Source organism: Dermochelys coriacea, chromosome 2, assembly GCF_009764565.3.
Source record: "Dermochelys coriacea isolate rDerCor1 chromosome 2, rDerCor1.pri.v4, whole genome shotgun sequence".
Classification (NCBI taxonomy): Eukaryota; Metazoa; Chordata; order Testudines; family Dermochelyidae; genus Dermochelys; species Dermochelys coriacea.
In genome coordinates, this window is record NC_050069.1 from 210,295,566 (window position 1) to 210,572,649 (window position 277,084).

Genomic DNA, 277,084 nt, shown 5'->3' on the forward strand with positions numbered 1-277,084 from the left:
GTTTTCATTCAGTCTTATTAGCAACACAAATCAATATGACAGGTATTGGCTGGTGTAAGTGATTATTCCAGTTAAACCTGCAAAAAAAAGCTGTATGTGCTTATATGTTTGATAGTTTTTGAATGCAAATAGTAGCAATATTGATCAGATATTGGACTGCTATCATGTAGTCGAGTGACAAAATGAACTGCAGCACTTTGGTGAATGCACTTTTTCAGTCTCTCTGCTGTTCATCTTGAAGACTCCTATTTCATTTGTTTTCAGTTTGTCTCTGAACTGGATTTGTTTTTGCTTTACCACCCCCCACCCCCAAATCTTTACATCTTCACAAAACTAGGCTGGATCAGCCATCCTAGAACTAGCTGTTCAGCCATAAAACTGCAACATCCTTACCTATCCTGTAGCTGTTTCAAACAGAAAGGTTTTTATGTATTTTGTCCATTACAAAATAATTATGTACTGTTTTGTTAGTCTTTTTCGGTTTTTTAAAAAAAAGTATTGGAAGATTTAGCTTTGGAAACTCTGGGGAAAGCTCCTAATGCAGTTTCTTTAGAAACGTTTGAATATTAGCAGTCATTTTACAAAAAATAAGAGAAAATAAAGTATTCTCGCTACCTACAACGGATCTTAACGGCTAAGGCACAGTCAGAATGTGGAAAAGAAAGAGGCACACGAAAATGGTGAGAAGCTGCATTGCTTGTGCTGCAGCGTGGTACAAACTTACACGTTTACAAAGCATCAGCCCAGCAGAACCCTCCATCAGCCATTAGAGGGTGAACGAATCGCAGGAAGAACTACACATTGTATCGCTTCATCCTACCCAGTAACACTTTGTTTCCTTTTTTTTAAGGGGCCCGACAGAACAATCAGAGGAAAGAAACAAAAACACCCGAGAGAGGAGAGGGGGCTGTTTTCGCGCCATAACCACTCCAGCTGCAGGGAGTGCGCGCAGGAGGCCAATGAATGGGGAGAGGAGCAAACAAATCAGGCAGGCCGTGGCCCCAGCACAAACGAGGCTGGGAGAGCTGGTAGGTGCAGCTCTGAGCCAATAGGACGCAACGCTCACTCACAGCCTCAGAGTCATCGCTGGGAGCTCAATGCTCTGCTTACTACGATTACTACGGCGGCTCCCTCCCAGGCGCCCTGCGCTTGTTGCTAAACTGCAACCTTGCTCCTTTGCTCTACGTGCTGAGTTTGCTCAAATGGCTTTTGTAGGAGGAGGCGGGTAGTTTCCAGCTGGCAAAGAACTTCTGCACGATCCAATCCGTTGTCTTTACAATTCATTGGATCATGACAATAAGGTTGCTTCATATTTATATAGCATAGATGACTTCTGCCGCCTGGTTAGTCTGTCTCCGTGTTAATGTGGTGCTAGGGTGGGCAGGGCGTGGGTTGGTTTTTTTTTTTTCCCCCTCCTTTGACTGCCTTTGGGGAGTCCTCTTCGTCTACGGGGTTAGCTTCGTGCATGAGTCAATTTTGCATCCATGTTCAGGCCACTTAAAGGTCGCTGCAAGCTCTAGGAAGCTTTAGTTGAGGCAGAGACAAGGCAGGGCCTTGTAGGGCGGAGGGGTTTGGAAGGGGGAAGGGAGGATGAGAACGCACCAGAATGCCGAACAATGAATGATATTTCTAACATTTGCTAATCACGGGTCGTGTCAATGCAATCTTCTTCCCCCTTCCCCTAAAATTGTATGCATCTCTCTTTCTTTGTTTTGGGCCTAATTCAGTGAAAAAGAGAATCCCCTTCAATGACCTTTCAACTCCTTCCATGATATAAGCAACTGCAATAGTCCTAAAACAAGTACAATGCATATTCTTCATGCAGATTATGGATGCCAGATCTCTGATATATCCTAACCCTTATCTAATGCCAGTTGAACTCGGTCTAAACAGGTAAGAGTTTACTAGATCATTCACAGGCCTGTCAAATACATCTATCCTATAAGTATATTATGATTTCTGTTTTTTGTTCTTTTTATGGCAGAAAGACCAATGCATTCCTCCTCCTCGTTTTCCACCTTAATTATCACTTAAACAGAAACTTAAAATATTAAATGTTCTAAAACATAATTATCTTCAGAACATACTCAGCTGCATTTTTTTTTAAAAGAAATTAATTTTTACAACCGTGACAGAGCAGTATTAGTTAAAGAAATCCACATCTGGTGGCAAATACTATTGCTTCATATCAATCTATTGTGTGTACTAGTATTATGAGGAAAATAATTTATTCAACGGTCTCTCTCTTTCTTCCTTGACATCTGTAAAGGCAGCACATGTTTTGTCACTGGGGGGAGGGGAAGCTTTAGATAAATGATTACTTTCTATTACACAAGTGATAAAACTTTAGCACAGTTGTTACTTTTACCTTTAATTTTCCTATGAAAATGTTTTAAAAGGAAATTGAGCCAATTAAGGTTAGTCTTGTTCAGCTTCCTCATATGGGATAAAATTCAGTAACTTATTTTTTGCTGTACATACTTTTTCATATATTAGAAGTAACAGCTCAAATGTTTTGAATTTGGTAAAACTGAATTCACACATTTCTAAAATACTAGGCTTGCTAAATATCTAGTTAACTATAAAATGATATTGTAAATTATTTAATTTGGGCTTAAAATAAATTACATATCAAATTATAAATTTTATATAAAAAAAGATGGTCACCTAATTAAATTTTGGGTGATAAATTAAATTTGTATATGGTAATCAGAAGAGCCTTATTTATCTAATAGCATAAACAATGTTTTATGTTAATATTTAGAATTTAATTTTGAAAACACTAGCTAATTCACTTCTTAACATTACAAATAAAACAATACAATATAGTTCTGTATGAACCGACTAAGCAACGCTTTTTCCCTTTGTTATAAAAATATATTTTCAGTATGTATGGCTGATGTTAACCTGCAGGCTTCTTCCTCCCCTCTAACAGTGGACAATTAAATATTAGTAAGTTGTTATTGTTGTTGGACAACTGATGTATGGTTTGACTTAAATTCCCACTTCTGACTTTTCTAAAGGAAAAAGTGGGTAGCAAAACAGATTAGCAAACTAAAACATTAAATAAAATGTATACATTCTACATTTAACAGTGTAAAGAGAAAATATTTGCACAATGCTTTTTAGACCACACACATAGAAAAGAGCACATGCAGATAAATTGATAAATTCAGTACAAATCAAAGTTAAAGAATAACACTAGACACTGTTAGAGAACACTGTTTAAACCACTTTGCAGTTTTGACTAATAGATCATTTTTAAAAACTTAACATGCATGTGTTCTATTTTAATCAGACTTTACAAGATATTACAATAAATACAAGTTCATTTAAGAAAAATGTCTTGTCCAGAGCAGACTGCTGTAAACTGGTACTGTTGAGTGAAGATTATCTAAACTAAGGAACTACTTGCCCATTTTCTGCAAAATAGAAGTTGTGTTTAATGTCTAAAGAGTAGAACACAATAATACCTTTTGTCTACTACAAGAAAAGTAATCAATTAAACTGACATTAAACAATAGATTTAAATTATAGAGATTAGTTTCTTGATAAGCACTAGTAAAATTATACCTCCTGGTTCATGAAAAATTATGCCTCAAAAGTTAAACTGAAATGTTACAATCCATAGGAGATTATTTCATATTAACTACTGTTCTTACTTTAAGGAATGCCACATTGAATTATACCACTCTGTGCTAAATCTTCAATAACTGTCTTTACTGTGCCTTTTGTAAATCACGTGTAATAGTACATTCAGACTATAGTGTCCAAAGCACAAACAACAAAAGAACTTGTCAACATTCATCAACATATTTTCAGGTTAAATTAAATCACGTGTAATTACTTATTTAGTTTGTAGAAGTGAGGTACAAAACTGTAAGCCTTAAGGTATTTCTCTTTAAGCATATTTCCACATAAAATACAGCACATGTGGAAATTCATTCATTGTTAACTAATACACGTACTTAACTATTTTCCATGGAATACCTATTAAAATCTAACACAAAAAAATCGACCATGGAATAAATGAAACCTTCCACTAAAATGCATTAAATTATTAAACAAAACCTTCGAGATTACTATATTAAATACAGTTCTGGCTTTCATTTCCGTATCCTTTCTTCATCTTCAGGCAACATTTTGTTTGCACTGGAAAGGCTCCACACACCCAAACCCCTCCCCCGCCGCCCCAAACCCACCATTGTACTCTCTACAAATGTTGAAAATTATGAATGATTCTTTAAACCAAAGGGGGGGGGGAAAGAGGGAAATATCTCAAAATTCCTGGGTGTGTTATTACCATCCTAGGGTAACGCTGGTTGGTTATTCTTCACATTTTCGAAGATGAGAGCTATCATTAACTAGATTAAAAGAAAGAAGGAAACGTTTTTTTTTTCCTTTGGGTAGGAAGTAGAAGAACACGTTCTGCTCTCACTCTGGACTCTCCCACTTCTCAATCATTCCCCAACTGTCCTCCGTCCACCCCCACCCTCCGCCCCTTTGTCCTTTTTTCCATGCTGCTGCGTTCCAGAGACACTGCAACCCACGCTAATCGACCCGCCAGAAACATTACCAGATGGGGGGCTCCTTCGAGGCTGGAAAGACCCTAATTTCCCCCTTCCCGCTCCCCTCCCTCATTTAGTCCCTTGTCTTTCTGCAGCGCGCAGCCAATGGCAAACAAGAACCCGAAAGCCACCAAACATGAAATCACAGGCAAAGGTGCTGCGCATGGAGAGATCGCTCAGGGCGCTGCTAATAAGCATATTACCCCAGCAGCACGCAGCCTTCCGAAGTACCCCACCCCTCCCCTCCCCTCCCCTCCTCGGTGACCCACCCAGACAAAGTGCTCAAGCCATCTTGCCAGAAGAGCGGAGCTTGCACGAACTACCCCTATGAATAATACGGTGGCCTCGCATCACGGGGAGAGAGGGGGAGGCGTGGGCAGTATACGGCATGTTTTCCCTCCTTCCTGGAGTACCCTGGGCGATTGCCCCCGCCCCGAGAGACAGCGCGTCCTCGCCTCCCCCCGCCGTTTGTGCCCGCTTGCAGGGAAGCGAGCTCGGAGCGGCTGGCCCCAGGAAAGCGCGGCCGGGCGTTATTTGTGAGTGGGGGGGAGCGCTGGGCGAGGGGGGCCGAGCCGCTGTCAACCACGCTGGTGAAGCGGGGCAGAGAGGGGACACGCGCTCAGGGCCGGCGCCCATCAAACTCCCGAGCTCCCTCTTTCTCGTCCCCAGCAGCAGCTCTCTCTAAACTTGCCCCTGTGTGTTGTGTGCAGCCAGCCTCTCTCCTCCTGCCTGCCTGTCCCTCACCAGTCTCTCCTCCTCCTCCTCCTCCGTGTGTGTGTGTGTGTGTGAGCCGAGCTGCAGCTACTATCTGATTGAGGCGCTGGGATTCCTCACGTGAGAAGTTGATTTGTAGTTTGAACACGTGGCTCATTCAAAAAGCCGGAATATTCAAGTAATTTTCTTCCACTCCCCCCCCCCACCCCCGTTTTTTTTTTTTTTTTTCCTAATTGAGAGGCGGCGCCAGCATGCACGTAGTGTGACATTTTCATAGTCCGCCCGCTGCTGCTGCCGCTGCCAAACGGGCTTGGGGGCAAGACAAAAAAAGTAGTTTCTCCCCTCCTTTCTCCGCCCGCCATCCTGGTCCCCAAGCTGGGTGTTTCCCCCCCTTTCTCCCCTGCGCGGCCGGATCACACGGCGAACACTCCGGATTCCGATTTGGATACAGTTGGTTGTTTTTTTTTTTACCCCCTGAGAGAGGGTGGGAGGGACTCAGGCTGCAGATCTGATTTTTTTTTTTCACCTCGCTCTCGCTTTCTCTCTCCTCCATCGCGTTTTATTTTACGCCCCCCCCCCCCACCACCACCTTATTTTGCAAGCCGAGGCTGTAACTTGTTGGGCGTGTGTGGATTGTGGGTTTTTGTTTTTGTTTTTTTTTAAACGAACGAGACCATGAATAAGCTGTACATCGGCAACCTCGGCGAGACCGTGAGCCCGCTGGACCTGGAAAGTCTCTTTAAGGAGTCCAAGATCCCTTTCAGCGGCCAGTTTCTGGTGAAGACGGGATACGCGTTCGTCGACTGCCCCGATGAGAACTGGGCTATGAAGGCCATCGAAGCACTTTCAGGTGAGTCCCTCCAGGCGCCCTGCGGCCCCCCGCACCCTCCACGCCGGCCCCGGGCACCCACCCCCGCGCCTCTCCCCATCTGTTTCCTGCTCACGACAGACCAGCTCCCCTCCTGTCCCCCAGCTTCTCTCTCCCACCCGTATGACCCCCCTCCCTTGCCTCGTCGGTTCGACCCCGGGGGGACCCCGAAATCTGCCTCGCTGCCTCTTTCCCTGCCAAGGGGTGGGGGCGAAGCGAGAGCCGGCTCCCCGGGGCTGTGTGCGCTCGGGCTGCAGGCGGCCGGGGCTGGGGGGCTGCTGCGGTGCCTGGCCGCGGATCCCGGGCACGCCGGCAGGTATCGTGCACGCTGGCGTTTGACATGCAGCCGCCTCCTGGCCTTCCCCGCGCCCGGGGGTTGCGCTGCAGCCGTGCGGGCTGGGGGACGGGGCCCGGGGGGCGCTAGGTTGGCTGGCTCTGGCGCCGGGGAAGGCGGCCCAGGAGGTGTTTCCACCCCCATCGCTCGCAACAGGCCAGGGCAAGAGGCAGCAGCCTGGGCCCAGAAACCTACCACGATGTGGCTCCCCTATTCCCCGCCCCCGACGGAAAATCCTGGCTTCTCTGCGGGCGTCCCGGGAACTGGGGGCTGGGGGGGAGTGTTTGGGGTGGGGGGAGGCCATGCGATTTCATGTTGGCATGGTGCGACGGCAAGGCTGGCGATGTGGAGGGGAAACTGAGCCCTGCTTCCGGCGTAACGTGCAGGGACGGCGGGGCGGATGAGCCTTGCACTGTGCATACAGCGCGCACCTATAGGCGCTCTTGGCCCCTCATCTCCTGCCCAGCGTGTATGCCCGGCAGCCAGGCTACGGGCTTGGTAGAAGCCGCCTTCTGGGTGCGCTTGGAAGGAGTTGTCTGGTGAAGCTCCCAGCCCCACGCGGGCTGTTGCACAGAGGGGACGCATGCTGTAGCTTTCCCTACAGGGAAGGAGGGTAACCCAAACTTGAGAGGGAAAAGCCATCGCCTCCCTCCCCACCCTGGCCAGAGGGGCTGGCAGGGCTCGGGCCCTGGAGGGCTGCATTCCTTCGGGATTATTTATTTCACTTTCCCTTTGATTGCCTCTCCTGCACCCATCACCGCTTGCAGCAGCCAGGCCGCCTCTCTGCCTCTACATCCTGTTTTTGTGTAAAATGCAATGTTGCCTGTTAAATACGGTTTGCCGAGGCTTCGGGGGGGAGGCCCCCGGGGCTACGAAAGCCCTTCCGATATGCGCTCTCTTCACCCCCATTTCCCTCCAGAAAATGCCATGAAGTTTAATTTGAGGCCTGTCGCCCTGCGGGACGCGTTGGAGGTAGCCGGGGGAGGGAGGGATGCCCTGCCCAGAATAGGCAAGTAGGGAAGACACAAGCATTTTCACACAACCCTGAAGCATTCCCAATCCCTCCTGTCTCCTCTCTTTGAGCTGTAGGGCCCTGATCAGCTCATCCGAGCGAAATTTGTGAATCTATATTACAGAGCCCTTGGAGAAAATAAAGGAAGAAGTCCACTTTAAAATAGCGTCATACACTTACCTCTTCGGACAATTATTGTACTAAAAGGAATCACTAAAAGTCAAGTCCCTTGTCTTGTGATAGCAACAGCATAGTGGCAAACTGCAACACCAGTTATTAATGAATAAGCTAACATGTTCCACTTTTAATTTCCTGTGCTGTTTTAAAACACCACAAATTCAATTTGGGAAGGATGGGGAGATGAAAAAGAGGGAGACATTCAAACACATTTAAAAACACTTCTCCCTAATTTTGTTTGTATTTACAGGTAAAGTGGAACTGCATGGTAAACTCATAGAAGTTGAACATTCAGTCCCTAAAAGACAAAGGTAAATACTTTTTTTTTTTTCCTTGCCCTCGATGACCAGTCTACCACAATTTAAAAAAAAAAAAAAATAAATAAAATAAAGCTTAAATTATGTTTGCTTTCTTTGTGGATATGTTATCTACTTTATTAAACTAAAACCCCACTATGATAGAAATAATTCCAGAATTGTATCCTTATATTTTTAATGTAATGAATTATCAGCCTGCACTGGATTTATAGAAGCCAACCCTCTTCATGGAGGAAGTAGGTTGTGATAGAATGACAAATAATTATTAAAAAATTTAAATTCCTGAGAAGAGTTAAATTTTGTGCATTAGCAGGAAATGAAATGGGATGTTTTGAACTGTGTAACAGGCAAGCATGTGAGCTTTGCTCGGCAACAAAAAGCATCTTGTAAATATGCTTACATACATACAGATTTTTGATCCAGCCATGCTGGAGGCTGCAGCATTTTATAGATAAGTAGTGTAAGTTTCATCTAGATTTAAGGAGGAATTTTTCTTTACTGTTTTGATGTGGCATGTACAGACATATGAGTAAACTCTGATTTCTTTAGTGAAGACATGATTTATGCATCCTTTATTTAAGTGTGTGTTTAATTTTTGCAAAATGAGTAGTTCAGGGTTCAGTAGCATGTAGTTTTGTGGGCCTGATGTGAAGAAACAATGCTCAGATTCTTGCAGCAAAGCAGACTAGTACTTCTGTACTGCCTAGAGCATTGTATTCTGCTTTTTTCACTAATGTTTAAATTATACTGCACTCTAGGTTTTCTAGAGAGTAATAACAAAATAGATCGAACTTTGCACTTACTTGTTCCTGCCCTCCATTATACAAACAGCCATGCTTCCCAGAATAACTTTATTTAAAAAGTGCTCCTAACACATCCCTTGGACTTTTACAAAAATACAGAATTTCCTCAAACAGTTGATTAAAAGGTGTGTATAAATATTAGTTGCTTTATTGTTGGGAATCTGATTGTGGGATTAATCTTTGTTTAGCAGTGGAGGGAAGTTTCACTTGAGAAAGTATGGTTGTGGGATTTTTGTTGGTTTAATGCTAGTAGGAAAGTTTTTGAATGTGTATTTATAGTGTCTGGTTGGTTTTGTTATTTGGAAACTAATGTAGTATGCAGTCTTGTTTATTATGGAAGATGAATGTGTCAACTGAAAATTACAGTAGCATATATTCAACTTTTTGAATGTATAATATTGATTAAATATATTCTTGTATATTTTAAAAGGTTATTAGGGTTAAATAGAAGAAAATGCAGTGGCAAATGTAGGAATTGATCTGTCTCAAAAGTACATTCCAGTCTTTGTAATATATGCCAATATAGCAACTAAGTTGTAAACAGAAATTTATTAATCTGAAGGACATACAAAAAGTGCAGATACATACGCCATTCTAAACACATTAATTTTATAATTACAAATATAGTTTAGAAAAACTTCTGTACCATTTTTGATGTGTTTAAATGCGTATTTTCCTACTTTTAATAGAGTTCAACTGAAACTATAAAAACACAATTGTTCTTCGAGTTGGGGTTAGGCATGTTTTCATATTTGTGTGTGAACTAGCACTTTCTCTTCTACAACTTCCTTTTTTTGTTTGTAATTCTGTAATTTATTGGAAGAAATGTTATATAAAACTTGAGAGTAAAGTTAAGTTTCCAAAATATATTGCAGGGATACAGGTATATACCCATATTTGTATTTTTATGAATATTTAATTACCAAAATGTCAGTATTATTTCCCACTTCAAATCATGTTTGTTTAAACATGATTTAAAGATGGTGTGTCTGATCAGAATATTTCTGGACTTTTTAAATTAAAAATTAAATTGCATTTCTTATAACTGAAAATAAAAATTCTCACCTGTAGAAATCTACTTCAAAATTAATTCAATAATGTCCATACAAAAGTAGTTTTCCTTGCTTTCCTTTGAAAACTGTGTAGTACTTCCCTTGCACCAGCTCAACAAGTTTGATTATTTTTTTTCTCCTACCATGGATCTCTCTCTAAGTATTGCTTAGTTGTTATGTTTCCAGAGTTACTAGATATCTTTAAAAGTTAAGCCTTTGAATGTTGAGCTAAATAAGTAATTTAGAAAAAAGAAGTTATTTACATGTGTTCAAAGTATGGCTGTAAAAGAGATGTATTTTAAAAATGCCTGTGTATCTGTACATAGTAAGTGTGGCAGATATAGTTGTTAATGAGGTAGTTAGTCACAGTTCTGTGGAGAATCCTGTGTGGTGGTGTTCAAAAGACCCACGCAGTTTGTTAGTATGTTGAAAGTCTAGGGTTAGTTTTCCATGGAGCCTATCTTGTACCAGTGTGTTTTGTTTGGTTAAATAGATGTTACAGGAAAGAAAATTATGTGGAATATAAGTCATGTCCTCCTTTTAGCATGCATAGCCATACAATTAACAGCATGATCAAATTATTGCTGCATAAGAATAACAGCAAAAGTTGTTTGTAGTGCATTTAAATTGTTCAGTGTATACCTTTGTATTAACCTCTATCACTGTGTAGCTGCTGAGTGGGAAGTTCCTACTCAATTTTTAAAAATAAGCATTTTTGCATTTGTCTGCATTTTCCCTCCACACTCCAGAGGCTGGTGAGGTTGTGTATTGGGGTGAAGGTAGGGAGCTGGTAATTCATAACCTTACCATGGAAAGGAAGGTCAAGAGGTGATGTTTGTTAGGGTTGCCATAATGTTGTGGTGAGTCCAGAAGACTCATCATTGTGAAGTGTGGTTTGTTATTCCGAGTGAAATTCTTAGACCCAGTACTCACTGTATTCCAAACTTTATTGGACATTCCAGTCTGAAGTGGGAACACCCACATTTGCAAAAATTACATTTATACCTGCCGTGAAAGGCAGATTGGGACTATGGTACTGTGGAATGCCTACTGAAGCTTTAAGACAGATGCTGGGTACATTGCAACTCTAGCTGGGGTGGGGGAGGGCTGGTAAAGGTTTACTTGCAAGAAGGGTGGAGATTTTTGGGTCGGAGGTGCCTACTGTTTCATAAGCCAAAAGTTTATTCCTGATTTACTACTGAAATCTCAAGGGAATGTGAAAGGGAAATGTGGAATTTTTGCATTCAGACCTTATGAATCATGGAAGACTATTGCAGTACTTCATACAACTTTAAGTCACTTCATTCAAAATTTGGAGAAGGCGTTGTAACAATTTTGAGTGCTAGTCATGGTTCTCAAGAGAACACGGAGCATTGTTAGTTCTGATCAACCCTTCACATTAATTTTGTTTTGAGAAACAAAAATGGAGCAAGATTGATATACATGTACACTTGTGATGGAGCCCTTTAGGGACCCCTTTTCTGTGACTCAAGAGCAGCTGGTATCTAGTGGGGCAATGTACATACAGCAATCTGATTATTCAGATAGCTCTGATGTCACTGGTGTGATGTGCAGTTTAGCTTAGTGGGGGGGGAAGGGTTGGAAGCTGCCACTGGCCACCTGAGAATTGCACATTGATTCAGTCCTTCAACATTTCTGAGAACATTCTTAAATCCTGTAAAAAGAAAAGGAGTACTTGTGTCACCTGAGAGACTAACAAATTTATTTGAGCATAAGCTTTCGTGAGCTACAGCTCACTTCATGAAAGCTTATGCTCAAATAAATTTGTTAGTCTCTCAGGTGCCACAAGTACTCCTTTTCTTTTTGCGAATACAGACTAACACGGCTGCTACTCTGAAACCTTAAATCCCTTAAAATTTATAGACCTTCACCTAAAATTAGATTTTTTTTTTTTTTTTTGCTTTAGGGAAAACTTGCTGTGACTTTCTCTTTAGGAGTTTAAAATGGTTAGTTTACACTTACAACTCAGATATTATGATACTAGTGAGGCATTTTTCTATCTGGGAGGATAGATACCATTACACCTCTGACTCTCTTGTTTTTAAAAACAAAGCAAATTAAGAATCCTAATCTGACGTCCTTTTAAAATATATATATATATTTTGTGATAGTGGGGGGAGGAATGATGAGGTATGGCAGATAGGTCACAGTCAGTGGATTTTAACCAGTCAGTTCATTTTAATCAGTCATTTTGGCCACTAGTAACTCTGTTACAGGAAACCTAAATAAGATTTTAATCCCAATTAATCTCAATTAATGTGAAGTTTGGTTTGAGAAGAAATAGACCTTTTTTAAATAAAATTGTGTAGTGAGATACATATGAGCTTCATGCTGTTAGTTGTGGATTAAAATTTGTGTATAATTTTAAAATGAAGGTGGTAGGTGTGTTGGGAGTGAGGGGATGAATGGTTTATGTCTGAAATGCTAAAGGGTGATTGAGCTATGGTGGTGATAATATTCTAAGTGATCAGATTTTTAAATTAGGGACACAATACTTGTAGATTTTTGTTTTTGATATAGTATGTGACTATAAGGCAGGGGTAAGAACACCATGCTAATGGCACATGGGGTTAGTACACTGTACATAAGTACATAAAATTGCAAAGTACAGAGCACTTTTTTGTTTTATGACATATTAATGATCTGTTCATTATACTCAGTGTCTGTTACATGGAGGGGGTGGAACACGTGACAATATCTCACATGGCTCAAAATGAGCAAGAATCTGTTGCAGAAATTAGTCAAAATTCTGCTTAGCAAGTCTGGTTCTTAGTCCTCATATCTACATTTGTTTTTGCAGATGTGAACAGTGTTGTGGTTTTGTTTTTTTTTTTTTAACGGGAAGCTAATTATTGTTAATGGTGGAAAACATAAGTTGTGGCTCTCGTGCATGCAGTACATAGTTGTAGTGAGTATAGATCATTATTTACCCAGTTTATGGAGAATTATATGTAGGAAATTGCATTTCTATAGCTCCTAGACTAGCCTTCTCACAATAAGATAGCAGTGCACCCATTTTGTAGCAGTCTTTTTAAAGTGGGGTGAACTATAAAAATCACATGGCTCATTATTTAAATTTTAGGTTAAGCTTTAAATGTTTTTTCCCTCTCAGCATTGTAGACTCAACTCTACAGGCATGCTAAACTTGAACATTTTCAGTAAAGCATAATTAAAGGACAATAAAACATGGTCAGGGAGTGGTTAATCAGATTTTTTTTTCTATACAGTAATTAAACCCCCTGAAAACTACAGCAGTGCTCTCTACATGGGAGTAGAGCTTGAGGCCTTCCAGAACCTGAAATTATTGCAGAATCCAACTGCCTACTTCGTAAGTGGTACTTTGTGTAGAGGAGATGTTACTCCAGTGCTCTAGAGTCTTTCCTTGCTTCTGATTGATTTCTGGGTGGAGTTTAGGAGGTTGGTTTTGACCTATAAATACTTACTTATTTTGGGACTTGGCTATCTAAGAGATTACTTCTCTTTTTGTGATACCTCTCCTAGTTGCAATCAGCGGAGTGAATATACCCCCAGTTTAGAGGGTATAGGGAGCGTGGTGGCAGAGTATTTTTTGTGGTGGATCCTCAACTCCTGAAGTTGCTTCCCTTCTTGATCCAAAGAGTATCTTTCTTTTGGCCTTTTGATAAGACAGTGTGTGACGACATAGAAAGTGGACAGACGTATTATGATTTGTGGTTTGGGCAAGTATGGCGTGTCAGGTGCAGAAGACTATTGGGGTGCATCTACACTGCAATAAACACCTCTGGCTGGCCTGTGTCAGCTAACTCAGGCTCATGAGGCTGTAAAATTGTGGTGTAGGCATTTGGGCTCAGGCTGAAGCACAAGCTCTGGAACTTGCAAGGGGGGAGGGTCCTGGAGTCCAGGCTCCAGCCTGAACCTGGATGTTTACACCACAGTTTTACAGCCCTGCAGCCAAAGCCTTGTGAACCTAAGTCACCTGACATGGTCTAGCTGTGGGTGTTTAGCTGCAGTGTAGACGTATCTTTGGTATATTTTGTGTATTTAATACCTTGTGTTGTACAAACCACATAGGCTCTGGGTTAGCCATTCTAAAAAATGGTAAAGAAATGAAAATACATTGAAATTGGTTAAAAAATATTAGATGTTATGAAGCAGAAATAAGGAAATTGCTTTTCATTTTTCTCTGAGAATAAGACATAGGAAGATTTGTACACAGTACAGATATTTACGAAAAGTTTGAAAAACAGTTCCATAATACTTTCCCAGAAAACCTCAATGTATTCTGGATCCAGTGAGGTGAGCTGTTGCTCACGAAAGCTTATGCTCAAATAAATTTGTTAGTCTCTAAGGTGCCACAAGTACTCCTTTTCTTTTTTCAATTTTGTGCTTTCTAAATTTCTGTATGCATAAAAATCTATTCATGTATCTCTGAATCAGTTAATTCTTTTGATTGTCAAATCTGCATAAAGTGGTACATAGTAAAAACTGTGAATTAGCCTCTGATGAAAACTGGTAAACAAATGTCTTTTGTTCCTGCCTCACTTTTGAAGGAATCAATATTTTTCTGAAAACTGGTTTTGTCAATTGGAATATTCCGGAAGTACGTTTAAACCTGAGCCTAAAGAGTCAACTGGCAAAATACACAAGTAATCAAGCGTATATATTTGTCTGGCTTTCTATCATGTGGTTGTTTCTGTGTGTGAGCCTTCCTTTTCCCACCTAAATAGGGCAAAAGATTTCAGAATGCTGCAACATATAATAGAATGTCATATGGTCTTGCATTGAAGCTTGTGATGTGCTGGGATGGAGGTGGTAGTAAGTAGCATGCTTACCTGGGTCTGTAATTTCCAATCCACCTGTCCACTTAAGCTGCCACTGAGGCAACTGCTATTTCCTTTTCTCAGTTCATCTACTGAAAGGACCATTTTGGCTTTTAAATATTGTCTGTACAGTAAAACTTCTGTTTTTACTTTTGGCAGATTAAGACAATTATCACAGCTTTTAAAATCCATTTAATCACTGTCATCTTTTTTTCTTTAACCCGCTTTATTAGCAAGTCAAGATGCAAATTAGTTTACATATGTTTATTACTTATTGTAATGTTTGAGTATCTGTGTATATTATGAATCAATTACTGTAGGCTGCTGGAAATAACCTGCATTATGGGTTTAACAAAACCTATAGTGCTTTAGTGTCAAATGAATGGTGTTCCCCTGCAGAAGAGGATATTCATCATATGTTTACAATAGAAAATCTATAGTGTAAACTAAAATACAGCACACTCTTATATTCTTGTCACTTTGCTAAAGCGAGTTCCCATTCAAAATGGTTATTGTGAGAAAAATCTGAAATACAGAATGCAAGTTACCGTGTGTTCTGTGTAGTTTTTGATAGGAATCTTCCCTAGCCGCCTTTCTGTTTGCATACCAACTGGTGTTAGATGTCGCCTCTTTATTTTAGGTATAGTGGGATTGAACTGAACTAAAAAACGGCCTTCTGTAAAGATATATTTAAGATTGCTCAAAATAAGATGCTCTCTTCAAAATCAAGAGTATTTGATTCTAATGCTTTGGGTGGAGAAGTAGTTGTGTGTGTTAATCATAATTTGACTAGAGCATAAATTATGAAAATTATACAAAGAATAATTCCTTTTTTGATTTAGGAAGTGAAATATTAAAATGTTCAAACATGTGAGAGGTGGGAAAGAACTTCAGTTTCTATTTTAATCTTTACATTTTGGCTTGAGGAGTGTTTGATCACAGTATTTCAAAACAATCAGACAATAATATGCAGAACAATGTTTCAGATAAAATGCCTTGTAATCTTGATTACATCACAATAAACTACTTGCTCTGTAAGTAGAAAATGGCTTAGTGTCTAAAGAATTTTCTCAAAATAGTTAAATTTCCTTTCTTCAGTATTAGTACAATTGGAGTTGAATATTCACTTTTGAAAGATTAATTTTCGTGCTCAGCTGAACTTTTGGAATGCTATTTTAAGATATGTAAGTCTACCTTATGTGTCAAATACATCTTTTCCCTCTGGCAATAGCTGATTTTTATTGTTTTGGTAAATAGAGGTTACTATCATATTGTGTATATGTAGGTAAAACTCAAAAGTGGTATTTGTTCATGGTGAACTCTGAGTTCTAAAATATTCTAGTGCATTGTCAAGTGCAAATGGAAATTCTGGTTATAGCAAACCTGCACTTACAGCGTTCCATGAGCAACAGCGTTTCATTGTGTCACTGTATGTCTACAAAACTTGGTTTTAGTTGTGTTCAGATGAAATGTTCAGAAAGTCATTTATCTGAAATGTTAGCCTAAATAATTTAGTTTTAAACTAAATCAGAATAAATCTGAGCTTTTAATGTTTCACTGTAATCATTCTACATTTATGGTATCAAAAAGGAATTCTAGCCTGTTTGGGTATAAGCAAGGCTAGAGGACCAGTTAAAAGAAAGAGATTGACACACACACTATAGAACAACTCTCTCATCATGAAAAGAAAAGGAGTATTTGCATCTGATGAAGTGAGCTGTAGCTCACGAAAGCTTATGCTCAAATAAATTTGTTAGTCTCTAAGGTGCCACAAGTACTCCTTTTTGCGAATACAGACTAACGCGGCTGCTACTCTGAAATCTCTCATCATGGGATCTGATCTTGCAAAACTTTTTTCACCTATGTAGTCTTCAAAAGCCATGAAGGCTTTTAGATGGGTATGAATTTTCAGAATTGGGTCCTAACTTTGGGACTGTGACGGCACAAGAAACTTAGGAAAAGTTACCTGAGTTTAATTAGGTTTGTTCTCGCTCCCTTCCCCCCCCCCAATTTTCTCTCTCTTTTTTTTTTTTTTTTTTTTTTTAAGTTTAAAGTGACATGGAAGTTTATTTTCAGGATGGGGTTGTTTGCTTACAAATCTTTGGTGTTTACATTTCGGGAGGGTTCTGGATGTGAAGACAACTTGACGGGTTGCTCCTAGTTAATTAACATTTTCTTTTTCTTCTTTTTTAGAATAAGAAATATTCAAAGTTAACGTTATTTAGAAGGGAAGAATTTTTAGTCTGTTCACTAACTTTCTTTAGCTTCTAAATTTAAACCATGCTGATATCAAACATTCTTGTTTTATAATTGCTCTTCTTTACTCATGTGAGTATAGTTACTCACATGAGTAAAGAATGTAAGTATAATTCTGGTGGAAACTACTGGAGGAAATTTCCTGTGAAAATTGGTTGACGATATGAATATATCATGGCGGCTGTTGCAGCACTGAAATGGCAGAAGGAAACTTAAAAAAATCTCTTGTCTTTTGGAATCATATTACTCACTTTGAAGTTTCCTTCCAAATGTCTAGTTGCTAATATCACATGTACTGTCCACAGTCTGACTACTTGCTGTATGTGGGCTCTGTTTCTTATGTGAATTAGTACAGTATAGAACACTAAGTTTTTATACCATCTTTCTCTTCCACTGAGTTGATTCAGATATCTTGACAATGATAATATGCAGACTGAGTGGTCTTAATTGAAAAATTTAATATTCCAGTGTGTGAAGAGAGCTCTCCAGTGTGTTCCTTTTGTTAGTGTAAATTTTGTTAAATTTTCTTAAAGCTAACTAGTGAAAACAATTCAATACTAAAAATATCTTGCAGCAATGCCAGTCACAGTCTTACTGCTAGTCGCTAAAAAGCAAGAAAACTTGTTAAACCAGTATATATGGCATGCTTCACAGAAGTGATTTTTAATGAATGTTAAGATATTTCCCACAGTTGTATAATTCAGTAACAAAGAGCTAAAATTTGCCTTAATCAAGCAAAATTCTATTGAAGTCACCAGGAGCTTTCTTGATTAAGGATGTCAGAATTTGGCCCTAAAAGAAGCCATTTTTATTTAGCAGTTGTATATGATTATAATTCATCATATGTGCAGAAGTTCTTAACCCAGAACATTTGTAAGAGAACCAATAATGTTTCTGCCAGGTTGGACACTTAAGTAAACATGTATAGATTTAGATTTTTGTTTAATTTGAATTGCGTGTTACCAGAAACTTAAATGTGTAGTTGAACATACCGTCTGTGTATTTGAGAACAATTAAAATGAGGGGATCTGGAAGTCGAAGACTATATATCAGAAAGCAAAAGTTATAAACACTTAGTTTTATTATAACTCAGACAAGACAAATGGGAAGTACAACAAAGTATAAGCAGGTGGCTGCCTTTCTAATAGATATGATGATTTTTTTTATTAGTGTATATTCTCTCAAAACTCCTGATGAGTTTAATCCCACTTCTCAAAGATTCAATAACAGAGTGATGTAACAAGGTCTCATATTGTGAAGACTCACTTTTACAAAACAGACAAACATTTACTAATATACTAAGTATTATAACCCCACCCCCACTAATCTACAATTTTCTACAGTACATAAGTATGATATAGTACTTTAGTGTGTATTATTGATTCATTTATTCACTAAATACCCAAATTTGGTGATCCTCAGAGGACTTCCTAGCCATTAATGCAAATTAGTAAGATTCCGCTCTACTTCGATAACCTTATTTTAGATTGATTATTATGTGCATGTTGGCATAAATCTACTTAACTACAAAAAATATGCAGTTTTGGTAGGTTTGACCAATACTCAGTTGCAGTAGTATTTGCACAGATTGCCTAAATATCTATGTTGGGGCATTTGGCCACTGTTTTAACCAAGAAACAGTGTTTATTTTGCTGCTTAAACACTCTGAAACCCTTGCATTTAGTATAGGAATGGAAAGTGCACTCTTAACTTGTGTGCACACATACCCATGTAGTTACTGTATCCGTCCACGGTAGAGTGCCACTAAAATGGAGTCATTGTCCGCTATGTGGGATAGAACTGCTAAGAATGTTTCAGACACAGAACATTGAATAAGCAACAGCAAATTGTTTGCCAAAATAATAATGGCAAAGGCTCTAGAACTAAGATTAGTATGTTGACCCCTTTAAGTACGTAGATATTGGCTAGTAAAGGTAACTTTACATGTGTGGGGTTTCTTTTTGGCTTGTTAGGAAAAAGACCCACAAACTAATTTTAAAAATATTTGTAAGAGTGGAAGTCAAAGAAAGATAATACAGAAAGGTATTAATGTGCATTGCCTTTTGTCCCTGCCCCCCACGTTTACATCACTTTGTATACACAGTTCATTTATTGCAAGTCTTAATACTGCTGCATGTGTGGGATTAAATCCAGTGATTTAGAATCCGGGACACTACTTTTGAATGCCTGATCAGTAGTAGAGGTCCATCTTGCTACTTAGAGCTACAGGCAGCTTTCTGCTCTATGCCAGTGCTATGTGTTAAACCACAGCTTTTCAGAATGGCTATTGAAATGAACATTTAAGATATTTTGACTCTCTCTAACTGTTGCGGGTTGCTTGAAATTATGTGCAGGGTCATGTGTCAGCAAGGAGTTCTGTTGAATAACCCTGACTTGCATCATTATAATTATTTTGGGCGGGACCTTACGAAAGTTGGGCATGTAAGATACTGTCAAAAATTTAGTGGCACTTCAGCATAGAAAGTCCCTGCAATCCTGAAAATTTAGTGGGGAAGGAATGGCTTAGAATGGGGTCTAGTTTTCTGAAGACCAATATGGGTGCCCTATCGCAGCCAATATTCAGACTTAAACTAGATAAAGCTCTTGTAAATATTCGGTTAAGGAAAATATTGCCTGGTTCTAAGGGGTTGATTAGAAGACCTGACCCTGTTTCTTCCATCTTTAACATACAGTTCTGTGAATTTTACTTGCACTCGCTAGGTAACATGCATATGTTTGCGAACTGTGTTCTCTATTAAACCACTTATGTTGGATCAGTTCTCTGTCTTGAGGTTCATAACTATAGTTCTACTAATTGCTGCTAATTTGATTTATATTGCCTTGTCCAGTGCTTGGTAGGAGTAGGCATTCACTGTGCTGAAACAAACTAAATATTTGCAATCTTTTTGTAATGCAAACTAATGTAGAAATTGGACAGTAACTCCTAGTAAATAGAGATAATCTTATGCTTGGGTTTTGAACATTTGTTAGATTCTAATATAGGTTTCCTCATGATGTTGGGTAATCCTGTATTTTAGTGCTCTATCGCCTCTTTATAGTTTAATGAGGCTCGATTTCGGCTTCTAACCTGTTCATTTTAGGATGAATAGCTGATTTTTCAAGATTCTAAATGTTTTCTGTTTACATTATTAATCAAGTGCAAGTTTCTGTCTCCTGGGAGATGGGTGGGGTTATATACCTAGTGGTACAGAAAGTGAATAGTTTATCACATTGCTATGGCAAATAACACATCTTCGTTCATAGTGGAACTACTAAAATTATCGTGATAAAACTGTATTATGTAATCGTTGAAGAGAAAGTATGTTCTCAGTGTGGTAATATAGTTCCATAGCTAGAAACAGATAAATTTTTAAGTTTTTGATTTTTTTTTTTTTAAATTGGTTAGTTTTCTTGAGTGTGGGCAAATAGTCATTGTAATGAGTACATTCTTTTCTTGAGTCTTTAAGTATCCAGCAAATAAAATGGAGCGCATTTAGTAGACCTACAAGTCGATAAATACAAACCACCTTAAACTCTTAACTATATTTCTAAGTTAACAGGTACCAGGATAATATATTTGGTTGTGCTATACTCTAGTGAGTCTCAAATAAGGTAAAATAAATAAAACCAATTTAATTTTACAATGTTCACTGTAATTGAAAATATGTAGCAAGTTAAAATGTAATTGATGAAGCTAAGATCAGTTTCAGTGTTCCTTTTATGTTTATCTTTCGGGGACACACAGATATAAAGATATCATTACTTGGAATAGCAAAGTCGACGGAATACTAGAAAAATACTGTAACTTTTGGTGTAGTTCTCTGATTATACAGTAGCTCGCATGTTCTAGGTTTACACTGTACTGTAACATGAAAACCACTTACATTTTTACCAATGCTGTATGTAGCTTTAAAAAAAGGTTAATATTTGTTATAATATTGTCTTTTGTCTTCAAAACATATTTCTTATTTTCAGGAAAATAGGAAAGGAAATAAGTTGTCTGAAAGATGATGCTGGGAGCTAAATTATCACTTGATCTGTGTGTCTGATAAACTCCAATGGTAATTTTTCCTAATGTTATGAAGCCAATGGATGAAAATCTTTACCTTGTTAAATAGAATTCACAACTACACCTCTACTCCGATATAACATGAATTCGGATATAACACGGTAAAGCAGCGCTCTGGGAGGCGGGGCTGTGTGCTCCGGTGGGTCAGCATGTCTGGCTCTGACACGCTGCTCTGAGTGGCGTGTTAAGGGTGGTGGGCTGAGGCCGAGGGGTTGGATAAGGGACAGAGGGTCTCGGGGGCCGTCAGGAGACGGAGCGGGAGGGGTTGGATGGTTTGGAGGTCCTGGGGGCGGGGCAGTCTGGGAATGGGGGCGTTGGGTAGGGCATGGGAGCCCCAAGGGGCCTGTCGGGGGGCAGGGGTGTGGATAGGGGTCGGGGCAGTTAGGGGACAGGGAGCGGGTGGGGCGTTGGATGGGTCGGGAGTTCTGAGGGGGCGAGAAGTGACTATTAACAGAAATGCTTGAGGCCAAAGCAAGTTCGATATAACGTGGTTTCACCTATAACATGGTAAGATTTTTTTTTTTTGCTCCCGCGGACTGTATTATATTGGGGAAGAGGTGTATTGTGTAAAAAGGGAACTTACATATTTTTTATACGTGTAACCTTACTTTGATATAAACTGCTCCTGGGGGATAGCTTAAAATATAATGTAAAACTAATTATGACTGAAGTATTGTGGAGTTAAATTTGTGAGCAACTGAATTTATTGCCAATGGAATGGAATAAAATCTGTTAGTGACACTTTTTGTAAGGCCTGATGCAAGTGTTCAATGAACATCTTTACAATTTCTGTGAGTTACAGTATTTAAGTCAGTGAGCTAAATAAAGCTTATGTGACTACAGCATAAAAGTAAAACACTAAGTTATGATAACTTTTATTGAACGTCATATCTGAAAAATACTATGACTAAAAATAGTTTTACATGAGTACTGAAGTAAGCTACCTTAAAGAAATACACTTGGGGGGACATGATCTAAACACAAATTGTATAATTTAACTATTCCAGTATAGTTAGAGCAGTAAGTTACACGCCTTCTGCCCCAGTGCAGGCACAAAGTATAACTGTGTTTAGACTGGTTAAACCGTATTCCTATACGGGAAGGGGGAATAATCTATGCTGGTATAATTGAATCCGCACTGGGGATTGTACTGGTATAGTGATTTTGGGGAAGTGTGTGGTGGTGGGGGCTCCTTCTTAAAATATGTGCAACATATGCCTAAAGGTGTCACATGACCAGGATTCATCACCAAATTTGGTCCTCTGGTTTGATCATTAGCTTCCCCGGCCCAGGCCGGATAGTGGCCAGGAGTGTGACATGAACACTGATTCATGCCACCAGAGGCTCCTAATCCAAATACGTAGTTACATTAATACAAAATCTTGTCTGAGGGCCAGGCTTTATTGCATAGAGATTTTGAATACCTTCCAGATATCTAGAACTATTAAATTGTTAGATATTGGTCATCTTGCTGAACATGAGGGTGCATTCTCTTATTTTTAAGGTAGTAGGGGATATATTTACAATCTGAAAGCTCTTGGTCTTTTGCCCCTTTTATAGGGAAAGGAGAAGCAATTTTTTCAAACGGTACACTTAAAATAATAGAGAGATTACAAGATGTCGAATAAATTCCAGTAGACTGTTGCTAATCTGTCTTTGCCATAATTCACACACAGTCCACTTGAGATTTCTAACCATAGAGAAAACATAATGTGTATTTAGGTTAAAAATCATACTGTGATTCTGAAAACTTCTAAACTATGTTGTTTTTCACAAGTAATTCTTAACTATTTACTATATAAAACTTAGTCTAGAGAATTATTACTTTTGTTTGTTTTTCTACTCTGCTTTTGAGAGTATTCTGCATTTGGGGTTAGGGAAGAGACGCACAGTAATTTACGTTGATTTAAAAAAAAAAAAAGAATAGATTTCAATTTGGTAGTACAATTCAATTGGGCTCCCAAAAGGGAGCAATAAACAGATGCCGTTTCCTCTTACAGCTATTTAGACTTGAGTATTTCTGTAATAATTTGCTACAGAACAATTATTAAAGCATTATCAACTAATACTAAATAAACTTGCCAAAATATATGAACCATTTATGAATGCATTGGCTTGTTTTAATTTTGTTCGCTTACTGAATTTTGTGAAGTAGCAAAAAATTTACAATAGTTCTTAGTGTGGATTTGTATGGTTCTACTAGTTTGAGTGAGTGCAAAGAAATATCTGTTCAAACTTGTTTAAAAAAATTAAAAACTTTTAATGGCAGTCTGCCTGGTAAATTTACCAGCAATCTCTGCTGTTGCAGGATAGGTGAAGTGTAAATTCTGTTAAACTTATTCCTGTTCAGAGTTCTAGAAGATCCACCAGTAGCCATCCTCATTCCTTACTTATTTTTATTCTTGGAAGGTTAATGAGTATAGAGTGGGAAGGAAGGAGGATATTTAACTGGCTTTGTTATATTTAGTAATAGTTAATCTCTTTTTTTTAGAAAGAAAATATTGTATAGAAATATTTAATTGTGACCTGTGTACAAACAGAGCTTTATAGAGCTTTAAGCTTATCTTGTTTAACCATTAAATCATTGACCTAATGCAGTAGGTTTTTAAATGCACAGCTAGCAGAATTTAGTAAAAAGTTACTCTTGTCATTAAATAGGGAGGTTTTATATAAAAATTAAGAAACACAAACAACATGTGTATGCATATCCATCCAACTATACTTCCACGTGTGTCCCTGTTGGCTAAAACTTCCAGTTACCAGAAGTGGTTAAAAGCTAGATAGAACCTAAAGCATACTTACTAATCATATGACAGTACCTTAAATGTTGTGTTTGAAGAACCGAGTGCTCTTATAAATTCTGTTTTTAGTTTTTCTTTGTGGTTAATACTTCTGTGTTTAAAAAAGGATACTTCTGAGCATTAAAAGTATTAAGATTTTTGCCATCTAGTCAAATCTGAATCTGGAGTTGCCTAATCAAATTAGAACTTTTCACCCTTATCAGAGGTAAACATAACATTAATTACAGATCTTCCAAAATGTCATGGTAAACTCTCTAGTCTCACAAACGTGAATTTCAACGGAAAATTATGCTTTCCTGAATGTTCACCCACTCTTGTTACAACACCTAAGATTTGTTTTAAGTTTAGTTTGTTCGTTTTCCAGCACTCAGTTTAATTGTCTTCCCTGTGTAGTCAAATAGAGTCTGGTGATTTTCCATCATGGAGTTTGTTCCAGGATCAGGGCTTTTATTTCCCATCTTTGTCAGGGTCTTTCATATAGCAACATGAGAGAGAGAACATTTTTTTTTTCTGTAAAAGAAAAACAAGTTTGTGTATAAAAGTGGTACTCAGACCTCAGTGCTTCATTAGCCAAATTAGTGATCAGCATTAGCCAAAAGAGCCACAGTAGCGTGAATTCATTGTTTCATTTACTATAGTACTATATGTTCATATTTAAACAGTATGATGGAAAAAGTCGGGGGGGTGTGTGTGTCTATAATATTTATATATATATATAAATTATATATATAAATTATTAATTATATATTATATATATATAATTATCTCAGCAAAATGACTCAAGTATTATTTTATCAACTATATTGGTTATCAATATAGCAAAAGCATCCTGACTGGTTGTTAATTAAATGACACAGTGTTTTAATATCTTGTGCTGCAAAGAGCTGCAGAAATGCATTGAAAAACTGCTTGCGGCTCCTGAGCTTTAGTCTGAGTATCACTGGTGTATTAAAACAAACAAACCTCCAAACAGTCTGGCAGGGTGATGGAGGATTTTAGGGACAGGTACAATGTTAAACTACTTTAAACTCACTTTAAATAGACATTTGTTTCAACGTGTAACATTAAAAGTTAGAATCAAATTTGTAATAGCAAAGGAGAGAGACCAGGGTAACCTTACTTGCTAAATTCATGTTGTTGAGACTGAAGAGCAGAATGTACTGTGGCCAAGTATCACAATATCTATATTTCTCAAAGCCTTGGATTCTGCCGTCACGTGACTGTGTGAGAATCTAAGATCCCATTGTTAAAAGTTTCTAGCCCCTATAATTGTGGTGAGAACCTTGAAAATGTGACATTAAAGGCTAGGAAACCAGAAGGCAAATGTATTTTATTTAAGCCAATTTCATGATTTTTGAATGTATTGGGATTGGTAGTACTTAGAATAGTAGGTTTAACTATAAACATTATTGCACTCATCAATTGTTTAAATTTAATCTTCAAGACAGTTTAGTGGCTCATCCTTCCTCGATTAACCCCACATCATCTCACCCTCCAAAAATTCCCCGTCCCCAGACTTTATAACCACTGTCAATGAGATAGATCAATACATATTTACATCAAGCTTCTCGCTGATGGGCACACAGGCAATAACTTCTCTGAGAACATCTGTGAAATAGATGTTTTGACTGTTTCTGTTCAGCAGCTGCTCTTCGAAGTGAAGTAACTTGTTGACTTTTTTAATTACAGGTATTGGTGCCTATATTTGCCTAAAAATGGCTTTAATGTATGCTTAGATGACATTTTTTCCTCTTGTAGTGTAAAAATAGCAGAACTTGCTAGTAAAGATTGTAAATGCCTCCTTTCCTTTCGCACAGTCCCTCCAAACTGGCTACAGTTTGCAGCAGAGACGTTGTATGCAAGTTTCATCTTGGAACTGCTTCTTATGGCTGATATAAATCTGTGAAAACTGGGTTTGTAATGGAAATGCTGATGGCCTCAACACCAGCAGCACTAGTAGGCACCACTAAAATATTTGAGGAGGTAGAAGAGCCTTTAATTTTGTTGGTGTTTTTAAAAAAAAAAAAAAAAAAAAAAAAAAAAAAGTTGGGGGGAGGGAGAAGATTAGCATTGTGTGCTATTACTAAGGGATTAGAAGGCTATGCAGCTAAGATGGTTCATAAACAATCGTTTTACATATTTGTAAGTGTCTTTCTGCTTGTAAAAGGCATTGTGTTTGGTTTTTCATGTAGTCTTTAAGTGGACAACTTACAATGATCCAGATACCAGTTGGTGGGGAGTGGGAGGAAAAGTGGCAAAAGCTGTATAATTTTAAAGCATTCGGTCAGCAAAATGAGTTTAGTTAGAGGTACAGTTTTTGAAGAATACGGATCCTTCATCTGAGTGGGGAGTGGGGCAGGCAGAAACTAGCTTTCAATAAACATGCAGCTTCTCTAAAGGAGCGGGATTGGGGGAATAAGGGGGACTGTGGAGTACCATTCACAGATCCATTGAAAACTCAGTGGCTGCAAAATTGAAGACCATGTTCTTACTGATGGATGATAGAACTCACCACCAGCATACGTATAGTGGTGTATCAATTTTTAAATAAGTTAAAACTCTTAAAATGGTATTTCATTATGGTAAAACTCCTGGAAAATTCAAGTGTCTTTCTTTAAATAACTGCGCATTTAAATTGAAATATGGTAATAGTTGCAGTGTCTTTTAATTATTTTCCATATTAAATCTCTTTATGGTCCACACTTGGGAATTTACAAATAATGAATATAAGATTTTAGTCTAATTAGAAGTTTGAAAAATAGTCTAAATTATGTCTTGAAGTGGCCTTAGCTGAAAGCCTGTTATCTAATTTATTTTTATAAATATAAGGACTGCAGGCCTATGATTTGACTATGCAGTGTGAGCTAATTTGGATATGCTGATCGATAATAGCTTTTAGGTTTCATGCATTCCAAAGCAACTCCCACCCTCAAAAATCTAGTCTGCAAAACAAAAGGGGGGAGAGAGAGACTTGGCCTTTCACACACCAAAATATTTCTCTTTTAGAATATAAGCCTACGCTGAAACTAAATTGTTGCATTTTGTCAAGTAGAATGGCTGGTGGTTTGTGATATAAGAATGGAGATGTATAAAACATTGGCCATATATGTACTTCAGGGTTACTCTTAAAAAATCTCTGGTAGAGAGATCCAAGCACACACATGTATTGTGTACATCTGGGGTATGGGGGAAATAATTGATCATACCTTGAAATTTTTTTTTTTGTAAGCGAGAGCAGAATGTTCCTTTGTGTGACAACGTAAGGGACACATTTTCATCTTGAGTGTTGCATATAGACGTATGCACCTCTCCAGAGCTGCTTGTGTGGTTGGGTTTGTATGTGCAAAAGGAAAATGAGACATGCATCATGTCTGAGATTAGAATCAGATCCTCAAATTTAAATCTAGCATGCTTTGAGTTTTGAGAGATCTTACTTTGTTGAAACTTTAAAACCTTTCCTGTTCTGCATGTAGTGACGCATGGTGTTCTTAAACTGGGGGAGGGGAAGTACGGCGGCTGTGTAACACATAGCTTGTTACCTAAGCCTCCATTTGTGTGAGTAATAGTATTTTTAATCTGAATTGCGGCAGTAAGATTTGCAGTTCAAGGATGCCCCCTCCAGTAAAATAAAGATGCTATGGTGTATCTGTGTTTTAATATTTGAGAAACTACTTGTAGTTAGCAACTATCTCTTCTTGTTGAGCAATTTGATTAAACTTACTCATCTGGTATTTTGAGGGGAAAAATATTTCATTGTTTCAGAAAAAATCGTCATCTTAAATACTAACAATATTATAATGTTGACAACTTAAGTATTTTGAAGCCTGTTCCCCAGTATTCCTTCTGCTGGCAAGCATTTTGGTTGGTTTTATGAGCTTATGGCCCAAATTAAGCAAAATATAGCAATTATTCCCCTTAATGTGTTCTATAGAAATACACATTAGAAATTGCTTAGCTTTTTATAGAAATAATGTAAAACTTCATTAGCCATTTGTCAATTCTAAACATAGTTTCCAGGGTAACAATCTCGTGTGCGTGTGTTTTTTAAAAGCCATGCAGTGTAATTCTCCTTTTAGCAAAGAGAACAAAACTTGGTTTTAAAAACATTTATCAGAATTGCTCATTAGGAGCAAATGAACTGGTGGGGCCACAATATATGGAACTTGTAGTAACTTAAAATAAGGAGCATTTATTCAATATCTTTATTCAAAGAATTTTGTTTTTTGCTTATTTCTTGCATGCTTTTTTAAAAAGCAGAATTAAATTTTAACTAATGTAATCTTCCCAGTCTTTCAAAATCACTTATCCAACTTAACTGGCAAGCAAATTGACTGTAATATTAATTACAGGAAAAGCTATTCCATTGCTAGCTTGAAAAAAATCCCCCACTGTGATGTTACTTTAGTTGGTGCTTGGTGTGACCGCTTTATATTTACTACACAGAGAATATCGTGCGTTCTTGTGAATAATTTAATTTTTGTAACTGTAGAATGTGGGCCTGATTCTCCCTCTCACTGGTATGAATCGGGAGTAACTCTGTTATCACGGTGGCTGAAACTGTTGCGGGAAGAGCGTTAGGCACTGTATAGATAGAGGAGCTTTTAAAAACAAAAAAACAAACACCCCTACAGAGTGGCATTAATAACCATTTTAATTTTTGTTTTATGGTTAAACAGTAGGTGTAATAAATAAATAAAGTAATATAAATGTCATGTTTGTTTTTCCTGCCACCAGCAAAATCATTTGAAGCTTGATTCATTAACAGGAATTTGCTGTATTGGTACAAGAATCTTTAGTTTTACACTCAGTGTCTGGTTAATCCAGTTTGAATATCTGGACAGCTTTTTAGATACTCCAGTCCTTTATTAGACCATATACTGTTTGTATCAAATCTCAACTTTAAGTTTTAAAATACTATTATTCTGGTTGTGTTTTTTTTTTTTTGTTTTTTTTTTTTGCCAGGTCCAGTTTCTTCAGGTGATTAACCAGTATATTAAGACATGGTTGGTTGCAGTTTATCACTTCTAAATAGGCATAACTGAAATGAATTACCGTTCCATTCTTTACAAAATTCTTAACTGCATAAATCAAGACAGCTTATTTCCAATTTTGTGTGAAGCTGAATCTCTTGCAGTTGATTTGAAGTAAAATTGTAGATGTTGAGAAAAGAGCTGACTGCTCATGACCCTTTCAAATGTACAAAGTCATTTCATTTCTGTCCTGTGTAAGAACCATCTTGACTTAAAATGCCATGGTTTTATGCTGACATCTTTCCCTTGTAAGCTGGTAATTTTACTTGTATTTTTTTATTCTATATGGTTGTTTAAGTCAAATTGAATAGATTAGTATTGCACTACAGCTATAACCACACAACATAATTTACAAAACAATTCTCATACAAACACTTTGGGGTAGGGAACTTGTCATTTTTTGATGGGAGATGTTTGTAAAAGGCTTTACGCCCCATGGCAGTGCAGAAGCAAAATCTTTCAGTTGCTGTAAAATGCTGGATATAAAGATTAGGAACTCTGAGCAAAAGTTGGAGATGTTTTTGGTATTCCTTGTAAACACATTTGCACAGAAACATCTTAATCTCCCCTCCCCCCCCCAAAAAAACCAAACGTCTGTGAATTTGCCTTGGCCAGGTATCACCCAGTTCATCATGCAGGAATGAGAATGCTGAAATGGTTTTAAGTCAGAGATACGTGCATGGCCAGTGTTTGAGCATCTTCACCCCAAAAGAAGTTCTTGGGAGGTGGGAGCAAATCATTTCAGTATTTCCTTTTATTTACAATCTCTTCTTAGTGCTGTTCTAAACCTATAGGGTTCTCCTATAGGACCTATAGGGTCCAAAACATGATTTGACTGTACACTTGTTCAGAAGTTCTTTCTAAAATATATAAAAATTGCTCTATTAGTTGAGTAATCTGTGTTACGCTACTTTAAACATACCACTGTACAGTTACTTAGTAAAGAACTGCACTTTTCTCTGCCAGTGAGCACAGTGAAATCTGTAAGCGTATAAAACTGATGTGGGCACAGTATAAATCTGTTAATGCACTTCAAGTCACCGTTGATACTTGTATTTGGATCCAGTTTCAAACACTGCACCAAAAGTGCAATTGAAATAATAGTATTAGAGTTTATCCAGTTCTTTTCTTCAGTTGCAGCTTTGGAGCAAGCCTAATACAGGACCTAAAAATGTGTATTTCATCCTCTGTGGTAGAGGGCTGTTGTGTGTATTTTGAGAGAGAGAAATGACCATAGTTTACATACATCTAACTTTTGAAAAGAATCTAAACAGCACATTGTTAAGATCAGATGCATATGTCTGATTTTAATAAGTAACTAACTGGATAACTCAAGGGAACCAGAGAAATTGGTCACACTGACTAGATTTATTATAAAGATCTATTAAGATGCCCACTCACTCTTAGGTATCAGGTTATCACCAAAATTTCATTCAAAAAGTAAAACCTTCATGAAGTTAAGAATGAATTAGTAGTTTCTTTAAATCTTGGGTGACTGCAGTTGGCTTAATTTTTATAAATTAATTCATTAATATAATAAAAGTGATTGAGCATGACCCAGGAGTACAATCACATTATAGTATTAAAACCTAGCATACGATACGTTGCCAAAGAGAGCAGCATCGTTTAAAAGGGATGTACATGAGCTGATGGTTACTGAAATAGAAAAATGTCTCTGGAATGAAATTTTGACTTCCGTCCCCCCAGGATTGAGGCATCTTTTTAAAATGAGAATTACACACCTTAAGCACCCTAAGCATGTATTTTCTTGGAGAAAAATCCTGGTCTAATGAAAGCTAGATAGTGGTGTCTGTCTCACTGAAATTAATGACCAGGATTTGTTCCTTACTATGGACCATATTAACAGATTTTGCATGTGGTTTAATTCATGATGCTTTCTCAGTAGTTATTAAAGTAAAGTTGTGTGGTGATCCTGCATGGGGGTGTGTACACAGATCAGATGAACGTAATTCAGTAATATTTTATTGGCACAACAAGCTGTTAAACAATGTTGCCAAAGTGTACAATAGCGGTGGAAGGTACAATCCTGTCCAAGTTTGAGCAGCCGAGAGCTTCATGCATTTATCATTGGTGTACATTCCTGATCCCTGGTGAGGCTGCTATATGGCATGATATGGTCAGTCTCTCTCTCTCTCTCTCTCTCTCTCTTTTTCCTCCTCCCCCGCCCATTGCTTTTGGGTGAAAAGCCTTAAACCTTTTTACTTCAAAGGTATATTTTTTGCACTCTTTTCTAGAAAGCGTCTGTGGTCTCTCCTGTCACATTAGTTGCATGACAAATCTAGGTTTGGACTGAACTGTGTGTGTGTGTGTGTGTGTGTGTGTGTGTTAACTGCATCTACTACAATACAACAGTAATGTGAAAGGATTCCTGACCCCCACCCCCAGATTCCCGACCCCCCAGACCTTCATACTTATATTTTTGTGATCTGCATAAGAAATACTAGATGATATAAAAGCCTTGGTGGCGGACAACAGAGTTGAAATTAGGGCTGTTATGTTTGGAGCATGGCTGCTGAATGGTACAGCTTATTGTACTGACCTTACTTTAAACTTACAAGCAACAATGTGAAGTGTTCATTTAAAAAATGTGACCTTTCACTTTCACATAGTATTAATAAGTGTTTCACTATTGCCATAAATTCGGAAGTGCATAATGTGAAAGATGTACCTTTTTGAGACTAGCTTTCAGAAATCTTTCTACCCCCATAGTTTTCCCCCATCTCCACAAATGACAGGGGATCTGGTCATTTAGGAATATGAGCTTTTTATTTATTTATTTATTTTTTTAAATTTTCACCCTAAATACTTATCTCTGTGTGCAAATAAACTGACTGGCCAAGTTAACTTTCATCAAGTTTTTTTTGTCTTTAGTAGATTAAAAAAATTGAGACCTAGTAAAAGAGGCATGAATAAAGGGCATAAAACTAGATTTATTATGTCTGTCCTGTGTTTAGAGGTAAAATTGAAGAAACACAGGGTTTTTGTGCTAGATGAAATGGGAGAATGGAACTGTGTATATGAAATTCACCAGCTGATATACCTTCAGAATAACTATTGCCTAGTTTGCAAAAAGAAAAGGAGTACTTGTGGCACCTTAGAGACTAACAAATTTATTTGAGCATAAGCTTTCGTGAGCTACAGTTCACTTCATCGGATGCATCTTGCCTAGTTCTGTATCAAGGATTGAGCTCTTTTGGTTAGACCTGTTGTTATGTGGTATATCGTGTCAGTACATGTTGATCCTTCTATAGCAAGACACACTCTCAGAACTCTTTAGTGAATTTTAATTGGAATCTTCAAATAAGCAAGACTATAACATACCTCACTTTTTAAGCACATCAAACAGCATTTAGATGACTGGTACTTTGCCTTGAAATGTTCTAATACTTTAAACTGTGATTACAGACTTGACTATAAAATATACATTCATCAATTCAGTTTTACTGTTGTGTTGATGAGTAAGAATATTTTGATAACGCAGGACAGTGTATCACAAATGTAGACTTTTTAACCTTATTATGAAAAGCCTTTTAATAATAAAGTTGCCCGAGATTGCAAAGATTTCTCCAAATATTCAGACTTTTCACATTGCTCCTTAGGCTGAAGTAGCTCCAGACTTTTGGCAGCAGGTTTTGTTCTATAAATCTCGGAAATTCAAAATTCAGGGGGTCTAATTTATATATTTATTTATTTATCCTGGAGACCAGTTTTATTCTGTCCTCTTGATTGTAAACTCCACCATGAGGTGACCAAATGTGTGTGTTACCTATTTAAGTAAGTAGATGTATATACAATACTTTTACAGTTATATTGCAGTTGGTATCGGTTCATCTTCAGAGTTCACTTTTTTGAGAAAATAGCTGCTATTTTAGTCAGTTTAATTGCCCATCAAAAATATATGATATGGAAGTGGGCTATTCACACAGTACAGCTAGAATACTGGGCCTGGTAATTACCTTCTGAGGGGAACCTTCACACACCAAAAATGTTAAGGAGACAACTGGAGTTTGGTTTAACACAAGAGGCCTTTTGAACAGAGTATTTCAAGATGTAAAAACTAACTGGAAAGGTGAGTAAGTGAGGGTGAGAGAAGGAGTCAATTCTAGAAGAAATTTGCATAGAGAAAAAGAATCCCTTCCATGCCAGTGAGCTGTAGCTCACGAAAGCTTATGCTCAAATAAATTTGTTAGTCTCTAAGGTACCACCAGTACTCCTTTTCTTCTTCCATGCCATTGTTAGGCAAGAATATCCCTAGCAGTGAGCATTATCTGCTTTGTCCTAAGACACTACTTGTCTGTATGTTTGTTTGTTTTATTTTTAAAAATCGTTTGTTACTTTTTTGCAACACCACAAACTTTTGATACAGATCACTTTTAAAAGTTTAAAGTTTGTTTATAAACATTGGAAAGCAAAGTAGTATATGTTTGAAGCAATTATGTATTCTGAGGCAAAAATATTTCTTCAGCTATTCTTAGCCAACTAAGACTTAGTTGTACCCCATATCCCTCCAAAGGGCTTTAAGTGATTATTTTTATGGTATAATATCAATTTTCATGATTTCTTACAAGAATAGCTTAACTGGTCACATGCATGCACACAGTACCTGAGTACAGCTGGAGCTGTGTTAATCTACACATTCTTGAGAATCCCAGGGGCTATGAGGCATCTTTGGCATTTATTTGTTCTCTTGTCTTGGGGGAAGGGAGGAGACAAAGGATTTGGCATTGAATCTAGTCAGCTTTGCTATAGTACTTCAAAATAAATATGTTGTTGACTAGATAAGTGACTGAATGCAAATATAAATTTGATGTGAAAAATCTAATGAATTATTTTCATGATTTCTACTTTGGAGGCAAAGAATGTCAGGAATTCAGGTGTTAAAATGTGATCAATTAGGCAAGCCCCTTAATCTCAAACCAAACCTATTTATTCAGGGGTTTTGTTTTTCTTTTTGCAGGGGCTATAGAATGCAGTAAATATTTGAATTTTCCTTTCGGAAACCTCCTGGTATACATTTTTTTCTCAAAAACAGTGAGGGGTGGAAAACTAGTATTTTGTATATACTTTTGTATACAAAGAGCTAGATACCCATGTCTTGCTTGAAAAGGTTTAATGAAAACAGCTTTCAAGCTACATATTTTTATGAAACATCACAGCTGCCACATGTAAAACAAATATTACTTTAACAGTTTGATGGACTTGGTCTTACACTGGTTTTGATTGAACTTCCTCCATTTGCACTTCATTGTTTTGCCTTTGTGTACTGTGGATCTGCTTCTGCCTAGTTTATTAGAAAACATGCTTAAATGTACACTTTTTTCTATTAATGATGCTTTTTCTGTGTTTTAACTATTTTCTTTAATTCATCTGCAGGAGTCGGAAACTTCAGATCAGAAATATCCCGCCTCACTTGCAATGGGAGGTAGGATTTCACATTTTAAAATTAAGACATCCGTATCTAAAGCTGTATATTTCTGTTTCTCTTCTTCTCCACGAGACTTCATGCCTTTCCCCTGCCCTCCACTGGCTTCACGCATGCCCCATTCTGTACTATATGTGGGGGAAGGGGGGAGAATCCTTTGAAAGTGTGAACAATAGAGCCTTCTAAGCAATTCAGATAACTGCCTTCATTTCTACTCTTTGAGTTAACGTAAATAATGTTGAAATAGATTCTTGGGTGAATGCTGACTTCCTGATTCAGTCAGTCTCTTTGACAGAAGGTTTATCCCTTTCAGAATTTTCTGGTATATGAACTCAGTAATCTTATGAAAGTTCAGAGTTAAATTCTTGGCAAAAAACCTTTCAACAGCAAAACTTTAATACTAGGCCTTTGTCTTTCAAATATTTTTTTTCCTTTTCACGAGCGTTGACATTATGGTAATTCTAGAAATAGAAACTGGTTTTGCTCATACAGTACAATTAAATCATCAACTCTATCACCAGTCATTTCCATAGCAATTGCATATGATGCCACAAATACACGATTGTGATTTTTACAGTAGGTAGGAAGAGGATGGGTTGTTATGAAGATAAATCTTTTTGTTTATAAGATACACACACATACAGTGGGAAACTGTAGTAAGTGTGTTTTTCAAGTGTCCCTGTAGCCTAGCCTAGCTGATGGTAAGTTATCATGCTGGCAGATGGAGATCTGAGGGGATAGAGAGTTAAGTTCTTGTAATGTCATTCATCTGATGAAGCAGGTTGGCCAAACCTGTTCAGTTGTCTTTCTGTCTGCAACTACTTCATCTGCAAAATATCTACTGGGTTTTGCCTGTTCTGGATTAGAAGAAGGGAGAGAGGGCTCTCTCCAGTTCAGGCTCCCCATTTAGGGGTTTGTGTGCCATGAACACAGCCCTGTTCACCTACCCCCTCCTTCTGGTTTTCACTGTCAAATCTGGAAGTTGCAAAAGAAGATAGTGCACAGCATTTTGATTATCAGTGATAATTTTATTTTATTTTATTTTTTTTTTAAAGTTTGCAGATGACTCAAACTGGGGGAGTGGTAAATAGCGAGGAGGACAGGCCACTGATTCAGAGCGATCTGGACCTCTTGGGAAACTGGGTGCAAGCAAATAATATGCATTTTAATGTAGCTAAGCGTAAATGTCTAGGAACAAGATGGGGGATTCTCTCAAGAAGATTTCAGGGTCGTAATGGATATCAACTGAACCTGAGTTGCCATTGTGATGATGTGGCTAGAAAGGTTGATGTGATCTGTGGGTGGATGAACAGGGGAATCTTGAGTAGGAATAGAGAGGTTATATTGGCACTGGTTTGGCTGCTGCTGGAATATTGTCTGGCTCTGTTGTCCACAATTTAAGAAGTGTTACAAAATTGGAGAGGGTTCAGAGAAGAACCAGGAGAATGACTTAAGGATTGGAAAACCTGCCTTATAGTGATAGACTCAAAGAGCTCAAAATATTTATTTTGACAAAGAGAAGGCTAAGGGGTGACTTGGTTACGGGCTGTAAGTACCTACATGGGAAACAGATACTTAATAATGGGCTCTTCAGTCTATTCAGTCTAGCAGAGAAAGGTTAACATAGTCCATTGGCTAGAAGTTGAAGCTAGACAAATTCAGACTAGAAATAAGCTGTATATTTTTAACAGTGAGAGTAATTAACCATTGGAACAACTTTTCAAGGATCGAGGTAGATTTTCCATTACTGGCCATTTTAAAATCAAGATCATAGAGGCTAGAATTAGGGGCGCTGCCGCACTCCCTGGCTTGAAGTGGTTTCCATACAGTTTGGTTCAATGGCTCTCGGCACCCCCACTGTATGAATTGTTCCAGTGCCCCGATCAAGGTTTGTATGTTTTGAGATGCTCTCGGAATTGCTTTCGGGGAAGTTCTATGGCCTGTGTTAATGCAGGAGGTCAGACTAGATGATCGCAATGGTCCCTTCTGGCCATGGAATCTGTGAATAAGGATATCCATCACAGGTCACTCCTGGGTTTCCCCCAGTTGGACAATAGCCATCTGTATATCTTAGCATTTTATACTGCCCCCATGCTCATGGTGACTGAATGCCTTCCATGTAAAGTAAATAGCAATAGCGAAGTCTCTAGTGGACTTTGTGGATTCTCTGGGAATACTACTTTTTTGGGGGCTAAAAACTCTGCCTGGGTGGGTAGGGTTTTTGGCTTTGGTTGTGTGTGGATGTTTTGAACTTTTTTTAATAGTTTTGTTTTTTGGTTGGTAAAGGCTTAATGGGTAGCAGGTAGTGTCAGTGTTATGCCATTCTTCAGTAGCAAACTTTTCCCAGATTTCTGAACTTTATCTTGCTGGCTGTGCCCAGTTCCTTGAAATGCCTCTGTGTACCTCAGTCTGTTGGTCTGAGTCTGTCTCTCGCTAAAAGGTATATCATTACCTTTATATTTCTGACCTCACTGGTAGATGTCTGTCCTGCTTTCCCTCAAATTCTAGTATAATTAATCCCCCAAAATGTTGTAACTGTTTTACGGTGACATTCTGGTTGTATTTCAGTTAAGGTGAGCGTCTTTCTGTGTGGGCTTCCTAAAGGTTCCTAAGGCCAGGTCTATACTACAGACGTATATAGGTATAACTGTGTTGCTCAGGGGTGTGAGCGGTGAAGTTATACTCCCCACGTAGACAGTGCTATGTCGAGGGGAGAGCTTCTCCCCTTGTCATAAGGACCACCTCTCAGGGAGTTCTGCGAGGTACCTGTTTAGCACAAAGGTGGGATGAGTTCAGTCACATAAAAACGCTTCTAGCAAGTGCTGAAGAGGAGCATGTTCACTATTAATGGTATAGAAAGGTATAACAGAAGTGTCCTGGAATTACCTCTGCAATATTTTTCTCCTAAATGCTTCTGCTTCCACACACACAGCCAGCTAGACATGAAGAACTTCTGGGTCTCAGTATGTGAATAAGATGTTAAAAAGGCAAGGTTTAAATTAATTAGACACTTTGGGATTGTCTTCATGTACTACGCTACAGTTAGTGAAGATGATCCTACACCAATGGGAGAGCTTATCTCATCTGCATAGTTACCACATCCTGGTGCTAAAAGTCCTTTCAAGAGCTGCCTTTGAACTCTGTTGGACAGGTCTTGGATTTCTCTTCCTTAAAACTGCATTTCTTGTGGCCACTTGCTTGGTGGGGAGAGTAGAAAAACTTTAAACTCCTTGAGAAGGGATCCCTGCCCTGTCTCTTCATAAGAACAACCTCTTTGCATGACCTTTCTCTGTAGGCAGCCCTGAATGCTGCAGCTGGCTACTGCCCTGTGCCCCAAAGTACCCAGTATTTCTACTGAAGATGGGCATTGCTATTCAGGTGCTCACTCTGTGGGCTGGCATAACGGATGATGGAACAATTTAACCTGTTAGTTTTCTTAGGGCAGGCCTTCACTACCCGCCGGATCGGCGGGTAGTGATGGATCCCCGAACACGCTCCCCATCGACTCCAGAACTCCAGCTTATGAGAGGCAGAAGTGGAGTCGATAGGAGAGCGGCAACGGTCAACTCGCCGCCGTCCTCACGGCCAGGTAAGTTGACCTAAGATACTCCCACTTCAGCTACACATTTTTGGTCGAGCACCCCCGCTGCAGTGTAGACCAGGGCTTATAGTCATTCTGTGCTAATCCATTTATTTTATGGTTCTTTTGTTGCATTGGTGGAGTTGGGGCTGTTTTTAATTCTTATGTATTATTTTGAAAACATTACATTATATTGCTGGTGAAGTCTCTAACCAGTCAGCCCCTCATAGAGTGTCGATGTACAAAATCTTTGCTTTTTCCTGTCTCCATATGCTGGTGAGAGAACTCAATCGACTGCTTGCACTGGCATAGAGGGACTTGGAGAAACCAGGTTACAAGGTAAGAAATTAATATTCGTGTATGAATTGGTTTGTTTCTAATACAATTGTTTTAAGGAGGTTACCCAATATTGTTGTTTTCTGCACTAAAGTCCTCTTTCAGTTTCCTTGAAAGGAAGGAATTCTGAGGGGATTTTAAAAATAGGGCTGCATTTTACATAAGGGAAACCGGACCAATCTATCACTATATTGAATGGTCAGTGAACACGTGTTATACACTGGTGCCTTGTAGTTCGTTGGTAATTTTGTATTGTGGTGGTACCTAGAGGCCCCTGTCAAGGATCAGGGCCCATTGTATTAGGTGTCCTCTCGTATTCCCCTCCCCACACCAAATAGGTGCCCCAAAGAGCTTACAATCTTATTTTTTTAAATACAGGTCACTGTTTCACAAGGAGCTTGGTAATCTGTTTTTTGCTAGGGAGACTTGGAAGAAACCTATATGCATTTGTGCATTTAGGCAAATACTTGAAAATGGCTTAAATGAAGTTTATTGCCTTTCGTCTGAACGCAATGGAATTACATAGTTTGAGGCCACAATCTGCCCAAAGTCAGGTCCTGGCAGGCCAGATCCTAGTTTTACCTCCTTACTATACCATACTGGTCATAGATCAGATTAGACATCTCAACAAAAATATGCGAATATTTAACCTGAATGTATGTTTGTTAGCATTAAAATTTAAATTTATGTTATGGTAGCATTTTCAGACCTCAACAGATTGGACACTGTTGTGCTAGGCATTATACAAATCTCAGTTCACTCTGGAATCAAGGAAGGAGAATGACTTATGGCTAAGCTCTCAATTGTCTCAGTTGATGGATTAATCTTGGAAGACTAGGATAACAAATGTCTTTACTTACATTGTAATGTTTGAAATTAACTGAATTTAAGATTTTTTTTGAGATTCTTGTTTTTATCATATGGTAGCATCATGCATAGTATTAAAGTCCCTGCCACATTATCAACCTCTTCTCTTTATTTGGAGGCATTAAAATGAATAGTGAAGGATAAGAGTTGTCCCTGAGCTCTTAGAGAAAATCACTTGCTGAGAGGCTACTGCAGAACTCTCTGGTGATATCTGATGCTCTGGGAGGCAAAATGTAAGATTTTACAGTTATCTTTCATTGTTTTTTGAATTGTCTGTTTTGCTCATGAGTGGCAAACAAGAGGATCTCCTATGTATGCGGCGTCTAAGCCATAAAATTTTCATAGAAATTTTAAACTTGGATGTTATAAACAAGGTAACTTTTTTAAAACATGAGCCGATGTAAACTTTTATGTTGTCTTCCAGACAACTTCAGTGCCTCTGTTGCTAGTAGCTTTACTAAGAAGCAGCAGAGACATTTCAAGTCCTTGGGCAGCTTGACTACTGCTTCTTAGATAGCAGTAGTGAAACAGTTAAGTGTTAGATCCATTTCACCCAGCTACTTGGGAGATCTATGAATAGGACCCAAAAAAAGGAAGCTAAGAGAGGGACAGAATAAGGGATCCATTTCTTCTTACCCTTCCCTTTACAGCAGTCTAGATCAGGGAGAAGAGAGAACTCCTTGACCCTTCCCAGCATCTACTTTGTGGATTTTCATGTTATTGGACATCTACTAGTTTGATTACAGGGTGATACAAAAGCAGAGCTAGCCAGCAGAGTCCACACAGAGCAGCTGGGTAGAAATCCATTCTGTGGTCTCTGGAAAATTGTAATATAGTGGAATTCAAAGCAGAGAATTAACTCCTACGCATTAATCTCTTTTGGCTCAATTGTATAGTTTTCATCCAAAAAGCCACAGATACTTAATTTGTTGCCAGAGTGCTAACGTTAATGGCAGGCAAACAGACTTTGTGGCAAGAGCAAGAAATCTTCCAAGTCCTGGGGACAAGGCAGAGCCACCTTTTTTTGTTTGTTATAGGTTGCATCTGCACATTATGCAGGCAGGGTACTTTTAAGGGGAGAAGTGGGACTGAAACAAGAATGTAGAGACACCCCTCCAACCAGAGTTGTATTAGTTCTGCTTCCCTTAGTCATGCATGCATTGCTTCATTGCCTTTCAAGTCCAAGACGTATCACCCTTACTCTTGAAGTGTTGCCAGAGGTTTGCTGTGAGTAAGTGACAATATCATACCTATTTTTAAGAAAGGGAGGGAAATGATCTAGGAAACTACCAGCCCGCTAGTTTGAACTGAATTGTATGCAGGGTCTTGGAACAAATTTTGAAAGAAAAAGTAGTTAAGGACATAGAGGTAAATGGTAATTAGGATAAAATACAACATGGTTTTACAAAAGGTAGATTGCGCCAGACCAACCTGATCTTCTTTGAGAAGGTAACTTATTTTATTTTTTTTATTTTTATTTTTTAAAGACAAAGGTAATGTGGTAGATCTACCTGGATTTCAGTAAGGTATTTGATATAGTTCCACATAGGAACTTATTAGTTAAATTGGAGAAGATGGCGATTAATATGAGAATTGAAAGGTTGGATCGGGAATTGGTTAAAGGAGACTACAATGGATCATGCTGAAAGATGAATTGTAAGGCTGGAAGGAGGTTACTAGTAGAGTTCCTCAGGGATTGTTCTTGGGACCAACCTTATTTAATGTTTTCATTCACGACCTTTGGCACAAAAAGTAGGAGTGCACTAATAAAATTTGGATGACATAAAGTTGGGAAGTATAGCCAATATGGAGTTGGATGGGAATATCATGCAAGAAGATCTGGAGGACCTTGAAAACTGGAGTAGTAGAAATGGGATGAAATTTAATAGTGTGAAGTGCAAGGTATAATGCACCTAGGGACTAACAAAAAGGGTGTTTGCTATAAGCTGGGGACGTATCAGTTGGAAGGAACAGAGGAGGAGAAAGACCTGGGTGTACTGGCTGATCATAGGATGACTGAGCTGCCAATGTGATGTGACGGTAAAAGGCTAATGTAGTCCTAGGATGCATCAGGCGAAGCATTTCCAGTAGAATAGGGAAATATTTTTACTGTTATACAAGGTATTGGTGAGACCTCATCAGGAATAGTATGCAGTTGTGGTCTCCCATGTTTAAGAAAGATGAATTCAAACAGGAATAGGTGCAGAGAATGGCTACTAGGATGATCAGAGAAATGGAAAAACCTACCTTATGAGAAGAGTCTTACGGAACTTGGTTTGTTCAGCTCAGTGGTTGTCAACCTATTTGTGGGCCGCATCCAATACTACCTGCATGGCCCTGAGGACCTCACATGGGCCACAACTCTGCTGATTGGGCCATAAGTGTCCCGCGGGATGCAGGTTGAGAACCACTGGTTTAGCTGAACCAAATGAAGGCTGAAGTGAGATATAATTGCTTTCTATAAATACATCATATGGATAAATAATTTAAATAATGCCTCTCCCTTCCAAGTAAGTGCCAGTGTTCTCACAGGAACAAATGGCTATAAACTGGCCATTAACAAGTGTAGGCTCACAATTGGGTGAAGGTTTCTAACCATCAGAGGAGTGAAGTCCTGGAACAGCCTTTCAAGGGGAGTGCAAATGGGGGCAAAAAACCTAACTGGCTTCAAGACTGAGCTTGATAAGATGATGAAGGGGATGGTATGATGAGATTACTGCTAAGGTACCACAAGTACTCCTTTTCTTTTTGCAGATACAGACTAACACGGCTGCTACTCTGAAACCTACAATGGTATGTGGCCCATTAGCAACAGCTAATGGCAAAAATCCCCAGCGGTCAGAGATAGGGCACTAGCTGGGGAGGGCTATTAGTTACTACAGAGTATTCTTTCCCAGGTCTCTGGTTGGTGAGTCTTGCAGACATGCTCAGGGTTAACTGATGGCCATATTTGGGGTCAGATTGGCAGCAACCCTGAAGTTTTTTTTCTTTCCTCTGCATCATGGGCATGGGTCACTTACAGGTTTAAACTAGTGTAAATGGTGGATTCTCTGTAATTTGAAGTCTTAAAATCATGAATTGAGGACTTAAGTAACTCGGCCAGAGTTTATGGGTCTATTACAGGAGTGGGTAGGTGTGACCTGCAAGGTGCAGGAGGTCAGACTAGATCAGGGATTCTCAAACTGGGGATCAGGACCCCCCGCAGGGGGTCACAAGTTTCTTACATGGAGGGTTGCAAACTGTCAGCCTCCACCCCAACCCCAGCTTGCCTCCAGCATTTATAATGGTGTTAAATATATTAAGTATTTTTAATTTATAAGGGGGTCGCACTCAGAGGCTCTATATGTGAAAGGGGTCACCAGTTTAAAAGTTTGAGAACCACTGGACTAGATGATTATGATGGTCCCTACTGGCCTTAATATCTGAATTTATGAATGTATCTATTGGGTCAAAAGGAAAAGGAATAGTGAAGTTAGATGACTGAGATCCTAGACTTTTCTTATAGCCCCATTTAAAGGATCATGTATTCTCAAAGCATGGGTAAACAACCACTAAAATGAGAAGCATTTGGACAGAAGTTACTCTTTAAAAAAATACTGTACTGCTATTTCTTGACGTCCTAAAACACCTGCTTCTCCTGACTTCTCTTCATCCTGCAAAAAGTCTTAAAATAGTACAAGTTACTGGTTGAAACTAAAGTCAGATATGTAGCTCCTCAGCATTTGGGGGAACTTACATACTCAGAGTAAATAAATTGAAACTAGGGTAGAGGGATTAGATGGCGCCTTATAGAAATTTATTGGAATCATATTCAAGAGAGGAAAACACCCTTAGAGAGACAGTGGGGGAAAACTTTGCAAAAAAAAAAAAAAAAAAAAAATTTGGCAGGTAAATGGCTGTCTTTCTTCCATTCATCTATGAAGGTTATCTTCCTAGCAGAAAAAAGAAAATTTTCCAGACAAGTAACTGGATCAGCTGATTTTCTTTCTTAAATTTTAACAGTCCGAGCCAATTCTGGTTTGTTTCCAGGGGTGCTGTAAATTTGGTATCTAGCAGAAGCCATGGTGTTCAGTGAAAAGGATTTCTTCACAATAACCAAAACTAAAGGAAGAAATGTCAAGATGGTTCCTGCAGCTCTCTGGACGATTATATAGTATATTCTTTGCCAAAGCAGACCTGGCTTTGTGCAACCAACAGAGACAAAAAATTTAAAATTCATTCTTAAAATTGATGCTAATGACAATTTATACAAATACATCCACAGCCTTCCTCAAATTAATTCCACACTACTAAATGTTATCCTTAGCAAGTGGAAAGGAGGTAGCTTACTCAGAGAAGCTAGGAAAAATTGTTTGCTTAGGTGCTGTAGATACCAGAGGAAGATTTTGGATCCACTCTGTGACAAGCAAATATTGGAACAATAGGACGAGATAATCCCAGACCAGACTGGTCTTTCTTATTACACAGGTTTTAGAGTAGCAGCCGTGTTAGCAACCTGTATCTGCAAAAAGAAAAGGAGGACTTGTGGCACCTTTAGAGACCAACAAATTTATTTGCACATAAGCTTTCGTGAGCTACAGCTCACTTCCTCTGTATTTTCCACTGAATGCATCTGATGAAGTGAGCTGTAGCTCATGAAAACTTATGCTCAAATAAATTTGTTAGTCTCTAAGGTGTCACAGTCCTCCTTTTCTTCTTCTTACACAGTAGCTCTGGTTCCAATGCACAACTCTCCCTGGCATCTCAATTGTTGGCATGTCTAGTGGTCAGGCTGATGTGCTTTGCAGCAGAATGGGAAAAATTCCACATATGCCAGGTTAGTCCTAGACATAAGTCAAAGTTTAAATTCTGAAAATGAATCAAGAATTTCTTGCTCTTTTGGATCTGGACACTGCAGAAAATGCCCCCACCATTAGAAATTGTCAGGTGTGGCAATGTTAGGGAGATGCTAGCTCTCAGAATTCACTAAATATTTGAGAAAGTTGAAGTTTCACACAGAAACCCTGAAGCCACTTCACTGGGACAATTATTGACCTGAATTTGTCTGTGAGAGGGATACCTGTCTGTTGCAATAGCACCACGCCTCTGAACCTTTCTGCTGATTCTGCTCAAGTAACTGCCATTTTGTTTACCTGAAGTAAATGCTATTAACTAAACTACTAATGATTGTGGTAGAAGAGTTCAAGTCCCCTGGTGTATGTGCACTCCTATTTGGACAACCTGTTTTTATCGGTGTTGCTACAAAGCAATCAAGTTGGCACTACTGGCACCCGGGTTAATTCTCTTGCAAGAATTGACCAAATTCAGCTCAGTCATTGGAATACAAGGAGTTCTAGGAAAGATTCAGAAAAGGACTCTCACAGGAAGAGCCTCCCCCATAAGATCTATGCCTACTCTTAATAATGCTTTAAATGTGAGAAGTTAGGGGATTCTTTCTGCGGTAATGCACTTGGACTTCTACCACCGTGAGCAGGAAGCTGGAGAGGCACATGTGCCTCCATATACAACTTCCAGTCTCTGATAACAAGGGAAAAAACACACACTGGCATAGACACCTTGGGAAAATGTTTTTTTCATTGAAGACTCTCATGCAAGGCACCTGGTGCCTACAAGAGAAGTTATTCCATATAGACTGCCTCGAATTGAGCACAACTTACCAAACAACGGGCAACATTATATATAATGCTTGATACAGTATTTTCCTAACTAATCTTGCTAATTTACCTTAGTAATGAGTCATTAACCGTCTGTGTGGCTGGCTGAGTATTGGAAAAATGTATTCACAAATAATTTACTCAATTGATGGGTGAGAGGGGAAGTTATTGAATAAACTATTAAGGAATAGTGCAACTTGCCACAGCAGTTGGGCTCCGATTTGCCTCATCATAGTTCTGTAAGAATTCAGTTAGTATTTATTGCTTATCAGGTTGGGCCACTGTGGTGCATACACATAAACAGGGAGGGAAAATGTATTCCATGTTGCATCCTAAAGCCGGAGTACTGATAGAATGGGTGGAGAAGTACCTAGCATCTGTAAAAGGAATCTTAAACATGAACAGATCAGGTCAGCAGAAAATCCCCATAGCATACAATGTGTCAGGCTCTGTGCTAACACAAGCAGGCATGGTCTCTGTCCGAAAGAGCTTATCCTTGAAAGTTTATTTTTAATTACCTTTTAATGCATCTAAGAACACTTGGCTAGATAAGACTTGTGCCTGATTTACTCAGTTGTGTTACCTGAGCCTCCCTCCATTACTTCTCACTACAAAGTGGGAGCCTTTTCGTCAATGGGGCATTTTTTGGCTGAGTCCTATAGGTTGTGCCTGTGTCTCATTTTCTTTGGATTAAAAGAATGTTCACACTTTCTTCTAGATGCTTTCCTGCTCGAGATTACTGTAACTGCTGTTCATGTACCTCCTCTCCATGTATGAGGGAAAAGTTGATTTTTCTCTTTAGACTCTGTAAAGCAAAAGCTACAGGTGTTCTAAACTAGAATGTTTAATACAATTTAATGGTTGCAGAGAGTTACTGTAGAATATTGTTAAAACAGTACATCACTTGTTTTTCTCTTGGAACAGCACCAACCTCTTATTGGCGATCTAATCACTCCCATATTTCTGCCTCTTTTCCCTCCTCTTATTAACTACTTGGCCTCTGGTATTCTGAATGGGGGGGTATGCAGTGTAGGAAAAAGATGTTTTATCTGTTTACTTCTCAAATGTGTACATATCCCTTTCCTGGAGTGTCTTTCTCCTTTGACCTTTATTTTGTACTGGTGTACTTTTCAAGTTTCATTTGGCAAGGGTAATTGTATCTTGCTGAGCTATATGTTGGGAAGGACAGTGCAAAAATACTAGATGAGCTGTATGTCCTCCAATAGGAGGAGGATATATAAGTTATCAAATTTTATAAACAAATTGTCCCATTACAAATTGAATCCCGATATAGAGGAATTTTCTATACATCGTATGCGCTCCAAACTTCTTGGTGGGTGGATAGGTGGCAGGGGGAGAGCCATTAAACTGATGCTGTTTCCCCCCCCCCCCCCCCCAAAATAATAGATGTCAAAATCCTGATTCCAGGCTAAGAACCTTAACGCTCAGTTTAAAGGACCTCATCCCAAGCCTTTCATATTCTCCATCAATAGCAGTCTTCCTTCCCATTTTGGGGATTGCAGGTTTGGCTTTAAGGGTTTTTCAGCACAAAACATGTCTTGCCATCCCTTCCCAGCCTGCAGTCACTTGCACATTAAGAACATGCTACACGTTTGTGACCCCTAATTCTTGTCTGGTATAGACAACCACCTGTTCAGCTTATATGAGAAAACTGGGGGTACATTTGTAAGGCAACAGTATCGGTTGTCTAAAAGAAGGATTAAAGTAGTTTTAAAACCAAAGCGTTCAGAATTTGCATTCTTAACACAGCACACTAGGAATCTGACTTTCTAAAGTGTTCCATGTTCCCTTGTTTGGGCCACCTGAAAAGTAACTATGATGTGAAGTGTGGTGTTGCTCTTGTAAAATGACACTCTTGCAAAAGCATTTCTAAACTAATTTCCTCGAAGTGTAAGATGCTTAGAGAAACTGCCTTTCAAATATATTTTTGTGTAAATATAAAAAAATGAAATTAAGTGTCAGAGAGTGGCTTCTAAACTCTCTGAGGGAAGTATTGGAAACCAGCTCTTGTAGCTCAGTGGAAAGCCAGCAGCTGCTGTTGAGTTCTCTCTCCTCCGCTGCTGTCTTCCAGTTCCAGTTTCCTCACTAGCTTACATGGAGCAGATAAACAATCAATGGCAGTAATTAACTTTGTTGTTGCCAAGTGAAGCCTGCAAGCCTGTGCGGAATGAAGGAATCAGATTGACCCAGCAGAGAAACCAAGAGATGCACTGATGTGTAGAGATTCTCAGCCTGGGCTTGGTCCTGCAATTTGCTGGCTGATTTTGAAGAAAGAGAGCGGGGGCAAAAGATGAGGAAGAAGGCGTGAACTGGTATGCTTACTGCAAGTGCAAGGATGTTGCCAAGTAGAGCTTAGACCCACTTGCTCCTCTCTGTGAAGAAGGCAGAAGTGTAAAGCTCCTCAGATATATTGGGTATTCTGGGGCTCTGCACCCTGCTGTATTGAGTACTGTATATGTAATGAAGAGGGGTCTCTAAACTATAGCGGGATGGTGAAGGGGGCTTGTACTGTTGGATTTCTGGCCCATGTTGGAAGAGTGAAAATAGATCAAACTCTTCTGTACATAGCATAGAAAGGACTCTGTGTTTTCTTTACTTCTGAAGGAACTTAAAATTTGTCCTTGCTGTGGATGTTACTGAATTTCAATACACATGTGTGCCTGGTAGTACTGGGGCCACATGCAGGTTTGTCAGAGGTTTCTGGGTTGAGAGATCACTTGTCAGAAAAAAACAAACTGTGAGTTAGTCTCCGTTTCCAGTTTTGTTTTATATTTAAACAGTGTTAAAGCTAATCTTGCTGAGCAGTGCCTGTGAATCCTGCAGCTAGTAATGTCTGAATATCAGAACGCTGGGGTGATGGGGTAGTGGCTAGTGTTTGTTAAAATGTTAATACTTACGTATTTTTAGCATAATACTTAGCTTTATATAATCCTAATTCATAAAGTGAGTTACAGAGGGAGGAAGAGCCAAAGTAAGAGAGGAAAATTGCAGTAAAAGGGATTTTTAGGAGAAGGAAAATTCAATAGCAATGGAGTATTAAAACACAACAAAATAAATGACTTCTAAATGAGGCTTGAGCCGATAACTCATTATCATCATAATCCATTACTGTATAACTAAAAAGTATCCCACACAATGCTGAACTCTGCAGCAAAATGGAATGCGAGGCGCACACATGAAGCCATATTCTCATAGTCAGCCCTTCTAGCACAGGCTGCACTTGGTTTGCGTCAGTTCAGTCCCAAACCAACTTAGCTCGCTTGTGCTCTGTGCGGGTGTGTGTTTGGTCCTGGGCTACTGGACCTAGTGGCATAAGACCCGGCTGAAGCCTATGTAATCAGGGTTAAAACATATTCTCAACTATTGAGGAGCCAAATTAGTGAGCAATTGAATGCAAACTTAGTCCCACTGATTGTGCTTGCATTAATCTTCATGGACTTAAGTAGTTTGAGGTTTCAGAGTAGCAGCCGTGTTAGTCTGTATTCGCAAAAAGAAAAGGAGTACTTGTGGCACCTTAGAGACTAACAAATTTATTAGAGCATAAGCTTTCGTGAGCTACATCCGATGCATCCGATGAAGTGAGCTGTAGCTCACGAAAGCTTATGCTCTAATAAATTTGTTAGTCTCTAAGGTGCCACAAGTACTCCTTTTCTTTTTAAGTAGTTTGAGTAGAGCATCATTCATGGATGTGGTTTACTCAGGTTGAAATGATGCTTCTGAGTACCTAAGCTTTCTCTCTCTCTCTCTCTCTCTCTCTCTCTCTCTCTCTCTCTCTCCTTTCTCCCATCCAAACATGCATTAGAAGGGATGTCTGCCTGGTTCTGATGGCAGTCCACTGAATGGTGCTCTGTAGCACCCTTTACCATTAGCCTGGTGAAACTACTGGGTTCACTAGCCACTTCCCCCAGTGACCTCATATTCTAAAAGTACTAGCTGCAGGATTCACAGGCACTGCTCAGCAAGATTAGTTTTAACACTGCTTACATATAAAACAAAATTGGAAAGGGAGACTTGTTTAAAAATAAATCAGCTGTCCAATATTTTGAGCTCACAGCATGTCTCACAGCATGAAGCGGGACTTGAATACTTCGTGGGCAATAGTTAGGGGATAGTATCCCTGTGATAGACTGTCCAGTTCTGTGTATAGTCCAACATTGTGACTTATCTCGGGGTTTTAATCACTCAGTTTAATTATGGGGATGATGATCATTGTGAAGGTGTATGTGAAGCAATAAACACCATTTGCAACTGACTATAAGTGGAAAAAAATGGAGGTTCTTGAGTAAACATGTAATAAACACATTTGAACATCTGGAGAGATGATTATTCATATAAATGCGATGAATGCAAGGCTCTTCCAAGCCTAGGTTTAGTGTTGCTATTGTGATACTGTAATTACATGAACAAGGAAAAGATCTAACAAGCAGGAATCTTTATTCATTTTTTAGATTTAAAAAAGTAAGGAAGTTTCTTCAAACTTTGCCCCAAATCCCCAAAGTAGCTGCTCTAAAATGATCAAAAGTCAATGTTTAATAGTTCATAGTGATACTCTTACCAACCGTTTATCCATCACCATTTGGATTGAGTTAGCATTGTTACTGGGAGCAGGTAAATGAATTCATGTAGCTGAAGGTTTAGGAAGACAGCACTGCACTGGTTCACTTTTGGTAGATTATTCCTATTCCTTACTTGTATTACAGTTGTTTATAGAAGCTGAATTGTGCTGGGCACAATATCAACAAGATAAGGAGACAGCTTTGCAACTCTGAAACCATAAGGACTAAAACATTTAATTTTTGGGTTCAGAGAAACCAAAGAGGCCACGAAAGAAGTGCTGGTATAGCTTGCTAAGTTTGTATGAAAATGTATTGCTTTGTCTGTTTTCAGCATGCATCGTTGCAGGCATGGGTGGGTGATGATTGTTTGAACAAGTAATCTGTGTGGAAATGGGAATTGTATGATTGAAGTCACTAGATGCTGCATCCAGTGTCTGACTAGATGAGTGTATTCTCTTGGCTGTGATTGGCTAAAATCTTAAAACAATTAGTGACTTGTTCGAAAAGCTGAGCATAACTAAGACAAGTAAAGGATATACATCTTGGAAAATCGTGTATATAGTCAATATTTTTCTTTTTCCTGACAGTATCCCCTTAAAGAAGTGTTTAGTGCTTAAAAAGTCATTTATGACTCTATATTTAATAAATTAGTAGTAATTAATAAGTACCTGATCCAGCTTTTTTTCCATATTTGATACATTGTCTTGTAACTGAGGTTATACGAAGATTCTCCTTCTATAACAAATTCTCAATCTTGCAAGATAAAGGAGGACACAACCCGTGATTTTCTAATTTTCATAAATATTTTGCTATTTAAATGGCTGCTACTGTAAAAGAGAATTTTGACCTTACAAACATTGTCACTTGACAACATTAAAACAAAATTTGTTGCCCATAAACCTGGAGTAATACGATCAGTTGATTCCTGGGGTTTCTTCATATGCAAAACAAAATGGATGAAAAAAGTGGAACCAACCGTGACTAGGGTTGCCAATTTTAGTGGGACGTATTCCTGGAAGTTTCATCATATGACATAATCTTTAATTTCGTGGAGACTGCAGGATAATCCTGGAGGGTTGGCAACCAGAACCATGACTCCAACTATTGAAAAATCCTCCTGGGTCAAAACTTTAGGGAAAGATTCAAACAAGCTTCAAATATTTAAGATTTTTTTCCCCCATCCCTTTCAGTATTTTTAATTGTAGAAAGGTGATTTGTAAAGATCTTTGTGTCCTTTCATGAGCTCAGTGGTCAACATTTCATACACCTCCACTATAACCTTTACCAAGGAGGGTTTTTTTTTTTTTACACACCAAACTATTTAGTCAGCATTGGCAAATCATCCTGTAGAGTGTCAAGTCTTTTCTTCATTGTAGAGTTATTATTGGAAATTAAGTTGAACTTGGAGTCTTTGCAAGTCTGTCACCTGCGTGAGTTGGAGTGAAAACATTTCTGGGAATAGTAGTGAATCTTTACAGATGATGATTTATTTTTAAGTTGCAAAATGCTGCTAACTGTGTTCCCTTAAGCATTATGTTAAACAAGTGATACTCAGGCCTCACTGGTTCAGAAGTCAAATTAGTGATCAATATTACCCAAAAGAGCCACAGTAGTATGAATTCATTGTTTCATTTATTATAGTACTATCTATTCGTATTTGAACAGCGCGATGGGGAAATATTTCGTGTTTATATATAATTATTCTCACAGCAAAATGACTGACCAAGTTTTATATTCTCAACTACAATTGGTTAATAACATAGTAAAAGCATCCTGATTGGTTCATAACTTAATTGATAATTAAATTAATATTATTAATAATAATCAATTAATTAATTATTAAATTACACAATGTTTTAATGTCACATGCTGCAGAGACTAACTAAAATTTGTTAGTCTCTAAGGTGCCACGGGTACTCCTTTTCTTCATGCTGCAGAGGGCGGCAGGAGACGCATTAGAAAACCATTTGCAGCTCGTGAGTCTCAGGCTTTGTCTACACTGGCACTTTGTTGGCAAAACTTTTGTTGTTCAGGGGTGTTTTTTTTTTTAAAAAGAACAACCACCACCCCTCCCCCTGAATGACAAAAGTTTTTCTGAGGAAAAACACCGGTGTGAACAGCACTTTGTCAGCAGGAGGGCTCTCCTGCAGACAAAGCTGCTGCAGCTCGCTCGTGGGGGATTGGAAGTTTTTTGTCATCAGGAGAGCTCTCTCCTGCTGACAAACAGCAGCTACGCTGCATGCCTTTTAGTGGCATGGCTGTCTTGCTAAAAGCCTCCTAGTGTAGCCATAGCCTAAATCTGAGTATCACTGCGTAAAACTAATCCATCTTCACAACTGCAATCAGATGAGGAGGATAAACAAATCTGGGACTGACTAGTAAGGGTGGAGTGCTGGTGACCCACATTTTGACTGCCCCATTTGATCTACTTTTTCTTCCTTGCAATTTTTTTTTTTTTTTGAGTCAAAGCTGCTACAAGTTTTCATGTAGTAGAAATTGTGGCTGCCAGAAATACCCATAATTTTGGATGCAGCTCCACTTGGGCATATTACAACAATTGAGGCTTCTGATAACACCACTTTTCTCAACTTATTAGAGCAGGGGTGGCCAACCTGTGGCTCTGGAGCCACATGCAGCTCTTCAGACGTTAATATGCGGCTCCTTGTATAGGCACCAACTCTGGAGCTGGAGGTATAGGCACCAACTTTCCAGTGTGCTGGGGGTGCTCACTGCTCAACTCCTGGTTCTGCCACAGGCCCTGTCCCCCCTTCCCCCCCAGCCTCCTCCACACCAAGAAACAGCTGATTGGGAGGTTCAGAGAGGGAGGGGGAGGTGCTGATTGGCAGGACTGCTGGTGGGCAGGAGGCGCTGGGAGCGTGGAGGGAGCTGCTGATGTATTACTGTGGCTCTTTGGTAATGTACATTGGTAAATTCTGGCTCCTTCTCAGGCTCAGGTTGGCCACCCTTGTATTAGAGTGTGTCATGTGATTTCTGTGGTATCATCAGATGCAGCATCTCTTTCACAGAAACTTAATATCCATCATTTCCACTGTTCTTCAGGGTGCTGGCCTGTTAATTTTTACTAATTTAGTTCATATCTTCTTGAAATAAGGAGCCAATACAGGGTGAGTCTTGCTGGCATTGGGAATTCTGTGAAAGTGTTGGCTAGATGCTGAGATTTCAGTCCACACATTCACGATGGAAGGAATTGGATGAAAATAAAGTTGTGCATCAAAGCGAATAATGTGTAAACCTACCACTGACCTAAAGCTACATGCTCTTTAAAAACCACTAAAACACTTAAAGTTGGTTATTTATAATGGTGGTTGATATTCTCCTGCTTAAGAGAAGCTCTGAAATGTTCTTCTTGAGCATGTGACCTCAGATGAAAGTATCACTTGCTAGACCTGTTTCAGAGTAGCAGCCGTGTTAGTCTGTATTCGCAAAAAGAAAAGGAGGACTTGTGGCACCTTAGAGACTAACAAATTTATTTGAGCATAAGCTTTCGTGAGCTACAGCTCACTTCATCGGATGCCTTTAAATTTCACGTGTGCCTTTTTTAAATTTACAAGTCATATAAATTGAAATGAATTAATAGACATTAATTGTAAATGGCTTGGTATTTTGGGCACTAATACAGCTAATCTGAGCTCTTGGTTCTGGTAACCAGAGGAATAGAAAAACATTGAGTTGTGCTAATGACTTTTAAAACCTTCTCGTGTAATCCACGTAGTGAAGTACTGTGTAAATATAAACTGAAATATTGCATGTCGTCTGTCCTAAAATCTGTGCGTGTGTATGGCTGTTTGGTTTTGCTACTGGATAAGTTAGTGAGTGATTGTAACCACTACAATAAAACTGGTGAAAATCTAACTTTCTGATAATTGGGATGGACATGGTGCTTTGGTCTTATTAAGATCAACAGACAATCCTAGGAAATATCTACGTTATCAGTGGAGCAGACCCCCTCTGGACTTGGTGGTTACCAAGAAATGTTACACTTAGGACATGTGGTACACATAGGATTAACTTGCTTTGTGTCGTGAAAGAAAAATAAAGTATGCTTATTCCCATGGGTCTGTCTTCATGTCGTTTTTGTTGTTGTTGTTGTTTTTTTGTTTTTTTGTGTGTGGTTTTTTTTTTTTTTGGAAAAAGCCTGCATGCTTTTTAGTTCTTAAATAAAACCCAGGAGTTCTTTTTTAAGCTAACATTTTGGTACTAGTGAATGAAGCAAAACAGAAGGTGCCCTCTAGAAGTAGGTAGAGAACTATTTGAGCTGCAGTACTTCTCTGTGAATTGGTTGCATAAAACAATCCAATCAAATGCATAGTCCTTGTTTCTATGTTATAAAAATGTTGTATGAAAAGGACGTGCAAATTATTGAGAGTGCCATTACCTGGCAAACTAACACATCTTGTAACTGGAACAGCATCTGACATTCTCACTTTTTTTAAATTTCTCACTTTAGTGGAAGTAAACACAACAAAAGTGACCTGCAACTGTCCCCACAGCATTTGGATTACTTTCTAATGTTTAAGCAACAGAGAACATATTCTGTCAGACTTTAAATTGCATTTAGCTAATATCAAATGATTGGGGTGAGAGGGGGAGGAAACAGCTGTTTTACCTGTAACAGAAGGTTGTGTTGCTTCATCTCCAGCAGAGTTTTTTCCAAATGACAATAATACAGTTAATGCCTGTTCTTGTGTTTTGTGCACTAGTGGCTTTCTACCAAATAATTCCAATAGATTTCTATCACCTCATTTATTTGGTGCTGCTGGCTTTTCCTTTCTGGTTGGCTTATGATGGTTGGCAATTTGATGTGACTTTTTTGGTCATAGTCTTAGAACTATAAAAATGGAGGTTTTAATGCAGTTTTGCTAGTGCCCTTGAAAGGAAGTCTTTCACACAACTACCTCTGCTTTTATTTTTTTCTTGAGTGTTCCCTCTTTGAGAACCTGTAACTTCTTCATAACCAAGTGGTGGAATACCATTTTAATCATAGGTTTCAGGAGGGTGATGCCACTGAAGTCAAACTGTGACTAGTGTGTTAATGATAGATGTGTATACAGTAATTTTGTTTTTTCATTTTTATATCTTAAACTTGGCTAAAGGAAACTCGTGGGTTATAAAATGATTGAAAACTAAAGCTTATAAGTCAGTTCTAACATCTCATGTACTTTTCTTACAGTTAGAAAATGTTTTAAAATATATTTCAAAAGTGCTATTCTGGTAATAGTGGTGAATGGTCCAGAGTTTTTTTAATATTAAAAAAATCAGGCTTTTATTGTGAGATGAGCAGTTTTAAAGGGACACCATCAAATTGTCTAGTCCTCAAATTTAGTCTGTAAAGAAGAAAAATACAATACAGACGTTTGAAGTTTTTTCTTTACATAATGTTGTGGTTTAAAACATGTTAATGCATATTTTCACCTTAACATTAACCCTGCTCTGAAAGAAATCCAGCAAAGTTGTATTCATTCACAAGAACCTTGAAGTGAAGTGATCTACCTACGTCAGTCCAGTTTCACTGTCCAATATAAGTGAAGAGCAAAAAGTGAACCAACACATAAAATCTTTACAGTATAATGAGGTGTTAAGGACAGGTAAAGAAAATATTTAAAACATGTATGTGCACAAATAATAAGTGTACAGCATATATAATCAATGCACAGTTTGATTATATATATATAGCATATATGCTTTGTTCATTTATATAGTTTTAAAATCCAATTCTCATATTGATATTTGAACTAGTAGGAAAATAAGTTGACGTTTCACACTTATCGAGGCTTTCTTGTTGTGTCTCTTGCACATTAAAAGTTATTGGTGATTACTTGTGAAACAGGAGGGGAAGATAGTGGATAATTTAGAGATTTGGTGATATATAGAAATAGTGCTGACAGTTAAGCAATCACAGTAGGAATGGATCATGGGAAAGAGACTGTAAATACATTTGCACAGTTCTTCCACTAGAGTGAGTTAAAACTGCAGTCTACAAGAGCCATGGGGACATGAACTCTTGAATGTTAAAAGCTTTTGATTTTAGATTTTGGTGTCTACCAGCCCAAAATTATTGCTTTTTTCCTTTGGACAATCCATGGGAAGCTAATAGCATCATGTTGACTGGCTCATTGGTACTCGCTCAGAGGTTTCTCCATTAGTGGGTGTTGACAGTGCTGGTACTATTTTATTTGCTGGTACTGCTAAGTAAATTGGTTCAACCAAAACATAATTTTATCTTATTCCTTGAAGCAAACCTTTTTTTGTGTGCAACAACAGAATTCCATAATCCCCCATCTTACCTCAGTTACAACTCTTTCGGGGGGGTGGGGAGGACCACTTTGTTCACTTTGTCTCCCATGCTCCAGTGGCGCTGTGTGTGTGTGTGTGTGTGTGTGTGGAGGTCCTAGTAATCCTCTAAACCTCCCCCCCCCAGTTTTCCAGTAAACACTTAGAGATTTCAGAGTTGTGTAGTTTACAGCTTTCCCAGTACTCAAACCTAAAACAGAAGAGCTGGAGCAGGTAACTTAATCAAACCTTTCAAATTCTCCTCCTTTTGTCCAGAACAAGTCAATTCTTATCTGATACTTTGTAAATTTAACTGGAAGAACCCTGGCTGACTCATAGGTCTAGAAGAAACTCAACTACAGAACTAGATTTATGGTGAGCTCCAGAGACCAATCCAAAGACCTAATGCCTTCCAAATAATTTGATTTTATTCTCGGATTTCTTGTAAAGACACAAGCACCTAGCTTTCTAGGGTATGTCTAAAAACTGTGTAGAGGTTCCAGCTAAGACAGAACTCAGGCTCTGAAGCTCAGGGCGGCGGGGGACAGTTTAGGACCTGAACTAGAATGTCTACACAGCAATTTTTAGTCAGAGCAGGAGACTGAATCTGTAGATCAGGGCTCTGAGACTTGCTGACACTCTTCCCCTTCCCCTCCAGTGTATACCTTACATCAGGGGTCTCAAACACGCTGCGGCCTGCGGAGTTATTTCCTGTGGCCCGCCATAGCTCCCCTCACCTCCGCCTCCGTCCGCCCTCCCCGAGTGCGCTGTGTCCCTGCTCCTCTGCCTGTCTCCCAGCACTTCCCTCTGCCCAACAGCTGTTTGGCGGTGCTTAGGACTTTCTAGGAGGGAAGGGGGAGGAGCGGGGACACTGCGCTCTCAGAGGAGGAGTTGGAAAAGAGGCAGGGCAGGCGGGGATTTGGGGAAGGGGTTGGAATAGGGGCAGGGAGGGGGTGGAGTTGGGGCGGGACCTTAGGGAAGGGGTTGGAATGGGGGCAGGGAAGAGGTGGGGCGGGGTGGGGTTGAGCCTCATGAAAAGGGTTGAGTCAGGCAGGGCGGGACTTTTGTATCTTTGTATGAAAAGGTGTCAGTGATGCGGCCCTTGGGCCAATGTACTAGTCCTCATGTGGCCCTTGTAGTGATTTAAGTTTGAAATCCCTGTCCTACATCTAGTCTGTGTCCTTGGCTTCTTTAAAGGTGGTGTGTGTGTGTGTGTGTGTGTGTGTGTGTAAGTGTAAGAGGCTGCAAAACCATAAAAATCCATCTCCAAAGGTAGGTGGTTCATCTTTTCATGGGGGAGTGGGGGCGAGGACGATGGACTGATTTTTTTTTTCTTTGTAGTGGTCTCTGTCCCTCTGAACCTACCTGCTTTTTCCATAAAGGCAAGATGGTTTTCAAGACCTCCCTCCCCCTGACTTCGTTTCAGTTGTTAACTGATACTATGGTCCATACTGTTGCAGAAACCGTGCAGTTATTTATATGAGCAAGAAATATTTTATTTAAAGGAATGTTGCGAACCTTTTTTAAACTACCACTAACCACACTTTAGATTATTAAAACTGATTTTTAAATATTTATCTTCTATTCCTGTTTTCACACATCACTCATATTGTACAGTGAAACTAGACTGGTCAGTTTTGCTTGTTAGCTCACATATACTGATTTCACAACATTGCTGGGGAGAAAACATCTGTTCTGTAGGTTGAAAGTAATACGATTTTAATGAAAACTGATGTACCCCTGTTTTCTGAAAAAGAAATGTTGAGCCTAAAAGTCAAGTTTTTAAAAAGAATGGAGTTGCATTCAGATATGCTCATACTTTATAATGCTATTTAATATTTAAGTAATTTTTCTGGATTGAATATGTATAAAGAAATGTTTTTCATGGGCTGGGGGGAGGACAAGAAGGAAATTCTAGTTTTGATCCCTCAGTAAAAATATGCTTGTTTTGACCAGTGACAAATCAGGGCTATTCTCAATTAAATTATCTCCCTGATCTATTCAAATCCTGCCTTGAAGATTTCTTGTATTAAGGCCACTCTCATGATAATTGGAAACAGACTATTTAAAAAGTTGCTGTTTTTTTATTTGTAGTTACAATTACTTGGATCTCATTTTAATGTCTGCAAAAGGCAACTTAAATTACCTAATTAAATATATTTTTGTCAGACCGTTAATTTAGATTTGAGTGAGCTCTGTTTCTACACTAGGATTTGCTACAGTGTCTTGAAATACATATGAAGATTTTGGATATGTGACTGACTTTAATCTTCAGACAGTTCTAAATACTAATCACATCCCTTTGAGAAACTTGGCAAATATTTTTCATGTAATCAGAGCTGAAAGGGTATAATTGAAACATTTTGGACCACAAGGACTAGCTATACTGTGAATAGTGAATTTGTGTTAGAAATAACTTCTTTGGTCAAAACGTAACCTTGGTTTATTTCCATGCTCCGTAGTTAGCAAGCTGTAACTTCCATAAACTTCAGCATTTTTTTTTCTTTCATAACTGTGCATGCTTGATTCCTTGTGGGTTTAATGTATGTATAATGCAATTACTAGGACTTACATTAATAATTGCCAGCTTACTTTACATTTCAGTGCAGCTTTATGAAGAATCACAAATATTAGTTTGCTTAGCAATTGACTTTCAGTGCCCCAGTTTCATCTTGACTGATTTATCAATAGGAATGTCTTCTCAATTCAATTTCTAGTGAACAGTAAAAGCACCAGGTATAATAATACTCAGCTCTCTTTTGCCACTCTTCATCCATAGCTTTCAGTGCTTTCGAGTAAATAAGTATCCTTGTTCCCACTTTTACAGATTGGGAAACAAAGGGATAGATGGTCACTCAGCAGACCAGTGGAAAAGTCAAGAATAGAAAACAGTATAAATGAGTACCAGTTACATCCAGGAAACACACAAGTACTTCCCTTTAGTGTCATTAATCTGCTGTGTGTGGAAGCAGAGCTTTGTGAAAAATGTTAAGGATTCCTTGCTGTTTCTTGCTCTTCCTCTGGTCACTCACCTCTAGAGAAAAATGGCAAATGGACAACATCAAGTTTACCCTTCCATTTTGCGGGTGTTAAAGGCATTGCAAATCTCATTGGCAGTCAGAAGGCTGCCTGTCTCTAGTGCTACATCTCCACCTTTCCACTGGACTAACTCTCATCAGGCCATAACTTGTTCTAGGCCATCACCATGTCATGGGATGCCAGCATTTGTCTTTTCACTGTGTTGTACTGACTTTGGAGCTGGCAGAACAGTGGTAACTAAGTGGCAATACCTGTTAGCTTTTGTTCTTCTCTTCTATTTTTGCTAGCAACTTTACTCACCCCTGAGCTGTGTCTTGTTTGCTTTTATGGCTTGTGGATATCTAGCAGCATCTTTTGTAGAGGTGTAGCTTTTCAACTCCTTCAGCGATCTATCCCTCCCTGCTGTTTATCCTCACCTTCCTCTTGCTGATGGAAATGCATACCAAGCAATTCTCGGTGGGAGGGGAAGGGGCTTATTCTCAGACATAGGGTAAAAAGCAGGATGTTAAAGTTAGGTGGGACGTGTAGGAGGCTAAAAACACGTATAAATGCATAGACAAATCAAAGATTTGTCTTTTATCTCCAGTGATTATTTAATCAAAATGGTGGCTAAGGAACCCAACTACACATCAGCTCATCAAAATATCTGACTCTTTCTATAGACTAGAAAGAGACTGCTACACTTAGAGAACCTTGGAGATCTAAATTGTGATTACACTGTAAAACTGTCTGAATCCGTGTTAATCTATTCTAGCATTTATTTATTTATATTTTTAAAAAAAGAAGTCCTGATCCTGCAATATGTTGTATGGGGTAAGAAGGATCGCTGTACTCGCGCTGAGCCCCACTGAAATCAGTAGGGCTGTTTGTGTGTGCAAGATACTAACAGCAAGCAAAATTTTTCCTGTTTATGGCCCTGCTCATTTTTAGAGTGTGGTTTTTATGGGTGACGCAACTTTTCATTCCTGGAGTATGGTGTTGATTGATTAAAGAGACCAGTGGTAGTTTAGTCATCTGTCATTCTTCAGTATATTTTGTTTACAACTCTCCAGTCATAATTTATTCTAGAACATTAAACAGTACATGTATAGTCTTAAAAGCACACATATAATTCCATTTAATATAAAGAATTTTAGTTGTTTATATATAAAATTATTTCAGCTAGTATTTACATAGTCCCTGATTATGCAGTTTATGGTGCATAGGCAGACTTCGGTGTCCACACAGAGTCCCCTCTGAAGTCAATGGGAGCTAGTCCACCTTTGCTTTGTAAATTATACTGGGACTTCTCGCTGTAAACTCTTTGGAGCAGGGACTCTTTTTGATGTGTACGATCCCAGCACATTGTGACCCTGAACCTTGACTAGGGCTTCTAAATGTCATTACAAGTCAAATCTAATGTTGTGAGACAGGAGAATTGGGCAGCAGGATCCATCTCCTTTTCTTTTTCTTTAAATAGTTTTTGATTTTTCATTTTGTTCTTAAAATTGCCTTAATTTCAGGTCATTTAACTTTTCTCATGTTGCCTAGTTTCCAATCATTCTGTTATGTTGCTATGACATAACTTCACGTGTGTGCATGATCTATGGGCTTTACCTCCATGAATCTCTTCTTTTTGCCCCCTCTCCCTCTAATTAAAAAAGATGTTAATGTCCCTGGAGGAACAAAGCATCATCTGTTGAAACACCCTTATTTGTAGAAAGATTAAGTTTATTCAAACTGGCTAATGAATGTGAGGGAAGAAGTCTGTGTTTTAGTATTAAAGTTCGTTCTACAGAAGGCTTTAATGCCTTATGTAGGCATGTTACAAATAATAAATGATAAAATCTGCAAAAAAAAATATACCACTAATTGTTTTCCATATTCTTCCACTACAACATATTATGGTGTCTTGTTCCTGAGCCATTGCTTTTGGTGGGAAGGCCTTCTAGTGGAGAGGAAAACTTTTTGTATAGGCTGCTTAAGGCTTTTTAGTTTTGCTTTCAGGAGGAACTTAAAATGTCAATGGTAAATTCATTAGCAAATTCAGACCATTAAGGAGATTGGAAAGTACAATTATTAAAAAAACAAAAAACAACAACAACAAAAAAGAAACCCACAAACTAAGTTCCTACATACTTCTGATTAGCTTAAGGTTAAAACGTCATGGCTTGTGTTGGGAATGTATAAAAAGATTCCCCTTTATGAAGCCCAGTTTACTGTCTGCAACACTCCTTATAAAAGTAGTGTGAAATTTGATGTGATTTAGTTAATGACTTAAAGGTATATCTCCAAGCTGAAATGTACACTTGCCTCCGATTCTCCAGGCCAACTTTATAGTTTTACACCAGTTGTCTATTTAAAAATATTTTCTCTTTTTTGCTGCTCTGTGGAAGACCACACAAACAGGGGACTGCTGACTCCAGAGAAAAGTGAAACTCTCCATACAAAAAGTACAATCAAATGCATAACTTAAAAAAAGAAAAAACAAAACAAAAAAAGCCTATGCCAGCTGGAGAGGGAAAAAGAGCTCTTGCCTGTCTTTCAGTGATAGTAGTCTTAAGTGTTACTTGTGACAATAGGAGGTGCAATATTTTCAGATGATTTTAAGTTGAAATCCCTTTAACTTCACATTGTGTATTGTGTCCTTGTTATGGGCTAAACTTTATTGGGTTGGCTGACTTGATGACGATAGTGTGAGTTTTAAAATAGTTTAGCACACCTTTCCTCCTAGATGACCAATAATTCTCTGATCCAAGAAGAAACAATTCCCTACAGGTAGGTAGCAATACTAAAAATTGCAGCAGAGAAAGTAAGTAAGCCTTAAATTAGGGTTGCCACCATTTTTAATGGTTGGTAACTGGACCCCCGAGGCCCTGTCCTCTGCTCCACCTCTTCCTGCCCCCACACCGATTTAAAAAAAAAAAATGGACATGAGTCCTTGTTAAATGGCATTCAGACTATCTGGGTGAAAACCGGATGGGTGGCAGAAAGCACAGAATAGTTTAGATGTCTGGGTCTTTGTTTGGATCTTCTGTAATCCAGAGCTGAGGCACTTTTTCTTTTGGGTCATAGAATCACATGAGTCAGTCTAAATTTTACGGTTTATCTGGCAGTTCAGTGTAAGCATTGGATTTTGAGTAGTTTTATTTTGGATTTGTGTATGAGTTAAAAGTTGCACTAAGCTTCTATCAATGCTTAAAAAACAAAGTTGACCAAACTACCTATTCATTTGATTAAGATGGGGTTTTAAAAAGTTTTAAATCCTAACTGCATGATTACAGTTGCTAAGGTTCAGTTGTAAGACTCCTGAGATGTTCTAGGTTTATGGACACATCTCAAAAGATTGCTCTTTCCATGTAACTACCTCTATACAGTGTCAGAGAGACAAGGTGGGTGAGGTAATAACATTCATTGGATCAGTTTTTGTCCGTGAAAGAGACAAGTTTTCAAGATACACAGAGCTCTTCTTCAGATCTGGGAAAGGTACTCAGCATGTCACAGCTAAAAATGTATACTGTATGTACAATATAGGTTTTAGCTTTAAAATAAAATACTAACCATTTAGTGCAGTTTTTTCACAGAATATCTATTTATTTACCAGACCCATTTATTTACCAGAAAGCACTTTTTTCCTTCAAGAAAGCATTCACAATGAATGTTGATAATATGTTTCATTAAAAAAAAGTCACACTTTACTTAAGATCCCATATATATATCCCATACATTTATAAAGGGTTAATAAATGACTGATAGATGTTATCAGCATGTTATAGCTATGAGGAGTATGTTATAGATCAGGGGTTCTCAACCTTCTTCTTTCTGAGGCCCACCCCAACATGCTATAAAAACTCCACGGCCCACCTGTGCCGCCACAACTGGTTTTCCGCATATAAAAGCGAGGGCAATTGCCTGGGGCCCCATGCCACAGGGGATCCCACGAAGCTACCTTGCTCAGGCTTTGGCTTCAGCCCCAGGTGGCGGGACTCTGGGCCCTGGGCTTCAGCCCTATGCGGTGAGGCTTCGGCTTTCTGCCATGGGCCCCTGCGAATCTAACACTCGTTCTGCTTGGTGGACTACCTGAAACCTGCCCATAGACTCCTAGGGGGCCCAGGACCCTGGTTGAGAACCACAGTTATAGATGGTTATAAGCCTGAGCTTGTGAACAGTTTATTGACACGTTGCACTATAACAGCTAATAAATAAGTTAGCATAAAAGGGTTAAAGCATTTACAAATGAAACCTAATTCTAGTCTACATATAAAGTGAGTCATAAAATATATATTTTATAATACATACCCCTTTAAGGAATAATCTTAACTTCTAAAAGCAGCAGCAATCTGAGATAAAAGTGAAGAATGATTGTTTGAGAATAAAAAGAAAAGGAGTACTTGTGGCACCTTAGAGACTAACAAATTTATTAGAGCATAAGCTTTCGTGAGCTACAGCTCACTTCATCGGATGCATTTGGTGTTTTCCACCAAATGCATCCGATGAAGTGAGCTGTAGCTCATGAAAGCTTATGCTCTAATAAATTTGTTAGTCTCTAAGGTGCCACAAGTACTCCTTTTCTTTTTGCGAATACAGACTAACACGGCCGCTACTCTGAAACCTATTTGAGAACAGTTCTTTCTACTGACTATTTTTAATCAATGCTGTACGTTCTCTTTTTTTTCCTCTGTCCCTCTAGTCTCTTGGTTGTTTTTTTTTTTTTTTAAACATTCTCATCTTGTTCATTCCTTTCTCGTCTCCTTCTGTCTCTCTCTACCAATTAGTGACGTTCAGGCCACTCTCCACCTGTGTCACTGTTCTGGCTGCTGCAGGGCATGACAGGTAGTACTCAGCCTATGGATTGCGGCTTTGAGCTGTGTGGTTTTTGATAGTAGTATGTCCAAGAGTTTAAGAGCCTGACTTGAAGAGCTGCATGTATGTGATTGCTCATGAAACGGGCACATTCAGCTTTGCATTTCATTGCCTGTACAATTACTATGACAGTGCAGACAAAAAAGCAACTGCACGTGAAATGTGATCATCTTTTAGACTTTCTAGAGGAGAAGCTGCAGTGTGAGGAATCTACACAGCTGCAGCCTTGAGTTATTTTAGGGCTTGTGGCAATTTACAGCGCTGCAACTTTCTTGCTCGGGTGTGAAAAAACATCCCCCTGAGTGCAGCAATTTGCAGTGCTGTAAAGCGCCAGTGTAAACAGTGCCCCAAGGCTGGGAGCCGCACCCTTTGTGGAGGTGGGTGTGTGTTTTTTTTGTTTTTGTTTTTTTTTTTAGGGTCAGGAGAAACTTTAGTCCCAGCGCTGTGCTGCAACCACACAAGGCAGTGGCTCTTTAGCATTGCCAGTGTAGACTAGCCCTTGTTAAAACTAGCATACAAGAACATCCTGTAACTTCCAAACTGTTCTCCCTCTCTGTTGTCAACTCTTGCAAGTTTACCATGAGTGTAGCGATATTTGCTGTATTTTTCTTATGGACCCCCACCCCCTCCCAAAAAAAAAAATTCTCTTTTTAGTTAAGTGAGTTAAGTGAGAATTGTAGCTTTCATTTTTTAAAAAAAGGACATTTCTCGCCCTCATGGTTACAGAGAAGAGCTTGAATATGTAAACCTTAAAGGCTTAAAACCCAGAAAGCAAATGAAACCCCAACATATTTGGCTTAAAAATCTTGAGGTTTTTAAAAAAATCTCATGATTTTTTCTCTCTATTGACTCGTAATTTTTGAATGTTTGGTGTCTACAATATTGTGGGAGTATAAGGTAACCAAACATACTCCTTCCCAGGGTGTCACCGTGAGTGCCCCTCACCTCTAAATGTTCAGTAGTGCACTGTGTGTACCGTGTGCTCAGAGATGAACGCTGTAGATTTTCCAGGCACAATGCTTTACAGGCTCACGCCTCCTGTAGGTTCCCATAAGCATTCACACACTTTGAGTAGCTGAAGATTCCTTTAGTAGGGCATCCAGAAATAAGAGGCAAATACCCTAGGTTTTGTATGTGTCTACACTGGAGTTAGAGCTGTATAATTTCCTGCAGGGGTGGATATACTCTCTGGTAGAGCTAGTGGACAAAAACTAGCAGTGTAGCTCTGGTAGCGTGAGTGATGGGATGGGTTAGCTACCTAAGTACATACCTAGGGTTTCAAATGGGATTGTACTTGGGGGTAGCTAGCCTGATCTTCTGCTTGCACTGCCATAGCTGCACTTCAGTTTGTAGTACACTAGCTCGATCAGATCTAGTGTGGGTATGTCTGCCTAAGCTGGAAATTACAACTCCAGCTTCAGTGTAAACTCAATTGCTTTAATGGTTGGTTACATTAAACTATCACAGTAGTTCCGAACCCAGCCTCTAGGTTAGGAGTCTAGTATAGGAGTAAAAAGAAAAGTGTCATTGTAAGACTTCTGTGCTGTCCTGCCTGCCTCTCAGCCCTTTGTCTCCTGCTGATCCCCTGCAAGCAATAGCATGTGGCTTTGTCCAGCTATCAGGCACTTGAGTCCTTCCTTCCAAGCTGCTTGTTAACTGGCTTTGTCATCTCACCATTAATGTGTACAACACTGGACAGAATTGTGACTGAATGAATAGTACCTGGGACCCATTTTTTGATCCCCATGGAAGTCTCTGACAAATACACAATTTACATAAGATGTCATGTGGTCTAGTGGCAGCTTGTTTTCATTGTTGCTTATAAGCAGATGGTCAAAAGATCTTGTTTCAGGAGACCTACTAGAGAACAGAGGTTTCATCCAAAACAATTCAAACAGACTGGCTAGAGCTGCTGTGGAAGGTTTCTCTGTGTGAATAAGTTGGTTAGTTTCTTTCCCAGAGTTCCCTTTTCTGACTTCATAGACTGCAGTCCTCTTAATATTTGAACAAATAGTTCATCCAAGGCATTGGTGGGTGGATGGCAGGGGGCCATGGTTAGTATGTGATTCCTTTTAATATAATTGAAATTAGAGAAATTCATGGAGTTATATTACTGTTACCATTTTATCTTTGGTGGTGTACCAGTTCTTCTTTGGCCTATGCCAATGTTATAGATGACACACAAGATAGATCGCTTTTATGGAGGAATGGGTCAGAAGACACATTTGGTCATGGAAATGTTCCATAAAATTTATATGTGCTAGCATGGTACCCTATATCACTCTCTTGTTTCAGGCTCTCTTCCTGCTATAATCTCACGATGGATTAATGCCTTGTTCACATTTGAAACCACTGTACATCCTTTGGCCTCTCAATCTAGCCAATCAGTTTTTGGCTATCAGACGTAGCTTCTTGCCAAAGCATTCATTTTAACCATCCATAGATGGTCAAATACATCTCTTCCAGCACTTGTTGCTGCAGCTGCCTAGGGTTGGTTGTTTACTACCGTCATTTTAGACATCCATCATAAAGGATTCTGGCTACAAAATGGAGGAGGAATAAACTTGTGTTCAGCCTTCCATCCTTTCAGAGAAGCCGTGTACGTCTGTCATAAAGTGAATCATTCCTAGTTTTCGGCATTGCACAGGTTATTGGAAAAGTCTATGTGTGATCAGACAGTGGTAGTAGATCAGGTGAAAAATTTGCTTTCAAAACAAAGTATTTAAAAGCTGAATTTTATATTCAGTTTTATATTGATATCCATAAAAGAACAAAGTCTGATGTTGAACTTGAGCAGCAGCCTTCATGGGAATACCTTTTCTGGGTTGAATACAGATGATTGGTGGTCTGCTTTTAAAGTAAAGAGATGACTGTATGAATATTGGTAAACTTTTCCATTCTGTAAGCCAAATGGGGCCTCTCTTTGTGCATAATTATTATGGCTAGTGTGAATGAACAAGATGCAAATGGTGACTGGTCTTTTGTAAGTACTCTGGCCACTGCAGCTTGAGTGCAATGAGGTTATGCATTGCAAGCCAATCTCAAGGTAAAGGCTGGGTCATGTGAGCACTACATCTGAAATTATAAACCTAATGGCTTCCTTAAATGCTGTTGCACAAGCTTTCATCCACAGCCGCTTTCTACACTTCGAAGCAGCTGATACTAAGGGTACTGGATGACTGAAAAGCTTGACCAAAAAAACTCTAGTAATTGTATAGATCTCGAAATGGAAAATACCTGTGTGAACTTTTTGTAGGATACAGGAATTTCTTTATAACAGTTACTTTATCCTCTGACATTTGCAGACCATTTTGTTTCTTATCACATGGTCATAATACTTAATTTTCTCTTGAAATAATTGAATGTGGTCATTTTTTCCCCTTTCAGCCCATACTGTCCCAGCCTCGGTAATGCTCTTCTAAGGTAGACTGTGTTCTGCATGAGTTTTCCCCTGTTATGAAAGTAGCACCGAGTTCCAGGGATTCCTTGCAACACTTGTTCCCTGTCTCTTTGCCATATTAATAGATTCAGATTCCAAGGCCAGAAGGGATCATTGGGATATTCTAGACTGACCTCCTATATAACAGAGGCTATATCGTAGAAGCTAATGTTACCCTAAAGGGCAGCTTATTAAACTGATGAAACCGATTGTTTTTAGGTATCACTGTGAACAGTGCCTAAGATTCAGGGCTCATCTCCACCAGTAAATAAGCATGTGCTTTGTCCACTTTTCTGTCCTGCCTATTGCTAATATAGGGATATTTGTCTGTTTTTAAAAACAGGATTAATTTAGTGTGAAATTGCCACACATCCTGACACTCTGATTTATCTTAAAATACCCACTGGCCTTTTTGTGTTTATGTCCAAAGATAGAATATAGTACACAAATGAATCCAAATAACCTTTTGTGATCCTCCCGGAAGAGAATTAATGCAGCAGACCCTGTGTCCTGTTGCTTTGTTTAAGGATTCCTATCCATTTGCAACTCTAGTCAAAGGGTATCTGAGCTTCTCTATACCACTGTTAGCAGAGGACCTCTTACCTGTGATTCCTAACTTCTTTATTCTGTATAAATTTGTCATAATTGTGTTTACTGTTACGTGTGCTGAAATTGTCCTTTTTTAAAAAAAAAATGGTACTTCTATCACACCTATCCTTTGAAATGACTTATCTGTCTTGTTTGCCACAGTGAAAATATTTCAAATACAAGTTGCCAATTCTGATTCCTAGCTAATGTCACACTGATTTTTTTGTGAACAATACCTTTACCTTGGGACATTTCTCCCAAGTCTCCATTAATACACAACAACATTCACAATTCTGGAACATGTAATACCAAACCTCTGTTAGCAAACACTGCTGTTTGGCTTTGTATTTCTGATGACACCCCAAATGATCCCTCAGAGCAGCGTCTGAACTTGCTCCCAATTCAGCATGTCTTTAACTTCAGTTCTGCCACATACACGCTTACTGTTTGGACTCAGCAGGCTGTTGGATCTGCTTACAGAACCAGAAACCATTCTGCTATGAAAAGGTTTTGAAAACAAGTGCTGTTTTGTTTTGTGTTTTAAACTAACCGCCATGATCTTTGTATAGCTTTTCTCTTTTGGCTTCAATGGTGGTGTTGTGTATGCAACCACCCGTTCAGATTTCTTAAAAAAAAAACAAAAACAAAAAACAAAAAACACCTCAATGCTCAAAAGTGATGGCGCTATTTTCATTATCAATTTGTCCGCTAAGAAGATTTTTAAAAAAACAAACAACCTTACTGCGCACACTATCGATGTGGTCTTTCAGTCTTGGCAGGCTTCATTACAGCCTGAGTCCTGGTTCAGAAAATCTTTTAAGTAGAATTCAGTATAAAGCTTCCCCCCATTTCTGATTGCCTTTTTTCTTAACTAGCCAGGGAAGTGTTAACACAGATCAGTTATCCAGGAATCCCGTCTTTGCAGTCCTATCCAATGTTGCACATCTTACATAAGTCTTGTTTAGTTACCTGGTATGCAGTTGTGTGTGCAAATTAGGCATGCAGTTGCATATATCTATATCCATGCAGTTGCACACATTTTAAAAAAATCACCTAAAAGATTTGCTTTAGATTTGATCTACCGTATAGAAGGTTGATCTATTTTAGCTTCCTCATTTACCAGTTGATCATTACAAGATTCACAAATTGGACCCAATAGAGGATTCAGGTCACAAGTTTCAAACCCACATATCTAAAATTAGACTCCTAAATTCATAGTTGGCAACTAAATAAAATTGGCCTGATTTCTCGCTCGTCCCCCCCACCCCCAAAGGTATGGAGATACTTGCTGCCTCAAATGATTACAATGGGATTTATGGTGCTCAGCCCTTTTAATTGCCTGAATGTGAATATTTAGGAGCCTAACTTTTTAGGCACCCAGACCTGAAAACTTCTGATTGTTCCTAGTAGTATGGTAGCTTGCTACCATTATATTCTTGCAATTTGTACATCCATGTGGTATCTAGTAAAGAGAGGGATACATAATGCATTTTTTTTCTATTGTCTATGCTAGTATTGAAGTGTACTGTAGATGAGAAATGTTAGAAAGTGTAATCTTTTCTCCTTTAATGCCTAATTTACTGGTCAGAATCCACAAATTATACTTCTAGCAAAACGTTTAGAAGGTAGATGCAGAAATTGAACTAGTTGTGGTCTTGTCCTTTAAAGTCTAGAAAATGTAATGAGTTTTTAAATGAAAGGGTTTAATGTCAGTATTCTCTCTCTCTCTCTCTCTCTCTGGTATAGCCACTGCTATATTATTGTATGAACAGTCTTATCTGGGGTGGTTGCAGTTACAAAAAGCACCATTGAGTTGGTGACTTACGTGCTTAGAAAAGGGCATCCGTGCTGCTCTGAGGAGGCTTCTCGTGATTGCACTTCAATGGTCCTATAAATGTAAAGTCCCAGGTTAGAGATGGGTAAACTACGGCCCGTGGGCCACATCCAGCCCGTGGGACCATCCTGTCTGGCCCTTGAGCTCCTGGCCAGGGAGGCTAGTCCCTGGCCCCTCCCCCTCTGTTCCCATCTCATGTAGGTATGCTGACACACGGGCAGCAGGGCTGCGAGTTCCTGCCTCTGTGAGTGGCATGGTAAGAGGGTGGTGGCAGCACGTGTGTAGAGGTGGGGGGGGGTTGGGTAGGGGGTTCCAGGGGGCAGGGAGCAGTTGGATGGGGTGGAGGTTCTGGGGTGGGGCGGTCGGGAACAGGGGCGTTGGATAGGGCGTGGGAGTCCTTGGAGGCCTATCGGGGGAGTAGTCAGGGACAGGGAGCGGGGGTGGTGGTTTGGGGACAAGGAGTGGGGGGGTTGGATGGGTTGGGGATTCTGAGGGGGGGCAGTCGTGGCAGGAAGTGGGAGAGGGTGGGGGCCAGGTTGTTGGGGGGCACAGCCTTCCTTACCTGGTCCTCCATACAATTTCGCACCCCCATGTGGCCATTGGGCCAAAAAGTTTGCCCACCCCATCTAGGTCCATTCCAACTTTCTCCACCCTAGACTGTTTTGAGATGCTTTATTTTCCGAGGATTTTTAATTGCTAAAGTTTGGGGATTTTTTCAGCCTCTATTGACATAACAGAAAACTAGCTTAATTTTAAATGAATCTAAGAATCTAAAAATTTTATTAAAATTAATGTTAAAAAATTACATAATACATAGGCTGAGAAATGAGAGTCTGTACATCTGGGTGTAGTGCTTAGATTATCCACAAATATAAAGTTTGTATCCACAAATACAAAGTCATAAGATTACATGTGGTGCATAATCAGCAATAACCCAAATTTAGGTGAATGAATTCAAGAATACAGTTCAGATATTTAGCATCCATGCATTAGGTACGTTACTCATGAAAAAAGTTATACAGAGAGTTGGTGAAGGAAAGCAAAATATATCAATGAGTGAAAACTGTCTATGTAATAGATTAACAGTTTGTTGTCTCTTATTGTAATTTACTGTTCCATAGTGTGCTGAGTGTTTAACTCGATGGTTGATTCCCATACCCGTTTTTGAAGACGTGAGAAGGCGGGTGGGTGGGATGTGGGAGGGATGCGAGGAAGTACATTTGAAAAAATTCTCATTTGACTTCTCTCACATAGCAGCTTCTGCTAAGTTTCTTGAAACCTGGCACCCATCATGTTTGTTTCCTTGTACTGCTATATATTTGCTTGCTGCTTTTACTAGGAATAGCTGAATTTAACACCTGAGCAGAACAGAAGCATTTGCAGTTTTGTTTTAATTCAAGGAAAGAGATGCTTTTTTATGGGATTTCTTAAAGGTACTTCTCTTTCCCAATAAAATTATTACTTATAAAACATTTAACTGTGTGTGGATTTGCATAGCCATTTCATTCAAGTATGTAACTTTTGCAGTATGTGCTGACAGTTGTACTAAAAAGGACAGGATAATGGATGGTGACATCCCAGTACTTTTTTCTCTGTTTCAGTATGCATTTCCATATAATCTCAAATTGAAGCACCCATCTTTTTGAAAAATATAATGCAAATGCCCTATTTAGTAACACAGTTGTGTTAAATGGAATTTTCACGATAGTCCAGAATAGCAAAAACTGGGACAGAAAGAAGTTTCTCGTACACTAGGATTTTAAAAATGCGTATGATTGAAAATGTAGTGAATTCAATATATAGCGTTGTCTTAAATCCGAATCTGGCTAGAAATTGCTTTTTTAAAATGCTGTATAACTTGAACTTTATATTTGGCTGCAGGTGGGAATGAAACTATGGAGCTTGCAAAATTGCAGTTTTATTTCTAAAGTGATAGCCACTGTATTGTGAACTATAATGTGCACAGTTTATGGATTCACTTTCTAGAGGATCTATGATTTTTATGACAGGTTTCAGAGTAGCAGCCGTGTTAGTCTGTATTCGCAAAAAGAAAAGGAGTACTTGTGGCACCTTAGAGACTAACAAATTTATTAGAGCGTAAGCTTTCGTGAGCTACAGCTCACTTCATCGAATGCATCCGATGAAGTGAGCTGTAGCTCACGAAAGCTTATGCTCTAATAAATTTGTTAGTCTCTAAGGTGCCACAAGTACTCCTTTTCTTTTTATGATTTTTATGTAAACTTTATGCAAGGTTTTGATGGCTACAGACTTCCAAAGAATTCCACCCAAAATTAATATTTGGCTTGTTGCCAGGGTAAGTTGCAAACACTGATAGCTATTTGTTTTATAGTTAATGATCTTTGGCAACTAAAATTAACTTGGTAGATATAAAACATTAGCAAATTTTGTTTTTTCTAACATTAAATTTAGTACATTGTACTATTTAGTTTCTAGTGGAAATATAGTTCTGTTTATACTTCACTTCTAGATACTACAATAAAATGTTAAGTTTGCTTGTGAAATCTGAATATGTAAGTCAAGAACAAAAGTTTGGAGACACGGAATTTATTTTGTTGTCAGCGTTATTGTCAAAGGAACAAGTAATGCTAAGACAGACAATTTTAATAAGACTTAATTAATGTATAAAACTAAACTTTAAACATGTGAGCAGTAAAGGGGACAGAACAAAAGGGGAACTGGGAGAAAAGGTGAAGATGATACCATGCAGCATAGTAGAATAAGAGGCTGGCCAATGATTTGGGTATGAATGTGGAAGGTTCAGAGAAAGGAAGGTAGAGCCAGATTTTCAAAGGTATTTAGGCATTTGAAGATGCAGATTGATGCCTAGTGGGATTTTTAAAAGTGCCAAATGGCCTCTGAAAGGCTAGGCCATATTGCCTTGAGAGAAGAACACTATGCAAAAATGAGAAGAGAAGTAAATACTGTGGAAATAGAGTAAGGGTAAAAGGAAAGGATAAAGAAATGGATCTGGCACATTATTTATGCTTTTTTTTTTTTTTTTTAAAAATCTTCATGTTTTCATTTAAGTTTTGAGCAGAGAGATTGGAGTTTGTACATTTATATTTCATAAGTATTCCTGGCTATTTTGGTTTCTACAGGTAAACAGCTAGAGAAAAACAGAACCTAAAATTCACCAGAATGTGTACAAATCTCTGTGGGATTTGGGCAGAGTGGATTAATTTAAACTCCTTTGATTTAAATGATTGATTTTTAATTGTGTTTTGCATTTGTACTGTTTAGTTATTTTCCTAAAGAGAGGTTGATTCTTATTGGTTGGTAACCATTTAAAACATGTTGATTTGCAACGAAATATAGTCTTTACACTAAATTGGATACTTTTTGCTAACCAGGAGGACTATATCTATGCATATTTATTAAGCTTAATGTACATTTATTGAAATTATTAGTTTTACATTTTGTATTTAGAAAATGGTGACTGATGCATTTCTTATTTAGTAGACTATTAGTATGTTGCTTGTAATATGTGTCAAGGTCTTTTTGGATGGAAATTCAAATTCAATTAAAAATGCACAAAAGCAGTAAATAAAACTATCTTAAATATGCTGGCAAGATGAGAAAAAATTATCAAAACATGTTTTGCATTTAAAACTAACAGACTTATTGAACAAAGGAAGTATTAACTGTAGATAGTTAATTGAACTGTGTTTCTGGTCACTGTATCCTTCAAGCTGCTGTTTTTGTGCTTTTTCGACTCCCAGTTGATTTCTTAACTTTGAATGAACTAGTTATTAAACTGAACTAGTTGAATTACAGAAATGAAGAAGATATTCTCTCTGCATCTGCAGAAGAGGCTACTGTTGACAAAATCTGGTTAAGCACTTCAACAAACTCTGGTACGAGGTGTTTAGCCAGTGACTTCCACCAGTTCAGTGGTCTGGCTTTCTTTAAAATTTGGCAGTTAATATGCAAGACTTAACACCATTATTTGTATTTAATTTAAATGCTATTACTAGATTATAATAAATGTTGGCTTTAATATAGGTGGTCAGTTTCCAATTGGTTTATTTGTAAACAAAAAAACCTGTATTTAATTTAAATAAACAATTCTGAGTTAAATTTTAAAAACTTCAGTTATTAACAAAATCGTTGGTTTTTGTCATCCCTAGATTTGGGGTCTCTAGCTTCTAAGTACGGTTATTTGCTTTTTCTTTTCTTTTTTTTTTTAATATTCACAACTGTGCATTAATCTAACTACAAGAAGCTGGACTCTGCTTCTAGTGGCAGTGGGGGTTGGTTATAGTCTGAAGATATGGGGGGAATGTGAAGCATCTTCTCAGTGACCCTCTTGAAAATCTTAAGGCTGGATTTGCTAGCACTTAAATTGTTTAACTACTGAATCACAGGCTGCAGGGCTTCTTGAATCTTATTGCACCAGGTTTCTGTCTATACTTAAAAAAAAAAGAAAAAAAAAAGAGTACTTGTGGCACCTTAGAGACTAAAGGTGCCACAAGTACTCCTTTTCTTTTTGCGAATATAGACTAACATGGCTGCTACTCTGAAACCTGTCTATACTTACTGATTATTCAAACTGCTACTACTTCAAAATACGGTAATATTTCCCGCATGCAAATTTGTTAATGTGCTTATTTCTCAAATGTGGTTAGACTACTTCCTTTTCATTCATTCTCATGCAAGATGACCTGAGGGTAGCACACTAGTATCTTCTGATAACTCTTTTTTTTTTTTTTTTTTTAAAGTCCTGATCCAGCAGTGCTTATTCCAGCAAAAATCCTGTTGTACTTACTAGAGTCACAGAGAGAAGGGAGAGATGTATTCTAACAGATACCGGTGTATCTTCTACCAGAGTAAAAAGCATGAGAGGAAAAAGTATTACTTGTTAATTTAGGATGGATCTGCATATTTATATAATGCACACAAAGATCTTTGCCTGCACTTTAAATCAAAGCTAAATCAAAGTGTTTGCAGTTTTCCCATTTAATTGTTGTTTAGCATGCTACTGTTTCCTGACTACTTGGCTAAAAGTGTAAAAATACCATAAATATGGTTGATTTTATGGTATTTCTAAGGCAGCCAAAACAGTGAGTTACTTGAGATCTCAGGACAATTGTTCTTGTGAGATCAAGTCCCATTTTCAGTTGAATGCGAGCAGCAGCTTTTTGTAGTTGTACAGAGGAGAGAATGCTGGTTCTATGAGCTAAACTTTTTTTCTTAACAAAGGAAAAAAGTTGAATTAAATTTCTGAGATGGTAACTAGATGCCATGTATCACCTCAACCACTCATAGCTGCCTGGCATTTACCCCTTCCACACGTTCTGTGCTCTTTTCGTTGTATAAGTATATTAAGCAGAGCTCTGTGCCCTGGGTTTTATATTTGAGACACAAAAGTTAGACAAGGCAGGGATAAAAATAGGACCACTGTCAGTAACTGGATGAGGTTAAGGAAATAATTGTAAAACAGGTACAATCTGGCAAATCAATATTCGCAAAGCTGGACTTCTACCAGTCTAGAAATAGATCGCTATCTGGTTTAGTGGTTCTCACTTTGAACAGGGTGTGAAAAAAAAATAACTCTCAGCCTCTGAGCATACAGAAATGCTCAAACCTCCAGAAAAATCTGCATCAGTAGATCCTAATCTACTAAAAATCAGATACCAAAGACTGGAGAAGAGACCATCAGAAAAGAAAGCTGTGAAGTCTATTTAGAAGTAAATAAAGCTTTAGTTGATGTAACCTATAGTGTAAACCACAGTGTGGATGCTGTTTCATACCTGTAGGTTAAAAGAAATCCAGTATTAGTAGGAAAGCAAACAAACAAAACCTATCTAAATCTAATCACTCTCCCTTCATGCTTCTGTCTGTGCTTATTGATAGTGAGGAGGATGTTATCAGAATGTTAACCTCTGGTTGGTGATGTCTGTACTGAGTATTGAGAAACCACCAAAGCAAGATAGTGTGAAGACTCTAGAGCAAAGAGTCTGTCTTCATTAAGTATATTTAATATTAAACAAGGAAACTCCTTCCAAGTATTCTCATGAAATTCCTTTTGCCTTAGGGCTTGTCTACACTGGCACTTTACAACGCTACAACTTTCTCGCTCAGGGGTATGAAAAAACACCCCCCTGAGCATTGCAAGTTTCTGTGCTCTAAAGTGCTAGTGTAGACACTGCACCAGCGCTGGGAGCCGTGCTCCCAGCATGGAGGTGGTTTTTTAAGAGCACTGGGGGATGCCGCAACTACACAAGCAATGTTAAAGTGCTACCAGTGAAGATGTGCCCTTAGTCATGCTTCATCTTCATTGCAAGGCCACTTGGGAGATTGGGGGAACCTTTCTTGTCTTCTGGGGGGAAGAAAGGAACTATTTGTGTCTAGTGCATCCTTATGAGAGAGCTCCCTGGTTCAATTAATGTTGAATGCTGTAGCTTCACTGCCCAAAAGGTAACAGCAGATAATTTGGAACCCACAACTAAGATGAGAATTGTAGAATGTCCATTTACAAATCAAATATTGGCCTGGCTACTCTGCTTTTTAGATGGTGTACTAGGCCTCTTGTAAAATGGCAGCATAGCAGAGTTTGTCTACAAAATTGAAAGAGGAGGCTGGGGGTGGAGGAATTCCACCTGTCCTGTATTGGGCTTGTTGGTTCTACAGCATGTACCGGTACTGTGTTGCTGGCATCAAGTACCTAGTACAATTACAACAACACATTGTGTACCATTAGATAAGAGCTCAACAATAAAATGGAAAAAAACAACTCTCCATTCATGAGGTTTTCCAGAAGGCTAAATATGACCAAAGTAATCTCTCCAGATTATAATTTGGAAAGCAACTCAAGGGGTTGCCCGGCATCTGCAGCCAGACTTCATAAAGTTTTGGTTTCCACAGATTGCTGTAGCACACTGAGCCATGCTACTCCATCCCAAGCATAAAATTATTCTCTGCCATTGCTATACTTTACTTTTGATGATTGTTTGATCAAAGTAAGGCATACTTTCAGACAAGCAGAAGGAAAAGTAATTTTGCCATTGCTGTGGACAAGCAGCCAAATGCTTGCAGACGTTTCTCTTAACAGTGAGTTTTAATCCTAAGGAAAGGGTGCTCACATTTCTAACACTTTATGACTGACTTAGAACAACGCTTCCTCAGCTCTCGTCCCCTAATGCCCCTACTCTACTTGCGCTACATTGATGACATCTTCATCATCTGGACCAATGGAAAAGAAGCCCTTGAGGAATTCCACCATGATTTCAACAATTTCCATCCCACCATCAACCTCAGCCTGGACCAGTCCACACAAGAGATCCACTTCCTGGACACTACGGTGCTAATAAGCGATGGTCACATAAACACCACCTTATATCGGAAACCTACTGACCGCTATTCCTACCTACATGCCTCTAGCTTTCATCCAGATCATACCACACGATCCATTGTCTACAGCCAAGCTCTACGATATAACCGCATTTGCTCCAACCCCTCAGACAGAGACAAACACCTACAAGATCTCTATCATGCATTCCTACAACTACAATACCCACCTGCTGAAGTGAAGAAACAGATTGACAGAGCCAGAAGAGTACCCAGAAGTCACCTACTACAGGACAGGCCCAATAAAGAAAACAACAGAACGCCACTAGCCATCACTTTCAGCCCCCAACTAAAACCTCTCCAATGCATCATCAAGGATCTACAACCTATCCTGAAGGACGACCCATCACTCTCACAGATCTTGGGAGACAGGCCAGTCCTTGCTTACAGACACCCCCCCAATCTGAAGCAAATACTCACCAGCAACCACACACCACACAACAGAACCACTAACCCAGGAACCTATCCTTGCAACAAAGCCCGTTGCCAACTCTGTCCACATATCTATTCAGGGGACACCATCATAGGGCCTAATCACATCAGCCACACTATCAGAGGCTCGTTCTCCTGCGCATCTACCAATGTGATATATGCCATCATGTGCCAGCAATGCCCCTCTGCCATGTACATTGGTCAAACTGGACAGTCTCTACGTAAAAGAATGAATGGACACAAATCAGACGTCAAGAATTATAACATTCAAAAACCAGTTGGAGAACACTTCAATCTCTCTGGTCACTCAATTACAGACCTAAGAGTGGCTATTCTTCAACAAAAAAACTTCAAAAACAGACTCCAATGAGAGACTGCTGAATTGGAATTAATTTGCAAACTGGATACAATTAATTTAGGCTTGAATAGAGACTGGGAATGGATGAGTCATTACACAAGGTAAAACTATTTCCCCATGGTATTTCTCCCCCCCACCCCACCCCCCACTGTTCCTCAGATATTCTTAAAAAGAAAAGGAGTACTTGTGGCAAATTTGTTAGTCTCTAAGGTGGCACAAGTATTCCTTTTCTTTTTGCGAATACAGACTAACATGGCTGCTACTATGAAACCTGTCAGATATTCTTGTTAACTGCTGGAAATAGCCTACCTTGCTTGTCACCATGAAAGGTTTTCCTCCCCCCCCCCCCCCGCTGCTGGTGATGGCTTATCTTAAGTGATCACTGTCCTTACAGCGTGTATGATAAACCCATTGTTTCATGTTCTCTGTGTGTGTATATCAATCTCCCCTCTGTATTTTCCACCAAATGCATCCGATGAAGTGAGCTGTAGCTCATGAAAGCTTGTGCTCAAATAAATTTGTTAGTCTCTAAGGTGCCACAAGTACTCCTTTTCTTTTTGCGAATACAGACTAACACGGCTGCTACTCTGAAACATTTCTAACACAGCTTCTGGGCCTGGCAGCAGTACTCTCAGGACTGCCATTAGGCAAAGACAGTAATATATACACAGAGCTGAGTAGGGTGTGTCAGCCTTGGAAGAGAGAATGGGGTCCTTCTGGTTGTACCGGACTTAACCTGCCACACTTAACAGATTCCTGTAATTGCTACAACCTATTCTAAAGACTTATAAAAGAAAGCCAATGGAACAGGCTTTGCCTTTGCTTTAAGGCTGTGGTTTTCAAACTTTCTAGGCTGTGTGCCCCTTGCCAAATGTAGTCCACCATGTACCCCCATCTGAGATAAGGTATTATTATACCTATGGAAACAGGAAAAAAAAGTCTATAAGGGATAACACGATATGTTGTCGGCCATTACAGGATTTTTCTCGCATATCCCTTGACAAGAGCTTGGGTACCGCAGCTTCAAAACCACTGCTTTGAGGTACTGAAGAATTTAAACAAGGCTATCCACAGCAAATGCTCATGACATTGTAACTTTGTTAGAATGATGTAAAGGTCTCTGGGCTGTACCCTTTGTAGCACTTCCAAGAGTTATGAATGACTATTCTGTAACTTTTGAGGAAGGTGTTCTGTAGGGTTTTTTGTTTGTTTTTGAAAGTTCCAATTTCCCTATTTAAAAATTCTGGTCACCTATTGTAAAGTTAATTCCTAGTCTCATAAGGAGAAATTTAAGTATTTTTTTCCTGGCATTTAAACACTTCTGATTTTGATCAAGTGGCATGCTGAGCTGCACACTTCTCATGTCCATTATTTGCAAAAACAACTTGAGTCTTCAGTTTTAAAAGAGGCTACCCTTATTAGGCAAACTCTTGTTTCAAAACAGCCTCAAAGGATCCCCAATCAGACTGAGCACAACTCCGTCACACCTTCATTAAAAGGTCTTTTCTGTTAAGCACCCAGTTTTAGTTGCTCTTTGATAGCCATGTGACAGATTCTGCTATGTTAACTTTCACTGTCATGTGGCCTACCTTTCCTAGCTTTAGAACTGGTCACACCCAGTCACTGCTACATGTACAAATGCTGCCATGTTCCTGATTTCAAGAGGGTGGGGTGTATGCCAAACCTTATTTGGCACTTGATAGCGCAGCTGCTGCGGCAGTTTACGTGTGTACAATAATCACTCTGGTGCTGCTGTCACTGCTTGCCTCCCCTCTCTCAATTACATTATTTTAACTTGATACCTTACGTTAAGAAATCACTATTGCGCACTTAAGTGCGGATGTTGGTTTGAAACTGTTCCTACCTCTACCCTGCTCAACAACTCACTACAGAACGTTCTTTAGTCACTTGGTATTGCAATCTGAGTATCCTACAGTCATGTATTTTCTCCAGTTTGCCTCTTGAATATTTTGGTGTCACTTTTTTTTTTGTTTGTAAAGGTCCCTGCCCTGGAAATGAGGAAAGATTTCTCTTACACAGGTGAAACCTTTCCTACCTCTTACTACTTGTCTGTTCTGACATATGAATAGCAAAACATTTAGATGTTCAGTTTTTCAGTTCTTAAAAACCTGCTTCCCTGTATTTCACTGAGTCAGTGAAAAATCTGAATGACATGCACACTCAACAAAAACACAACTGATGACTTTCATTCCCACTTCCCTTATCTTACGTTGTTGGGAAGATGGTTACTTAATGTCAAAAATTTAACTTTAAAGGTGGCTATATTGACAGGGAGAGGGAGGGAGGCTGCAGTTGCTTCTGTGATACATTGTAGGACTGATAAGCCTCTAAAATTTTTGATTCCCTTATGTTTTGCCCATCTCCAGTCTTAATGTACTGTTCCTTAGGGGAGTTATTGACTGCAGTCCATAGGGACTATTGTTACAGAAAGGTAAGAAATATCATTTTAGCAGAGAGATTCTTCAGAAATGTTAGTGAAACAAAACCTTTCAATCCATTTATCTGAATACTTGCAGTTTCTATTTCAAGACTATTGGACTAAAAACAAGCACACAGCCAAAGCATTCTAAAAAGAAAGCTCCTCCCTGTACCTACCCCACCAAAAACGAATACATGTTGGGCTGGAACTTTGAGTTACAAAGTACTCAGATGTTTGCAAAAGCGTGCCTTTATTATTTGAGGGACTCCTCAACTTTCTCTTCAGTTGGCAAAACCTGATGAGTTGAGAAGAACCAATTATTTAATCAAATGAAAACTTGGCAATAAACATAAGATCCAAAAGGAGAGGTTTAGTCAGTCTTTACTTTACCCTTTCTCTCTTCAAAACTGACATGAACTTCAGTGCTTGTGAAAAGTGACAGATCCTCTGTTTCCAGGGCTGCAAATCTATCTAGCCACTAAAATGTCATTGCCTCCGTCTTGTTCCAGTGGGATTGTTTTTGTGGATGGGAAAGTAGTCTAGACTTCATGTTCATTAAATACTTATAGTTTTCAGATGTTTGAAGGTTTTTGCACATTATTGTAAAGTGAGAGAAGCTTATTAGTGTGTAGAGATGTATTTGTTAATGGTTTTCAATCACAATTACATTATATTCTGTAAAACCGTGAATGATTAAACATAAGTAGAAATAGGCATTTATTTTATTTCTAAAGTGAAGTTAGAGTAGAGTGTAAATTTATAGTAACTTATTTGATTTCAACTTTCATTCTCAAATTGCAGCAATAAGCAGGTTAATTATTTCTCAAACAGTTAGGAATGATTTAAATTTTTGAATAATTTGTAGGCTGTTTGCAAGCACTCGGTATTGAATTATTGGTTGTTTTTGACTGGATACTCAGGTCAAATGGTATTTGGGTAGTGTAACTCTTGGAATCAATTTTCTGGTGCGAAGATACTTGCATTTATAAATTCAGAAGTTGCTTTACTGTGACTGTTTTGTACTTCACTTAAATTTTGATCCCACAGACATGCATGTCAATGAATATATTGGCCAGAATATCTGCATTTTCAGCCCGTACTTTAAATCCTTATGCATTTTGAGGTAAAATGGAGTAATACAGTTTGAAAATTGTGTCATTCCATTGAACGCTGGTTTGTCTTAGGTTACTTTTTTGATATCTCATTGATATCATTTTGACGTCTCCGCACTAGTTCCTTTGGTACTCTTTGTTTTAAAATTTGAATATTTTTTGTCTTAGGTTTCAGCAGCAGCCCCAAGAAAACTATCTACTAGAAATCTAGGATTGTCTGGCATATAGATAATAGGATCTTTCTTTACAGTAGAAAAAATAGTTCTAATACCCATTTATAATTGCGGTAGGTTAACCTACAAAGGAACACGTTTATCGGTAGCCAGAGCTACGGATGCTCTTGGGGATAGCTTTTTTCCTTCTGTATCCCAAAAGTATTTTCTAGTCAAAAGTACTTCCGCTATTCCAGAGGGTCAGGTTTTCTCCCATTTGAAGACTTCATGCCAGCAGTGGATGTTTTGTTTTTGTTTTCAAGGCCCTTGTCTTTGCTTTACTACGAACAGGCTTGTTCTTATTGCAGAAGACCTTTTTATAATTTGTTTCGGGTTCCAGTCTGTTCTCCCAGCTCAAAATAATTCCAAGTACATGATTCACTTGTGCTAAAGATGTTGGTCTTAATACAGCTTTTCTGATGGGAGTTGCACTGAAATTCTGTTCAACAGCAGGATCGTATGATTTGCTTCTCTGCCCCATCCTCTTCCTTCTCTCTCTTGGGGCTTAAACCATAATCATAATCTCCACAACAGAGAATCGTAGAATATCACGGTTCAAGAGACCTTAGGATACAATTTATTTTTTCCTACCCGATCAGCTGGGAGTAGTTGGGTGGGTACAGAACTTCTCTTCTCCAGCTGTTAGGTTTGGAGTATAGACTGGACAACTAACAGACCCGTCCCACATGGCAGCACACATTACTACCAGTAGTGCTTCTTGTTGCCGCAGTGACAGGCAGGTTATCAAAGTCGGCAAAAATGTTAGCTTGGGTACAAGTGATCATAACTTGATTACATTTATAATGTTCAAACAGAGTAAAGTCCAGACCAATAATCTATATACACATGGTGCTTTAAAAAAGGTGATTTTTGTAAATCTGAAAACAATTGAGTCAGATCAGCTGGGAGGAAGAGTTTAATCAGAAAAATGTGAATGAGAAGTGGGAATTGTTTAAGAACACTTTCCTAGATGCCCAAAAAGTCACAACCCTACAATCAAGGAAGACTGCCATCTTGGTTAAAAAAACAACCTGGTGTAGAGAGGGGTAGTGAAGGCAGCTATATAAATAATACATAATACATGAATGAAAGGGGAAGTTGGTAGTGAGTATATATCAGAAGCTAGGAATTGTAGAAAAATTTTAAGTGAAGCAAAGGGGCCAAAAAAAAAAATCTCTGGCTAGCAAAATTAAGGACAATGAGAATTTTTATATTGGGAACAAAAGGAATCCTAACAATGGTATTGGTCCAATAAAAAATGGAAATGGTAGAATTATCAATAATAATGCAGAAGCATTCAATAAATATTTCTTTAAAAACAGAGTATGTAATCATGTTATATGATGATAACACTTGTTCCATTCCACTAGTATCTGAAGAGAATTTTATACAGCAGCTAATACAGTTAGACATTTTTAAACCAGAAGGTCCAGATAACTTGCATCCAAGAGTTTTTTTTTTAAGAGCCGGTTGAGGAGCACTCCAGACCACTAATGATGGTTTTCAGTACGTCTTGGAACATTTGGGAGGTTCTGGAAGAAAGCTAACATGGCAAAATTTAGAAAGGATAAAGGAGATGACCTGGGTAATTATAGGCATGTCCATCTGACATTGATCCTTGGCAAGAAGATGGAGCTGCTGATACAGGACTCGATTAATAAAGAATTAATGGAGGGTAATATAATTAATCCAAATCAACATCAGTTTATGAAAATAGATCCTGCCAAAGTAACATATCTTTTATTGATGAGAAAAGGAGTACTTGTGGCACCTTGGAGACTAACAAATTTATTTGAGCATAAGCTTTCGTGAGCTACAGCTCACTTCATCGGATGCATCCAATGAAGTGAGCTGTAGCTCACAAAAGCTTATGCTCAAATAAATTTGTTAGTCTCTAAGGTGCCACAAGTACTCCTTTTCTTTTTTGCGAATACAGACTAACATGGCTGCTACTCTGAAACCTGTTTTTATTGATGAGATTACACATTTGGTTGATTAAAAGTAATAGTGTTGATCTGTTATATTTAGACTTCTGTAAGGTATTTCACTGGGTACCACCTAACATTTTGACTTAAACTAGAAAGATATAAAATTAATGTAGCTATCTTTTAATCCATTTGATGTGTGCCAACTGATAAATCTCAAAATGTCATTGTGAATCAGGAATCATCACTGAGCAGGTGTGTTTCTACTGGGTCCCCACAGGAATCTGTTCTTGGCCCTACGCTATGTAACATTTTTTTGAATGCCCTGGAAGAAAACAGTAATCACTGATAAAGTTTGCAGATGACTCAAAAATTGGTGGAGTGGTAGATAATGAAGAGGACAGGTGATTGATAACAGAGGAATCTGGATCTCTTGGTAAGCTTGGCGCAAGCAAACAATAAGCATTTTAATGTAGCTAAAGGTATAAACCCAGGAACAAATAATTTAAGACGTACTTTCTGAACTCTATGTTGGGAAGCAGCAACTCTGAAAAAGATTTTGGGGTCATAGTGGATAATCTGCTGAACAGGAACTCCCAGTGCGATGTGCCAAAAGGACTAATGTGATCCTTGGCTGCATGAACAGGGGAATCTTGAGTACAAGTAGAGCAGTTATTTTACCTCTGTATTTGGCACTGGTGCAATCCCTGCTGAAATACTGTATCCAGTTCTGGGGTCTGTAGTTGAAGAAAGATGTTGATAAATTGGAGAGGATTCAGAGAAGAGCCATGAGAATAATTAAAGGATTAGAAAACAGGCTTTACAGTGATAGACTTGAGGAGCACAATTTATTTAGTGCAACAGAGTTAAGGAGAGACTTGATTAGTCTATACAAGTATCTACATGGGGAACAAATATTTGATGGGCTCTTCCATCTAGCAGAGAATGGTTTAACATGCTCCAGTGGCTGGAATTTGAAGCTAGACAAATTCAGACTGGAAATAAGGCATAAATTTATAAATAGTGAGAATAAATTAACCATTGGAACAACTTACCAAGGGTTGTGGTAGATTCTCCATCACTGGTAATTTTTAAATCAAGATTGGATGTTTTTCTAAAAGATGTTCTCTAGGAATCATTCGGGGGAAGTTCTATGGCTTGTGTTAATAGAATAGAAGGTCAGACTAGATGATCACTATGGTCCCTTATGGCCTTAACATCTATGAATAAATAATTTTACTAAAGTTTTATTTTCCTTAAGTCCTAGTAAAAATGAAACACAAACTGAAGTTAAACCCTTGAGTTTGTGATTTTAAAAATATTTACCAGTGACCCAAAGTAAGAATAATGCTGAAGTGGTTCCATTGATGTTCGAGCTCCAGACCGGGGCTGGGGGTAGGGGGAGAAACCATCTTTCTCCCTCTTTCTCTCTCTTCCTATCTTTGTGGACTTTTTCAGACCCAGCTTCCTAACAATGACTGCTGCAGTCATAGAGGCTGTACACTGCCATAGCTGCTGCTTCTCCTCCCCCCATAGTGATAGCCCCGCAATATGCACTGAAAGTGAGGTGCCCCACCCTCCCCAGGTCCCAGAGGCTCCATGCTTTAAGGACAGACGGGAAGTGAAAGTGCACTCTACTCACATGTATCTCTGTTGTCTCTGCTGTGTTGCTCCAGTCCTATGCTTGAGCTACATACCCGAGACCATAGAGACTGAGTGGTTGTTGGTGGAGCATCTCAGCCCCAGTTCCTTATTAAGGCTCTTTGTTTCCTGGGAATTCATGCTCCTGAATGGGAGCCTGAGAGAGCACTTGTACCGGGAGCCTCCTGGGGAGAACAGACAGGAAGCATGGGCGAGTGGATAGGGTTAGGGTAACCACCTTTTCCAAATGCAAGGTGGAGAGTCCGGGATTCCAGGGCACCCCACAGCGGCCTGGGCTCCGTAGGTGGCTCTTACTGCTGCCCAACTCTGGGGCATCAGGGGTAGAGGAGGAGGGGGTGGGGCCTTGTGGCGAGCGGGACTAAAGCCCACCTCGGCTCCCCTTCCTCTCAGAAGAGGCTGGTGCTGCTCCTGAGCCTCAGGCAGGCACAGAGTGGTGCTGCAAGAAATCTGGGACAAATGCTATCCTGGAGTCATTCAGCCCGAGACTTGAAGTACACATTTTGGTTCTGTTCCACCCAGTTAGGGATGGGTGGTCCCCCAAGATAGGATGCTGGACTGGGCCTTGAGAGACCTGGGGTGAGTTGCCGTGGAGGTGACCCATAGCCTGCCTGTGACTTTGAGCAAGACGCTTAATGTGGCTGTTACCTCCACTGTCCATCTGTAAAATGGGGATAATACTTTCGACGGGGTACTGTGAGGATAAAATCCACGAATGATTGTGGGGTGCTCAGATACTGGGTGATGAGCCAGTACCTGGACAGTCAGTTCTGTATGTACTGTAGCTTTGCGCTACGGAAATGGGCAAACACAAAAGTCACTTGTGAAACCTCAGTGGATCGATTATTCCAAATGAGTCCTTTCCACCTGGTATAATGCATAAGTCAGTCTCTAATGCTTATTTTTCCAATGTCTCTTATGCCCAATCACACTGCATCTCCCTGAGCTGTAAATCAGGAAGGAAACAGTGTACTCTCCATTTGGGAGATAAGAAGCTATCTGGAGGCCAAACATTCTCTAAACATCTGGCTAGACCTTAGCAATGCTTTCCATTGGGAGGGCATCTTGTGAGTGGATGGAAAAAATGGATATTTTTGCAACCATGGCTATCTCACTCAGCTAACAGTTTTTGCCATTGTGTGCCTAAAAGCCTCTGGGTGCCTTAAACAAGACGTGTATAAAGTCAAAATTGATATGTAAATACCCAAGCAAAAGATAGATCCAGTGCAGGAAGGAGAAATTTCCTCCCTCGCAATAAACCAGATTTGAAATTGACACACAGTAGAAAGATACTAGAATGGTGCTGTAGCACATGTTCTTAGGGAGACATAGAATATCTAAATTGAAGTAATATTTTTGATCTGAAATATGCTCACATATCTTTATACTATAAAACTAGAGCAGGTCAAAATTTCAGGTTGATGAAAAATGGCTTTTTAAAATGGAAATTTTATATTTCTTGACATTTTAAAGTTTTTGACAAACTGAAAATCAAAAACAAATGTTTTTGTTTTCAAAACTTACATGGAAAAAGTTAGATAAACAAAATATGATGTTTTAAAAAAAATTGGGGGGGGGAATACTTTATATAGTGTTGAAAAGAGGCCTGAGATTTGCCAAACTGGATCAAAGCAGCATTTTGTCTAAACCCTTGTCCTCTCTCTGACACTGACCAATGTTGAATGCCACCTCCCTAGGAAGGTGTTAAAATGTGATTCAATTACATAGCACTGTTAGGTGCTTTATTGGTAGTTTAAGTACAGCTATGTCAATGCAGAAAATACACATTTCATCACTCTAACAAACCCCCATAGAATTTGCCACCTCCCACACTTTGCACATTCTCTCACTAGGACAGCATAATTTGGGCAGTATGAGTAGCACATTTAGCATTGGATCCTAATGTTACATCTAATGTTGATACTACAAGGATGAGGTGGTGGGAGCAGTAAATAGAGTTTGTACTTTGATTCTGTTCTTCCTCATGAGATCAGATGATAGATGTGACTTTACAGTCATACTAATGCTTTCCACAACAGCCCAGCAACCCAGCTGTCAGGTGATATCTCCTTTACCTGGACATACTTATCAAAATTTAGAGACTAACACATTTATTAGACCATAAGATTATTTATTAGATTAAATAATTTATTAAGTGTGTTAGTCTCTAAGGTACCACAAATACTCTTGTTCTTTGTGCGGATACAGACTAACATGACTGCTACTCTGAAACCTATCAAAACTTGAAGAAAGAGATTCTGGGAAAATTGCTTTACCTTTAAAATAAACAAACATACTTGTGGGTTGTTTTTTTTTTTTTGAAGTAGGGTCCTATCTATGCTGCAATATTTTATGGTGAGTTCTTCTTAATCCCAGTTGGTAATCTATTTGTGCACTGAATCATAGACATTGATAGCTGAAGAGGGCGGGGAATTGACTATAATGTAGCACATATCCTGAGGCACTTAGTTGGACAGATCGTACATTGGATAAACACGTATTTGCCTGGGTTTGTTTTAAATTAGCTTTCTTTTACTGTAGATAAAGGGTAAATAGAGCTGCCAGTTTGGCTATCTGTACATCGCTTGTTCATTTGCTTTTAAATATCAATTTGTTAGACCTTTTAATTTCCATGTTACAAATTGAAATTTTCACAGATATCAGCATAGTGTGGATTGGGTCACTACTTTTAAAAAAAAAATATCTAAACTTACCTTTCTGTCTTGCTTCTAACTGTTTTGGTTTTCACCAAACCCCCATCCCAGATTGTGGTATCCAACCAAGGATATTCTTAAGCAGCTTCCATGCTGATTAATGGATTTTAATTTCCCAATTTTATTCTCCACACTCCATCTAAGGTGTGAGTTCTTTTCTTTAATAAAAAAAAAAACCCAAAAAAACCTCCCAACAATCCAGCAAGTTATCTTAAGTGCCTATACACAAATGCAAGAAGCCTGGGAAACAAGCAGGGAGAACTGGAAGTCCTGGCACAGTAAAGGAATTATGATGTGATTGGAATAACAGAGACTTGGTGGGATAACTCGCATGACTGGAGTATTGTCATGGATGGATATAAACTGTTCAGGAAGGACAGGCAGGGCAGAAGAGATGGGGGAGTTGCATTGTATGTAAGAGAACAGTATGACTGCTCAGAGCTCCGGTATGAAACTGCAGAAAAACCTGAGTCTCTGGATTAAGTTTAGAAGTGTGAGCAACAAGGGTGATGTGGATGAGGTTTTCTTCCGGCAACTAACAGAAGTTACTAGCTCTCAGGCTCTGGTTCTCATGGGGGACTTCAATCACCCCAATATCTGCTGGGAGAGCAATACAGCAGTGCACAGACTATTCAGGAAGTTTCTGGAAAGTGTCGGGGACAATTTCCTGGTGCAAGTCCTGGAAGAACCAACTAGGGGCAGAGCTCTTCTTGCTCACAAACAGGGAAGAATTAGTAGGGGAAGCAAAAGTGGATGGGAACCGGGGAGGCAGTGACCAGGAGGTGGTCGAGTTCAGGATCCTGATACAAGGAAGAAAGGAGAACAGCAGAATACAGACCCTGGACTTCAGAAAAGCAGACTCTGATTCCCTCAGGGAACTGATGGGCAGGATCCCTTGGGAGAATAACATGAAGGGGAAAGGAGTCCAGGAGAACTGGCTGTATTTTAAAGAATCCTTATTGAGGTTGCAGGAACAAACCATCCTGATGTGTAGAAAGAATAGCTGGCAGGCAACCAGCTTGGCTTAACAGTGAAAGCCTCGCTGATCTTAAACACGAAAAAGAAGCTTTTAAGAAGTGGAAGATTGGACAAATGACCAGGAAGGAGTATAAAAATATTGCTCAGGCATGCAGGAGCAAAATCAGGAAGGCCAGATCACACTTGGAGTTGCAGCTAGCAAGGGATGTTAAGAGTAACAAGAAGGGTTTCTTTAGGTTTGTTAGCAACAACAACAAGAAGGTCAAGGAAAGCGTGGGCCCCTTACTGAATGAGGGAGGCAACTTAGTGACGAAGATGTGGAAAAAGCTAATGTACTCAATGCTTTTTTTTTACCTCTGTCTTTACAAACAAGGTCAGCTCCCAGACTACTGTACTGGGTAGCGCAGTATGGGGAGGAGGTGACTAGCCCTCTGTGGAGAAAAAAGTGGTTCAGGACTATTTAGAAAAGCTGGTTGAGCACAAGTCTATGGGGCCAGATGCACTGCATCCAAGGATGCTAAAGGAGTTGGCTGATGTGATTGGCCATTATCTCATGGCGATTGGGGGAGGTCCCGGATGACTGGAAAAAGGCTAATGTAGCGCCCATCTTTAAAAAAGGGAAGGAGGAGGATCTGGGGAACTACAGGCTAGTCAGCCTCACCTCAGTCCCTGGAAAAATCATGGAGCAGGTCCTCAAGAAATCAATTCTGAAGCACTTGGAGGAGAGGAAAGTGATCAGGAAGAGTTAGCATGGATTCACCAAGGGCGAGTCATTCCTGACGAACCTAATTGCCTTCTATGACTAGATAACTGGCTCTGTGGATGAGGGGAAAGCAGTGGACGTGTTATTCCTGGACTTTAGCAAAGCTTTTGTTACGGTCTCCCACAGTATTCTTGCCAGCAAGTTTAAAGTAGTATGGGCTGGATGAATGGACTATAAGGTGGATAGAAAGCTGGCTAGATCATCGGGCTCAATTACTCCAGTTGGCAGCCGATTATCAAGCAGAGTGCCCCAAGGTTCGGTTCTGGGGCCGGTTTTGTTCAATATCTTCATTAATGATCTGGAGGATGGCGTGGATTGCACCCTCAGCAAGTTTGCAGATAACACTAAACTGGGAGGAGTGGTAGATACGCTGGAAGGTAGGGATAGGATACAGAGGGACCTAGACTAATTAGAGGATTGGGTCAAAAGAAATCTGATGAGGTTCAACAAGGACAAGTGCAGAGTCCTGCACTTAGGACGGAATCCCATGTACTAGTACAGACTAGGGAACGAACGGCTAGGCAGCAGTTCTTCAGAAAAGGACCTAGGGTTTACGGTTAACAAAGAAGCTGGATATGAGTCAACAGTGTGCCCTTGTTGCCCAGAAGGCTAACGGCATTTTGGGCTGTATAAGTAGGAGCATTGCCAGCAGATGGAGGGACGTGATCATTCTCCTCTATTCGGCATTGGTGAGGCCTCATCTGGAGTGTGTCCAGTTTTGGGCCCCAACTACAAGAAGGATGTGGAAAAATTGGAAAGAATCCAGAAGAGGGCAACAAAAATGATTAGGGGACTGGAGCACAAGATTTATGAGGAGAGGCTGAGGGAAGAGGGATTATTTAGTCTGCAGACAAGAAGAATGTGGGGGGGGGGATTTGATAGCTGCTTTCAACTACCTGAAACCAAAGAGGATGGATCTAGACTGTTCTCAGTGGTACCAGAAGACAGAACAAGGAGTAATGGTCTCAAGTTGCAGTGGGGGAGGTTTAGGTTGGATATTAGGAAAAACTTTTTCACGAGGAAGGTGGTGAAGCACTGGAATGGTTTACCTAGGGAGGCGGTGGAATCTCCATCCTTGGAGGTTTTTAAGGTTAGGCTTGACAAAGCCCTGGCTGGGATGATTTAGTTGGGGATTGGTTCTGCTTTGAGCAGGGGGTTGAACTAGATGACCTCCTGGGTCCCTTCCAACCCTGATATTCTATGATTCTCTGATTCTAACCTAAAACCCTGCAAAGGTAGTATTATAGGACTATCTCTCGTTATAATCTCCTTTTGAAGATACTGACTTTTTATATTATGGCTATCGTTTGTTACTAAGGCTTTGTCTGCACTTAAGTTTTGCCCATATAGCTATGCTGGAAAAGTCCTCCTAGCATAGTCTCAGTCATAGTGCCAAAAGCACTTATTTGCCACTATAACTTTGGCCACATTAGGCCTTTGGCAAAAGAGCTATGTTTTAGAAGTTTAAAAAAACAAAACAAAACAAAACAAACCATTCACACCCCTGACTGACATTGCTGTGCCAGCAGAATAGAAGTTTCAAAGTAGCAGCCGTGTTAGTCTGTATTCGCAAAAAAGAAAAGGAGTACTCATGGCACCTTAGACTAACAAATTTGTTTGAGCATAAGCTTTCGTGAGCTGTAGCTTACGAAAGCTTATGCTCAAATAAATTGGTTAGTCTCTAAGATGCCACAAGTACTCCTTTTCTTTTTTGCAGAATAGAAGTGTAGAGCTGGCCTTGGGAGCTGAAGTGTGGTTACCTTGCGTGAGTCTCTCCCTCACCTGTTTGTTTTCCCTTCCTCCCCAATCACCACCTCTTTCTCCCATCACCAGCTTTCATTCTCAACTCCTTTTTCAAAGACACATTACAAACATCTTCATTTTTCCCCTGATTGTTTTAAAAATCTCCTGGAATGTTTACAAAGTGTTTGGGAAGTTCCCTGGCTGAATTCTAACTCAGACTAGATGATCACAATGATCCCTTTTGACCCTTGGAATCCCTCTATCTATTAAGTGCCTGCAACCAATAAATAAATAAATAAATAATCCCCACATGGTCATACTGTATGACCCTCATCTTCCTTTCATCTGTGCTGACCTCATTGTTTGCCATTTTGGTTGTGTTGTAAGCACGTTTGTTAACAAATTCATGAAAGACATTTGGACAAATTAATCTAGTTGCTCTACGTGAGAAGAAAAGAATTCAGAAGTTGATGTTAGAATTCAGCTCATTAATGGAAGAAATATGGTGTGGCTCTTTAATCCTCTTTTACTTGTGGTCTTGACATCTTGAGGCTGATTTGCTTTGCAGTACCACAATAAAAGGCCTAGAGCTAGAGCAATAAGAATTGCGTGAAATACCATGATGCTCTGAAAGTGCCCAGTCCTATGTTCAGCTGAACAATTTAGTTAGTTGGAAGTAGAATCCCTTGTATGAAGAAATAGGCAAAACCTGCATGGGAAATGAAATATTTGTAAACTGTAAATTTGAGTTGCACTGCTACTCAAGAGTGACGTTTTCTTGTCGAGCAGCCTATAATGCAGTTATGTTTGGGGCTCAGTTGGTGTATTGTAACAGTATTTATAATAAAGCTGGAGTTGGCTTTAGAGTCTGATGAATGAAAGTCCACAGTATAAGGCTTCAGCTTTTTGTGAGAGACATCTGTGCTATAACAAGAGAGGGAGACCCAGTTTAGACAAATGCTGGAGCTAGGACTTTAGGAAAAGGAATGACTTTTTCTTCTATCTTAGATTAAATATTTATACAAAGGAACTTTTTTTTTCAGTTGCTCATCAGAATTGCGGCTGCACCACCAACTTGGCTTTGAATTTTGTTCTGATTGCCCAACAAAGCTGTACATGGAGAGAGTGTTGCAGAAGAGCATCTTAAACAAAATATGTTTTACAGCAGAACTAGAGGCTTTGGGTTTTAGGGATGAAAATTAAGGCGGGGGGAGAAGGTAAGGCAAAACAGAGAGTGGGAAGTAAATCTGGAAGAGGAAGGATGGGAATAGAAACTAGAGTTGATATAAAAACATATGGAGGGAAAACAAAACAAAGATGAGCAAAAAGTACAAGAATGGAGTATTATTTTGGAGAGAATTGTAGTAAAGGGGCTACTTCTCTCTTTCAGCAGATACACACCAACAGCTGCTATTATTTTTTTCTAATACAGTTAAATACAATTTGATTAGGTGTTAATCTTTTAGTGTTAAGCAGCAAGTCATTAAGGATGATTGAGACTGAGATGGCCAAGAAAATAAAGGTTTATAATTAAGACAGTGCTATCATGATGGCATGTTTTTTTGACCCAACAAGATTACTGCTGTTTTCCTGAAAGGATGTTAGATCTGCTTCCAGTCCTTTGAGGGAACTTCCTAAATCTGTTTGGAAAAAAAAATTCTATTGAGAAAAGGGGAACTCAAGTTACTTGAGTGTGTTCAGACCACAACTGACTTTTTGTCCCTGTTTGTGGCAGCACAGAAGGGAAACAGGGATGAGTGGTGATAAAGAGGAACCTGGGTGAAGAAGCTGGGAAGCTGAATGTGCAGGATGGGTATCTTTATTAATCAGAAAAGTGATGTGTGTCGCAGATGTGACTTAGAATGAATAAGAAGCTCCTGTTGCGTGGGTTTTTTGTTTTGTTTTGTTTAGTGTTGTGTAGGCAACATTCTGAAAAAAAATGAAAGAGGAGTTTTGGTTTTTCCCCTGAAGAATGCAGTATCTTTAAAGATAGTAGTGTCAGTTACGTGCTGTTAGAATTAAATAAATTAACTATAACTCTGAAACATCATTTCCCCATTTCCTTCAGAGCTTTCCCTCCCCTCGAAAGCTGGAGGCATTTTCTGAATTGTGGCGTATATTTAAAAATCTTTTGGACGGGACACAAATTTAATACACACACACACACATATAACAAGTTTACAAAATATTGGAGAAATTTTATTCTGCAAAGCTGTACGGAACACTGGGAATTTCAGTCCTGTTCTTATAACAAATGGTTAAAATAAAAACAAAAATTCAAATGTAAGATGTTGCTGTTTTGGACCTAGGTGAACTTGACTTCTCTGATCATTACAAAGTTTAATTGTAACTTTAAATGTAAACTTGTGAAAAAACAGAATAGTACTATAAAATAATGTAACTTTCAAGTCAGTAAAAAGAAAAGGAGTACTTTGTGGCACCTTAGAGATGAACAAATTTATTTGAGCATAAGCTTTAGTGAGCTACAGCTCACTTCGTCGGATGCATTCAGTGGATGCATTCAGTGGTCAACTGAATGCATCCGACGAAGTGAGCTGTAGCTCATGAAAGCTTATGCTCAGATAAATTTGTTAGTTTCTAAGGTGCCACAAGTACTCCTTTTCTTTTTGCGAATACAGACTAACACGGCTGCTACTCTGAAACCTTATCAGACAGTGGACTTTCTAGTCTACTATCACAAGAAAAACACTTAGAGGGTTTTTGAAGCAAGGGCCTGCCTTGCTTTTGCATTTTGTACAGTGCTTAGTACAGTGGGACACTGATGCTAATGGGTGCTCTGGATATTCCACTTATTTCTAATGTGGCAAAGTTATTGCATAAATTATCTAGGGGAGAAGTTTCTCTAATCCCAGGCAGAGAGTGAGTAGCTGGTTTGTGTCCTAAAGCGTGTCATCAGAAAATCCCATGACTCTTTCACATTTACTCTAGTTAGTTAGTTATTTTCCATATATATATTCCTATATAAACGTCAGATCCCTTTTTTAACCCTCCTGAAGTCTTAGCATCAGTGATACTTAGTAGTAGTGTGTTTTGTATTTAAAAAAATGTTAGTGTGAATCAGTTTTAAATTTTGGAACTTCAGATGGGTTTCAGAGAATTCTCCAATTTCTACAGGATTGTCCCAAAAGGATCTTGCTTAAATTAATTACACAGACTAAACAAATTTCTAGTTGTATGAAGGAAGAGTTTAAACTTTTAACTATTGTGTAATAGACCAAGTGCTGTCAGAAAACTCTTTAATGGTTTCTAAATGAAGTAGATATGGGAAAATACTGCGGTTCAAGGTGGTGCTTCATGACTGAATTTGGGGAACATTGTATTGCCATTTATGTGTCTGGTTAGAAAAGTTACATTTCAGGTGTCTGCATACATTTCCTATGTAATAAATGGCAGAGGAAGGAATAAACTGCAGTTCAATTCAGAATTGTTTTTTACATTGTACTAAATGTCTTAAGTACATCAATACATATTTTTCTTGGTACACTTCTAATTTCTCATTGAAACATACCTTCTTTATTTTATTTTAAAGACCAGTTATTTTGCATGTTTTCTTAGTTGTGGTTGTTAGAGGTTTATAGGAATCGTGAGCTGTGCTGTTCTGATACATGTGGATTTTTTCTTCATGCCACATGGTTTTCCTCCCCTCATCAGTATTATGCTACATATTTTGCATTAAGTGACTCTTTGTAGAGAAAATGATGTATGTGACACCTCATAGGTTACAGATTTAGTTTTTGTTGCTCAATGTGAATTGCAGACTACTTAGGCATTGCTTTAATACCTTAACAGGACTTATGACTTGAGATAAAATGTTAAAATCTGATGAACTATAGTAATGTGATTGCTTGCCAGTTACTGCTGTTCAGTTGTTTCTATTATTCAACAAATTCTTAATGGGAAGAAAAATTAAATTTTAAAAGAATTTAGGTTTAGGAAAAGATTAAAGGATTTTGATATGGGGGGAAAATGGGACGAAAACTGAGACTTTTAACTTTACCAAATAAATTTGAAAACTGGCTCTGATTGGAATATTTTATATTTTCTCACCCTTTTCTAAAATTCTGACAATATTTTCCATTATGGTAATAGAGAAGGTGATTGCTCAAAATTAAACTTTAGTTATTAGACAAAGAGCTAATTGGAATTGTGGTGGTTCTCCTTAATCTTTCTCCATACCTGTTTCTCCTCCTGCCTTTCTTCCAGAATACAAGGCTGCCATGACATCTATATTGTTGTCAAGTGATTGCCCCTTCTGGGTCATCCATGGCTTGTCTACATGGGGAATTGGACCAGAATAGTTACTGCAGAATAGCTTATTATTTTTGTCAATCTCCTCATGAGAGCTCAGGAAAACCCAAATATGAGATTTCAAATGCAGATCTTGAAGTTGGGAGGGTTGGAACAAAGGAACAAACTGCATGCACCCTTCCATGAATATCTTCTATCCACAAGCCCAAAGTGGGAAGTTCTTTTGAATATTATGCATTCTACAATTTACAAGTTCTAGTGTATAATGTAACGACAGGTGGTGCCGTTTTGTCAAGTAATTTTGAAACTCAAATTTGTAACTTCTTTTCCCTTTGATAGGTGCTGGATAGTTTGTTAGCTCAATATGGAACAGTGGAGAACTGTGAGCAAGGTACACACGCTCTAAACTCAAATTGCTTTCAGATTTATAGAGGGTGAAGTGAGTGGGAAGTGAACTTAATTTTCTCTTCTGTTGCATTTTCCCCTCTAGTGAACACTGACACAGAGACTGCAGTAGTAAATGTAACATATGCCAATAAGGACCAGGCTAGACAGTAAGTATATTTTTGTTCACTTTGTTTTTATAGTTTAACTCATAAATCTGAACTCAGTGTATCTTGCTGTAAAGTAGTATGTATGTTTTTGCTTCTGTTCAGTTGCACCTCAGGAAAGCTTCTCCTCTTTACCTCAATTTGCTGTCAGTTGTACACCAACTTTCTCTCCTGCTTTTTTTAATATTTGAAATCCTGAAGAAATGTGAATTCAGAACTGGGTAAAATTATTTACCACAAATCTCTCTTAGGAACTGATCAAAATCCCACTGACTCCGATAAATACCCTCATTTTCTGGCAGTGTGCTTTGGATCAGGCTTTAAAAACATTGCTAAAAAGTCGTAGTAAAGCTAGAGGCCTGGTTTTGCCCTTGCATTTTCATTACTTCCTAAGGGTATGCGCTGTCTTGATTTTTGGCTAATTTTGTTTAAAATCTCCCGTTTTGTCAGTTGGAAAGTTGCTGCCGCTTTTAAATAAATGCGTAACTTGAAATGATCCATTTGCCTTATTCTGATTATATGAATTATTCTGTCTTTTTTAACTTAGCATCCATTGCCTGTTGCTTTATTTGCTTGTAACTACAGTTTTTGGCATCTTTTAATCCACAGCTATCATATTTTAATCTTAAATTATTTTTTTATAATTTCACTACTGAATTAGGAGAAGATTGCCTTTGTATTAACATTTTGTATTACATTAGGCATATTAATATATGTATAATTTTGCCTTTCCAAGATGGATGAGGGAGTGTCTTTCTTGAGCCATCTCAGATATTCCGTCTTCGGATCTGGGGCATAGGCATGCTCTTTCACTCTCTGTTCTTAACCACAAAAAACATACAGAAATGTTGGGCTCTTTTTACTTTGAAATTCCTGCCACCTTGTGGCTAACGGTAAGCAGCAGTTGAGATGCACTCTTACTTCTTACAGTACATAGTGATATATTTGCACCAACCCATAATTCAGTAATTCCATTTTGCTCCCCAGATTTTAAGTGTTTCTGCTAATTAATGCAGTCTAAACTAATTTCACTTGTGGAACATGTGATATAAGCAGGTTTCCTTTAAGAGGAAGTGCATCAGGGATGCAGAGATTGAGTTGCTCCTCAAATTTGCTGTTTTAATTTTATTTTATTTTCAAAACTTCCATGTTTTAGGAGTCCATCTTGCCTTGAAATTCTGTCTTAATGATTTTGTAGTAAAATTTGTGAATGTTCAGCACCAAAAGAATAAAAGATATTGGAACCACATTTAAACTTTGTCACGTGTCAGAACATGGCTTTGAGAATATTAGAACAAAGTGTCTCTGAAAAGACCCCATGGAATTGTATAATCCATGTTTTGGATCTAGAAACTGTGACATGACTTCTTGAATGTGTCATGTCTGTTGCTAACCTTAGAGATAGGTGCAGCAACTGTCAACTGTCTTGCTGCTACTGTACTGCTATATATATTCCTTATTAAAATACAGTTTTTAAAGTTAATCACAAATAAACATAATGATAAGACAGCCAGTCACTGGTCCATTGGGAACAAACTTTGTTATGCATGGGGTGAGTAAAACAAATAATTGAATATTGGATGCAACTTTTGAATAATGAAGGGTTGTGTGGAATTTGTAGTACACTATAGTATAGCTGTCAGTACTTGTATTGGGTAGAAACCTAATGAACAGACGGATGTAGAGAATATGTGTTGTGGCTGTTAAAATGTGGACTCGCAGGTTACAAAGGGCGAGTTATGGTTCCTGTTAGAAAGTGTGGTTAGGCCTTTAACTATGGTTGGGTAGTTGGATATGAACTCTCATCTTTTAGAGACCACAAACAGGAGAGGTAGCCAGGTGCGTGTGTGTAAATATTTAAAAAGAAAAGCTCTGATAGGCCTCTGTCATGAAAATTAACTGTTGAAAGGGTACACGTGGCTTTTCTCTTTTATTGACTGATGTTGAGTTTCAGTTGTCTGGATTTTGAGGCACAGCTGAAGTTTGCTACTTGAAACAGGTTCAAGTGGTAAGTAATGGCTATAAAATTAATGAGCTCTGATTTCACTAAGATAGTGGTGGTCAGTCTGAACATGAATGAGAACTGGGCTTTATGAATCTGCTTATGACAATTGGGACTCAACAGCTGATATTGGTTTCATATTTAGGATATGTTTAAGATTAATACAACTCTTAGACTGCAAACTGCTTTGAGCAGAGACCATGTCTTCATGTGTATTTATAGAGTGCTTTTAACTGCGGGGCCTTGATCCTGATTGGGGTAACTGGGGGCTACTGCAATGCAACTAAATATAAAGCTAGCATTTAGTAGGGTTGGTTTACAGGTTATGGCTGATAGTAACATATAAAGCTGGCCACATCTCAGCTGTGGCACCATTTGCTTAAGCAGTAGTTGAATTTTATAGTGTATTGCCTTGTTGAAGTGTGTATTAGCAGAAATATATGACAGCATGTGTGTTGGTAATGCTATAATACAAGACTGAGATGATGATAAACCTGTTTGCAGTTGTTTGGAATCTTTAAAAGCATTATTGTTTTGAAATAAAACATCTTTGTTTTAGTTCAGAAATGAACTTCCGAGGCTGCATTTTGTGTCATCAAAACATGGTGTAAATAGCCAAGTTAGTTTTCTTCAGGTTGTGATCAAACAGCTCAGACATGTATGCCTTGGTGTTCTTTGTATTTAATGTTGGCCTGCAGTCAGTGCTGTAATAGGGCTGATGCCTTTTTTTTCTGCCAGACAATGCTTTGAACTTTGAAAATAGTAGACTGAATAAATGCAGGACATCAAATTCTGGATACAAGAGTGGATAGGGCTGCTGTCAAGGGACTCGTTCCTCCTTTGCTGTGTGCTCCCTGTGAGCTGTTTTGGGTGGGCCATTGCTGTTCATTCCTAAAGGTGGTGTCATTTGGAGTCCCACAGCATTCCATCTAGTCTCCTCTCTTGTTCTATGTTTATTTGGAACAGTTGATGAGGATGCATGAGCTGTCCCTCAGCTCTGTATCCAGCTCAGCCTTTTATCCAGTGCTGTCAAATGCTTAGCCAGTATCTGGGTGAGACGGGGGCATGAATGAGTTAGCGGGTGGAGATGATACTTGCATTCTAAGGAAAGCTTTCAGAAGACAGGCTGAGCCATTCTATCTGCCCTTCTGATTGAGGATTTCTCTGTTACTGATGTTGAATCCTCACTGGCTGTTACAGTGTAGCAGTAGTGACCAGAAATGAAGGGTGGTCCCTGTCTCTCCCCTCCTCTCCCTCTTTCCCCCCCACCTCCCAGTCTTCATCTGGCTAGAAAATTCTGACTGTTCCTTTCAGATGCTGCAGGCCTAGCTACTGTAATTGTGGTGTTTGCCATCTCAAGACAGGAGTCCTGTAACATATTCTAGCTGGGGCTACACATCTTAAATCAATCCAGATACTGATACAGAATGCTGCATCCCTCTTCAACAGCATATTTCAGTGGGAGCATATGAGCCCAGTGCTCCGTGACTTGCATTGTCGGCTTATTGATTTCAGGGTAGAGTTGAAGGGAATAATTTTGACCTACTTTATAAGCCCCTTAGTGGCTTCGGACCTGCCTATTGAGAGATTACCTCTCTTTGTGCCATATTGACAAACTCACAATCAACATAGGCACTGGAGCCCATTTGTGTAACAGAGGAGCTGCCGGCAGGTCATTTACCGCAAGGGGCATTCAACTTCAAAACCCTACACTTATCATTTCCCTCCTTGGTCTAAAATAACCCACATTTGTTGACCCCCAAGGCATGCTTCAGAACCCATCTCTTTACCCAGACTTTTGCGAGGGAGTGTCAATTTATGGGTGAATGTTTGGGAGGGAAGGGAAGGGAAGGAGTATAGTTTGGATCTAGTTTTATTGTGGTTGAATATTTTCTTTGGCTTGGGGATGAATACCTGCTGGCTCTATTTTTTGAACTGACTATATTTTAATTTTTGGCTACAGTGCCTAGACCTTAAGGATGTATGCCTTTTCAGATCTAGTATAACCTGATAAGTTATATTAACATCTGAAAGCTGTACTGTACTGTTTTGTTTTATGAGACACGTGTATGCATTAGAATACGCTGTTATGACCCTGGGCAGTATATAGCACAAAGAAACCATACCTTTTTAATGACCGGTATGCATCTGAAACATTTTGTGTTATTGCATAAATTCTTGATCATGTATAAAATACTGTTGCAATGCATGCTGCAAGGGGGCAGAACTAAGGTTGCTATGGGAACCAAACAGTGAAAATCCTGAGTTTTGTGCAGTTAGTCTGTTATATTTCTATTGTGGTTTTATGTTGTTTTTTTAATGTTGAAAACTACTTATGAAAGAAATACAGGTATTTAAATACAGAAGAATATAATTATGCAAAAGAAATGCTGCCATCCAAGACCTTCATGCAAATGTGTCCACTGGAAAAATTTTCTGGTATTATAGACAGGGGTTGGGCTTGGGAGTGATATACCTTGCCCACCTAGTCTTCAGTGCCATCAGAACACCAGCGAATAACTGGTTAACCATAAGACATGGAACCTTAAAGGGGAAGATAGTGTGTTTAGCAGTTAAGAATATTGTTCAGCCTACCACAGCATGAGAGGGACAGAGCGACAGACACACTTGCTTGAAGAGCTGATGAGAAGACCATAACAAGACCTGCTGCTCTTGATTTTAAACCAAGAACTTACATGAAAACATGATATACTTAATATTTCTTTCATTCTAATGCAGGAAGCCATTTATTTCTGAGCGAGTTAACTGGTTTTATGTCTAGCAGGTTATGATCAATGGCCATCGCCCTCTTCTGTTTTACTGTTTTAGTACCAATCTCTGATAAAATATTTGTACTGTGAGCATCCTGTCCAGCTGATCACACCTTCCCACTCTTGCAGTTGACTGGCATAGAGGTGTGTGTGTGTTTGTTTTTTTTAACTTAGCAGACTGACTTAAACAAAATTTGGGGTTTCACCTCCTGGTGTTAATAGGTTAAGTGCTCTCTATTTAACTCTTCTCTCTCATCCACTCCCCTTTATCTCCACCAAACCACTTTTATTTTTTTCCACATCTGGGTAGTAGATAGCTTGTAGGTCAGAGTTTGGCAGTCACAAGTGGTGCCTCCTGATGCAATTTCTTCACCAGCCTTCTATTAAACAAGTCTTTCATGTTAACAATGCAGAATCTCATGAAATTTGAGCTGAGGATGACTAAGTAGCATTTGTCCTGTATGATCACCTCATTTTTGCTCTATTGAGTTGGTGTATTGAAATGGCACTGGTCATACAGGGGCTAGTAGGAGAGGTTCTGAATGTGTGCAGTCTTACTGTTGTCCACTCTGCAAATAGTGCTAGATAGATGGGTTGCAAAGAACAGGAAACATTTTCACTTATCAGATTTTTTTTTTTTTTAATCCTTTGTTCCCTTCCATCTGCAAACATTATTATTTCCTATTTGCTTTGGCTGGAAGGAGCTTCTAGTGGGATTGAGATACCACTTATTTCCATCCTGATACCATTGAGATCAACAAAGGTGCTAGAATCCCCTTGTTGTACATGAGTGGGAGCTTCTGAACTGTAGTTTGCTTCCTCACTTGATCCACTGAAGCCTGGATTAGTTAACCTTCTGGTCACGCTGCAAGGGCCATCTTTTCTCCCAAGGACTTGGGAAGGAGGTGGTTGAAGAATACAGAGATGTGCTAGCTGTTGTGGTTTGGTGTTTAAATTGTGGGGCAATTCATTGGCCCTGAGAGGAGCAGCTTTATTACAGAAGGTGGGTTTAAAATGAACTTCAGTGGTCTGTTAGGGCTTCTAGAGCTTGGGATGGCCACTGACTTTAGTTTTAATTAGTAAAAATAAGTAAATCTAGTCCAGTAGTACACTTCTTCTCACTCTAGCCCCTACTCATCTTTTAAGTTTCTTTTATCTCCCCCCATTTCCCTTTCCAGTTCTCACTACTTTCTTTGTATTTAAGCTATGTACTGACTTAATGAAATCACTGCAATAAGTTCTGATCTATATATTAATTAGAAAAATCCTGCTTACATTGCACTGAAAACACACACAGCTGCGCAGTCATTGCTGTGTCATGTACAGTGTGTAGAAGTGATCTATATGCTGCAGAGATGCAGGCAGAAATATTTCCTTACACATATGTAAGAAAGCTATACACTGGTTTGGTGTAGGGTTGCTCATAACAGTCCTGGGATTCTGTCATAAAGCTTTTTTCTTGAAGCATTTTGTTTGATGGTTAGAAGGAGACAGTGCGGGAATTTGGCAAACAAATGTAGGAAGGATTAAGGCATGAGGGAGGGGGAGAGATCAGCAATGGGCCTACCACCACCTTTTAAAAGTTACATATTTTCCGCTCAGTCCCCTCTTCATCTTTTTATTAAGCACAAAATATATAAAAACTTTAAGGTTGCAAAGTCAAAGCACTCAGAAATTGGGAAATGTCAGAATTAAAGTTGCCTGTGCAATCTTAATTTGTCCGCTTGTGCATTATGATAGTCTTTAATTCCATGATCACATGTTGCCCTTTTTTGCAGGACACCTGCCTCATTCAGTGCAGAGGCTGGATGGTAGTCAATTAATGAGCAGCTAGTCAATGTGTGGCCTGTGCCTTATTTACTGCACACTATTCAAATCCCAGAATTACTAATTTCCTCATTGACTTTTCTATGGTAGTCCTCACTGTATAGCTTCCTGGTGCTTCACAAATATTAATTTATTTTCATAACATCCTATGAGGTCAGGGTGTGTGGTATCCCTATTTTACAGATAGGGATCTGAGGCAGAGAGAGATCAAGGTTAAAAGTATCCACTAATTTTGGGTGCTCAATCTGAGACTTCTAGGGCCAGGTCAGATGGCTTCCTCCATGCTGCCTGCCCCAGCAGGGAGGTGTTTAGGAGCACAGGAGAGAAAGTCTCTCTACTCTCAGTTCGGGTGTGTGGACCTGCCTGGCATGGCCTATAGCAGCCCAAAACTGCAAATGCAGGGAAAGTGCTGCTCGGCCCCAGACTGGAACATGCTCAGTGCAGATGGAATCTTTGAGGAATTTAGCTGCTAAAATCTACTGCCCTGTCTACATTTAAAAATCAGATCAACCTAGCTACGTCTCTCAGGACTGTGAAAAACTTAATGCGCTGAGCACTGTAGTTAGGTTGTCCTAATGCCTGGTGTAAATGCACCTCAGCTGCTGAACAATTCTTGTGTTGCCCCTCGGAGAGATGAATTAATTACATAGATCGAAAAACCCCTTCTGTCAGTGTAAGAAGCCTCAGTGGTTCTCAGACTTCATTGCACCGTGACTCCCTTTGGACAACAAAAATTACTACATGACCTATAGTGGGGATGGGGGGTTGAACCTGAGCCCGGCTGCCCAGGTTGAAATCCTTGGGCATCAGATTCAGCCCAGGGTAGCGAGCCTCAGGCTTTGGCTTCAGCCCTGGGTCTCAGCAAGTCTAACGCTGGCCCTGGCGACCCCATTTAAATGGACCCATTTTGGGGTCCTTACCCACTGTTTGAGAACTGCTGAATCTACATTATGGCACTACAGTGGTACAGTTGCAGTGGCTGTAGTGTGCACATGCCCTAAGTATTTACTGCACATGTGTGAACTGGGATTTTCTTGGTCTTACAACCCTGCTCTAAAGAACGAGGGCACTAGAGCTTTTCAAAGAAAAGGTTGCCAGAATTTGTAACATGGACAAAATTATGCATTTTTCTCTAGCCTTGTTTTCAAACTGTTCTGGCTGAAGTCTTAAAATTTTTTTTCCAGGCTAGTGTCTGCCTCGTGTGTATAAAAATCAACATGAGGCAGACATGAGCATGGAAATCTACAGCCCAAATGGATAGTTTGGCAAAGTTACAAACAACTGAAAACAGGGTCTTATAATGGGAAGTGTCAGAAAACCTTAATAATAGGCAGCACTACCAGCCCCACCTATGTCATAGCAATAAACCCTCCCCACAAATAAATGTAACTTTTTTCCAAGCAAAGCTAGAATTAGTGAACAGATATTTACAGCATTATGCAGGGCACTCTGGTTTCTCCTAGATTCAGTACATCTCCCAGTTCATCCATATTGCTGACGTTTTCTGCTGTAAACTGTCATGGTGTTGAAGTCCAAAAGAATCCTGCTCTCAGAAAGATTTTCTATTCCAGGGCAATCCTGGGCTATTTAATAATAATAATTTTTTAAAATGGTCTTTCATTTCCCTGGGAGTAACACTGTCATGGAAAGAGTATACTGGGGACACTTTCTACCTCTGTGCTATCCCTGAAACTCATTTGACAGGCACCTTTGGTGGTTAAGGTTAGTGTGTTCCTCCTCTCCTTTAATGGGAAAGCAACAACGCTGTCATACTTGCTCCACAAAGTGGATTTGTTTTTCAGTGTCCAGGGTCTTTTCTACACTAGGAAAGAACATCGTATTGATAACACATTAACATAAAGCTAAACAGAGCATAGTACTTGGTGTAGACAAGGAACATTTCTACACTAGGAGCACTATAGCAGCATTGTGGTGTAAACCCTTGATATAGTGACAGGAGGGGGTTTTCCATTGCAGTAGCAAATACACCCTCTCAAGAGGTGATAGCTAGTTTGACTGAAGAATTCTTCCATCAGTCTAGCACTGTAGGTCCTGGGGCTTAGGTCAGCTTAACTATGTCTCTTGGGTGTGAATTTTTCACACCTCTGAGTGATATAGCTAGGTTGATGTTTTATGAATAGACCAGGCTGAAGACTGTTTATTTTAAAACGTCATCCGGTTTTGGCTGACCCAAGATGGACTAAACTGTTTTGTATTATAGATAACTGGAATTTCATTTGCCATTTTGTTTCCAACACTGATAAGTGCAAAGTACGGCACATGGGAAAACATAATCCCAACTACACGCATATAATGGTTTCTAAATTAGCTGTTACTGCTCACAAAAGAGATCTTAGGGTCACCGTGGATAGTTCTCTAAGAACTTCAGCTCAACGTGCAGCAGCTCTCAAAAAGGGTAACAGTATGGTGGGAACTAATAGGAAAAGGGTAGAAAATAAGTATGAAAATATCATAATGCCACTATATAAATCCATGGTACACCCACACCTTGAATACTGTGTCCAGTTCTGGTTGTGCCATCTCAAAAAGGATATAGTAGAACTGGAGAAGGTTCAGAGGAGCGCAATAAAAATGATCCAGGCTATGGAATGGGCTCCCTATGAGGAGAGACTAAAAAGAGGAGGGCTGTTCAGTTTAGAAAAGAGCTGACTAAGGGATATGACATGACTGAGATCTATAAAATCATGAATGGTGTGGAAAAAGTGCATAGAAGAGTGTTGTTTATCCTTCCTCACAATACAGAAAAACAGGGGTCACCCAAAGAAATTAATATGCAGCAGATTTAAAACACAGAAGTACTTTTTTGTGCAGTGCACAAACCTATGGAACTTGTTGCCATGGGATGTTGTGATGGGCAGAAGTATAACTGGGTTCAAAAAAAGAACTAGATATGTTAACGGAGGATAAGTCCATCAATGACTGTGAGCCAAGATGATCAGGGATGCAACCCCATGCCCAGGGTGACCCTAAACTTTGACTGCCAGAAGCTGGGAGAGCAAGATGGGGTAAATCCCTCCAACTGCCCTGTTCTGGAAACTCCTCCTGACGCTCTGGTAATGGCCACTGTTAGAGACAGGATCCTGGGTTAGATGGACCATTGGTCTGACCCAGTATGGCCATTCTTATGTTCTTTATGTTAAATACACGTTTTATAACACAGTGTTACTTCCAAGAGTAGGTTTCAGAGTAGCAGCCGTGTTAGTCTGTATTCGCAAAAAGAAAAGGAGTACTTGTGGCACCTTAGAGACTAACAAATTTATTAGAGCATAAGCTTTCGTGAGCTACAGCTCACTTCATCGGATGCATTAGCGGCACTGCGATGGGTACCCGCATGGCCCCACAGTATGCCAACATTTTTATGGCTGACTTAGAACAACGCTTCCTCAGCTCTCGTTCCCTAATGCCCCTACTCTACTTGCGCTACATTGATGACATCTTCATCATCTGGACCCATGGAAAAGAAGCTCTTGAGGAATTCCACCATGATTTCAACAATTTCCATCCCACCATCAACCTCAGCCTGGACCAGTCCACACAAGAGATCCACTTCCTGGACACTACGGTGCTAATAAGCGATGGTCACATAAACACCACCCTATATCGGAAACCTACTGACCGCTATTCCTACCTACATGCCTCTAGCTTTCATCCAGATCATACCACTCGATCCATTGTTTACAGCCAAGCGCTACGATATAACCGCATTTGCTCCAACCCCTCAGACAGAGACAAACACCTACAAGATCTCTATCATGCATTCCTACAACTACAGTACCCACCTGCTGAAGTGAAGAAACAGATTGACAGAGCCAGAAGAGTACCCAGAAGTCACCTACTACAGGACACGCCCAACAAAGAAAACAACAGAACGCCACTAGCCATCACCTTCAGCCCCCAACTAAAACCCCTCCAACGCATCATCAAGGATCTACAACCTATCCTGAAGGACGAGCCATCGCTCTCTCAGATCTTGGGAGACAGACCAGTCCTTGCTTACAGACAGCCCCCCAATCTGAAGCAAATACTCACCAGCAACCACACACCACACAACAGAACCACTAACCCAGGAACCTATCCTTGCAACAAAGCCCGTTGCCAACTCTGTCCACATATCTATTCAGGGGGTACCATCATAGGGCCTAATCACATCAGCCACACTATCAGAGGCTCGTTCACCTGCGCATCTACCAATGTGATATATGCCATCATGTGCCAGCAATGCCCCTCTGCCATGTACATTGGCCAAACTGGACAGTCTCTACGTAAAAGAATGAATGGACACAAATCAGACGTCAAGAATTATAACATTCAAAAACCAGTTGGAGAACACTTCAATCTCTCTGGTCACTCGATCACAGACCTAAGAGTGGCTATACTTCAACAAAAAAGCTTCAAAAACAGACTCCAACGAGAGACTGCTGAATTGGAATTAATTTGCAAACTGGATACAATTAACTTAGGCTTGAATAGAGACTGGGAATGGATGAGTCATTACACAAAGTAAAACTATTTCCCCATGGTATTTCTCTCTCCCACCCCACCCCCCACTGTTCCTCTGATATTCTTGTTAACTGCTGGAATTAGCCTACCTGCTTGTCACCATGAAAGGTTTTCCTCCTTTCCCCCCCCTGCTGTTGGTGATGGCTTATCTTAAGTGATCACTCTCCTTACAGTGTGTATGATAAACCCATTGTTTCATGTTCTCTGTGTGTGTGTATATAAATCTCTCCTCTGTTTTTTCCACCAAATGCATCCGATGAAGTGAGCTGTAGCTCACGAAAGCTTATGCTCTAATAAATTTGTTAGTCTCTAAGGTGCCACAAGTACTCCTTTTCTTTTTCCAAGAGTAGATGAGACTTGATGAAGGGAGCTCCACGCCATGCTCTGCCTCTTATATGGGGCAGAGGAGGAATGCTGTTGTAATTGCTCTATTCCTCCTTTTGCCCCAAAACAATGAGAATGAGGAGGAAAGTGGGAATTAGTGGAGCTTAGTGGGAGAGGCTTGGTGTTAATTAGTGAGCCCCTCCGAGGGGGAAAGTGCCCTTTTAAAAAAAAAAAATCCAGCTAGCTATTAGTATTTAAAACACCATTTAGCAACTAGTACAAATGCATTTCAACACCTTTCTATTGTGTCAGATGGCTGTTTTGTAACCTATGCTCCTGACCAAGTGAATTTCTTTGCTAATTTTCTAACAAGGTTACAACATAATTGGTTGATATGATTATAAAGGTGTTAAACTCTCTAAAATAGGTGCTGAATGGTATTTCAAATCCTGTTAGCTAGCTGTGTTTTAAAAAAGCACTTTTTGTCTTAAGGTTAGCCTACACTGCAAAAGCTTTGCCAGTATAGCTCTGTTAGTACAGCTAATACTGGCAAAGCCTCAAGCATAGACTTGGCTTGTACTGGCAGAAAGAGCTAATTTGCCAGTATAGTTAAACCACCTGCCAGATATAAGATATACCAGGAAAAGGAGACAAAGCTAATGTCATTCTGGGAGGTGGTGTCAAAGTGTAGGCTGTGTGTACACTAGGGGGCTGTACTGACACAGCCATGTGGGCTTAGGCTCCAGAGTGTAGACATACCCTCAAACTTGGCAAGAGCATATTTGTAACTTTGTGCATAGTGCTTTCTCTGTATAATAGTATATCATGGATCTTGGGTTTTGTAAGGCTTGATCTACATTTAAAAATGCAGTCGACATAAGTATGGCACCCAGGAGTGTGAAAAATCCACACCTCTGAGCACCAGAGCTGTGCTAACCTGAGTCCTATGTAGACACAGCTAGGTTGATGGAAGAATGCTTCTGTTGACCTAAGTTCTGTTGCTCAGGGAGGTGGAGTTCCTACAGTGATGGAAGAACTCCTAGTGCCCTGTAGTCTGTCTCTACACTCTGGGGTTTACAGTGGCACAGCTACGGTGCCATAACTATGCTGCTGTAGTGCCTGTGGTGTAGACAAGGCCTAAGAGTCTAGCTTTAATGTAAGTGTCAATCTCTAGTTTCATTAATGCAGTTTACAATGAGCAGAAGCTCATAACTGAATGATTTTTCATTTCATAAGGTCCCATGTATAATTCTCATATTTTTCCCCTTTGCAACTGTACAGAGCAATAGAAAAACTAAACGGATTCCAGCTTGAAAACTATTCCTTGAAAGTTGCATATATCCCAGATGAAATGGCAGCACAACCACCCACACAACAGCATCCACAAGGGAGACGTGGATTTGGACAGAGGGGTCCTCCGAGGCAAGGGTCACCTGGTGCGGCCACAAGGCAGAAACCGCAGTCAGATGTTCCGCTGAGAATGCTGGTTCCCACGCAGTTTGTAGGAGCCATTATCGGGAAAGAAGGAGCAACTATCAGAAATATCACAAAGCAGACACAGTCCAAGTAGGTTATTCTACAGAATTGTGTTGTGGGCTTTAATTTTTCTTTTGGCTATCTTTGTCTTTCTCCCTATTCACCCAGCAGAAGCGTGTGTTCTTTCCTTTCCCTCTCCCCCAAATGGAGTGGTGAATATATTTGTGGACTAGCCAAAAGTTCGGTCTATCTGGCACATTTTTCCTCCTAAAAACTTACCCTGTCGATCCCCTCTTGTCTGATGTGTAAATTTAAATGTTTCCCGGGGATTGATTGCCATTTTCCATGTCTTCCAAGATATTTTTGAGGAAAAAATTTGTTTTACAAATAGAACACAGTACAACTTACTGTTTGGACAAGCGTATGAAACTAGTTTGTCAAGTATGTATCAAGTCTTGTCTCCTCTTTCTGGAACACTTGGGCCAGATCTACATTTTAACAACACTTACACAGGAACAGAATCTTAGTGTAAATGCAGCTATACCAGCAATAAAGTCCTTCTGTCAGTATAAGCAGCAGCTGTACTAGAAGGGTATTTTTGGTATAACTATTATTTACCATTATAAATATACTGGCAAAACCTTAGTGTAGACTAGCTAAGTGACATCTCTGTTACATTTCTACTGCCTTGAAGGTGTCATTTTGGAGATTTGGTGTTTGTATTTTATGTTGAGATAGCCCCTGCAAGAGTGTTGCCTTCCCAAACTAAGATGGCAATTAGGGTCACTCTAAAAACATGCAGTGCTTCATAATTGGCTTATGTGGTAAAAGGGCAAATTAAAAGAATTGTGTGTAACAAACAAATTAGCAAGTTGTGTTTAGGGGCCACATTTTGTCCTTCGTGTGTTTTTCTTCAGTACTTTCACTTTGACAGATTTAATTTAATTCAAAGCTGTGAGAAACCAGCAGTACTAATAGAATGGTCTCCAGTTACAGAAAGAAAAGGAGGACTTGTGGCACCTTAGAGACTAACAAATTTATTTGAACATAAGCTTTCGTGAGCTACAGCTCACTTCATCGGATGCATTCCGTAATCCATCCGATGAAGTGAGCTGTAGCTCACGAAAGCTTATGCTGAGATAAATTTGTTAGTCTCTAAGGTGCCACAAGTCCTCCTTTTCTTTTTGTGGATACAGACTAACATGGTTGCTAGTCTGAAACCTCCAATTACGGAGACGTTTTGCTTCTCAGGGTTCTAATGGTAAAGCTCTGTGTATAGAATACACCTTTGTTAAACAGTAACTATCCAGTGACTGGAAGGGCTATAAGACAGTGATTCTGGAACTATGGTCCATGGACTATTGGTGGCTTACAGAGCACACAGTGGTGGTCTGGGGAATCAAGTCTTCAAGTAGTAATGCATCCTGCTAGCTATAGCCCTAATCAGGGTACTCTCAAGATTGTTTTGTTTAACTAAACACAGGGGGTGTGTGTGTGTGTGTGTGTGTGTGTGTGTGTGTGTGTGTGTGAGAGAGAGAGAATTTTGGGCTTTCATGTCCGTCTGCCCTGCCCCTCTCCCCTGGGGTTTCTTGGGCTACGTCTACACTATCACTTATGTCAGTATAACTTAAGTTGCTCAGGTATGAATAAGCCACTCCCCAAGTGACATAAGTTATGCTGAACTAAGCATTGGTGTGGACAGTGCTATGTTGGCGGGAGAACTTCTCCTGCTAACATAGCTACTGCTGCTTGTTGGGGATGAATGAATTAAGTCGATGAGAGAGCTCTCTCCCATTGGCTTATGAGCGGCTACACTAGAGAACTTACAGTGGTGCAACTGTTTCGGGGACAATATGTTGGTATTTTAACCTTGAGTGATGGATTTTCTTGGAGTTGGGAAGGGAGATCGGCTGCAGATATGTATCATGTCAATGACTTAATGGGGGAAGTGAAGTTTCTAAAATTAGATGGATGTTCTTTCACATCAGACCTCTGAATTTAGTATTTAACCAGACTTTAATGGATAAATGCTTACATAGCCTAAAAATCTTGTTACTGTTTTTAATTAAGTGGATTTAAAATACTGAAGGTGGACTAAAAAGATTGTTTAATGGAGAGTGCTCTAAGCAACAAGAAACTAATTGTCGGGGGAGCCCTACGACTTCCAATTCTCAGACCAGCAAAGGCTTGGGAAGCATTGCCTAGGGCATGTTAAAGATTAACGCTATGATTTTGGTGCAGAGGTCGTGGTGTTCGTGGTAATCATGCATTATAATAAAGCAGTAGCAGCTCCTGTGGGTCTGGTTTTCCACTCTGGGCAATGTGACCTGGCCCATGTGATTGCAGTGCCATTCAAGTTTGGCACATGCATCCCTCCATAGATGGAGAGGGAAGTGTGGATGTGACAAGCCTGCGTGGTGCTGTGACCTAGTGCATAGAATTGTGATGCTCAGGGCTGGGCCTACCTCCCTGCTTTTTGGAACAGAAGCCACTGCTACAGGGTGAGTGTGGGGTGGGCTTTCTTTCTAAGATGGGTTCACACACTCATGCATGTTCTCATGCTGTGACCTTTTTTGTGACTTGGGTTTTTCCCCTGAACCTCTGGTGTGTTTAAAAAAAAAAAAAAAAAAAAGACACATGACACATAAAAATTTGCATGACACAATCGCCAACTTACTCATGATCTCTGAAAAGGGCAGACGAGAGCAGAAGTACTGTCACTGGCTGTAAGCAGATATGGCTTCAGAGGATGCTGCCCTTTTTGTCACTTTTTGGGAAGGCATGCACAAGAGAAATGTCGGCTTCCTCTTCTTCTCCTGACAGTTGGTTTCGTGGACTTTTCACAAAATGCTGCACTATGAGCCAAAATGAAATGTCTGTATCCAGAAAGGGTTGACAAATTGGAGGGAGTTTAGAGAAAAGCAATACAAATGATTTGGGGTTTGGAGGTATTGACTTGTGGTTAGACTTCAGAAAACTGGAGCTTTGCACCAAGGTATTTGAAAGGTGCAAACGCTCAGGGCCCTATTGTCTCTCTGCAGGCCATCAGTAATTCTTAATTTTATTGAGTTACCTTTTGTGGTGCAGATGTTTAGGATGGTACAAGATATAACTAGAAGAAATGGAATGACACTAAGAACAGAAACATTTAGAGTTGAAACCCAGGAAAATATTCCTGATGTGAACATTAGTAGGATGTAAAATAGTCTTTTAACAGAAGTGCTGGAAAACTAACAGGTGTTCCTTTTCTAATTTTGTGATAGGAAAGCCAGGTGGAATGCAACACATGCTTACTAATTGAGAAAGTAATTTTTCTATTTTATATAAAAATCTCGCCAAAATGTGTTGGATAGAATCTGGTAGGAAAGGGAAAATCCATTTTCTAAAGTTTGGAGCATCATCCAGCAAAACCAGAATGTGCATCTTTTAAAAAGGAAAATATTTAAGAGTTTTGAGTTTTATGTGATGTTAATACAGTAGTTCTCAAACTTTTTGTACTGGTGACCCCTTTCACATGTAAGCCTCTGAGTGTGACCCCCACCCTTTATAAATTAACAACACTTCTTAATATTATCAAGGTTCCTTCCCCACTCTGAACTCTAGGGTACGGATGTGGGGACCTGCATGAAAGACACCCTAAGCTTATTCTTACCAGCTTAGGTTAATCGCTGCCACCACCAAAGTGTTACACAAAGAACAGGGGAAGTGCCCAATTGAAAACGTCTCCCCCCAAAAATATCCCTCCAAGCACTACACCCCTTTTCCTGGGGAAGGCTTGATAAAAATCCTCACCAATTTGCATAGGTGAACACAGACCCAAACCCTTGGATCTTAAGAACAATGAAAAAGCAATCAGGTTCTTGAAAGAGAATTTTAATTAAAGAAAAAGTAAAAGAATCACCTCTGTAAAATCAGGATGGTAAATATCTTACAGGGTAATCAGATTCAAAATAGAGAATTCCTCTAGGCAAAACCTTAAGTTACAAAAAGACACAAAAACAGGAATATACATTCCGTTCGGGACAACTTATTTTATCAGCCATTTAAGCAAAACAGAATCTAACGCATATCTAACTAGATTGCTTACTAACTCTTTACAGGAGTTCTGACCTGCATTCCTACTCTGGTCCCTGCAAAAGCATCACACAGACAGAGAGATCCTTCCCCCCACCCTCAGCTTTGAAAGTATGTTGTCTCCTCATTGGTCATTTTGGTCAGGTGCCAGCGAGGTTATCTTAGCTTCTTAACCCTTTACAGGTGAAAGGGTTTTTCCTCTGGCCAGGAGGGATTTAAAGGTCTTTACCCTTCCGTTTATATTTAACACCACTATAAATGCTGGATGCAAAGCAGGGTTTGGGGTGGAGGCTGACAGCTTGCAACCCCCCCCCATGTAATAACCTCGCAGCCCCTTGAGGGGTCCCGACCCCCAGTTTGAGAACCCCTGTGTTAATAACTATATTTGTATGTTTTACCAAATGAAACCTTGGTTTGGGTTTAAAAAAATCCATATTAACTCAAAATAAAGTGGATCTATAATCTCAATTCTCAATCCAGATTAGAATAAATGCTTACAGCTAATGTTTTTTCTTTCCTCAAGAATTGATATTCATCGTAAAGAAAATGCAGGTGCTGCCGAGAAACCAATTACTATCCACTCTACTCCTGAAGGCTGCTCGACAGCTTGTAAAATTATTATGGAGATAATGCAAAAGGAAGCTCAAGATACCAAATTGTAAGTAAAGGGTTTAAAGAAAGTAAAATTCCAAATCCTTTTCCAGTCCCATTAAAGAAGTACTCTTAGCTTTATCTGTCAACAGGTGAAGGTGAATCTTCTCCTGGATGTCTGGAAGCAGCATTTAATTTTTGGCTTAAAGAACTTAATTTTATTTTCAGTTCCACCCTCTTTGTGTAGGGCTTATGTCAGTGTAGTTAGGACGGTGCAGTGTCTGTGAACACAATGTGTTACTTACATTAGCTGTTGGCCCTGGCTCTCAGCTCCTCACACTGTTCCTCTTCAGTCAGTGGAAGTGCTCCTGGTGAGGATGCACACAACTGACAGAAGGAGGGTAGTGTGGACATGAGCCACTGCAGTAATTACATAGAGCTGTAGTGTAGACATGCCCTCATTTTTAATCTGTTAGTAAATATTTATGTGTACAAGTTATTGCAGCAAACAGTTAAGATTTTTCATTCAAGTGATATTACATTTAAAACCTTGCTTTTTTCAATTGCTTTTTAATAGTTGGCCATTTGTCTGAATTCTGTAACTTCTATTACAGTACAGAAGAAATTCCCTTGAAGATATTAGCACATAACAATTTTGTTGGCCGTCTTATTGGAAAAGAAGGAAGAAACCTAAAGAAAATTGAACAGGACACAGATACTAAAATCACAATATCTCCGTAAGTGTTCAATTGCCTAAACCTCGAAGTGCTGTGCCTCAGAAATAGTTCCTTGGGTTTTGTAAACCTTACTAAGTTTTGTCCATTATGTAAAGGCTGGGATACCAACCATTGAGACCCCCATCCACGCTGGGACTTAAACGGTTATTTTAGCTGAATTTAAACACTTCTCAACTTGTCTAAAAATAGTCTAGGCAAGGGCTGGTCTAAAAATAGTATTCTAGACTAGGCAGAACTCTAGTTTAATCCATGTTTATAACATGCTGTCTTGAAACTGTTATATGCTGGACAGGCAAGCATGTTTTATAACAGGACTAGTTTTGAAGTATGTATAAAATGAGTTGAAATAACATGGTTAAATCTCCTACATTGTCTGGGGTTTGGAACAAGGTAAAGCAGAAAAACAACTGAATAAATAACAGAACAGTAGTATTTTAGGTAGTAATTTTCTATTTGGGTCAGGTCACTTTCTGCTTCAGCCTCTAGCAGCTAAACTGCAGTAGGGTAACCAACCTATTGTTCATTTAGACAAATGTCTAAGCAAGAGCTCTGCTTTCTGCTATTAGCTGATCCTCACCCGTGGGTGGAAGTGACCGCTGCAATGAGCTGAAAAGTCTGAATACTGCTCTGTCATGGAGCTACATGTGGGCGAGAGGAGTGTGAACTTCTCCTCTTGAATAAAGTTTGGGGAAGTGAGAGCAATAAAGGAGTGGACACACCGAAGGAGGAGGGACAAGAGGGAAGTGAGTTAGGAAACTGGATGAAGGAGGGGGAAACAAGAAGTGTAATTAATACAAAAGGGAGAAAAATAAAGGGACAGAGAAAAGTAAGAGAGTAAATAAGAATTTCTATAAAGAAGGAGAATTGGAAAACAGTCTTGGAGATGAAAGAAAGAACCTGATAGTTTTTTGTAACATGGGCAAAATGTTTGGGAGAAGGAAAAATTACTGGAAGGCAGAACACAAAGATGCTTGTGACTGTTATAGACTCCTGATGGAGACTCTCAGGACAGAACTGGGAGCAAAGCCATTTTGCCCCGGATTGAGATGAGGGAAGTTGCTGTGGGGGCAAGGAGGCAGAGGACCCTGCCTAACACAACAGAGATGATCCCACCCGCCAAGGTCTCCCCAGGAACTGGTGAGCTAGTGAGGGACGTTGCATTTATGATGTCTTATTGTCTTATACAATACTGTACTCTCCTGTGCTTTATCTGTTAAGTAAAGGGCATAAAGATGTTAGACTGGATTGTGTCTGACTACTTCACAACTGCTGTGGCTTGTCCCTTAGAGAGTTAAACTGTAAATCAGAAGAATCGTACCTTTTTGGGTGGAGTTCTGGGTGAGGGGTATCTTTAAGTACTGGAGAGTCTGAAGGGTCAGCGCTATGCCTCCAGGCAGGACAGCAGGTTCCAACACTCAGGTGAGGGTGCCAGATAAAAGGTCTGAGAGTGAGCCTAGGGACCTTTAGATTGGGGCAATGGCTGGACTTCATTCAGACTCCAGAGGCTTGAAACACCCTTTCCAAAGCACAGGGGTTTGGATTCCCCTGACAGCTGTTCTAGTGGGTGGCCAGGAAGGGGTAATTCTTCAATTAGTGTCCCTGTCAGCACTCCATGTGCACACCTGTGCGCTCTTCATCTGAAATTTTTGTCAGCAGTGTATGCTCCTGCACCCCAGACACCCCTGTGCCTGAAAAAGGATTTATAGGGAGGAGCTGACCTGTTGCCACTCCAGTGCCTTTTTAGCTGCCTGTGGCTTGAGACTGAGCATTGCAGTATTGAGCCTCGCGGCTTGCTATGCCTTGCTTTCTTTATACCTTTTCTTTTAGTTTTTAGTTCTTAATTTTTTTCTGTTATTAGCAAAAGTTTGTCCTTTGAAGGAGTTTCTCCCCTTCCCTGCTCCTTGTTTGCCCTTTGGCCTCTAGGTTTTTTCCCCAGGCCACATTCACAGCCTTGAGTGCAGGTTTATGCCCTGTGAGACCTGCTGCAGGTCTTTTTCCCTCAGCAACAGACATTCAAGCTGCCTTTGCTGCTTGGAGAAACCCACATTCCCTGTAAATTTAATGCTTCGGATTTAAAAACAGATCTAAAAAAATGGAGGGAGGACAGACTTGAACTCCTATTTATGGAAGGCTCCCTGAGACCCACAGTAGCCGAGTTACCTCCGTACGTCTGTTCCACCGACGGCCTCTGGTTCAGCAGTCCTTGGGAGTTGTGAGGCTCCCATTCCCTCTGATACTGCGACCATGGTACCAACTAAGGAGGCTATGTTGTATACTGAGAGAGCATCTAGAGCGGGACCAACATCACGGCACCTGTCTCAGTGCCTTCAAAAGCCAGAACCAAGGTAGTCTTTATCTGTACTGTCTTCCATAGCCTGAGGTGAAAAGCATGCCATGCTTATTTTGGTGCAGTCTCCAGGACCGCCCAAGATGTTTACTCCTGAGGAACCCTATCCAGGGTCACCAATATCATCCAGGCTTCTGGTTCATGGGAACCTCTGAATCCTCAAAAAACCTACATTTAGATGTCCTGAGAGATACTCCAATTCACCTCATGGAGCCTACTCACTTTCTGTCCATTTCTTCAGTGGTGACTCACCCTCTAATATTGACACTGTCCCCACGCAGACTCCTTTGAGGGTACCGAGGGATACTTCTAGCTGGTACCATTACAAAATTCGCCATACCACCTCACCAGTGTCCCCGTCTAACCTCGGTAACAATGGAAGTGCATATCTCTTCTCGGAGCTTGGTACTAACCCAACAACTGATACCTACACCACTGGCCCACTTTATGGATACAGAGATGTCTGTCATGGTTCCTCCAACTTCCAACCTCCCTTCCTAAAGATTCACACAGCAGAAGGAGCTCATAGCAGGAAGAATATCCGTTTACCCTGTCAAGGACAAACTTGGGGTCCTGCCCCATTCCCTTATGCTTCATCAGAGTTGGCTTACTGGAATCTGTGGATTGCTTATGAAGACCCTTTCTACAGGGTGCCATCCCAGAAGACCTCACGTCAGAGACTTCAACCAATGCCTTAGGTCCTGCCACCCAGATACCTTCTGCAGAGCAGGAAGCAGTGGAAGAAGAAGAAGCACCCCCTCCCCACAAATCCTCCTCCTCATCAGATGAATCTGTTGTGCCTCCCCGCCATCATACCCTGACGACTTCTGGGCTTTTCAAGAACTCATAAAAAGTGAGGCAGACACCTTACAAATTTCGTTAGAGGAGATTCAGGAAATCCACCGTTCTTTGGATGGATATCCTTCATTCACCTTCTCAGGGCAAGGATTGCCTTGCCCATCAATTTGCTTACCCCAGCACGTACGGTATAGCAAACTCCAGCCATGCATAAACAAGCTGACAAAAACATCCCTCCTAGAGGCTCAGAATACTTTTTTCTCCCATCCTCCTCCCAACTCTTTGATGGTGGAGGCTGCCAACCAATGAAACCGGCAATTCTAGTTCCATTCAACACCATCTGATAAGGAGCTGAAATGATTGGACCTTCTCGGCAAAACTACTTCTTGGCCTAGTTGCAATTCAGAGTGGCCAATTATCAAGCACCGATAGCAAAGTGTGACTTCACAGTCTACTCAAAATTTTCATCTTTATTGAACACCTGCCTCAGAAGCAGAGAGAACAATTTCAGGCCCTTATTACAGAGGGACAGGCAGTCGCCAAGACATCTTTCCATGCCTCGCTAGATGCCACTGACACAGCTGCATGTTTTATGGCTATGGGAGTAGTCATGTGCTGAGCTTCCTGGCTGCAGTCTTCTGGCCTCCCTCAGAAGATACAAAATATGGTCAAGCACTTTCTTTTCAAAAGCCCCAAGTTGGTTAGTGATGCCATGGATGGGTCCCTCCATACACTCAGAGCCTCCCTGGGGACACTATGATCTTTGAGCATCTATAAATCTGTGATGAAAAGAAAATAGAGCAGATCACAGACAACTCACTTCACTACCACCCCACGAGACTGGCTGAACTCCATGATGAAGCCCAGATTCCCTAAGAAACAGCCCTCTCCCAGCCACTAATGTCTTCAAAATGTCTGTTTTGACCCGTTGGTTAAGGATCACAAACTACCTCTCACTTTGGATCCTAGGTTGCATTTGTTCCCTTCCTGTCCTTATGGGGGATCATCTCTTCCATTTCCTACATTCCTGGGAGTTCATTACTTCAGACAGATCCTGGAAGTGATTTCTAAGGCTATTCCATCCAGTTCAACTCCTTACCAACTCCTCTCCCCCATCTGTCTTCAGGGAACCCACTCACAAAGATCTCTTACGAAAAGTACAATTCCTTTTAGCTGGGCATGATCAAATCTGTCCCATGGGATGTCATTGGGAAAGGGTTCTATTCTCAGTATTTCCTTGTCCTGAAGACAGTGAATGGAGACCAATTCTGGATCTCAGGACCTTAAACACATTCATCTGCTCCCAGTGGTTCAGAATGATGACCCTAGCGACAATAATTCCCTCTCTGGATCCAGGAGGTTGGCTTGTTTCCCTTGACCTCCAGGATGCTTATTTTCATGTCATTCATCTCTTGCACAAACCATTCGTACGTTTTATGGTGGGCAAGGGCCAGTACCAGTGTCGCATCCTGCCCTTCGGCCTCTGCACCACCTCAAGGGTCTTAACCAAAGTTCTCTCAATTGCAGCAGCGTATCTTCTCCAGATGAGCATCATCATCTTTCCTTACCTGGATAATTGGTTCCTGAAAAGCAGCTTGCTTCTCAAAGCACAGCTAGCAACCAGCAAATCTCCATCTCTGTTTCGCTCTCTGGGTCTCTGCCTGAACATGGAGAAGTCTGCTCCAACACCCACACAACATGTAGACTTCATCAGGGCCACTCTGGACTCCTCTTTCTCCAGACCATACTTTCCCAGGGACAGATTTACCACAATGTCCAAACTTGTTTCAACAATACAACAGAGCCTACAAACCACTGCAAGGATTTGTGGGCTGTATGGCAGCCTGTATGTTCATGACTCCCCTAACAAGACTTCACTCTTGATATCTTCAAGCCTGGTTGAGAACTGTCTACACCCCAACAGACACAGTCTATCCAAGTGGGTGTCTGTACCTCAGAGTCCTTGTTTCTCTGATTTGGTGAAAGGACCCACAAAAGCTGTGAATGGGAGTTCAATTTATGCAGCTTCTTCCCACGATTATCAATACAGACTCCTCCATCATAGGTTGGGGTGCACACTTCCAAAGCTTCACAGGTCGGGGCAAATGGACCCCTCAGGAGCTGATCTTCTGTATCAACATATTGGAGCTCAGAGCAGTCCATTACACTTGCCAACAGTTCCTAGCACACATTAAAGACCTCCCAATCAGAATAATGCTGGGCAACAGAGCAGCAAAGTATTGCATCAGTTGGCAAAGAGGAGCAGGTTCCTCGTCCTTATGCACTGAATCCATAAAACTATGGAACTGGTGAATATCACACCGCATACAGATCTTAACAGTTTATCTACTGGGACTACAGACCAGAGTGGTGGATTCCCTCAGCTGATGCTTCAGCATCAACCATGAATGGGAACCGAACAGTGAACTGTTCCAAGAGAGAGATGTCTTACCTGGGGACATCCACAGGTAGATCTCTTCAAAACTTCATCCAAGGTGAAGTGCAGACAGTTCTGCTCAAGGGGAGGGTGTGGCCACAGCTCATGGGAGAGGCCCTAGCCGTTACCTGGCTTTCAGTTCTGATATATGCTCATCTCCCAGACCCTCTACTGTTCAAATTCCTAAACAATGTGAGACAAGAGATTCTAGTAGTCATCCTCATAGGCAGGAGCAGCAGGTTTGCATAATTTTTGGTTGTGCCCAGAATGGGTCTAAGTCTCTTTCTTTCTCTGCCCACTTCCCCCCCACCCTTCCATTGTAAGTCGATATATATTTTTTAAAATAATGTAAAAATGGACTGGAAACAGTAAGTGTTTAACCATTTCCCTTTATTGCACAATATGATTATCGTAAGAAAAATGTATTTAACTAAGAATATCAACTTTATTAATACTCTTTTGAATACGGAAACAACCAAACACTCTTGGATCAATAACCCTCAAAAACAAATATTTCTAAAATTAAAATAGCCCTTTCTTTTGCGATGGTCTTCAGGAGGCAGCAAATACTTTTTGTCATTGTTCGGTTCTTGAATGGAGGCATCCAGGAGACTTGCAGTGTCCAATTCAGAAGCAGAGTTATGAATGTGCAGAAATGCCAAGTGATTTAGATGTTCTTGTCCCATTGTCATTCGCAAATAATTGTTCAGTCTGCTCAGGCAACTGAATGATTGCTCAGTGGTGCAGGTTGTAGTTGGAATTGTGTAAAATTTCAGAATTGTAACTTCTGACAACATGTCACTCAAGCCTTCATTTTGTTTCAGAAATTGCTTGACTTTTCTCACCAAATTTAGCTGGAAATTTCTCGATCTGCAAATATCACTCAACATTTCTAAATGAAGAAATAGCCTCTCTGTGTTAATGTCACCATGGAAAACTTCAGTTATTGGGACAGTGTCCTGTTTCGAGCCATTTGCTGCATCAGTTGTATGCTTCTCCAGTTTTACTGTGAATGTAAAGCTTTCTGTTGAAAACCTCTGTTCAATGGCAACTTTGCAAACATCGATGATCCTGACATATATTTGATGAAAATACTCTTTGGGGTCACTAAAGGTATGCGGAAGGCTTCCATGGTCAAGCCATCTCGGTGGCTTGCATTTTCTCGGGAGTGTAGATCATCTAAATAAAGATTTCTTGCCTTCTCTACTGTTGTATCCCAGAAGTGATTATATGACGAGTCGGTGCGCATCCCGCTCAACACCTCTTGCAACAGGCCAACTTTCTTTATAACAATTGCCAGTGATACATTTGGGCTTTAAATTTTTGCATTAGCTTCTTCTACAGGACCCGTGGCTTTCACAAGAACTGTTAGTGTAAAGTACGTTGAAAAAGATTGAAGTTGCTTCGAGAATCCACTACATTTTGAGCCAGATTCATCAGAAGAGTAACTAAATTCATCTAGGCAGTTCATCCTGGCTTCCTAGTTGTGGAACAGTGATTTAATGCTACTGATCCTTGGTGTCCATCTTGTCGGGCAAATGGTCATAAAGAAGGCTCCCCTTCAATCTGAAACTCTCTGAATGCTGCCATACGATTCCCTGAAGGCACTGATGAGATCTTTCACCATCGAAAACGTACCACGACATTCTAGAATATTATGCATGTCATCCTGCGTGGCAAGGTTAAGGGAATGTGCAGCACAGTGTGCAAATTCCGCTCTTGGCTCTTGATCCCTCGCTCTGGCTTGGACCCCAGTAAATTTGCCTGACACATTACTGGCCCTGTGGTAACACTGCCCTGGCAATCAGAAAAGGGCAAATCACACCTGAGAAGCGTATCTTCCACAATTTTGAAAAGAGAAGCAGCATCCATTGCATCAGTTTGTAAAACCCAGTGAACTCCTCATAAATCTCCCAGTCTTCACTAGAAAAGAACCTTAAGAAAAACTTACTTGTTCTTTTCTTGATGGATCAGTAGTTTCATCCATTACGATGGCATAAAACTTTGAAGCCTTTATCTTTTGCACAATTTGTCTTAGCGCCATCATTACAATTATTTTGTTAACCTCATGTGGCAGCCACTTATATTTTGTGCGACTAAGCCACTGTCTCAGTTCCTCTCAATCTGTACTGCATAGTAACAAGACCTGCATCAAATTTGAATCACTCTCATTATGGCCACGTAATGCTATTCCTTGTTGAGCTAGGTTCTGAACACTTAAAAAAAATTTTGTGCAGTGCATTCTTGGCTGATTGTGATTCTTTTCGGTAACTGGCCAACATTAGTGTAGAAACATTTACTTGTGATTTGCAGAGCAGCATACTTCATTATGCTTCCTTGTGACAGGATGATTTTTCGTGTGATGTAAAACCATGCAATGCGTGTCTCCAATCTTGAAATCTGGATGAAATAAACGATGGTTCGGCCTTCTTAGAAAATATTAAGATCTTCTTTTCAGAACAATTTTTGCAGACTGAGCAAAAAGCTCTGTCTAATTCGCTATTGCACTCCAACCACGTAAATCTTGATAGCCAAGACTGCTGAAAATTCCTTTTCTTATCTTGTAGATTTGCCACATCTTTCTTTTGTATAACTTCAGTTTGAAAGCTGGGTGTCGAACTCAAGCCATCACTTGATGAACTATCCATTTCTTCTTTTTCTCTGGGTAACTTTATTAAGAATTTATCCATTGTTGATTATTACTGGTCCTACAAATCAAGAATTTGTTGCTGGGATAAAATGAAGCTACAATGCACCGGCACCACAAGATTACAAGGGCCAATTAAAAGTGGAAAGTCAGAAGCAGCACTCACCTGCTTCAATACATTATATTTTGTTGTACCTGTATACAACAAATTATATATTTTTAAAGGATGTAAAATAAAGTGCCTTTAAAGCACCACCTGCTGGAGCCGGGCTCAGGCGGGGATTTAAAGGGCCCAGGGCTCTGGCCGCTGCCAGAGCTCCCCTGCCACTGTGGGGAGCCCCCCGGCTCCTTTAAAGTGCCACCGGAGCTCTGGCAGCGGGGCTCAGGCGGGGGCTCCCCGCAGTGGCCGGAGCACTAAGCCCTTTAAATCCCCACCTGAGCCTGGCTGCTGGAGCCCCAGGTCTCTGGCATCCGGGCTCCGGCAGGGATTTAAAATGCCTGGAGCGCAGGAGCGGCCAGAGCCAGGGCCTTTAATTCACCCCTGAGCCCCGGGGCTCCCAGCCATCTTCGCAGCTGGTAGCTCCGGGGTGATTTAAAGGCCCCAGATCTCCCAGCCAGAGCCCCGGGACCTTTTAAATTGCCTCTTCCGGTTGAGGCCACGCCCCCGACTCGGGACTCTGGCGTACTAGTACATCCTTTAAGTTACTTTCACCCCTGGTGCCTTCTCCCCCTCCTCAGGTGCAGCAGCAGCGCAGTGCGCAGCAGCAGAGCAACCACCTGCTTTCAATCAGGCAGGGACGGCCTGGGAGAGACACAGGGGGAGCGGCAGGCAGGGGCCGGGGGATGCTCCAGACAGGGCCGGGGGAGAGACACCGCTCCAAACGTTGGTGGAGCTGGGCCCCTGGCTCTGAATATTCCTGGAGCCTGGGCACCACGAGCCCATATAACTCGCAGCCCCTGCTCATAAGACCATCATGGCTGAGACAGGTGTGGTTCATAGAGCCGATTCATTTGTTCCTACAACCTCCCCTCTGCCTTCCTGTAACCCCAACTCTCCTCTCCCAGGATTTGGGTTTAGTCACCTACTACAGTCTCACAACACTTTGCCTCAGTGTGGCTATTCAGTGGCTGGCTGGTATAGAAGAGATCTGCTCTCCAGAAGCTAAAAGGGTACGGCTTAACATCGGAGCCAACAACTAGGAAAACTTACCAGAGAAACAAGGTGAGTGAGGTAATATCTTTTATTGGACTAACTTCTGTTGGTGAAGAGACGGACATTTGAGCTGAAGAAGAGCTGTGTGTAAAATCGAAAGCTTGTCTTTCTCACCAACAGAAGTTGGTCCAATAAATGTTGTTTCCTCACCCATTGTGTCTCACAAATATCCTTAGCTAACATGCTACAACAACACTGAATACAGGAAATTTACCTGCGAAAGTGAAAATGCTTCCAAGCTTGGTGCAACCATCAAGCTATGCTTTCTCTTGAGTTCTCTTTGGCTCGCATCCTTGATTACTGTCTGAATTTAAAGACCACAGGCATATGGCTAAGCTCCATCAAAGTTCAGCTAGTTGCCTATAGAAGTGTTCAGTCTTCATTTATCCTACCGCTGCAAGATTTATCAAAGGCTATTCAACCTCTTCCTTCCTGTCAAGGAGCCAAGCCTGCTATGGGACCTCTCCTTAGTTTCTCAGTGCTCTGAGGAAACCCCATTTGAACCTATGTGGATGTCCACATCCTTGCTTCCTTCTTAAAGTGTCTTCTGAATTCCACATTAATCAAAAGATTCACTAGCCACTATTTTACACCAAGGCTCACTCACACAGGATGTTAAGAGCTCTTGCCTCTTTCTTTGACGGGACCAGGCCCTTTTGGGTTTCTCCTAGACTCTTCATCTCTGTTGCAGAATGAATGAGGAGACATCCAGTCTCCTCCCAAAGATTGTCCAAATGGGTTCCAGGTTGTGTTGTCATGCTACAAAGTTTCATTCCCCTCCAAGAGTTATTGCTCAATCTATCTCTGTAGCTCTTCTAAAAAATACACCCATTTCAAACATCTGCAGGGCAGCCACCTGGTCTTCGCTGCACACATTTTACCAGCACTATACTCTCGTGCCGGATTCCAGGACTGAAGTGGCCTTTGGTGACACTGTCTACAGTCCATATTGAATCCACTTCTTCGGCACAGAGTGTCCCCTGACCTGGGGCACCCATAAGTACACTACTTGAAGAAGAAGGAGAAGGAGATTACTTAACTTGTCCAGTAACTTGAATTTTTCAAGATGTGTGTTTCTATGGGTGCTCCTCTACCTACTCTCTTTCCTCTCTGCCTCAGAATCTCTTTCTTCGGACTTCTGTGGTTGAGAAGGAATTAGAGTGGTAGTGCATCTGCCCCTTTTTTGGGGGCCCAAAGGTGTCTGGAGCACAGGTGTGGACCTGCAGACACTGCTGACAAAGATCTCCAATCAAGAGTAGATGGGTAGGTGTATATCCTGATGTGAGGCACCCAGGGGGACACAACTCAAAGAAGTCAGGTAACTATACAAGGTAAGTAATCTCTCCTTGCTAGAATCTATGACATGTTCAAGAAAATCTTAACCATTTGACACTGAATCACATTGCAGTAATTTTAGTCCAGTCTTTGTGAGGGAAGCATTCTTTCAGAGTCTGTTAGAATCATGTTTGAGTTCTGCTGCAAATTGATCTTGTATATTCCAGGGCAAATCTGCCAGTTTCAAAATTCCCCAGCCTCAACTGATAGGTTTTGATTACAGTCTACTGTTTGAATGGTAATTAATTGCATTTCTGTTTGCCTGCAGACTGCAGGACTTGACACTCTATAACCCTGAACGGACCATTACAGTTAAAGGCAGTATTGAAACTTGTGCCAAGGCCGAGGAAGAAATAATGAAGAAAATCAGGGAGTCCTATGAAAACGATATTGCTGCTATGAATGTGAGTCTTTTTCTATGGCTTGGTCATTTTTGGATGTTTATTTCTGAGAGAGTCTTTAAGTCATATATATATATATATATATATAGGATCTCTTTTTGGTAGAAAAAAATTGAGAAAATTAACTTAGATGAAGGACATGAAGAATAATTTTACTTCAAAACCTACCTGTCTTTGTTGTGGAGACTGGAAAGGAGTTTTATTTGTATTATGAATGTTCATTTGATGCCACAGTAATATGAAGTACTTACTTGAAGGAAGTGCTTTCTAGTTTCCTGATACTGTTTTGTTTTTAACATAATAAGAACCATCTTTTTATTTGGTAACTTTAATCTGTAATTGAGACTTTCCTTAGTTTCCTATTTTCTCATGTGTAGGACTCGCTTTTTAATTTGGGAGCAGAAGTATGTCCTTTTCAATTTGGAAGGTAAAGAACTGTACTCCTATGAAGATAAAGAGGACTTGTGGCACTTTAGAAACTAACAAATTTATTTGAGCATAAGCTTTCGTGAGCTACAGCTCACTTCATCGGATGCATTCAGTCTGATGAAGTGAGCTGTAGCTCACGAAAGCTTATGCTCAAATAATTTGTTAGTTTCTAAGGTGCCACAAGTTCTCCTTTTCTTTTTGCGGATACAGACTAACATGGGCTGCTACTCTGAAACCTGTTCCTATAAAGATAGTTGCTGATTATTTAATGCAAAAAAGTATTGCCCTGTAATTTGACAGTGTCACAGGTAGAGATCGGTAGACCAGAGAAGACTTGGGTAAACCATCCTACAAAATGTGGAAACATGGGCAAATTACTAACTTTAAGAACGAAAGAACAGTATAAGCATGTAGGGAGAAAATCAGAAAGAGTAAGGCACAAAATTAATTACACCTAACAAAAGACATAAAGGACATAACAGGAGGGTCTATAATACATTAGGAGCAATAAAAAGACAAAAGAAAGTGTAGGTCCACTACTTAACAGGGAAGGAGATCTAATAATGGACGACACCAAGAAGGCTGGGTGTTTAATGCTTATTTTGCTTCAGTCTTCACTAAAAAGGTTAATTGTAATGAGATGCATTTACACAATAGTAACAAGAAGGGGGAAAGAACACAAGCCAGAATAGTGATAGAAAAGGTTCAAAAATATTTCGAAAGTTAGATGTATCCAAGTTGGCAGGACCTGATGAAATTCATACTAGTGTGCTTAAGGAATTAACTCGAGCAATCTCAGAATCACTAACAATTTACCTTTGAGAACTCATGGAGGACAGGTGACAGTCCAGAGGACTGGAAAAGGTCAAACATAATACCTGTCTTTAAAAAAGGCAACAAAGGACTTGGGGAATTTTAAGCCAGTTAGCCTAACTTCGATACCTGGAAAGATACTGAAACAAATGTATTAAACAATGAGTTTAAGCACTGAGAGGATAATAGGATAAATAGTATCCTATATGGGTTTGTGAAGAACAAATCATGCCAAGCCAACTTAATTTCCTTCTTTGACAGGGTTACTGACCTAGTGGATAGGGGAAGATGTAGATGTGATATATCTTGACTTTAGTAAGGCTTTTATACAGCCTCACATGACATTCTCATAAGCGAAGTAGGGAAATGTAGTCTAGATGAAAATACTATAAGGTGAGTGCACAACTGATTGAAAGCAAACTATTCATTATTATTGTGAATACAGCCTGTCAAACTGTGGGATGAATCTAGTGGGGGCCCTGCATGGGTCTGTGCTAGATGTGGTACTAAAGATTTTCATTAATGCCTTGATTGATGGAGTGGAGTATGTGGCTTATAATATTTGTGGATGACACCAAGATGGGAGGTGTTGTAAGTACTTAGGAGAACAGGATTGGAATTAAAAATGACCTTGATAAATTGGAGAATTGGTCTGAAATCAACCAGAAAAATTCAATAGACACCTGCAAAAACACTACACTTAGGAAGGAAAAATGAAATGCTCAACTACAAAATGGGGAATAACTGGCTAGTCAGTAGTGCTGCTGAAAAGGACCTAGGGCGGTCATTTTCAGCCTGTGGTCCATGAACTCTTGGGAGTCCACAGACTATCCGAGGGGTCTACAAAAGGTTACCACCATAGAACAGTGGTTTTACCCTGTGATCCACAGAAACCTATGGGTTCACAGACTATGTCTAAGATTTCCAAAGCAGTCCACATCTCCATTTGGAATTTTTTAGGGGTCCACAAATGAAAAAAAGTTGAAAGCCACTGATTTAGGGGTTATAATGGATCACAAATTGAATGCAAATCAGCAGTGTGATGCATTTGTGAAAAAGGCTAACATTCAGGGGTGTATTAACACAAGTGTCACACTTAAGACATAGGAGGTAATTGTTCTGCTCTACTCAGCACTGTTGAATCCTCACCTGGAGTACTGTGTCCAGGTCTAGGCACCACCTTTTAGTAAAGAAGTGGACAATTTGGGGAGAGTCCAGAGGAGAGCAACAAAATTGACAAAAGGGAATGAGGAAGGGTTAAAAAAAGACCTGCGCATGTTTATTCTTGAGAAAAGAAAACTGAGGACTGATAAGTCTTCAAATACGTTAAGGCTGTTATAAAGAGAATGGTGATCAATTGTTCTCCATATCCACTGAAGGTAGGACAAGAAGTTATCTGCTTAATCTACAGCAAGGGAGACTTAGGTTAGATATTAGGAAAAACTCTAAAGATAGATAAGTACTAGAATAGACTTCCAAGGGAGGTTGTTGAATCCCCATCATTGGAGGTTTTTAAGAACAGATTGGACAAACTCCTGTCAGGATTGGTCTAGGTATAATTGTTCCTGCGTCAGTGCATGTGGCTGGACTAGATGACCTCTTGAGGTCCCTTCTAGCCCTACGTTTTTATGATTCTCTGAAAAATTCAGATATATATCAATACTTAACCAAAATGTTCTGTTCTGGATGTCAGGTGGGAAATACCTTTCAGTTGCCAGTGTTTCCTGATTGTCCAGACTGATCAGAAATACCAGGGCTATTCTTCACCACCTTCGCAGTGGGTGGGGATTATGTTGGTTTTTTTTCTAATGCTTTATTTGATGGATTTGACCAGTCATTCCAAGTTAGTTTGTTGCCCTAAACTGCAGTTTTAGCTTGGTCTTTGGCAATAAAGGAAATCCTAGCACCTAATGTCCCACAGTTAGTGTCTAGTGATGGCCTTAAATGGGGTCTCTGTCCTAGCTGTAACAGGTTTAATATGTCAAATTGTATTGCAGGGAAATAACTTGGCGGGGGAGAAACTGGGGCTTAACTGAAGATTCTGGAGTGTGTTAGAATGCTACAACACTTCCTACTAACTAGGCATGGTCAAATTGCCCAGGAACAGTCTAGTCCAGTGGTTCTCAACCTGTGGGCTGCTTGCGGCCCAATCAGCAAACAGCTGCAGCCCATGTGACATCCTCAGGGCCATACAGGTAGTATATATATTGTGTGGATGTGGCCCACATAACAGAGAACATTGCATATGTGGCCCATAATGGTAAACAGCTTGAGAACCACTGATCTAATAAGTGACATGTAGCTTCTTTATAGTTAATGCTCATCCTGTGTGTACTGTGGGGGAATTTCACACTCGACACTCTGCAGTCCACCTGCAGTTTTAGCAGTGTGGGAGGTGGGGAGAAATAGTGGTTATGGATGGAGCCGCTCTGTTTCTAAAGGACTGTTGAATTTCTATCACAGAGTCAGGCGGGTTATTGTTTTTGTACTAAACCTCATTCTAAGCATGTGGTGTAAAGGTCTGCCTGTCACTTGGATTTCTTTTCTACAATCTTGTGGGTCACTTCATTGAAAAATAAAGTTGTAATGAGAGTCACCTGACTGTCTGTCACATTAGAGCCAAGCTTTTAACCTTATTGGCCTAAGTGAGTTGTCTGGGTATTAGGTCTGAAATCTGAATCCTCAAGAATGTAGATGTAAAGTAAAACGTTGGCATCTTTACAAAAGAGGCTATTCCATTATCCCAGCTAGGATTTTGATTAAGTTTAATAACTTGCATTGTAAAGCTAAATAATTCTTCTACCGTTGCAGCTTCAAGCACATTTAATTCCTGGATTAAATCTGAATGCCTTGGGTCTGTTCCCACCTTCTTCTTCAGGAATACCACCTCCCACAGTGGGTGTTTGCCTCTGCTGCCACTGCTACTTCCTATCCACCATTTGGGGTAAGAAGGCTTCTTACTTTTGGCTATATTATATTGGCAAAAAGGGTACTGTCAAAATTTAACTACTGTTGAAAGGTAACGGTAACTATAAGGTGATGCTGGTCAAAGCTGGAATAAAAGAAAAACTTGGCAAAGACCCAGGTATGTTAGTGTTCTGGCAACAGTTTACTGGTAGCACAGTTCTTTTTGTGTTTTGCTTGATGTAATATGCGGGGTTTGTTTGCTGAATGCTTTCAGCTTGGCTTGTTTCTTCTGTTTCCACATGAAAATTATCTAAGGTGGTTATGGAAGAGTACAAACACTCAGTGACTGTTCCGTAAAATTATCAGTGATGAAATTATCAATGAAATCAAACAAGTGAGATGTGGAAAAGTATGAAACCCTGTTTTCTAAATACATGATAGATATTTTCTTTTCTATCCCTGCAGAAAAATAAGTGCAAGTTTATACTTCACTCTTAAATGAGTTAGAAAAACACTTAGTCAGAGGTTACAAGAAATAAAGTAATCTATATAAGCCTATCCTTCCTATCCGAGTTCCTAACCTGAAGAAAAATATGGCATTTGATAATAGGTTAGAATTCTGTGTAGCAAAAACAAATTTTTCATTGAATACAACATTTTTGTGTACGTACGAAACCTACTGATATACAACAACACTTAAGTACAGTAGAACCTCAGAGTTACGAACACCAGAGTTACAAACTGACCAGTCAGCCACACGCCTCATCAGAAATACACAATCAGGAAGCAGAAGAAACGAACAAAAACCAAAAAAAACAAATACAGCACAGTACTATGTTAAAAGTAAACTACTAATTAAAAAAAGGAAAGCAGCATTTTTCTTCTGCATAGTAAAGTTTCAAAGCTGTATTAAGTCAATGTTCAGTTGTAAACTTTGAAGAGCAACCGTAACGTTTTCTTCAGAGTTGTGAACATTTCAGAATTATGAACAACCTCCATTCCCAAGGTGTTCATAACTCTGAGATTCTACAGTATACAAGTGATGGTTTATACATATTAATCTGTTGGAAGGTGTGTTTGCATAGTATAATGCTATCTGAAAAATGTGTGAGGAGTTGTGGTGTGTTCTTGTTCGAATTCTTTGCTCCTTAATGGTCTCAGGAACTGTTTGCCTGCTCAATAGCAATATTTTGCATCACCCTGACCATCCAGGAATCATTCTATCAAGGGAAGGTTCTTGTCTGCAAACTCTGCAGTTTTTGGAGGCAGGGAGGAGGTAATTTTTCACCACCATTCTATCGCTAGCCTACATGGTTACCAACTCAGTAAAAGATGATTAGGTTTTCAAAATGAACTATTAGAACAAGCAACTGGTAAGATGTTTACAAAGCCCAGAGACCTGACAGAACTCTTCACCATCTTCTTACTGAGAATCTCTTTGAGTTAACTTTTAAATGTATCAATATTGAGCAACACTCGATGGGCAAAATGCAGTGCTGCATATTGGCTATGAACGCCCACAGACAGTATGTTCAGGATACTGGTTGCACTATATTTTCACCCCCATGTCAAAGTCAAGGCTTGGTTACTGCTTTGCAGAAGGCTTTTTTGGCAAATGTCTCATCACTATATTTGCCATGCATGCTGTACATGAAGCCAAATCCACCATGAGATAAGAAATTGTGAACTTGATCAAATAGCTGCACTCAGATGGGCTAAATAAGTATACATATTGTACTAGGGGTTTCTTTAATATTTTTCCCAGAGAAGTAAGCCAAGGAAATGTCACTGAAAGAAAAAAAATAAATGCCACGCTCATAACATTGTTCATGAGAATGAATGATTTGAGTGTAGGGAGGTTCTGTATTGAACATAGTTTATAATGTTAGTAGCCTTATCAAGAAAATGTTCCAAAAGAGAGCCTGGGAGACAATCTTACTATTAAAAGCGATGCTTCCATGAAAAATTTCATTAGCGTTGAAGATGAAACTAATCCAAAAATACTTTCTCTGGTTGAAAACTAAAACACAATCTTGGCTTCATTGCTTTGCATAAAAATGTCATCTGTAGAAGCTGATGGTTTGTGTTTTGGAAATGAAGGATGGTTTTGTTTATGCTGGCAGTCAGTATTTCTCTTTACAATGGTAGTAATTATAAATGCTACTTTTCTCCTTTACCTGAACTTGCAGGCTATCCTACTACTCCTGCAAGAATTCTTACTTCAACCCCATATTCCTGTTTGATCTTATTCTTCTCTCGGTTTTTTGTTTTGCTTTCCCTTCCTTTTATTACTGTAAATTGATACTGCCAGTATATGTCTCTCCGAGTACCGAGTTTAAGAATTTCCTGATACCTTTTCTGAAGATGGCATTTCAATACACTTTTGTCCCATTTTTCTCTCTTGATCCATCCTCGCCCTTCTGTGCCCTCCCCCCCCTTACCACCACTGAAAAAACCCATCCAGGTTACCCTTTAGAATCCTGGCCGGTTTCCAGGTGGAAGGTTTCTGGAAATAGGACATCAAAATGCTGGGAAAGCCTATCAAGAAGCAGGTGCTATTTTATAGCAATGTAGAATTTTTGCAGCTGGAAAGTGGCACAGGCTATGGCATGCATTTTTAAGCAGATTCCTAACTTGCTTCCCCATTGTGCTGCTACACTCTTTCAACCTCTTAAATATGCTTTCCTCCCAACTGTTAGCTCAACTGGGTTTCTGGTTGCATGGTAAGTAGATATGCAAAAAGCTAAGGAATAAATTGGTGGAGACAAAGGGTAGATAGCTGGGAACATCAAGCTGGGGTTCTTTCTTGGAGGTTTGGACTGGGGACTGGCAACAGGAATGCGGGAGGGTGTAGACCATTTGCATTGGGGTGTCTTGGTAAGGCCTGCATGGCTCTGACCCTTGGTGTTTTGATCAGTCCTGCTGCTTGAAGTCTGAGTGGTTCATCGCTTTCTGGTGGCGAGGGGCAGGGCTGAGCTGGGAGAGTTGGTATTAAAAAGTCACTAGGCAAACTCGAGCCACAAACAGAGGCAACTAACAGGAGTGCTGTTTAGGAAAGACAGAAACAAAGGTAAAGGTGGTGGAGCAGCATTGTATATCAATGATGAGGTAGAATGTAAAGAAATAAGAAGCGATGCAATGGATAAGACAGAGTCCGTCTGGGCAAAAATTACATTGGGGAAGATAACTAGTAAAGCCTCTCCTACGATAGTGCTTGGGGTGTGCTATAGACCTCCGGGATCTAATTTGGATATGGATAGAGCCCTTTTTAATGTTTTTAATAAAGTAAATACTAATGGAAACTGCGTGATCATGGGAGACTTTAACTTCCCAGATATAGACTGGAGGACCAGTGCTAGTAATAATAATAGGGCTCAGATTTCCTAGATGCGATAGCTGATGGATTCCTTCATCAAGTAGTTGCTGAACCGACTAGAGGGGATGCCATTTTAGATTTAATTTTGGTGAGTAGCGAGGACCTCATAGAAGAAATGGTTGTAGGGGACAATCTTGGCTCAAGTGATCATGAGCTAATTCAGTTCAAACTAAATGGAAGGATTAACAAAAATCTGCAACTAGAGTTTTTGATTTCAAAAGGGCTGACTTTCAAAAATTAAGGAAATTAGTTAGGGAAGTGGAATGGACTGAAGAATTTATGGATCTAAAGGTAGAGGAGGCCTGGGATTACTTTAAATCAAAGCTGCAGAAGCTATCGGAAGCCTGTATCCCAAGAAAGGGGAAAAAATTCATAGGAAGGAGTTGTAGACCAAGCTGGATGAGCAAGCATCTCAGAGAGGTGATTAAGAAGAAGCAGAAAGCATACAGGGAGTGGAAGATGGGAGAGATCAGCAAGGAAAGCTACCTAATTGAGGTCAGAACATGTAGGAATAAAAGTGAGACAGGCTAAAAGTCGAGTTAGAGTTGGACCTTGCAAAGGGAATTAAAACCAATAGTAAAAGGTTCTATAGCCATATAAGTAAGAAGAAAACTAAGAAAGAAGAAGTGGGCCACTAAACACTGAGGATGGAGTGGAGGTTAAAGATAATCTAGGCATGGCCCAATATCTAAACAAATACTTTGCCTCAGTCTTAATAAGGCTAAAGAGGATCTTAGGGATAATGGTAGCATGACAATGGGAATGAGGATATGGAGGTAGATATTACCATATCTGAGGTAGAAGCGAAACTCCAACAGCTTAATGGGACTAAATTGGGGGCCCAGATAATCTTCATCCAAGAATTTTAAAGGAATTGGCACCTGAAATTGCAAGCCCATTAGCAAGAATTTTTAATGAATCTGTAAACTCAGGAGTAGTACCGAATGATGGAGAATTGCTAATATAGTTCCTATTTTTAAGAAAGGAAAAAAAAAGTGATCCGGATAACTACAGGCCAGTTAGTTTGACATCTGTAGTATGCAAGGTCCTGGAAAAAATTTTGAAGGAGAAATTAGTTAAGGACATTGAAGTCAATCGTAAATGGGACAAAATACAACATGGTTTTACAAAAGGTAGATCGTGCCAAACCAACCTAATCTCCTTTTTTGAAAGAGTAACAGATATTTTAGATAAAGGAAATGCAGTGGATCTAATTTTACCTAGATTTCAGTAAGGCATTTGATACCGTGCCACATGGGAAATTATTAATTTAAAGTGGAGAAGATGGGGATCATATGACATCAAAAGGTGGATAAGGAATTGGTTAAAGGGGAGACTGCAATGGGTCCTACTGAAAGGCGAACTGTCAGTTGGAGGGAGGTTACCAGTGGGAGTTCCTCAGGGATCGGTTTTGGGACCAATCTTATTTAATCTTTTTATTACTGACCTTGGCACAAAAAGTGGGAGTATGCTAATAAAGTTTGCCGATGATACAAAGCTGGGAGGTATTGCCAATTCAGAGAAGGATCATGATATTATACCGGAGGATCTGGATGACCTTGTAACTGGAGTAATAGTAATAGGATGAAATTTAATAGTGGGAAGTGTAAGGTTATGCATTAGGGATTAATAACAAGAATTTTAGTTATAAATTGGGGACACATCAATTAGAAGTAACGGAAGAGGAGAAGGACCTTGGAGTATTGTTGATCATAGGATGACTATGAGCTGCTAATGTGATATGGCTGTGAAAAAAGCTATGCGGTTTGGGATGCATCAGGAGAGGCATTTCCAGTAGGGATAAGGAGGTTTTAGTACCATTATGCAAGGCACTGGTGAGACCTCACCTAGAATACTGTGTGCGGTTCTGGTCTCCCATGTTTAAAAAGAATGAATTCAAACTGGAGCAGGTACAGAGAAGGGTTACTAGGATGATCCGAGGAATGGAAAATTTGTCTTATGAAAGGAGACTTAGGAGCTTGGCTTGTTTAGCCTAACTAAAAGAAGATTGAGTGGAGATATGATTGCTCTCTATAAATATATCAGAGGGATAAATACAGGAAAGGGAGAGGAATTATTCAGCTCAGCACCAATGTGGACACAAGAACAAATGGGTATAAACTGGCCACCAGGAAGTTTAGACTTGAAATTAGATGAAGGTTTCTAACCATCAGAGGAGTGGGATGGAATAGCCTTCCAAGGGAAGCAGTGGGGGCAAAAGATCTATCTGGTTTTAAGATTCTACTTGATAAGTTTATGGAGGAGATGGTATGATGGATAATGGGATTTTGGTAAGTAATTGATCTTTAAATATTCAGGGTAAATAGGCCTAATCCCCTGAGATGGGATATTAGATGGATGGGATCTGAATTACTACAGAAAATTCTTTCCTGGATATCTGGCTGGTGAATCTTGCCCATATGCTCAGGGTTAGCTGATTGCCATATTTGGGGTCGGGAAGGAATTTTCCTCCAGGGCAGATTGGAGAGGCCCTGGAGGTTTTCGCCTTCCTCTGTAGCATGGGGCATGGGTGACCTTGAGGGAGGCTTCTCTGCTCCTTGAAGTCTTTAAACCATAATTTAAGGACTTCAATAGCTCAGACATAGGTGAGGTTTTTTTGTAGGAGTGGGTGAGATTCTGTGGCCTGCGCTGTGCAGGAGGTCAGACTAGATGATCAGAATGGTCCCTCTGACCTTAGTATCTATGAATCTATGAGTGTTTTGGAGGTAGGTTAGAGAGAGAGGCTAGCCTCCCAGGTTCAGCTCTATGCGATTTCACAGTGGCCAGTGATAGAAATGTGACGGTGACCTGCAACAGATGTCCCATGTTTTCTTCCTTGCCTGAGCTGGAAGGGATTCCTGTGTATGAAGTGCAAGTTGGTGTCTGTGCTGGAAGAAAAGATTCTTGGATTGGAAGGGCAAATAGAGATGCTATTGAGAATCGGAGGAAGCTGAGTCGTTCCTAGATAGCCAGGTTTGGGAAACTTTAGTACCCCAGGTTCCAGGAACTGATCACTGTCAGAGACAAGACACTGGGCTAGATGGACCATTGGTCTGACCCAGGATGGCCATTTTTATGTCCGTTTAATGCTCTGTTACCCAGCTCCCTCTCGTCTTCAGTGCATCTACTAGTGGAGCAAAACTTGGCAGCAATGCAGTAGGATTGATATAACAATACACAGGGCAGGGGGTAAGGCTAGAGGGAACAGGCTCTATTGGGTGTGGGAAGGGAACAGGGTCTGGGAGAGGGGGAGGAGAACAAATGGGAGCAAGTCATAAGGGAAAAGTTTCAGGGGATAAGAGAGCAGATTGAGATGAGGAAAATTCAAATATGTTTTAGGACGGGAAGAAGGATCACAGAGGTGGGACAAAGGGCTGGAAGAAAACATACCAAGGGAGGTTAATGATGAGAACCAAGGGGAATGAGAGGGGCCTACAGGAAAAGAACCAAGGAGATCAGGAGGCAATGAGGCTTTTTAGCTGTAATTTTCTGCCAGAACTTTTAATTTAGAGATCTTGATTAGCAACATCCTCTTTCAACAGGAATTTGGTTGTTTTTGTGCAACCAGGCGGGGTTCTCATTCCACTGATATGAACACACACTATGTTTATTATTCACAACGTCCTCTGCTTACCTGAAAGTAAAAGCACTGCATACGTAAACTGCCATGCACCAAGTGAGCGAGCTGCTACGGTTCTCCTGGAAGGACCTCCTGTTGAGAAGCCATCTGGCACCCCTTTCCAGGCAAGGTCAGGGAGCCCAATGCTTTGTCACAGTTCCTTTTAAAAAGGGAAAGTAGCTTGTTGTGAAATAAGTACAAATGTTTAGTACTTTATGTTGTATTTGCACCCCTACATTTTGGGTTACATGAGATCAGAATGGATTTGATTTAAATCATGATTTAAATCACTAGTCAGACTCAATTTAATCATGGATTTCTATATAAAAGTGCTTCTTGTTTGTTTTAACCTTAATACATATTCTTCACAACTCGAAATAGATGTAGGTTTCATTTTTAGAAAGTACACACTATACATTTTTAAAGTGATTTATTTTGAAAACTTTTCAGAATAGTTTTACAGCTATATCAGAAAATGAATGATTGTTTGGTTATTTCATTTACCAAAGATAATTGAAGCACGTATTTATGAAGTCATTGGGAGGTGAACTATCTCCAGTTCAACAGGTTAATCTTTAATATTGGAGGATTTTCTTGCCATGCTGTATTAAGGAGGAGAACATCACCAGACAGACATTTAAAGTGTTTTATTTAACTAAAACAACTTTATGTATTCTGGATTTTTTCTTCAACAGCAACATAATATTTTAACAAAACAAGCATATGAATTTTGACTTTAGTTAACATTCAGTTTTTTAAAATAAGATTTGTTTTTGTCAAAATTGTTTAACTAAAATAGTTAAATATTTTTAAAACAAAAAACAAGTCAACCAGGTCAACATGAGAAACTTAAAATATTGGCTTCTGCAGCTAACTCAGTCATCTTCACCTTCATTTTCCTGTTTGTTCGTAATGTGGAAAAGAAAAACAAGCTTCCTGCTTTTTTCAGGTCCCAGATGAGTTCTCCGTTTGGGAATGAATTGATCCAAATTAAGAAATATTCTTGCTATACCAGCAGTAGAAGCTACTGCTGTTAAAAGTGAGATTATCACTTCAACAGTCTCTGTATCCGAGCGCTTAAGTGACTTCCACCAGTTGACTGGTGTAACTGTCTTTAAAACATCATCAGCAAACATATATTTCCTGAATGGTTCACCCTTAGTTCTGAAGTTTTGTATAGTTGGCATTATGGAGAGATGATTACTGGATGTCCATGTCATAGCCAACTCCTCTTCTTCAGCAGTTAAGGTTTGACCCTGGTACTGAGTATTGAGAAGAAAATGAGCTGGAGATAGTTCTTGAGCCATTCATTTTTTTTAATGCTTGTAACTTAACTCTGTCATTGCATATTTCTTTTTAAGATCTCACTCAGTTCCTTCCCAATTTCAACAGCGTCAGCAATAAACAGCTATTTCCCTGCATTTTGTTCAAGGCTACAGAAATAGGCTTCAGGAACTCAGCATGAGTTCAACATTTCTCTTAAGGCCAATGTTGAGAACTTTGACTGTGACGGCGCCATCTATTTTTTCAGAATATTGTTCACAAACTGTCATCAGATTAGGCCAGTTCTTGATATAGTAACTAGCTCAAAACAGTCCACTACTGAGTTCCATCCCACGTCTTGTGGGAGAGTTAGCTTGGTTCCTCCCACTTTTTTCAGAGCAGCTGCTGCAAAGTGGGTTGTTACGGAAGTATTTGCATTTCAACATTGGCCTTTATTTCTGTAACACTTAAATCTTTGGCTAAGAGGTGCATCAAATGAGCACTGCCAGCTGTATATTATTAGCTTGGGACTATTGTCACTCTCTCCTAAATTTCTTCTTATCTTGATACATTTTGCAGCATTGTCTGTAACCAAAGCTGTGTACTAGACATTTGAATTTTTTCCCCAGTTTGTTATAGCTTTTGGTTCTGGTACTTGTAAGTATTCTGCTTTGTGTGCATTTCCCTGATGTATCAATTCCTTCTGTAAGGAAGACATTCCCTTCTCCTGTTGTCACACAAGCACATACACAGGATCATTGTGGACATTGCTCGACCATCAACTCAGATTAACAATTTCACCCTCTAGACCTTTTGCACACTGCTCAATTTCTCTTCATACACTTTATTCAGCAATTTGCCTGCGACATCTGCTCTGTTGGGTGGACTGTATCCTAGTCCTAGTGACTGAACCATGTTAACAAATTGTGGATTCTCAATCATACGGAAAGGAGAGTTTGTTGCATAAACAAACGGGGCAATATTTTCATACTAAAGAGGTACTTTTGTAATCTGCTGGTTCTTATCACAACTTATCTATGGTTGTTTCTGGGATGATGGAGGTTTTTTTTTTCTTTTTGCTACAGGTGATATACTGTGGCTATGTGACGTACATGATGTGACTGAAACACTGTCATTGGCAGATAACTCTGAAACTATAGAAAATGATGGTGATCTTGAAGGTATATAGTCTTCAGAATCCTGTGTGTTGTGGATGGATTCTCCTAAACAAAATAAGTCAATGCAGTTATTTAATTATTATTACCATGCTGCTCATTTAGTATTACTCATTGTATTCCCTGACACTCAGTTCTACTTTAAAGGGTGAAATTGTAAAAGGAAGATCTGCCTATTTCCGCTATTTATTTTTTATTACAACTGCATCTAAATGATAGTATCATAGAGTAACAACTATATTTTTTTCTGAAACATGAGAATTCAAGAATAGTCCAGAAGGAAGACAGGTAGTCCTTAAGAAAGAAGTATGAAATAAAAAAGTTTTACCAACCTGAAGATCCTGCATGTTCAGACATGTTCCTTTCATCATCTTCACCACAGCTTCCTCCTGAGAAGGAACACTTCTCACAATGTTGTTTCATTTGGGCAACCAGGCCTTGCATTTCTTTGTTGCACTGTTTGCATTTGCACGCATGCCTGTCTAACCCACAGATAAAGAAACTTCATTAAAATATTTCCAACTGGATCTCTCTTACAGCCTGCTGCCATTAAAGGTTTTCCCTTCTAGTGAGAGAATGGTATGGTACATCTCAAATCAATGAAGGCTACACTCAGAAAGACCTTCTGGAATATGCTGCTCAAACAGTTTCACTTTTGTTTCTACTGCCTGTCCCTCCCTTCTTGCGTTTATCTCCAGACTTCTCCTCGTCCAGATCTGTTCTGCCCCCAACAATCTTCTATTCATTGAACTTTTTGAAACTTTGCACTTTAGAGAGAGGTAAGGGACTGACTCTGTGTGCACAAATTTGCAGAGGGACAATAGGGTTGAGGTCTGTTATTTCTCAACTCTATCTATCTTTTTATATTTTATTAAAACATTTTTGCTGTTAACAAACATGTATCTCTGGAGAGAGAGCACTTAGTCCCTTTGGGTAGATAGAAAGATTAACATAATAATCTATACAGAAGCCCTTGGAACCCCATAAGATTAGGTCCCTAATCCATGAACTATTGGAACTCATTTACAAAACTTTCCTAAACATTACATGAATAATTGTCTCATACTATAGAATTAGAATGTATAATCCCTATTCCATGATGAACATTATAGCTCAAAGATAATCTTTATTAAAACTATCTTTAGATCGCTTTTTTCCTCAAAAAGCATTTTATCAAAAAAAATCCAATTTAAATAAAAATTTTAATTAAAAAAAATCATTGATTTTATCCACCCTGCATGAGATCAATTCAAATGATGCATACAAACCCCTAGTTGTTGTTGTTTTTTAAAAAAAGGCCAGTCTCCTGTACCAAAAGAAAGGCAAGTGCGGGTTTGAAGGGCCTTCTCATCTCCGGTGCCCTCATTAGTGAGTCAGGCTGCTAGGTTGTGCCTTCTTTCACTCGTGCACCCCTCCTACAGAATGGGAGACTGGGAGAGAGCTTTTGTAGCGATGTTGCTTTTCTGCAGAAGAGGTGGTGAGCAAGAGAGATTCCCCCTTCTGCTTTCTCATCATAGGAAAAGAGCTCTGAGGTGTCAAGCTGGAAGGGGTCTCCTGTCTCACTTCTGTGCGTGTGAGGAAATGCTTTCAGCACTGCTTCTCTTGGAAGAAAGATACTTTTTAAAATGAAAAATTGCTTCATGAAGGATCTAGAAAATAGCCTGAAGTATTGGGCTTGGGTGAGGGGGAAGAAAAGTAAACTGTTTTCTAATCCTCCAGCAACTCTCATATCAAGTCTGTCTTGGAGTTTGACCTTTTGAGATATAGAGATTAGTTCCTGCAATTTTGTGTTTAAAAGCAGTGTCTGTAACATATCAGGGTTGTATGTGGTTGGTAGACCAATTCATTTAATTCACTGTAATTCTTCTGAGTTGCATTATACCCTAATCATTTGGTAGCTTAGTAAACAGCAGTAGTGTTGTTGTGGGGAGTCGTTCTACAGCCAAAAGGAGGGCAGGGCTTCAGATGCAGTTGTGGGGAGGATATGTATTTCTCTAACCTTGTTCACCTGTCCAAGTTGGGCATCTATGGAGTGGAGACCATACTTTATTAACACCAGAAAGAGCCAGAGCCAGAGCCACGAGCAGGTCTGGTGGGTTTGTGTGAGGTTTGAAAAATTGCCTTTAGTGATTGATTCCAAATGATTAAAACTGTGGATTTTCCAAGGCTGTAAGTTCAGTGTCTAGATTTCCTCAACGTCTTTTCTTTCTAAGTTCCTGCATGCTGCTATTGACACCTTACAACATGTAAGAAAAATTTTCTCCACCCTGCTGCATCCTGCTCCACCCTGTCTGATCAGTCTACCTCGTGGAGCCAAATGGATGGCTCTCACAGCAATGCAAAACTCTCATCCCTGCCATGCTTTTGACTCCTTCCTTGCTGAATTGGCATTGCTCCTGGTGATGAATGACAGGAAATACTGTTTCCAGAAAATGCTCAGACAGTAGGGGAGAAGGGCTGGCAGCCAGTAGAATGGACAACAGTGAAATTGGCACCGTGAACAATAGAGAGCTGGCAAAGTTAGCAGCTTGTTTTTTTCACTGTCTTGGAGCCTCTGGAACTATTCTTGGTAGCTGCTTTGAACAATTTTAAGGCTATTGCAATGCTTCTAGGCATCACTGACTAAACATAGATCCCAACCATTTTTAAACAAAAATAATTACGCCTTCTTCAATGCAACTTTGACCAAGTTTGCTCAAAGTTCTGTTTGAGGTTCTCTTACTCTGGATCAAGAAATGGAATTTTTTAGGTTTAATAGGCTCTAATAAGTGTTCTTCCCTTTCATGAAGTTTAACTGGAATAAAATATATTTTCCTGAAGGTCCCCGAAATCCTGAGCCACTTTGTACTGCCAGCTTCAGCATCCTCTGAACCAGGGGTCTCAAACTCCCGGCCTGCAGGCCTCTGTGGCCTGTGAACCTCCCCAATGTGGCCCGCAGGGCTCCAGCATTTTGGGGCTGGGTATCTCCCTGTCCCCACCTGCCGCCCCCGGGAACCGCCTCCTCTCCCGCCTGGCAATTTACAATGGTCTGGGGCCCCCAGCAGCGCAGTGGGAGCTGAGTGGCGTCTGCCTGCTCGCTCCATATGTCATCTGGTCCCTCCCTGCAGCCTTGGGCTGGGGGGGGTTGTGCCTCTGCACGCTTGCCCCCACCCCAAGCACCCCTGCAGCCAAGGAAAGCTGTGGGGTGATGCCTGGGGGCAGCAGCGTGGGGAGGCCCCCCAGCCTGCCCCACCTTTGAGCCCCAGGTAAGCGCTGCACCCCCCGATCCCCTCCCAGAGCCTACACCCCTTCCCCCTTCCCACACCCTCTCCCAGAGCCTGAACCCTTTCCCCATACACTCCCAGTCTCCAAACTCCTCCCAGAGCCTGCACCCCCTTCCCCTCCCCACACACACCCCTCCCTCCCCAAACTCCCTACCAGAGTCTGCACCCTCCTCCCTCCCAGAGCCTGCAACCCACACCCTCCTCCTGCACCCCACCCTCTGCCTTAGCCCAGAGTCTGCACCCAGCACCCAAACTCCCTCCCAGAGCCCAACCTCTCACCCCTTCTGCACCCAAACTCTCTCACAGAGCCTGCACCACAGTCCCCTACCCCAGACCTCCTCCCCCACCCAAACTCCCTCCCATAGTCTTAGGCGGGGGGGGGGCAGCATTTTGGGGGGTGAGTTCTGGGCGGCATGAGTGACATTATTGACCCTCTGGGAGGATTTGAGGACTGGCACTGGCCCTCAGGTAATTGAGTTTGAGACCCCTGCTCTAAACTAAGGACTAGACGGGACCCACTCCCTGGAGCCCATGAACGCCATTTTTTAAGCTGACCAGTGATTGCCTCTACTGTGCACTCAGTCCCTGCTGGCTTGCAGCCAGAAACCAGGAATAGAACCCAGAGTGTATCCCACTTCGTGCAGATACTGCCACAGTACTTCTGAGCTGGCCCTAACTTTCTAAGGGAACATTTTTGCTATTTTAAAACTTGGTGGGACAATTGATCTTGGGGATGTTTGCGCAGATTGATTAGAACTTGGTTCTTTGCAGTTCCTTAGAAACAGCAGAGTTATTACAGACCAGAATTTGTGGATACTCAGATCCTGTAAACGAAGGACTTCATGGGCAACTTGCCAAGAGCACAAGGGACACATTCAGCTTGCTTAAAGAAAAGGAGTACTTGTGGCACCTTAGAGACTAACAAATTTTTTGAGCATAAGCTTTCGTGAGCTACAGCTGTAGCTCACAAAAGCTTATGCTCAATAAATTTGTTAGGCTCTAAGGTGCCACAAGTACTCCTTTTCTTTTTGCAAATACAGACTAACACGGCTGCTACTCTAAAATCATTCAGCTTGCTTGTACACTACCACACATTTTAAATACAAAGAAATTGTGTCTAGAATAATAGTCATTTTTGTTGTGGCTGTCAACACAGTATTTAAGCACTAAATACAACTTCATGAACTTATTGAATTTGTTGATAATAGACCTGGTTCATCCCTAGGGTCACTAGATGTCCTGATTTTTGGGTCTTTTTCCTCTCTAGGCTCCTATTAACCCCCCAGACCCCCCCGTCCCAATTTTTCACACTTGCTGTCTGGTCACCCTATTCATCCCACTCCATGACTCACTGTTACCTTGATGATTCCCCTCTCACCTCATCTGTCCAAAATTAAAGAATGACAGGTGGTTCTTTGTCTTCACTGCTGAATGTTAGCTTTTGTGAAAACATGGGATTTGTCATTTTCTGAAAACAGGTTTGTTTCTGTTTGGAATGCCCTATTGCAACATTGTCAGAATACTTAAGAAACTAGCTGAAGCAATCTCAGAACTACTACCAGTTGTCTTTGAGAACTCATGGAGGGCAGGTGAGGTCCCAGAGAACTAGAGAAGGCCAAACACAATACCTATCTTTAAAAAGGGAATCAAAGAGGACCCAGGTAATTATAGACCAGTTAGCCTAACTTCGATATCTGGAAAGATACTGGAACAAAATTTTAAACAATCAGTTTACAGGCATCTAGAGGATAAGAATAATAAATGATAGCCAATATAGATTTGTCAAGATTGATCATGCAAAATCAACCTAATGTCCTTCTTTGGCATTGTTATTGGCCTAGTAGATAGAGGGGAAAGAGTAATTGTGATCTATTTTGATTTTCAGTAAAGCTTTTGACATTCTCATAAGCAAACTTAGGGCAATGTGGTCTAAATGAAATTACTAAAAGGTGAGTGCACTACTGTTGAAAGACTGGACTCAGAGTAGTTATAAATGTTTCACTGTCAAACTGGGAGGACCTATTTAGTGGAGTCCTGTAGAGGTCTGTCCTAGGTTTGTTACTACAGTAGAACCTCAGAGTTACAAACTGACCAGTCAACCATACACCTCATTTAGAACTGGAAGTATGCTCAAAAAATGAGGGAAGGGGGGCAAGTTTTTAATTTTATTTTTTTTAACAAGGTAATGGAACTGTTTCTCTGCTTGTATTTAAAGTAATATGGTTAAAAGCAGCAGGTTGGTTTTGGCATAATAAAGTTTTAAAGCTGTACTGAGTCAATGTCCAGTTGCAAACTTTTGAAAGAAGAACCAGAACATTTTGTTCAGTTATATATATTTCAGAGTTCTGAACAACCTCTATTCCCTAGGTGTTTATAACTGAGGTTCTATTGTTTTCAATATTTTTATTAATGACTTAGATGATGGAGTAGAGAGTATGCTTATAAAATTTGTGGATGACACCAAGCTGGGTGGAGTTGTGAACGCTGTGGAGGATGCTACTGGAATTCAAAAGGACTTTGACAAATTGGAGAATTGGGCTTTGTCTACACTAGCACTTTTGTCAATCAGGGGTGTGAAAAAACACCTGTTCTCCTCCTTCCTTCTCCCTCCCCACCCCTCCCTCCCCCCCGACCAACAGAAGTTTAACCAACAAAAGCCCCCGTGTGGACAGTGCTATGTCAGCAGGAGATAGTCTCCTGCCAACATAGTTACCATCACTTGTTAGGGGCAGTTTAGTTATGCTAGTGAGAGAGTCAGTATAGAGCAGCTACATGGGAGACCTTACAGCGGCACAACTGCAACCATATAGCTATGCCATTGTAATGTCTGTAGTGTAGACAAAGACTTGACCTGAAATCAACAAGAAGAAGTTCAGTAAAGACAAATGCAAATTGTTACACTTATGAAGGAAAAATCAAATGCACAACTATAAAATGGGGATTAACTAGCTGGCAGCGGTACTACTGAAAAGAATCTGGAGGGTATAGTGGATCACATATTGAATATGAACCAATTATGTGATACAGTTGCAAATAAATCAAATGTCATTCTGGGTATTAACAGGAGTGTTGTATGTAAGACACAAGGCAATTGTTCCACTCTATTTGGCATTGGTGAGGCCTCGGCTGTATCCTGTTCTGGATGCCACACTCTAGGAAATATGCAGAGAGAGTCCAGAGAAGAGCAACAAAAATGATAAAAGGTTTAAAACAGGGGTTCTCAACATTTTTCTTTGAGGTCCCCCCTAAAAACTCCATGGCCCATATGTGCCACAACAATTGTTTTCTGCTATAAAAGCCAGGGCCAGCGTTAGGGGGTAGCAAACAGGGCACTTGCCCATGGCTCCGCACCACAGGGCATCCCGCGAAGCTAAGTTGCTCAGACTTCTGCTTCAGCCCCGGGTGGCAGGGCCCAGGGCTTAGGCTTTCTGCCATGGGCCCCAGCAAGTCTAACATTGGTCCTGATTGGAGGATCCCCTGAAATCTGCTCGTGCCCTCGACCCCTGATTGAGAACCACTGGTTTAGAAAACCTGACTTATGCATGTCTAATATTCAGAAAAGAAGACTGAGAGGGGACTTCAGGGCTTGTCTCAAGAGGATAATGATCAGTCATTCTCCATGTCCACTGAAGGTAGGGCAAGAAGTAATCTGCTTTAGGGTTAGATATTAGGAAAAATTGTCGAACTTGAAGGGTGGTTAAGTACAGGGATAGGTTATCAAAGGAGTTGTGGAATTCCCATTATTGGAGGTTAAGACCAGGTTAGACAAACAGCTGTCAGGGATGGTCTAGGTTTATTCAGCCCTGCCTCAGCATGGGGGGCCTACCTCTACATTTCTATGATTGTGTGACTGTTCCTCCTCTGCTTCTGAGAATTACACTCTGGGCTCTATTAGCAGCATTCCTGATGGGTACCAGTCTATTGGTGGTTTGCAGCAATAGAGGATGCTTCTTAAGATAATCAGGCTCTTGTCCATTAATGGCTTTTAAGCTTAGGGCCAACATCTGGAGTCAAACTGAGGCAGTGGAGTGAGTAGAACACTGGTGTGATTTTCCCTTTTTCTTAAAACTGCTGTATAGTATTTGAGTAGGTTTCAATGTGTCTTTCAGTGCAAGGTGTTAAGTTACAATAGTGTGACCTGGAGGTGAATTGTGCGCTCATTGGCTGGATGGATTGCAATAACCTGGCCAACTAGATTGTAGAAAAAGGCTTCTCTAATCTTGGTGTGTTCCGTGTGTGTCTAGAACCCATGGGTCGTCCAATAAAACACGCAGACTCTGTAGCACCTTAGTGATTGGAGAGTAGCTTCTCTCAATGGAGTACAAAGTTCATATCCCAAATAACTCCTTGAGTGTTTCCCTGCTCCTAGAAGCATTACTTATTACATGGGTTAAGAGTGAACCAGGTGTTTTCATCCATGTGGTGATCTCAGACATGGAATATGTGGGTCAGTGTGGTGGGAGGTGTTGCCTGTATAGGCATTGAAGTCTCAAAGGACATCTCTTCTAGGAGACCCCAGTGCCATGTTGGAATGTAGTTTCAACTTAACTCCAGTAGGAATACTACCAAGCTTTGGGGAGGTCTGAGTGCTACTAAGAATCTTATTCTTCCCCCATCTCCTGGACTCTTCTGTCAGTTAGGGATGGACACTTAAGATTTTGTCTCCAGGGTGGGTCTTCTCTGCAGTTGAAGTTAGTGGTGAACAGCATTCTTACTTTAATTTTTTTCTTGGCGACATTCAGCATTGAAATTAGCTTTATGCCTTCAGTCCTTACCCTGAAATTACAGAATACTAACAGATGATTTTAGAATTGGAGGATAAATCATAAATTAGTTATATATAAACTAGAAATCTGGGGAACAGCTGACTTGGGTTCTAGCTTGTTAGTCTCCATTGGCTGCATCACTTTATCTAGTATAGTAAGTGGTGACCTAGGAGGTTATAAAACTCAGTGTATGGCACACTGGACCTGTATAGCAAAATCTTAAATAAGCTTTTCTTAATGAGCCTCTTGTTTCCAATGAAGGCTTTAATATTAAATATTGGTATGAGGGTGGGGTGGAATAAACTCAGACTTTTTTGACCCATGTCAAAAGCTTATTTTGTATTAATGCATTGACTCTTACTGGAATGTCTTCCAGGATACTTGGCTTAATGTTAGTTTCCCCTTGCTGCAAACTTTTATTACTAAATAAATAAAAGCATTTACTATAGCTGTAGGCCAGTGTAATTCTTCAAAGCACATTGAAAAAGTGTGGTTTAAATTTTGGTTTTGGGTCTGGTAGGGATTGAATAAAACAGTTCATCAGTTTCTGATGAAGTTTAGAGCATTCTGAAGACCTAGTGAGTCACTTATGTTGAAAAATATAAATCTGCTTTGCCTTTATGGAGGTGATTGTGACTGGGGGGGAGGGGAAATGACAGAGAAGAGCTTTTTAATGTAGTGCCTATTGCACACAGATTCTGTTCCATTAAGTGGATTTGCTCTGAACATTTTTTAAAAAATAGTATGCTAGGTTGGAGCCAAACACATTGGTTGAGACTGTTTCAGGCAGTCTTAAAATAGTTTTGAACTATTTCCCTCACAACTGAAAACTGACCCTGGCTGAGAGTGAGTAACGTGACCTGGTGATTTTGAAATAGATGCCTCATCCTAAGGTAACTATGCTGTAGCACATGTAGGGTAAATAAACCATATATTTGAGGTAAGTAACAGAGGTAGAATGCAAAGAAGGTCCAATTCTTTACCCATGGAAGTATGGCAAAAATTCCATATGCTTCAGTGTGTGCAGGATTGGGTCTTAAAAGATGTATAAATTGTAATCTGAATGTTGTAATAGACTGCACCAGTATTGGGAGGAGATATGAGCCCATGAGAAGTTGGTAAATAAAAATTCTTCACACCAATATCTCTGGGAGGTTTCGCAACAAGGTTGTGAGTAACACTGAAATGCTGAAGCTAGTAAGAGGAACAGAAATGGCAAAAAACACTTTGCTTCCTAATCAAAGATGGGTCTACGTGTGACCGAGGGAGTTGTGTGACAGTTGAACCTCAGCTCAGTAACCTCAGCAGCAGATAATTGATGCAGCACATTTGGAAGAGGAGGGAGGAAATGAAACTGCATTTCATATATATACAAATCTGACAAAATCCGAAATCAGAACCATGTCCTGCCCCCTTATATTTGCAGGGATTCTGACCAGTCCTTGTGGCTTTTGTTTTTTTCCCCTTCTCTAGTCTCACAATATGTTCTCTAGTTTCCCCCAGTTTCCTTCTTGCCTGGTCCCTAGTTATACACTTCCTAGAACCTTCTCACTTTTGGGTCTTCATGGGGGCGGTTCACTACTACCCCTACTAGATTTTTTGGGGAGGTAGTGACTACCCCTCTTCCCATCCATATTTCTGTGGAGGTGGGGAATTGGTAGACTAGTCTTCTTCAGCTATCCCTCGATGCGAGAATGATCTCTGCCAAGGGGGTTCATTGGTGAGTTTTTAAGTGGCTGGGGAGTCCAATTCTTGCCCTGCAGATTTTCCCACCAAAGTGACGGGTGTAATCTTGGAGGAGACATAGTTGTTGGAGGAAGTATTGTGCCCTTTCTTTCCTCCTTTGTCACTTCTCTGTCTCGTGAGCACATCTGTTCTCCTCAAAGTGATCTGTGGCTTGGGGTATGGCAAGGCCTAGACAACAAGAATTACATTTAGGAACTAAAAACAAGAATTTTTGTTATAAATTGGGGACGTATCAGAGGCGAAGGAGGACCTGGGTATATTGGTTGATCACAGGATGACTATGAGCTGTCAGAGTGATGCAGCTGTGAAAAAGGCTAATGCAGTCCTGGGTTGCATCAGGTGAGGCATTTCCAGTGGAGACGGGGAAGTATTAGTACCATAATATAAGACACTGGTGAGACCTCATCTGGAATACTGTGTGCAATTTCTGGTCTCCCATGTTCAAGAAAGATAAACTCAAACTGAAGTAGGTGCAGAGAAGGGCTACTAGGATGATCCGAGGAATGGAAAACCTACCTTATGAGAGGAGACTTCAAGAGCTTGGCTTGTTTGCTTAACCAAAAGAGGGCTGATGGGAGATATAATTGCTCTTTAGAAATCTATCAAAGGAATAAATACCAGGGAGGGAGAGGAGCTATTTAGATTAAGCACCAGTGTGGACAGAAGAACAAATGGATATTAACTGGCCATCACCAAGTTTAGGTTTGAAATTAGATGATTTCTAACAATCAGAGGAGTGAAGTTCTGGAACAGCCTTCCAAGGGGAGCAGTAGGGGCAAAAAAAACCTAATTGGCTTCAAGACAACCTGATAAGTTTATAGAGGGGATGGTATGATGAGACTGCCTACAATGGCATGTAACCAGTCTGTGACTGCTAGCAGCAGTTATTTCTAATGGCTGGTGATGGGACACTAGATGGCTCTGAGAAAAGGAGTACTTGTGGCACCTTAGAGACAAACAAATTTAGTTACTATAGAGAATTCTTTCCAAGGTGTCTGGCTGATGGGTCTTGCTCACGTGCTGCGAGTCTCACTGATTGTCATATTTGGGGTTGGGAAGGAATTTTCCCTTGGGTCAGATTGGCAGAGACCTTGAGGGTTTTTCACCTTCCTCTGGAGCATGGGGCATGGGTCACTTGCCGGTTTAAACTAGTGCAAATAGTAATTTGTACTATTCTTCTCTGTAATTTGAAGCAGTTGTCCAGTCTAAGTGAGCTCAGAACTGAGTCAGGTTTTTTTAATTTTCATTGTTATACATTGCACTGTAACTATATCTGTACGTAACAGTGAAATATGGGTAGATGGCTAAAGACAGGTAGCATTAAGGAGGAGACACAAAGTATAAGTGATGAGAAGGGTAGGGGTACGCAGGCAGCTGGTAGAGCTAGAAGGCGGTATGCAAGAAGAAAAAAGTTTGGGAACCTCTGGACTAGATAATCGTGATTATCCCTTCTGACCTTTAAAGTCTATGAGTGTGAGACATAAGCAGCCTACCAGGGCCCAGAAATCTTTCCATCTGTGCAGCTATTAGTGGGTCCTGAAGTTCAGCAGTGGCTCCAGCATACTGAGCCACTCCTTGCTGCCTACCCAAAGATGCTTGGATGGAGAAGGTCCTTACTTGGTAGCTATATCCCCTGGAGGTCCAGTGTGGAAGAGTAGCTAACTAGCTCCTGCTGAAGAGCTTGGGAGCCCTGTGGAGCGATGACTTCCCAGTGTGTGTACATGTGCATGCTATGCAATGATCTTTCTGTGATTAGAAGTGCTGTAGACTGCCTAAAAACACATCATCTTTGTGATCTTGAGAATCTCTTTCTACTAAAGCTGGGAATGGCTCCCTCTTTGAAAGGTGAGCTGGAAAGGAAATTATTGAGCTTTTTTTTTCTTCTTTTCATAGAAGTACATAAAGATGTCTTGGGATATTTTGGCTTGTTCTTTTTACCTCAGAAATAGTAGATGCCCCCATTTTTGGTGCAGGACTCGGGAAGATTGGGGGCATTGTTGTAGGCCAAAACGTATGCTAAAGCTATTCTGGCCTTTTAGTTAAGAAGGGAGGGAACATTGAATCTTAGACTGCACACAGTGGAGAATGATTTCACTGGATTTAGTTCTCATAATGTATTTGTAAGACTAGGAATTTAATTGTGATACCATCTCCAGGCTAGAGGTTCCTGAAAAACAGCATGACTAAGTAACATGGCACTGAGGAAACTGAAGGATGATTAAATGCCTAATTTGAAAGATTGTCCAAGAATTCCAGTAATTTGCATAGGTAATGATGTTGGGTGGCTTAGTCATCACACTATGTGCTCATGTATTGATTGGAAGACTGTCCTCCATTGGAAATACAAGGATATTTGGTGTGGGGAAGTAGTAAAAATTCAATTTGAATCTGGTGTTCCTCTGATTTGTCTGCACTACAGTCAGACCTTGCCAGGGGAGCAAGAAAACTCCCATCATTTTGACATCTGTGCTTAAAACAAACAAAACACTCCCCCCACCAACAACTTCTTAATTTATTTATGTTGTAGACAAAAATGACTGGTTAGAAGAAATTAAATGGAAATGCTTCTCTCTAATACTACGATACCTGATGGTAAGATGTCTTTTATATAACTCCAGAGTAGAATTTGAAAAACACTGATAAATTAGAACATCACTCATTACAGACTTCTCCCTTTCTCCTCCCCTAAATTATATTATTATTGTTCAAAGCACCCATATATATTCTAGGGCACCTCACAAAACTAGTAAACTGGTCCCTGCTTTGAAAAGTTTGCAATCTAAATTTAACATGAGATGAGTGAAGGTTGTAAACAGATATGAATAGGGAGGGAGGAGAGGCAGGACAAAAGTGACATACAACACTGTTATTCAGTAAGGCGTGTAATTATCGTGATCATTCATTTACCTTTGTTCATTTTGTTGCCCATCCTTCACTTATCAAAAGTGAGATGACAGAAGTGAGGTTTTAGTAGTAAATTGGATTTAGCCAGAGATGTAGTTTGGCAAACATGTTTGAGGAGGAACAGTGTTGCAGACATAGGGGCAACATGACAAGATGGGCATGGAAATACTTATTAAAGAAGAGAATAAAGTTGGTTTCACTGGCAAGGCATGGAGGGTGAGGGAAATGCTTAGGAGATCAGGTTGGAGATGTAAGTAGAGACTGCATGATGGAAGGTCTTTAAAGCAACGTCAATAAGTTTATTTGAGCATAAGCTTTCGTGAGCTACAGCTCACTTCATTGGATGCATAGTCAGTGAGCTGTAGCTCACGAAAGCTTATGCTCAGATAAATTTGTTAGTTTCTAAGGTGCCACAAGTACTCCTTTTCTTTTTGCGAATACAGACTAACACGGCTGCTACTCTGAAACCTGTCAATAAGTTTGCATTTGATTTGAAGCACAGTGCAGAGCCAATGAAATCACTTAAAGGAGTGCTGAATGGATTGTGGAAACAATTTAACTCATGGCAGAGATTATTTTGGCAGTGACATTTTGGATGGACTGGAGTGGGGCCAGGTTGGTATTCAAAGAGACCAGAGAATTGGAGAAGGCAGTAGCTGAGATGAAACATAGTGAGGATAAGAGGTGTGCCTCTTGTGTTGGAAAGGAAGGATTGCTGCTAAACTGAGTCCAATTTATGTAGTACTTTGATAGCAGTGGCTCTCAACCAGGAGTATGCAGAGGTCTACCAGGCGGTACATTAGCTCATCTAGATATTTGCATAGTTTTACAACAGGCTACATAAAAAAAAACTGGCAAAGTCAGTAAAAACTAAAATTTCATACAGACAATGACTTGTTTATACTGCTCTATATACTATACACTGAAATGTAAGTATAATATTTATATTCCAATTGATTTATTTTATAATTGTATGGTAAAATGAGAAAGTAAGCAATTTTTTGGAAATAGTGTGCTGTGACACTTTTTTGTATTTTTATATCTGATTTTGTAAGCAAGTAGTTTTTAAGTGAGGTGAAACTCAGGGGTATGCAAGACAAATCAGACTCCTGAAAGGGGTACACTAGTCTGGGAAGGTTGAGAATAGGAATAGGACTAAAAATGCTGATTTCTTTCAACAAATTGATACTGCTTCTGAACTACCCATCTTCACCGAAGATGAGATCAGATGAATCTCCAGCAGTGACTCCAAGTTACTTTTCTAATTACTGGAAGGCTTAATGGATTAATGATGAATGAGTGGTGTTACCATGAGGTCTTTCATGGGATCTGATGTGATAATGAGAGAGGGAGTTCTGTTTCCTGTAAGTGATTTAACATGTAGTTACCTTACTTCTGATTTAAATTGAAATAAGCGGTTTAATATTCCAGTTGCCCATGTGCCTGTGAAGAAAAACGTGTTAAGTTATGTGTCATAGTTATCGGAAACGACTGGCAGAGTTTATTTTCATTCTAAATATGTCTATTTCTATACTCTTTACCTGGTCCTTGGAACTGTGCCTAGAAGAGTGTATCCTCTTCATCCCCAGATTATAGTTGGCTTGTGTTTTATCAACAGTGGAAAAGTAAAACTCGAAACAAGCATGTTCTTCTTCAAGTGCTTGCTCATGTTGATTTCATTCTAAGTGTGCGCGCGCCCACATGTGTGGTCAGAGATTTTTGCCTTAGTGGTATCCATAGGGTTGACTGTGGTGCCCCCTTGAGTGCCGCACTCGTGCGTTGATATCTCAGGCACCGCTGGCTCTTCACCCTCTCAGTTCCTCCTTAGCACCCATTGTGGTTAGTCGAAGCACCTTTCCTTGCATAGCAAGTGCTAGCGGTTTTGTCTCTTCTGACTTTGAGCCTTAGGACTTTGTAAATAGTTGTTTATAGTAGTTAGTGTCAAGTAATTAAGTGTAGTTAGAAGTTAGAGTCCCAGCGGGGACTTCATCCCAGGTGGGGCATGCCTGGTCTCCAGCCTATGCCTGTAAGTGACCCCCACAGCAGCTGCCTCAAGTGCTTGGGGACATCACATGTGAAGGACAAGTGTCATATCTGTTAAAAAAAAATTTGACCCGGGACTCGGAAAGATCGGGATATTCGTTTGAGGACTCTCCTTATCAAGGCTGCCTTCCATCTGGCTTCTGAGCCGTCTCGCCAAGACTTGATTCCTATTGCCTACTGCACAGTGCACCGGCGGCACTGAGCTCCGCCTGGCACTGGTCCCCATCGCCAGTGCCCAGAAAGAAAACTAAGAAGCACACTCCCCAGCACTGGCCAAGGCAGGCCAGGGGGCATCGGGCAAACAACCCAGTTCGAGCCACCTGGCCACTCCAGAGCCACGTGGATGTGCCTCCCCAGTCTGGACCTGTAGCCCCTTAAAGGATCCACCACCAACTCTTGGGAGTGGTAGGTGACCCAAACTTGTGGCACTGGTCTCTTTACCATCAACACTGTTTGCCCTCCAGCCGGTCGTCCTCTTCACACAGATCTCTATTGCTGCCCTGTGGGAGTGCTCCCCCTTGCGATACTGGTCCCCTCCGGCCCCGGCACTGATCTTCCTCCAAGCACCGGTCTCTGGCAGCTACAGTTAGCAGGCAGCAACAGCCCTGATACGGTCACAGGTAAGGGATTCCTCCAGCATGCAAGGGCAATTTAGCCCCTTGCCGATATTCCACAGCGCAACTGGGCACCTGAGGACGCATCAACGTCCATGCTGCTGCCTTGGCAGCACGGCCAGTGCTGGTGATGACAATGCCCCCTTCACGCCACTCATCTGCCGGCACCTCGGAGCTACAGGTGATGGCACCGGGCTCAGTGCATGAAGCACGCTTGGAGGTCAGGGTAGAGGAGACGGCGTCCACCCCAAAATCCCCCCTCTTCTCCCGTGACACTGAAAATTGTCAAGGCCTCTGGCAAACTCCGTTGTCCATCCCTTCCACCTCCAAAAGGGCTGAAAAGAAGTACTTCGTCCTGGCCAAGGGGTATGAGTACCTTATACCAACCCACATCCAGGCTCGCTGGTCGTCTCTGCGACCAACAAGAAGGACAAGCAGTTCAACTCCCAAAAATAAAAAGGCCAAAAGACTGGACCTTTTAGGGATAAAAATTTACTGAACAGGCAGCTTACAGTTCCGGGGGGCAAACCACCGGGCATTCTTGGTCAGGAATAACTTTAACTTATGAACTCCCTCCATAAGTTCAAGAAAGAAAAGGAGTACTTGTGGCACCTTAGAGACTAACAAATTTATTTGAGAATAAGCTTTCGTGAGCTACAGCTCACTTCATCGGATGCTATAGCTCACGAAAGCTTATGCTCAAATAAATTTGTTAGTCTCTAAGGTGCCACAAGTACTCCTTTTCTTTTTTGCGAATACAGACTAACATGGCTGCTACTCTGAAACCCATAAGTTCAAGGAGTCCCTCCCTCAAGGTTTGGCTCAGGAATTCGGCGTCCTGGTGGAGGAGGGTACTGTGGCAGCAAGATGCTCTCTCCAAATGGCATGGGATGCAACGAACTCGGCAGCTAGTGTAGTCGCTCTGGCGGTAGTCATGAGGTGCCACTCTTGGCTTCAGACCACCGGCCTGTCCAAAGAGATGCAGACTTTGATCCAGAACCTCCCATTTGATGGGAATTGACTTTGCAGAGCAGATGGATGTGAGGCTGCATGAGTTGAAAGGACACTTGGGCCACTCTTCACTCGCTGGGTATGCATATGCTGCAATCTGAAAGGATGCAGTTCCAGCTGCCCCACCTCCAAGGGCTTGACAGCCTCATCAAGGGTCTTCAAGGAGAAGGAATAGAGACACGAGCTTTAGTCATTACCACCCTCATCCTCCTGCTCACCCGCACAGCCCAGCCCAGCAAAGCATCCTGGGGGCCAGAAGCACTCATTTTGAAGGTGTGCTCAAGAGCAATGCCCCAGTCAGCTCCCAGGATCCACCTTGTTCTTTCCTCGACCGTCTTCGTCCTTACCATTTGGCCTGGTCACAGGTCACCTTGGACCGCTGGGTGCTGGACATAGTATCTCAGGGCTATACCCTGCAATTTTCGGCCACCGCTCCGTCCCATCCCCCCCAATCCCTCTTCAGGGATCCTTTTCATGAGCAACTCCTCATTCAAGAGGTCGAGAATCTCCTGTGTCTGGGGGCCATGGAGGAGGTTCCTTGGGACATGAAAGGAAAGGGGTTCTATTCCCGCTACTTCCTAATCCTGAAAGCAAAAGGGAACTTCAGACCAATTCTGCAGAAGAGAAGAATGAGGGGGAATTTGATAGCTGCTTTCAACTACCTGAAAGGTGGTTCCAAAGAGGATGGCTCTAGACTGGTCTCAGTTGTGACGGATGACAGAACAAGAGTAATGGTCTCAAGTTGCAGTGGTGGAGGTTTAGCTTGGATATTAGGAAAAAACTTTTTCATGAGGAGGGTGGTGAAGCACTGGAATGGGTTACTTAGGGAGGTGGTGGAATCTCCTTCCTTTTGAGGTTTTTAAGATCAGGCTTGACAAAGCCCTGGCTGGGATAATTTAGTTGGGAATTGGTCCTGCTTTGAGCAGGGGGTTGGACTAGATGACCTCCTGAGGTCCCTTCCAACCCTGATATTCTATGATTCTGGACCTGCGTCACCTCAATAAGTCTCTCAGAAAGTTGAAGTTTCACATGGTCTCCCTGGCTTCCATCATCCCTTCCCTGAATCTGGGAGACTGGTACACCGCCCTTGACTTGAAGGACACTTATTTCCATATCTCCATATTCCAAGGTCACAGGCTTTTCCTTCATTTCATAGTGGGCGGATGCCATTTTCAATTCTTTCCTTTGGCCTCTCATTGGCCCCGAGAGTGTTCACCAAATGTATGGCACCAGTGGCTGCTTACATGAGACATTGAGGAGTCCAGGTCTTCCCATATCTCGACGACTGGCTCATCAAGGGCAGGTCTCGGGAACAAGTGCAGAGGAGCCTTGATCTGGTGCGTTCCATCTTCTGCAACCTGGGTAAATGAGAAAAAATCCACCTTAAGGCTGGTGCAATGAGTAGAGTTCAATGGGGCAATTCTTGACCCCACATGAGCCAGACTTTCTTCTGGAAGCGCGTTTTCAGACCATGGCTCTCACCTGCCTGCGATTTTTGGACCGCGTGGTCAGTCATGCCTGGCTCCATCTTTGGCCTCTGCAAGCGTGGCTGGCTTTGGTCTACATCCCCAACAGTCACGACCTAGACTGGGTAGTCAGGGTGCCAGAGTATATCTGGAAGTCCCTGAATTGGTGGGTGGATCCTGGGTCGGTGTTGGAGAGAGTTCCCTTCTCAGCCCCGTCCCTGTCGTTGGTCTCCAATGTTTCAGACCTATACGTTCTTCTTCCAGGAAAAAGTCCAGTTGCGACCCGCACCCAGCGTTTCTGCCCAAGGTCATTTCCTAGTTTCAGACTGGCTAGGATATATAATTAACCATCTTCTTTCCAAAGCCTCATACATCAGATGAGGAATGCAGGCTACACACCCTGGACGTCAGGAGGGCAGTGGCCTTCTATTTAGATAGAACAAAGCCATTCTGTAAGTCATCTGAGTTCATTGCCGTGGCAGACAAAATGAAAAGTCGCCCATTATCTGCTTGGAGGATTTTGTCCGGGATTACAGCCTATATCTGCTACTGTTATGAGCTGGTGAAGGTGTCTCCGCCAGCAATCGTGATGGCACACTCAACTAGGGCACAAGCATCATCAGCGGCCTTCCTGGTACAGGTAGCAATCCAAGAGGTCTGTAGGGCTGCTACTTGGTCATCTGTCCACACATTCGTCTCTCATTATGCGCTTACCCAGCTAGCTCAAGATGTCGCTGGCTTTGGCAGAGCAGTGAAAGATCGTGAACTCTGAGCCTACTTCCATTAACACTACTTGTGAGTCACCTTGAATGGAATCAACATGAGCAAGCACGTGAAGAAAAAATGGTTATCTAGCTTTCATAACTGTTGTTCTTTGAGATGTGTTGCTCATGTCTGATGATGTCTGATATCCTGTGGTGAGATGGGATGGTCCTTGTGATTTTAGAAACTCTTAACCTTGCATTTAATTTACTGTTTTGGGACTGCTGCCAAGACTCCAACTGTTACGTAATCTTACACATGAGGGCTCATTGGCAGTTTTAAAGTTGGTTATTTATCATTCCAGATCACTCCTACACAAAGGAAGCTGTAAAATGTATGTAACTCTAAGGCTTGTTATGCAATTTACGTGTCAAGGTCAGTGTAATTTACCTTCAAAATTAAACAAAAAGGAAATAGTTCACTTATTTAACCTTCAGTCCATTTAGTTTTGCACACTTGCAACCATCTAATCTGCCCAGTCATAAACTGGAAAAACAGCAAAGTAGAGTTGATAGGCAAAAATGAGACATCCCTTTAAAAAAATCTCTCAATTATGGTCTTAAAGTGGAAATGTTAAAATCACAACTTTTTTTTTTTTTAAGACTGAAAGAATCATCTTGGACTTGAATTGTTCTTTAATGTACAGTTGGATTTTCATTAAACATTTAAACTTTACAGGGCATCAAAGATTTCTCTCATTTCCCTGCATGTGTGCTCCATACCTCTTTCCTGTCAGTCCGATTCATAATGTTAAAAAACATTTATGACCTATTATTTCTTTCCTCCTTCTCCACAGCAACAGCCCGAGTCTGAAACTGTTCATCTGTTTATCCCAGCCTTGGCGGTTGGAGCCATTATTGGCAAGCAGGGACAGCACATCAAACAACTTTCTCGTTTTGCAGGCGCATCTATTAAGGTACTATCAACTTGACAAGATTTCTGTCTATTCCACATGAAACTTGCAGCAACTTTTCACAAGTAACATTCCAGTGAATCTGTATTCTCTCTGTCCCTGCACTCCCCACATTGAGTTATATGATAAATGGTATATTTGTTTATAAATTAAGCTTTAAATACCAGAGAGATAAAATAATTAGAATCCTAATGTTTTCAAACCTCTCTTGAGGTGTGAAATATAAGCTATAAAGATGGTCTCAACTTAGAAAAAGGCTTTAGTCAAGCCTTAATGATGTGTTAAAGGCTTTCTTGCCACATTAAGGCAAAAGACAGTACCTCTGAATTTTCTCTTTTAATAACAAATAAGTAAGTAAAATCTTTCACTACTGTGCTTTGTCTCAGGGTGCCCAATAAGGATCAGTCTGAGATATTAAGTTCTGGTGGCTCCACTCTGAAGTACTGATGGTTGAAAATCCGTGCTGTGTATGCTAGGCTCCTGTGTCTGAACCTGTTATTTGTCACCAGGTTTAACTGACATGATAGCTAAAAGAACCAGAAGCTGCTGGATCCTTGTCTGCACTCAGGGGATAGCCCCAGTTCAGCAGTCTGTGTATCTAGCTGCACAAATGCTGATCCCTGAACATAGACAAGGGCGAGTGCATATACCAGAGGAACTAATCCAGAGATTAAACATGATTTAGTTCAACCAAAACAATCCTGGCTCACCTGTGCCCACCTGTAGGGTTAGCATAATGCAGCTCTGTGCTGGTGCTATTTGGGCTTCCACCAGTGCTGACACGGAGGCTGTCAAGGCTGATTGCCCACTCTGGCACTTGGAGTGCAGAAGTGGAGGCCCACAAGGATTCTAAAAATTAATACTGGCCACTCCAGGCTTACATTAAACTCCCACCTTGGATGGCTAGATGCTGCCACCACCCAAATGCAAAAAAACCCTTTGAAACCAGAAAGGCGCACTTGGAAATTCCTTCCTGTGGGGTACCCAGTGGGGAAGAGCTGAGAGAGAAAAACAAAGGGGTTGATATGGGACATTGAGTAGGACATTGTTTATAAAACCAGTTAGTTTGATTCAATGCATTATAAAATATATCCAGAAAGAGGGCAATCTGGGCTCTATGGTCTAATGTGAGCAATATTAGAAGTGTAGCTGATCACAATTAGCAAGGAGCCTCTTTTTATGAGTTTTTCTCACACAACAAATTGAAATGTTCTAATAAGGAAGGATTATATTTCTCATGTTGACCATGGTGATTTTGTTTCCTTGTGTGAAAATGTTGCCTGTCCAATCTCTGTTGACAAGCATAGATGCCAGTGAGTACTTTACAAGCCTCCACTCTAGCTTCATCCTTTATTGTAAGAAATTTCTTGTCCAAACGTAATTCTGACAACTGTGTGCAGGCGCGCGCGCTCTCTCTCTCTCTCTCTCGACCCAGAGAGCCCTGAATATGGAAGACCTAGAGCAAAGTTGGAGGAGAATGTGTAAGAGTTGTGGAACTCCTGCTTGAGTACAGCTCTACAGGGACTCACGTAGGCTCCATTTCACAGTGCATGGAGGGATGAGGCTGGTGGATCCATTATTACTCTGGCTGTTTTCCCCATCTCATTTCCATATATGTCACCGCGTTAGTGGTGGCTACTACAGCCACAGAGTTGCAGCTTGGCTTGTGTAGGGATGAGGTTTTGACCAAACTATTGGTAGTACATCTGTTTTAAAGTGAAGATTGGTTGCAGCTGGATTCCTGCTCTTCATTTGCCACAAATTCTCATTCTGTCACATAAATCAATCAAATGTTATTCTCTTGTTTTCAATTTACTTATTACCACTTTCCCAGCAACTAGGGATGTGGGGGCCAGGCAGCTGTGGAATCTGGGGGGGAAGGGGGGGTGCATGCAATCAGTGTGTCGAGACGCATCGAGAGGTAGGGGCCTGTCTTGTTCTGCAATGCTCTTTCAACAGGCATCAGATTTTGGAAGAGCAGAGACTGAGCATCCCTGAGTTGGGGAGCAGGAGTCAGGTAAGAGGATGGAGGTCACTAAGTTTTCAGAAGCAAGAGAGGCTTGCACCAGAAGGTGAAAATTTGCCTATTTTTAAAAATAATCCAGAAATCATGCTGCATAAATCTTGGTTATGAGGTGCTACATGGAGCCCAGATTTTTCTTTGGGTAGAAATAAACACACGCCATAACAGTGGGCTGAATTTATTGCCCCACTTAAAACTTCTGAATAATAACATCCTGTTGTTTTAACATACGCTTCTCTTAAAAATCTTTGTTCTAATATTTGAACAAAGTAGTATGTTCTGAATTATGAAACAACCTGTTCAATCTTACCTAAGAGTTTAAGGAACACTTGAGTAATTTTTAGATGGAGAAACTAGAAATCTGATTTTTTGTATGCAAGAATTGGGATATCCCTCCGTATACAGCTTTCTGGACCTGTTTTAGGTATTTACAGGATGGTGTGCATGTAAATATGTTTGAATCAGTATAATATCTGCTTTTGTGCAGTGCTGAAGTTTATAGATCCAATAAAAATATTCAGCCATAAAATGGGATTTCAAGAATATATTGAATGTACATGTTGCTGTTGGAGGGAATGTATAGGGATTAGTCTGTTTTTCATAGATGCTGTGAAATTTTAAATTAAAACGTCAAAGAAAACATTTGTGTATATAGATCTCCAACTTACACATTTCAAGGATAAGAGAGACAAAATTAACATTGAAGCTTTTGAATGTACCCCCCTGCAGGCATTGTAATGTTAATAGTGAGTGCTATTTTCTAGCCCCCAGTGCTGTTTGTCTCTAGCTATACAAATAAAAGGGAGGAGTCGAAGATTTAGACTTTTCCATTCTGACCTGCAACCCCAAAGAAATTGTAAAAAAATATATATATATTGTAGCATTAAAATAATAATAAATACAGAAATGAAACAGACTTTATAAAAAATTTTCCAACATTGAATACGGGGTTAGTAGCAAAAAGGATTCCCTGGTATGAAATATCGGAGTCTGTGTACAAATAAAATGTAAGGTGTCTGCATGAAAGGGAAACAATCTCAAACATGTCAGTCTAACTTGGACAGAAATTATCTTCTCAAACCATGTTCAGTTAGCTAACTGCAAAGGTGCCTTGAAATTTGGCACCATTTAAATACTTTATGAAAGTGCAAGGATTTGGTCTGACTGTTCCTGCTGTTGGCGCATTTCCTATTTTGGTAGCTTAATAAACGTGCTGCAGTTATACCTGTATATAGTTATAAAATAGCTAGTTAGATTACAGGAATTAATGTGCAAAGTAAATAGCTAGTGTATGTTGTATTCTCCAGTGTAGGATATAATGTGAATGATTAACCAAATTTTTGCTAACTATACTGGAATTGGAAAAGGTTCAGAAAAGGGCAATAAAAATTACTAGGGGTATGAAACAGCTGCTATATGAGGAGAGATTAATAAAACGAGGACTTTTCAGCTTGAAAAAGAGACGACAAGGGGGGATATGATTTTAGGGCCCGAGGTCTATAAAATCAGGTGTGGGGAGAGTAAATAAGGAAGTGTTGTTACGCCTCAGAACACACGAACTGGGGGCCACCAAATGAAATGAATAAGCAACAGGTTTTAAAACAAGCAAACGGAAAATATCGCTTCACCAACGCACAGTCAACCTGTGGAACTCTTTGCAGAGCATGTGTGAGGCCCAAGACTATAAAAGGGTTCACAAAAGGATTAAGTCATGGAGAATAGGTCATCAACGGCTATTAGCCAGGGGGACAGGGATGGTGTCCCTAGCCTCTGTTTGCCAGAAGCTGGGAATGGGTGACAGGGAATGGATCAGTTGATGATTACCTGTTCTGTTCATTCCCTCTGGAGTGCCTGGCATTATCCACTGTGGGAAGACATGATACTGGGCTAGATGGACTTTTGGTCTGACCCAGTATGGCTGTTCTTATGTTAACCCCAGTTATGTAAAAGTGATAAATGATGACTAGTAATTTGTTTGAATTAAACCACAGCTGTTAAAGATGAAAAATGTCCCTTGGCTGTTGGCAAAGATGAAGTCCTGTACTGTTTAATACATTACCTGTTCAACCCTGGCTATGTAATACTAGCTGCAGCAATGGAAATGTCAGTTGTGATAAACAAAGGATTCATCCACAATGTCAGAGGCTGGGTTAAATTATTCAATGCTATTGGAGTCTCAGAACAACACTCACAGAAATCTTATTTTATGATGAAATGAACTATTGAAGAGCCTGGCGTCTATGGCTCAGCCCTAGTGGAGCTTAATTTTTTTTCCAGGAGACAAAAACAACTGTGTATTTCACAATCTGGAAGACTGTTTGGATATTACCAGCTAGATAGGTTGGAGCTTCCTTATCCTGATCCTCCAAGGAAAAGTCGTGCTAATGGGCAGAGTTTGTTAGGAAAATGTTCCCCTTTCTCTCTCTTCTCTTCTCTCGTTAGGACTTGTTTGACGGTAGAGAGTAACATTAAAAATCTTGGTTGTGCAACCATGTCCTTCCATGGAAAGCTCTCTCTTTATACTACATACACACTGTCTATGAGATTTTACCATGGGCTACAGATCTTTTTGAGTGGCTATCCTTTTGTTTCATTCTCATGATTTTTCAGTAGTAAATTTGCTTGTGACTTAGCCATTTTTCCCGATAACAGTACATTCATTTAAAGAAAACAAAAAACCTAGCATGACCAAAGCTTAATGCTGCTGGAATAATGAATGATTTTGCACTTGTGGCAGAATGGAACAGTTTTACTGAGTTGGAAAAGTTCTTCCTTAAACTTAGCTTGCAGTTAGGCATCTGTCAAAACCAAGAAGCTGTGTTAATCTGAACTTTGTGTTCCAGATAGCTCCTGCTGAAGGACCGGATGCCAAGCTCAGAATGGTTATCATCACCGGACCTCCGGAAGCTCAGTTCAAGGTACTGTGTATGAAAACTTCTATCCCATTTGTCAATTTGTAGTGGGCTTTGCCCTGTAGGAGGAAGTGTACTGAAATACTTAACTGGAATGCACCATTTTACTCAGAATTTTCATAAATTGTTGGTATGCAGTGTAATTGTAGGCATCGATCCCAGGATATTAGCGGGACAAGGTGGGTGAGGTAATATCTTTTATTGAACCAACTTCTTTTGGTGAGAGAGAGAGAGAGAGAGGCTCTCGAGCTACACAGAGCCCTGTGCGGCTTGAAAGCTTGTCTCTCTCACCAACAGAAATTGATCCAATAAAAAAATATCTCTTCCACCTTGTCTCTCTAATAAACATGTTGGTCAAATGGTTCCTGGATCTCCCCCCCCCCCAACCGCCAAAAGAAAAGTCATGAACCATGTGGGTAAAGAAACATGTTAAGGACCACAGCCTGGTCCCATTAAAGTTAGTGGAAGTTTTGCATCGTTTCATCGTGATCAGAATTTGACCTAATAATATTTGCACACAAGAAAAAATAACCATATGACACCCATAATCGCAGGTTACTAATTTGTTCTAGATAGAAATGCCTTTTGGGGCAGCTTTTCCGATGAGTGGAATGATTCTGATTGTATTTAAAATTAAATTATGCTAGGATGCCCCAACCATCATTTGCCTCTCTTAAACATATTAAATGGTTGAGCTTCCACTTGAGCAAGGGTAACAGGTGAGTACAATATAAGTACAGATACCAAGTTAATTTCAGTTGGAGAACACTAGGTAAGAGTGGATCAAAGGCTGAAATAAGTCACTCTGACATATAGCAGTCTGATTGCTTTGCAGGTAAGGCCTGTAGCAGTCGGAAAAGTCACTCACAACTTCATATCATTGCAGTGCCGTCTTGCTCACATGGGTTTACAGCCATGCTTGTTCCTTGAGTGCTAGTCCCCATGTATATTCCACTGTGGGCCTGCATGCGCTGTACGCACTTGGAGTTGGAAAATTCTTGAAAACAGTGAATGTTGGTCCATGCACGTGTCCTCCTTTTTGCCTCCAATCAAGGAATAAGGGGTAGAATGGACTGACCCCTGTTCCAGTTCCTTCTTACCACCGTGTCGCCTGGGTCAGAACCACCAGTGTCCAGCACTTTGTCTTCCTTTATTCTTCAATCTGCAAATATATAGTAAATAGTTTAGAATTTTATTCTATAGTTTGTTTTATAATTACATAGATTCCCTGTACCAGGGAACTCTGTCCCATTCTCCCCTCCAGTTACGAGTACTGGACTATGCCCAGAACGCTGGGCTTCAAAACCTTTGCCGCTTGCCTGTGCTCCTTCTCAGTCCATGACAACCATCAATATTGCCTCGGGGAGGCTCACCTCATGGCAAGCAGCAGTATCAGCCACTCTTTCCGCAGTCATACTTGTGAGGGTCTGAAACTTCATCTTCAGAAGTACCTAATGGAGAAAACAATGAGGCTGTAGTCAGACCCAGGCCAGGGGAGCCCCGTATGTCGGCCTGGCTTAGCAAGGAGTGCACCTTCTGCCACGAGGTCTGACTTAGCAGCTAGGAAATCTACTCCCACAGATTCGCTGTTTGGGTCTTGTCAGGAAAACAGGGAGTGTTCTTATAAACACAAGAGCAGATCCTTCTCTAAATCCACTTCAGAGAAGCCGGATACAGCCCTGCCCGAGTCAAGCAAGTCTTCCTGCTCAGACTTAGAACGGGGTGGACAAACTACGGCTGGTGGACCACATCTGGCCCATCAGACCATTTAATCCATCCCCCAACTCCCGCCAGGAAGCAGGGTCAGAGGTTTGCCCCACTTCAGCCAGGAAGCGGGATCACAGGCTTGCCCCACTCCTCATGATTCTCAGGAAGCAGCCAGCATGACCCCTCCCCCCCCCCCCCCAGCTCCTACATAGTACGCAGAAGCATGGCCAGGTGTCTCTATGTGCTGCCCTGTCCGCAAACACCACCCCCTTAGCTTCCATTGGCCGCGGTTCCTGGCCAATGAGAGCTGCAGGGGTGGCGCCTCCGGACGGGGCAGCACGAAGAGCTGCCTGGCCACACCTCGGAGCTGGAGGGGGGACATGCATCCGTGAGCTGCTTGCGGTAAGTGCTGCACCCCTGAGGCTGCACCCCTGAGCCCCCTTAGCGCTCCAATCCTGCCACAGCCTTGATCCACCTCCTACCCTCTGAATCCCTCGATCCCAGCCCAGAGCCCCTTCTTGTACCCCAAACCCCTCATCCCTGGCCTGCACCCCCAGCCGGAGCCCTCACACCCCTCCCCCATACCCCAACCACCTGCCCTGATCCCCCTCCCACCCTCTGAACCCATTGGTCCCAGCCTGGGGCCCCCTGCTGCACCCCAAAACCAGTGTCCCCAGACCCACCCCAGAGCCCTCACCCCTCCTCTACCCCAACCCTCCTTCACCGTGAACTCCTAATTTCTGGCCTCACAGCCCACAGCCAGAGCCCTTACCCCCAATTTTGTGGGTATTCATGGTCCACCATACAATTTCTGTACCCTGACGTGGCCCTTAGGCCAAAAAGTTTGCCCACCCCTGACTTAGAATGTTCCAAGTCTCGGAGTCATGACAAGAAAGTCCACAAATCCAGGGCTCGGTTGGTACCAGATCCCACTCTAGTGGGAACTGTGTGTCGGGTAGCAACTAAGCCTAAACACCTGGAACTGATGGCACTGACAAAAGGCAACCAATGGGAGCCTCAACCAGTGATAGTACTGCCTCTGACTTGCCTGACTGTGGTGCTAAGTAAACTCTAAATACTACCGCTCCATTGGTTTGGGCGGACAGGACTTCTTGCACTCCAGGGAGAGCAGATACTTACAGTTCACCTGATGACATTTTTGATCTCCCTGATCCCCAGTCTCCATTACCATCAGGTCCTTCCTAAGGAAGGTCTTGACTCCACCAGGAGATGCAGCTAATGGGAGGAGTCTGTCCCCCATTCTATCACCCAGCCATGGTTTCTCTCCGGCAAAACTATTGGTACCACTGATAGATCCAGAATCTGCATTTTCTTTCTTTAGAGGCTCTAAGGCTATATCTACACCACAGCTTATGTCGGCATAACTTTTGTCGCTCAGGGATGTGAATAAATCACCCCGAGTGACCTAAGTTACACCAACATAAGTTCTCATGTGCACAATGCTATGTCGGCAGGAGAGCTTCTCCCTCTGACATAGCTTCTGCTGTTTGCAAAGGTGGTTTTATTATGCCAATGGGAGAGCTCTCACCAGACATGCTGTAGCAGTACAGTTGCATTGATACAGCTGCAGCACTGTATGTGTAGACATGCCTGAAACCAGTGGTTCTCAACCAGGGTATGCGTACCCTGGGGGTACGCAGAGGTCTTCCATGGGGATACATCAGCTCATCTAGATATTTGCCTAGTTTTATACTTGGCTACATAAAAAGCACTAGTGAAGCCCGTACAGACTAAAATTTCATGCCGACAATGGCTTGTTTATATTGCTCTATATATTCTACCATAACGTAACATGCATATACACATTGTATTAGACATGCATTTTATCTCAATTACTGATGTGTGCAAGTAAGTTAATTACATTGAAGTTGTCTTATGTATGCAGTTGCGATGTAAAAATGGATAGTTGTTGGGTGGGTTTTTTTTAAAATGAGTTGCTGGAAGCGGCGGTAGTAGTGACAGTGGCTTAAGATTTTTTTCAAAGCAGTGCAGGGGATTTAGCCAGACATCTTCCTTAAATGCCTTGCACTGCTCTGAAAATCTCAAGCAGAATGATTTCTACAGTTGGGCCTCAAGTTCCATGCCTTCTGGTGTGTGCTTTTGAGTTTGAGACTAAATGTCTTTCCACTCAGGTAGTTCTTCCTACAAAGATAAATCTAGCCCACATCTTTTTCTTTAGATAATTTGTTTGACAAAGGTTTAAATAGTCTTGTATGTTAAGATCTTGAAGACAGGTCCTGGATTTATCCAGCTATGAGCTGCTTTCAAATTAGGATGATACGGTAACTTCAGATTCCTGGCTTTTTGGCTCTGTTATGAAAGAATGTAATTGAAGTCTAAAGCAATGCCTCTCAATCTTTCCATACTACTGTACCCCTTTCAGGAGTCAGATTTGTCCTGAATACCCCGAAGTTTCACCTCACTTTAAAACTACTTGCTTACAAAATCAGACACAAAAATACAGAAGTGTCACAGCACATTATTACTGAAAAATTGCTGACTAACTCACTTTTACCATATAATTATAAACATAAATTGATAGGAATATAAATATTGTACTTACATTTCAGTGTATAGAGCAGTATAAACAAATCATTGTGTGACATTTTAGTTTGTACTGATTTCGCTAGTGCTTTTTATGTAGCCGGTTGTAAAACTAGACAAATATCTAGATGAATTGATGTACCTACCCCTGGTTGAGAAACAGTGGAGTTTATCTTACCCTGTTGTAGAACAAACCTTCATGGGAAATGGACAATGGAGAAATTTACTTGACTGGTAATTTTGTATCTCTGAAGTTTTAAAAGAACAAAAGGTTTAATTTGGCACATTTTAACATGTTGGGTTAGTAGAAACAACATTAAAAAACCCTTTCCCTGATTTCTTTCCTACCCATCACTTTTTGTGTTCTAGTCCTGCTGTGTACTGATGTGATTGAGAAAGGGGAGGGAGGTAATGTGGTAAATGGAAAGTCTCTATGACCTTTAATATACATCTCTTGGAGATCCTTTCCACCACTGTCCCATTGGACTCATTTTGTGATATAGCATGGGAAGCGTCAACCTGATGTTGAAAGCATAGGGTGTGGAAGAGTGGTCTAATATTTCTTGAGATTGCTTGTGAATGACAGGGAACAAAGAAATAGTTGCTTGACAAGCCACTAGAATTATTATATCAACTCAAAGAAAATTGGAAAGGTAAGAGATTCAGCTTTCCACTTGTAATGGGAAAACCCTCCTGTTTTATTGTCTTATTGCCCACCACTACTACGTACCCATTACTGCAATAGGGTGGTGGCTGTTGGTTAAAGTGACACAACTTCCAAGGTGCCACTCATCTCTATACTGAGAGACTTAATCTCCCACATTAAAAATGAAAAATGAGAGCTAACCTAAAGTAATATATATTGCATTTAATTACTTGGTAATTAAATGTAAAGGCATAAAACCTGGTGTAAATTAAGTCTTTGTCATGTGGTTTTGCTTTGAATTCACCATCCTCTGAAGGATGAATTTCAGAAACTTCTACTGCTTAAGCCAATAAACTCCTTTATGTTCACTCTGGTGATAAAAACATAACATCTGGCACATGATTGTCTTCCCCCTGTGATTCTTTACTGCTGCTTTACCTCTAGAGAGAGACATTCTAACAAGAATTCAAACGGCTGGATTATTTTACTGGAAAACAGTAGAATGTTGTTCATTGTTATGCCGTTACTTGATATTCGTTGATGGTTGTCAAGCCTTCTTTCAGGGTTTGACTATGGTATCTTCTACTTAGGAGTGTGAACACTCCATTCATTTAAAAATAAAATACCAACTACTTTGATAGGAAAAAATCTTTTGCATTTGTACATAGTAGATTTGCACATTTGTACATAGTCAGTTTCCCTTTGGGTTGGTTTTAGTTTGTGTTTTAAAAGGTGACTTGATTTCAGAATGATGCTGTCCCTTTAAAAATATTAATTACTTTTGCAGGCTCAAGGGAGAATCTATGGAAAACTTAAAGAAGAAAATTTCTTTGGACCTAAAGAAGAAGTGAAACTTGAGGCTCATATAAAAGTACCATCCTATGCTGCTGGTAGAGTTATTGGTAAAGGAGGCAAAACGGCAAGTACTTGAGCAAAACCTTAAATAATGACACAAGAAATCTACCTGAAGGACATTCAAAGTGTAGAATCTTCTCTTTAGCTAATTCACATTTTAACTATTTGCATGTTAATTTCAAGCCTGTATGCTATTTAAACTTATTTCATTCTTTGGGTTTTTCCTTTCTTCAGCCTGCAATTCAAGTTGGGCCAATTTAATAGAATTGCCTCTTTAAAAAACACAGGTGAACCACTGCACCTGCATGGATCTGCTTGTAGGTTGTAGGGCTTAAAATGGAAATACAGTAGTTCTTCCATTCAGAATAATAGATTCCTAATTAGAAATCAGATTCTGTAAAGTCTTTCTCGTTCCAGTAACCCTATGACTTCAATAGGATCAGTTGTTTGAGTAAGGGTTTACAGGATTGTACCCAATATGTGTCAAGTGGATGGAAAATGAAACATTGCTGGGCAAAGTTTTCCTGTGTGAAGCACAAATGGAAAATTGTTCTTTGGACATTGAGACGTCCACTGACTATGGAGTGCAGAATTTCACTCTGTTCTAGGAATGGTACTACTTTACCTTGACCTGCTGCCACTGCATAAAAATTAATTTTGTGAGGTACTGAATATCCTTGAGTCTTCCATAGATTTTTAAGTCCAGTAGGGACCACTGTGATCTAATTTGACCTTCTGGAAAGAAATTACACAATTTTCACCAGCATGGATCCATCCTGTGGCACAATGAGGCCTACACCCCACCTACTAAGAGGCAGGTGACTAGTACCTGCACTGCTACTATCCCATCAGACCCAAAGGGAGTTGAGGATTGTCAGGATTTTAGCCCTTCTTTAGAAATCCCAATGGAAACAAACATACAAGAGAGCTGGCCTTGAAGATGGTGCATATGCAGTAGAAACTTTCTAGGGTGATGGGTCTGCAGCTGTCTATAGCTTAATGTGTGCATTTTGCCCTATCGTGATGTTCAGAGGTCTATGCACCATAGATTGAGCACCCTACACTAAACCCATGATGTCATCTTTAATACAGTAAATGGTTAGAGCAATTCACTTGGTCATCATAGAGCATTTGAAGGAGTTTACCTTGCCATTATTTGCACATTCAGATAGCCAAGCATTTTTTAAAAATTCTCATGAATTAAAGATGGCTGCATTTTGCTGATTTTTTTTTTTTTTTTTAAATATACAGGTAAACGAGCTTCAGAATTTGACAAGTGCAGAAGTTGTTGTCCCTCGTGACCAGACACCTGATGAAAATGATCAGGTTGTTGTGAAAATAACTGGCCATTTCTATGCATGCCAGGTAAGCAGGTTACAGTGGTGGGAGTAGTTATTGAGTTTGAGTGAATTCTAAACGTATCTGTGAATCTTAGGTTTACACACACCACACAGATTCCCCCAAGGAATACTTGCTACTACAGTAGAACTTCAAAGATACGAACACCAGAGTTGCGGACTTACTGATCCACCAGATGCCTTCTGGAACCAGAAGTAATCAGACAGCAGGAGAAACACACACACAGAAAAGTGGGGAGCAAATACATTTCTGCCTTGGGGCTTTAGCTCTGGGGCTCAGCGCTTGAGCTGAGGGCTTCTGACCCTTGGGAGCACCAGAGCTCAGGGCTTTAGATCTGGGGTGAGTGCTGAGGCTTATGGCTTCAGCCCTGTGGCTCCGCTCCCAGTTTAAGCTACACTTGGAGCTTCAACCCTATGGCTCTGTTCCCAGCTTCAGCTCCACAGTGGGTGCCGGGACTCAGGGCTTTAGCTACTGGGGGAGTGCTAATCAAGGCCTATGTTTGTCATTTTTCTAATTTCCCCGAGTGATAATTTTTGAATAACATTTTGATAAACTTTGTATACTTCCTTCATTGTGTTTTTTTCTTTCTGTGTTTGTATTACGGTAGCATCTAGAGGTCCCCATCAGGGCCCCCTGGTGCTAGACAGTTTACACAAGGCAATAATAACCAAAAAAAAAAAAAAAAGAGGGAGAGAGAGAGAGAGATTATTGCCCAAACAGTTTACAGTCCATATGTAGAGCCCTGCATGAATACAAAATTTGTATCCGCATCTGATTCGCGATCCGCAAAAATGGTCTGTGGTTATCCGCAGATTTGCATGGCTCTAATAACAGCTCCACAGGTCACTGCACACCAATGACACAGGGCTGTGCCAAGCCCCCAACTACCCAGCATCCTCTGCTTCTCCCCAGAGACCACCTGCTCTGTCACTCGCTGCACCCTCCTTCCCCTCTGCGGGCAGGGAGACTACAATCTTGGGTCCTTTTGTGCAGCGCCGCCCCCTCAGCCCTACACAGCCTGGGTGGCTCTAACACATGCAGACCCGGCTGGGACAGATGGCAGTAACAACTTCTCTCCTCACAGGGCCCACTGTTGCCACCCACTAGTTCAAAGTACAATGACACCTCTTTCAAAATGGCACTTGTCTCACTGTGCAAGAGCACATGGTCAAGCTCCCATCTGGGAGTGGTAGTTTACCTCCTCTGTCCCAGCAAGCTGGGGACTACAACTCCCAGAATGCCTAGCAGGCTATTGCCAAATATTGCAGCCCGCTCTTGCATGATTCAGAAAGCCAAGCTGGAGCCTGAGGGGTGGGAGATAGCCGCTCTGTTCGGGTGTGTGTATGCTGCAGTCAGAGCTCTGTTCCTGCCTCCTCCACCCCCCACCTGTCCACCTCCCAGGCCCCTCACACCTTCTGCGGTTGGGGCCAGAGCATCTGCCTCGTCCCCTTCCTGTCTGTTACAGCGTCACCCTGTTTTCTGTGGGGAGATCACTAGACCCCTGCACAGATACAAAATTTGTATCCGCATCCAAGCCACGAGCTGCAAAAATGGCCCCTGGCTATCCGCGGATTTGCAGGGTTCTATCTGTATGATAAGGGACAACAGGTAAATACGACAAACAAATCATGGTGTGTGGAAGAAAAGGGCAAAGTAACAGTGAAATGACCAAGTGTAATGTAACAAGGAACAGTTGCAGCGCAGCAACATCTTTTTGTTTATATCCTGCAGCTTGCCCAGAGAAAAATTCAGGAAATACTGGCTCAGGTAAGAAGGCAGCAGCAACAGCAAAAAACAGCGCAAAGTGGACAGCCTCAGCCAAGACGAAAATAAAGGTTTAGGAAATGGCCCATCAGAGACAGATGCCAGACCAAAGACAGACTGTGTAACAGACAGGTTTTGAACACCTGTTGGAGTTATATGCAGAAGCTTCATCAAGCCAGTCACCTGTTTGAGGACCAGGCAACCATTGAACGCTGTCTCTGAGAATGTATTCTTTAGGATCTCTCAAACTTTTGAAACCCAGCTTTAAAATAAGGACCCCTTCACTTCCCTTTTGTTCTATTCTCACAATTTAACATAAACTTGTTAGTCTTTTTTATTGTTCTTATTATTCCCCAGCAATTTTAGAACTTGGTTTAATGAAGCTTTCTCTTCTGAGTTCACTGGTTTAAAAAAAAAGAAAAGGCATTGCTCTTATAGGTCCAGTTGTAAAAGAAGAAACACAATTGGAGGGTGGGATTGGGGCTGGGGTAGGGTTAGTGCAAGGGTATTGACAAGAGTTTAAGTGTTAGTCCCAATGTTAAACAAGTGGCATTTTTTTAAAAATTTGGTTGCATTTTTACATAACACTGCCATGAATAACCTAAGGGAAGTGTTGAATGGTGTTGGCCAGGGCATGAAAAGATAAATATGCATTTTACTAAACTACCTCAGGCATTTAGTACCTCAATGAGAAATTGTTCCTTTTTGCGCTTTTTTTTGTATACTTTATAAAGCTAATAGTTCTTGAGCATTTTATTTTTTTAAAAAAAAAATTAAAATTTGATCAGCCACCAGCCAGGAGTACTACAGAATTAGTGGGGGTGGGGGTGGGTATATAGTAGGATACTTCTAGCTGCTGGCTGATGGGAGTAAGATGGAAGAAAAAAAAAAAGTATAACCTCAGATTTTCTGAGCATTTCAACACCATCATTTGTTTAAAAAAAAATTCAGTGAATGTTCAAAAGATAGCGAATGATGCCAACATTCTGATAGCAGCAATGCCGTTTATTTTTCTTTTAAGATGGGATGAAAAAGTTTGACGGTACTTTTTTGGGAACAGAACAAGGAAGTGATGGCAAGAGGCTGGGGTTGAGGGAAAAATTAGGAGACTGAATTTTTTTATTATTTTTGTGCTACTTTGATTGAATGCATGAACCCTTTGTGCCTTTGACCATCACTACCTAATAATGCTACATGTAAACATTTGCAGCCCATTTGGACTTTGCCATTCTGTTCAAAGAGCAAGCTTCATCTTCAGTTTGATAGAACACTTGATCTGCTGGAGTAGTTTCAAGGCTGTATGGTCTCTGCTTCCTGCAGGTCGCATCATCCTGCTTTCAGTTACCACGATGGGGGAAGGTCAAACACTGTTTGATCGTGCTTAAAGATAAGGAAAGGCTAAGTTTACATATCCAGCCGCTGTTATGGGCCACACTAAGCCACTTTGGAAGGTTTTAAACTATATAAAACAACCTCTAGTCTGGCTTATATAGATGCAGCAGGATTTATGCACATTCTGCAACCAACCATTAAAAGAAGAGACAAAATTGTCAAAAGGCAGGGATAACAGGAAAGCTACCAAATTTTTTAATTTCAGAATGTAATTTGAATAATGATTGTGGTAATGTAACACATTCAAGTTTCTACAATAAACTTCAGTCTACCTCAGTTTTAAAGATGTGGCAACACATGGTGCATAAAGACTGCTGTGTGTGTGGGCGTGTGTGCGCCTGTATGTGTGTGGTCTACAGAGCCATGCTATTACCTCCGAACCTTTTTTTGTGTGATGTTTTTGTGCATGAGATGATCAGAATCACCATGCTGCACTGATTTGAGGGGCACAACTAGCAAAAACGTTTCATCATTTTGTTGATCTACCTCTTAGATTCATATTGAAATAGAGGCATTTCACATAGAATAGATAATTTTCCCAAAGATCATTATTGTACAGATTAGATAATTTTGAAAATGGTCTGAAGTGTTTTTCCTGCATCTCTTCTTTACTAATTGGTTTAAAAACCATAAACTTATGTTGTAGTTTTAGCAGAGAAAAATGAGGGTTTTTTTTTCCTTTTTTGACAGTGACCATCTAGCCTTTAGGAGAATTTTTTCTTGCAATGAATTTAAAATTACTGAAGTATAAAAAGTCATAGCATTTTAATTTTTGTTGAGGCTTAAGTCTAAGTCCAATTTTCCTTTCTTAACATTTGAGAAGGATTTGACTTTATTATTTTCCATAAAAGTTATTTTACGAATAGGCAATGCATTTACATTTGCTGATTTAAATACTGTCATCTCTCTTAAATTTCTATACTTAGTGTGGTAAATCATGTTCTTATTTTCAATTGAGATTTGCTAATTTGGAGTATTTGGGAATAGCTAGAAAGTAAATACTGTAAATTATTTCAATATCCGCAAAGTATGGATCATTTTTTCATCTGTAATGTGCCCCCCAACGCAGCTCCACTTGCCAGATGCCTCTGAATGGAATAAAGAGTTTAACTCCTATCATCAGATATAGTTCTGTGTTTTTTTTTGTTTTTAAACTAAAGATGTGATATGACTAGTGCAGGCATATATTTGCTCTAATGATCAGGGTTTTTTATGGCTTTCTTTCAGTTCGTCTTTTTTATTAACAGTATTTATATAAGGAACTCTTCAGCAGTCCACAGGTATTCCACAATCTTTAGGGTAGCCAACAACAGTCTGATGCAGTCAGAATTTTCACCTGACCCAACACCAGCATTCATCTCTGTGGTTTATAACTTTTTCTTCTCCCCTCCCCTATAGCAATATTATGCTGCCCACAGTACACTTTGCAATTAATGGCTTCATTTTTATTGTGAGGGATTTTGTTCTAGGTTGCCTAGATCTTTTTCAAAATGCTCTGTGCCTGCCTGTCAAAATCCAAGCATATGAATGCCAAGGAATATATAACAGCCCTACGGAAAGAGATCTAGATTGTCCACTTGGAGTTGCAGACATTTTATTTTTGGCTGCCATTTGTTCTGGTCTTCTGCTTTGACCCTCTTATTATGGATAAGACACACAAATAGCACTTCCCTGAAATTTGGAGGGCAGATGGAATCTGTGATGCTAGTGTGCAAAAAGTAGCAATCTATATTTCATTCCTTCCCCCCAACTTTGGTGAGGCAGTATCTACTCTTGGTAATTGCGTTTAATTGCTGGTAATGTTAATGGAGAATTGAAAAGTGAAGTGATTTGTGTATGTGTGCGTGAGAGAGAGAGCGAAAATAAAGCAATTTTACATTCTGTATCTTTAAAGATGAATTGCAAAGCAAAATCTAGAACTGCTTAACAAGATTTATTTTCCTCAGACATCTTATTAGTTGGAGGAAAGATTCCCAAGCTTTCCCCCTTGTATAATAGCACCCACCCCTAATTGGAATACCCAGAAAATGGTTAATTCCTGGTGTCTTTCACACTGTCATGGCTTTTATTAGTGGTAATTTTTAAGTCTGTACTCTTCTAAACTCCTTGGAATTCTTGTCCAAAGCCCCATAACAAAATAAAGCCTTCCTCACTTAAGTTACGGAATTTTGTGTCTTTGGTCTCAGAGGCAGTGTTATTTCTGTATATGTAACTGCCAAAGATGCCAGGACATGATTTGATGTATCTTTAGGGAAGGTTTTACTATTTAACAAGCTATGGCTTTTCAAACCATTTACAATGGACAGAAGACAACAAAAAGTGTCCTAGAGGTTTTTAATACATATTCAGTAGGCTAATACTTAGTCATTTCCACTCCTTACTATTAATCTAGTGCTATAAGTGTAAAATTTCATGTGTGAATCTTGGAAGGGTTTTAAGCCTAACAGTGTTAAAGTAGCCATAAGACAAATCTGTCTAATGTAGATCAGCACAATTCCAGACAGATCCAATTAGGTACTTTGTGTCCTACAGCTGTATTGTTGTAAACCTAGTCCCTCACTAACTGCACCACAGTGGAGGGGCATTCAAGCTAGCTGTGTTCCCTCTCCCAAGAACTAACTAAAGAAATTGCTTGTTCCACTCTTTTAATCCTGAAGTGGTGAGTGCTCTAACTGCATTATTTGTATGTACTCCTTTCATGAAGGAAAGATTTTCATCAGTGCTGCTGGTGAGTAAGTCCAAATATGAAGTCTTCTGGTAAAGACTCTGGAACCATCTGTGCTAACTGGTCATCATAAGAACGGAGAGTCCATAACTTTTCCAACTCATAAATCTCTCGTGTCTCTGGAAGCATGAAATGGATCACTATGCTACCTGTAGAGGACAGAAAGACATAGTACAGTCAAAAATGGACACAAACACAAAGTACAGGTTAAATTTCATGTGTACTATTAAGTTGCCAAAATCTTTTCAGCACGCCAACATGTATGCTGCACTTTTTATAGAAAAATGTAACTTAATTACAACACTTTCATATCCTTCTTTATGTAATGCTAGTACATTGTACTAAATTATAATGCATTTTAAAAATAACGGTGACCTATACTACCTTTTCTGTACTACAGATGTTCCGAAGATGTTGATATGTTATCCCAAGAATGTCCAGGGCTAGAAGCAAGAGCTGTGACATCTACTGGAAAGCGGGGAATCTAACTTCCAGTGATACAAACTCTCATTTCTAGTGTGGGTTGTGTGTATAAACTGAGTATATATAATATGAATACTATAATACATATAAATTCAATACAAGTTGAACAAAACACAAGTTTAGTCTATATCCCTTCGAATACACAACATTCTACTACATTATGCAGGTTCTGAATCTAATGTGGAAATTTGAAAAGCCAGGCATCTTCCTCTGAAATGGTGTAAGCACACTTTAATGCCAAAAGTGTATTTATAAAATATAGGTGTATTCAAGTCTATAAAATGGAATAACAATGGCAATGAAGTTTAAGTAAACTTTTAGAACAGGGGTTCTCAACCTTTTTTTTCCCTGAGGCTCCCCCAACATGCTATAAAAACCTCCCTGAAACCTGCTCGCAGCCCCCCCCAGGGGCCCCAGATCCCTGGTTGATAACCACAGTTTTAGAATGTAGTTAACTACATTCAGATTAACATGTAAAAAAATCTGTTTACTCTTTAGGCTTTTCAGTTGACTTGCAGAAAATTGACCTTTCTGTGAAATAGGGAGAGAGACATAAAGCGCTGATCAAACTTAACACCTGAAAATGAAACAGATCCACAAGACTCTAGCAGCAAGGATGTTATATGTTCAGCTACCTTATAAAAGTTGTAGGGGGGAAAAAATGCCTTAAATGAATTTCAAACAGAAAGCCTATGTAAATGGGAACACAGTGGAGAAACTGCACTATGTGAAATTGTGTAGTAATTTTATAAACTAAGTCAATGAGAAAAGGAGTACTTGTGGCACCTTAGAGACTAACATATTTATTAGAGCATAAGCTTTCGTGAGCTACAGCTCACTTCATCGGATGCATTTCCACCAAATGCATCCGATGAAGTGAGCTGTAGCTCACGAAAGCTTATGCTCTAATAAATTTGTTAGTCTCTAAGGTGCCACAAGTACTCCTTTTCTTTTTGCGAATACAGACTAACACGGCTGCTACTCTGAAATAAGTCAATGAGAAATCATTACCCTGAACATAATGTAGGATTCACATTTCTCAGCATAAGACACTTTTCAAAGCAGATGTCAAAGTTTCTGATCACTGATTTTAGAGCTCAAAATCTCATTGAATTAGAGTGTTTGCATGGGATGTCTCACTAGTGTACTGTTGTCCAGCAATAATATGTAAAAAAAGCCAACTCCAACTAGCCATCTCTGGAGTTGTACTCTAGGGTAACAAAGTTTGTCCAGACTTGGGTCGTAATTATCATTTCATTGTTGCATACTCTGACACACAGCTTTTAAAATGATATATCTGGTTCCTCTCACTTGAACATATATTCATTAGAAAATTGTATATTTATTAGAGGAACAGGGAAATGCAGAATCTATGAGCCAGAATCTTGGCATTAATTGACAGTGAGAGTCTGAATTTAGTTAAGTACTGTTAATCTAGGCAAAAAAGCCATCAATTGAATAAGAGGGCTTATATAATGAAAGTAACATTTTTAGATAAATGTGTAATTACTGAAACATCCTTGCATATCTCCTTCCAAAACTTTTGATCCTCACTCTTGAGAATTAAGAACTATTTTTTAGCTACTGCAGAGTTGTTACTCCACAGTGTTCAATGCCAATGTTCTCTTCCAGTGAAACTTAACACTGGGGAAGGACTCAATGGAGTTCAGGCAATAAAATTATACTTGGAGCTAGAGAGGAGCTAAGTATGAGAACCTATCTGCAACAACTTAGGGTTTTACCAGTGAAATGCTGCCTTCAACACATGGCTCATATGGCACTAGAATCTGAGAAATTTGTAAATATTTACCAAAATCAATGCACATCCAATCATCTGTGTCTTTCCCTTCAATCTGAATGTGAGGATCTTTTTCTTGTTTCAGCTGCTTGTACTGTAAAAGAAGAAGCAAATCAGTGTGAAGACAGATACTGCCAAATGTTCATTCTAAAGTGTTGAAGCCCATCAGGCAGCTAAAGCCTGACAAATTGTCTAAGGAATTAATTTCGAATACGTCACTGGTGAAACTGGAATCTACATCCAGTTTTGGTGTCTGTGCTTTCAAAAGGATGTTAAATTTGGAAGAAATTAAAGAATAAGGTCTGGAAAACATGACAATCCCTTTCAAGGAGCTTCATGTATTTTGTTCATTGAAAAGAAGTTAAAAAGGTGACTTGATCATAGTCTATAAAGAACTACTGGATGATTTTTCTTTTCTAGGAGACAAAGACATAAAAGATCCAACGACCAGAAGTTAATGGTAGAAAAATGTAAATTGGAAATAAGATGTAAATATTAGCAATGAGCAAAATTACCCATTGGAACAGATGACCAAAGAACATGGTAAATTCTCCATCTGAAGTCTTTAATGCCTGTCTAAAAAGTAGATTGTAGATAATTTTTACCTTTCTTTTTTTTTAAAAAAAAAGCCCTTCTTTTAAGAACCTATTGATTTTTTCCATTGTTCCAAGATCCAAGGGTTTGGGTCTTTTGATGATTTTGTAACCAATTGGTTAGGATATTATTCTCAGCAGAAAGGCCTGGCTGGCTAGGGATGGTGTCTGACTTCAATAGAAAAATGGTATCACAAATGCATTTCTTATTGGTTTTGGCAGCATACAGACACCCAAGATGGTAAAGGGCCTTTGTTTACAAAGTTACAAGCTAAAATTGAGAGTAAGAATAAGTGGTAGAACACATCCCAGTATAGAATAAGCCCTTTCCCTTGCTTGCCAGCATGTACTTCTAATATTTTCCCAGTCGGTCTTTAGCTGTTGAACTACTATCTGAATTTTTGCCTAAACTAGAGCAAGGGTCAGCACACACTGCTAAGTGGGTAGCAATGCATGGAAAGGTTGAGTTGAGGTATTAGGGCTTTTTAAAATGTCTCACTGAAAGATAAGTCAAAGCTGCAGTAGGACAAGACTCTAAGATTTAGGCTCCCAAATGCACCTTCCCTGTGACTTTTTTTTTTTTTTTAACAAAGGTAAAATAGTTGTCATCATGCCGTTTACAAGAGGTGGGGCTGGGAGAAGAAATGGACCTAACTAGCTGCCATACTCTCCTGCCCCAAGCGGTCTCAGGTTTGTTAAAATCTGTGGTTTGTCCAGAAGATTCCCACTTTCAGGAATTCTCTTGTGGGTGCTCGAGTGGCTGCCCAAATCCCACCTTTTTCAGGTTATCCAGGAAAGGGGAGCCCAAATCTCTTCTGAGGCTCTCCCCTCTCACAGGGACTTCCTTCTCCTGTAGAACTTCTGCTACAAACAATAGCCACCAGGGGGAGGAGAAGGCTGCAGCCCAGAGACAAGAAGCCCTTTCCATTAGGCTGGAGAGGAAGGATAGAAAAGGAGACTTTCTGGACTTTAGGTGAAAAGGCATTGCTGTCCATAAGGGTACATGCAGTGATGAGCTGCCAAAATCTAACAACTGGTTCCCTCCTCACCCCACAAGGGGGTCGTTACCCACTCCCGCCCCCGGGACTCCTGCCCCATCCAACCCCTGTCCCCTGACTGCCCTCAGAACCGGGCAGGAAGGTCTCGTGGGCCACCATAGTGGGTGCACGCCCCACCCCACCCATAAGAGCCAGAGGCACCTGCTGGGGGGCGAGGTGGGGAGTTCCAGAGGTGCTTACCTGGGGCAGCTCCCAGGAAGCATTCGGAGGTCCCTCTGGCTCCTGGGGGGGGAGCGGCCACTCCCCCACTGATTGCATCAAAAGTGGCGCCTTAGGTGCCGACTCTGTGGGTCCTCTAGGGCTGGAGCACCCTCGGGGAAAATTTGGTGGGTGCAGAGCCCCCACCAGCAGCTCCCAGCCCCAGCTCACCTCCACTCCACCTCCACTTCCTCCCCTGAACGCGCTACCCCGCTCTGCTTCTCCGCGCCCCCACCCCCCCCCCGGCTTCCCGCGAATGAGCTGTTCGGCGGGAAGCCGCAGAGGGCTGAGAAGCAGGCGGCAGCTTCGTGCTCTGGCCCAGGGAGGTGGAGGTGAGCTGGGGCGGGGAGCGCTTCCCCTGCGTGCCACCCCCCCGTTACCTGCTGCAGTGCAGGCGGCCCACCTCCACCTCCCTGGGCCTGAGTGGGAAGCTGCTGCCTGCTTCTCAGCCTGCCCCAGCTTCCTGCACAAACAGCTGATTCTCAGGAAGCCAGGGAGGAGAGGGAGGCGAAGCATTCACGGGGGGAGGCGGAGCCGGAGCAGAGGCGATCTGGGGCCGGGGGTGGGGCGGGGAGCTGCCAGTGGGTGCTTCAGGGCTGGAGCACCCGTGGAATCAGTGCTAAGGCGCCACTTTTGGCCGCTTAAATTTAGAAGCCCTTTTAGAATCAGTTGTCCCTCGCAGAACAACTGGTTCTAAAAGGGCTTCTAAATTGAACAACGGGCTCCAGCTCACCACTGGGTACATGAAAACAGCAGGATATAGTACTGACCATGCAAATGAGGTAAGGGCAGGTAAGTATTCCATTTAGTATGTTAAATCAAACCAATACAACTTCCACAGCTTTTAAGCCAAATGCCTGCTTGCAGTGATGAATGGAGTATGGCACAGAACACAGGTGCCCCTAGGTTGGGGCTTGACAGAGTTCAGCTCTACTCTTCCAGTCCTACTTCTCACTGTTAAAACCCACCATTTTGGAAGAAAAAAAACAGGCAACAGCAAGGAGCGAGTGAGTAGGATGACAGGGGAGGGGAGATTCAGAGGAGAAAAAAGGAGAGGTATAAGGTGGGGAGGGGTTAGAAAGAACCCAATTGCTTAAGTGATCAATGTCAGACTGCGGAACCCACCCTACAACAAACAGGAAATAAAAAGGAAAATTGTGGTTCACCTTTTGGATGTTTGTGGCTGGCAGGATCAGCAGCAAGGGCAAGAAGAATACAAAGCTAATGTCAACAGCTACCACTGATGAAACGTGTAAGTTACACAGTCTATGTGCTACACAAGTAAGAGCAAACCAGGCTCTTACAAGACATGAAAGCTGCTCCAGCTGCTGTAAATCTTGGGCAGACCTGTAGTGCTATAAGCCTCTTCAACCCCATCTTTGTTTTCAATACAAAAATCCAGCCAGAATAAAAGCTCCCAGGATCCAGATTTGATGAGCAGATGGACTATTTCCTTTCTAGATTTTGCACATGTGTGCTGCAAGAGATTAATAGGTATAATTCCAACTAAAGGAGGACTGCTGTTCTCCCTTTCCCTCTAGACAGGCACAAAGCTAACTCCCATGAGCAAACCTTAGAATGTGTAATTTTATAGCAATTGCCATTTAAAGGGAGCTAACTGTATCCTATGAATCGGACAAGCTTCATAGGTAGTATGCACTTAATTTAAGATGATCTAAAATAGCAGTACTCAAACTGTGGTCCACAGAATTAAATATTTTTGAGAACTAGACTGAAGCACTAAGGGAAGAATTTGGGTGTTATGAGATGGGAAATGTGTAAGATCCAAAAGCTGTTTGCAGAATCCCTGTTCCAAAGTCAATAACCATTATATCATTATCCAAGCACTTTTAGATCTTCTCACAGAGAGACAGAAGAGTTCTGTTTTATGGAAGAGGCCAGAACAGTTGACCCACTCTTATGAAAAATCAAATCATGGACCGGTCAATACAGCTCTGTGCAGGTTTTTACACGAGGTACAAGACAAGAAATTGAGTATACACATCTAGGTTTCCAACACATCGTATTATTAGGATGTGTGTGATTCATCTCTCCCTCAAAACTGAAAGGTAGTCTGACCTCCTAAATCTCAGATCCCATGAGACCCATCCTTTACCATACTACCATGGGCTCTCAAAAGTGCCCTGAGCACAACCTTGCTCCAAAGAAGATGGGGCTGGCACTGAGCACAATGGGGAAGCAAAGAAGAACATTCTTAGTCAGCAACCACCACAAAGTTAGAGGTGAGTATGATGCAGACAGCCACATTCCCATCCCCAATACTTCCACTGGGTGACTCAAAGGTCAGGGGAAGTGAAGGCAATTCCATGAAGCTGCTACTGTCCGTCTCCCCATACTGGAACTGAATTATGTTTATTTGTACAAAAAGGGACAATCTACTCCAGTGTTTAAGGCCATGCCTTCCTTTGAAGAAATACGATATTTAAGTAATAAAGTCATTTTTGCTTAGATCGCTCAACTGCATTTTAAACATTGAACATTCTATGATGTCACATATAACCAGAACTATCATCACTCCACCACCAGTTACCATCCTCTCTGTATTGGGGGCCCAGATTCTCATTCCACAAAACTCTGCACTGCAATCATCCTCCTTCCTTGTATAGAGAGGTGTCCATTCACAGTCTACACTTTACATTTTATTTCCTTACCTAAGAAAGCAGATTAGTTTCAGCATCTCCTATTTGTACAAGAGGATACTGCATAAGAACAACAAACCTCACCTTGTCTGGTTGCTACTTTAACAGATAAAATGTATATATTTTGCTATGTTTAATTCTCACTTTTGCAAATATTTCACAACATACATTTCCAGTTAAAACTATTCAGAATCTAAAGCAAGTGAAGAGTGGAAATAATTGTCCTACCATTTTCAGCATGTAGTGTGCCATTGCATGGAGGTGTCTTGAAGAAGATCCACTCACAATTATAAAATAATCACTGTATTTCATTTCTGGAGGCACCTGGATAACACAAATGTTGCTAGCATTTTCTTGCCTCAGTAGAGCTATGATAAAATCAATACTGAACTTGGAAAGTCCATGATCTGAAACAAAGAACAAGACTTCAAATTGTGATTTCTCTTTTTAAACAAAGTACAAAAACTGTTTACTTAAACTTACTGAAAAACAATGAAGAGTGAGGGTGAACTAAATTATAATCTATAGCCATCCATCCTGGAATTTGAGATGATGCTAAAAAACAAGGATTGAAATGTGATTCCAGTTGCTAGAATAATGATATTGAGAAAAACCAAACTCCTGGAAGTTAAAAACAGGGAACTAAACTGATTCTTATGGTTAATAATACTCTGTTACTAAACATCAGTTATTTATATAGCATCCACAGTGTGCTAGACACTTCTCTGACAGCTACAGTAGAACCTAAGAGTTATGAACACCAGAGTTATACATCGATTGGTAAATCACACACCTTACTTGGAACCGGAAGTACGTAATCAGGCAGCAGCAAAGATGCGCCAAAAAAAAAAAAAAAAGTACAGTACTGTGTTAAAAATAAACTACTAAAAAAAAAGGGAAAGTTTTTTAAAAAGATCTGACATGGCAAGGAAATTGTTTCTGTGCTTGTTTCATTTAAATTAAGAAGGTTAAAAGCAGCATTTTTCTTCCACATACTATAGTTTCAAAGCTGTATTAAGTCAATGTTCAGTTATGAACTTTTGAAAGAACAACCATTACGTTTTGTTCAGAGTTATGAACCGCCTCCAATCCCAAAGTGTTTGTAACTCTGCGGGTCTAATGTAGACAGGGAGCATTAAGATACACTGTTTCTTTAGGTGACTTGCAAGACTTAATATAGTGAGATAGTGACTTAGTTATTTGTAATTATTGGATATAATATTTCAAATCAATGCTTGTTAAGTTCTAAAAAGCCTGTGATAAGGACATATTAGGCACAATGGTAACAACTGCAATATAAAACCATAAGTAGGCTAAACAAACATATAAAAATTGACCTAGCATAACACACACACTGTGGAAACAAATAATCTTATAAATAGGGCCCTACCAAATTCGCAGCTGTGAAAAACATGTCACAGAGCGTGAAATCTGACTATTGTAAGGGAGATCAGATTTCACAGAGCTGGGCAGCTAAAGAATGGTGGCTGCTGGCTAGAAGCCCAGCTCTGGAAACAGCGCAGAAGTGAGCGTGGCATGGTATGGAGGCTGGCGTTTGTCACTTTTTGGGGTGACATTGCTGGCCTTACAGGTGAGCTACTGCCCAGGGTCCCATGATCAGCAGGTGCCATGGTCAGTCCCCCCACACACAGCCAGCCCAAGGCCCCTTTAACTCCCGAGCACTAGGCCTGGATTCAGGGAGGGGCAGGGCTGGGGGTGCATCTGCCAGGGGCTCATACGGGGCGCTGGGCTTCAACTGCTAATCCCAGTCAGGCCGGGGAGGGACAGGACTTCCTCTTCCCCTGCACAGGTCCTCCCAGGACCAAGTCAGACCCACCTCTGGGATCCTCACCTGGCTGCAGGAAGTTCCACGGCTGCTAGCCAGCTGTCCAGCTCTGAAGGCAGCAGTGCAAAAGGGTGGCAATACCATGACCCTCCCCACACCAGCCTTATGATGTGCACACACCCCCCTCTTTTGGATTGGGACTCCCACAACACTGAAATTTCAGATTTGAATATATGAAACTGTGAAATTTACAATTTTAAAAATACCATGACAGTGAAATTAACTGAAATGGACCATGAATTTGGTAGTGGCCTACTTGTAGTTGTAACCTGATCTTGCCATTTCTAACAGACCATAGAGTCTTGTCTACAGACCCACTCTATCAATTTAACTAAATCCATTCAGAAACTGACATAGATCAGCACAACCCCCTTGCATGCATAGTTTTAACTAATTTGTTTCTAAATAGATTTATTCAAATGGGTACAATTTGTGTGTGTAGCTAAGACCTAACTAGGTAAAACAAGATCTGTTTCTATTTGTCAGTAAGGTGCAATGCCACTTCCCCTACATGGAACTGTAAAATTAACAGAGCATTGCTGAGTTCATATTCATCACCTATCAACCTTAATACAGAGAAAAAGCCAAATAAGGAGGCAATAACCAGATGTGTATATAGCATGAAACTGATCAGAGGCCTGTAAAACAAACACATACACATGAGCTCCTTGGCCCCCCATGTACACAATCACAATGACTGCTACAGCCAGGTCTACTCTAGAAGAGGTTTGCTGATATAGCTATACCAGCAAGTTCTCCTAGTGCAGACACCGCTTATTCTCTAAGGGAAATAAGCTATAATGGAAAGAGTACTTTTATGCCAGTATAAATAAGTATACCCTAGGGTTTTCGCAAATATGGAAATGTGAGTTTGTCTGGTTCACCATGCCCTCCTCCCATTGATATTATACTAACAATAGTTTCTAGGGGAGACCTGGCTTAAACCTGTGGCAAAAGAGTTTATTTTCTTCAGCAAAGATGTGTGAAACAACTTTGTACAGTATACATACCTGTACCTCTACCAAAAGCTATATTTAACTTGAACACTTCACTAGAATGCTCTACTCATGTTTTGATCCTCTTCCTTTTCTGCTAGCCTGAAGCCTGTGTCCTCAGCAGAAAACAGAATGTATATACAAAACATTAAATCAAATCATCTTCAAAGATTTGGATTCCATAGCTGAAGAGGACCATGAAACCCAATAGTTTTACTCTGTCTCATCTTTGACTGTAGGAAACAGTTTATTTTTCTTCCTTTTGTCCTGTGTTTTATTTTAACCCTGTTCCACTAGTTTGCCTGGGTGGGGATGGTTTTGTGTCACAAAGCCAAGACATACAGGTCAGAGGAGAGGGACCTTCAATTCATACAGTATGTTCACACCCAAGCTTGCAGAATCTTTACATAATCTTCTGTAACAATATTTTATCTACAGCGGAGTTGGAGATTCTTGCTAATCCTCTTTTACTTTTTATTTACAAAAACACTAATTTTGAACAGGTATTGAATCCTTAGCAGTGAAACACTGCTTTATTGGAAGAAGGATCTTAGTGGTGTGAAATGACAGACTTTAGTAGTATGATTGATCCCACTGAAGATTCTTAGGATCAGAATTAGTTTTTAAACTAGAGTCATGCAGATATATATCACATGTGGAGTCAAATAAGACCACCAGTGCTGTGTGTGTTCAGAGAGCGGTCAAGATTTACTCTCTGGGAAAGGAGGAAGGGAGACGGAACCCCTCACTGTCATGGCCATGGGGGGGGGAGGGGAAACTGTTACAGTATTTATACACACCACTGCAGTGACATGAAGATTTTGCTCCCTCTTTCATAGAGAAATTAGAACAGTTTGCATTTACACCCAAGAAGTGCCCCAGCCAGTTTATTCCAAATGGATCTTCGTACATGGGCAGATGATGCTGTCTGCAAGTCTGGGGACTTTTTCTATCTGAGCTGGTATGGAAATGGACGAACCAAGCACCTTCTAAAATGTCCCAGGATGCACTGGTCTGCAAGCTGTGGGGCAGGTGCCCAGAAGGCACTGCAGAGACACAGGATACAGGAGCACTGGCACGGGCATGGAGCAGCTGGACGTCCCCGAGCCAGGTGCATGCCGCAGGGCAGTATGGATGGGCTGACCCATGTGCCCACCCACTGGCTTTCTCCAGTCAGTTCAGTGGCACTGCCCAGCACCCCCATTTGCCTGGGTCAGAGCCCACAGCTTCCCGGAGCACATGTCGCTGGACACCCCCCGGGGCTAGGCCCCCAGGCAGGGTGGGGATGGCTGGGGAAGCCTGGTTCCGTGCAGGGGCGACCAATCCCCAACTTCCTGGGCGGAGCTGGAGTGTACAGGGGCTGGGTCCCCCGCACGCCAGGCACTGCCTCGCGGGATCGGAGCAGCGGGGTGGGGGACGGGAGCGGCGCGCAGGGCCGGGGTGGGGCGGCTCAGCCCGGGGACGGGATGAGGACGGTGTGCAGGGGGCGGCACCGGCGCCCCCCAGCCTGGCACACGCCGTACCTGGGGCCCTGTGCTCCTGCTCGGCTCCTCCGCCCGCCCGCAGCTCCGCGCTGGGCCCGCCGCCGAGGGCCCGCCCCGCCAGCCCTGCCCAGCAGGGAGCGCAGCGCCCAGCGGCCCCCGAGGCCGCCCCTGCAGGGCGCAGCCGCAACCCCCTCGCCGCCGGCAGCACCAGCCCTCGCAGCCAGCGGCTGCCCCGCCACATGGCGCCTGGAGTCCGGAGAATCCCGGCCGCGGCAGCGTTCTGAGCCACGCCCCCGTGCCCCGCCCCGCCCTCATGGCCATCCCCGCACTGATTGGCTGCCGTAAACACCGTCTCCTCCACTGACTGGCCCCGTGCGCCGCCCTCTGGCCCAAGGAATGGCGCAGGCGCAGTGACTGCCCGGAGGTGGGCCGGGTGCCCTCCCCAGTGGGAGGTCGGTGACACGAGTCCACCCCCAGCCCCCTTCAGCAGCCCGCTCTCGCGCCCGCAGGCGCCTGTCAGAGACTCTCACAATGTCGGGGGTGGAAGGGATCTCGGAGCTCATCTTGTCCAACCCCCTGCTCAAAGCAGGGCCGATCCCCGATTTTTGCCCCATCCCTCAATGGCCCCCCCTCAGGCTTGAACTCACCACCCTGGGTTTAGCAGGCCGGTGCTCAAACCACTGCGCCATCCCTCCATCCTGCACCCCGGCCTTGCTGCGGGATTCTCTGAACAGCTCTGGTCTGTTAGCGCTTAAACTGGGAACACCGCAGCTGGGCACAGAAGCGTTGACCAGTCGCTCTCCGAGGCTGTTGTGATAATAATGGAAATCTTTAGACCCATGTTAAAAAACAACAACAACCCAACAGACAAAATTATTTTTCTGGCAACTGGCAAAATTCATTTAAGAAACAAGCAAAGAAAAAAAAACCTGACCAGGCCAGTCAGATACTGGCTGGATGGTAACCCCAGCACCCGTTGCTTATAGCCCTGGGCACCAGGGGTCACCACAGCAAAGAGCCCCAGGGGCTGTCGATGCCTCAGTGCTCTAGGCCAGGAGGGAGCCTGCTGCCGACCCCTGGGGCATTGCGGGGCCCTTTGCAAGGGTGCCATGTGTGCTTCCCCGGCGGTGGCAGGAGGATGCTGAGAAACAGTGCCAGCGCTGCCAGGTGTAGGGTGAGTCTCACAACCAGGGATGTTTTCCTGACCGCCCCAGCTCCTGGCATCACGTTATCGCTTGAGCCATGCAGCTTGCCGAGCAATAAAAGTGCATTCATAGCCCTGATGATCGCAGCAGTGTTTAATTTGTGCCAGGGCTGAATCCCAGCACCTCTGGGCTTGGTCCGTCATAGCCCCGGCACCTCTGGGCTTGCCGCATCGCTTATGAAAGTAAAAAATTGTTTGACCCCAGCACCTAATCACTTGAGCCCTGGCCCCTCTTCCATGATACATTAAGCACCCCCAAATGGTTTGAAAAAATAAACAGAGCAGAGGGAATCTACATGCCCCCAACCCCCTGCGTTACTCTTTTTTTAAAATATCTCAGGATTTATAAACCAATCTCAGGCTTTTGGGGGGGACTGACTCATGATTTTTGACCACTTGGGGTTGGTAATACCCCCACCACCCACACACGGTGTTCCCATCTTTGCCTTCTGACTTTGCCCTGTGAGTGCTGCAAGATGAAGAGATGGAGGGGGAGGGACTGGAGACTCTAGTCATTTGTTCCTCATTTTTTTAAACTAAAATCTTTTTGGTGGCCAGTCAAGAAAGGATGCAAAAAACACTTGCCAAACAGATTTATGTAAAGGACCTGTTGTCCGCAATGTTTATACTTTGTTCCTGAACTACAGCCAGAGCATATAGATAGTATAGCACTATTGCTCACCTTGTGTGATTTGAAATGGATGGGAGCTCCTGTGTGGATATCCCGTGGCACATATTTTGTGGAGCTGGTCAAGAAAATGGAAAAATGTATGTCAAAGTTTTTTCCATTTCGTAGTGTTCTAAGTGGAACCGTTGTCTGTTTTTTTAAAATTATTTGGTAAATGGGGACCGGGCCAGGGACTCAGATCAGCGAGCTCCCACTAGGGGCAGGACCCATCCCATTTCCTCCCCCCCCCCGCCCACCTCCAGCAGTCACTGCGCCTGCTCCAAATTATTTGCGCAATTTTTTTTAAATAAAGCAAAAATTCATTTGCAAACAACAAAAAAATCTCAAAAAAACCCTCATTTTTCTTTAAATTTTTAATTTTCGTTAAAAGCCTGTGAAAATTTCACCTAGCTCTAATATTTTGATAACACCTGCTCTTTGGCAAACTCTGATCTATTCAAACTATGAGCTTCAGGAGTAAAGCATCAATGGTAGTGGAAAGGGTTGCATTATAGTTAATAGGATGTTGAATTTTGCTTAACGTTGGAAGACCCAGTCTTGTTCATATGTCATTCTTACTCATGCAAGTAAGTCTTCTCAGCATTAATGGAAATACTTGCGTGACGACTAAACGTGTAAGGATTTGTGGGATCAGGTAAAGCTGTCACTTTAAAGAAGAACAACATAATAGTTTGAGAACTCAGTTTTTCTTCTCTTTTGCTTTCATTGCTACACATTTTGAAAATGATACTCTTGAAGGAAACTAGAGCTCTTTACACATTAATATATAAATTCTATGCAAGTATCAGTTCATCCACTACTGAAATGCAACTAACTCTGGGGTGAAACGCACCAACTATTTAAAAGTACACAGCAACACTATACTATGGTATAGGTTAGGAAGAAAAAGAATACATTTTCCAAGAGAACTAATAGGGTAGATTTATATAGACAGAATGAAATGATCAGAGTTGCAGTTGAAATGATCAGTTAGTTGCAGAATTAACAGCCTTACTCTTATGAAGTGTGTGTTGGACTCTTTAATGATCAACACTGATCACCATAATGTACATAGCCTGATTGCAAATCTTGGGGACAGATTAAATAATGGAGACCACCCAGCTGTTGCAACATACACTCCGATCTGCAAACTGATTAATGGCTTGACCTAACCCAGTTTAGCGTGTGCTTTCTGTGAGGATACTGTACATCTAACATGTGCTATGCATAACTATGGCACTAAATAAATAATAATAATAGGATCAGACTACAAGACAATTAGGCTGCACAGTATAAAGCTAAAACGCAAACACATTTATACGTTGTGGTTGGTTACTCATAGACTTTAAGGTCAGATGGGACCATGATGATCATTTAGTCTGACCTGCATGTTGCAGGCCACAGAACCTCACCCATCCATTTCTGTAACAGACCCATATCCTCTGGCTGAGTTCCTGATGTCCTCAAATCATAATTTAAAGACTTCAAGTTACAGAGAATTCACCATTTACACTGATTTAAACCTGAAAGTGACGAACGTAGGCTGGAATCAGGTCAAATTCCCTGTGTAGACAAAGCTCAATACCATACTGCTGAGAAAATCAGGCCAAAGCATCTACCTTCGCTGCTTCCTCCAGCCTACTTTGGAACAACCACTTCAGTTAAATTATAACACTGATTTAGTAATATATTGTGGTGTTAAACTACACAATAACAATTATACCAGGCTCTGGAAATTATTTTGGACTGAAAAAAATTGTGTTAATGTGTTTTCGCTGGAAAAAGGAAAGGATCAGGAATTGGAATAGTAAACCAAAGGAAAGAAAAGTCTTGGGCAAACTATAATCATGGACTCAAAACTTTTTGTACTCTTCTCATATAGGGAGCCACAGTTGGTACAAAAACAGTTTTTGTTGTTCCTTTGTATGTAATATGAATGTGTTTATGCACTTTATGAATAATAGGTGCCTACAAAATGCATAATTTTAGTCATATAATGCACAGGCAATGCTAATTAATATGTTTAGCATAATACAGACTAATCTTGCTAAGGCAGGCTGAAATCAAGTGTTAAAAAACCCAAATGTCAGCAGTTTATGATAACAGAAAGTATAGCAGAGTCCAGCTAATGCTGCGCTCCCCCCTCACGCATTTACTGAAACAGAACACATAGGATCAAATGCCCACCAATTGTAGAGGAGAGAAAGAAAATTACCCTACAGTTATGAGACTTGTTCATAAGGCAGCATATATCACTGAGTTGAAGTGAGTGAAAAGATACTTAGAAGAAACAAACTCTGAGACAAAAGGCATCATGAGACTGGAAATAATTCCAAGCCAGCTCTTCCTTTGAAGGAAACTCCTCCCCCACTCCCAACCCAACGCTGGCATCATGAAGTATTGACATCTCATTGTGTGTCTGTGCTAAAGAAATTGTTTGGTTCAAACATATCTTGAAGCTGCTGCAGACTCAAGCATGAGCTAGTATCTAGAAACATCTGCTTTTGTTCTGCACGCCACCCGCCTGCATCCAATTCCCCCCTCATTTCTCCAAGAAGTTAAAGGTTAAAGGGCGCTTCTAAGTTTACGCATCAAGTTATTCCCTGGTGTGGCTTGAGAGTCTTTATCTTTGACAGTTCATATGCATACATTAGCATATAATATTAGGGAACACCAGTTCCATGGTGATGGAAGATTAACACTACAGCAGAGGCTGGAGTCACAGCATGCCCACACTGGAAGGTTGGATGAGAAAAATCTACTCTAACCCCTAGTTTTCACACCATTATAACTGTCTGAGAAAATGCCTGAAAGGAGTGAATTTACAGCGGACTTTTTTTGTATGGAAAAACATTAAATCTGATGAGGCTTTTTTTTTAGTTAGGCTGCAATGAAAAATGTGTGCTTCTGTTATCTAAAAAGGTTGTTAATAATAATGCACTCCTGTAACTCAAAGCCAGCTTGCTCAACAACATGTCATACAACTCATTCTTGCTGGCATGTTTGAAATGATCTTGTTTCCAAATAAGAGATTTATTCATGTTTGAATTCCCTCTTCTTTTGAGGTAGAGCTATTGGCTAATGGTGGAACTTCTAAGGCTTGCATAAGAACTGTACATCTCCTAGTATTTATGTGTTTTAGTTTTCATCGCTTGCTGTTTCTTTTAAAGGTGCTGAGTTCCGTGATTATTCTGGATCTCTTCTGGAAGTGGGTTCCACAGTCATGGGCCAGTTGCTGAGAAAGCTCACCTCACTCCTAAGATTGATAGCACCTTTGTTCTAGTTAAGGTTGAAAGGAAAAAGTGCAGCAGGAGGCTTAGATTCCCACCACCAAAAAGGCAATGGGATGATAGAATGGCATATGTTACTTCTGATTCACTTTACATTTACAGCGTAACTGCAGGTCCCTTTGGGTCATCTCTTAGGAGTAGCGACTGTCCTGGTGCCCAGTAAGTAGGTGACTCATTTGACTAGGTCACTTATTTGACTACATCTCCTTACAAGACAAAGGTAATATCCTGTTTGAAATCTCCAGATAGTTTATTGTCCAATACAGCATCAGATCCCATTAGATAAAAACAAATATGTATTTACTGGAAGTTACAGCAAAGAAGATAGAAAATAAAAAGGAGTAAACATTAACATGAGATGTAAAGGAAGATTCTCTGAGCTTTTCCATATACACAGGTTAAAGTATCAAACGTATTTCTTTTCTAAGCATGGCTGAAAGCTGCCCATTGTATAAGAGCTGATGATGCCTCTGAATTCCTGTATAGCACATAGTATTCTCTGGGAAGTAACATGCTGTCTGCTTGGAGCCTAGGTCACCAACAGCCCACATCAGCTTTGATTCAAAAGTGATACAATTGCAACAGAAGTGAACTCATACTAAATTTTTATTAAAAACTTTCTCCTGTTTCAAGTTAGGGAAATGCATAAAAATTACAAGTGTCCTCTTTCCTGTCACTAAATCCGTAATTACTTTTATTTAAAACCATATCTTTATTATGCTCTTTCAACTGAAAAGCAGGATCATGTATATACACAATGTATTTCACTAACTCTCTTTGTAAGGCTAAAAGTTGCACTTGCTGACTTTCTGAAAGGAGTGCCATCAACATGCAACTGAACCAGTACTCCCTGTTCTGTGCCACTAGTAGTTTTAGTTCCCATCTGCGCTACCAAACGATATTCCTCGATTTTGTACTAGAAAAATGCAAACTAAGGGTCATGTCCTGTCAATACTTTCTACTCCCATTAGTAAATGTTTGAAGGACTGGATCCTTAAAACTCATGGGCCAGATTCTTAGCTGCATCAGAGCTCCACTCAGTTCAGCTGAGAGGCTAGGAATGGGCAAAGGTCACCTTTAGCTTCCTTGAACTCTGGAGTAACTTAGAGCTGCCTAAAGGCTGCTTTATCTTATGCCTGGCTGCAGTGATACCCAATGGGGCACTTCCTTAGCCAAGGATCACTGAGTATGGTAAAGTTCTGACTGTGCCCCGACATAATCCCTGTGCCAGGTCTGGTGGGTTCCATCAGCTGTACACCAGATAGGGATTCCCCTACACCAAGGCAATCCCAATGACCCAACCAGCTTTTATCAGGTGTTGGGATCTAACCCCATAAGTATAGCTATCAAACAGAGTAATATTGATCCAGTTGTTCCAACTTGCCACAACTGGTTTAACTAAACTACTCCCAGATTTTGAAAAAGCTTCTAGTTTGGATTAAGAGATGGAACTGTTCTTCCATTGATGATTAGTTGTAATTAAATTAGCACTTAGATATCAAGTTGATTGATGGCTCAAATACCTATGATGGGAAGCTAGACTGTAGTGCATATACACACAGAGAACATGAAAAAATGGGTGATGCCATACCCACTGTAATGAGAGTGATCAATTAAGGTGAGCTATTATCAGCAGGAGAAAAAAACCTTTTGTAGTGATAATCAGGATGGCCCATTTCCAACAGCTGACAAAAAGCAAACATTAGAGCGGACTTATCCAAGATTTGTGCGTGTGTATTTAAATTCAACCTTGTTTGCAAGATTCCTCGATTTGTCCATTTTATCATCAGAAGGGATCATTTAGTCTGACTTCAGCATAACAGAGGCCATAGAACCTCACCCAGTAATTTTTGCATCAAGCCCATAAAATAAGTAATTTAATGTATAAGGAGGACAAGAGAGTGACCAACACAGGTTTTTTTTAAACTAATATTTGTGCAATGGCCAGAGCAAAACTAAAAAATACTGCATCCTGAAAGGTTTCAGATTAGCAGCCATGTTAGTCTCTAAGGTGCCACAAGTACTCCTTTTCTTTTTGCATCCTGAAAGGTTTCTAAGGAAAGCGCTAATCCCATAAGTGTTTGTACAATTATTGATATTCTCAAATTATTAACAAGTAAGTATGGTGGAGGGTAGGGCATCAGGCAACAGCTACCAGGAAAACAGCAAAATATGGTTATGTTTATATCGCTCTTCAGAGCCTGAGAGAGGAAAGATGTATTAGGGATGTTCCAGATTAGAAGGAATAAAGGAGAATCCAAAATTGTTCAGAGTTGGGATGGCAATAATTAGGTCTTCAATGACTGGTGTTTAGAAATGGGTAAGTGAAATTTGCCACCCACTCCCAAACTAAAAGTTAGTTTTGTTCTGCTTTATATTGTTATGTTAGGTATCAGGTTATTATACAGAGGCTTGAATTTAGAGTATTTCTGGTTGTCTCCCCCCCTCCCCAAAGATTGAACCTTCTCAACAACCCTCTTCTCTCAGACAAGACACTCGCCTCTTTTGATATCCCCCTGTGATCCAGTCTTCAGAAGGGTGTTTTTATTTCTAAGAGATAAGCAGAAAATAGCATCCAGGGCTAAACTCCATGATATGGAATTACAAGAGTGAAAGACAGGGTTTTGCTAGATCACTTGAGAAAGATATCAAAGTTAGATTTCTAGTTGAAAGTTAACACAGCACAGTAGCTGCATTAAGCAAGCAAAGGCACATCACCCTTCTAGATATTGACAGTTTCTCAGCTGCTTAGTGGACAAGCAGAAACTGTAGAATATTGCCCTACTCAGCTTGGGATTTTCATTTATTTGGAGGGAATAGTCGAAGAAAGAGGGACAGGAGGATCAAGCAGAAATTAGTGGCTGTTTACAGAGAGCAAGATGAAATTGAAGAGGAAGAGAAAAAGCCCCTCTTAGTTCTCTTTACTAATAGTTGAATGATATAGAATCTTTTTCCTGTTACCACCACTCTGCTGGGCCTCATCTTTGTCTGCCCTCTGGAATACAGGTCCTTCTGACACAGATAGGACACACTGTTGCCAATGGCAGTCAGTTCAGATGGCACAAAACCAGTAGAAACAACAGCGACCAGAGGTAGCAGCAACAACTACAGTAAAAATTTTAAATGGAACGTTTAGTAGTTGGTTTAGGAGGAGCCGAGTAGATTGGGTTTCTTTGTTCATCTGTTGTCCTGATGTCAGTGATCTAGATTTTTATAAAATGACTGAAGGTTGGCCATTATGGCTATTCTCCATGTCTTTCAACTCACAAAGCCCAGAATGAGGGATGCATGCAGAGGGGGAGTAAACTAGGACACTGGGACTGTGCAATTCTTACTAAAGATCTAAATACTGAGGAGATAAAAAATATCTAGCCTCTTCTCCGAAGCTACAAATTAACCTAGGTGAATTGCATAATCATGCCCAGTCTAGAGTGGTTTATTATTCAATATTGTGTGACCCAGATCATAAGCAAGAACAGTGAGTAATCAGTGAGTAATCACAACAACTCCATTTTTGAAAAGAAGCCATTTTCCATTTCTAAATAAATTGAAACAAAATGTACCAACCCATTTGTGCATATCTGGAGGTTACCCTAATCCTTTGTTTTCATACTAAGTAGACATCCATTGAAGTACAGTTCAGCTATAAACCCCATATATAGACTCTAATATCAGAGGTTACACTAAAGATTTAAACAATTCCTGGTTTGGTTTTCAGCAGAGGATCTTTCTCATTGTTCCCAGGGAAGAGAACAGCCTTGACATGGTTGAAGTAAACATTCAGTCCCTCCCTGTTCTCCACTTGTTCTGCACTTCTTTCAATAGGTTTGTACTCTTTGTATCTCCTGCAAGGAACATTGTAAAGTTAGTTACAGAAATGGATTTCAGTGATGGTGCATATTTAACATGGCACTGGGAGTATGTGAGATAGCCAAATATTGATACCATGTCTTCCTCCATCCTCCCCCACAAATGGAAATCACCATAGGAGGCTGTTGTGACTAATTCTGAATAATTGTGTGAGAGCTGCCAGGTCTAGAGAGGTTATTAAGGAAAATAATAGAGGTCCAGAGAGGATTTTGAGTTGTTATGCACACAGTTCTTTTTTTTACTCAGAAAGAGAAGATGTTGTACACCCTGCCTTACCACACTGCATTTTGGGGCAGTGGCACTGGAACAATTTTTACAGTGGAGGTGCTGAAAGTCATTGAACAAAACTGTAAATCTCGTATATGATGGAAACAACTTCAAGCCAGGGGATGCTATCGCACTCCTTGTTCCAGCACCCCTGTTTTGGGGGCAAATACTTGAACTCTCTTCAGGGTCCTGTTCACCATGGAAGCAAAACTTTGCTAGCTGTGACTTCGTGTAAACATGTTTTGTTCTGACAAGGTTCTAGCATGATTTCCCTGGCCACTGTGAGTATTGTAGCCAATCTGTGTTCTTGACTACTCCCTTACTATGAGTGTAGACCGGGGTGCCGGAAGAGGGGGGCCCACGAGGCCATGGCCCCCTGTAGATTTAAAAGGCCACAAAGGCAGGCGACGAGGGAGGGGGAAGAGGAGTGAGCGTGGGAGGGGTCTTGGGGGGAAGAGGTGGTGCTGGAGTGGGGCACTAGGGGAAGAGGCAGCACAGGAGTGGAGCCTCGGGGGGAAAGGGTGGGGCAGGGTGTCAGGGAGAAGGGCAGTGCTAGGGAAGGGCACTGGGGGGAAGGGGCAGTGCAAGGGTGGGGTTTTAGGGGAAGGGGCAGAGGCAGGGCCACAGGGGAGGGCCCGGGGAGGCACAGATTGGGCTCCTGTGGCCTTCCCCGCCCCACACACATACACTTTTAGGGCACTTCCTCTGCTGCTGGTATAGGTTTTATAATCTGCTTCTAATACAGTTCACAGACAAAAAATCCCTGTTCATACAGGCTCAAAGAAACTGTACTAGAAACTTGCTAGTAACAACCATGTTTAAACCGCTGTGATAAAGGACAGGGTAAATGCATGCAGATGGTAATAAAATGTAAGCCTGAAGAACAAGGGTACTTAGTAATTAGAAAGAGTGGGAATACTTATAGCTAGAGCTATGCAAATAATTTAGATGATGAATTTGACTGTCTTTTTTTTTTTTTTTTTTTTTTTTTTTTTTACTGTAAGCTCTCTGGGTCAGGGAATGTTATTCACTATATGTTTGTACAATGCCTAGTACAATGGGATCCTGAAGCCCTGATACTGCAATGTAAATGTATCTGTTTGTGAATTGTCTGCAAGCCCCTTACTATTTTCTCAAATGTATTTATTAGTTAAAGCTATTTGATTAACAATTTTGATGCATATTCTTAGTCTGCAGATCATTCATACACATTTTGTTATGAGTATTCTAAATCTGAAACTTAAGATGTGTTGGTTAGTTTTGATTGGACACATAAGTCACCTTGTATTATTTCCTCTTTCTGATTAGATGAGTAAAATTTTTAGAATCATGTTTCCAGTCTGACCACTTGTGCTGATGAATTCAAAATTTGTTTTCCATGATATTCTTTAATATTCGCCCACAAATGCATCCGATGAAGTGAGCTGTAGCTCACGAAAGCTTATGCTCTAATAAATTTGTTAGTCTCTAAGGTGCCACAAGTACTCCTTTTCTTTTTGTGAATGGTTTTATGAGCATTCTGGCCAGTAAACTCGTTTGCTGAAATATATGTGGAAAGCAAACCCAAAAAAGGATGCAAACATAGCCAAAGCAAATTCAATTTTTTTATCCATCTGAATATTCATGGAATCATTTTGTTATCCTGATCCATTTCTTAACTGTTAGAACCAGCAACTTACTTGTGAAGGAGAGTCACAACGATGAGAAACGCCACCAAGAAACCTGAGGTGATCAAGACACCTTCCACTGTCCTCGAAGATGACCCTGGAGCTTGAATAACAAATTTATTTTAAAAATTCTATACAGTGACGTACAATTTTCCAGCAGCACCATTCTTTCTGCCACGTGACTCTAGAAGGTGCAGTATATTTAACACTCCCTTCATACTAAACAGTAGGGCTCAGCAGCATTCACAGACTGTAGGGTCCAATTCATCTTTGATGCCAGCCGAATCATACTAAAGGTGAATACTAAGAGTGCCTTGTATGTTTCCATATGAAATATATTGTTTGGTGACTGTAACATGCAAATACCTTTACAATGTGCAAAGGAACTGCAGGGCTAGCTGGCATCCCACAAGATTTGGAGTTACTTTGCTACTTGCCCTGTTGGTATGCTACAAAGGGAATGTTTAAATTAAGAGTACAAAGTACTTAATCATTTTATAACACGGAGAATAAGAATTAGCATGTCATTGAGGAGTAGGATTTGAGGGAGGAGAAAGAATGGAATCTCTCTGGTATCTTTTCATTTGTCCTAGCTGTGCGTTCTAGTGATTCCCCTCTCCATCCCAGGATTGAACAGGACAGCCTCCTGAGAGGACTGAGTGGCAATAGATGGGGTGATTGTTAGCGATGATGTGATGCCCCTCCTAGGGGTTGAGTGTTCTGCCTTTGTAATACTGGCATCTTGGGGAATTAACTCTTGACCCAGCCTGTGATTCCCTCTGTTGCTCTGCCACCAAATTTTCAGTCCACCTCTGAGACTAGCTTCAAATTCAGAGACCATTGCGCTTGGATGCAGATCTAACCCTACTAGATCTGGCACAGGTGAAACTGAATAAATAAATACTGTTAATTATTATTTACTTTTATGATCTGTATTAAGCATCTTCATTCTCCAGTCCAGAGGTTGCTTTTCAATCTATGTGGCGAGTTTACTGATGCTGAGCCATGCTCTTGCTTATTGCATTCACAACTATTTTTAGAAAGCAGAGTAAACTAGAGATACACATTGATTTGGACCTAATTTATTAATCCATAATTACTATGTAAATATATTCAAATCAAGATTTTAAATTAGTTTTAACAGTTGACATAATCTATGTAAACCATACCATCTTGCAGTGTGTTATTATAAATGTTTGGATAAGCCCGACAGTAACATTAGTTTACACCATCATCCTTGTGAAGACAGCAGCCAGGGATTCCTGTGTGAATCACATGTACCCTTACGTGATTTGGAAAACATTATACATCTAAGGGGCATGTATACATTGTGGAACTACATCCTATCTAACAGTAGTTTAAATACACATAAACTGGACTTTTGTTAAACAGTTGTGCCAAACACCACACCAATTTAGAGAGGTAAAATCCTGCAAAGCACTTAGGGCCAGATTTTCAAAGGCATTTAGGCACCTAAAGATGCAGATAGGCACCCAGTGAAATTTTCAAAAGCACCTATGCCCCTCTCTCCTATTGAAATCAATGGGAGTTAGGCTCTTAGGTGCTTGTGAAAGTCCCACTAGGTGCCTATCTGCATCTTTAGGCAGCTAAATACCTTTGAAAATCTGGCCCAGAGTGCCCCCAGCTGTTATGGACTCACCAGATCTGGAACAAACTAAATAAGATCTGCTGAAAACAGTGTTGTGAATGAACACCAAAGGCCACTTCCTCAGATTATGTAAATTAGCCCAGCAATATTGAAGTCCATGGTGAGGCAGTGTAGTCTAGTGGCCAGAACACTAACCTAGGACTTGGAGACCAGGCTGCACTTTCCTGCTCCACCCCAGATTTCCCTGTGTCAGCTTGGGTAAATTACTCAGCCTCTCTGTATCTCAGTTCCCCATCTGTAAAATGGTGAAAATGGCACTTCCCTGCCTTACAGGGCTGTTGTGAGGAGAAATTCAATAAAGATTGTGTGCATATGAATACCTTAGATTGATAGATGGCCCTGAGTTTTAATCTTGGTTTTACCACTATCCTGCTGGGTAACCTTAGGTAAGTCACTTTCCCTGCCTGTGCCTTTGTTTTCTCCTCAGACCCTTTGTTTTCTATTTAGATTAGAAACTCTCTGGGGGCAGGGACTATCTTTTACTATGTGTTTGTATAGTTTCTCACATAATGGGGCCCAATCTCAGTTGAGGCCTTTCAGTAGTGTCATAATGCAAATAATTAATAATACACACACACACTTCCCTGTGAAATGGCCATGAAGAGAAGTTATTCACAGATCTTCAACATCTGTTCCATTTGGACTCACCTCCATTTACAGATATAAGGGCACTTGTGAGGGCTTGGCTTGTATCATCACCCAATGTAATGTTTACACAGTAGGTTCCGGGCTCATTGAAGGCTCTTCTGATGGTCAGTAAGCATTGATCAGTAACTTCAACAGGGTCACATACCACATTCTGTGACACCTGGCATGTGGGGTCAGAGACTATTGTACAAGCATCTGTTGGAAGACTGGGGGAAGTGTGAGAGAGAAAATGAATGTATACTACTACTAATCCAAATAATAGATTCATTAAGCCTGATTCTCCTCAGTTGGACCTATTTTGTGCTGGTGCAATTCTGTTGGAATCAGTGATGTTAGACCAATATAAAACTGGCCCAGTAGCCTTACTCTTCCATTAAATTAGCTGCTTGGCATAACACTCATTATTTTCTGACTACAGAGGACTTTGCATTTTCCCCACTTCACTCCTGCAAGCATACATAATTTCACAACTATGTCTGGCATCATTTAGACTCAGTTAATATAATGTTACCAGCAATTACACTCATTTCTCAAAGCACAGTATCACCCGGCCCCTACTTAGCTGATAAAATCTATTAATTTTGGTTCAGTTCACCATGTAATGTAAACCCTTTGGAGAGTCTTAGATGTACTAGTACATGAAGCAGGAATGTCTTGCTAGTTTTAGGATTACTTTCAAAGTGATTATTTCCCAGTTATGTTGCCAAAACTCATCTGTACTTCTCAGTTCTCTCAGATCCATGCATTTTCCAGTGGCTATGAATATTAATGTAATGCTCTTTGCATCCAAGGAATTTCTTTGACACAAGTTTTTATTCCAAATGTCAAAAAATCTATGGCTAGAAAGATGGCTTCCTCCCAGTTCGAGCAAGCCACTTTCCTTTTTAGTGTGAGTGCTGAAGTCCTCCATCTTTGCCTGGAAAACAGAGAATTGCTTCTGCCCACCAACTAGTTCTATTATTTTTGCTCAGGCATGTCATTTTTGTCTTAAGCAGAAGAACCTGGCAACGTCTCTTGATATAACTCACAAATGAGACTTCCATTATCTTAATTTCAGTCAACAGATGGTAATTGCTGTGTTTTCAACTATTGTTCATGGAACTGCATATGAATGTGGGTAGCATACTAGTAACATCCAAGTACCTAATTTTTTAAAGAGGGAAATTAGTGAATACACTTACCTCCCTTGGCAGGTAACAACAAAGTCAACCAGGGAGTTTTCACCTTGAGCCACTGTCATCTGGACACTTGTCATCTGAATAATGTTTACCTGAAGGATTCCCTCTAAGGGCAGAAAGAGCCCATTAACCTGTTAGGTTACTCAGGCAATGACATGATTCAGCAGAAATAGTCCACTTAGAATCATAGAAGAACTGTGTTTGAATTATCCTGACTGGATCTGAAGACTACACATTTAAAAACCTCAATAAGATAAGTGGTTTGTTAATAGTCAGCTCAGGTCTGGTCTCTTTACTATTCTCCATCTGACCTCAAAACTCCCCTTAAAAGATCTTGGAAATTTTAAGATGTTACAATGCACATAATCTTGCACCCCATACTGAATTGTTGCCCTCCACTCTAAGTGACAAACTCACTCAAATCCTCCACTATCCATATATTTTGAGCTTAGCAACTGGATAAACCAGGTTGTAAAAAAGCAAACAATGCCAGTCTGCTAACTGTACATTAAATTATGAAACCAGACCCAAGCCTGCAGAATAGGTTCTTATAGTTCCTTCTTGTGGTGTTTACACAATAGATAGCAGGTAAACTGAACAAACAAGAAGAAAAGGAGTACTTGTGGCACCTTAGAGACTAACAAATTTATTAGAGCATAAGCTTTCGTGAGCTATAGCTCACTTCATCGGATGCATTCGATGAAGTGAGCTGTAGCTCACGAAAGCTTATGCTCTAATAAATTTGTTAGTCTCTAAGGTGCCACAAGTACTCCTTTTCTTTTTGCGAATACAGACTAACACGGCTGCTACTCTGAAACCTGAACAAACAAGGCAGCTCATATACGTTCAGTACCATATCAACCAATTTTCCTATTCTCTTATTGATTTAGGCACTTACCTACAATGGAGATAGTAGTTTTATAATGTCCATATCTGTAAATATGGCAGCCTCCATCAGGAGTGTCTTCCATTACACCAGCACTGGTGGGAGAGTCCAGGTTAGAGGGTGATTTAGTAGTTACTGTTGGATTGAGCAGGGGAAAGAAACATATTGCTAATTACATTGCTTAGAAAATATTTTGCACAATCTATGTTATAGAGACAAAGTCTAAGTGGATTAATTTCTTTCACACCACCAATGAAGGGAAGCCAAATGATTAAAAAACCAGGTTTTTGCCTTCTGCTAAATGCACGGTGAGTAAATAAGTGATGCAGTTTATCTCAAAGAGATCTTGTGCAAAACTTAAAGAAAACCTGCTTGGCCCAGTGTTCTGCAGAGCCAGGCGAGAGGAGTAATTTGGATTTCAGATCCCTAGGCCAGTAGGAGCTGCAGAAGTAGCACATTCAGCACATGAGGTGGGGGACAGGAATTTATGCCCCTGCTCATAGGCGATTAAAAATGGAATCCAGCATTCTGCACAGAATGAGTTTGCCACTCTTCTCTCTTTTTTTCCCCCTTCTTTTTTTTTTTTAACCTCTACTACTGTTAATCATGTCTGTTCCACCCACTTGCAGGTACTTTCACTGTATGTTATCAGACGCATTCCAGTCTCCAGATAAATTGTGACACAGTATATAAAGGCCTTCCATTGTCTTGGTCTGTCTTTTGCTGCATACAGTATAGGTTTCACATCGTACTTGTCTGTGAGATGTGTCACTTCATGCCCATATTGTTTACACTGTTTGGATATTTGTATGTACGATGAATTACAGCCATTAGATTGAATTCAAACAGTTGTGTTCATCAAAGACCTGGTCCAACACCCATCAAAATCAACTGAAAGACTCCCACTGACTTCAATGGGTGTTGGACTGAACTGTAAGTTATTACACGCATCTTAAGGGGTATTTGATATAAATTAGAAAGTGAGGCTATCTCCATTTGCATGGTAATAAATCATTCTCTTCCAAGAGATGTTGAAAACAATCAACCAGCTAATGATTATATCCAGAAGAAGATGGTCAGATACCTTTCTGGGACTACACACACAAACTTGCAGGGACAGACATAGGTAGTTAGAGCTGGCAGTGTGCTGCTTTGTCAGGTTCTAATCTTCTTTAACTAAAGTGGTAAACTAAGCTTAGAGCTTAAGCAGCTCTACTCAGCACAGTGATTAGTCTAGCCAATGAATACTAAATTAGCCTAACTAGTGAGCTTTAAATAAGCATCTCTTTTTATTTTTGTTCAAATCCAAACAAACCAATAGCTAGGCCAGAATCACTGCTATCACCCCTTTTCACTGATTTGATGGTTAAAAGGGGCCATAAAGCTTCATTAAAAAGCTTCCTACAGATTCCCTTTATATAGGGGGATTCCCTCTAAGTGTTATTGAATCAGCCACTTCTCTCCTAGCTACTGAACTAAGAAGCATGTCTGGGGTGGGGGGAAGGGGATGACTGGAGAGTCATCTGCTCTGCATTTGGCCAACGGAACAGCACCTTGAAACCAAGGGCAACTGGGGGAGGCTAGTCTAAGAGGCACTGAGGGCCAACCCCAGGATTAAGGAGCCACAAAAATGGCACAAAGACACCTTTGCCCCTTTCCCTTTCCTGTCCTGAGTTGAGTGACACTCAGCCAGACCAGAGCTCCTGCATCCTTTGCTCTATACTTTGTTTAATCAATGAGATTGCTTTTTCTTTTTTCTTTCACGGCCTCTTTCCTCTCCACACTCACACCTACTCTGTGCCAAACAAACTTTTATTTAAGGTAACTGGGATTGGATGTTGTGACTTGATGTTGGGGGTTTGCCACTGGTGTCCTACCTGGGAAGGGAGGACTGTGCTCCATGTCCTGAGGGGAGGCTATCAGAAAGAGAGGGGAACAATCTGAGCATGCAGACAAAGCAAGAGGGTTGCAATCCCTTTCTCAAATTAGTGCTGTGAGGAAACTGCCTGAGGTCAGTAGGAGCAAATGAGCCCCTGGCATTGTGAATCAAGCTGTAAGAATCATAGAAAATCATTTACTATAAAACGTTTCTAATAGTCTACACAGGAAGAGATATAAACTTACTTGCAGGAGTGATCAACTCAGTTTTGTTTGCAGTACTGGTTGAGTTTTGAGTTGTTGCCCCTATAAAAGATCATTGTGATAATTAGCACAGCCAAAAATACAACAGCAGTATAATTACCTTCTATTTGGTGTAAAGGGTCATTCTGGCACAGTGCTGGATTAGGTTGTCTGAATCACACACATTTGGTAGCCTTCCACTAAAAACACCCACATCTTAGCCCTGGTCTGTGGGAGAAAATTAGGTTGGCTAAACTACGTGAAAAAATCCACACTCCTTAGTGGCGTAGTTAAGTCAGCCTAAATCCCCTTGTAGACAGTGCTAGGTCAACAGAAGAATCCTTGTGTCAACCTAGCTACTGCCTCTCGAGGAGGTGGATTACCTACGTCGATGGGAGAACTCCTCCTGTCAGTGTAGGTAGTGTCTACACTGAAGTGCTACAGCGGCGCAGCTGCAGTGCTGCAGGTGTCCCACTGTAGCGTTTCAAGTGTAGTCATCCGTCTCTAAGCAAGGGAAGGTAGACCTGCAAAATATGGGTAGATGAAAATGCTTGTTTAAGATTCCCAAATCAATAACAACAAATTACAGATTCTGTTTTTTCTTAAAATAGATATTTATCTATTAATTCACACTGGATTGAAATATAAGGAGGAGATTGTGAAAAATATTATTGACTTTTTTCCCATTTTTTTGATTGAGATTCAAAATTGTAGAGAAAAAAAAACTGCTGACATTTCAAAATTTGAAACATACTGACCCACTCAACTTTACACTGTAATGGTGGTAGCTTTATAACTATGAAAGTTGGAGCTGCAAAACTTTGCAAATATAAAACTTCTATGAAATTATAAATCATTAACTGAATAAAGGTGACAACTCAGATAGATTTACAGTAAAAACAAAAATCTTACAAGCTTGATTCTCATTCACATTATTATAAAGGCTTGTTCACTCTAGGAAATTGTCTGGAATATCTACTACAGAATAAACTGTTCCACAATAGCTATGCTGGAACAGGCATTGCACTTTAAATTCACACCCTATCTTATTCTGGAATAACTTCCCCATGTAGTAACTCCCTGCTCTGGCAGTGCTGAGGGGCCATAAAGTAAGTGCACATGTAATTTACTCCCCCTTGAAGGCTCCTTTACCCTTGTCAGGGTATTGTAAATTGGTTTTAGCATAAATTAGAATCCTTTTAGATCTGTAACTTTAGACTACATACTTATCCTGTTATTGATTCAGACTCTTAAGTAAGTGTACATATGTTATGTTTACAAAAGCTGTGTAGATCCAACTTTGATGACTGTAAAGCTTTTAAAGGTATGTATTTTTAAAAACCAAAATGTTGGTCTATTAATGATTATTAGTAATTTCCTAATATTCATATTGATTGACAGACTCTGACCTGGCGAGGTAGGAAGTGGTGGGGTAGGTGTTGCAGGCCCACAAGGTACAGGTATAATAGCTTGGACGGTCAAATTCAGGCTGAAGTTTCCCTGCAGTGTGTAAGTGTGAGTTGAAATAGGGCTGTTGGATATAAATGAACCACTGCCATCTCCATAATCCCACTTGTAGGCGATAGCAGAATTGTTAAGGTAGTGGCTGGGATCATGGATTTTGACATCAAATGTGATAGGAGAATCCTTGATGAAGACAGAGTCTGAGGCATTGCGGTCATTATTCTTCTGGGACAGGTTCACATATAAAGGAATCTGGTCTGTAGGAAAAATGAAAGAAAGTGAAGCAGGTGTGTATGGATGCAAATAACAGACTGCTTCACAGCCCTCAGACTGCAAAGGTCACTGCAAAGTGTAAGACACAAGCCTGCATCATGTTAACTGCCAGGCTTAATTTCTTTAATACAGGCTTCTTCTTTAACTCACTTTTCAATAGATTACAGTAACTGAGTGAAACAGTGCAACCAGATAGAGCATCATGTGCATCTACTGAAGACCCTATATCTAGTCATCTGGAGGTTCCCTGTCCCATTAATATTGTTCTATATCTGCCATTTGGTGCAATCTGATGCATTTAGAAAGTAAAATATTTGCTTTTCAGTAGTATCTTTATTACATCAATTGTTTCTAAAGGTCCTATTGTAATTTCCTACGTATTTCCCCCCATCAGTACAAAAGAGGAGAAAAAGCACTTGAAACTCAATTCATTAAGGAGATGTAGTGAATTTGAGTTGTGGGACATTATAGGACCTCATCCTGAGACCACTGAAGTCAATGACAAAACTCCCATGGGCTTCAGTGGGACCACTTGTGGTGAAAGTTGCTACTTATCATGAGCAAGAGTGCCAGAGTGTGGCCCTTCATGAATAAGATAACTTGCCTTCACCATTATTTTGTCTGAGATTGTCTAGATCGCAGATAACGAGAGCCTGAGAATGAGGTATAGTGAGCAAATCTCATACTCAATGCATAAGGATTGGTTTGTCTGTTCCAGTAGTGCAAAAAGGATCCATTGACTGAACTGTTGCAGTGTGTGCATTTGGGTTGATGTTGGTGGGTTACTTAAATTTAAGAGACAGCCAGAATGAGGAGATAGAAATAATCCCTGGTATACTTTAGCCAGCCTCATCTAAAGAAGGGTGATGAATTTCATCCAGAGAAAGGATCAGGAAGTCCCTCCAATTTCTTTTCTTTGGACTATTAGTACTAGGGATGCATGTGGGATGCAGACAAAATAAAGGACAATTTGCATTATATCCATAAATTTAAGCTTAGATTCACATTTTGTATGAAAGGTAAGTTAGTTTATGTACACCACAGATTTCTGTTGCTTATTCAAACATTTCAGACAAAGAACAATAAATAGAAATTGATCTTAAATTTTATTTGGGACAAGGCAAATTTCAGGATAGCATGAGGTAAGCCTCTGGAGTATCAGATGTTGTAGCATAGATTAAAAAAGTATTCTCTATACGGTTCTGGATAAGAATTATTAGCATCATTCATTTCCATCCCTACTTATATATTTGCAGTGTTAATATCTATAGTGAAGAACATATTTTTCAACTAGCTCGTCACAAGTCTGCTAAGAGGACTTATTCCATACTGTTCAGGGTAACCTACTAGAGATTTCACATGGACGTTAAAAGCATCACTTATTTCAATCCCTCCTTACATCCCTCACTACTCTTCCAGCTAACACTTTAGTTGTATTTATGTAGAATTTCCACTACAAGCACTGCCAAGTATTTAGTTGTGGTTTAGTCCAGCACACTCACCTGTCACAACATAGATGCCACTTGCTGTTGCAACTGGAACATATGTTCGATGACCTCTTCTGTAAACGGAGACCACCATCATCTGTTTGCCAAGGGTGATATTTGTTGTGTTGATGGAAACAATTGCTGAAGAGCCTCCAGTTTTTTGGTAGTACTGGCCTGTGAACAGGACATGAACTCATATTTTCCTCTTGTGATGAGATGGAAGAAGTTTTATAAAGAGAAGCAGCATTTCTGTGAAATTTCGGATTGTCTAAATCAAAAGTGTGTATTTTATGCTTATCCTTCATTTGTGTGAAATGTTCTTTTCCAACACACTTCATGTCATTGTTATGTTCCCTGCCATTAGGTTTTTTTTCTGAGTTTCAGCAAAGCAGCCAAAGGCATTCAAAAGATGGGTCTGCTCCCAGCAATCCAAGAAAAGGCATTTGCCAAGGCACCTTCATTTCCCCAATGCAACTAAATTAGATTAATATCTAAAATAATTTTGCCAATCAAAGTTAGGAGCCTAAGATTTATAGTGTAGTCAATAGCAGGGGTGGGCCAATTATTACACATTCCATCGCTGGAAGTCACAACCCGGAGAGGAACAGAACTATCCTCAGCCAGCTTAGGAGTGCTTTAACAAAATGCACATTGCACTTTCTTTCTAGAGGTGAAGAAGCCAGTCTGAGGACCTACAGGCACAAGATCACTCCTGAACCTCAGACTGCTACTTGGTAGTGTTAATCACTAAATCATCTGGCTTCCCCCACCCTCTTTGCCCTGAAGATTTCCTCTAAATGTTCTATCCAAATTGTGATTGAGAAGGGAGTTCTTTTCAACAGTGGTAGCTCTGTGCATTTGCAGTCTTACAGAACATGTCATGGTAGTATATGACTTCCAAACCTCAGAGGAATTAACAGAGCAGCTGCTATTCTCGCTGAGCAGCTCGGAATGTGTTTAGTATTCTCTCACTCAACAACTGTTGAATTCCTCTTTGGAAATTCTAATGCAAGGCATTAGGGAAACAAGTTAGGACACAAAACCAAGATACATTTTACTGGACCCACCAGCTGTATGAAACAAATAGACAAAGTTCCTCCTTCTCCAGCCAGGATGATGAGGGAAAGGTCTCCCATCTGGGAACACATTATGGGTATTGTTGCTTGTGCAGATTTGCCAGCCACAGTCATCAATCCACTCAGTCCAGTTGTAGACATACTCGTCAGGAAAATCTGAGGAATCTAGGTGTAGAAATAGATTACAGTTTATTAAGTGGCAAATTTATATGTGTTTTTATATAAAAGTGGACTGTTTCCCCTTCTTTATTTCTATGGGGCTCATTCATGGCAACAAAGATCCTCAGATACGTCCATTAACTTATCTTTATAATGACTCAATGAGGCAGGAAATGGAGGTATTATTATTTCAATTTCATGGTAGGCACTATGGCACCACATGCTTAATGACTTGCCCAAGCTCACACAGGAAGTCTGTGCTAAAGCCTGACACAGACTGCAGATATCCTGCGTTCCAGTCCAGTGCTTTAACCACAAGACCCCTTTTTCCCACCACAATATTAAGATAGATTAAGTGAAAGCTCATGATGTGCCTTAGTTAGGTGCTCATGAAACTGTCTGGACTATTGTACATAAGCAAATAACAAGGACTGGATTATGTAAAGATGTGGGAACCACATGCCTATGGTGCATCATGAAGAATAAGGCCGAAGACATGGGGCCCAGTCCAGATTGCACTGAAGTCAATGAAAAATACCTATTAACTTCAATGGAAATAATCATGCCCAGAGAACTTACACCACAAAAGCAGAACTTTTATTATATTTAAACCACAATATTGCTGTTCAGTCATGTTTTTAAATATGGAGCAGGAGGAAAGGGCGTTTTCAGAGTAACGTTCACTACATCACAATTCCTCTGTTCTTTCTAATTATAATCCTAGGTATTTTCTGCTTGGTATGTTTTTATTCTGACAAAAAAATGTAGTTATTTTCAAGAATTCTGTTGGCTCACCTAGAAGATGCCAATTGAAGCTGTTGTTCCAAATTCTGCTGGCAGTCCCATAGGACAATGCCTTCTCATTCAGGTCAGTGGAGTTGCACCTGCATTCTGGCCCAATGGGAGCTGCAGCTGTGAAACTCACAGTAGAATTTGACTTGCTTTTTATTTTTCTTTCTTTCTTTTGTCAGAAGAGCCAGTTGTGTCATTTTTAAATAAGTGCCATGTAAACTGCAAGCACCACAAGAACCAGAAAAATATATGTTTCTTCTTTGGAAAAGCACAAAATTAGTAAGCATAAGACAGATACAAGCATCTCAGGCATTAGGTTGTGGAGTAAGTAGAAGCTATGCTATTCAAGTAGTGATTGACATCTCTTGAAATTGATTGGTAGAAAGTGTTATTTCATTTATCTGGATGTTGGAACAAAGGTTTATTTCTGCCAAGCTGCAGCAAATAAAAACATTGAGTTTTTGACCTGTTTTCCTCATTTAAGAGATATAAAGAAGGTCAAAAATGTTTTTTATTTTAAAAGATATTTTCTCCTGCTTGTTTTTTATGTTTGAAATATCAGGAATGTAAGATCTGCTCTTCCTTGGGAGGTAGCCATATAAAGATGTTATTTTGTGAACTCTAGACTCCTTATTGAAGATTCTCAGTTTTACAGACACGGTTAGAAAAACCCATGTTACTGATATAACATGCCAGTATTCAGTCCAGTGACTGGGCAAACTTGCAGCTGAGCTGAGCAGCAACAGTTTTTCTGGGAGCCAGATTAAACATTTCATTTTGTAGTGGAAAAAAATCCATTTAAAGTTCTTGGCCATTATATGTAGTGGGTGCAGATGGGTAAAAATAAGACAGTCATCTTCTGAATAAGGACTTTTTGTGTGATGCAAGTCAGACATTATTGTTGTTCTCAATTTAACAGGCATAGAACTGCAGCCTGGAAGCAGAATGCTGATGGTTCCAAGTGTGCATGACACTTTTGTAGACCACAAGTGCCCCAGTACCATTGCCACACTTGTTCACAATATAAGGGTATTGTTGTTACCTACCATTCCTGCATTTCCTGTCATATACTATGTTGCTGTCATTATCTTCTTTCTGGCACCTGGGAAACTGTAGTTTCACAGCAAAGGTCACATTTGATCCTACTAGAGCTGGGCTGTCAGAGGTCAATCTGGCCACCACCTTTCCTCCTGAAGAAATTAAGATGAGATTTCATTTATACACCAGTCTTTTTGACAGGTTTCAGAGTAGCAGCCGTGTTAGTCTGTATCCACAAAAAGAAAAGGAGTACTTGTGGCACCTTAGAAACTAACAAATTTATTTGAGCATAAGCTTTCGCGAGTGAACTGTAGCTCACGAAAGCTTATGCTCAAATAAATTTGTTAGTCTCTAAGGTGCCACAAGTACTCCTTTTCTTTTTGCAGTCTTTTTGAGTAGCTATTACTTTTATTTGTGTACCATTTAAACAAAAAAGTTTAAAATCAATCATGTTAAACTTATTACAAAGACTGTAAGAGCCAGATCCCCAGCTGCATAAACTGGTAACACTCCTGCAAAAAGAGCTACACCTATTTACACGTGCTCAGGTGATGACCCTAAGCGTCTCTATCACTTCTTACAACATACTATACTGCATTGTTCTGACCTTCCTGAAGAAGCTCTTTTGCCCCTCATTTAACCATCTGAGGTACTGGATGCTCTTAATATCTAACCAGAAAAACAAAAATTAGAAACTTTTTACTTAAATAGTTTGGAGGAGACCAATTTGAAATTATTAGTATGGGTTTTTTTTTAAAAGTGCTAAGTGACTTTGGGGCACAAGTCTCATGTACTTTCAGTGGAATTTGTGATCCTAAGTCACTAAGGTGTTTTTCAAAATCCAAACCTATGCCAATAAATTAGACTTAGTGGGCCAGATTCTAAGCCAATGTAAATCAGTGTAGCTACAATACAGTCAACTGAAGTTAACCGTTCTCTAGACATTCCCCTACTATAAACTAGAATCACATTTGTACACAAAAGAGGCAGTGTATACCAGAGGACAGCTCTTTTGTCTCTATCAGAAGGTATACCTTTAGTCCTGGGCTCATAACGAGTGGTGATAAAACAGTGACATACAATGTGCTGGTTCTTCATAGAAAGTGTTAAACTGATCCAATGATGTGCCTAGGGGTAGAAGTTGAAGATCCCAACCTACTGGCACTTTTCACAGAGAACGAGGGATTTTCCCAGTGTCCTGGCTAATGTTCCTTTTCAATAAACCAGATTTCAATATCTGAGGTAAATTATTAGTGAGCAGATTTTGTAATGGCTGCCATGCCCACTTCATCAGACAAAGTATTAAGTACTAGGATCTAATGCATTACTGCAAAGAGCAATTCTAGGATATGTACAGTACAAAATACACTATCTATAACTTTCTATTCTATCTTATAGAATTTCTGGCTACACTTCTCAGAGCTTTAGGATTGCATATCTAGACCTACCTCTCCAGCAGTCATTCCATCTAGGATCTCCTTTTTCCCAGAAAGGATAAAGCTTTTCATTCCACTGATTTTGATCAGGAGACCAGCCATGTAGCTTCTTATGGGACCTGACATGAGAAGAAGATCTTCCATGGCTCATCACATCTCGAAACACTAGATAGAAATATGAGAAACATAAAGTATGACTATTTCCCCTGCTCCATTTCACAATACTAAATTCTTACACCGAATGCAAAACTCTTAATCAATGGACATGCTTGGAACTTTATCATTATAAACAAAGCTTATGTCTTCCAGTCTATTGATAATGGAAATTCCTCTGAATTTAGGCTATACATATTTCATCCATTCCTAACTTTAGGACATGTTCCAGTTATATGAAAGGGTACATGGAGGGATAAGATCACATGGATGAACATTTTCCAGCCCTTCCTTTGCTCATTTATACTTTCTCAGAACTTTAAAAAAATATTTTCAATAGATTATAAACCAAAAAAGTTACATGTAAACTGTCAACAGGTGATTATTAAAAGAGATATTAGGGAATGTAATAGTGAGCTATTAGGCCCCAATCCTGCAATGAGTTCTACACAGGTGGACCCCTGCATCCATTAAAGTCCATGGGAACACACATGAACATAGGGATCTTCCTACATGGAATGCATTGCAGAATTGGGGCTTTATTTATAGTTTGGTACTTAAGGTTCCTGAAGCATTCAAAAGAAAAGTCTAATATTTCTGTTGTGTACATAAAAGCACAAGCATTTAAGGACAAAATCAGAAAGGCTAAGGCATAAAATGAGTTACACCCAGCAAGGGACATAAAAGACAACAATAAGTAGTTATATAAATACATTGGTGCAAAAGACAGATGAAAGATAGTGTAGGTCTATTACTTAGTAGGGAAGGAGAACTACTAATGGATGACACTGAGAAGGCTGACATGTTTAATGCCTATTTTACTTCAGTCTTCATTAAAAAACTTAATTGTGACCAGATGCTTAACACAATTAATATTAAACAAGAGGGAAGGAACACAAGCCATAATAAAGAAAGAACAGGTTAAAGAATATTTAGATAAGTTAGATGTATTCAAAGTTGGCAGGACCTGATGAAATTCACCCTGGAGTACTTAAGGAACTAGCAGGAGCAATCTTGGAACCATTAGTGATTATCTTCAAGAACAGGACCGGTGGGGTCCCAGAAGACTGGAGAAGGGCAAGCACAGTAGCTATCTTTAAAAAGGGGACGAAAAATGACCTCAGGAATGAATACTAGTCAGCCTAAATTCGATACCTGGAAAGATCCTGGAACAAATTATTAAACAATCAATTTGTAAGCACCTATAGCAGGGACTGGCAACCTTTGGCACACGGCCCGCCAGGGAAAGCCGCTGGCCAGCTGGGCCGGTTTGTTTACCTGCAGCGTCCACAGGTTCAGCCGATCGCAGCTCCTACTAGTTGCAATTGGCTGTTCCAGGTCAATGGGGGCTGCGGGAAGCGGCACGGGCTGAGGGATGTGCTGGCTGCTCTTCATATGCTTCTCAATGATTATGATGACCAGTGGGCTACTAGCTCTTGGCAGAAACCTCACATGCCACCCTTTGGTGAACTATTATGCATATATCCGAGCCAGGGGATCCCTGTAAAACCTAATGGACCCTTGTGCTGTTGTGCCTTCTCCCAGTTGGCAACATGGGGTCCCTGGGACACACATACCCACACATCGCACTGTAATCTGTTTAGAAGAGACCAGAGCATACTTCCCCCTGTTCCAGTTCAAGCCCTGGCAAGAAATATTTTACATCCCAAAGTTTTAAGACCAACTGTACATTTTTCTAGATGCTATGCTGTATTATCTTATCTAGCTGAAGAGAAGAAAGTTTCAACAGGCATTTTTTACTGTGAAATTTGCAGAAAAATTGTTCATATCACCGGACATACCATTGCAGTTGTGGCATTGGTTCACTTTATAAAGAGGTGGACTGATTTATGGATGGATCATAGAATGCCATGAGAGTAGCCCCTGGACCATGTCCCTGCCCCCTGGAGCACACTGCCCAGGGCAAGTGGAGGGACCAGGGCTCTCCACAGCAGCCTGGGCTCCCTGGGTGATTCTTAGCATGGCTCAGCTCTGGCTTCCAGTCCTGCCAGGGGGAAGGGCCTTGGTGGGAAGAGGACGAATGGGAGGCAGGGTCCTGTGGCAAGGGGAGGCTATGGGCCACCTTAGCCCCCCACTGAGAAGAGACTGGCACCACTAGCAGGGGCTGTGCTTTGTGGCGGGGAAGCCCCTGCTGCCACCAGTCCACCACTGCCCCAGGCTACTATGCTCATGTTAACAAAGGGAGGGGCATGACCCCCTTGTTCCCCCAGTTCTGGTACTCCTGGGCCCCTGGAGTGTAGGGGAGCTGAAATGTTCTTTGTGCCCATGTCATAAATATAAAGGGAAAGGTAAACACCTTTAAATCCCTCTGGGCTAGAGGAAAACCCCTTTTACCTGTAAAGGGTTAAGAAGCCAGGATAACCTCGCTGGCACCTGACCAAAATGACCAATGAGGAGACAACATACTTTCAAAGCTGGAGGGGGGAGAAACAAAGGTTCTCTCGGTCTGTGTGTTGCCTTTGCTGGGACCAGAGCAGGAATGTAGGTCAGAACTCCTGTAAAGGGTTAATAAGCAATCTAGTTAGATATGTGTTAAATTCTGTTTTGTTTAAATGGCTGATAAAATAAGTTGTGCTGAATGGAATGGATATTCCTGTTTTTGTGTCTTTTTGTAACTGAAGGTTTTGCCTAGAGGGATTCTCTATGTTTTGAATCTGATTACCCTGTAAGGTATTTACCATCCTGATTTTACAGAGGTGATTCTTTTACTTTTTCTTCAATTAAAATTCTTCTTTTAAGAACCTGATTGTTTTTTCATTGTTCTTAAGATCCCAGGGTTTGGGTCTGTGTTCACCTATGCAAATTGGTGAGGATTTTTATCAAGCCTTCCCCAGGAAAAGGGGTGTAGGGCTTGGGAGGATTTTGAGAGGGAAAGACATTTCCAAGTGGGCTCTTTCCCTGTTATATATTTGTTAGATGCTTGGTGGTGGCAGCAATAAAGTCCAGGGGCAAAAGGTAAAATAGTTTGTACCTTGTGGAAGTTTTAACCTAAGCTGGTAAAAATAAGCTTAGAGGGTTTTTCATGCAGATCCCCACATCTGTACCCTAGAGTTCAGAGTGGGGAAGGAACCTTGACATGGTGGCAGAGCGGTGGGATTAACTTGAAATCATTTTGAGATCAATTTGAGATTTTTTGAACCAGAAGCACAGATTTTTTAAAAGGAAACATTGTTTTTCCTTTGGGCTGCGGGAAAGCAGGTTTTAAGCTGAAAGCAGTTAGAGTTTTTTTGTCTCTGCTTGGGGGCCAGAACAGAGACAAAAGGTAATTGTCTTTTGTGAGCTGGAGTTTTCTCTACCTAAAGGCAGGGTAGTTAACCTCCTGCAGGGAAATTCACTAGTCTTCACATACCTGAAGTTGTTTTTTATTTAAGAGCAACTAGAGGGGTTTTCTGTCTATTTGCCTGGAGACAAAGGTGTTAGGTTTTTTTTTTTTAAAGGATTTTTCTGTAGGCTGACAATCACTATCAGAGAACATAGGTATCCAGTTACAGCACAACCTATTTTTGTTTTTACAAGCCAAGTTTTTTGTTTGTTTGTTTGTTTTAGTTCTAACTCTTAGGTGTAAAGTTAGTTAAAAACAGAGAGGCAAACATGACAGAAACCAAGGAAACAGACAAAGAGGCTGCCCAGAGGAGAGCTATGGAGGCAAAGGAAAAAGAAATGAAGGAAAAGGAAAAAGAGTGGAAGCATGCTGAGGTGGAGATGGAAAAAAAGAGGAAGCATGCTGAGGAGGAGAAGGAAAAAGAGAGAAAGCATGCACTGGAGATGGAGAAGGCAAAGGCTGAGTAGAATCTACTGGATAACCCTAACCATCCTTCCCTAACAATCCACAAATGGGAGCAACTATGTCCACATTATGATGAATCCAGTGATATTGCTGAATATTTTCTCACCTTTGAGAGACTGTGCACTCTCCATAAAATTCCTGAAGCTCACAAGATGACCACATTGGTCGCAAAATTAACTGGAAGAGCTCTGGACATATTCAATAAGATCCCTATTGATGAGGCTTCTGATTATAATAAGTTCAAGGATTTGGTTTTAAAGCAATTTCAAATTGCATCTGAAACGTACAGAGTAAAATTTCGAACCCTTAAGAGAGGGCCTGAACTAAGTAATGTGGCTTTTCTAAACCAGATGAAGGATCTGTTAGATAAATGGGTCCAAGGAAGGGGTATCACTAGCTTTGATGGAATGTGTGATTTGACAGCTCAGGAGCAATTCCTGAATATGTCCAAGGAGGAAATAAAACAGTGTTTATGGGATAAGGAAATGGACTCAGCAGAAAGTCTTGCTTCTTATGCTGATCGATATGAGCAGTCCCAGACCACCAGAGAGGCGGGCAAGCCAGAACAAAACAGGTGGAGGGAGGAGAGAGGAACAACCCTGGTCGCAGTTGGAGCAGATATCAGAAGGGACACCCTCAGACTACACCCTACTACCAGGGGAAGCCCAAGGCCTCAACTAGACACCAAGGAATACTCCAGACACCTTATCATCCTGCCACACCATTCTCCAGCAACCCACCTTGCCCCAGTGACCCGCCAGCTGGACAATGTTTTAAATGTAAAGAGCCGGGGCATGTGAAGACCAACTGCCCCAAGAACCCCAACCAATTACAGTTCATTGCACCGGAATCACACCAGAGGTCCTCAGGCCCAGATACCTCCCAGATACCCTTGGAGCGGAGGGAAACTGTGAGTGTGGGCAGGAAGAAGGTCACCGCATGGAGGGACACCGGAGCACAAGTGTCGGCTATCCATGCTTCCTTAGTGGACCCCATTTTAATCGACCCAGAGATCCAAGTGACAATTCAACCCTTCAAGTCCAACTCTTTAAATTTGCCTACAGCCAAGTTGCCTATCCAGTACAAGGGCTGGTCAGGAACGTGGACTTTTGCAGTATATGATGATTATCCCATCCCCATGCTGTTGGGGGAAGAGTTGGCCAATCATGTGAAGCTAGCCAAGAGGGTGGGAATAGTCACCCGCAGCCTGGCTAATCAAGCCGCCCCGCCTAGCTCTGTTCTGGAAACTTCTACCAGGACCTGGTCAAAGGTGATGGACCTGGACCCCATGCCAACGTCTGCAACAGCAGTAGTGGACCCAGTCCCAGAGACCCAGACAGAGCCAGTCCCAGAACCGGAACCGGCAGCAGCCGATAACCCTACACAAGAGGCTCAGCCGGAGCCTGAACCCCAACATAGTGCACCAGCGGAGAGTGGTTCAGTCAATGGAAACAGCCCCATCCCCTACATCACTTCCAGAGGGACCAAGCCTAGGTCCACAATCCAATGAGGAACTGATGTCTCCAGCATCAAGGGAACAGTTCCAGACCAAACAGGAAGCAGCTGAAAGCCTCCAGAGAGCTTGGATGGTGGCCTGGAGCAACCCACCACCTCTCAGCTCTTCTAATCGATCCAGGTTTGTTGTAGAAAGAGGACTTTTATACAAGGAAACTCTTTCTGGTGGACACCAGGAAGACTGGCATTCTCAGAGACAGTGGGTAGTTCCAACTAAGTACCGGGTTAAGCTCTTGAGCTTGGCCCATGATCATCCTAGTGGCCATGCTGGGGTGAACAGGACCAAAGACTGGTTGGGGAGGTCATTCCACTGGGAGGGAATGGGAAGGATGTTTCTACTATGTCCGGTCTTGTGAGGTATGCCAAACAGTGGGAAAACCCCAAGACCAGGTCAGAGCCCCTCTCCAGCCACTCCCCATCATTGAAGTTCCATTTCAGCGAGTAGCTGTGGATATTCTGGGTCCTTTTCCGAAAAAGACACCCAGAGGAAAGCAGTACATACTGACTTTCATGGATTTCGCCACCCGATGGCCGGAAGCAGTAGCTCTAAGCAACACCAGGGCTAAAAGTGTGTGCCAGGCACTAGCAGACATTTTTGCCAGGGTAGGTTGGCTCTCCGACATCCTCACAGATGCAGGAACTAATTTCGTGGCAGGAACTATGGAAAGCTTTTGGGAAGCTCATGGGGTGAATCACTTGGTTGCCACCCCTTACCATCATCAAACAAATGGCCTGGTGGAGAAATTTAATGGGACTTTGGGGGCCATGATATGTAAATTCATAAATGAGCACTCCAATGATTGGGACCTAGTGTTGCAGCAGTTGCTCTTTGCCTACAGAGCTGTACCACATCCCAGTTTAGGGTTTTCACCATTTGAACTTGTATATGGCCGCGAGGTTAAGGGGCCATTACAGTTGGTGAAGCAGCAATGGGAGGGGTTTACACCTTCTCCAGGAACTAACATTCTGGACTTTGTAACCAACCTACAAAACACCCTCCGAACCTCTTTAGCCCTTGCTAAAGAAAACCTAAAGGATGCTCAAAAAGAGCAAAAAGCCTGTATGATAAACATGCCAGAGAGCATTCCTTCAAAGTAGGGGACAAGGTCATGGTCTTAACGGCACTCCAGGCCCATAAAATGGAAACATCGTGGGAAGGGCCATTTATGGTCCAGGAGCGCCTAGGAGCTGTTAATTATCTCATAGCATTCCCCACCTCCAACCGAAAGCCTAAGGTGTACCATATTAATTCTCTAAAGCCTTTTTATTCCAGAGAATTAAAGGTTTGTCAGTTTACAGCCCAGGGAGAAGATGATGCTGAGTGGCCTGAAGGTGTCTACTACGAAGGGAAAAGTGCTGGTGGCGTGGAAGAGGTGAACCTCTCCATGACCCTTGGGCGCATGCAGCGACAGCAGATCCAGGAGCTGTGCACTAGCTACACACCGACGTTCTCAGCCACCCCAGTAGTGACTGAACGGGCATACCACTCCATTGACACAGGTAATGCTCACCCAATTAAAGTCCAACCTTACTGGGTGTCTCCTCAAGCTAAAACTGCTATAGAAGGGGAGATCCAGGATATGCTACAGATGGGTGTAATCCACCTCTCTGGCAGTGCATGGGCATTTCCAGTGGTTCTAGTTCCCAAACCAGATGGGGAGATACATTTTTGTGTGGACTACCGTAAGCTAAATGCTGTAACTCGCCCAGAAAACTATCCAATGCCACTCACAGATGAACTATTAGAGAAACTGGGACGGGCCCAGTTCATCTCTACCTTGGACTTAACCAAGGGGTACTGGCAGGTACTGCTAGATGAATCCGCCAAGGAAAGGTCAGTCTTCACCACACATGTCAGGCTGTATGAATTTAATGTACTCCCTTTTGGGGTGAGGAATGCACCCGCCACCTTCCAAAGACTTGTAGATGGTCTCCTAGCGGGATTAGGAGAATATGCAGTCACCTACCTTGACGATGTGGCCATATTTTTGGATTCCTGGGCAGAACACCTGGAACATCTACAAAAAGTCTTCGAGCACATAAGGGAGGAAGGACTAACTGTTAAGGCTAAGAAGTGTCAAATAGGCCTGAACAGAGTGACTTACCTTGGACACCAGGTGGGTCAAGGAGCTATCAACTCCTTACAGGCCAAAGTGGATGCTATCCAAAAGTGGCCTGTCCCAAAGTCAAAGAAACAGGTCCAATCCTTCTTAGGCTTGGCCGGTTATTACAGGTGATTTGTACCGCAATACAGCCAAATAGCCGCCCCACTGACAGACCTAACCAAAAAGAAACAGCCAAATGCTGTTCAGTGGACTGAAGAGTGTCAGAAGGCCTTTAATCAGCTTAAAACGACACTCATGTCTGACCCTGTACTAAGGGCCCCAGACTTTGACAAACCGTTCCTAGTAACCACAGATGCATCCGAGCATGGTGTGGGAGCAGTTTTAATGCCGGAAGTACTGGATCAAGAATTCCACCCTGTAGTGTTTCTCAGCAAGAAGCTGTCTGAGAGGGAAAGCAACTGGTCAGTCAGTGAAAAAGAATGTTACGCCATTGTCTACGCTCTGGAAAAGCTATGCCCATATGTTTGGGGATGGCGTTTCCACCTGCAAACCAACCATGCTGCGCTACAGTGGCTTCATACCGCCACGGGAAATAACAAAAAACTTATTCTGTGGAGTTTAGCTCTCCAAGATTTTGATTTCGACATCCAACACATCTCAGGAGCTTCTAACAAAGTGGCTGATGCACTCTCTTGTGAAAGTTTCCCAGAATCAACTGGCTAAAATCGTCCTTGAGATGTGGAAAATATTGTTAGTCTTTATATACTTGGTAGTATATTTAGAGGTGCATGTGTCTTATTAACTCTGTTTTCTCCAAGAGCTCCAGGAAGAAATCACAGTCAGCATTTCACCCTATCTGTGATTTGGGGGCCGTGTCATAAATATAAAGGGAAGGTTAAACATCTTTAAATCTCTCCTGGCCAGAGGAAAAATCCTTTCACCTGTAAAGGATTAAGAAGCTAGGGTAACCTCGCTGACACCTGACCAAAATGGCCAATGAGGAGACAACATACTTTCAAAGCTGGAGGGGGGAGAAACAAAGGTTCTCGGTCTGTGTGTTGCCTTTGCTGGGACCAGAGCAGGAATGTAGGTCAGAACTCCTGTAAAGGGTTAATAAGCAATCTAGTTAGATATGTGTTAGATTCTGTTTTGTTTAAATGGCTGATAAAATAAGTTGTGCTGAATGGAATGGATATTCCTGTTTTTGTGTCTTTTTGTAACTGAAGGTTTTGCCTAGAGGGATTCTCTATGTTTTGAATCTGATTACCCTGTAAGGTATTTACCATCCTGATTTTACAGAGGTGATTCTTTTACTTTTTCTTCAATTAAAATTCTTCTTTTAAGAACCTGATTGTTTTTTCATTGTTCTTAAGATCCCAGGGTTTGGGTCTGTGTTCACCTATGCAAATTGGTGAGGATTTTTATCAAGCCTTCCCCAGGAAAAGGGGTGTAGGGCTTGGGAGGATTTTGAGAGGGAAAGACATTTCCAAGTGGGCTCTTTCCCTATTATATATTTGTTAGATGCTTGGTGGTGGCAGCAATAAAGTCCAGGGGCAAAAGGTAAAATAGTTTGTACCTTGTGGAAGCTTTAACCTAAGCTGGTAAAAATAAGCTTAGAGGGTTTTTCATGCAGATCCCCACATCTGTACCCTAGAGTTCAGAGTGGGGAAGGAACCTTGACAGCCCAGGGCCCCAATAAATCTTAATCCACCTCTGTCCCTATAGTGGTGTGTTACGTGCTCAGGGTCCTGTTGCTTCTCTGTAGTTTAGAAGAGGCACCGTGCAGATATAGCTGGATGAAGCGGTGTCTGCACAGCACTGTGACGCCTGAGGTGGAGGCAGGGAAGCAGTGCTGAAGAAGAGGCAACAGCTGCCTTTTTTCCACCCGCCTTTATTACCCACTGAGGCTGCTGCCCAACTGGAGTTCCCTTTGACTGGTCCCATAGTGTGCACAGCTCTCCGTGCTCAGCCAGAGCTGCTGCTAGCCCCTCCCTGCTCTGTGGGGAATTGTGCCCTGCATGGTCTTTAGGAGGGAGCAGTCTTTGACCTCAGAAGCATGCAATGGCTGCAATTGTGCCTGGCCTCTGCAAAGGGGGTAGAGGACTTGGGAAGACTCCTGGCACCCTTCCCTCTTCATGCACCCTCCCTGTGGCCAGTCACACCCTCACGCTTAATGTGTGAAACAAGTTGTTATTGCCAAATGGATAATATCTGGATTCAAACAAAGTGTCCTGCAACTTTTGGCATTTGCTCCATGACGGGACCATGGCTTGTATGTTTTTTCCATGACAAACCATCAGCCCTAATCATAACTTTGGGCATCACAAATTCTAACCAGGTAAGTGCCTATGGCATTTCTTCACTCGCTTGTAATAAGTTTATCTCAGTCAAATATAAGAAGTTTCACAAGCTTTTGGATTACACGGATAAGGCATTTTTCACCGTAGCCTCTACTTTGGCACCAGTCCTTCTAAACCACATGGAGGTGAACTGAGGGGTAAGAAAAAAGAACCTTTAGAGAAGCTTGCACCCTGCTCCCAGCTCAGCTGGGCTCCTGTCCCTGAGCTTGTACACTATCTCTGGTGGAGAGATGGGGAGGTGAGGAGTGGTTCAGTGTTCTCTGAGACAGTGTGTTGCCCAGGGAAGGGAAAGGAGGCCAACTTAGGCTCAGTCCCCACCCCTAGACCTCTATCCTTGAGCCAGTAAGTCAACCCTGGACTCCTGGAAGGTCAGCAATAGCTCAGTCCCCAAACAGTCCTGCCCCTCTGTACTTGAGACGGTCTATCAGACCTGGAAGAGAGAGAGTTCCAAAGAGGCTTAATCCCCTCCCCAGGATCCAGGGCCCATTGTCAGTGTGGAGAGGGAATGGGATCCTCCCTGAGACCCTTGTTTCTGAATTGGTGAGTCACAACCAGAGCTAAGGTCGGGAAATCAGCAGAGGCTCATTGTCCCTGTTACTGAGCTGGTGTGTCTCATCTGGAGGTCTGGGGAGGTCAACAGAGGCTCAGGACCCATCAGTCCGTCACTGTGCGTCTGGTGTTACGACAGTAGAAGAATCGCTCTCCTCATTCCTATCCCAGCTCAGATCACATGTGCAGCCACAGAAGCAGATAACCCCCAGCTAGGTAGGATGCAGCCTGAAAACACCCAATCCCTGAGCTGCAGCAACCAAAGCAAAACACATTTCAAAATAGCAGCATAGTTGTGATCACACCATCTCGACAAATTAACCCTGGGGAAGTTGGGGGAAATGAGGGGAAGGAATCAAGGCACTCACTTTTGGCAGCAGCATGCAGAACCCCTTCGGCCAGGAGCAGGACTCCGAGGAGGAAGAGGAGGCAGAGACCCTTCATGGTGTGGGAGTGTGAGTGTATTGTGCCCCCAATTCCTGCACAAGTTAACTCTCTTCAGAGAAGTGAGAATACTGTTTATCTGCTGCCCTCCTCCTCTGTGATTAAATGGAGAGCCCCAGGGCTCATCATGTGATGGCATTAAGCGGAGGTGCATGATTTCTTGTCTTCAACTCAACTCCCTGCTCATGTGCTTATGACTCACTCCTCTCACTTTAACATTTACTGGCATTTTTAAGAGATCCACTTAGAAACATGCCATTCTCCCCACAGACATTCTTAGATCAATTTTGCCCTGTTCCCAGCTTTTGTAGATGTTTGTCTTCAAATTAAAGCCATTTCCCTTCAGTTACCTCTCGCCTCAGCCCAGTTTGTAATTGTTACTGCAATTGCTCGTTCCCCTTCTGTAAACTTGGGAGCGACTCGCATCATGTTTGTGCAATGTGGTGGGTAACATTTCTGGGTTAAAAGGTGAATACTTGATTCCAGTTCATCACCAGGACATGGGCTTATATTTAATGTGCTCATTTTAGGGAAATCATTCTTAAAAGTATTTTCACTGGGGGAGTCAGGACATGCTCATGCATCTGATGTTGCATTTTTGTGATATGTGATGCTACATGGCGGCACATTGTGATGTTGTGATGAAATTGCACCGTCCCCCAAAACATTTGCTGCTATTAATTGTTATTTGTATTAGGTAGTGCTATTATTATAAGGTTTATTAAGACAGCGGGTAAGGCCCAGAGGGTTTCAAACACAGGCCTGCAGGGCTGCAAACACCTCCTCTTCCCCTCAAGGCCAAGCCCCCATGCCACCCCTTCTCCCTAAAGTCCCCATCCTCGTGCTGCCCATTCCCCCGATGCCCTGCTCCTGCACCACCTCTTCCCCCCAAGATCCTGCCTCCCCTCCCCACTCACTCCTCTCAGCTCCCTTTCCCTGTTGCTCGCCCTTACAGCCAGTAAAAAGTGATGGAGCCATGGTCCCCGAACCCACCCTGTTCCAGCGCCTCTGTTCACTACCATGATCCGCTGGAGACACAGACCACAGGAAGTAGCACTTTTGTGAAGACGCTTCTATGCTGACGGGAGAGCTTCTCATGTTGGCATAGTTAATCTGCCTCCCTGAGAGGTGGTAGCTATGTTAACAGGAGAAGGTCTTCCATGGACATGGCAATGTCTACATGGGGGGTTAAGTCGGTATAACCACATTGCTCAGGAATATGGATTTTTCACACTCCCCTGAGTGGCATAGTTATATTGATATAGGTCTATAGTGTAGACCTGGCTTCATTCTAGATTTTGTGCATTTTCTTTTTCCATTTACTTATGTGGTGCAAATCAGTGCTTTCATGGACATCCGTGTAATTGGAGGAGAAATCCAACTACACTATGAGTTGAGTCAACACTGAAATGAAACAGAAAATATTTGGATACTTTCACTCTTTGGTTTGGCCAGCAAAGCTAACAAAGCTAAAAATGATGTAACTGGCCCTTGGCTCTCCAGACTGAATGGATTGCCTGAAAGTTGGAACTTCTCAAAGGCTGAATGATCTGACAAGTCTTCTGCTAGCCCACTTCAAGTGACTTCTTATTATTTGTGCATGTGTAAATTAATTCCTCTGAAATACACTGCAGAACTGTTTAAATCAGTTTTCATTGGACCAAATTAGTTAATCACTGCCAAAGCTTTCATTCACTTTATAGGTTTCACATGAGAGCTAATCCTGGCTTCCCACTGAGAAGTGGGTTTGCAGTCCAAGAAAAGTTCATGTATAATTACAATTTGAATAAAAAATTCTTTGTCTATATCAGAGTTAAGGAAAACAGGAGTTAATGAAAATTATCTTAAACATCTAGATAAACAAAGATAATACAAATTAAGGGAAGTTTTAAGGACTTGACCTTACAAAGAGCTGAGAGTGCAGGGTCCTCAGAATATCACAAGAAGTATTCAGTATGTCACAGGATAAAGCCCTGATTGTGACAGAGTTGGCATGTTCTTGTTACATCTTTCCATCTCCTCAACACCAATACAAGAGTGATTATTCTGACCTTAGATAGGGTGACCATATTTCCCTATACTGAATATGGGACACCTGGTAAAATTACTCATAGTCAAGTGAGTTCAAAGGCAATCAATCATACAAACATTTAAATTAACATCAAGTTGACTGAGCCCCTGTTAAAAAGGCATACTATGTAGTTGGATTCTTTTTATTTACCTACTTATCTTTAAGGCTTTAAGGTTCACACCACCCAGGGAGGGGTGACACACACCCCCTTTCCACTTCCCCACCCCCAGACACTGAGAAGTGACATACACACATGCTCCCATACACCTCTCTCACACAGCAGAAGTGACTGACCAATCTGATCCTCCCTGCCCAGTGCTCTCCACCCTCCATGCCTAGCTGGGCCACCGGGATGGACCTGCCTCTCCTGGTACCTGGCACCATGTCTTCCTGAGGCAACATGTGGATTTCTGCCAGAGTTCATGCCAGTATGTGGCCAGCAGCAGCCTTTTGGCACTGCGTGGGAGGGAAGGGATGGGAGCTGCTTCCAGCTGCTGGGGGTGGGAGGGGGGAGATGACCTGCTCCCGTCTATGCAGAGCTCATCTCTTCCTCCCCCCTGCCCCAACCTGTGTAGCTGGAAGCAGCTTGTCCCTTCCTGTCCACACAGTGTTGAAAAGCAGCTAACACCTCTAGGCTGCTGTTGGCCACCAACAGAACCCAGTTGCCTCCTGTCCCCCAGCTGCAGCACGGACAGGAAGGGGTTCAGCCCTAAGGATACATTGTGCACCAGGGCCCAGGGAACTTGACCGCAGGGGCTTCAGTGAGAGAGGTGGCTCAGAAGAGGAAGGTGCCTAGGGGATGGAGCAGCTTCATGCTCCCTGGCGGCAGGAGTGTGTGTGAAGAGGGTGCTAACTCCCTGCCCCAGGGGCTGCTGTGGAACCTGCAGGGTCAGGGCACAAAAGGGCTGGAAATCACTTCCCTCCCCCTGTTGCTCCAGAGCTGAGCTGAGGGGCGGAGAGGCTTCGACATGCCAGCGGGCTTTGGCACATGCAGGGCTCAGCTCCTCCCAGCCAGAGGCAGTGGGGGAAGGAAGGAGGCTGCAGGTCAGGCTGTTGGTGAGCTGAGCGCTCCGACCAGGGGCTGGCTCTCCACACAGCACTGGGAACAGAATGTGCCCCGCCAGGTGGGATATGGAGGAGCAGAGGGGCTGCGGGGGTGGGAGGAAAGGGAAGAGGCAAAGCAGGGAGAGGACAGCAGGGCCATTACAAGAGCTCAGTGTGGAGCTACGTGGCTGAGGGAGGCTTTGCAAGAGCATTTTAATGCTCCGTTACAGTAGCGTTCTGTGCCTGGGCCTGAAGCTTTGGGTGCTGTTAGGAATTGTGTAGTGCTTGCTCTACCTTTATTAATATGGCTGGGTGGTTTCTTGAACCTGTAAGTTCTGTGGTGCTGTACATTTATAAGCACTAGGTTCTTTGATTACTGATATGCATTTAGAGACAGGTTTGTGGAAAAAATGATTTTATTTTCAAAAATTTTTCTGCACTGTTTTTTTGCCACTCTGTGCAGAAACAGGCAGCGCAATACAAACTTTTAAGATAAATAAATGGAACAGAATTTTAAAATTGGAAAAGCGGAAAATATTTGTCTATTTCAGTGCACAAATGCAATCTGTTGTGGCTACATATACACTGACCTGTGAGAACCACAGTTGGTATATGTGAAGCCGGGGTTTTCCTTGCTGTCCCCCAGCATGGAGTGGAAGGGGTAAGGCTGCAGCCTGTAATGCCCTGTGATATGCTGGAGGATGTAGGGAACTGCTACCATGAAGTTCTCCAACATCTGCAAAGGGCAGAGAGCCTGGGATTTTTTGACTTGTCTGGCAACCAGGGTGTGCAGCAACTGAATTTGCTGGCTGAAAAGATCCATTATGTCCTGGTCCATTTTTCCTCTCCTTGTCTTGGGTCTTTCTCCTATCCACTCTTTCCTTCTCCGTGCCATCTGCCATGTTGGCCATCCAGGTCCTTTGTTCCCACTCTGGTGCAGCACTGGCTTGCAGGATCTCGCTGAACATGTCCTTTTCTTTCTCTTTGTCATTAGAATTGGTTGTTTTGTGGGTGTGGAAGAGGCATATTTCAATGCCGCAGCAGCTGCTGATACAATTGTTTTTATCATTGGATATACCTTAAGAGACAGGGAAAGATACATTTCAAAACTCCCTTCCTTTTTTCCCATTAAATACTTTTAATAAGACATCGTAGGAGTGGGTGGGTGAGATTCTGTGGCCTGTGTTGTGCAGGAGGTCAGACTAGATGATCAGAATGGTCCCTTCTGACCTTAGTATCTATGAATCCTTATCTATGAGGGGGAGCACATAAAGGGCAGATGGGTGGGCAGCAGAGGTGACATGTAATCGGCCACTGCCTGGTGTCTGCCCACACTCACCAGCCACTGCAGCTCGCAGCACACAGCTGGTGCTGGACTGAAATGGGATGGGGGGGGAGGCAGGGCCCTGCTGGGCACACAGCTAAATGAAGGAATCAGCCACAACAAAATTCTGTTTGCTAAACATTATTTGGCACCCTCAATGTGCTTGCTAGGGAAACCCATGGTCAGGCTACACATGCTGCCCTTCTGGTGAGATGTCCACATCACCCTCTGCATGTGACAGGTGGACACCAGCTGACTAGTTTGAAAACAAACAAAGTCACTTTTGCCTTCTAAAATCTTTTTTGAAACATACCAGTCACAAGCTTTTGACTGGTATTTGGTACATCCAGATCAGTAAGAGCAAAACCTTGCTAATGGACAGCCAGATGTATAACAATCCATTGGGATCATCTAGTCTGACCTCCTGTATAACACAGGCCATAGGACTTACAATAATTTAGATATTTCTGTCATCATTTTGGGGGTACCTAATGCTAGTTAAGAGTGCAAAACCAGGATTTATTAGAACTCATTTTCACTCAGTCATACCTTTCTCTACATTTCTTTTTTTTAGGTTGATATTTTCCAAGCTTGGTCTCTGTTCAAGTTAATTCTTTTGGAATTGTGTTAATATATATATATTTTACTAGAGAGAGATGCCAAATGACCAGCAATTCAAGGGACAGCTCAGCACTTTGAAGTTTGAATCCTCTAAAAATATGAACCCTCCAAGTCCTTCCCCCCCCCCCGCTACACACACATTATTTTAAAAAGTGCATGAGTGTCAGGGAGGAGTTTTCTTCAGTCTCTTTTGGGTTGCTAGTTGCTAGAAAGGGTGTCCATCCCAGGAGGATGTGTAGTGAGAGCAGAAGATTGGTCAGAACTCCTGGGTGCTGTGACTGATGGCCCCACTGACTCTCTGGGTAACCTTAGGCAAATCATCTAATCTGCCTGTGCCTCAGTTTACCCATTTGTAAAATAACAAAAACTACTAAACATGCATTATTTTTCAGTCTAAATATTAGATTTATTATATTAAATTTCTAATAGATTTGTGAACTGCAAATTACATGGCTAGAGGAAAAAACAAACAGCGGTTACACATGGTTTATATTCATAGTGACTCTTCAAAGTGCAATCATCATTCAGTCCGCAGGGCATATAATTACTTTGAAAGAACATGGTTACTATTCTGTTGTATGCCATTTTATATGCTTCAGTACATCACTTAATAATAACATCTATTCAGCCATCTTTCATTAAAAAATGCCAAGGTTTTGCTACTGTATATCTTTCAGCTATGTACAGTGGAACCAAATTATTGCTTAAAACATCACCCTGACATTTCTAAAGGCATTTATTGATATTTTAGAGAAAGAGAGAGAATTCTTTAAAAAGACCAACACTGGAAGAATTGGACTATAGTAGATGAGTAGAAAGAACTTAGCAAGAGCAAACCATTGGATAATAATTTTTCTGTTGAGACACAAGTGAGAGAAGTGCTGTCTCAAACAACCAAGATCCACACCATTTTTTTTTTGTGAGACACAATAAAAACTGTATGTATTGTACTGCGTCTTATTTCCCTGCACACTTCCACCCATTTGCCGGGTTACATTAGTGTTAGGCCATTATGGGGCTGAGTCAAAGAGTTCAGCAATGGGTCAAAGGGAAGAGCCCAGAAAGTTCAAAAAAATATCCCTGGTACCTCTCCTGACTGGAGGTCAGACTAGATGAAAGTTTTGGCTGCTGAACCTTAGCATACTATATAATATGTTAACTACAAAGTACATGGCCAAAAACCTGCCTAATTTTACTCCCACTGAATCATGTTAATGAAACATGTTAATTCAGAAAATAATTTCCAGCAGTGGCTGTCCAGGCCAGATAATGCAGTGGCCATGGAGAGTAAAAGGTAGGGATCTGCACACACTTATTGGCAAGCAAGGCACACAAGACAAAGACCAATATTTAGAGAATAATATTTAATGGCACAGAAGGAACACATGCATTGGATAAGTCATGGCCACTGCACTCTAGCCTACTGCAGTAGTGACGTGCTGCTGCTACCATGGAACTTAAATCTTCTTGGAGCTGGCTTCCTTGAGAATGCCCATTTGCTTTTAGGAAAGACACATTCTTTGGGGGAGCCTACAAGGCAGCGGTTTAAGTTATGGCCACACCTCCTTTTTCAAAGCCCACATCTTCTTTTCATGGGTGTGCTGTGACTTGCACAGAACTGCCAAATAATGCTGCCTACCTTGGTTTACTCAAGGAAACACCATACTAGCAATTCACTTTTAGTGTAACTTGTCCATTGGTCATGAGTGCACAGCTCCACTTCTACTGTTTTTGTCTGTTGCATAGCAGGCCAAAGACAGCATGATCAGGCCCCGAAATTAGAACAAGAAGACTAAGTTAAAACAATGAACATTTTTTTTCCGTCAATACTAAGATGCATATAAAATGTAACACATGTTTCCTCTAAGTGCCACCTAACAAAGCTTAAAACTAACAGAATTATGATGACAGGAGGAAGGGAAAATGTTATTAAATATACTAAATGTACTATAAGATATACTCCAAAAAATCCTGTTTTTAAAGAGACACTCAAGCAATCTGAATCACCAAATTTATATTTGCCATAATATGACTAGGTTTGTTTTCACTTGTTAAAAAATTGTGTATATATATGATTTGTATTGAAACTTCATTGTTTTATCTAAACCTTCTTCTGGAATGTTGGAAAATCTATTACTGTTATGCAAAGCCTCCACTCAATCCAGCAGAATGAGATTGTAAGATTTGTAACTTTTCAGTCATTGCTAGTATGATCATTAAGTTCTGTAACCTTTTGCAACCTTTGTAACTTTAGAGTAGCAGCCATGTTAGTCTGTATCCACAAAAAAAAAAAAAGGAGTACTTGTGGCACCTTAGAGACTAACAAATTTATTTGAGCATAAGCTTTCATGAGCTATAGCATGCATCCGATGAAGTGAGCTGTAGCTCACAAAAGCTTATGCTCAAATAAATTTGTTAGTTTCTAAGGTGCCACAAGTACTCCTTTTCTTTTTGTAACCTTAGTTATTGTTAGCATAGCCTTTTAAGCTTTGTAACTCTTGCAAGCTTTTCAGTTACCACTTGTATAAACCTCCAAGTTTTGCAATACCCTATCATGCAATCAGTGAGGGTATGAACAAGGGAGTATGTGAGGGAGGTAAGGGAGTGTGAACAAGGGAGTGTATGTGAGACTGGGTGGAGAGGAACTGCAGGGAGAATAGAGCCCAGAGCCAGGAGCCAGGGTGTGTCTGATGTAATCTGCCCTGAGAAGGCAATCATGGGCGGGGAGGCAGGGGGGCGGGAGGGGGGCTGTAAAGAAAAGAAGAACCTGGTATGCATGAAAGGAGCAAGGTCTGGGAATGCTTCTCCACGACGGACACAGAAGGGAAACTCAGTGTATGTGACAGGAGCCGCCCAGTTCCAGCACAAGGAAGAAGGCACAGACACAAGCCCCCGGCTTCTTGAACTGCTTGCCGGCCCGGATCTGTGACCACAGGCAGACACACCAGATCTACTATGCTTCGGCTTCTCGGCTTCCTCTGCTGTCACCAGCAACTCTCCACCTGTGTGAGCGTGTGGGTGTATGAGGGTAGGAATGCGATGAATGTGTGCGTGCATGAATCCATCCCTTTTCTGTGATCCAACAGTGGCATTTAATAAAAACAATAGAAGTGTAACCCTGGGTTCGTTCCTAGGGAAACTGAGGTAACAATTACAATCTTATATGAAAGCCAAAAATGGAACTAACAGACCAGCTGAGTTTCCCCTCTCTGACCTAGGTGAACTACAAATAAACATCAAACAGTAAAAAGCAAAGTAGATTTTTGCAGTGCTTTTAACTTTAATGATCTAGAGTGCTGCTTGTAACTTAGAAAAGGAATTTCTTTGAAAAATCCATCTAGCTTCTAGACCTCTAAAATGCAGCAGTCACCATACTATCTAGGTTTCAGAGTAGCAGCCGTGTTAGTCTGTATTCGCAAAAAGAAAAGGAGTACTTGTGGCACCTTAGAGACTAACAAATTTATTAGAGCATAAGCTTTCGTGAGCTACAGCTCACTTCATCGGATGCATTTTCCACCAAATGCATCCGATGAAGTGAGCTGTAGCTCACGAAAGCTTATGCTCTAATAAATTTGTTAGTCTCTAAGGTGCCACAAGTACTCCTTTTCTTTTTTCATAGTATCTAGCTATATGTTTCTTGGCCTGATAGCACTCACTACAGAAAATGCACATGAATCACCAAAATAAATAAAAAAGCCAGTTCTTCGGTCTATAGCACAAAAGATTTGTTCTTAGAAAGAGCAGAATAGTGTTGGAAATCTCCCCCAAGAAACATGTGATTCCTACCTATCGCTCAAGGTACTATTGAATCCTGTTACAACAGTAAATTAAACAACCGAAGAGGATGCTTAGGCAGGAGTGAATAAGGTTGGCTGGAGTGTCCCAGCTGGGAGCAAGAGACTTTTGCAGAAGCCTGCCAACGCAGGGAATGGCTACTGGGAGCAAGTGGACTCCAGCAGGGAAAAAGCTCCAGGCAGAAGGCAGGGATACTGGGAGAATGGACTTGATGGGGGGTTTGAGAACTTTAATTTTGAATATTTTGTTATGTTAATAAATCCAGCCCCACGGAAGGGTATTGCTGAACTTGAGAAGAGTTTGTTTTGGTAATTTGACTGCCAGAACCCTAAAAAGAGGGAAATTGAGGCAGGGCACCTGCAGAGTGACCTCAGGCCATGAGGGGGTGCTCAAGAGGTGGCTGGCCTGTTCACATAGCTGAAACAATTACACTTTCAGTACAAATAGTGCCAATGTACACATGATGGAGAGGAAGCTTCACAGTTATTAAATGTACATTCAGACCTCCTGTAAAGCAATTGCAACTCCCATGAAGCCAATGCCATTGCACCCATTTGAACCAGGTCTGAATCTGACCCTGTACTACATGTTTCCTCCAGGAGAAAAGGATTATACATAAACTAGTGTTATTCCAGAGCAGCATAAAAAAATAAAATTAAAGGGCTGAGCAGTGTAAAAGAAGAGGAAAAAGTGGTTCATGTATTCAGAGCTCTCCAAAGTTAAAGTGATTCTCCAGGCTGAAGTCAAGGCTAGTGTCCAAATGAAAGCAAAAAGATTGATTCGCTTTCTGAAATAGGGGCAACATAACAAAATGAAAACCATTGCAGGTGATTTCAGTTCTGAGCTGCTGGTGGTTTGTCATTCTCTGGATGTTTGCCAGAGCCAGTTCTTGTTTCTTAAATGCCACAAAAGATTTTGTTGCCTCTGATCCTCTAGTATGAAAAACTGGCGCTTTTCCAGAGTGGAGGATAAAGGCATATAGAGAGGCAGTACTGATTAAAAGACTAGAAGCCAAGAGAGCCAGATTTCTAATCTCTCTCCCTGTATAGATTTGGACAATTGACTTAACAGTTGTGCCTCAGTTTACCCATCTAAAATGTTGATGATAAATAATACCTACCCCACAAGGATGCTGAATGGAGGAGTAATAGTTATTATTTGTAAAGTTCTTTGAAAGTGTAAAGAACTGTAGTGTATAAGCACCAAGTGTTATTTTTCTTTTGTCAAGAACACTAATATAATGGTCAGTCCATGAAGCTGCTTCTTTATCTTTAAGTGCTGCTTTCTAGTTCAAGAAAGAGCCCCACTCTGATGCTGAGAGATCAACCTCAATAAAATTGTTCACCTTCATTCTGGCAGTTAAGTTCTTGTCCTTCGCACATGTACGTATTGATGTTCTGCTCTCACTGTGTTTGGGAAAGCCTCCAGGTTTGTGCCACAAGACAGACTCTTTGCACTTCCCATTGCAGTAACAATCTGTTCACTGACAAGACTCACTTGGAGGTGACTGTGATTATTAAAAATAAATAGCACAGCATGAGCTTTCTGATTCATTAACTGTGTGATAGTGCCATTTAGTAGCGGGATGAGAAGTGTAAATCAGATTTTCAAGGCATTGTATCATTTATGGCTGACCTAGTATCTGGATTCAGATCACTGGCAGTAGTCGGCATGTATTCTGATCCTTACTTTGAACAAATTCACATTTTATGTCTCTATGAGAGGAAATGACATTCCAGAGCCAGGTTCTATTAGAAGCACTTCACCATAAAATGCCTCACAATCATCTGAGATCTATTAAACCATTAAGTCACAAGGAAGTATTAGCTATTTTGTTTTATTTTTCCACCTTTAACTGGACACTAGTAATATGAAACTGACTTGTACTGTACATTTATTTGTCTAATAGAAGTACAGCAATTAACTTTCTAGTAAAGACCTGGGGACTGGGTGACTCAGGATTAATAATTGGATAGAGAGCTTTTCACCTCTGGGTGGGCAATTCTGCTTCAGGTAAGTAAAGATAATAAATCACTAGCATCTGATGGCTGTTTGCTGGCCTACATACAATGAGTGGGTGATCTGAGTCCAGCTCCCAGGGGGAAACTGTCTACATCACTAAATCATCATTACATCACTAAATCATCACTTGGCATTAGATGGCAGTTGAAGCAGGGGGCCAAAGACTGAAAGGGTCTGATGGTCAGAACACTGTCTCACCTCTAAGTGGTCCCTCTAGGAACAAGACACTAATTTAGCAGGCTACTGTGGAGAAGCTTGCACTGCTGCTGCCTCAGCTGGATGGCTCTTTGGATAAATAAATAACTTCATGTTCCAAGCTTGCTACTCCAGCTCTAAAGTAATGAACAAAATTGACGTGGAAGGAAGAATTAGTAATATGTAAGACAGAGGGATCATTATAAAGATAACACACAAAAACATCACCCATTGCATTGTACATAAAATAATTACCCATGGACTCTGCCTAGTATGCTGAGGAATGCAACCGTTTCTTCTGAGCACCTTACCATAGTCATTTATTGGAACCTAACTCTCTCTCTCGCTCGTATTATGTCGCACCATTAAATCTGATCCCATCCCATTAACTCCTCTGAAATGCAAAAGCTCTGATAAAATGACAGATAACATTTTCAGTCTGTGGACCAGCTCACTACTATGCCAAGAAACAGGGACTTACCTCCTTTTGCCTCTGCATTGCTCCACTAGATCCTTCCATGAGCTAAGGCATTTCTCTCCTTGAGAAGGACACAGTAGAATCTATTTTTTCCTCTGATGAAGACAGGGATTAAAAGCCTTCAATGAAATTAAACAGTCTAACAATGGCAAGAAAAGCACAGAGCATCATAGTCAGAATATGATGCCAAAAAATCAAGGCTCTCAGAAATAAAGCAGGTAATTTAGGGCTTGTCTTCATGTACACCACTGTTACACATCAGTGAAAATGCTCCTACATTGATGGAACAGCTTCTCTTGTCCCATCAACCCAGCACATGTCCATGTCGGTCAGGGGTGTGGATTTTTCACACCCCTGAGCAACGAAATTGTACCAATATAGGTCAGTAGTGTAGATGTGGCCTGACATGATTACGAAATGTTGTAGATCTGCAGTTATCAAGTTATGGTCAGACAACCCATAATCTGAGAAACCCCTTCTGTTAGTCCACAGAATGAAATGTTTGGAGCATAAATAATATGGGGGGCTAAAAATTTGGGAGAGGAAGTGGTCAGGGAGACGATCTGTTTCATATAAACTAGTTCACATCATGAAAAATTAGGAGAACCACTGCTGTCAATCATGCGAGTGAATGGCTGGGTATTTTAAGCTACCACAGTTTATGCATGCATTTCTCTGTTCCAATAAAAATAACATAGGAACAGCCATACTGGGTCAGACCAATTGTCTGTCTAGCCAAGTATCCTATCTTCCAACAGTGGCCAGTGCCAGATGCTTCAGGGGGAATGAACAGAACAGGGCAATTATCAAATGATCCATCCCCTGTCATCCAGTCCCAGCTTTTGGCACTCAGAGTTTTAGGTTCACCCAGAGCAGGGGTTGCATCCCTGACCAGCGTGGCTATTCACCACTGATAGACCTATCCTCCATGAACTTATCTAATTCTTATTTGAACCCAGTTATACTTGTGGCCTTCACAACATTCCCTGGCAATGAGTTCCACAGGTTGACTGTGCCTACTTGCTTTTGTTTGTTTTAAACCTGCTGCCTATTAATTTCATAGGATGGCCACTGGCTCTTGTGTTATGTGAAGGGGTAAATAAAATTTTCCTATTCACTTTCTCCATGCCATTCATAATTTTATAGGCCTCTATCATATCCCCGCTTAGTCATCTCTTTTCTGAGATGAACAGTTCAGCTTTCATGTCTCCTTGTATGGAAACTGTTCCATACCCTTAATCATTTTTGTTGCCCTTCTCTGTACCTTTTACCATTCTAATATATCATTTTTGAGATGAGGTGACCAGAACTCCATACAGTATTCAAGGTGTTGGTGTACCCTGGATTTATGCAGAAGCATTATGATATTTTTTGTCTTATTATCTATCCTTTTCCTAATAGTTCCTAACATTCTGTTACCTTTTTTGACTGCCAGTGCACATTGAGCAGATATTTTCAGAGAACTATTGACAATGATGCCAAGATCTTTTTCTTGAGTGGTAACAACTAATTTAGACTCCCATCATTTTGTATATATTAGTTGAGATTATGGTTTTCCAATGTACATTATTTTGCACTTTGTGACAGGTTGGATCCCCCCTTCTGGGATGCTGCCAGATGTATTGGGGTTTAACTGAGCCTCTCCTGCTCAACCACCCTGGGTTCCCTCTCCCTACTTTGCTGAATTAGGCTCTCCAGCTTCTTGCAGCACACACACACTGATAGGGCCACACCCTGAAGTCAGCTCTGTGTGAGAGGACTTCCCCAGCACTCACATGCACACCCCTTTTGGGAGACAAACCCAAAATAATACTGTCTTGCGCTGTATAGAAATATCTGTACAGTGCAAGCTCATAACTTTCATCCTCTTCCTCAATGTGCACCACTTCTTGTCCCCCAGTTAGAAATTGCATAAACTGGGTTTAATAATAGACACAACAAATGTTATTAACTATCAAGACTTTAAGTTGTTAAAGGGATAACAAACAGAACAAAGCAGATTACCTTAGTAAATAAACAAAAGCCGCAAACTGAGCTTAACACACTAGATAGGTAGGATATAAATTAGCAAATTCTTACCCTGAGTGATAAACAGGTTGGCAGATTCTTAAGGCACAAGTTGCCTTGGCTTTCCCAGGTTTTCATACACAGGCTAAAGATCTTAGCTTGTGATCATCACTTCTCACAGTTCAGTCTTTGTTCCTCAGGTGTTTTCAGGTGTGTTGTTGTCCGGAGAGTGAGAACCCCTAATGTTGTCGTTGTCCCTCTTTTATATCTTTCCCCCACTTGCTGGAAAGCTTTTTTGCTGTGACCTGAGTCAAACAGTTCCCATTGTGTAGGGCTATCTCTGAGAGATTTCTATTGCACACAGTTCCTGGGGTAATTCTTATGCTTGTGTGCATTTCTTCAATAAGCCACTAACACTGTTTGGCCTCATCCAATGTAGCACATTTGAACTACAGAGATATGGTCAATATTCCTAGCTTCAGATACAAAAATGATACATGCATACAAATTGGATAAACACATTCAGTAAATCATCACCTTTCTAATGATACCTTATATGAGTCATCTTGCATAAAGTATATCTTAGTTATACCATATTCATATCATAACCATATTTCCATGAAGAATATGGGGTATAACATCACACACTTAGCAACACTGAATTTTTTCTGCCATTTTGTTGCCTAGTCATCCAGTTTAGTGAGATCCTTTTGTAACTCTTTGCAGTGAGCTTTGGACTTAACTATCTTGAGTAATTTTTATTGTCTGTAGACTTTGCCACTCTTTTCCAGATCATTTATGAATGTGTAGAACAGCACAGATCCTGGGGGGACCCTGCTATTTACCTCTCTCCATTTATTCTTGCCCTTTTCATTTGCTATCTTTTAACCGGTTACTTATCCATGAGAGGATCTTCCCTTTTATCCGATGACTGCTTACTTTGCTTAAGAGCCCTTACTGTGGGTCCTTGTCAAAGGCTTTCTGAAAGTCGAAGTACACTATATCAAATGGATCACCCTTGTCCACATACTTGTTGACACCCTCAAGGAATTCTAATAGGTCCCTTTACAAAAGCTGTGTTGACTCTTCCCAAATACATTGTGTTCATCTACCTGTCTGATAATTCTGTTCTTTACTATAGGCTCAACCAATTTGCCTGGTACTGAAGTTAGATATACTAGTCTGTGATTGTCAGGATTGCCTCTGGAGCCTTTTTAAAAATCAGATTTACATTAGCTATCCTCCAATCATCTGGTACAAATGCTGATTTAAGCAACAGGTTATATACCATAGTTAGTAATTCTGCAACTTCATATTTGAGTTCCTTCAGAACTCTTGGGTGAATACCATCTGGTCCTGGTGACTTTTGCTGTTTAATTTATCAATTTGTTCTCAAAGCTCCTCTATTGACAGCTCAATCTGGGATAATTCCTGAGATCTGTGATCTAAAAAGAATGGCTCAAGTGTAGGAATCTCTCTCAAATCCTCTGCAGTGAAGACAGATGGAAAGAATTAATTTAATTTCTCTGTAATGGCATTATCTTTCTTGAGTGCACCTTAAGAACCTTAGCATTCAGGGCCCAATGACTGTTGGCAGGCTTCATGCTTATGATGTATTTAAAATTTTTTTTGCTGTTAGTTTTTGTGTCATTTGTTAGTTGCTTTTCAAATTCTTTTTTGGCCTACCCTAATTATACTTTTACACTTGATTTGCCAGAGTTTATGCTCCATTCTATTTTCCTCCCCAGGATTGGACTTGCAATTTTTAAAGGATGCTTTTTTGCCTCTTGTGACTGGGTGCCTGGGATAGATCATACTGATAATGCTACACTCAGGGCAGACTGCAAGAAATAGGGCAGACAATCCCCCAAACTGGTGGTTTCCTCTATAGCCAGATTCACCAAACCAGCAACAAAAGAGCTCCTGCAGTACCACACTGGTTAACTAGAAGCCAAACAGATTCCAGCTCTTGTCTCCCATCCAGGCACCCCAATCTAATATAGTGAGAGGTCATTAAGGGGTCATTAACCACATTAAGGGTCATTAACCATATATAAGGTTCTTTCTAATCCCAAAGGATCTGCCACATCCTCAGGTCAATATCATGCTGTCAGCCAATCCTTAGTAAACTAACTAAAGATTTATTAATGAAAGAAAAGAAGAGTTATACATGGTTAATAGATCATATACATACAAATGATCGCAAAGTCCTTAGCTCAGGTGTGAAACAGTGATGGAATAGCCTGCCAGCTTGTAAAGTCTCTCTGGTAACTTCCAAAAGGTCCATTGTTCAAGGTGCTCCTTTTAGTTGTAAATTCATAGTCCAGAGAATTAGAGCAGGAAAAGAGGCAACATGGAGCTGGCTCAGGTGTCTTTTTATATCATGTCTTTTTATATCTCTGTCATGTGCATGGAAAGTTACTGTCCCAAACAAAGCCCACAGCCCCAGAAGTTGGAAAGTTACTGGCCCAAGACGGAATCCAGGCTCACATGAGCATATCACATGTCCTTACAAGGTTTGCTGACTCACATAGGCTCTTTGCTGTCTGAAGCATCTGCAGGAAGACCTACTGGGTGGAATGAGTTTCTCCAGTGACCCATTGTGAGAGAGCCAAGTGTCCTTGTTGGACCATCAATATATAGCTGTCTAGCCCTGATGTAAATCCATCTGATGGGTGTTACCCACGAATACAATACAGGTTTAAGATACCAGTACATAGCCAATATTCATAACTTCAGATACAAAGATGATACATGGATTTAACCAGGATAATCACACTTGATAGAGTAGCTTTTCCATTGGCCTCTTACATGATACACTTTATACAAGATTTATGGTAATTGTATAACAGTGGTAATATCAATGATATAAATCGTCATCTTTAATCATACAGGATCACACCTCTAACCACTTTTTACTCTGCTGTTTAGCTATGGTAGTATTTTTTTTTGGTGCTCTGTTTTTTTTATTTGGGGTTGTACATTTAGTTTGAACCTCTATTATGGTGTTTTAAAAATAATTTCCATGCAGCTTGCCGGCTTTTCACTCCTGTGACTGTTCCTTTTAATTTCCATTTAATTAGCTTCCTGGTTTTTGTTTAGTTCCAATTATTCAAGTTAAATACTACTGTGGTGGGTTTCTTTGGTATTCTTCCCCCTCTACAAGGATTTTAAATTTAATTACATTATGGTCACTATTACCAAGTGGTTCAGCTATATTAATTTCTTGGACCAGATCCTGTGCACCACTTAGGACTAATTCGATAATTGCCTCTCCTCTTGTGAGTTCCAGGACTATCTGCTCCAAGAAGCTATCATTAATGGTGTCTAGAAACTTTATTTCTGCATCCTGCCCTGAGGTGACATGTACCCAGTCAATATGGGGATAGTTGAAATCCCCCATTATTACTGGGTTTTCTGTTTTTGTAGCCTTTCTAATCTCCCTAAGCATTTTACAATTACCATCACCATCCTGGTCAGGTGGTCAGGAGTATATTATCCTCTTATTATTCAAGAATGCAATTTCTATCCACAGAGATTCTATGGTAGTTTGATTCCTTTAAGATTTGTACTATATTTGATTCTACACTTTCTTTCACATATAGTGCTACCCCGCAACCAGTGCGACCTGCTCTATCATTCCTATATATTTTGTATCTTGATATTACCAGATTCCATTGATTGTCATCATTCCACAAAGTTTCTGTGATGCCTATTATAGCAATATCCTCATTTAATACCAGGCACTCAAGTTCACCCTTTTTAGTATTGAGACTTCTAGCATTTGTATGCAAGCACTTATCAAATTTGTCACTATTTCATTGACTGCTTTCATGTGATGTAATTGTTTCTCTTCCTGTGCTTTATCAACTTCTACCCTCTCCTCTTTACTAGGATATAAAGTATTTCCTTTAATAAATCCTCCCCTAAGGGATGTCTCTGAACCATGTGCTCCTCTGCATCTATTGGCTTTCCCCCAGCCCATAGTTTAAATATGCACAAATATATTTGTGATGTTAGGGCAGTGTCAGTTAGGGCAGTGACTTGATAGCTAAGGCTGTGTTCGGTTTATCATTTAAAGGCTGGGCCTACACTAGACTGCTGAAAAATCGCACATCCCAGTGGTAGCGATGGTGGGAGCTACTGTAAAGACAGAATTTTGGGTGGGTACCAGCATGTTAGGCAGGTGTGGTATAACCTTACTCAGAGCAGATGTCTGCACATCACATAGGTAAAAATGTCAGTGGTCCAGAGAGTCTTGTCTACACTGGTGCTCCCTCTGTAGCCATCACCAATGGAACTTCCCCAGCAGAGAAACAATAGGAAAGGTGGGGGTTTTTTAAAGCCAAAAGTAGACAAGGCTTAAGTATTATTTGAATATCTTGAAAAATTAGATACAAATTATTAATTGCTTTAATAAACACAGGTAATGTTGGGGAGCAGATGAAATGCATAGGAAAGTTTCAAAGTTCAATCAAGTAGGAATTGGAAACAGTTAAAACCATCCAGATCCCTACAGTGGAAATAGGCCACTTGGACCTTTTAAGTTGTCTGTTTATCTACACATGTATTTTTATAGCTCTGGTCACTGTAGTCTCTCAGTGCCTTTCACCATTTTTGGAGTATTCAAGAATCTGTAGCAGAGGGTGCTTTGTAATAATTACTAATTAAAAAGGAAGCTTCAGGTTATTCACACACAAAAAATAAAGTTGTTTGTTATTCATACAACCACCAGCACAACGGCACCATTGTTGGATAGCTGAGCTGAGAGGCTTAGGACTGGCTGGGCATGCAGACTAAACTATTTTATTCTGAAAGTTAAGAGAGAGGCAGGGAAATGGAGACTCCTGGATAGATCTGATGGGGTAAGAGGGAGGAAGTTGGAAGATGGAGGAGGCCCATAAAGGGGTTGAGAAACATTGGGAGGGCAGTGCAGTGCAGGGATGCTTGTATTATATCTGCATATGCTGTGACTATTTTGCAGATAAAGAAAGGATTTCTATTTCCATAGCTATCAATCCATAGCACTAAATTTACTTGTAGGGGGAAAATATCCTCTTTCCTGTATGAAGACATTTAGCTATAGCTGTGATGTGAAAGCCATGTTATTACTATGTATGGTGGCACTGATGATGAACATGCCACCTACTTGACAAAGTGAATGGGGTCCCAAGCAAATTCCAGCTAGGAACAGTTATGACTCAAACAGATAAACAGAAGATTTCTCATGATCATATCCAAGTCTCTCAGTACATTTTGTCTTTTCTGTGCCGAATAACACATCATCAAAAAATTGTGCTCTTAGAGTGAAATTTATCTCAACATGGACAAATCTTTTCACCCCTTAAGGCACATCCTGGGATGTGCATTGAGAGTCAAAGGCAGAGCAACTACACAGGGGACCTCTGCATACTGCGGATGGTGGAAACAGGGGCAGAATAATGGAACATACAACTACATAGATTCAGTTGGTCTAACAAGCCATGCCAGGGACACATAGGGATTGCAGCTACTATTCCAACCCATGCCAGGAGTAGTGGCTGTGAGAAGAAGGCAGCAGCTTATTCTGTACCCTGATCCCAGACTAAGGATGGATTGCCAAGCCTAGACCTCATGCATATCAGCCACACAAAGCCTGATTTCATCATCTTATTATGGGCGATGTGAATTTCAACCTGAGGGTGAAGTCAGAGGTGATGTGCACATCACATCTAGCTTTGAGCCCATTTGTACTAAGTTAGATTCCCTTGCTTCAGTTAGACTTCAAGGGCCAAGATCAGAGATGATGATGTACATATAATTTTCATATTGGTAAATTGATATGAGTCTATATAAATACATCTGTAAAGACAGACAGTGGGAGGGCATGTTTCCAGAACACACACATTGAGAGGGCCAGAAGAAGGTGTAAATCACACCAAATTAGATTAGATTAGGGTCACTTCTAAATTTGGTCCGTAGTTTTTAAGGTGTATCCTATAGCATGTGTTTATGAGCACGGTACTAGAAGATATTATACCAGTTATACAAAAAACTGAAATTAAGAGCCCCAGGTGTGTCCATGACAATACTTCACTCTCCAGTACTGCTCTTTCTTCAAAATCTTTTACAAGGCATGATTTTAAGTTTCCTAAAAACCAGAGAGTGCTTAGATCAGCAGTCATGCACTTTTGCGTGAGGTTTGTGTGGTGAAAAAGCTGACGGAACATGTGCCTTTACTAATGAGAAGTCAAGGAGAAAAAGCTTTAAACAGACACATTTCTGCTCCAAGTTACATCATACATTTTTGGGGAAAACTTTTTAATCAAGATCAGCAGCTTATACTGTTCAGTTGTGTTTACTGGGTGCTTGAAAATTATTGAAAGGAAGAAATTCTAGCTTGTTAGTATGTTATCTTTTATGACAAGTAAACTGTCCCAGTTCATACAGTTTATGAGAGAGATAGATTACATATTTCAGTCTCCAGTTAATCTGGTATCCACATATTGATTTAAATTATTTTAGATTCTGATATAATATAGTAGGTTCTCAAACTGCATAGAATTGGAGAGGTTTTTTTTAAAAAAAATAGTTTTAGGAATACAGCCAGAAGACATATCTGGAAGATTCTTTTGATAATTTTGATGTTCAGCCTTCACAAGTTACTTTGTAATTAAGAACTCATAATATTTATATCACAGTAATGCTTACAAGCCACACCCAGATTGAACCCCACTGCGTTAAGCACTGTACAGACATAAAATAAACGACAGTCCCTGCCCCAGAGATTCAGCTGTTTAAACACAGGTTCTAATATTTATAGAGTGTCTGGAATGGCAATATCATTGTCAGATTTAACTGAACTGGACTTGGCTGAGCCTCCACTCTTCCATTTCTGTTTCGGTACCATAGATAAACACAGACTTACCTGACACTTGCTTATTATTATCCATATTCTTTGCTGATGTTAATAAAATGATCATATTATGACAACTCCTCTGAGTTAGCTCAAGTTGTCATGGCAAAGTAGGATTAAGCCCTGTGGTTTCTGGCTCATCTCACACAGCTGGCAACACTGGCTGGGGAGGGAAAGCTTGGGGGCTAGGAGAGAGAGAGAAAGATTGAGAATGGATGTCATATGTGTCTATCACAGGCGGATAGTATCTCCTTTGATTTTAGGTCAGAGCACTCTTCCGTTCAGAGCAATATTTTGATGAGCCACCCTCTGAAATTAATGGAATCCATGCACCTACAGATGACTGGGAGACAATACTTTTTGTCTAATGCATCACTCCCTCAGTAACCTGGGAAGACTTTATAATGACCTTGTTGTCCTTCTAGCCATGCAGTGGGCTCCTAAACATCCTTTTTCTTTCCTTCATCCTCACAGGTCACCATGTTCCACAGCTGAAACAAATAAGGAGACAAGTATCCCCAACTAGCAATTTGAGCTTTTCAGAGTGGCACATAAGAGATAAAATGAGGCAGAGGAGTGGGCTCATAGTATTTTCTTCTTCCAGTTTCTCTTGTTTTATACTTGGCCACTGTACTGGCGACTTAAGTGCTATGTCACAGTTGACAGTACTATAAAGAATTTATGAAGTCTTACACCATGGCTGTGTAAGGGTGAAGAATTAAGCATATGGCACTAGACCAATCAGAAATTTAAGATACTGGAGATGCAGCTGCCTATTAAGTGGCATTTCTTATAAACAACATATTATAGCAGTTCTTTGTAGTTTGCACTAGCTGCCTCTCAGTTTCCAGATGGAGTTTAAAGTTCTGACTTTGATCTATAAAGTCCTGAATGTTTTGGATTCTTCCTTTGTGGAAACTGCCTCTTTCCCCATATGTAACAGCATCACATTTGTGATCAATTGATGCACATGAATGATCAACTCCAGGATTTAAAAGGAAGGGGTCCAGTAGCTAAGCATGTTCTGTGAGAGATCGCTGAGTCTGGAACTCAATTGCACTTTGAGTCAAAATAGCCTAAATTTATTGATGTTCAGAGCAGGTTTCCAGGCTCATTTATTATCTTACTGGTTTGGTGAGGTGCAGGAGTGGTTTTTGGAGCATGGGATGATTGGGAATGAGGTGAGTTTGAGAGTTAATTTGAGTGATCTATATTTTGTGGGCTTGTGTGACACTCAGTAGCAATATCTTTAGAATAATTCTGAAGATGTACTAGATAAAATGTCCTTTAGAAGTCTGGCCGTATTTCAGGAGAGATTCCTATTGGACGAAGTGGGAAACAATAAACACACATGTCGTATGTACAGAATGGAGTGGGGTGAACAGTTATAAAAAATAGGCTAGAATATGATCAGAAGAAAAATTTCATTGTGGTAAGAAGCACTTGCCTAACTTACCTCTATGAATATTTTAAAAGGTTTTGTTTATTTTCCAAGGAAAGTGTACCAAGATTCATGTTCACCTGTTTGGAGCTCTTCTCCAATGAGTCAGTCCATTTTCCCTATGATCTCAGGAAGGCTGCATACAACTCCCTTAGAAGCACTACTCTTATTGGGCCTGTGGCCAGTCTAATAATAACAATCCTCCCGACCTGAAAGGCTAAGCAAACTGCTCCCACTCCTGGTGGCCCAAACATGGGTTTCTTTTACATATTGCAATAGAGGTTTTGTCTTGTTTTTTTAATTTAAAAATGTATTGGATTTTTAGAAAGTTCAAATATAAAGCAGAAAATAAATACCCTGGACCAGCCCTTCAGCCTTGTTCTATCCCTTATGTGCTGCTCCAGAAAGCTTAAACTGCTAGCTGGGAATTCTCCTAGCACAGGGAAATCTTTACATAGTGTATAGCTGGCTTTATGCCACTTGCTCCTGAGGCATACCATCCCCAGCACAGAGGGCATTCAGGAATAGGACTAGAGAACACTGTGCTCTAGCGGTCCTGGAGAGCCAGCACAAGTTGGAGCAGCCCTAGGTTGCACAGGGGGCTAAATGGGCCCTGGCTAGCCCCAGGATCAGAGTAAACGTATGGTAGAAAACTGCCTATATCCCCCTCAGGTGTGCCGGTACTCTAATATATTCACATTCATACTGACTCACTTCTATATATACATACAGAATTAAGTTACATAGCTATAGATTACAACACCTGTTTGCGATTATGAAAATGCATTATGACTTTAGATGAGAACAATAACAGGGCTCCCTCTGTTCATGAATGTTCCCATTCTGTTGTTGTTGGAAAAATAAACCTTTTCAAAGTAGACCATCATAAGAATGGAATGCATCCAATGAACATCTAACTGGGAGGAATTCTCCCAATGCTGCCAGAACCACTTTTATAGCAGCTGTGATCAAGATGTCTGTTGTGTGTATTTATTTACTTGTTCTGCAGTATTGAATTTAAATACCAAGCAATAGGAACAATGTTAATCTTTTGGGGAAAAATATTAGATTACATTCTAAGTGAAAGTGTAGATGGGAAGGAGAGAAAAATATTAATAAGAGTGCCTGGATCTCTTCAGCACAAATCAGTCTGACAGTCCAGGCCTGTATACTGACAGATGTCCACGTTGCTTTATTATATTTTTATTGAAGTAAAATCAGCAGCCATATGTGAAATATATTTCCTGATGTAAGAATCAACACATGGTTAAACCAGGCACTCTTTGGCCTATTTCTTATATGAAATGTGCCCTTCATAAACATTACTCCGTAGATCTACTGTGGGAGGAAGGATGGTCTTGTGATTAAAGCACAGGACCCAGAGTCAGGAGATCTCCTCAGTGGTGTCTTAGACTTCCTATGTGACCAGAGGCAAGACACATAAGTGTTCTGTGCCTCAGTTTCCCCATCTGTAAAATACAGATGTGGGTTGCAGATGCGGACAGACTGTAGAGAACCCATAGGATGAGAGGAGCCTACAAATGCTGTCTGTGGGGCATTCAGGGGAGGGTGGCTGGCACTAGACGATGAGAACCGGCTAGTTAAAGCCTTTTTTGTGTGCAGGTCCAGGAGCTGAGAACAGTTCGGCAACTGGGGGGAGGATTCCATTCCTCTCTTTCCACAGTGCCTGCACAACACCAGTGCACAAAGACTCTGCCAAAAGAGGCAGGATTTACCTTTAAAACTCACAGCTAGGCTATGCAGTGTTCTGAATTGGTCACTGATGCATATTTGACAGAGATAACTCTAAGAAAACATGAGCTCTGTCTCCGTAAAGGCAAACTGACCTGGATTCAGCAGTTTATTCCCTCCACCCAGGACACTTAAAAGCATTGGCTGCTTATCTTGACCAGGGATCGGCAACAGTTGGCACGCAGCCTGCCAGGGTAAGGCCCCTGGTGGGCTGGGCCAGTTTGTTTACCTGCCGCGTCCGCAGGTTCCGCCAATTGTGGCTCCCACTGGCCGCGGTTCACCGCTCCAGGCCAATGGGGGCTGTGGGAAGCGGCGCGGCCCGAGGGATGTGCTGGCCGCCACTTTCCACAGCTCCCATTGGCCTGGAACGGCGAACCGCAGCCAGTGGAGCCGCAATCGGCTGAACGTGCAGACGCGGCAGGTAAACAAACCGGCCCGGCCCTCCAGGAGGCTTACTCTGGTGGGCCACATGCCAAAGGTTGCCGGTCCCTGATCTAGACCAAAAGCTGACAGCTCGTGGAGTGGGGAGTGCTGCTTTGGAAATGAGATGTGATGGGTGAGGTGGGAAACAAGTACTGTGTGCATAAAAGCTTAATAATTAATAATAATTAATAATAATATTATTAGCCCACCTTCAAAATAACTCTTCCATTGTAGAAGTAGAATGCACAAGCCAAGATCCAATCACCCTACCCCTCTAGCCTGACTATGGTAAAGGCAAAAATGTAAAGGACAATTGAAATGTTGTTTTCCCAGAGGAAACTGGGGGATACACAACAGCATGTTAGCAGATAGGGGGGTCATTATTGGGTGATGGAACAAGACAATTCTACTTTCTCCAGACTGTGCCCCTGATCAAGCCTTATGATGGCAAAATGCTGGTGTAACCTGCATCAGTGTATATCATATATGACAACTGAGTCTTTCACCTATATTTTCCTCCAGGGTCACAGACTGTAAAAGACTATAATCCCAGGGTAATTTGAGGACTAGAGACCATGTCCTCGGCATGATGTCTGATAAAGGGAAAGAGAGAGAAGAGAAGAGAACAAGCTGGATGCCTTTTTTTTAAAAATAAGTCAAGTCACTTCCATATGTTGTTTTGAAGGGGAAGTAATGTTCTAACCTCTTCTGGACAGGTGTCTGGGAGAAAATAGTATCTACCTTGGAGCATGCAGTTAAAACAACAGCTTCAGTGCCACCCGCCCACTGGCTGTGATTAGTAGGAGCACAGGGAAAGCTGGCTGACCTGAAGGAAAAGCAGGAAGAGGGGATCAAAGGTTACACTGGCTATTTAAGTCAAATCGGGTTCAGATTTATTTTGTTCCAGCTGAAAGACCAACATTTTAAAATCTGTTTTGATCCAGTCTGACCATGTAAAAGAAATGCTGCAATGGGACAGCAACTTTGAACAACTTCAACCTGAAACACAAGTTGTGTTAGGTAGCGGCACTGCCCCTCTATGGTCTTGTGCAGCACTGAGCCCTTTGCTGGCTGTGACTGCCTTGGAGCTGCCTAGAATAATTTAGCAATAGTATATCTGGGCTGGATCATGATATTTGCTGTATGCATATGTTTGAATTAATTCTTAACAGTTTTGTCAGGAAATGTAGTCAGGAAGGGAGGTGGTTCCTGATATTCCATCTCTCTGCAAACACTGGGAGGACAATGCAGAGCAATTCACTTTGAAGCCCTGGCTCACATACCCCCTAAGGCCCTCATGGACCAGACAGATGAGTTTTCTCCAAGAGGGATCCAGGGATCCAGTTCCTGCGATGGGTGGACAGAATCAAAGGCCTCAGAAGGGTTGAAAGATACACACACATTCAAGGAGGGAAGATGGTTAAGGGGGACATTGAGGCAGAGACTGTTGTGGAGCAGAGTGATCCCCAGACTCTAGAGGTGGAAGTCTGGGGTAAGAAAGGGGTAACTATGCCCGTAAGTAAGATAAATGTGTATATCCATTTTGTTTTAAAATCTCTTTCCTCTTATGCTATGCTGAATTTCTACTATTAAGATTAAACAATCATTTGTTTTAAGACGGCTGTGTGGGAACACTGTATTCACCACTGGTCGCAACTCCCACATATACCGAGTCCAGTAAGCTCTGCTGGGTAAGCATGGTTGGTACACAGGGTACTGTAGCACTGGGCCCAGGCCTAGTCTTAGAGTCAGAGAATTGTGGAATTCTGCCCTAGAAAGGTGAGGGCACAATGCCCAAGACTAGAAGGGGAAGCACTCACAGAGACCAAGGGAAAGGGCTAGAGGTGCAGCTATCCCTGAGCTGTGACATCAGCTCTTCACAGTAATGACTAGCAATACCGCACAGTCGGTACTAAAATCAACCAACCTATGGCAAATAAACTATCAGCAACTGATGCAGAAGTCTCTGCTCCTGCAACTGTAGATAATCCTGCTTAGTTATGGTAGAGTTGCATGCTTTGTGTTATATTGTGATCATGGATTGAATACCATATGTGCAAAGGTAGGGCACCAGAAGAGACCTTGCACAGGGGATTTAAGGAATTTTTCAAAACTTTTCTAAACCGTCCTAAAAGTGGATGTTGGTAGATAAGGTCTAATAATGTGTAAGATGCTCAGAGCAACAGCTATTTTCTCTCCCCTTTAGAAGGAGGAGGAATGCTATAATTTCAGTTCGATCATTGGGGCCAGTAGTTATATGCTCTAATGGTGTAAATCCTTGACCACAGCAAGAGTTAAAGAATATCTAAGGCAGGATTATAACTGGATCTAATCTGAAATGTATCTGATGTGCAGAAACCATGTGCTACTTATGATGTTTTCTTAAGTTTATCCCATTGTTATAAAATGCCATTCCTGAACAATGTTCACACTTCAAGGGAAACTTGAATATATTCGTCATTGTAAAGAGAAGGCCACCATCATGACAGTGGAGTAAACAAAAAATCCTTCTTTGTTTTTCAGGGTTTCTAACTGCACAATAGTCCAGAGCTCACCAGTATTTCAAAGACTTGCCTAGCTGAGAAAATTCAACAACGGGGAAGGTAGGAAAGCAGAGTAGCAAACAGCAAGAATAGTGCCACATGTGACCCCTTTCAGAAAAAGTCTTATATACATTACTACACCATGTATTTTATAAAAACACACTAAATGAAGTAAGAAGTAAAGCAGTATTTGTAGAGTACATTGTTTCTAATTACTTAAATGCACCCAATCTAATTAGATAGAACACATGATGGAGCATATGCTGCAGTGAGATTTCATGTGATCTGCAAGGATAAAGCAACAAAGAAGTCTTATAGGAATGTGACTAAGATGTTGACTAGAAAGTATGTAGTTTGCTAAGAGGGATGTGCAAAGCTCTGTTTAACAATGAACAGAAACACAGAACCTGCAGGAAATAAGAGCTGCATGTTCTTTTAACCACCATGTCTCCTTTCCAGTTGCCACTAAGTTATATAATGAACACTTTTACAGCATTCGCTGCTTGAAGGGGACAGGGCATGAAAGTCGTTTCTAATATCTATCAAATTGTGTTTGAATATTGTAAACTAAGTAGAATAAAATCCTACCCACCGATGTGTAGTCATCTGGGAGAAAGCATGAACAAAACCAAATCAAACCAAAAACACTTTTGATGTATTTGTTGACACTAAAAGAACTTTCTTCATCTTTGTTCCTCTTCCCGACATTTTGAGCTGTTTCATTTTGTATGGGGAAAAAGTTACACTCAGAACTTTTTTTTTTAAAAGGTGATATTGATAAGAATCTGTCTACTCCTCCTGCACAGAGAAGAGCTGCAGCAGCGATGCAGACTATGTCCGAGTATTGCCTAAAGTTGATTTGTTAAGGAGAGCTACTCTTCTTTTTTGTACTCGGGTATTCTGAAAAGGAAAACTACAAACAGTTGTGGGAGAGAGAGAAAGCATCCTTCATCCTGACACCAAATTATGTATATCATTATGGAAATATATTAGGTCAACTATTCCTTTTACCAGCCAGAGCAGGATTGGTCCCTACTGTACACTGTTTGGTGGTTCATGAAGTTTTAAATAGAGAAGGAATGGGACTTCTAGTCGTCCCAGTGGGAACTATTGGTCTAATAAAGCTGACAGCAAGTTCTTCATTTCACCTGTTATGACTAGTTATATCTCCTTTAAAAAGTCCATGCCTCCAACTCCCCCTTCAGTTCACTTGCTCTCCTCTGAATTTTCTTCAACTGTTTAAACAGCTTTGTGGTTACATAGTACTTAGAACCAATACTGAGCCAGGGTTAGAATTTTTCTCTACTGCAATACTTAATACCTGTGTATTTCAAAAATTGTATTGGCTTTTTCTATTGACCTAGCCCATTCCAAAGTCTTATCTACTTTGCTGTCCAGTGTCACCTAACATCTTCCAAAATCACAAATTTACAGGTTTCTCATTCCCACTGAATACATAGTACAGATTTCCCACCAGCTCTTCGTTTGCATTTTTCAAGATTAAATATAATTGTACACTTATTTATAACCTCTAAATACATTTTTGTATTATTTCTTTGTCCACATGGTCTAGTATATTTCATTAACATGCTGTCTACCTCTACTTCCGGATCATTAATAAAAGTGTTCAATAACAGAATTAACACTGACCTTTAGCTGTCTCCCTCAAACAAGATACGGAAAGTAGACTATAAATAACTGGCATTCCATCATTTTCGGTACATCTAGCAACGTTCCTATCCAAATCACCTTAAAACAAACATATCACTTACACTATCAGACACTTTACTAAAAGTCAAACAACCCATCCATGGAATTCCCTTCAATTATTTTGTAATGGTCAAAAAAGCAATTGTTTGCCTGCTAAGATGTATTTTCTCAAGTACATCCCTACTGCTCCATAACTTATCAAAATAATTGTCAGTGGCACAGTAAGTGCATTAGCTCATTCTCTTACTACTGAAGAAGATACACCATCTGGACTCAGTGATTTGTGTACAGTAGGTTCTCATTTCACAAAGATTCCCTTAGCTACCTTTTATCAATAACCGTTTTGCATCTTCATTGCCTTCCTCCTGGCCAGTTATTTCAACAGTGTTTTAAAAAATTATCTTTCAGCCATTTTAGAATCATCAGTTTCATCTCACTGTTCCTTTATTAACAGACTCTTGTATTTCCTTAAATATATTTATAAAAGCCCTTATTTCTCTTTCCCCTTTAATTTATTATGTTTTTGCTGCCCTTATCTTTACAAGTTTTAACATTCTCAGTTCATCACCTCCTTCCTCTTTGATCGTCAGTAGTGTTAGCCTCTGATTTTTCAGCAGCCGTTAGTGAAGCCACATAAGCTGTTCCTACTATTTTTCTTTCCTTTTATTACATAATTGGAATTACTTTCAAGCCTCTTATTTCCCCTCCCCCTTTAACTGCTTACACTTGAGGCCCCATGTTGCTGCTACTAATATTTGGTTGAATAAGCCTTGAGAGAGATCCAGTTGTTGTCCATTAAATCTGGTCCTTTCGCTTGTGCAGTAGAGGGATACCTTTGGATGATGAATCTCTTGGGCGTACAGCCAGCCCATAGCTGCTGCTATCTGTGAACTGCACCATCATCTCCAATGAACCAAACTTCAGATTAGTTATTCGTACACACCACAGGAATTTCAGTGACTCATAAATCCTGTTATATCAAAACAAGGGAAATACTCAATATCACATGGAGCCAGACCCTGGGTTGAGCGATTGACTCTACATTTGTATCTAGTCTTCTGCCAGCAATCAAGACACTTAAATCTCTTATACCCCTGAACTGTGATCTTTAAACTCTTATTACCTGACCTAAAGCTAAATGTGACAATGAGATCAGTGAATCTGCTACCGTGCTCCATTTTCTTTTCCATATGTCAAGTCCAAACTTTTATGACTATCTGTATGGCAGCCAAACAAGGAGGTAGGCACAAGAGGCAGCTCTCTAGTCATCAGGAGGACAAGAGAGGGATATAACTGCTATGAATTAGGAGTTTCTCGCCCCCTTCCCCATGTTGACAGTGAATTTTGAAATCCTGTTCTGCTTTCACTGTACTTGATTAATAAGGGCAGTGTGACAGGGTGTACATGTGGGGGAAAGATTTTTGTACACAACTGTTCAGTTGGATAGACTGACTGACTGACTGAAGAAGTTATCTGTCTTATGCAGTTTAGCAAGATTCCAGATGGTAGGTATATGAGCAGCCAAAGCAGAGACTGCTCTACTGGGGGAGAGAGTAAAGGGGGGTCCAACTTGGTCCACTCTTTCTTGCCCCAGCCCCAGAGTGGACCACCCTCGTCGGGGGGCACTAGAACACAGGTGGTGCTTCTCCTCCCCAATGGCCTTGAGGAATAACTGCAGAGAGCAGCCAGCCACTGAGACTCCAGCTGGTAGGAACAGGAGCAGCCAAAGCAGGGACCTTTGGACATGTCAGTAGCATGTTGTTCTGACTTTCTCTGCCCTGTACTGACTGACTGTTTGCTCCAGTCCTCCCCCACCATCTCTTAACTCCACACCTGCCATGCCCCCTCTTCCTCCTCACCCCCTTCAACTTAGCTGATCCCCCTTCTAAGAAAACCCACCTCCACAATATATAAAGGGATTAACATGCTGCTTGCCCCCATCATATTGTTCACTCTGCTAGTGTGTTCTACCCCTTCCCACAGCCTGTGTCAATCTTGTCTATTCAGACAATAATGTCTCATTGTTTCTTTGCCCTCTCTTGCTGTGGTCTTATATCTAGATTTTAGGCTCTTTGAGATGGTGGCTCTCTCATTGTTTGGTGTTTGTACAGAACCTAGCACAATAGGGTTCTGGTCCAAGATAGGTTCCTAGGTGCTACAATAATACAAACAGTTGTCATAATACTTATACTCATTTTAGCATTGTCTTGGCTTCTGTTGTATAGTCCACCACACTCAGATGCTAGACTGCTACCAGTACCAATTTTCTATTTAGCCCCTTCTTTTTAGTTATTCATACCACTTTTGATTGGGGATGAAGAGGTGGGATGTTAGCTCAATGGGGATTGTTTTTAATCTTAAAGGAAGTTGATCAAAGCCACCTCAGTTGTACGCCCTGATAAGGAATTGTACCTTCATTCCTTATATACATTTCTTATAGCCTTAAAATAATTGAAGTTAAAAAATTGAAAACTTGGCTTTTTTAAATCCCTCAGCATGACACAATAATCATCCAACTTTGAAAAATGTCATTTCAAAGTTGGCATTTTGGCTGCATGCAAGATTTTTCTACTCCAAATTACAGTGTCGTATAGCTGTTTAGAATGTGGTATGTATGCAAAACCACTGCAGCTCAGAGAAGCCCTTGGCTACATAAGCCCTTAAAAGTTCTTAAAGCAGCTTAGTAGCAACCTGTGAGACACCCTAAACGGGGCTAAAAGTTTTAAGCAGCTCAGCACTTAAGTTCAATGCTAAGCAGCTATAAGGATCATCTGCACTGCAAATACAGCTAAAAGCTCTTGTAGTGGCCTCATTTTTTCAGTGTTATGAAGGTGGCTTAAGCTTTTAGCAGATGCAGCCCATCCTCAGTTGGGCTACTTCAAGGATCCCTGTCATTACTATAGCAGCCATTTAATTGGACAAACCATTAGGATAGATGTGAAGAATAATGTATTGAAAGTTGAAATACATGTAATTTCTAGATTATAATCACCTTTGTGGAATTTTCCCAGCACACAATGGTTAAGAATGGTTTCAGAGTAGCAGCCGTGTTAATCTGTATCTGCAAAAAGAAAAAGGAGTACTTGTGGCACCATCAGATGCATCTGATGAAGCGAGCTGTAGCTCACAAAAGCTTATGCTCAAATAAATTTGGTAGTCTCTAAGGTGCCACAAGTACTCCTGTTTCTTTTTAATGGTTAAGAATGAATCTCTTTTAAAACATGCCAGGGGATCTTTAATGCCAGGAGGAGCTCATGTTTAAAGCTTTATTTCAAACTATAACCTCTCGTGCAGTCTACCATGATGCATGGGTTTAAACACTAATTTAACAGAAAGAATATCACCACCATCTCTTACTGGAGCACCTGGTTTCGTTTTTCCTTGGAAATCTTCCATCCAACTACTGACTCCATTTTCTAAATTAAGCACCAAGGTTAAAGCTACTCTAACAGTCTTTGTCATGGTTTTTATCTACAAGTAATTTTACAAAAGTGAGGCAGTGAAGGCCATGAGGGTGCATTTTTTTAGAATTACAAAGGCAAGTCAATTGACATGCAAGTAGGTTTCATCATCTGGTACGTCCTAGAGCAAGGATATTTCAATCTTAATTCTGGTATGTGCCTTGGCTTCTCCAAGTAGAAATCTTACACCAATTGCTTCTGTGTTAAGAAACCCATAGCTATGGCAGTTCTAAATGAAAATGTGCATGCCTTAATTTGTACAAGTATCAGTATTCAAAAGATGCAGCATGTTATGTAAACATACATTATGCTTAGGGGCTACCTAGCTGCTGTGAAAAGTAATAGCTTTTCCTTTGAAAAGTGAACAGTTCAAAACTTGTTTTGGGTCAGGAAAAAAAAATGCTTCCATTCTTCTAATCTATATCAAAGTCACCAGAAATTCTGTGCAAACAACCCAGAACTACAGGAGAAGCTGTTGAAGATCAGGCTTGACACCCTTTGTGGTAAGCCTGTATAGTACATACCTATACCCTGCTTGTCTCAAGTTTGCTTTCATGTACACCAAATTCACTCCCATTATTTAAACAGAAAAGGAGTACTTGTGGCACCTTAGAGACTAAAATTTATTTGAGCACAAGCTTTTGTGAGCTACAGCTCACTTCATCGGATGCATTTGGTGGAAAAAGTTTTTCCCCCCCCACCAAATGCATCCGATGAAGTGAGCTGTAGCTCACAAAAACTTATGCTCAAATAAATTTGTTAGTCTCCAAGGTGCCACAAGTCCTCCTTTTCTTTTTGCGAATACAGACTAACACAGCTGCTACTCTGAAACCTGTCCTTATTTAAACAAGCCACCTTCTGTATTAAATTAGTATTAGTTAATTGTGCAAAGGCTATGTGGTCCATATTAAGATTTAAGGCAAAATGTCTTCAAACTGCCCAATTACCTCAGCTTAAAAATGCACAGCCTGGAGTGGGTTTATTATTTTGTTCTCCAATTAAAGCATGAGGGGCTCAGTAGTTTAAAACAATCTTAGCCAGTTTTAGGAAGGATTTGTACAATTTATCCTTCCACTATGAAAAGTGGTTCCTAGAATAATCATGCATTCTCCTCAGACCCTTTAAAAAAAAAAACACACAACAAAAAAAACACAACCAAATACACTAGAATTTTAGGTTTCTCTCTCTCCACTCCTTGTTTATGCAGAGTCTTCCCTGCTTGCTGAAGAGGGCCTATTTATGTGAGTTGGTGCAAAGCTGCGACATTTCCATGGAGAGTTCCAGCCAATCAGAATATGGCTCTGGACAATCAGTCCCAAGCACACATTTATGAGGTTCCTCCTATGACTATCAGCGATAAGAAAAGTATACCAATCCATGCACTAACTGTAAACTGGGAAATAGAAAGGCTTGTTTGCTTACATAGGTCTTTCCATTCACAGATATTCAAGAGGTTACCTCCATTTTACAGATAGGAAAACTAAAGGCGGAGAGAAGTGATGTGATTTGCTCAGGGTCACATAGTATGTGGCAGAGCTGCGGCAAGAATGGTATTGTGCTTAAGGCAATAGATCTGGGTTCAGTTCTTGGAAGTGAGCTGTAGCTCACGAAAGCTTATGCTCTAATAAATTTGTTAGTCTAAGGTGCCACAAGTACTCATTTTCTTTTTGCAAATACAGACTAACACGGCTGCTACTCTGAAACACACTACACAGATGACCGTAGTCAAATCACAACCTTTTTTGCTGTTTTCCTCCCTGTAAAATAGTTCATGGGAGAGAATTGATTTTAACATGCTGGATTTTTGAAAAAAGTTCAAGTTTTTTCTAAAAAAGAAGTCTATTTTCTTGTTTAAAGTTCCAAAATAAAGTTCTTTTGGAAATTTAAATTTTTAGTTTAAAAAAAACTAAAGTGGAAGTGAGCTGTAGCTCACGAAAGCTTATGCTCAAATAAATTTGTTAGTCTCCAAGGTGCCACAAGTCCTCCTTTTCTTTTTGAAATTTTATGGTTATGAACTGACTGTAGGGTGAAAAAACAAGGTTAGAGCCTCTGAGTAGATAGCACTTGTACTTGTCTCCAATTCACAGATGCACCCAGTAAAATTGTCAGTTGCTGAAGAAAGCATGTTCCTTTCTTTAAAGGCAAAAGGCGGCAAGGGAAAGGAGGTGATTTGAGGGTTAGAGCAGTTTTACTTTGTACACATTTCGCTATCAGTTGGTTGACTGTATAGCTCAAAAGTATTCCCATTCCACTGCAGATTTTCTTTTCACAGCAGAGAAGGAAAGATTAACATCACTGTATTTTTGTGAATTTGCTATAAAAAAAAACACATTTTCAATTGTAAACTTTTTGGTTTTAAAGACTCTTCCAAAGCAAACAAAGAATATTTGAATATTTACAATTGGGATCCTACCTTCCTGGAGCAGCCTTAGAAAGGAAATTAAAATTTAACTCACAAGAAACTATATAGTTTGGTGCCAAACCTCAAAATTATACATTTGAATTATAAAGTGTCAAGTTGCCTACTTACAGAAAATTAATAATGTTCTGTAAAAGTTTAATTTCAGAATTTGCTTACTGTACATGTTATAGTTTCAAACATTTAAAAGCTCTATTGGTGGTGGCTTTATAGGAATCTTTCCTAGTGTAAACTTCTTTGCTTCAAACTGCTTCAACTCTTCAGGTGATAGATCAGTCTTTGGTGTGAATAACTTATCTGAGGTAACAATGCTTGTGGCTGCAGGAGGTGCTGGTGCTACATTATATCCAAAGGCACTAACAGACTGTCCAAATAAAGAGTTACGTGATTCTGAGGCAGGGGCAGCAACTGCTGCATTAACAGCTCCAAAGGCTGGAAGTGCGGTTGTGCTTGACAAGTTTAGAGCAGAGGAACTGCCAAACCCTGAAAATCCAGAAGCTCCAAAACCACCTGCAGTTTCAGGCTTTTTAAATGAAAAAGAGGCTGCAGAAGAAGCTGGTTGGCTGCCAAAGGCAATGGAAGGGGCTGATCTTGAGGAAGATGTCACACTCAATGCTGAAGGGTCTGGAACCATAGAAGAGCTTCCAAATGCAGTGGTGCTTCCAGAGGATGCACTGACAAGTTCAGTATTTGATTTAAAGAAGGAATTGCTGGCACTCCTATTGCTGCTGCTGCTGCGTGGAAAGCCTGCAATTATAAAAAACACACATACGGAAGCTTTTAGAACAGGCACACTTGCAATATTAAAACACTTACCAGAATACTGCAGAAAAACAAAGGCAATATTTTACAGCTAGCTATTAATATAGAAAACTTACTTGATGATCCAAAGGTTGATGTTTGTTGTCCACCAAATCCAAAGGCAGGCAATGGTTGATTAACCACATTTTTCAGTTCAGATACCTTTTCAAAAAAGGTAAATGTAGGATTCACATTTTAAAGTGAGAAAATGTGTCTTTCTATAAAGATTTATAACTAATAATATAAATACTTCTGATAATTAAGTCAGTGAAGTCAAAACTAGTTTGAACTGAAGAAGTTAGTTGGCATGGTTCTTTTAAATAGGTTGTCATATCATGCCAAGCCTAAAAATATTGTGTGGTATGGGTGGAGGGTGACACTGTTTTCAAATCCAAACCACCATCGTCTCTCTCTTACCCTCCATCTGTTCTGTCATTCTTCACTCTCCCCCCACCCCCACATATGTTCCCAAAGCATTATCCAAGACCTGACTCCAGACCGCTATCAACGTGCCTCTCTCACTGCTACTTGGCCAGGTCCTTTGACATGGATACCCCTGCATGGCAGTAATATGGAAGATAAACACCATAGTTGAGATTTTCAAAGTACTGCAGAAGTTTTAGCCACATATCTTCTATTAAAATTGCCATAGACAGACAGCAAATATTTTCAAGTCTTGGTTATTTAGTACCAAGCAAGATCATCCTAAATGAGTGCAAAGTACTTGTTCTTAAATAATAAAATTTTGAAATTTTCAGAGCCAAGCAGGGGGATTTAGAATTTAATGTAAATAGAAGATGGATGGCTAAATCCTATGGACTATATTATCTGTGTTTTCTACACATGGAACTTTTGCCAGATCGCTATACTAAGATCAATTCATGAGGTCGGCAAATACGGATTCCATTTCTTCACCCATATTATTGTCTTAGAAATTGGTTCATTAACAATCATTGTGAAACAACTAACTTTGGTATGTGTAGCATACTTTGGCATGATGCGTCTAACACTATCTTGAATCCAAGTTAAACATTTGTTTAAAATTAGGAGGAGGAGAACATATATTTTACTTTTCAGTAACACTCACTAATGCTGCTTTGGTAGATGTATTTAGAGTCTTCAGCTCAAGCAATCTATTTCTCCATCGGTTTACTAATTGCTGGACTGAATTTATCTAAAAAGGGGAGGAAAAAAAAGACAAAAAGGACATTTTAAGTCAGTATTAATGATGCAAATAAGAAATGGCAATACTGAGTAATTTCATGATTCAACTGAAAAGGCATAGCTTTCTCAAATTATGACAGGATAACCCCACTAGCCCAAAAGTAGTAAGACACCTACCCCTTCCCAAAACCTCCACGCTACATATTTGAGTGGGGGAAGTACAAGTCTGAAACTCAAGATTCCTTCAACTTTCTTTACACACTTGCTCTCAGACCAAGCATATTACTTTGCAGGCATATGAACCATGAGAAACTACAGGATACTTTCCTTAATGCAAGTTTAACCAATTAGTAGTATTAAAAGAGGAATTCCAAATTCTAGCTCTACAAGAATAAAACTCTTCAATCCTTGTTTTATTGCTGGTATAGTTGACATTGTATGTGCTGAATCATGAAGTTAAAGTACCAACAGTTCACCTAAAGCTCCTGTTGCTTTCTAGCAAAAACACCCCCTTTTCTCTCAGAATAATTTAGCACTATCACTCCATACTTGCAAATTAAGGACTTAAATTCACTAATATAATCAATTCCCTTAAAGTGCAGAGTGGATTACTACACACAATTCTGTACTGATTGCTAAAGTACAGTAAATTAAACTTTTAATAATAGAAAAAGGTATTTAGTAATGATTATCTAATGTTTTAATCACATCACAATATTGTGTACATCACTATTCCACATTAGTATAATTAACAAAATGAGAAAGCACATTATTTAAGTAGCTATAGCTTAACTGTCCATAAAAGTCAAAATAAGAAAAGCCTTTTGATGTGCCAGCATCCTGTGAAAGTGGAATGTTTAATCTTTTAGTAAAATCTCTGCACACTTTCAAAGGGTCTCATCATCATAAACACCACAAACATCAGCAATTCTATTCAGCATGGTCACATGCTGGAGGATCATATTGTCTTACATCAGCTCTTATAAGACAGACTGGGAAATTCCTAGTTTATATTTTGACTCAGTTTATGAATGAAACACGATTTGAATGAGAATATCTCATGAAAGGACTATATATAAGGTAAATAATTATGACATATTGACAACTTCATGAACTTGCATTCAAATATTCAGTGATGCTCTCCCACAAATCTTAAAATCAGTTAATACACTATCCACCACCATAAAGTTTGATTATAGCTTACTAAATATTAAAGATTTTACAAAAACTTTAGTATAGCAGCAATACCAGATACTCAAAAACATGCAAAGGTGATAAAAATAAATGTACATTTAAACCTCTTTTTTCCTTAAATGTGAAACATTTACTAGATTAGAAAGTTATATTTGGAAGGCTTACTTCAGAGATTTGAGAAAGCAATCGTTCCAACTTTGACAAAAACATATAGTATCAATATCTTTAAACGGTTATACTTTGTTTTTGTACGATTCAGCCTTCTCTAATCACTTCTGCTATTTTAATATCTTCACTGGCTTGTTTGACAATACTAAACAATGCTTCTGGTGGGACAAAATTTTCTCCTGCCTCCCAAGAAGCAGTGTTCATGCTAAATGTTAAATGCTGGTGCTTCCTGTTAATGTTAAGTGCTTCCTGTGTCTAATAAGACTAGTGATATTAGCAATTCCTGCTAAAATGCTGTCCCAAGGGGAAGAAAAATTGTGCAACATCAATCAGATTAGACTGGGCATCCAAATCATGATATTCCAGAATAAAACAGAGTTTGCTTTTATAATCCCACCATATTAGATTCTGGGACTGCAGCAATATCCAAAATGTACTTAAAGGAAGATAATTAACTTGAAATCTAGTCAATTACAAAAGGTTTGAAGTAAGGTAGTTTCAATGTCAGTAATTTGTGGGTTTACGACAACATTCTTCTATTTTTAAAAAAATGTTTTCAGTTCCCTGTGTGTGAAATATCCACACAAAAAAGGAAATCTCGTAATTGACTATCACAAAATGTTAATTACACAATTTTTTTCAAAAAAATATTTTTCCTTTAATTTCTGTGAGTTAACACTAGGTGTTACTTGGGGCAATATGTTAAATACTTTCAAAGAGAAATTTGATTTCGGATGTCATTAGGGTGCTATAAAATGAATCTCTTGCAATAGTGTAATTTCCTGTTTGTGAACTGAGAAAGAACAGAGGAAAACAAATTTAAAAATAACATGCTTGAATTATTGAGGGTGTTATAAACAGCTATATTATTAACCATACTACTGCAATTGATTTTAGTTTAACAAGCAAGAATGGTGGTAAAAGACAGATTGACTCTATACCCCTCTGTTCTTTCCAATGGACACATTTTTCTGACTGGAGACAGAGACTAAGGCGAGGTTTACTTGTGGAATTTTTGCTGCTATAGTAATGTCAGTCAGGGATTTAATTTATTTTTAAAACAAACAACCAAAGCCCTAGCGTAGATGCAGTTATACCAGTACCAAATTCTTTTGCTGATATAGCTTACTTCATTCGAGAAACCGATATTAGCTAGACTGGAAAAGCACTTGTTTGCCAGTATAAGCTGTATCTACATTAGGAGGCATTCCTGATATAGCTGTAGAAAACAAACAAAAAACCAAAACACTTTGTCAGCAGTATAGAGGAAGACTTTTTGAATAAAAGACGAGGAAAAAAACTGCTCACAAGAAGGGAGTCTTCACAGCGCAATACGTTTGTAATACAGATGAACTAACCTATTCATGTCTGAGAAGTTTGACTGAGTCATCCTTTAGTCATTTGTACATTGGGTAACTTGTATTATGAAAGGACACGGATGAAACTTTAACCTGACTGGTGCAGGTGGTACAAAACCCATATAATTAGCTCAAACACACACACTTTTTGACTTTGTCCTCTTCTTAGATTCATAGATACTAGGGTCAGAAGGGACCATTCTGATCATCTAGTCCGCCACAGAATCTCATCCACCCACTCCTACGAAAAACCTCACCTATGTCTGAGCTACTGAAGTCCTCAAATCGTGGTTTAAAGACTTCAAAGAGCAAAGAATCCTCCCTCAAGTGACCCATGCTACAGAGGAAGGCGAAAAACCTCCAGGGCCTCTTCCAATCTGCCCTGGAGGAAAATTCCTTCCCGACCTCAAATATGGCAATCAGCTAAACCCTGAGCATATGGGCAAGATTCACCAGCCAGATATTACAGAAAATTCTTTTCTGGGTAACTCAGATCCCATCCATCTAATATCCCATCTCAGGGGATTAGGCCTATTTACCCTGAATATTTAAAGATCAATTAATTACCAAAAATCACATTATCCCATTATACCATCTCCTCCATAAACTTATCGAGTAGAATCTTAAAGCCAGATAAATCTTTTGCCCCCACTGCTTCCCTTGGAAGGCTATTCCAAAACTTCACTCCTCTGATGGTTAGATCTTCACCAGCAAGAACACTGTACCATTTCATAGTGCACATCATTTTATAAAACTAAACTATTATTAATTATTAATTATTATTATTATTAAGTGCATGATTAGTGATTCAGGTGGCTGTTTTCCTCCCAAGGAAATCTGAGCTGCTGACACTGCAAGAGAGGTTGACTGTAGCAGATCAAATTAAGTGTAGTGACTGCATTCAGGGTAGGCCTGCCACTACCTATTATTTCCCTTTGCAGTTTTTTTATTTCCCCACATCTATCAAGCAGCCCAATTCCCACTATGAGACTCCAGTGGGAAATTGTCTCCGTTGCCAGGCTGGTTCCCTTGATACTTACGTGGCTTTAAGAGCAGCAAGGACATCAAATTAAAATGAATAGCTGTTTAACTGTACTGGTACAAGTCCTCTGCTCTAAAGGGTAAACTTTAAACAGTACATGGAGTTTATCTTCATTGTGCCCTATGCTCTGCCACATCAATATCAAATTACCCAGCAGCAGAGACATTAGTGTCAAGCTCTCAGGCCATGAGTCAAGCAGTTACACAAATAGTACAGAGAAGATTCTAAGGGCTAGCAGAGAAGCAGCTTGGGAAGTAAGGATAAGTGTGAACAGAGGAAAATCTAGGCAAAGAGCAGCCCCTACATTTAATTATGTGGGATTAGGTAGAGGCCCTCTCCCATTGCTTCCCATGGAGCAGCAGCATTAACAAAGCAAGTGCCCAGCACTTTAGGAAATCAAACCACTTTTTTTAGCTGCCTAATTTTAGGCACCAAGGTGTGACAGTTTTGGCCAATGTTCTCAGTGAAATTAATAACTGAAATTGGAAAGTATGCACAGTATAACTAAAAACAGCCAATTCATTGAGAGTGTATTTTGGCATTCTAAAAATTCCTTGGAATTTGTTACACAAATCAAATGAGCCACCACTGTACAGTTATTAAAAGTAGCACTACTCTGAAGTGCTTATGTTACATCAGAAAAGTTTGCAATATTTTAAAAAAGCTTACATAGTTCTGAATATTATTGTTTGCTCTGCAGTTATAGTATTCAAGATGCAACTCTTCTGGTGAGAAGTCTGGAAAACCTGCAAGAAAAGGAACAATCAAAATCCTCAGAGAAAGATATATTGTTTGAGAGCACTTTTATGAAGCTACGACTGACTTATCATGGATGTTGCAGCAAGGTCTATTAGTTACAGTATGGTTGAAAAGATGCAAACATTGGGAATTGGTCCTGCTTTGAGCAGGGGGTTGGACTAGATGACCTCTTGAGGTCCCTTCCAACCTGATATTCTATGATTTTATGCAAAGGTCACTTGTAATAGAACCTCAAGGTTGCACATGCCAAAAATGAGGCACCATATCACTTTATCGTTTCCTTTTTGTTGCATCACAAGTTAAGTCTAGATCCTGCAAGATCTCCACATAGGTGAAACAAGTGGAAGGTTTGAGGCTTTAGCTTTAGGGGAAGAGCTTTTCTCTTGTGCATTTCTACAAAGCAACTGGCACTCTTTTGGACCCTAAAATAAATATAATGCAATATCTTGAGAGAAAACAACGAGGAGTCCTTGGGGCACCTCAGAAATTCTAAGGTGCCTCAAGGACTCCTCTTTGTTTTTGTTGATACAGACTAACATGGCTATCACTCTGAAACCTGTCACCTTGAGAGAAACATTCTTGGTAATAATAAATGTATGATGACACTAGGGAAGTTACTACCTGAGATGTTAGGCTTTTCTTTCACAGATGAGTAACAGGAGAACATCCACTGTCCTGAAGTTTCCCACACTTCCATGTCCTTTATTATGCCTTCACTAGAAAAATTATACCAAAACAAAGAAAAAAATTGAATAAATAAGACTAATTATTTGATTAAAAAAAAAAAGAGAACAAAAAGGTACTTTAAAATAATTCAGGGCCAGATTCTCACACACTCCCTCACCCTGAGCAGCACTGTACTCCACGAGCAGTCTCTCTGACTTGAATGGAGTAAGTATTTCCACATCCTAGTAGTAAAGCTAAACCACAGAAGTTAATGGTTTACACATGTTGAAGTAAGGCACTCCTCACCATGAACAGTGGGAGAACTGGGCTCTCAGTGAATTGTGATAATTTATAGGAATGGGCGCTTTTTAAATGTTTTGCTAAAGTATATAATTGCATAATGAATTAAGCAAGTTGGAAAAAAGATTGGCAGCCTGAAGCGCATACTTCCCGTTAAACAATTCCCTCTGAGGGCTGCAGATCATTATCTCAATATTACTATTCGAGAAACCTTGAAAATTACAAAGGTAATTCTATAAAAATAAGCTAATATGTATAGCAGCAAAAAGTAAAATGCAGAAAGACTCTGACTAGTGGAAAACAGCTGTCTCATGTCAATTTTAGAGAATACAGAAGTCCATATACTGTAGAAGTAATGAAATAATAGGGATAACGGACAATTAACTGAAACAAAATAACATGGAAGGAGAACATTTAGAAACAAACACTGAAGAGAGCAAAAGCAAGAATACCGCACTGTGTAGAGTAAAGATCGCTAAGTATTTGAAATTTGCTTTTATTACTCTGGATTTTTTGTAATTAAAAAAAACCACATTCATATGAGGTAACCAAAATTTAGGTAAATACCAGCTTTTAAGGATTTTAAAAAATGTCCTCATCCTACTCTAGAAAAGTGACCTGCAAAGGGGAAAAAAAAAAATGACATTATATAGTTTTTGCCCTTCTTAATGTCTGATTTCCCCCCCACTCCTCCTTAAGAAGGGGGGGGGGGTTTACTTGTTTTCTCCTTAAGTGTCAGGAAAGTCAAGACAAATCTTTCCTTTGTTGTTGGAGAACTTTTTGAATGACTGAAATGCATATTGGGAGCTCTCAGCCCTTAATTAACATGACTGGCACATCAAAATCTTAAAGGAAGTGTTCCCCTAGATCTAGGTACATTAAAACTTTTTCAGAACACCTGTTTAACTAAAAAGAAAATAAAAGCCACTTCTGGCCTCAACCAGTACCTCAATTCCTTAATACCCGAGATACAAAAATCCTACCAGTACTCCCAGTCATCCAATATCCAAAACCTGATTCTTTTTGGTTCAAAACAAGCGGGGGGAGGAGGGGGGGAAAATAAGCAGGGTTGTTTTTTGTTTTTTTGTTTTTTTTTTTTTTTTAAAATAAAAGACTTGCAAAACCTTCCAGGTGTCCTTTATGGATGAGAATAAAGCAGAGAGGGAAAAAAAAAAAAAAAAAAAAAAGACGACAAGCACAATTTTTCCCCTTTGCAGATCATCTTTAAAGAGAAATGCAAGTTATTAAAACAGCAATTTAAGTTTATAAAGGCTGTCTGTGTGCATTTTAATGCAAGGTTCACTGAGGTTTTACTTCCAGCTCTATTGAAGTCCCATGAAAATAATCCCACTACAAACACACTTCTTTATTACCCCCTAGTGAAGACATTCATATTAACAAAATGATCTATAATGTATAATAAATATTTATGCATTAGAAGAAGCCTCTTTAGACTTCATTATGGGGAAATTACATAATACACACAAGTGTCTCCACACAAATCTACACTTTTAAAATTCATTTTTCTAAATACTTTCTAGATGCTCAAAGACAGAACAAGGACTTACAGAAGCTTCTCCTCTTCATCTCTGTAGCTATTGCCAATATTTTGCTCAGAGCTTAATGCAGAGAATCTGTTTTGAGAAAACCCTGAACTTTTATTGCCACTGCCTGGTGCGCTATAGTCATTAGAGGGTCCAAAAAATGCCTTTCCATCATCTCTGCTGCCACCCCATGTAGTGGGTTTAGAGAAATTAGAAGGTTGGACAACATTGGTGTATCTCTGGTTATGGGCACCCCATCCTCCTCTGCCAGTACCTTACAATGAAAAAGAAAAAACAATTAGAATATTCTTTCACATTTTACAGTTTCCTTACTACCATGAATCAAGTAAACCAAGCCCAGCTGTACATGATAGCACTGAAAAGTACAACACAAAAGCTTACGCTCAGATAAATTTGTTAGTCTCTAAGGTGCCACAAGTCCTCCTTTCTTTTTGTGGATACAGACTAACACGGCTGCTACTCTGAAACCTATTAAATAAAAAGAAAAGGAGGACTTGTGGCACCTTAGAGACTAACAAATTTATTAGAGCATAAGCTTTTGTGAGCTACAGCTCACTTCATCTGTATTTTCCACTGAATGCATCCGATGAAGTGAGCTGTAGCTCACGAAAGCTTATGCTCAAATAAATTTGTTAGTCTCTAAGGTGCCACAAGTCCTCCTTTTCTTTTTGTGAATACAGACTAACACGGCTGCTACTCTGAAACCTGTCAATAATTAGGTATCCACACAGATGACAAGACTATCTAGAATGAGAATAGTCAACGTTAAGAGAGGAGTTTTGGCAGGGATATAAGTCTACACGCTTTAGGGCAGAAGCCAACCGCTGTATGGGAGGGGGGGGAAGAAGAGGAAGAGGAGAGAGAGGAGTCAGGAAGAACCGTCTCTGGGCGCAGGTTATCCCATGCCCGCGGCAGGGCTCCTCGCAAGCTGTCCCCTGTTGCGGGCAGGATACTGGACGGGTCAGACCTGAGCTCCGGCTAACAGGGCAGCTCCGGTAATTACTCCTCCTGAAAGCGCCTAGGGCCCCAGCCATGGATGAGGGCCCCCGGCACTGGGCAGACGCAGGGCAGTGAGCCGCGCGGGGATGGATTTGCCGGGGGGGGAGGGGGGGGAAGGGGCTGGCACAAGCCCCATGCGGGGGGGGGGGAGGGAAGTTAGGGTCCTACTCGTTTGGCCATTGAAACCGCCGCGCGAAGCGGGGCGCTGAGACCCGGCCGGCTCCCCACGGGCCTCGACAGATTCAGCCGCTTCGAACCCGGGGCTCGGAGCCCTCACCCGCCGGCTCCCCGCCCGCAAAGAGCAGGCGGGGGCCGATGGCCGCGGGCGCCAGGTCCCAGCAGCGCGGCCAGGCCCCTCCCGCTCTGTAAGGGCGCCGGAGCCCGTAGGCAGCGGAGAAGAGACGCGGGTACCCTGGGAGGGCGGCGCGGCCGGGCCCGAGCGGCCCCCGCCGCGGGGATGTTCGTTCCAGCACCTCTCGCCGAAGCGGCAGCGGCCCTGCAGGAAGAAGTGGCAGATGGTCATTGCCGTTGTCAGGCCCCCCTGTTCCCTCAACCGACCCCTGCTGCGTCATAACAACCCGCCGGCAAAGCAAGCGACACGGGTTTGCAGAGCCGCCCACTACCACCACGTGACGGGGCCCACAACCGCCTCACCGCCGGACATTACGGCGCTTCCTAATGACGTAAGAGCCCTCCCCCTAATGCGAGAGGGGCTGTAAGAAGAAGGCGGGACCCGACTTTTAGTGGTTGTGGAGAAAACGGCCAGTTACGCCGTGTAAGAGCCGCAGAGTTGTTGCTCCGCCCCTTTTTAGCGTAACAGCCAATCAGAGGGCCTTAGCCTGCCTCAATCTATTACCTGCGCGAGCGCTCAGCCCCGCCCCCCCCGCCAAGCCCCGAACCCCTTCACCGTGCCCCCACCCCCCGCCCCATAGGAGAGAGCCCATGCCTCACACAGCCACCCCACGGGGCACTAGCCCCTACCTCTCAGCCCCATCTCTCCCCCGCTCCACAGACCGTGACCCACACTTAGGCTTGCTAACCCTCGGGGATTGGCCCTGAACTCTCCAGGCATTAAAGATTAATCTTTATTTAAAGATGGTCACGTGATGAAATCGCCACAACTACATCCAGCCAAAATTGGCACCTCCCTTCCCCAAGAGCAACTGTGATCCACACTGACACCCCCCTCCTAGCTAGCGTGACTAGATGTGAAAATTCAGGCTTGGTTTTTTTGTTTGTTTGTTTTTTTAGCAGCAGAGGGGGTAAGTAGCTACCTATATAAAACAAAACTCCTACTATGGAGATGACTCATCACCCTCCCCCCAAGACAGACTGTGACTTTGGCATCTCTTCCAGAGACATACTGGACCCACACAGCAACCCTCCCCGAAAATGGAGACAGTGACCCACCTTGACCCCCAGCTCAGAGGAATAAGGGAAAACAGGCTCCTAGTGTTCCAAACATTAATTACGCTCTCCTCTCAACAATGTTTTCACGTGTAAAGCAATGAAAATTACACCCACTTAGGCAAAATGTGATACTTAGGTAGTGGTAGCCTTCAAAAAGTTAAAGAACATGTTTAAAACAATTCTCTTTTACCCTATCCAGCTACTAGGCCAGCTCAATTTTAATCAAACATAATTTTAAATAATCCTACATTATTACAAGTTATGTAAAAAGTCAAAATAATATTTTAACTTGCCAGATAAACTATCAAATTATCTTGATTGCAGAATCACTCCTGCTTCACAGCTGCATCACCAAGGGCACATCTAAACTGGCAAAGTTATAGCGCCGCTCAGAGAGCACTGAAGGGAAACCTCTGTTGTGTGTTCATAGCGTCAGCTGCCTGCACAATAGCTTGTTCCCACTTGCGGCACTTGCAGCGGTATTTGGAGTGGTGCACTCTGGGCAGTTATCCCACAGAGCACCTCTTTCTTTTCTGCTGCTAAGACTTGTGGGAAGGCAGAGAGGGTCACGCGACATCCTGTCCCAATGATCCGTGATGCATTGCTTTGCATCCCAGAAATCCATGCTTCCGCCCACATTTGGCACACTGTTTCAACTGTTAGTGTACTGTGCACCCTGCCTCTTTGGGCTGCAGGAATGGATCTCAAACGGCTCACAAGTATGCTGCTCGCTCTGATCAACACGTCGTGAGTGGCAGTGGCGTTATTCGTTAAACCTCAAAGACAAGAGGAACGCAACATTGATCTCGCCATGCATAGTAGCTACAACACGAAATTGCTTTTGGCATTCACAGAGATGCTTAACCACAGTGGAACACCGTTTTTGGGCTCGGGAAACAAGCACTGAGTGATGGGATCACGTCGTCATGCACATCTGGGATGACTAGCAGTGGGTGCAGAACTTTTGCATAAGGAAAGCCACATTCATGGGGACTGTGTGATGAACTTGCCTCAGCCCTGCTGTGCAAGGACATGAGAATAAGAGCTGCCCTGTCGTTGGAGAAGTGCGTGGCGATTGCACTGTGGAAGCTGGCTACTTCAGACTGCTACCGCTCAGTTGTTAACCAGTTCGGAGTGGGAGAGTCGACCGTAGGACTCGTGTTGATGGAAGTGTGCAGGGCCATTAATTGCATCCTGTTCCAAAAGACCGTGACTCTGGGCAACGTGGAGGACATTGTGGATGGGTTTGCACAAACGGGCTTCCCTAACTGCAGAGGCACGATAGATGGCACACACACATTCCAATTCTGGCACCAGACCATCTAGCCACCGAGTACATTAATCACAAGAAGTATTTCTCAATGGTTCTCCGGGCGCTTGTGGATCACCATGGGCATCTCATTAACACAGGCTGGTTTGGAAAGGTGCATTACACATGCAACTTTCGGAACACTGGCCTATTCAGGAAGCTGCAAGCAGGGACTTTCTTCCCGGACCAGAAGATCACTGTACGGGAAGTTGAAATGCCCATTGTGATCCTGGGAGACCCCACCTACCCCTTAATGCCATGGCTTATGAAGCCATACACATGGCAACTTGACAGCAGCAAGGAGTAGTTCAACAACAGGCTGAACAAGTGCAGAATGACTATGGAGTGTGCATTTGGTCGTTTGGTGTTGCCTGTATGGGAAGTTGGACCTAGCCGATGACAATATTCTTATGCTTATAGTCGCGTGCTGTATGCTCCATAATATTTGTGAGGGGAAGGTGAAAGCTTCACTCAGGGCTGGACAGCAGAGGCTCAGTGGCTGGAGGCTGAGTTTGAACAGCCAGAGACCAGGTCTATTAGAAGGGCACAGCACGGGCCCATAAGGATCAGGGATGCCTTGAAGCAGCAATTTGAAGCTGAAAGCCACTAATATTTGTTGCTATGCTCAGGATTGCAGTGCTTGTAATGCTAGGTGGTGATTGGTGCACATGATGCATAAGGGGGTTTAACATAATTGTACGTTCCTTTGCAGTGCGCTTTTTGCTTTCATTTAATAGAAAAAAATTGCTTTCAAACCAACACAATTCTTTTATTAAAAGACAACAATCAGAGGAGAGAGTCAAACAAAAAAATACATCAGGGGGGAGGGGAAGGTCCCAGGAGAAGGAGGGATCCTGGGACGGCTAAAGATTTGTGTACGTCTAGGGATCATATCCAACCTTCTCCCTTGGAGTACAATGCAGCGGGTACTGTATGTTAGCAGGGCCAAAATGCAGAGGGATGGGTATTGAGTGCAGTTGGTAGTTGGAGTTCACAGTGCTGGACTGAGGAGGGAGGAGTGGCATGCTATGGGTAGAGACTGGAGAGAGGAGGTAGATAAGAGTGTGTTAGCAATGTCTGTGTGGCACATGGGAAAGTTCTGCGACAGCGGCTGTAGGGGAGGGTGGGCGTGGAGCTGCTCGGTTTGAAGAGCTAGTATCGCCTAGAGCGTGTCTGCTTGGCACTCCATAACATTTAAGAGCTGCTCCATGTCTTCTTTCTGGTGTGCCACGTTGTCCTTTCGGTCCCTTTTTTCACTGTCCCACCACTCCTTCAATTCCTGTTTCTCGGTGGCAGAGGGCATCATAACCTCACGCAGAAAGTCTTCCTTAGTTCTTCTTGGCCGCTTTCTAATTCTGCACAGCTGTTCTACCACTGATAAAGAGGGAAGCTGCACTCCCAAGGTCATTTCTGCGAAGTTTAAAACATTTTACAGAAGCAATATTGTTTGCAACACAGACAACACTGATTCAGTGCTTTAAAACACAGCCAGTACTCTCACACCTGTCAGTAACTGGCCGACCCCAGGCAAGCACATGTGAGCCACAAGACCCCCAAAATGATAAGTAGTCACAGGGGCAGGGCAAATCACTGTTCCCAGACCCTGCCGTACACGGGGCATGTGGCTCTTGGGGAGAGCCAGCACTTTTAGGGGGGGCCTGATAATCATTCCTGTCCCCACACTTTCCACAGGATGTAATCATAATGGAAGATATCTTGCTGCTGAGGGTGAGCGGGGAATTATCAGAGGGCCTTCCCCAAGCCTGTGGCTTCTGCCCTGGCCCCTACACAGCTCACCTGTGTGCTGCAATGTTTCTCCAGCCCCCCATGGCAGCACAGTGGCACGGAAAAGTTACTGTTAATGGGGCAAGACACAAAGCAGCTCTGCCCAAGAACTTGTGGCAGGAGATTGCCCAGTATCTCCACGAGAGTTTCCTGGAGATCTCAGAGATTCCCATGAAGTGAGGGAATCAATCAACAGACTAGGCATGTGGTGGGAGACAAGCCTGCTTTCTGCAATCCTCCTGCCCCCAACAACTCACTTCAGCAATTCCCAAAATCAGATCCACTTACCAGGGGCCTCCTCTTCTGTTTACACTTCGCCAAGATCCGACTGCTGTCGGAGCTCCTGGCTGCATGCATCTCTGGCCTCCGAGTCATCCTCTGCCTCTGGGTCCCCCTCCCATTATCCAAGATTTCCTCCTCCTGGTTCGGTCCACTGTCAACTAGCATGCGAGCAAATGAAGTATCCACAGGGGCCTTTGCAGTGAAGGGGGGGTTGCCACAGAGTATCATGTCCAGCTCTTTGTAGAACCAGCAGCTCGTGGGCGCAGCACTGGAGCTGCAGTTTGCCTCCCGCACCTTGTGGTAGGCGTTCCGCAGCTCTTTCACTTTTACCCTACGTTGCAACGTGTCCTGGTCATGGCCCCTTTCAATCATGCATTGTGAAATCTGTCCCTAGATATCATAATTTCTACTACTGGAGCCCAGCTGGCACTGGACAGCCTCCTCTCCCCAAATACCGATGAGGTCCTGCAGCTCGGCATTGCTCCAAGCGGGGGATTGCCTGGTGTATTGAGCAGGCATGGCCACCTGGAAAGATGCGCTGAGACCACTGCACACATCACCAAGCAAACAGGAAAGGGACTTTCAAATTTGCAAAGGAATTTATGGGATGGGGATGATGGTTGGTCACCTGAGGGCAGGGCAGTAGAGTTCAAAGCCATGACCAGAGAGGTGAGAATAGGCATTCTGGGACACCTCGCAGAGGCCAATCGCAGCACTGTAATCACCGCCGTGTCTACGCTGGCACCGCAGCACTGTAGCCCTGGCGCAGAAAGCTATACGCCTTTCGTTGGGGTGGTGTATTTTTTTTTTTGAAGTGTAACAACTGCATAGTTTCTGCACACTAAGTGGGCTTGGCAGTGTGTACACCTCAGGAGTTACAACGCAGAAAGCTGCTTTATTGTGCAGAAACTTGCCAGTGTAGAGAGGGCCTAAGTAGGGCATATGGATTTGTCACTACAATACAAAGTGACAAACAGTTGTGGTTTTTTAAGTTTTTGTGGTGAGATAAGACAAGCATTAACACTTTACTGGTAGTACTGAAGAAAACATTTACTGAACAATGTTTACTGATCCACAAGCTTCACTGAGGTATTTGTTTCATTTCCATCAGAAAGTTTCAAAGGGTGCTTCTGATACTGAACACAGAAGCCATACTTAAAGTTTATCAGTACACGTGCTTGATACACAGAATTATCTACAAAGAAAAGTTTCATTGTACTCTTGGTAATATTCAAATACCAATACCAATAATTCAGACAATGAACCAGGTTTAGCATGCTCTAGACTACAGGCTAGATTACATAGCATGAGAAAACCCAAATAAGCTCTAACAGATGAAGTACATAAGCAAGATCTTCATTACTTTACACTAGTTTAAGTCAATAAATTATAGAAAGCATTAAGATTGACTGATTAATAAGAGGTGTATTGATCTTCTAGAAAAGACAAAGAAAAGGCTAAAACCAAAAGTACTGTATAGCAGTTCCAACAAAATATCCAGCTGAAGCTGCTTTTTAACAGTGCTACACCACAGTCAGATTTGTTCAAATCCTTTCATTCTTTGTATTTATAAATTTGTCAGTAGTTTAAGAAAATCATCAATCTATCGAAAATAAAATTAGAGAAATATGCTTCGGAATTTTAAAAACATACTAGCAGTTATAAAAAATCAGCCTTTGAACCCAGAAAATGTAGGATTTAATCCAGTTTATGAGAGTATATGTGATACTTTCACACAGAGATTCTTGATAGTGAGATCTGGAAGCTGGGATTTTACCAAATTTATAAAGAACTTGGAACAGATCATCTTTTGGACATCCCATCTTCCTTTTGGCAGAGTATCCATTAAAAAACTATGTAGCAATGTAATTATTAAGTCATTGCTTTCTTAATAGTCTAACAGGGATGGGTCTGAAAAGGATAGGTTACAGAACTGATAAAATTAGGGTGAAAACTCATGAACTAACTGAACTAATGTGCACAGCAGTACAAACTTATGCATATCAGTCTGTAGTTTTTCAAAGTGGGAAAATGTATACAGTATTGACTTTGATAAGTGTACGAGAGGTTACTTGACAAGCACTAACACTTTAGCTTATTTGTCTTGTAAACTGGAGCAGGGGGAACTGGAAGATATATTGTTGCCATGTTTACAGTGAAGTTTTTGATGATTTGGATACATTTACAGTACTATATGCTTCTAGTCCACAGATTTTTCAAAATCTTTTCCAACTTTATGTCTCTATAAAATTATTGTAAGGAATTTTATGTTTATACAGTCAATTCCAATAGGAAGAAAGTCAATACAACTATCTTACTGACTACTTTTCCACCCCAAATCTTCACAAATGGGTTAGCCTCCACAGTGCTTACAGCACTTTTGAATGGGAAAACAGATTGGGAATTGATCCCAAGTGTCCAATCTGATAGTACAGAGCACTATTATTGTCGATGAATGAAATATGCAATCAAACTTCAAGATTCTGAGTTGTGATAATTTAGAGGGTTTTTTGTATAAGGCCCTCAGAGTGCCAAATCAAATATCTAGGCATCAGTGTTTCTGTAATGTACATATGGCCTGTCTAATTTTTAAAAATCAGTATGCAGTGAAATGGTCATGAAGGTGAGGTATGAACAGCATGGGAGTAAACCAGCCACAGTACAGACAGGCGCTGTGCAAGTTATCGGCACATCACTCCTAATCCATTATACCCTTGTGTTGCAAGATCGGGTACTTACAGTTATACAAGTAGAATCGTAGTTGTGCAATGTGCATCAATGAGAAAGAGAACAGTATGAGCAAATTCATTTTTGCTTGTAACCCAAGCTATATTCACTCACCTTTGGCATCTGGAGAATCTCTGTGTCTGGGCTGTAGAAATTACATAAGAATGGGTATACTGGGTCAGAACCAAGGTCTATCTAGCCTAGTATGCTGTCTTCCGACAGTGGCCAATGCCAGGTGCTTTACAGGTAATGAATAGAACAGGTAATCATCAAGTGATCCATCCCCTATCACCCATTCCCAGCTTCTTGCAAACAGTGGTTAGGGACACCATCCCTGTCCATCATGGCTAATAGTCATTGATGGACCTATCCTTAAGGCTACGTTTTAGTCACAGGTATTTTTAGTAAAAGTCATAGACAGGTCATGGGCAGTAAACAAAAATTCACAGCCTGTGACCTGTCCATGACTTGTACCCCTAACTAAAACTTGGGCAGGAGGGGTGGAGGGGCTGTGGGTGCTCAGGGTGGTGGTGGTCTGGGGGTGCCGGGGTGTGTGGCCCAGGACCCCTGCTGGTGCTGTGGGGCAGCACATGGCCTGGGACCCTCACTGGTGCTCGGGGGTGGGCAGTGGCATGCAGCCCGGGACCCCTGTTGGTTCTGGGCGGGGGGGGGGGAAGTTGGTTGAGCTGGCAGACTCCCTACCCGGCTCTGCATGTCCCTGAAGTTCCCATTGGGGCAGGGAAGGCTATGGGGGCTCCCCACACTACCCCTGCCACGAGTTCTGACTCCGTAGCTCCCATTGGCTGGGAACCGCAGCCAATGGGAGCTGCGGGGGCGGCACCTGTGAGCATGGGTAGCATGCAGAGCCCCTGGTCCCTCCACCTAGGAGCTGCAGGAACGTGCCGGTCGCTTCCAGGGAGCCCCCCCACACCTCAAGCTCTGCCCCCAGTCCTAAGCCCTCTCCCACACCCAAACTACCCCAGTAGTGGCCAGTGCTGCTGGCCGAGGGGCTGCCCGATCTGCTTGGGCAGCCCTGGAGCCAGCCGCATCGGACCCTGAAGTCACGGAATTAATGATTTCCATGACCTCTGTGACAGACACGCGGCCTTACCTATCCTCCATGAATTTATCTAGTTCTTTTTTTTAACCCTGTTATAGTCTTGGCCTTCACAACATCCTCTGGCCAAGAGTTCCACAGGTTGACTGTACATTGTGTGAATAAAATACTTCCTTTTGTTTGTTTTAAACCTGCTGCCTATTAATTTCATTTAGTGACCCCTAGTTCTTGTGTTATGAGGAGTAAATAACACTTCCATATTTACTTTCTCGACACAGTCATGATTTTATAGACCTCCATCATATTCCCCTAGTCGTCTCTTTTTCAAACTGAAAAGTTCCAGTTTTATTAATCCCTTCTCATACAGAAGCTGTTCCATACCCCTAATCATTTTTGTTGCCTTTTCTGAACCTTTTCCAATTCCAATATATCTGGGGTGACCACATCTGCACATAGTATCCAAGATATGGGCGATCCATGGCTTTATATAGAGGAAATATATTTTCTGTCTTATTATCTATCCCTGTCTTAATGATTCCCAACATTGTGTTAGCTTTTTTGACAGCCATTGCACATTGAATGGATGTTTTCAGAAAAGTCCATAATGACTCCAAGAGCTCTTTCTTGAGTGGTGGTAGTTCATTTGACCCCATCATTTTGTATGTATAGTTGGGATTATGTTTTCCAATATGCATTACTTTGCATTTATCAACACTGAATTTCATCTACCCTTTTGTTATC

The 277,084-nt window shown here is 41.0% G+C and overlaps 4 protein-coding genes across 6 annotated transcripts; 1 reads left to right on the forward strand and 3 right to left on the reverse strand.

Moving 5' to 3' along the window:
• The first annotated feature begins 5,017 nt into the window (after window positions 1-5,017).
• On the forward strand, window positions 5,018-174,753 carry IGF2BP3 (insulin like growth factor 2 mRNA binding protein 3). The gene is given in 16 exon segments (XM_038391083.2): window positions 5,018-6,132; window positions 7,924-7,984; window positions 34,216-34,264; window positions 95,624-95,675; window positions 95,775-95,838; window positions 108,562-108,846; window positions 113,354-113,488; window positions 114,036-114,158; window positions 125,204-125,339; window positions 129,390-129,482; window positions 129,484-129,522; window positions 158,290-158,409; window positions 163,273-163,347; window positions 169,047-169,178; window positions 170,366-170,479; window positions 172,205-174,753. Coding segments are annotated over 16 exon segments (1,755 nt in total). The 5' UTR covers window positions 5,018-5,957; the 3' UTR covers window positions 172,307-174,753.
• Window positions 174,754-176,261: 1,508 nt separating this feature from the next.
• MALSU1 (mitochondrial assembly of ribosomal large subunit 1) lies at window positions 176,262-187,726 on the reverse strand. The gene is made up of 4 exons (XM_038391084.2): window positions 187,509-187,726; window positions 183,373-183,551; window positions 178,648-178,729; window positions 176,262-176,503 (listed from the first exon to the last, which is right to left on the reverse strand). Exons 1-4 carry the CDS (start codon window positions 187,708-187,710, stop codon window positions 176,346-176,348), a joined length of 621 nt encoding a protein of 206 aa, XP_038247012.1. The 5' UTR covers window positions 187,711-187,726; the 3' UTR covers window positions 176,262-176,345.
• A 7,037-nt stretch (window positions 187,727-194,763) lies between these two features.
• Window positions 194,764-223,724, reverse strand: GPNMB (glycoprotein nmb). Of its 2 annotated transcripts, none has more exons than XM_038390931.2 (12): window positions 223,481-223,724; window positions 212,674-212,826; window positions 211,234-211,377; window positions 209,228-209,401; window positions 208,176-208,334; window positions 206,346-206,657; window positions 204,940-204,999; window positions 202,828-202,950; window positions 201,933-202,035; window positions 200,752-200,957; window positions 198,447-198,537; window positions 194,764-196,475 (listed from the first exon to the last, which is right to left on the reverse strand). In XM_038390931.2, the coding sequence occupies exons 1-12, from the start codon at window positions 223,554-223,556 to the stop codon at window positions 196,322-196,324; spliced, it is 1,755 nt and encodes a 584-aa protein (XP_038246859.1). In that variant the 5' UTR covers window positions 223,557-223,724; the 3' UTR covers window positions 194,764-196,321. The 2 variants fall into 2 exon arrangements, with proteins under 2 accessions (XP_038246859.1, XP_043365117.1); XM_043509182.1 differs by having other exon boundaries at window positions 198,447-198,531; window positions 223,481-223,667.
• Window positions 223,725-257,646: 33,922 nt separating this feature from the next.
• Window positions 257,647-268,483, reverse strand: NUP42 (nucleoporin 42). Of its 2 annotated transcripts, none has more exons than XM_038388317.2 (7): window positions 268,185-268,483; window positions 266,778-267,027; window positions 264,865-264,959; window positions 264,154-264,230; window positions 259,646-259,732; window positions 258,636-258,720; window positions 257,647-258,504 (listed from the first exon to the last, which is right to left on the reverse strand). In XM_038388317.2, exons 1-7 carry the CDS (start codon window positions 268,294-268,296, stop codon window positions 257,933-257,935), a joined length of 1,278 nt encoding a protein of 425 aa, XP_038244245.1. In that variant the 5' UTR covers window positions 268,297-268,483; the 3' UTR covers window positions 257,647-257,932. The 2 variants fall into 2 exon arrangements, with proteins under 2 accessions (XP_038244245.1, XP_043365120.1); XM_043509185.1 differs by having other exon boundaries at window positions 268,247-268,370.
• Window positions 268,484-277,084: the final 8,601 nt, after the last annotated feature.

Bases quoted from the DNA above. Each gene is read 5' to 3' on its own strand.
- NUP42 (XM_038388317.2), bottom strand. From the start codon at position 268,296: ATGACCATCTGCCACTTCTTCCTGCAGGGCCGCTGCCGCTTCGGCGAG. The intron at 264,960-266,777 runs GTAAGTCCTTGT...TAATTTTTCTAG, and splicing joins GATGAAGAGGAGAAGCTTCT to TGAAGGCATAATAAAGGACA. The intron at 258,721-259,645 runs GTGAGTGTTACT...TTTTTTGAAAAG, and splicing joins CATCTACCAAAGCAGCATTA to GTATCTGAACTGAAAAATGT.
- MALSU1 (XM_038391084.2), bottom strand. From the start codon at position 187,710: ATGTGGCGGGGCAGCCGCTGGCTGCGAGGGCTGGTGCTGCCGGCGGCG. The intron at 183,552-187,508 runs GTACGGCGTGTG...TCTTTGTTTCAG, and splicing joins GCAGGAGCACAGGGCCCCAG to ATCATGGACTTTCCAAGTTC. The intron at 178,730-183,372 runs GTAGGACAATTA...CTTCTTTTACAG, and splicing joins CACACTACATGCTGAAAATG to TACAAGCAGCTGAAACAAGA.
- GPNMB (XM_038390931.2), bottom strand. From the start codon at position 223,556: ATGAAGGGTCTCTGCCTCCTCTTCCTCCTCGGAGTCCTGCTCCTGGCC. The intron at 209,402-211,233 runs GTAGGTAACAAC...TTCTACACCTAG, and splicing joins TGACAGGAAATGCAGGAATG to ATTCCTCAGATTTTCCTGAC. The intron at 205,000-206,345 runs GTCAGAGTCTGT...GATCTTTTATAG, and splicing joins ACCACTTCCTACCTCGCCAG to GGGCAACAACTCAAAACTCA.